The 278,321-nt window shown below is 51.6% G+C and overlaps 10 protein-coding genes and 1 long non-coding RNA gene across 35 annotated transcripts; 3 read left to right on the top strand and 8 right to left on the bottom strand.

Moving 5' to 3' along the window:
* The first annotated feature begins 12,054 nt into the window (after window positions 1-12,054).
* Rln3 (relaxin 3) lies at window positions 12,055-13,881 on the top strand. The gene is made up of 2 exons (XM_004872541.3): window positions 12,055-12,301; window positions 13,646-13,881. The coding sequence occupies exons 1-2, from the start codon at window positions 12,103-12,105 to the stop codon at window positions 13,879-13,881; spliced, it is 435 nt and encodes a 144-aa protein (XP_004872598.1). The 5' UTR covers window positions 12,055-12,102.
* Window positions 13,882-13,914: 33 nt separating this feature from the next.
* Il27ra (interleukin 27 receptor subunit alpha) lies at window positions 13,915-28,401 on the top strand. 5 transcript variants are annotated; one of them, XM_087201589.1, is made up of 14 exons: window positions 13,915-14,602; window positions 15,003-15,120; window positions 17,931-18,088; window positions 18,165-18,322; window positions 20,545-20,704; window positions 20,781-20,854; window positions 22,789-22,972; window positions 23,056-23,238; window positions 24,342-24,443; window positions 24,516-24,674; window positions 25,982-26,107; window positions 26,671-26,764; window positions 26,941-27,034; window positions 27,339-28,401. In XM_087201589.1, exons 1-14 carry the CDS (start codon window positions 13,915-13,917, stop codon window positions 27,531-27,533), a joined length of 2,493 nt encoding a protein of 830 aa, XP_087057715.1. In that variant the 3' UTR covers window positions 27,534-28,401. The 5 variants fall into 5 exon arrangements, with proteins under 5 accessions (XP_087057715.1, XP_087057714.1, XP_087057716.1 ...); XM_087201588.1 differs by having other exon boundaries at window positions 14,428-14,602; window positions 27,336-28,401; XM_087201590.1 differs by having other exon boundaries at window positions 14,428-14,602; window positions 18,213-18,322; window positions 23,050-23,238; window positions 27,336-28,401.
* Window positions 28,402-28,540: 139 nt separating this feature from the next.
* On the bottom strand, window positions 28,541-45,956 carry Palm3 (paralemmin 3). 4 transcript variants are annotated; one of them, XM_004872467.4, is made up of 7 exons: window positions 37,306-38,337; window positions 34,671-34,719; window positions 33,611-33,691; window positions 32,998-33,140; window positions 32,835-32,919; window positions 30,559-30,604; window positions 28,541-30,447 (listed from the first exon to the last, which is right to left on the bottom strand). In XM_004872467.4, the coding sequence occupies exons 1-7, from the start codon at window positions 37,344-37,346 to the stop codon at window positions 28,775-28,777; spliced, it is 2,118 nt and encodes a 705-aa protein (XP_004872524.1). In that variant the 5' UTR covers window positions 37,347-38,337; the 3' UTR covers window positions 28,541-28,774. The 4 variants fall into 4 exon arrangements, with proteins under 4 accessions (XP_004872524.1, XP_021106079.1, XP_087057717.1 ...); XM_021250420.2 differs by having other exon boundaries at window positions 34,671-34,722; XM_087201591.1 differs by having other exon boundaries at window positions 37,076-38,332.
* Misp3 (MISP family member 3) lies at window positions 44,015-46,625 on the top strand. Of its 2 annotated transcripts, XM_004872465.2 has the most exons (3): window positions 44,418-45,561; window positions 45,956-46,029; window positions 46,293-46,625. In XM_004872465.2, exons 1-3 carry the CDS (start codon window positions 45,003-45,005, stop codon window positions 46,308-46,310), a joined length of 651 nt encoding a protein of 216 aa, XP_004872522.1. In that variant the 5' UTR covers window positions 44,418-45,002; the 3' UTR covers window positions 46,311-46,625. The 2 variants fall into 2 exon arrangements, with proteins under 2 accessions (XP_012923857.1, XP_004872522.1); XM_013068403.2 differs by lacking the exon at window positions 45,956-46,029 and having other exon boundaries at window positions 44,015-45,561.
* Window positions 46,626-50,313: 3,688 nt separating this feature from the next.
* Window positions 50,314-54,792, bottom strand: CUNH19orf67 (chromosome unknown C19orf67 homolog). 2 transcript variants are annotated; one of them, XM_021250396.2, is made up of 6 exons: window positions 53,523-54,792; window positions 52,304-52,433; window positions 52,108-52,208; window positions 51,841-52,026; window positions 51,045-51,179; window positions 50,314-50,638 (listed from the first exon to the last, which is right to left on the bottom strand). In XM_021250396.2, exons 1-6 carry the CDS (start codon window positions 53,840-53,842, stop codon window positions 50,464-50,466), a joined length of 1,047 nt encoding a protein of 348 aa, XP_021106055.1. In that variant the 5' UTR covers window positions 53,843-54,792; the 3' UTR covers window positions 50,314-50,463. The 2 variants fall into 2 exon arrangements, with proteins under 2 accessions (XP_021106055.1, XP_004872526.1); XM_004872469.4 differs by having other exon boundaries at window positions 52,289-52,433.
* Window positions 54,793-54,932: 140 nt separating this feature from the next.
* On the bottom strand, window positions 54,933-58,194 carry Samd1 (sterile alpha motif domain containing 1). Of its 2 annotated transcripts, none has more exons than XM_087201594.1 (5): window positions 56,796-58,194; window positions 56,124-56,400; window positions 55,925-56,021; window positions 55,720-55,831; window positions 54,933-55,643 (listed from the first exon to the last, which is right to left on the bottom strand). In XM_087201594.1, exons 1-5 carry the CDS (start codon window positions 57,738-57,740, stop codon window positions 55,485-55,487), a joined length of 1,590 nt encoding a protein of 529 aa, XP_087057720.1. In that variant the 5' UTR covers window positions 57,741-58,194; the 3' UTR covers window positions 54,933-55,484. The 2 variants fall into 2 exon arrangements, with proteins under 2 accessions (XP_087057720.1, XP_087057719.1); XM_087201593.1 differs by having other exon boundaries at window positions 56,106-56,400.
* A 790-nt stretch (window positions 58,195-58,984) lies between these two features.
* Prkaca (protein kinase cAMP-activated catalytic subunit alpha) lies at window positions 58,985-80,496 on the bottom strand. 3 transcript variants are annotated; one of them, XM_087201596.1, is made up of 11 exons: window positions 80,364-80,496; window positions 71,343-71,404; window positions 70,878-71,006; window positions 67,023-67,121; window positions 65,997-66,079; window positions 63,914-64,040; window positions 63,727-63,822; window positions 63,525-63,647; window positions 60,823-60,987; window positions 60,216-60,343; window positions 58,985-59,413 (listed from the first exon to the last, which is right to left on the bottom strand). In XM_087201596.1, exons 1-10 carry the CDS (start codon window positions 80,407-80,409, stop codon window positions 60,218-60,220), a joined length of 1,056 nt encoding a protein of 351 aa, XP_087057722.1. In that variant the 5' UTR covers window positions 80,410-80,496; the 3' UTR covers window positions 58,985-59,413; window positions 60,216-60,217. The 3 variants fall into 3 exon arrangements, with proteins under 3 accessions (XP_087057722.1, XP_087057721.1, XP_021106053.1); XM_087201595.1 differs by having other exon boundaries at window positions 58,985-60,343; XM_021250394.2 differs by lacking the exon at window positions 80,364-80,496 and adding an exon at window positions 76,257-76,393 and having other exon boundaries at window positions 58,985-60,343.
* Smim46 (small integral membrane protein 46) lies at window positions 70,889-76,297 on the bottom strand. Of its 2 annotated transcripts, none has more exons than XM_087201597.1 (4): window positions 76,257-76,297; window positions 74,190-74,452; window positions 71,343-71,404; window positions 70,889-71,006 (listed from the first exon to the last, which is right to left on the bottom strand). In XM_087201597.1, the coding sequence occupies exon 2, from the start codon at window positions 74,409-74,411 to the stop codon at window positions 74,259-74,261; it is 153 nt and encodes a 50-aa protein (XP_087057723.1). In that variant the 5' UTR covers window positions 74,412-74,452; window positions 76,257-76,297; the 3' UTR covers window positions 70,889-71,006; window positions 71,343-71,404; window positions 74,190-74,258. The 2 variants fall into 2 exon arrangements, with proteins under 2 accessions (XP_087057723.1, XP_087057724.1); XM_087201598.1 differs by lacking the exon at window positions 76,257-76,297 and adding an exon at window positions 74,561-76,245.
* Window positions 80,497-82,363: 1,867 nt separating the features above from the next.
* Window positions 82,364-93,754, bottom strand: Asf1b (anti-silencing function 1B histone chaperone). The gene is made up of 4 exons (XM_004872472.4): window positions 93,389-93,754; window positions 87,737-87,852; window positions 83,621-83,797; window positions 82,364-83,280 (listed from the first exon to the last, which is right to left on the bottom strand). Exons 1-4 carry the CDS (start codon window positions 93,495-93,497, stop codon window positions 83,074-83,076), a joined length of 609 nt encoding a protein of 202 aa, XP_004872529.1. The 5' UTR covers window positions 93,498-93,754; the 3' UTR covers window positions 82,364-83,073.
* A 20,201-nt stretch (window positions 93,755-113,955) lies between these two features.
* On the bottom strand, window positions 113,956-157,999 carry Adgrl1 (adhesion G protein-coupled receptor L1). 11 transcript variants are annotated; one of them, XM_087201648.1, is made up of 25 exons: window positions 157,257-157,998; window positions 141,992-142,154; window positions 138,254-138,467; window positions 133,641-133,750; window positions 130,413-130,430; window positions 126,375-127,175; window positions 125,227-125,541; window positions 124,685-124,788; window positions 124,323-124,508; window positions 124,044-124,082; window positions 123,768-123,951; window positions 123,519-123,641; window positions 122,844-123,058; window positions 122,492-122,662; window positions 122,237-122,299; window positions 121,875-122,084; window positions 121,565-121,785; window positions 121,392-121,458; window positions 120,938-121,029; window positions 120,346-120,514; window positions 118,302-118,430; window positions 118,110-118,206; window positions 117,887-118,015; window positions 117,760-117,777; window positions 113,956-117,415 (listed from the first exon to the last, which is right to left on the bottom strand). In XM_087201648.1, the coding sequence occupies exons 2-25, from the start codon at window positions 142,059-142,061 to the stop codon at window positions 116,673-116,675; spliced, it is 4,488 nt and encodes a 1,495-aa protein (XP_087057774.1). In that variant the 5' UTR covers window positions 142,062-142,154; window positions 157,257-157,998; the 3' UTR covers window positions 113,956-116,672. The 11 variants fall into 11 exon arrangements, with proteins under 11 accessions (XP_087057774.1, XP_087057775.1, XP_012923841.1 ...); XM_087201649.1 differs by lacking the exon at window positions 117,760-117,777 and having other exon boundaries at window positions 157,257-157,999; XM_013068387.3 differs by lacking the exon at window positions 130,413-130,430.
* A 30,320-nt stretch (window positions 158,000-188,319) lies between these two features.
* Window positions 188,320-259,326, bottom strand: LOC110347203 (uncharacterized). Of its 2 annotated transcripts, XR_002391652.2 has the most exons (6): window positions 259,228-259,326; window positions 234,782-234,910; window positions 200,899-201,191; window positions 194,860-195,152; window positions 192,923-194,129; window positions 188,321-190,203 (listed from the first exon to the last, which is right to left on the bottom strand). It is a non-coding gene; the product is annotated as an uncharacterized LOC110347203 (long non-coding RNA). The 2 variants fall into 2 exon arrangements; XR_015447466.1 differs by having other exon boundaries at window positions 188,320-194,129.
* Window positions 259,327-278,321: the final 18,995 nt, after the last annotated feature.

Genomic DNA, 278,321 nt, shown 5'->3' on the forward strand with positions numbered 1-278,321 from the left:
CTGACTTCTTCCCTCAGTGGGGTCTCTTGCACTGACAATCAGGGGAGAATACGGAGATTCAGGTTCTTCTGTGATGTCAGTGGTAGGTTAGGCTTGTGTTCGATGACGTCATGGGCGCTCTTCCCACCACCCAGCGACCTAGGAGGGATCAGTGAGGTGGGTTCGAGCGCCGGCCTTTCCTGCTGTCGCGCCGAAAAGGTCAGCTGTCTCAGCACGCCGCGGCCGCCCTGCCTGAAAGGTCCCCGAAACGGGGATGCGATCATCGCTGTCTCTGCAGCGATAAGCAAAGGTCAGCGCTCTGCACCTCTCGGTGCCTCAGTTTCCCCGGCGGACCGGCCGCACACAGCGGGGGAAGAAATGAGAAAGGCTGGGCGCAGACTCGGATGAGCTTCTTGAGCGCACACACAGTCCTCAAGATAAATATTCTAATGCAGTATCTTCAAAATGTCAGAATTAATGAGAAAAAATAATGAACAAAATATCAAAGTGTTAATAGAGACAGTATCATGTAGCACTGGGAGTAGGGAACGGTGACTCGGGGCAGCGCAGGTCAGAGCTCTTTGTTCTTTTCTTTTTTGAAAAAATTGAAATTTTTTTTGTATTCATGACCTTTCTAAATGAGTAGATTATAGCTGCTCTCACCACAGGGAAAGATGAACAACTATGTGAGATGATGAATATGTTAATTAGCTCCTCTATAGTAACTATTTTACTATACTATATGTGTGTTTTATAACTTTGTGTTGTATACCTCTAAAACTCACTTTTTTTTTTTTTTTTTTTTTTTTTTTGCTTGTGTGTAGTACTGGGGATTGAACCCAGGGTCTTTGCACCAAGCTACATTCCCAGCCCTTTTTAATATTTTATTTTGAGACAGTCTTACTAACAGAGGATGGGTTTTTTGACTTTGATACTGGAAATCAAACTCAGGACCTTGGGCTTGCCAGGCATGTGCATTGAGCTAAATCCTCTGCCCTAGGATGGGTTTGAACTTGTCATTCTCTTGGCTCAGCCTTCCAGAATGCTGGGATTACAGGCATGCGCCACCAAGCCTGGTTTGAAGTTTATTTTTTAAAGTATATATTTTTAGGCCAGATGTCATCCTGCACTCCTAGTAGTCTCAGCTACTTGGAAGGCTGAGTGAAAATGATTGAAAGTTTGAGGCCAGCCTACCTGGGGAGGACCTGTCTCAAAATACAGGTGTGTGGCACAAACCTGTAATCCCAGCACTCAAGAGGCTGAGGCAGAAGTATCACTATGCGTTTGAGGCCAAGCTGGGCTACATAGTGAGTTCAAGGCCAGCCTGAACTACAGAGTGAGACCTTGTCTCAAATAATAGTAATAAAGAGCATTTCCCAAGCATGCACAAGGCCATAAGTTCAACATTCCTACCAAAAATAATAAATATATATATATATATATATATATATATATATATATATATATATTTTTTTTTTTTTTTTTGGTACCGGGGCTTGAACTTGGGTCCTTGCTCTTGCGAGGCAGGCACTGGAACCAGTGAGCTAAATCCCCAGCCCAATAAATATATATTTTAAAATCTATTTTGTTGTTGCTGGAGATTGAAACTATGACCTTACACATTTGTTCTACCACTTAACTATATAACATTCCAGGCCCCAAACATTTATCTTTGATGAAATCTGTTGATCATAAAAATTGTACCCTCAGGGCATGGTGGCACACACCAATAATACCAGCACTCAGGAGACTGAGGCAGGAGCATCACCTGAGTTCAAAGCCAGCCTAGGCTACACAGCAAGACCCCTGTCTCAAAAAAATTTAAAAAGCTCAATTTGAAGTCTCTAATTCCAGCTCTGCTGTGTGATATGTCAAGAAAGTGACTCCATCTCTTTAAGCTTACATTTCCTAGGTCAACCAACATTACACTTCCTTGGTGCAAGACCCTGGCTTGTAAAAGTGAGAGAAACAGACAAGTCCTTTGACTTTTCATTCTAGTAGAAGAAACACATAAGCAAAGAGTGATATTAATCAATAAGTTCTGCTAGGCACAGTGGTGTAGGCCTATAATATCAGCTACTCAGGAGGCTGAAGCTGGAGGATCTCAAGTTTGATGCCAGCCTAGGCAACTTAGTTTGACCCTGTCTCAAAAATCAAAAGTAAAAAGTTCTGGGGCTGTAACTCAGTGTAGAGCACCCCTAGGTTCAATCCCCAGTGCCACAAGAAGAAAAAAAAATTGGTCTATAGAGACTGGGTACGTGGGCTGGGCGTTGGGAGAGTGGGTGCCCCAGGACCGCAGCTGGAGGCCTCGCCCAGCAGCCCATCTCTCCTCTGCTGACTCCAGCGCCCTACGTCTGACCCTCTGTGGGAGCCCTGTCTTCCTGGAAACGCCAGCCCTGGACAGCACCGCCAAGGATGATTAGCGCTGCAAGCTGGCAGCCCCTGCAGCTTTTTCCAGAGATCACTCAGGGTCCCAAGACCAGCCAGCCATGGGGTCTCATTGTGCGGGGGGCTGGAGGAGACCACAAAGCCCTATTTTCACCTTCACTCATTTCCCCACTTCCAGAAATCCCTGAGCCCCAAAGTGGGCACAACCAACCCCCCAGAGAATTTCTTCCATCCAAAAGATTCCTAATAAAGATGAGTGTAGTGGTGCATGCTAGTAATCCTGGCACTCTGGTAGGCTGAGACGGAGGATCCCAAGTTTGAGCCCAGCCTGGGCAATTTAACAACTTACCAAGACTAGGTCTCAAAACATAAAAAAGGGGCAGAGGGTAGTGTCTGGGGATTCAGCTCAGTGTGAAAGCCCTGGGTTCAAGCCTCAGTATAGGAAAAAAAAAAAAAAGATTCCTAATATAATTAATGGCAGTGAATGTAGAAAGATTGGTAAAAATAGCCTGTATTTTTACCTGGTGGTGGTTGCATGCAGGTATAGAGGTAAAAATTCACTGAACTCTTCATTCAAGATTTGTGTGCTGTATGTATGCTATTCCCATTGAAAAATTAAACAGCTCAACATGGTTGATGCATATCTGTAATCCTAGCTACTTGGGAGACTGAGACAGGAGGATTGCTAGAGCCCAGGAGCTCAAGGCCTGGGCAACACAGGGAGACTCATCTCAAAATCAACCCTTAACAGTTTTTAAAAGTCCACATGCGGCCAAAAATTTGTTTCATAGTGTGGGATGTTGGTGGTCAAGATAAAATTAGACCTCTCTGGAGGCATTACTTCCAGAAAACCCAGGATCTTATTTTTGTGGTAGACAGCAATGATCGTGAAAGAATTCAGGAAGGAGCAAATGTACTGCAGAATATGCTTCAGGAAGATGAGCTATAGGGTGTGGTGTTACTGCTTTTCGCGAACAAACAGGATTTGCCAAATGCTATCGCCATCAGTGAAATGACAGTTAAATTGAGTCTTCAGTCTCTTTGTAACAGTACATGGTATGTTCATGCCACTTGTGTTACACAAGGGTCTGGATGAAGCACTGGACTGGCTGTCAAATGAACTTTCAAAATGTTAAATGAAACTGGATATCTAACCACAGACAAATTTGATAGAATTGGGCTAGACTTGTTACAACAAAATTAGTTTCCGTTTTGGTTATTAAACAGTATCTGGGACTGGTTTGGGGAGAATATTACAGTGTTTAAACTATTTTGTTGCCAATTATTGTTTACCAAGTACAATGTTGCTATTTAGCAATATGCTTAGTTTTAAAGAAATTTTCCTTGGAGAAAAAGTATCCTCTCCCAGTTTTACTTCTTTTAAGCCTAAATGCCTGGACATAGCTAAATGTGTCACCTTTAAATGGTTTTGAATGTTTTTTTGAGCCCACAACAAATAATGTTTTAAAGTTATCCCCTTGCTACTTTACTGATTCCTTTATCATTCCTGGGACAGTCTGCTGATTGAAACATGTAGCATTGCGGGCCAGGGATTTAGCTCAGTGGTTCCACTGCCCGCTTCGCAAGCACAAGGTTCCGAGTTCGATCCCCAGTACCAAAAAAAAAAAAAGAAAGAAAGAAAAATGTAGCATTCCATTTGTATTTATTTCTATTCCTTGCCAAAAAGATTTTCTAATACTGCTTATACCAACCAGAGACATGCTCCAAAACACTATTCAGCTCTCTTGCACTGAAGAACCTGTTTCTTTTCTCTTCTTTTTGGTACCAGAGATCGAACTCAGGACCTTGCACTTGCAAGGCAGGCGTGGTGCCACTGAGCTAAAGCCCTGGCCCCGAGGAAACTATTTCTTCCCCTCATTATCAACTTCTAGCTTCCATCAGTCAAATTTACCTTGGTGTGGGGGCCGGGGCGCAGTGCCTGCCTCACATGTGCAAGGTCCTGAGTTCAATCCCCCGTACAAAAAAACCCCAAAAGCTTACCCTGGTGTGGTTTGGATTTGATATCTGATTCTGTGCTTGTTGCAAAGAGTTCATATTGAGGTGGATTTTTACTACTCAGCAGATTGTCTTCCTTTATACTGTTATCTTTTCTATGTTGCATGTTGCTTTGGGTATCAGCCTGACTCTTTGCCCAGTATATAATGGTTCTGCTGATATTTTATTGTTTATTGATGAACATATCTTCCTTGAGTTTTTGGAAAACTCATCAAACTCAATAATTTTTCTTCAGAACCCATTTGGAAATATTCCTCATAAAATGATAAAATACCAGGCTGGGGATTTAGCTCAGTGGTTTCGCTGCCTGCTGTGCCAAGTGCAAGGACCCGAGTTCGATCCCTGGTACCAAAAATAAAAAAACAAAAAAACCCAAAATGATAAAATACCAAAAAAGTCCACATGCATTTATTATACCATCAGAAGTAGCTCTTGGCCAATTCTTTCCTGGAAATATTATTATTATTATTATCATTATTATTATTATTTTGGTTTTCTGAGACAAGGTCTTGCTATGTAGTTCAGGCTGACCTTGAACTCACTATGCAGCTGGGGTGGCCTCAAACTTCTTGTAATCCTCCTGCCTCAGCCTCCCAAGCAATGAGATTACAGGCATGTGCCACCATACTCAGCGAAATGTTGGTAATTAAAGGTAAGGATTTATGGCTGAGGTTGCAGTTCAGTGGTAGAGCTCTTGCCTAGCATGTATGAGGCCTTGAGTTCCCTCCCCAGCATCACAAAAGAAAGAAGGAAGGAAAGAAAAGGAAGGGAGAAAGGGGAGAAAAAATAAGGGCTTAAGCATGATTTTGCTTTTCCCAAACAGCTCAAGGAGAATGCCACATAAGTAATGTGGACACTGTGGAAATCAGTATGGAGATACCTCATAAAACTAGGACTAGAGGTCCCATTTGAGTATCTTCCCAAAAGAAAAGAATCAAGGGATGGGGATTTAGCTCAGTGGTTCTGCTACCTGCCTCGAAAGCGCAAGGTCCTGAGTTTGATCCCCAGTACCAAAAAAAAAAAAAAAAAAAGAATTAAAAGAATCATACCACAGTGATCTATGCACACCCATGTTTATAGCAGCACAGTGTGTAATAGCTAAAACTTGGAAACGGCCCAATTGCCCATCAACTGGAAACTGGATAAAGAAGATGTGGTTTTTGTATAAAATGGAGTACTACTCAGCTATAAAGAATGAGAAACTAGAGACATTTATAGCTAAATGGATGCACATTGAGGTCATACTCTTTTTTTTTTTTTTTTGGTACCGGGGATCAAACTTGGGTCCTTGCATTTACACCGCAGGCGCCAAAACCACTGAGCTAAATCCCCGGTCCCTGAGGCCATACTCTTAAGTGAAATAAATAGGACAAATGTGTAAATACTGAATAGTTTCTCTGGTGTGAAAAACTAAAAGTGTAAATAAAGATCGAAATGTATAATTGATAATTGAAATAGGAAGAAAAGGTCTAAAGGAGTAGGGGAAGTGGAGGGGTAGGGGAAAGGAAAGAAGGGAAAAGAAAAAAATATGAGAAAAGGAAAAAATGGAAACAAAGTCTGTAAATAGGGAAGGGTGGAGGGGGCAAAGGGAGGACAGGGGAAGGGGGAAAAAATAAGAATCAAGATACTCATGTAATGGTACAAGATCCCAATGATGAATGTAACTGTGCTGTATACCTAAAATGTACCAATAAACTTAATGGAAAAAAAAAGTAGTGTGGAAGGATGCCTGTAATCCTACCACTCAGGAGGCTGAGGCAGGAGGATCACTGTGGGTTTGAGGTCAGCCTGGGCTACAAAGTGAGACCCTGTCTCAAAAAAAAAAATCACTACTTTGCAAAATGCAGAGAAATCATTATATATTTAAACAGTGCTCATCTATGCTGTAACCTAAGGGGTAAATCAACAGGGACAATGGGGAAAGACGGGCTCAAAGCATCAGGCATGAGCTGCCCAAGGGCTCACGTGTCAGGGAGCAGATTTAACAGGGGGTCATAGTCAGCAGCATTCACTGCTGAGCCCCACATCACAGTACAGGGATGGGCAAACCTCACGGAGGAAGCCCTTGGTCCCCCAGGTGTTCTGTGCAGAAGGTTGACTCAGCTCTGACATCCTGGCTCAGGAAATGGGCGGTGGCAACAGATTCAATGACAACATCCAGCATCATCGGACACATTCAGAACGTGGTGGGCCAGGGGTTTAGCTCAGTGGCACGGCGTCTGCCTTGCAAGCCCAAGGGTCTGAGTTCAATCTCTGGTGCTGCAAAAAAAAAAAAGGTAGCATGAAACACCGGACATCTGCCCCAGTCCCTTCAACAAGCCAGTCACTGAGAATACTGTAGGTAGTTTTGTTGTTTTTTTTGAGACAAGTTCTTGCTATGCAGTCTAGGCTGGTCTTGAACTCACTGTGTAGCCTGACTGGCCTCAAACTCACCTGGATCCTCCCGCCTCATCCTCCCAGTGCTGGGATCACAGGCATGTGCCACCCCGGGGTGAAACCATTCTGTGGAGGGGCCTTCTGTATATTGTAGCACCTTCAGCAGCACCTTCAGCCCCCGCTGATGCTGGTAGCAACACCCTGCACTCCAGCTGTGACAGCCAACTTTACCCAGTGTCTTTGGAGGTAAAAATTGCCACCAATTGGGAACCACTGCAAAAGGACAACAAAACAACCACTAGAACCCCAGATCCCCAGGCTATCTAACAGCAAGACAAGGAAACATCACCCTTTTTACATTTCATTCATTCATTCATTTATATTTTGAGACAGGTCTTACTAAGTTACACAGGCTGTATTCCATCCCCAGCCCTGCAAAAGAAACAACAGGGCCAGGGATTTAGCTCAGTGGCACCACACCTGCCTCGAAATCACAAGGTCCTGAGTTTGATCCCCTGTCCCCCGACCACAAAAAAAAAGAAAAACAAAACTTCATTCATAGGGGCTGGGGATTTAGCTCAGTGGTTCTGCCACCTGTCCTGTAAGCACAAGGACCTGAGTTCAATCACCAGTACCAAAAAAAATTCATGCATGGTGTGGTGGCACACGCCTGTAATCCCAGCACTTGGGAGGCTGAGGCAGGAGGATCACCCCAAGTTTGAGGCTAGGCTGGACTACATAATGAGACCCTGTCTCAAAAAACAAAAATAAACAAAAAAAGTCTGGCATTGGTGGCCCACACCTGTAACCCCAGCATTCTGGAAGGGTGAAGCAAGAGGGTCATAAGTTTGAACCCAACCTGGGCAACTAATTTAGGGAGGCCTTGTCATAAAAAAGTAATCAATTGGCCAGGGATTTAGCTCAGTGGCCCCTCACCTAACTGGCAAGCGAAAGGTCTTGAGTTCAATTCCCGATACCAAAACAAAAATCAATCAATAAACAGGGCAGGGGGTATGGCTCAGTTGTACAGTGTCCCTGGGTTCAACCCCTCATACTTTACAAATTATTTAATTAATAATAATAAATTTAAAAAAGCTGTAGTTATTCATGAGGGAGGAGAGGGAACTGAGACTTAGAAGGCACCTGCTGTTGGCATAAACATTATTTTTTGGGGGCTGTTTTTGCAGTGCTGGAGATAGAACCCAGGGCCTCATCTATGTAGGCAAAAGCTCTACCACCAAGCTGTGTCCCAGCCCTTCTCTTTTTAAAATATGTATGTATGTAGGTAGGTATGTATTTATTTATTTATTTATTTATGTTTTGAGCCAGGTTGGCCTTGAACTCACAATGTAGCCCAGGCTGGTCTCAGACTCACAGTGATCGTCCTGACTCAGCCTCCCGAGTGCTGGGATTACAGGAGGGCACTGCCACACCCGATCTCAGCCTCTATCAACCTCTTATAGACACCTGTGATTGGATTTATGCCCCCCCTCGATAATCCAGGATGATCTAATTTTACAGTCCTTAATACATCTGCAAAGACTCTCTGCCCTAACAAGATCACAATTTGCAGGTTCGGGATTTAGGATGCAGGCAGGATTTTGTGCAGGTCACCGTGGAACCCACGACATTTCCTGGCTGCTGAGCAGGGTGCTAAGTACTTCCTGTAATTTCACCAAAGTCCCCTGCAGCCCTGAGAAGCACTTGTGATCTTCCTGATGTGATCAGAGAGGTGCCGGACACTACCCACAGTCACAGGATTCTAACCCTGCCAGGTCAGACCCCAGTGTCTGATTCTAAGTGAGCCACAGAAGAGGCTTCTGGGAGCTAGGTGTGGTGGAGTATGTCTGTGAATCTGTGAATCCCGGCACTCTGGGAAGCTGAGGCAGGGGGATCACTTGTGGCCAGAACTGCTGTGGTGCAGATGACCAAACCAGTCCCACTGCCTCCTCCTCTCTGATGGGGCAGGGTGGGTGTGGCCTGCAGAAGCTGTCCTGGGGGGATTGGCACTGCTAGCTAGCAGGGGGTGCTGCTGGGTTTTGTTGCTTTCTTATTTTCTCTTTTTCCTTTCCTAACAGCACCAGAAGCTAGGGCAGTTGTTGCACAGGTGTTATTTAAAGTTTATTGTAAAACTGGAGTACTACTCAGCCATAAAGAACGAGAAACTAGAGTCATTTATAGCTAAATGGATGCATATTGAGACCATACTCTTAAGTGAAATAAATAGGACACACGTGTGTAAATACTGAATAGTTTCTGTAGTGTGAGAAACTGAGAGTGTAAATAAGGATTAAAATGATTAAAACGAATAATTGATACTTTGAAATAGGAAAAGGTCCAAAGGGGTAGGGGTGGTGGGAGGAGATGGGGAAAGGAAAGAATGGAAAGGAAAAATTATGAGAAAAGAAAAATAATGGAAACAAAGTCTATGTAAATAGGGAAGGGTGGAGGGGTGAAGGGTGCACAGGTAATGGGGAAAAAATAAGAACCAAGATACATCATGTACAGGTACAAACACCCAATGATAAATGTAAATGTATTGTATACCTAAAATGTACCAATAAAAGAATTTAAGCAAAAAAAAAAGTTTATTGTAGACATGGGCTGGGGATTTAGCTCAGTGGTTCTGCCGCCTGCCTCAAAAGTGCAAGGTCCGGAGTTCGACTCCCGGTGCTCCCCCTACATTGACTACCTTGTGGAGCATGTGGAGACAAAGCTGGCTAGTGGGGAAATGGAGCACTTCCCTGGAACAAAGCCCTCCATGATGTCGTGATGTCCTGTGCTAAGTAACAATATTAAAGAAAAAAAAAACCCAATTTTTTTTAATAGGGCTGAGGATGTAGCTCAGTGTAAAGGTCCTGGGTTCACACCCCAGTACTACAAAAACAAAAAACAAAAAACACTAGGCATGGTGGCACACACCTATAATCCCAGCACAAGGGGAGGCTGAGGCAGGACCATTGCCAAAAACTCGAGGCCACCCTGAGCTACCCAGTGAGTTCAAGGCCAGCCTGAACTACCATAGATAGTCCCTGTCTCAAGAAACAGCAACCAAAGGACTTCTGGGGCTGGGGGTGTGCTAGGTTAGGGTATTTGATGTTTTATTTTGTTTTGTTTTTTGAGACAGGGTCTTGCAATGTCATTCAGGCTGGCCTTGAACTCACTAGGTAGCCCAGGCTGGCCTCAAACTTGTGGTGATCCTCCTGCCTCAGCTTCCGGAGCGCTGGGATGACAGGGATGCGCCAACATGAGCCACCATGCCCGGTGAGGTTAGGTTACTTGGAAAGAGTCTTTGTCTAATATGAGTGAGGCCCTGGGTTTCATCCTCAGCACTAAAAAAAAGGCAGAAAGACTCTAGGTTCTGAGCCACAGACAAGACAGGCAGCAAATATCTGCATTTCTTCTTCCGTCCCCAGGCCCAGCATCAGAGACGCAGAGAAAAGGGCAGAAGGTTGCACCCAGAGGAGTCACCAGAGAGAGGTGGGGGACAATGATTCATCAGCCCTTTAGAAATGACACAGTCAGCCGGGCCTGGCCTTCCAGAGCTGCGGCCAGGAGTGCACACAAGAGGAAAGGACAGAGGGGCAGCAGAGTTCTCCCCCAAGGGAGGATGACCTGGAGAGGCAGCACTGGCTGCTGCCCTACCAGGCCCGAGGCACACAGCCAGTCTTCCCTGTTGTGCTGACAAGGAAACCAAGGCACAGAGAGGTTGAACACCTTCCGGGGCTTGCACAGCAAACCTCCGGCCTCCCAGCATCAGAGCACCTCCTGTTGTTGGGTTTTGAATCGAGGTGAAATTTACCTCACATCCAATGAACTTGTTTTGTGGTGTGGTGGTGGTGATCAATCCATGCAGGGCACATACCCTGCAGCTCAGCTGCACCTCCAGCCTCAAAGCCACTGGGGTGGAGTGCATGTGTTTACGACACCTTGCAAGGCATACCTCAACTGGCTCTCAAACTCTGTCATCATCGACACCAGGCCCAGGTGCAGCCCCACTCTGGTCCCTCTTCCCAGCCCTAGAAACCACAAGTTGTCTTCCTGTCTCTGTGGATCTGCCTGTTCCGGATGCTTTGAATAGACGGGATCACACAGCATGTGGCCTGTGGGGTCTGACTTCTCTCATTCAGCATCATGGGGCTTTTTTCGTCTTGTTTGTTGGGATTCTGAGGCAGGAAAATCACGAGTTCAAGGCCAAGCTGTGCTACATAGTGAGGGCCTGTATCAAAATAAAATAAAAAATAAACAAATAGGGTCGGGTAGGTAGCCCAGTGCTCCTTGAGTTCAATCCCCAGTTTCACAGGGGAAAAAAGCGTAAAAGAGCAAAAGTGCTAGCTTTGGGTGTGGTGGTGCACACCCATCATCCCAGCACTCAGGAGGCTGAGGCAGGAGGATCGCTGCAAGTTTGAGGCCAGCCTGGGCTACATAGTGAGATCCTGCTCCAAAAAACAAAACAAGGTGGTAAAAATTATGTTTTGTGTATTTTCTTTTTTTTTCTTGGTACCGGGGATTCAACTCAGGACCTTTCGCTTTCAAGGCAGGGGACAGAATCACTGAGCTAAATCCCTGTCTTGTTTTGTGTATTTTCCACTAGACATTTGGACATCAGCTGGACCCAGTGATCTGCCCTCCAGACCATTCTGAGGCTCAAATTTGAGAACATTGGCACAGGTTGTGGGAAGGATTAGAAACACAACATAGATATGAAATACCACAGCACTGTCGGCCCCACGGTCTGTCTGGGAAGCGTTTCCTATTGTTTATTTTTGTGCTGCTGGGGATGGGGCCCAGGGATTCTCATTAGCTAGCCAAGCACTCTTACCACTGAGCTACACCCCAGCCCTTTGAAAATTGTATTTTGTGACACTGAGTTATCCAGGCTGGCTGGCCTCAAAGTTGACATCCTCCTGCCTCAGCTTCCCCAGTAGCAGGGATGACAAGCGTTGGCCACCCTACAATTGACTGATTGATAGTGGGGCTGGGCATGGAACCCAGGGCCTCCCTCAGGCCAGGCTCGCGGTTGCCACTGAGGGGCGCCCCAGCTCCTGTTAGGTTATTTTGTAAGGTAGCGGGCGTCCCAGGCCTGCAGGACCTGGCTGGTCACTGCGCCTGTTGACTGGGTTCCTGTTTTCTGCAGAGGCGCATGGAAAGCTTTGTGCATCCTTCCGTCAAGATGACAGGGCCACGCGGCGTCACCCTGGCCCTAGCAAAGGTTATCGCTGGCTGGAGACGGAAAGGTCGGGCTGGCGCCAGGAGATAGCGACGTCGCCCTGCTCCCTCGGGCGCATAAATGGGCCGCTCCGGGGAGGCGCGGCGGCCCTTCGTCCCGCGTCCTCGTGAGCAATGGCTCGGCGCGCGCTGCTGCTGCTGCTCCTGCTGCTGGCGGTGTGGACGCGGCCCGGCCAACGGGTTCCCAGGGCTGAGGCCCGGGCCGCGCCCTATGGGGTGAAACTGTGCGGCCGTGAGTTCATTCGCGCAGTCATCTTCACCTGCGGGGGCTCGCGGTGGAGACGCGCGGACGCCCTGGAGCACGCGGCCGCCGGTGAGCCTGGGCAGGAGGAGTGGGGACAGAGGGGACCATCCACCCACCCATCCATCCAACTTCCCATCCTTCCATCTGCCTGTGCCTCCATCTATCCATCCATTTCTCAGTCCCTGGGCCCAACCTGTGACAGGTGAGGCCGCTGTGTGCAGATAGGAAGCTGAGGTGGCTTCCAAGTCGCTGGGCTGGGAGGGTGTGGACTCTAGGGGCGACCCCAGCTCAGCACCTCACTTCCCTGTGCTGGGCCGCTCTACTGTGGAATGGGTGTCACTGTGACTTTGCAGGGTTAGTAAAAGGTTAGGTTGGGACAGGTAGGGCACATTGTAAGCAGGGGAGAGGATCAGGGTGGGCTCCAGCAGGAGGGGCAAGCAGGAGAGCTTGAGGGGCATGGGCCTGGCAAAGGGACAGATGTTCATTGGGATGAGGATGAGGATGCTGGTGGATGGATGGAAGGAGGGATGGAGAGATGGACATGAGCATAGAGCCAGAATATGCATTGCCTGAGTTAAAATAGTGGCCCTATAGCCATGTGTGGTGGTGCATACCTGTAATCCCAGTACTCAGGAGGCCGAGGCAGGAGGATTGCCAAGAGTTTGAGGCCAGCCTGAATTACAGAGCAAGATCTTGTTTCAAAAAAAGTAGCCCTTCGCCTTAATAGCTGTGTATTCTTACAAATTCCTGAGTCATTCCTCAGTGATCTCTGGAAGTTGGGGTGAAAGTAACAGCATCCATCTGATGCAGTTGTCACTGAGAGGAATAAAGGAGTTTGCCTCCCAAAACAGTTAAAACAGTGCCTGGCACTTGATAACACCTCAATAAGTGATCAATGATTGATCAATAAATTTTATGCTTTTTTGTTGCTTGTCATGTCCCTGAGCTTGTTATGGGTTTTAGAATTGGTATTCAGTCCTCTAGTCCTTATAAAATTCAGGGAAACAGGAGTTATTGTTGTGCCCACTTTGAAGGAAACTGAGGCTCAAATCCTCTTACTCACAATTATAGAGAGGCTAGTGTCCAAATACATGCTTTCAATAAATAAAGAGTTGGGGAAATAAGTAACTGGAAAGTCAAGCTTAGTAAGGTTGAATAACCTGCCCATCAAAACTGATGGCAGAAGGGCCGGGGATTTAGCTCAGTGGTTCTGCCGCCTACCTCGCAAGTGCAAGGTCCCAAGTTCGTTCCCTGGTACGAAAAAAACAAAAAACAGATGGCAGAGCCAGTATTTGAACTCAGGACTGGCTGGAATCATGACCTTGAATTACAAATTTGGCTGGGTGGTCAGGGGCCACTCTGTTGGGGTGGCAGCAGCCCAGCCTGAGCCCTGATCCTCCTCCTCTGCTGCAGATGCCTTCGAGGATGAAGATGGCAATGCAGACAGCCTGGCCAGAGAGCTGGATGATGCTGTGGGCTCCAGCGAGTGGCTGGCCCTGGCCAAGTCCCCCCAGGCCTTCTATGGTGGCCGACCCAGCTGGCAGGGTGCCCCTGGGACTCTTCGTGATAGCCGGGACATCCTGGCTGGGCTCTCCAGCACCTGCTGCAAGTGGGGGTGCAGCAAGAACGAGATCAGCAGCCTCTGCTAGGCCAAGGCTGGCCAGCCAGAGATACAGGCAGTCATGTCTCAGCCCTGCCATCCTCAGCCTTTGTCCCCCAGGCCTGTCTTTCCAATCTTCATGCATCTGCAGGACCCAGAAGCATGGGCCATGGCTTGGGTCACCATACATCCAGCATCCAGCCCTGACCTCAGACTCCCCCTCCCCGCACTGTGCCTCGAGACAGCTGCACCCCTACTGAGCCCTCGGAGACCCTGCCCTCTCCACCTGGCCCTCATGGACCCCTGCTACTCCCTGGTCCCCAATGTACCCAAAGTGGCCACTCTGAGCCCCTGGCTCTGGCCCCAGTGCAAACCAGCTGCCCCCTCTTCTCTGGCGCCAGCCCCTCTCCTGTCCTGCTGCTGCTGGTGGGGTCCCGGATTCCCAGGACGTCACAAATGGGGAGGAGGGCGCTGTGGGCGCAGGAACCTTCCCGGCCCGGATAATAAAAGTTACAGACTCGACCAGCGTGTGTGTTACTGCTGGGGCGGGACAGGTTTCGGGGAGCTCGGCGTCGCCCCGCCGCCGCCGCACCCGGGGACTTTCCGCTGGGGACGGGCGGGGGCGCGCGGGGCAGCAGCTTCCTGTCCCCGCCCTGGGCTGCGAGGTCTGGGGTCCCCAGGAGCCATGAGGGGCCCGCGGGCTGCCTCCCTCCGGCCGCTGTCGCTGCTGTCGCTGGTAGTGGCGCTACTCCCTGGGACTCGCGCCCAGGGTGAGTGGGGCGCGGGCTGGGGCCAGAGTCCGGGGTCTCCGCCGGCCCGGGGGTGCGGGGGTGCCGGGGGGGGCGCCTAGGGTGTCGTAGGGGTGTGGTGGGGGTGGGAGCCCTTGGGTGCCAACAGGATGTGGCTGGCAGCGGGGAGGGGGAGAAGGTCCGCGCAGAACTGGGTGAGGGTGCCCAGCGCCCCCTTCCCTTGCGCGCGGCCAGGCATCGCGGGCTGCAGTGGTGAGAAGTCTGTCCCAAGTCCTGCGAAGCGGGGCTGGGGAGTTGCTGGGGGCAGAGCCCTCAGGGTGTGACCCCAGCATCTACAAAAGAAAAAAGGAAAAAGACGCTCTGAGAACTCGGATGGGGGATGTGGGGAAGGTGGGAGCTTGACCGCCGGCGCCCCCTCCAGGCAGCGCGGGGCTGCTGCAGTGCTTTAGAGTCGGATCCCAGCGGAACCTGAACTGCTCCTGGGAACCGCTCCCGGACTCCAGAAACCCCATCGTCCTGCACTTCCAAAGCCGGAAGTAGTGAGTACACTAGTGCCACTTGGGGAAACTGAGGCAGTGGAGGGAGCCACTCTGCGAATCAGGAAGGGGCTCTGCTCCCCCAGTTCTCAAGCCTCTCAGGGCTGTGTGGCCCTGGGTTTGTCACTCTCCCTCTCTGAGCCTGCTTTTCTCCCCTGCTAAACGGCGGAGCCGCTTCCCCGGGCTGGCTCTGCCCCTGCAGGGCGCAGGCATGTGTCGGGTGAGCGAGCCGGCTAAGAGGAGCTGGCTTCCGCCTGGCTGTGTGGCCTCTTCGAGCTTGCTTACCCTCTCGAAGCACATGGAAGGATGACGCTGCCACTTGGGATTCCCGCACTGGGAGAGGCGACAGAGCCTGGCACTTGTGGGACTGGAGCCCAGGGGATAGTGCGGTGGTCCTAACGATGAACCTCACGGAACTTCAACTGGGCGGAGGGAGGGACAGCACAGAGGCAGTGGAAGACACAGAGGGCCCTGGGGCGCTGTTTCCCCCCGCCCCTTCCTTTCTGGTACTGGAGATTGAACCCGGCCGGGCACATGCTAGGCAAGAACCCTGCCCCTCAACTACATCCCAGCCCTTCAATTTTATTTTATTTATTTTGGAGACAGGGTCTCACTATGTAGCCCAAGCTGGCCTTGAACTGGCAGTGATCCTTCTGCCTCAGCTTCCCAAGTGCTGGGATTACAGACATATGCCATGGTGCCTGGCTTATTTTTCTCTTCTTAAATGGTGTTAATATATGTATATATATATAACAGGGCCGGGGATTTAGCTCAGTGGTTCTGCCGCCTGCCTTGCAAATGCAAGGTCCTGAGTTCGATCCCCAGTACCAAAATAAAAAATAAAAAATAATATATATCTATATATAACAAAAATTGTCATTTTCAGCCTATCTTTTTTTTTTTTTTCCGGTACCGAGGATCAAACTCAGGACCTTGCACTTGTGAGGCAGGTGGTGGCACCACTGAGCTAAACCCCCAGCCCATCTTTCCTTTTTTTAGGTAGGGTCTCACTATGTGGCCCAGGCTGGCCTCTAACTCACTATCCTCCTGCCTCAGCCTCCTCAGTACTGGAATTATAGGTGTGCACCACCACACCTGGCTGTTTTGGTTTTGAGATGGGATCTTGCTGTGTTACCCAGGCTGGCCTCAAACCCCTGGGCTCAAGTGATCTTCCTGCCTCAGCCTCCTGAGTAGCTGTGACTAGAGGCACATGCCACTGCACCTCCTGTTTTCAGCTCTTTTGGGTGCTCCCCCAGGAATGCCATTGCTGGTTACATGGGAGCTTTATGTTTAAACGTCACAACCCCTGCACCCTTCCACATTCCCACCAGCAATGCAGGAGAGTCCCAATTTCTCCACTTCCTCACAAATGCTTGGTTTTTCTCTTGGAGGTTTCTTGTTTGTTTGTTTCCTTGACTAAAGCCTTGTTCTGAGCCTTTACTTTTTATTTGGCAGTGCTAGGGATCGAACCTAGGGCCTTCACAGTGAGTTCCATTCCCAGACCTTTTTCATTTCTTATTTTGAGACAGGCTCCTGCTAAGTTACTAAGTTGCCCTGGCTGGGCTTGATCTTGTAATCTTCCTGCTTCAGCCTCCTGTCCCTACCTTGGTTGTTCTGTTCATCACGTGTACCACCTGATGTAGCATCAGTTATATCTGTCTGTGCCTCTCATCTCCCCTGCCCGTGTGAGAAGTGACACTAGCTTCAGACAGGCCTTCGGCTGTTTTTGTCATACTTCTGTCCTAAGCTTCTAGAACAGGGCCTGGTACAACACACACTGGCAACTGAGCAGTTTCGTGGATCTGAGCATGCATTTTGTAAAGAGAGAGCAGGAAACATATTGAGCAACGCTCATGTAACATGCACAGATGAGCTGGGTTTGGTGACCCTCGCCTGTCATCCCACTCCCTGGGAGGCTGAGGCAGGAGGATCATGAGTTCAAGGCTAGCCTCAGAAACTTAGTGAGACCTTGTCTCAAAATGAAAAATAAAAAGGGCTGGGGATGGAGCTCAGTGGTAGAACAGTTCTGGGTTCTATCCCTAGGACTCCAAAAACCAAGTCACTTTTATGATAAAGTGTTGACTATCTCATGTAACTTACTGAATATTGTACTGTAAGTGAAAAACACAATGGTTGTTCTATATTGCTGGCCGAGAAAAAGATAAAAATTTAAAAAATTTTTTTCCAGTATTAAGGATAGCACCCAGGGCTCACACATGATAGGCAAGCCCTGTACCACTGAGCCACACACCCCAGTTCCCAAAATTCAAAAAATATTTACTTACTGGTTTTCCAATACTAGGGATTGAACCTAGGGCCTTCGAACTGAGCTACATCCCCAGCCTTTTAAATTTCTGTTATCTTGAGACAGGTCTTGCTAAGTTGTCCAGGCTGGGCTCACACTTGTGATCCTCCTGCCTCAGCCTCCCAGAGTGCTGGGATGAAAGGTGTGGACTACCATGCCTGGTTCCAGAATTCAAAATCTGATCTCTGATCTCTGTCACATGCCTATTTCTTGTCACTATTCTAAAGCAGTAGTGCACAGTGGAGCCACCATACCTGGGGACTGGCTCACTGTGTCCCCAGCACCCTGCGAGTGCATTCCATGTCTGCTGACCCACTCTGAGCTGTCACTTGCATCAGGCACTGTCATGGTGGGTGAGGGGCTGAGGCACAGAGGGGCTAAGAGAAGTCGCCTCCTCCAGTCACAGCTCTGAAGCAGCAGATCCGGGTTTTGCATCCAGCAGAGTAGGTTGTAGCCCTAGGTCAGTTCTCGGGTGTCACCTTGGCTCTCATCCTCAAATGTCCCACAGCCACTCCAACAGAACCCAGACAGTGGCAGTGCCCGCGGGGCAGAGTTGGGGGACCATTGCTCGGAAGAAGTTCACCGAGGCGGACCATCTGCTGGTCTGGGGGACTCAAGGGGGCAGGCCTCTCTGGACACCGGTCCTCGTGGACCTGGAAACCCGAGGTAGGTGGCAGAGGCGAGTGGTCCGTGAGAGGTCACAGGGCCCCCCTCCCTCACTGCATGCTTCCCCCCACCCCAGTGAAGCCCGACACCCCCCATCTGTTACCCGGTGGCGTGGACTTCTCAGAGGATGCACCGCTGGAGGCTACCGTGCAGTGGCAGCCACCTGAATGGCCATCCAAGCCCCTGATCTGTCAGTTCTACTATCAGAGGTGCCTGGAGCAAGGCTGGTCCCTGGTAAGTATCTGTCCCCGACCTGTTCTGGCAGAGCCTGCAGGCCAGGTGCCCACCCAGCAGGCCCCAGCTAATAGCTTTCTATCCCAGCACTCAGGGGGGCTGAGGCAGGAGGATCGCACTGGGCAACTTAATGACTTAGCAAGACCTTATCCTTCCTCACTAAATAATCTATAGTCCTTCCTATCCACGAGTCCACAGCCTCAGATTCAACCATTTCAGTACTGAAAATCTTGGCAAATGGGAGGATCAGATATGCGCTGTACACATATTGGTGATATTTTTCTCAGCGGGATTCCCTCTGCAACACAGTGAGACAACTGCACATGCCATTTGCGCAGCATCCAGTGTTCTCCATGTGCAGAGGCGCTAAGGCTGCAGAGGACGAGAGCAGGTTTTGGCAACCCTGTGCCACCGATGGAGAGGACTGGGTACTCAAGGCTTTGGGGTCATGGAACCCTCCCTCCACGGATGCTGAGGGCTCACAGTTTAGGTGTTGTGCAGTTGTGACCCAAAGGCCACTTGGCATTTTTGAGAAATTCAGTAAACCTCCTCTAACATTTTTTTTTTTCAAGAATAGAAGTTTTGGATGGCTTAAATTAACCTTAAAATAATAATAACTAACAAGAGCAAACATTTAAGAGAACATCTCCTGGATGCCTGATGCTGCTGAAAAAGAAAATAAAATACAACAAAAGCAGCTGCGCACAGTGACCATAGTCCCAGCTACTCAGGAGGCTGAGGCAGGAGGATCACTTAAACTTCAGTGTTCAAGACCAGACTATGTAATGTAGTCTCAGAAGAAAAACCAGGTATCCATTTTATAGTTGGGGAAGCTGAATCTCAGAGAAGTTAAGCAACTTTCCCAAGGTCACACAACAGGAAAGTGGAAGCCAAGTCCAGAACAAGAGGATCCCAGAAGGATTGGGGAACCCATGCATGCACTTTAACACACAACCAGGAAGTTGAGTATCTTATTTTCTGTGATATGTCCTTGGCTGAGAACATAGTCACATGGCCTCATTTGACTGCAAAGGAGGCTGGGAAATGTAGTCTTTATTCTTGCCAGCCATGTTCCCAGCTAGTTACACCAGGGTTCTCTTTGTGAAGAAAGACGGGGATATTGGGGATTGTCAACTGCTACAGCCACAGATTTTTGACACAAAACACCACAACAAAAAGCAGAGTTGTGGAGAGCACTTACCTAGCATGCACCAGGCTCTCTCTGGCTTACATGTTCAGCGCCAAAAAAAATGCAAAATTGATGTCATTGTGATTGTTGGTGCCATTCAGAGCAGCTCTGCAATACAGATGTGAGAATCTGGCTGCTTGGATACAAAATTCAGCTGCAGCTCCCTGCTCTGTGACCTTGAGTAAGAACTCACTACCCACTGCTACACTTAACCACCACTCTGCCTGCGATTGTACCATATGGGGGCTTGGGGGGGGGTTGAGGGGGATGGAGCAACTTAGTAAACACGTTAGGCAAGCACTCTACCACTGAGTTGCACCGTAGCTCTTTTTGTTGTGCCACGCCAGCCAGGAAATCACCAAACACCAGGACCAAGACAGAGTTATAACTAAAAGGAGTTTATTCACGCACATGGACTCCACTCTCAAGGAGAAGTGAAGCCCCGAAGCAGGGGACAGCACAGCTTTTATAGGTAACTCAAACAAAGAAGTTCAGGGAGAGGCCACCATGTCCTTCAGCCAGCTGTGAAATATCTTTCACAACCCAGTTCTTTTTCATCCCACCTAGCTTGCCAAGATGGGGCCTTCTGTGGCTACAGGGCTCGGTGGTTACAGGGAGGCACTGGGCACCATCTGTTCCCGGGGAGTGATAAAGCATGTTTACAGAAGCAGAGCAAGCGGCTCTCTTGTGGGGAATTCCAGCACTCTGTAAGGGGAGGGGTATGAGGGGAGTTTAATCACAGGCCAAGGTGACATTTCTTAGGTTCACTTTGGTCTCACACTTTTCATTTTTTATATTTCGAGACAGTGTGTTTGCTAAATTATCCAGGCTGGGCTGGAACTTGGGATCCACCTGCCTCAGCCTCCCGAGTAGATGGGATCACGGGCGTGCACCACCGTGCCTGGCCGGACTTTGCCACTAAAAGCCTCAATATTCTGTATCCTTTTAGTCCTGGGCCCACCAGGACGGCTGGTCACCAGCTCAAGCACCCTGGGCTCCGCCCTGGGGCCTGGCTCTCTGTTCCCTCTGGCAGCTAGAGCCGGAAGTGAAGACTGTGCCTCTGAGCCCGGTGGAGATGCAGGAGCTGGAGCTCACCTCGGCCTACAAAGTGCGTGGACGCTGCAGAGTGGAGACCAAAGGAGACCTGTGGAGCGAGTGGAGCCAGGCCCTGCACTTCCAGACCCCGCCCGCTGGTGAGGCTCCGGCTTACCCCGCCTCTGCTTCTCCAGACCACCGGTCTGCTCATCAGCTCCCATCCCATCCTTCCAGCCCCTAAGGACGTATGGATCGCTGGGAACCCGTGCATGACCCCAGGCAGCCCGGCAGCCCTGCTGGTGTGGAAGGTGAGCTCCGTGCCCAGGTGCCTTTTTCCAGGGCGCCCCCAACAGCAATGATGCGGACGGGACGTAGTCTCTGCTGCCCCCTGCAGGCCGATACGGGGATTGCGAGCAGGCGCTCGAGAGGTCCTGGCTGTGGGCCTGAGACCGGGATAAGGGACACCAGGCTCAGGGTCTGGAAGACTGGAGCTCAAAGGCCTGCATCACACGAGTGGTGGGAGGTGGCTGAAAAGGGCCAGGCGCGCGGGCTAAATCCCAGCTATTTGGGAGACTGAGGCAGGAGGATCGCAAGTTTGAGCACCGCCTGGGCAATTTAGTGACTTAGGGAGACCCTGTCTCAAAATTAAAAAGGCTGGGGTTGTGGCTCAGTGGTGGAGCACTTGCCTAGCATGGGTGAGGTCCTGGGTTCCATCCTCAGCATGGGAACAAAAAGCAAAAAAGGCCGACAGTCCTCATTAATTCATATTTATTGAGGACCTATTATGTGTCACGTATCATTAAGTCCTGGATCTCGCTGGGCATGGTGGCATAGGCTTGTAATCCCTGCACTCTGAGCGGCTGAAACAGGAGGATCTCCATGAGTTGGAGGCCAGCCTGGGCTGCATAGTGAGTTAAAGGGCAGCCTGATCTACCTAGTGAGACCCTACCTCAAAAAACAAACAAAAATTTTTTTTCAATTTTGAGACAGGGTGTCATTAAGTTGCTAAATTGCACAAGCTGGACTTGAACGTGCAATCCTCCAGCCTCAGCCTCCTGGAGTGCTGGGACTGCAAGTGTGAGCTATCACAGCCAGCTGATGAATAATATTTTAATTTAATATTTTAAAAAATCGAATCAGCAGGCCGGGCATGGTGGCACATGCCTGTAATCCCAGCACTCAGGAGGCTGAGGCAGGAGGATCACTGTGAGTTCGAGGCCAGCATGGGCTGCATAGTGAGTTCAAGACCAGCGTGAACTACATAACTAGACCATGTCTCAAAGAAAGAAAAAAGTCAAATCAGCAATCTGGTCTCCCAGGACCAGCGGTCTATATTTGTAAATAGAGTTTGACTGGTGCTAACCATGACCAGAATTGGGATGAGGATAGCAAGGCAGGGCCACACAAGTGGAGGACTGGATCCTGGCTTTACCTGAAACCCTGCCATTTTGTTTGTCTTATGTTTTTTGTATTCATTTTGATTTATTAAAATATTGCACATGCCTGATGTGGTGGCTCACACCTGTAATCCCAGCACTCAGGAAGCTGAGGCAGGAGGATTGCCATGAGTTCGAGACCAGCCTGGGCTACATAGTGAGACCCTGTCTCAAAAGAACCCCCCCCCCAAAAAAAGTATTCAAGTATTATTTAATCTTGGTTACTGGGTATTTTTTTCTGGGTATTTTGTTTTTCTTAGATAGGGTCTTGCTACATTGACCAGGCTGGTCTTGAACTCCTGGGTTCAAGCAATCCTCCTCCCTCAGCCTTACAAGTAGATGGAACCACAGGGTTACTAGGTTTTTGGTATTTGTCACCCTTAAATTTTCTACCCAAAGTGAGTGTCTCCCTAATCTTACTATTTCTTGCCAAGAAACCTTATTCAAATTTCATCTGTCCAGTGAGCTCCTCAAAAATTCAGTTTCTACATCTGTAAAATGGACCCGACCATACTGCTTCTCTAATTGTCTTATCAGGTGACCTCACTGAGGCATATAGTAGGTTCCCCTCATACTGGGGATGGACTCCAGGACCTTCACACTGAGCTCCATCTCCAGCCCATTTTTCTTTTTTATTTTGAGACAGAGTCTTGCTAAGTTGATAAGTTGCCCAGGCTAAGCTCATATTTGGAATCCTCCTGCCTCAGCCGCTTGGAGTTCTAGGGTGACATGCATGCAACACCACAGCCAGCCCACCATAGTCCCTGGTTAAATTGGAGACATGAACTCTCTTGGCTTCTCCCCAGGCTCCGGGGCCCTGCGTGCAAGTGAGCTACCAAGTGTGGTTCTGGGCTGGAGAGAAGATGCAGATGCAGGAGGAGGTGCCCTGCTGTTCGTGGCCCATCCCTGCCTGGGCACGGTGGGCCAGGGTGTCTGCCAAGGATGGTGTCCCCTGGGTGCCCTCCACCAACCTCTCCTTGTTCTGCTTGGGTAAGAGACAGGAACCCCCTCTGCTCGGGACTGGGAGTGGGCAGGGCCTCCTGAGTGGGCAACCAGGACTCCCCTAGCTGCAGACTCTGCGCCCCAGAATGTGGTGGTCAGCAGCATTGCTGGGACCCCCGGACTGCTGGTGAGCTGGCAACAGGGGACCCAGGAGCCATGGGAGTATGTGGTGGCCTGGGCCCTGGACGGAAAAGCCCTGGAGGATGTCAGCTGGACCCGGATTTCTCTGGGGAACCACAGTGCTGTGCTGCTAGGTAAGGCCAAAACACCAGGTTCCCACTTCTATGAGTCTATCTTCTGTTGTTATGACAAAGTCCCCAAGGGTGGCACTTATGAACAAGAGAGGTTGACTTGGCTCACAGTCTGGAGCTCTAGTGTTGTGCAGCATCTGTGGGTTCTGGGAGGGCCCGTGACCACCACTAGGGGTGGCTGTGGACCAAGCAGGCTGAGCTGGAAGATCAATTCCCTGCGCCACAGAGGATTCTGGGTGCCTCTCTGCTGCCCCTGGTGGGCTCCAGCAGTACTGAGCCTCAGTTATCTATAGTGGAAACCAACTCCTTTCTTCCTTCCTTTCTTCCTTCCTTCCTTCCTTCCTTCATTTCTTCCCTCCTTTCATCTTCTCCCTCCTCCTCCCTTTCTTTTTCTTTTCGTGGTAACCCAGGGCCTTTGCACCGAGCTACATCCCCAGCCCCATTTTTTAAATTTTGAGATAAGATCTCACTAAGTCTCTAAAATGCTGAGGCTGGGCTGGAATTTGGGCTCCTCCTGCCTCAGCCTCCCAGAGTGCTAAAGTTAGAGGTGTGCCCAGGCTGGTCTTGAAATCCTGGGCTCAAGCAATCCTCTACCACAAGCCTGGCTGGGCACTTGTGGGGTTTGTTTGTTTGTTTTGTGGTACCAGGGATTGAACTCAGGACCTGACCCTTGTAAGGCAAACATGTTGCCACTGAGCTAAATCCCCAGCCCATGGGCACTTGTTTCTTAACACCTTTTCCTAGATGCCTTTCTTTCTTTCTTTCTTTCTTTTTTTTTTTTTTTTGGTGTTTTGAGACAGGGTCTCGCTATGTAGTTCAGGCTGGCTTTGAACTCACTATGGATCTCAGGCAGCCTTGAACTGGAAGCACAGCCTCCTGAGTGCTGGGATTAGAGGTGTGTGCCACCACGCCCAGCCAGGCTGCCTTTCTTATATCATCTCACTTTTGCCCTGCTGGTGTCTCCTGGTGTCGCTTCCCAGATCAATCCCTGACACCCAGGCCTTATCCCACAGTGTCTGGGGGACCCTGGGGAAGATGGTGCCCGTTGGGTAGTGAGTGGGGGTGGGAGAGGCAACCCTAAATGGTCTTCTATCTCTACCACCCAGGCAATTTTACAAGAGGGGTCCCCTATCACATCTCGGTGACAGCAGTCTTTCCTGAGGGCCTGGCCCCTGCTCCCTCTGTCTGGGGGTTTGGAGAGGAGCTAGGTAAGAACAGGGCTGGAGGGTGTGGAAGATTCCTGGAAGCCAGCAGAATGTGACCAAGTAGTTTCCCCACAGCACCTGTAGCGGGTCCAGCAGTTTGGCGGCTCCCGGATGACCCCTTGGGGACCCCCGCAGTGGCCTGGGGAGAGCTCTCAAAGCATCAGCTCCGGGGCCACCTCTCCCACTACACCTGGTGTGCACGGAGTGGCTCCAGAGCCTCAGTCTGTGTGAACGGTGAGCCTCCCCCCTCCCGTGCCTCCCTCGGCCCCCAAGACCAGGCCAACCCCACCCCTGAACCCCGGGCCCTCTGGCTGTCTCTTTGCCCTGGCTACCCTCCATCCCTGGAGGACAGTGACTCTCTGGTTATTGACATAATGGCCTCACTGGGGCATTAAAACTGAAAGCTCCGATCTATGTGTATTGATGTTGAAAGACACCTGTCACATTTCATTACATTAACAAGATGGAAAGCGTTCTGGAACTCTGGAGATGGCTTCCTTTTTGGTATAAAATAAGCTCAAGATTGGCAAAGCCAAGCCACAAATATGGAAATAAATCCTTTCAATGCCAATAAAGATTGTAGGATTATAGCGTGATTTTCATTTTTTATTTGTATTTGGTTTGTGATACAAAGGATTGAACCCAGGGCTCAGCCCTTTTTTTTTTTAATTTTTATTTTTTGCAGTGAGACAAGTTCTCACTAAGTAAGTTCCCAGGCTGGGCTCACACTTGTGATTCTCCTGCCTCAGCTTTCCAGAGTGGTGGGATCGCAGGTATGCACCGCCGTGCTCATGTATTTTTTTTTTTTTTTTTTTTTTTTGGTACCGGGGATCAAACTCGGGTCCTTGTGCTTGCATAGCAGGTGGTGAAACCACTGAGCTAAATCCCCGGCCCTAATCATGTATCATTTTGTTTTGTTTTGTTTTTTTGGTACCAGGGATTGAACTCGGGTCCTTGTGCTTGCACAGCAGGCGGAACAACCACTGAGCTAAATCCCCAGCCCTAATCATGTATCATTTTTGAGTGCTTACTGCAGTATGTGGTCTGAGAAGGTGCTGGGAATATGCCTATATGGGTCTCCTTTTTTTTTTTTTTTTTTTGAGATGAGGTCTCACTATGTTGTTCAGTGTGGCCTTGAGCTCCTGCCTTAGCCTTCATGGTAGCTGAGATCACAGGTGTGTGCCACTATACCCTAGATAATTTTTTCTTTCTTATTTTCATTATTATTATTATTATTATTAGTGTGTTTGTGGGCAACCCACATACATAGACAAACCAAATAATATCTAAGAAATATATCAGGTGGTGATCCATGCTGAGTGGAAAATGAAGCAGGGTGGGCTAGTGGCGCAGAGGTAGTTTACAATGGAGGGGCACTCAGGGAAGGCTTTGCTGTGGAGGTAGCATTTGAACAAAGACCTTCAGGAATGAGAAAAAAATCCCATGTTGCTGGGGACCAGTGCTGTGGGCAGATGAAACTGCACATTCAAAGGCCCTGTGGTAGAGAGCACTTCCCCTCCCTCTGTGCTCGTGTTCCTCAGTGAGCAGCAGCACCCGGAAGGTCACTCTGCCCGAACTCCCCTGGGGACCCTGCAAGCTGTGGGTGATGGCGGCCACCATTGCGGGACAAGGCCCACCTGGTCCCAGCCTCCAGTTTCACCTGCCAGGTAGAGGATGGGGTGGGACTGCCTGCTCCACTTGGGGGAGGAGGTGTCTGGAGTCCTCACCTGGGCTTCAGGGCAGGGACAATATGACTTAAGGTGGAGGATTAGTATGGGGGGAGTCTGGGGATTGAACCAGGTCTGTGTGCACACTGAGCACATCTGTACCACTGGGTTGAACCCCCCCAGCCCTCACTATGTAGTTCTCACTAGCCTTGAACTCGCTATGTACCCCAGGTTGGCCTCGAACTCCTGGTGATAATCCTGCCACAGCCTCCCATGTGCTAGGATGACGAGCATGTGCCACCATGGCCCACTTCTAGGGGTCTTTTGATTCTGCTAATGCTGCAGCGTCTTACCAGGCGCTGTGTCTCCCATGGTTTCACGCTGCCCCCCACTTTGACCTATCAACACTGTCCTATTCACGAGCTCAGCCCCTTCTCAAGATTCCTAGCCCCTCACACATATAAGCCCCCCCACTCCATCGAGCAAGCCCAAACCCATCCACAAGCCTTACGTCTTTTCCATGCTTCGTGGCATCCAAAACGTCTCTCCTCTTCGCCCTGCAGGGAATACTTTGAGCTGGGGAGTCCTGCCCCGAATCCTGTGCCCATGGGCCTTGTTCCTGTTGGTCTGCTGCCTGGGCCTGGCCACCTCTGGAAGGTGAGGTGAGGGGACATGCCGGGCTACCTAGGTGTGTTGGGGGCAGCTGCTGGACATTAGCTGAACTTTGTAGGGGGGTGGAGGGGAGCCTCGGGGCTCCGCAGGGTTTGTGTACTCTGGAGCTTGGACAGTGTCCGGCACCCAGGCTCCCAGTCCTGATTTTACCTACCCACCAGGTGCCTTCACCTGAGACACAAGGTATTGCCCCGATGGGTCTTGGAGAAAGTTCCTGATCCTGCCAACAGCCATTCTGGCCACCCCCACATAGAGGTGAGCAAAAAGGCCGGCCTGCCAGGCACAATGGTGTATGCCCCTTTTCTACTACTTTGCAGATCTTTGGAGCTACTTTAGCACTTACTGCAGCTACTTTGGAGGCTGAGGCAGAAGGATCACAAGTTCTAGGCCAGGGAAAGCAACTTAGACCCTGTCTCAAAATAAAAAATAAGAGCTGGGGGTGTAGCTTCACGGTAGAATGCCCTTAGGTGCTTGTAGGAGCCCTCTGGGGGATTAGGGGAACCAGCGACACTGGGGAGTAGGGAAGGGAGGAGAGTTCAGCCTCATCTCTTCCCAGCAGGTGCTGCAGCCCCAGCCCCAGCCCCAGGCCCCTGGGGATGTGCCCATCCTGGAGGTGGAAGAGATAGAGCCGATGCCGCTTATAGAGCCACCCCAGGCCTCCACCCCAGTTCACTCTGGGTATGAGAAACACTTCATGCCTACACTGGAGGAGCTGAGCCTTCTGGGGCCCCCCAGTCCCCATGTGCTGGCCTGAGCCTTGCCAGGCTAGGGCTGCAGAACAGGCTAAGGGTGCTTATGCAGGCTGCACCCTGCCCTGGGTGAGCCCACCTAACAGATGCAGACACTGAGGCCCAACAAGGCTGACCCACTTGCCCGAGGACATGCAATCATGAAGAGCAGGGATTAGGGGATGCCACAGAGAGGGGCCCACCCTCAATAAGGAATGCATGGGTGGATGAATGTGCAAAGGAAAATGTGTGATATCGAGAGGGGAGCTGCCCCCCACAATCTGTCCTGCTAGAACAGAACTGCATCTGGGCATAGTCCCAGCCTCCCTTGCAGCTGGATCAGCCATGGACTGAGTTCCCACAATGGATTGTGGGCAGAAGTGACATGGGCCAATCTCAGGAGCCGGTAGGCCTGAAACACTGGGTGGAGACTCCTCCACACGCTCTGTGAGCTGGAACATAAACACGCTCATGACCTAGCTTTGACATACCCAAGGGGACAACCAATGCAACAGAATTTGAATCCCTAAGTGACTGTAGGTCAGAGCCTGAATCACCCAGTGACCATATGGATCAGAGCCTAACTTCTCAAGTGACTATGTACATCAAAGCCTGAATCCTCGAGAGACCACATGAATCAGAGCCCAAATCCCTGAGTAACTGCATAAATCAGAGCCTGAATCCCTAAGTGATTACCTGGATTAGTGCCTCAATTCCTGAGTGACCACCTGAATCAGAAACTGAATCCCCAAGTGACCACCTGAATTGAACCCTGAATCCCCAAGGAACTTCCTGGATCAGAGTCTGAATCCCTGAGTAACTGCATGGTCAGAATCTGAGTCCCTGAATGACCACATGAGTCACAGCCACAATAAACTTGTCTTTTTGCTGCCGTAGCTTGAGAGGATTTTGTTACAGCAACCAAAACCATACTCTCACTGACTCATGATTTTTTATTCCAGCAGAATTAGGCCCTCAGTTTCCCACCAGATCACAAGGTGATTCTGTGCCAACAACACACATATTCCAGCTGTCTTAGTGCTTAAACATTTTATTTTCAAGTATAAAGGCTTTGTCACAGAAGGGAGCCGGGGTCACAGGCAGTGGGCAAGGAGTCTGGAAACCCAGGCATAGGTGGATGTGAGGGCCGGCTGGCTGCCGCATGCCATGGCCAGTCCTGTGTGCCCTGCCTGCACCCGGGACCCTCTTCTGGATGCCAGGAGGCGAGGTAGCTATGAGAGGCACTGGTCGGGGCCCGGGCGCAGGCTCACATCACTGCACAGCACTGGCACGTCTTCTGCTTGGGGCCGCTTGCCTCCTCACCCTCAGCACGGGAGGTGGGCTCAGGCTGCCGGGCGGGGGCATAGGTGGGTGCGGGGTGGGCGCTGGGGTTGGTGCTGGGTCCCTCCCATGGAAGCAGCGGCTGGCTCTCGGTGGGCTGGTCTGGGGCGGGGGTCTCAGCCAGGAGTGGGGTGGCGTCCCCAGCGGGGCCCTGGGCCTCAGCAGGAGGTTGGGGCACCCCTGCCTCTTCTTCCAGATAGCCTTCTTGCTTCTCTGGGGGCTGCAACTCTGGGGCCATCTCCTGCATGACCTCAAGGGGCAAACCCGCCTCACTCCCTGCCTTAGTCTGGGATTCCCTTCCCTCCCCTGCTTCCCTCTGCTCTGTCCCATTCTGCAAGTCCTGGGCCCCAGGAGTCTCCTCTTCTCCCAAGGGCTCCTCGCCTTCTTTTCTTTCTGTCACCAGGGGCTCCTTACTTCCTTCCCTCTCTGTCACCAAGGGCTCTTCAGTCACGCCTGGCTCTTCCTTACCTCCTTTCTCCTTCACGTCCACTGGCTCCTCATCGTCTCTCCCCGCTGCCCCCCCCTCTTCCCCACCTCCTCTCCCTGCCCCCAGAGACCCCTCTTCGCCCACTGTCTCGGATCCCAGTGGCTGCTCAGCTTTCTCCTTTGCCCTCTCCTCACCTCCTTCCTTGTCCACTCCCAGCGGCGCCTCCGTCTCTGCTCCTGGCCTCTCCTCCCTGTGTCCCCTCTCTGCCCTCAGAGGCCCCTCCATCTCGTTCCTCTCGACGCCCAAATCCTGTTCGGCGCTCTCTCTCTGCTCGCCTGCTGTCCCCTCTGGCTCTGAGGATGCCCAGCTTTCTTTCTGCATCCCCTCCAGCGGCCTGTGCCCCCCATCCTTCTCTGTCCCCGGCCTCTCCTCGGCCCCCTTCTCCCCTGCCCCCGCAGGCCCCTCCACCTTCCCCTCCCCACCTCCTCCCCTGTCTGTCCCTGGCAGTCCCTCGACACCAGCTTCCCTGCCAGTCTCCGGGGGCCCCTCCAAGCCCTCCATCAGCAGCTCCTCCCAGTCCTCACTGAGCGTCACCCTCTCCACCCAGATGAAGGAGCCCTCGTCCCTCCTGGGTTCCCCCTGCTTGTCAGGCCCCCTGTCTCTGGACCCTGGGCCCCCAAGGCGCTCCTGGAGCTCCAGGTCACCACCACCCACCTCTTCCAGGGTCTCATGGTCACTGCCCCCCAGCCCCTCCCAGACCACCTCCACAATGCCCCTGTCCTCCCTCACCCAGGCCGGGAGCTTGGGGCTGCCAGGCCTCTGTCTGTCCCCTATGGCCTCCAGTACCACCTGCTCCACCCTGGCCTCCAGCTCTGGGCCAGTGGCACCCATGGCACAGTCCTGGGGGCCCTGGAGCCCCCCCCACACTACTTCTACCATGTCCCCCCCTTTGGCCTCCACCACACTCCCCTCTGCCACAGTCCCTGTCCCCAGGCTCTGCCGCTGCTCTGGAGGCATGCTGGGCCCCGAGCAGGGGCCATTGGCTTCTTGGGGGGACTCCCCTGCTCCAGAGACTGGCCTTGGGGCCCCCTCCCTGGGCTCAGAGGGGGACTCTGGGGACAAACCCATGGGCCCCACTGGCAGGGAAGCTCTCTTGTCCACATCCGCCTGGCCTGGTAGAGTTAGAGGAGAGGAAAGAGGAGGAAGGAGGTAAGGATGACCAGCAGATCATGCAATCTGGGGGTGACCTGACCCCCTCCAGACCTAAGGGCTCCAACACCCACCTGCAGGACCTGCTTCCATGATGGGCTGGGAGAGAGGACGGTAACCCTGCAGAGATGGCAGAGACAAGGTCAAGTAGGCCCTCAACCCAAGCCTCCCTGCATACCAGGGCCCCACCCCTGCTCAAACACCTTTGATGGCTCCCTATTACCTTTTGGACTAAACCCCATATTGCGCCTAGCCTTCTACACTTGTCCTGTCTCCATCTGCTCCAGGATTGCACACACAGTGGGTGCTCTGGCCATACTGTTGGCATGTAGTTAATCTCTCTCCCCTAGGGGCCCACTCTGCCAGCTACTTAAGTTACCTTACACAAGAGATTCCTAATCATTCATCCTTATTCATACTCTGTGTACGTACTCAGTGGGGATGGAGCCCAGGACCCCGTGCATGCTAAGTCAGTGCTCTACCGAAGCACTGCACCCCAGCCCAGCAAGGGTTTCTGAAACCCTTTGCTATTGGACCTTATATTCCAGTGAGGAGAGGAGGGTAATAACAGCTGAGGAGGGCTACGGAGAGGAAGAGCTCGGGTTGGGGAGCCAGGGGCTGGAGGGGACAGGGTGCCTCCTTTGGGCAGCAGATGCAGAAGAGCCTCTTAGACAAGGGGCCAGGCGAGCCCTCAGAGGTGACACAAGCCAGCCAGAAGTCACAGGTGGGGACAGCATTCCAGGCAGAGGAGGAGACAGCAAGTGGAAAGGCCCTGGGGCCTTGAGGGTGGGTAGGAAAGTTCAAGGAACACAAGAAGGTCTGTGCCTGTGGTAGGAATGGAGTAAAGGGGCAAGCGACCGAGAGTGAAAGACAGGCCCAGAGAGGGGAGCAGGCGGGAAAGCAGGCTGCCCAGGCCAAGCCCAGGGTGCCCTCAGCCCTCCAGCCCTGGCCTCCTCTTTCCAGCCTCCCTGTCTGTGCCTGGGCTGTTCCCTCTGCCTCAGTGCCCTTTCCCTCTTGTCTGATGACCCTACCCTCACCCTGGATTCAGCTTAGACATGACTACCGGCAAGCAGTTAGTTAGTTAGTTAGTACTGAAGATTGAACTCAGGGCCTTTACACGGAACTCCATCCCCAGGCCTTTTGTATTTTATTTTCAGGAAGGGTCTTGCTAAACTGCCCAGGCTGAGCTCTAATTTGTGATCCCCCTGCCTCAGCCTCCCAGAGTGCTGGGATGACAGGCAGCACACCCAGCGAGCCCACCCTGAAATCCAGGCCCTCTTAGACTCTACCCCATCTTGTCACCGGACCTGGGGCCCCAGCCATGTCCTGCACATCTCTAGCACAGAATTCCAGGCTTCCACTAACCCCAACAAGCACTTCCCCTACCCATGCACAGGCCTCCTTTCCTGCCTCTGGGGCTCCAAGGTAAGACATTAGGGGAGGGGAGCACTGTGGAACAGCCACACCCACTATGGCCAGGCACAAAGGTCTCTGGGTCTTTTCGACTTCAAGTAAAACCCAGAATGCCAGACTGTAATGTGAAGTGTCCTATTTTTTCAAAAGCCTGTTTATCGGGCTGGAGTTGGGGGTGCTGCTCAGTGGTGAGCACTTGTCTCGTCTGTATGAAGCCTTGGGTTCCATCCCCAGCCCCTCAAAAGAAGCCCGTGTGTCTCATGGCACTTGGATTCTATCTTAACGAAGGTGTTGCCAAAGCACAAACAAGACAATAAAAAATGCATGTGGGCCAGGTGTGATAGCACACCTGTACTCCCAGCACTCAGGAGGCTGAGGCAAGAGGATCCTCACAAGTACAAGGACAGCCGGGGCTACATAGCGAGACCTTGTCTTAAAAGAACAAATCACAAGAATGTCTTCTGCTTATCCTCTCCTATCTTCAAGGCCAAGTCACAGAGGGATCCATCCACCCACGTTTTCTTTTCTTCTTCTTTTTCTTTTTCTTTTTTTGAGACAGGGTCTCACTGTGCAGTTCAGGCTGGTCTTGAACTCACTGCGTAGCCCAGGCTGGCCTCGAAATGGTAGTGGTCCTCCTGCCTCAGCCTCACCTTCGGCCTCCTGGGATTACACACGTGCGCCCTCACATCCACATCAAACATAAATCGAAACCCACCCACCCCCCACCAACCCCAGGTCGGGTGCTCAGCTACCATCTCTCTGAGCCTCGAAGCATCAATTCCAAGTATGCTGTTGCTATGTCCATTTAAAGATGGGGAAACTGAGGCTCGAGCAGGGAAATGGACTTGCTCAAGATCACAGAGAGAAGGTGTGCAAGAGGACTCCTCCGGGGTTCCAGCTTTAGCCCTGGGGCCACGCCCATCCCCACACCCCTCACCTGTCTTCGCCAGGAGGGCCTGCCTGGGGGCCGGTGCTGGGCACCTGTGGAAGCGCTCTGCAGCAGCTGGAGCTGGGACTGGAGTCTGTGGAAGACAGGGGGCTGCTGGGAGGGAACCCCAGGCTCAGTCTGCCCCCGGCCCCCAGCCAGGAACAGCGCTCACGTGAACAGGCTGTCCTCCAGGTTTCGGATGCGAGCCTGGGCCTGGCCCTCTGGCGATTGGGGGTCCTGGGCGGCAGGGTCCCCGGGCTGCTCAGGTCCTTCCGTGGCGCCGTCCATCAGCCAGCGCTCTCGCAGGGATTTCCTCTGGGCAAGAAAGAAGCCCGAGCTGGGCTCAGCCCCGCCCCACGAGGGTGCCCCCGGGCCCACGGACGCCTTCAGGAGTCACGGCGGCCCACGGTGCACGCCGCATGGTTCCCTAGCCCTGGCAGGTGGACAGACACGCCAGCCTCCTCACCGTTCTCAAGGGCTACGACCCCGGCCCGGCAGACAGCCCTGCCCCCACCCTTTCAAAGGGATGGGCAGACACTCCCAGAGGCGGAGCCCATGCCCATCCCCACGGGGCGCTCTGAACCAAAGCTCACCCTAAGGCACCCCCAAACTGGGACTCCCCCAAACTGGGACAAGACCTCGCGGTCCTAGACTCTTTTCAGGGCGGGACAAGTGTCCCCACTGCCACCACACCCCTTCCACCCAGGCTGGGCAAGCCCCTATGGTCCGGCGAACGGACTCGCAAGGACACCCCCACTTCGTCTCCGCCCGGGCGGCGACCCCACCTTGAGCCGCTGCACGCGGAGCTTCTCCTCCTCCAGCTCGCGGCGCGCCGTGCGGATCTGCTCCTGCAGCCGCCGCTTCTCCTGCGCAGAGCACCGGGGCTGGGCGGGGCCTCCCCTTCAGGGGGTTCCCTCCCCCTCCGCCGGGGCTCCCTGGCTCCGGGCCCGCTTGGGGGACACGGGGGAGGGGCCGTGGAAGCGCTGACTCAGCAGTGGCCTGGGGGGCGGAGGCGGGGTGGGGGTGGGGCGGGGCGGGGCGGGGCCGGCCGCCCGGGATGCTGCGGAGGCCTTGCCGAGCCCAATAGGGGTCCGTGGAGGGGTGGGTGGTGGGTGGGGGCGGGGCCTTGGATGGGGACCCGAACCAGTCGGAAGGGATCCCTAGACTGGGTTCAGAAAGCTGGGAGGGGTCTAGATTTGGGGATGCAAAGGAGGGTGTCAGTGAGAAGGGGTGGTCCGAGATGGGGTGAAGGGGGAACCCCACACAGATGGATGAAGATGTGCAGGACAGAGAGATGGTGGGGGTATCAAGGTGGGGATCAGAGAAGTGCGTGGTACAAAATGAGGGCAGGAAGATCGGTGCTGAAGGGGGCCCGGGAAGTGAGCTGCAGATACCGGGCACAGAGAGTTCAGGTGCTGAGGGAGGGAGGTCAAGGATGGAGGCCCAGACCGGGTCGAGGGCTGGAGTCCGCAGAGGCCCCGGGTCAGAGGCTCCCTAATGAGGGTTATAAGGATGGAGTCCAAGCTGCAGGGACTTGCGGGGCCTCGGACATGGGGTGTCTGGGAGGCTAGGACTCAGGGGCGAGGCTTCAGGTGCTGCAGGTTCTGGGCGTGCCGGGCCCACAGCCCACCGTTCTGGGGGAGCGCAGACCCGAGGAGCGGGGAAGGGAGGCTGAGACTGAGTGGGGCCCCTTGGGTAGGGTTGTCGCTGATGAAGGCGCTGCTCTCCCTTCCACAGAGCCGGTCTAGTTCCCGGGAGTGGCGAAGAAGGGGAAAGGGCGGCAGGGGGCCGGGAGGCATTGGGGTTCCCGGGGCGGGGCCAGCGCACCGGGAGGGCGTCACTTACAGCGATGACCTCCAGCCGCTGCCGGTAGAGGGAGCTCTCGGCCACCGGCCTGCTGGGACAGGGATCCCAACCCTCAGCGCCCCGCCTCCTGATCCCTCAAGTTTAGGCCCCAAACTCTCGGCTGCCCAGGACACAAAGAGCAACCTCTGTTTCCTTTTTGTCCCTGGGAGGAGCCTGGGCAGAGGGCGAGTATCTAGTGAGGCAGAGCAAACAGAGACCAAGAGACTAAAGCCCCTCCTAGTCTGATGTCGCCTCCCTGTTTCCTCATCATTCAAATGGCGGGGATGGCTTGAAACCGCCCCCCCACAACACTGCACAAGGAAATATTCCTATGGGAAAAGCATAGGACATAGTAGTCCAAAATAGCACCGTAGTTTTTATTTATCATAATTAAAATACTCTCATGATTAGCTCTATTTATCACTAATTATACCATTCTCAGTCTGTCCTGTAGAAACTCCGACCCTGCCAGACAGAACATGCTGTGTCTCTGGCCAGCCCCACATCTTCTCTGGACCTCAATTTTACCCAGGATCCTTTACTTTAACTGCTGGGGTGGGGGTGAGGGAACCTGGGCAGAGAAGTGGCCATCCGTTGCCGTGGTTACCCTGAGGCACCTCCTCCATCTGGCCTCCTGGGGGGGCAAAGGTCACTGGGTCTCACTGTCCAGCGTGGGACTCTGAGCTTCAAAGAGGGGAATTTGTGGTTTAAGGTTTAACCTGAGATTTCCCCCATCCTTATCTTTTTTTTTTCTTTCTTCTCAGTACTATACAAGGTAGGGGGTTGAACCCAGGGGCTTTGCACTGAGCTACATCCCCAGTTCATTTTATATTTTTTATTTTGAGACAAGGTCTTGCTAAGCTGCTATGTTGCCTGCCTGGGGTGGAACTTGAGATCCTCCTGCCTCAGCCTCCGAGAGTGCTGAGTTGCTGTTGTTGATCATGCTTCCTCAGTCACTATCTAGAAAATGACATCTATCTGCTTGTCATCCCATTACCCAGCCATGGGTAAGCACAGAGAGATCCTCAAGCTGCATCCATTTACACTGTTGGGAGAGCATGGTAGCATCATCCTGTCATTGCCCACAGCAACTCCAGCTGGGACCTCCCAGACTGTCCCTGGCCACCCAGCCCAGGCGTAATGGCACATACTATATATAGTCTCCTAAGTGCCCTCCCTGCAGGGCTTCTGCTGGGCTCCCACAGCCGCCTCCCCCCTGCCCGCCCTGATCCTGACTCATTGGCTGCCATCCATTCCCAGGGCTGATATTTCAAGTGTCAGCAAACCTGAACTAACCTTAGCATGCAAATCAGGGGACTCATTCACTCCTCCCCATGACCCCAGGAGGTGAGTGGTAGTAACGTCCACATTTGACAGGTGAAGAGACCAGAACTCTGAGAAGTGGCAAAAGGCACTGCTTTAAATGCTCTGAGAACCCTGGCACACACTTGTGATGCCAGCACTATGGGAGGCTGAAGCAGGAGGATCCCAAGTTTGAGTCCCACCTGGGCAACTTAGTGAGATGCTGTCTCAAAAAATAAAAAGGGCTGGGTATGTAGATCCTCAGTAACACACACACACACACACACACACACACACAGAGTTTTACCTATAGTACCTCGTTTCACCTTCCCTCTAACTCTAGGAGGTAAGTATATTGCTGTCCTGACTTTACAGGTGGGGAAGTGAGTGAGAAAAGGCAAAAGACTTGTGCAAGGGCCACACAAACCAACTGCAGAAGGGTAAGGGGTTCTCAGGAACCCTCCATCTGTGCCTTGAAGAGGCTGGAGGTCAGCCTGGGGGTCCTGATCTCTGTTGGGACAGGCGACTGAAGTTATGCTCCTAAGGGAGCCCATGGTCCCCACTTCTGGGTCTGCCCCTAGGGGAGCACTGAGGTCCCCAAGATGTAATCTCCCTGCCTCTTCTTCACTGGGAGGGATCAGGTTCCCATTGCTGGGCAACCAGGTATGTAGTTGGTGAATAATGCAATGCAGGACCCAGAAGGGTGAGAAACAGAATTGGGGTCCCCCATGGCGGGAGCCCCTTTTTCTAGGCCTCTCCCTGGACCCTTGGTGCCCTCCCAACCCTCTTACTTTAAAAAGCCCTGCATCTTTGAACACTACAGCTCTGCACACACCCCCTGCAACCAAGCGTTTCTGCCTGTGAGATCACACTGGTGGCCACAGCTCCAGGGCCACCGAGAGCAGCTGGCGGCCACTTCATTCAGCAGGCCATCATTGCCCTGTTGCAATTTTCTTCTGCAGTTTGGAAGGGTCTGGTTTCTTTGTGAACCTCAGGCATTAATGGGGCTGTTTGAAGCCAAGACATACAATGACAGGCCCTGGGACTCTCTGCCTCCCAACTCTGTAACAGCCACACACACACACACACACACACACACATACCTTGGTTGCCAGCAGAAAACCCCCCAAGAAAGGGAGCCGAGGAGCCTGAATGTCCTACCCAGCTCTCTGGGGAAGGGGGTTTTGGGGACCCTGAGGGGTCCGCCAGTTGCTCCTTCCCTTGCCCTTGGTCCCCTCCGGATAGGCCAGGCCTCCTGGGGCTCTGGGCTCCCAGGCAAGGTCAGCATGCCTCCAGTGCCCGCCCCCCACCAGCCCCATGTCCCAACACTCACATGGGTGTGGCCGGAGCCCATGCCTGGCTCTGCAAAGCCATGTTGCCCAGAAGCGCACTCTGAGTGCGGACCGCTCGAAGCCTGAAGGTGTCCCAGATGGGACGCTGGGACCTGGCTGGTGGGAGGGGGCCCAGGGTGGCACCAGGAAAGCTGGTCCAGCTGGTTTGGGCCTGGAGGGAGGCGGAGGCAGCCGCTCTGCTCCGTGGCGAGGGGGCTGGGGCTGGCTCTAGAAGGCACTATCAGCTGTCAGATGAATTATTTACCAGCCCGGGCCTGCTGGCTGCACCACTGCATCCAGGCAAACACACTCTGGCCAGTGGGGTCAGGCAGCTGGGGAGGGTGGTGAGGCACTGGCGCATGGCCATTAGGGAAGGGCACCTCCGTGTGGCATCCAGACAGGACAGAGGGGTCAGGCTGTGACTGTCCACCAAAAGCCACTGCATGCCAACAGTTCTAGGAACAGAGTTCACAGAGGGCATTGTAAGCCAGCTGGGACTCCCCGAGCCCAGCCACCTGGGTAGTGGGGGCGCTGAGGACACTGGGGCAACTATCCCTCCCCACCCCTTTCTGGGCCTCAGCTTCCTTCTCTGGGAAATGGGAAGATCAGCAGGCCCAACAATGCCCTTCCATGGGGAACATTTCAGGGTATGTATTGAGGTGCCATGATGTAGGGGACTTCCTACCCAGACCCTGTGTTTTTAGGTCCATACTTCGAAATGGACCCAGAACCTTCTGGAGGCTAGGCAAGCACTCCACCACTAAGCCCCATGCTCTTGGCCCTTGTCAAATTTTGTTTTGAGACAGAGTCTCACTACGTTGTTCTCACTGGCCTCAAATTTGTGGTCCTACCTGGGCATAGTGGTACACACCTGTAACTCCTATACTCTGGGAGGCTGAGGCAGGAGGATCACAAGTTCAAGCCCAGATTGGGCAATTCAGCAAGACTGTCTCAAAAAATAAAAAGGACTTGGGATGTTGCTCAGTGCTAAGGCCCTGGGTTCCATCCCCAAGGCTCAAATAAAACAACAGCAAAAACATCACACTTGTTGATCCTCCTGCCTCAGCCTCACCACCTCACAAGGTCCAATCCAAATTTCAAAAGTCCTTGTTCACTCTCCTCCATCTCATTTTTTTTGGGGGGGGGTAACAGATCAAACTCAGGTCCTTGTGCTTTCAGAGCAGGCAGCAAAACCACTGAGCTAAATTCCCTGCCCCTCTCCATCTCATTCTTAAAGGGCCAGCACCTTCTCAGCTGCCAGTGTGTTTCATTGAACTGCACTCCTGGGAAGTCAGTTCCTACTTCTGGCCCTGGGTGGGAAGTCCTGGTGTTTCCTCACCTTGGCCCAGCTTGCACTGTGCAGTTCCAACCCTCACCAGGACATGAAAAACCCAGGTCAACTGTGGGCCCCATACTTTAGGGGACATTTTGGCAAGGGCCTTGCCATTGTGCCCAGTGAAAGTACCCAGTCAGAACCTCTCCCTCCCTCCTTTTGTTAGACCCCACCTTAGGGGCCATGGGACAGTGTCAGCAGAAGGGCGTATAGAGAGCAAAGATATGGAGGACAGGGTGTTCCTTGTGCTGGCTGGCAGAGTCCCCGCCACACTGGATCATTGTGGGAGGTGGAGGGCTGACTCTCCTACTTCCCATGTTGTAACACAAAACTCTTAGAAAACCCTAATGTGGTGGTGCACGCCTGTCATCCCAGCACTCAGGAGGCTGAGGCAAGAAGATCACTGCAAGTTTGAGGCCAGCTTGGGCTACGTAGTGAGTTGGAGGCCAGCCTGAACTACATAGCGATACCTTCTCTTAAAAATCAAAAACCAGGGGGGCCGGGAATTTAGCTCAGTGGTGCCGTGACTTCCTGACAACTGCAAGGTCCTGAGTTTAATCTCTGATACCAAAATAAATACATAAATAAATAAATAACCAAAACAAAAATAAGGACCGAGGATTTAGCTCAGTGGTTCTGCCACCTGCTTTGCAAGTGCAAGGACCCAAGTTCCATCCCTGGTACCAAAAAAACAAAACAAAACAAAACAACAACAACAACAACAACAAATATATATATAACAAAAACAAAAATAAGAACAAATTCCTAGGAAACTGAAATGTTTTAAATTGAACATGGCTTTCTAAATCTTTTAGAAGTTATGATTATCATCATAGAAAGAGAATGTATGATTTGTTGTGATTGTTGTCGTACTATTGGGATTAAACCCAGGTCCTCGTGTTTGTTCTGCCATGGAGCTATGTTCTCAGCCCTTTAAAAACATTTTATGTCAAGATAGGGCCTTGCTGAGTTGCCCACGCTGGGCTTAAACAGCCCAGCCTTAGCACCTGAGATTACAGGTGTGTGCCACCATATCTAGTAAGGCTGTACCTTTAAATTTTTCTTTCTAATCTTATCTCTCTTTTTTGGTACTGGGGATCAGGATCAGGTAGTGAAACCACTGAGCTAAATCCCCGGCCCGTTTTTTTTTTTAAGAGACAGGAACAGAGTCTTGCTGTGTCGCCCAGGCTGGCCATAACTTCCAAGCTCAATTGATTTTCTTGCCTCAACCTCCCAAGTAGCTATGGCTAAAGGTGTGTGGCATCAGATCCAGCCTAAAATACTAGTATTTATTTGATTCTTTTTAAAAAATTCTTTTATTGGTACATTTTAGGTATACAATACCTTCGCGTTTCTCATTGGGGCATTTATTTGAATTCTTGAAACACAGTCTCAATATACTGCCCAGGGTGGTCTTGAACTTGCAAAACTTCTGCCTTACCAAGTCAAATACGTGGGACTACAGGTATGTACCACCCTGCTGGCTGAATTATTATTATTATTAATTATTATTATGCTGGAATAAAACCCAGGACCTTGAGTTGCTAGGCAAATGGTCTACCACTGAGCCACATTTTCAACCCCTGAAGTACTTTTTAGTCATGATAAAATATACATGCCAACATTTGCCATTAGTGTCATTTAGCACATTCATTGTCAGCAACAGCTCTATCTAGGACCAAAACATTTTTGTTTGGTTTTATTTTTTGAGTCAAGGTCTCACTATGTAGCTCAAGCTGGCCTTACATGCCCAGTGATCCTCGTGCCTCAGCCTCTTGAATGCTGGGATTACAGGTGTGCAGCACCATGCCCAACCTCCAAGTTCCAGAACATTTTCATTACCCCAAAGGGAAGCCCTGGCCCCGTTAGCAGTCACTCCCCATCCCTCTCCCCAGCCATTGGCAACTACCAGTCAATGTCTGTCTTTGTGGATCCGCTTGTTCCAAATACTTCATACTAAAAGAATCATGTACTAGGGCAAGTGGCCTCCAGAGTATGGCTTCTGTCTCTCTGCATCATGTCTTTCAGTTCATCCATGCTGCAGTGTGGAACATCATTGTTCCTATTTCTGTCTGATATTCCATTTATGGATGGGCCACATTCTGTTGATTCATTCACCTATTGGTGAACATTTGGGTGGCTTCTACCAGAGAATGTATTCCTTTTTTGTAGCTTGATTTTATAACTGTTAAATAATTAGATGTCAGGTGGGCATGGTGGTGGACACCTGTTATCCCAGCACTCTGGTAGGCTGAGGCAGGAGGATTGAAAGTTTGAGCCCCGCTTGGATGACTGTATCAGTCAGTATCCCTGTTGCTGGGACAAAATACCCAACACAGGCAATTTAAGGAGAGGTTTATTTGGCTCACAGTTTCAGTGAGTTCAGTCCATGGTTAGTGGCTCCAAGACAGAAACTACATAGGGGAAGGGCCTTGAAGAGGAGAGCTGCTCATGTCATGGCAGCCAGGAAGCAAAGAGAGGAGGAGAAGGTAGGGATGAGAACACAGCCTTCCAGTTCACACCCCAGTGACCCAGACCCCTCTCCTAACACATGGGATTTGAGGGGACATTTTTTCGCTTTGTTTTGTTGAGACAAGGTCTTGCTATGTAGTTTGAATTCATTATGTACCCCAGGCTGGCTTCAAACTCATGGTGATCCTCTTGCCTCAGCGTCCCGAGTACTAGGATGACAGGCACGTGCCACAATGCCTGGCTTGAGGGGCCATTTTATTTTATTTATTTTATTTTTTTTGGTACAGAGGATCAAACTTGGGACTTTGCACTTTTGAGGCAGGTGGTGGAACCACTAAGCTAAATCCCCAGCCCGAGAGGCCATTTTAGATGTAGACCATAATAGCAAGTTAGCAGCTTAGCAAGAGCCTGACTCAAAATAAAAAATAAAAAGGGTTGAGAATGTATCTCAGTGTAAAGGCCCTGGGTTCAATCTCCAACACTGAAAAAAAAAAAAAAAGACGTGGTCTTTCCTTTTACTGTTGTCCTGGGTACCTACCACATTGGCCAGCTGTACTGTGTTACAATTGTCTCCCAAGCCAGGTGTAGTAGCACATGCCTGTCATTCCAGCACTCAGGGGGCTGAAGTAGGGGGATCACCATGAGTTTGAGGCCAACCTTGGCTACATAGTGAGGCCCTATCTCAAAAAGAAACAATAACAAAAAAAAAAGCTTTTTGGTACTGGGGCAAAATTGTAGAGTTATTTTACCACTGAGCTACATCCTCTGCCTTTTTTCCACTTTATGTATTTATGCACATAGTTATTCCTTTATTGCAGTACTGGGCAATGAATCCAGGGCCTTCATTTTGAGCAACACCGTCATCCCTTTTTAAACAAATTTTTTACATTTTTGAAGCAGAGTTTTCCTAAGTCACTAAGATGCCCAGCCTGACCTCAAACTCGTGTTCTTCCTGCTCCAGCTCCTGAGTAGCTGGGATTACAGGTGTGCAGCATCATGGCTGGGGGATGTGAATTTGTATTCAAGATTTGGTAGGAATGTTTGGACAGAAGCACTGGCTGGGTCCAGGGTGGAGAGAGGTGGGTGAATGGAGAATGTTTGCAGGCAGAAGCACAGGGTTTGCTGGTGGGTTGAAGGGGACTGAAGAAAGAGAAATTGAAGTTGACTTCGAGGTCAGAGTGGCTGGGGCTGAACTGAGAGAATCCAGAGTTCAGTTTTAGAACCATTCAGTCTGAGATTTGTGTTATCCTGAGCCTGTGACATGTGCCTAAAGCTCAGAGCCAAGATATAAATTAGAGAGACATCAAAATCAAGATGGTGTCTTTTTTTTTTTCTTTCAGTGCTGGGGATTGAGCTACATCCTCAGCCCTTTTCTAAATTTATTCATTTTGAGACAAGGTCTCTCCAAGTCTCTAAGTTGCCTGGGCTGGGCTTGAACTTGCTATCCTCTTGCCTCAGCCTCCCAGAGTGGTGGGATTCCAGTTGTGCACCACCACACCTGGTTAACTGATGAGAATTTAAGGAAGAGATAGCTCACAAAGGTAATGCAGGAGGCATGCGAAAGTGCCCTGGGCCAGGAACACCCTGTCGAGGTACTGCCTTCCCGGCCCTGGATGACCTGTGGACCTGCACTTGGGTGTGGGGGGCCTGGAGGGAAAGAGCAGGGTTGGGTGCTGTCTCCCATCCTTGCTCCCATGGGAGTCAGAGGGGAAGAGCGCTGGCCAATCAGAGTCTGTGAATCAGAGCACCCGCAGCAGAGTCTTCGAAGGTCCCTATAAAGCAGAAGTCAGGAGAGAGTGGCATCCTGAGGATCTAAGGGAGGATGTAGAGAGCCAGCAACCAGGCTGGCTACAGGGAGGTAACAGGTGTCCAGGGTTGGAGAAGACTCCATGGGATTGGGCTGGGGGCCTGGTCAGCTGGGCTGAAGGAGTGACCTGGAAGGTACCCAGGGGAAGCAGCTGGAGGGACACGGCTTTTAGAGAATCAGTCAGCTTTCCTCTTTGTCACCTTTCCAGGAGTCAGGCACTGCCATTCCCATTCTACAGATAGGAAAACTGAACCTTGCAGAAGGTTCCAACCTTGCTCAGGTTATGGATGGTATGGGAGCCAGGCTGGTGTGATTCTAATTAGGCTGATGAGGTCAGAGGAAAACAGTCGGATGGTCAGAAGGAGGAGAGAGCAATTTGAGTCTGGGATTAAGGAGAGGGAAGGGGCTGCACTCTGGGAGGCTGAGACAAGAGGAGAGCAAATTCAAGCCCAGTCAGTCAATTAATCAATCAATAAGGCTGAAGATGTAGCTCAGTAGAAAGGGTTCAATCTCCACTACCACAAAAAGGGGGGGAGGAGGAAGTGAGGTGAAAGAGCAAAGGTTAGGCCGGAAGGGGTGATCAAATAGTCAAATAGTTGGGTGACTGGGTGTTCCTGAGGCTATATAACACCCCCCCCCCCGTTTTCTTTAGGCAACTGTCTTCTTGCTTCAGGGTCATCCCAGATTTGGGGGGGGCATGGACTTGTTCTGGCAAAAGCCTGCTTCTGCTTGGCCATTGTAATCCCAGCACTCTGGGAGGCTGAGGCAGGAGGATCGAAAGTTCCAGCCCAGCCTAAGCAATTAGCGACAGAGCAAGATCCAGTCTCAAAATAGAAAATAAATCAGGGACACTGAATGTAACAAAGACCCTGGGCTCCACAGGGGTAGCTCCGCATGGGGACGTCGATCCTGCCCTTGAATCTTGACCTGGTCCCAGCCTCGAGCGCTGTGCCCTCTGGCTCCGTGGGTGTCCCCGGCCCTGGCCTCCCCAGACGCCTCAGTCTGTCCCCTCCTTCGCCTCCCGCTAGCGCTCTTGGCAGCGGCCGCCCCAGACTGCACAGAGCGGAGAGAATCCGCTGAGGGGCGCGCGCAGGGAGGAGACTCAGGTTCTAGTGGCCCCTGAAGCAGCAGCCATGAGCTGGGAGCGGAGAGGGGTCCCCAAGGCCAGGGCCCTCGCTGTAAGAGGCAGACCAGGCTGGTGTGGGACGGCTTCAGTGTTCAGAGGCCCTACTTTGCGTCCCGTGGGGGCACGTCTCCAGGACAAAGCTGGGGACGTGGGACCGAAAAGGTGCCGGAGCGCGACCAGCAGGACGCCACCCTGGAGCCGTCCTGAGACGGCGCCGGGCGGGGCGGCCGTTCTGCGCGATGGACTGTACCCCGAGCTGACCCTGCAAACGGCTCAGGGGGCCCAGCCGAGCTCCCCCCCTCCCCGGCCCGAGGGCGGAGCCAAGGCGGGGCCCTAGCTGCCCGCAGGTGCCCGGGCGGCGCCGGGCCCTGCCCCCCCGGGGCGTGCGGAGGCCAGAGGCGAGTCACAGCGACCGGCGGGCGACGCCCTAGAACCGTCCAGCGACTGCAGCCACAGGTGCTGCGCAGGGCACCGTGTCAGCCCGGAGCTGGGACCCGAGGCTCCCAAACTGCTCCTAACCCTGGACACCGAGGCCCCCGGGCCGGAGAGCAGAGCCCTGGGGTCGCTCGAAGCGCAGGACCACGAGCCCCCAGGGCGCGATAGCGCAGCCCCGGAGCCCGCTGCAGAGCAGGTCCCCGGGATTCCCAGGCCGGGAAGCGAGGTCTTTGAGCCCTCCTCGGAGCAGGACATTGAGACCCCCGAGCCGGAGAGAGAGATCTTACAGCCACCAGCGGAGCAGGACGCCGAGCACCGGGGACCGTGCGCAGCCGCGGGCTCTGAGCGTCCGGGGCCAGGTAGCGACCACGGCTCCGGGCTGTGTTCGGCGCCCAGCGCGGAGGCCTCGGGGCAGCGCCCACCTCCCGAGCCTGAGAGCTCAGCTTTGGGCTCAGACGCGGAGAATCCCGTGCGGCGTCTGCCGCGGATTCCCGAGTCCCCGGGAGGGCGCCCGGTGGAACCGCCGATGGAGACGCCCATCGAGCGCGAGATCCGCCGCAGCTGCGAGCGTGAGCAGAGCCTGCGCCGGAGCCGGGGCTTGAGCCCAGGCCGAGCGGGCCAGGAGCTTGTGGAGCTGCGCGTGCGACCGCTGCTGCACCTGCCAGGGCCCAGCCCCGCGCTCCCGCGAGCCGTGGAGCGCGCACGGGCGGGCGCGCAGATGCAGCGGGAAATCGAACGCGAGGCGCACCGGGAGGCGGCGCTGCTGCACCTCACGGGCTCCGAGCCTTGCGTCCGGCAGCCGCCGCCGCCTCTGGGCGAGCTCCGACGCTTCTTCGAGGCCGCCGCGGGGGGCGACTCCGCGGGGAACGACACAGGTCAGCAGCGGCTGCCGGAGGCCGAGGCCAGGGGGCGCTCGGGGGTGCAGGTCCGGTGCCCGGTTCTGGGGCGCGCCCCGCCACCGCTCGCGCTGTCCCTGCTGGAGCAGGAGGTGCGCCAGGTACGCGAGCGCGAACAGGAGCTACAGCGGCAGAGGTGCAGCGTCTACGGCACCACTGAGTTCAAGGAGCCCGCGCCAAGTCTCACGGGTGAGCGGTGACGCCCGGGATCCGGGGTTCCAGCTGCCCCAGGGACTGCCCAGCGCCAAAGGCTCTTCCTCTGGCGCTCTGATTCTTGGGATTCCCCCTCCAGGCTCCCAGAATCCTGGGTTCCTTGCCCACCCCTTTGTGCCCCATCCCACCTGAAAGGATGGAGTCCAGATCCACAGCACTCAGGCTTGGGGAGGGGCTTCTGGGTCTTGCCTCTCCACTCCCAAGTTCCCTTGCTCCGGTTCCCTGGTCCCCAGAATTAGGTGGAGTCCTCCATGGGGACGAGGGTGTGTGTGGACACCTGTATGTATTTAAGGGGCGCGGCCGGCCTCCTCACTGGCCGCCCGCAGCCTTTGATAGGAGGGGCCCCAGCTGAGCGTCCCCTCCCTCGCAGCGAGCCGGGGCGATGGAAAGCTGGCAGTGACTTGGCCCCCCCGCAGAAAAGCCCCGGACAGCGGCCTGGAGCAGGTGGGAGACCCCACACACACCACCCCGTCCTGTCGCTTCACAACAGTCCCTGCGGTGCTAGGACGTGGAGTTGGGAGATCTGCGCCTTCCAGGCCCCTGAAGCCACACTATGGCCAGAATTCAAAGTCCGGGGCGCAGCGGGGGCGGGAGTGTGTGGGAGTGTGTGTGTGTGGAAGGTTGAGGAGGAGGTGGTGATCCCGGGGCCCACATTGCCCCACCCTGTGCACCGTGTCCTTGAGCACGGCCTGTCCTTCTCTCTCCAGGAGGGGCGCAGACCCTGAGGCTTGGATAGGCTGGGACCTCTGGCCGGAAGCAGGGCGGGGGGCCAGCAGCCCGCTCCAGGAGGAGGCCTGGAGCTGCCCAGCCGTATACACTGGGAAAACTGCAATCGACCCGCACTTGGCCTGGTGGGATGCACCAGCCTCCTCTCTAAAACTACTTGGTCTCTTCTGGGAACCTGATCACCACCTGCAGCCCTGTGAATGAAACTCACCACTCTTTCCACGTAACTGCACACAGAGCTAACCTTTTCCTATTAAGAGAGCCGGGGCCACCCAACCCACTCACAACCAATAAAGCCCCCTCCTTTCTGGGCAGTGCAAGCTGTTTTCTTTTGAGTCCTCCTCGTCCGGCGTAGGGCAGACGGAGGGAGGTCTGAGAAAGCCGCCGAGGCGCCGGCCGGAATTCGGGAATGTGCTCTTGTCCTCAGTGCCAGCGCTGCCCTCCTCCCCTGGCCAGCCCAGCCCAACCAGGTTCCTACTGCCCCCTGGCGGCGCGGGCACAAAATATGTCTTTCCTGCAGAAGCTCGAAAGCTGCTTTCTAGACTTCAAGTTTTATGGGTGTCAACAGCGTGCTCAGCTCTGGGTACCAGCTAGACAAAGGTCACATGAGCTGTTCTTGGTCTAGAAATGTAAACAATACCTTTAAAAAAAAAAGGCTGGGGATGATGAAGGTTCCAGCTCCCCCTAGATAGCAGCAGTTCCTGGTAATCCTCCTCCACCACACATCTTTGCTCACTATCAATAAGCAAGACAGGGAGCAGGGGCACAGTTTCTGGTTTCCAAAAGCAATTGGAAGCCCAGCCAGGTGGCGCATGACAGCTACCTTGGAGGCTGACACAGGAGGATTGCTGGGGCTCAGGAGTTCAAGGCCAGCCTGGGCAACATTAATGAGACTCTGTCTCAAATGTATACAGCAGCAACCCAGCTATAAAAAAAGAAATCTAGAGGCCAGCTCAATGGTAGAGCAGTTGCCTAGCATGTTTGAGTATCTGGTCCTGCCTACCCCAAGGCCTTTGCACGGAGCTAACTTCTCAGCCCTTTAAAAATTTTTTTGAGACAAGCTCTCCCTAAGTCACTAATTTTCCCAGGCTAGACTCCAACTTGCAATTCTTAGTGAGATGCTGTCTCAAAATTAAAAAGAAGACTCTGGGTTCAGTTCTCAGTACAGAAGAAAAGAGTCTTGGCGCTAACTCTGTCCTCTGCATAGGAACAGCAGGTGTCTAGTGAAATAACAATGAATAAAATGTAGAGAGGAAACACAGGCATTGCACTCACCAGCAGCTCAGCTCACCCCACCAAGGGTCCATCCTGAGCTGTCATCCACACACAGACCACCTGCCTGACCATAACTCGGGAAGTGTAGAGACAGAAGCAGAGCCAGAGCTGCCAAGATAAGATGTGGAAACAGAGCCAGTTCTTAATTCCCAGGAGGGAGCTAAGAACTAATCAAGGAAAAAGTGGACAGGACTGTTTATGTATAGACTGGAGATTTTCTATCTTTCTTGAATATTAAACCTAACTGAGGTCCCCTATGCCAAATAAATCAGAATAGGGGGATAATGATGACAGGTTATTTTGTTTGTGGGGGTTATAGGGATCAAATCCAGGGCCTTGTTTCTCGTGTTTGTGTGCGTGTGCGTGTGTGTGTGTGTGTGTGTGTGTGTGTGTGTGTGACAAGGTCTCAGTATGTAGTTCAAGGCTGGCCTTGAACTCACTAGGTAGCCCAGGCTGGCCTTGAATTCTGTCATCCTCCTGCCCCAGCCACCTGCTGGGATTACAGGCATGTGCCACCATGCCCAAACAAATCCAGGGCTTTGCATGTGCTTGGCAAGTGCTGAGAAAAGTCCTCAGCCTGATATCAGTAGTTTTTAAAGCTCCTCGGGTTCACTGGGCACTGTGGTATAGGCTTGTAGTCCTAGCTACTGAAAAGTCTGAGACAGGAGGATCACAAGTTCAAGGCCAGGACATCCTGGGCAATTTAGTGCAACCCTGTCTCATAAGACTAAAAGAAAAGGACTGGGGGGTATAGCTCACTGGCAGAGCACTTGCCTAATATGCTTGAGGCTCTGGGTTCCATCCCTTGAACAACAACAACAACAACAACAACACTTTCTTGAGTCCCAGCCCAGACCTAACGATGAAACTGCAAAACTGCATGTGACTCTGACATACACTAAAGTTTGAGAATCATGAGTGCAGATAGTTCCTGAGAAAACAGGACCCAGGAAATCAAGCTTGTTTCCTTCCTCTTCCAGTACTGCCACCACCCACCAGAAATCTTTCGTTTGTAAGCAAACTATGGATTAGGCTTGTGGGAGACAGGTGAAAACTGCTTGTGGCTTATCTGAATTGAGATGTGCTCTAAGTGTTACACGCGCAGCAGATTTCAAACACTAGGTGCATACACACAAAAGGAAACCATATTAATGTTCTCGCACAGGTTATATGTTGAAAGCAATCTTTTAGATATATTGTGTTAAAAATATCACTAAAATGAATCTGATCTTAGTTTTACTTATTTTTGCAGTGCAGGAGGTTAAACCCAGGGCCTCACATATGCTTAGGGGGCACTCTGCCATTGAGCTGCACTCCAGCCATTCTTTTCAAAATGTGGCCACTAGAAAATTTGAAATTACCTGTGACTCACATTTGTGGCTCACTTTCTAGTGAGCCAGGCCAGTCTAAAGAATCTTACAGCTATGGGGAAACTCCAGGGGCCATCTCGACTCAGCATCAGGGAGCCTCAGAACCCCCTGAAATCCTCTAGGTCAGGATAAGGATTAAAAAAAGTAATCCTTGACAGTCAGGAAGGGTCACCGGAAGCCCTGCTGTAAGAGAAATGAATTTGGTGTTCAATCCTGACTTGTTCACTGTTCACATCCATTTTTCTCATCTGTAAACTGAGATTTAGGATAAAAATCTATGCCAGGGACTATTAGGTAAGTGACCACTTTGCTCAACAGCACATAGGGGAGGTGAAAGGTATGGATAAAAAAATTAAGGTGTATTTTGTCCATATACCAATTTTCCATGATGAATGTAATCATTATGTACTCCAAACATGCACAAATAAAAAACAAACGCATGGCTCTGGGTCTCTTACTCTGATCCTACAGGTGCCAGGCAGCTGGATGCAGTAGCCTACAGCTGTAACCCCAGGGCTCTGGGAGGCTGAGGCAGGAGTATCGAAAGTTTGAGCCCAGCCTGAGCAACTTTGTGACTTAAGAGTTTTTTCCTCAAAAATAAAAAGGGCTGGGGATGTAGCTCAGTGCAAAGGGCCCGGGTTCAGTCCCCAGTACCGGAAAAATAAAATGCCAGGGGATCTAAAAGCTGTTCCTCAATGTAAAGAGGGGGCCTCGCAGCGGTTGACACCCAGGTGAGGAAAGACCCATTCCCTCGCAGGGGGCCAGGAGCGATCCAGGCGACCCAGTTCGAGTCCAGTCTCCTCAACTCGCTCACCAGAGGACTTCTCCCACCCAGGGTGGGGTAAGACTTAGAGCTCACACGCTGAGGTTTCTTAGGACCCTCCCCAACCCCGTCTGTGCCTTGGACACCCCGAAAGGACAGCGACCTGTTGGTCTCCGAAAACCAAGGGCTGGAAGAGAAAAGTCTTCATTTGACCCTTGGAGAACCAACCCCTGAGCTTTTCCTAGGGCGCTTCGGGAAATGTAGTCTTTTGACACTAAAAAGAAACCACTTCCGAGTCAGAACACCGGCGTGGGCGTGGCCCTAAGGCTCTTCCTCCAGTAGGCGTAGACTTTCCCTGCTACCAGAAACTTGCGGTTTCCTGGCTTCCGGTTATTGACAGGCCCCGCTACTTCCCCTTTTGCGTCTTGCACGCCTTTGCGCATGCGCCTTGCGCTCGTCTCCTCTATTGGCTAAAGAGGGTTTGCATTTCGAAGACTACTTTTCCCAGAGGGTGGTGCGAGGGGGTGGGGAGCCTGTCCGTCCCAAGGGGCGGGGCGGGGCGCGGCGCTCGGACGGACGCGGAACCTGTGACCTCTTTCTTTTATTTAACACAAAACTCGGTGCCCACAGCTCACTTCTTCTCCGCCCGAGCAAGGCGAGGCTGGGCTGCCCTTGGAGCAGGAGCGACACCTTGCCCTGCTCCTGTAGTTCGGAGCTGGCAAGCCCTGTTCCCCTGCTCCTGGTTCAGGACCCCTGCGCCGCCCACCCGGAGGGCCCCGCGACGCTCCGGGGCTGCTCGGGCCCGGCCTGGCCCGTGAGCACCTGCAGCAGCAGGTCGGTGGCCAGCATGTGGGATGGCTCCTCGAAGCCGATGATCAACAGCTGCTGGTAGTCTCCGGGCGGCTGCGGGCATGACACCCTGGGGGCCGGGACATGCAGGGGAAGTGAGTGCCCCTGGGCCTCGGGAGCCCACCCTTAAGGGAGCCCAAACAGGCTTTGTTACCCCGGGGGGTGGGAAAAACCCTGGGGAAAGTGGCTTCCTTATTATGGAAGAAAAAGAGTCAGGGCTTTTGTAGGAAGTTGAATAACTGGCCCTGACTCGGCCAGTCACTGTGCTATGTGCCCTTGGGCAGGTAACTTAACCTCTCTGATTACCTGTTCACGTCTTTGTAAAATGGGGCCTGTAATACAAATCTCAGTAGATTGTTAGACTCTGTATTAAACACTTAAGAGCACAAATAAAATGCCATAGTTGACACCAAGGGAAGTGAAGTGCTGGAATGGATGGTGAGCCCAAACCCATCCTGCACTGCCTCAGCTCCTACCATGAATAAAGGTCATCATCAGCTGGTCCTAGGGATACCCATCGGCCGATGGACCACAGCTTCTGGATCTGGGGACATGAATTGGCTGGACTCTGGCCTGTGTCCTCCCAAATGTCTCGGTAGCACAGGAAGTAGCTAGGGAGGGGAGAGGGACAATTCAGCTGAGTGGTGATACTGTATTCTGTTGAAGGTTTTATTTTTGGAGGTGAAGCTAAAACTTATTTGAAGTTGCCCTGAAGTTCTCAGGTAGGGATGTGACTCAGTACCAAGGCCTCAAGCCTAGTGTGGTGGTGCATGGCTATCATCCCAACACTCTGGAGGCTGAGGCAGGAGAATCACTGAGTTCCAGGCCACCCTGGGCTACATAGTGACACCCTGCCTAAAAAGAAAGAAAACCCCCCAAACAAAGTTTTTTCTCCCTCCCAGCTCACTTTTTTTTTTCTTCAATTTTTTTTTTTTTTGGTACTGGAGATCGAACTCAGGTCCTTGCTCACTTCTAAGAAAAGACATTTTTATGGGAAAGTGAGGTTAAGGAAAAAAAGGGATGGTAATGGGCTGGGGATTTAGCTCAGTGGTTTCGCCGCCTGCTGCGCAAGCACAAGGACCTGAGTTCGATCCCTGGTACCAAAAAAAAAAAAAAAAAAAAAAAAAAGAAAGAAACGGTAATGGCTGGGGGTGTAACTTGGTGGTAGAGCCTTTGCCTAGCATGCTTTTTGCTTGGTGGTGGTGGTTTGGAGGCCCATACTGGCATTGGGTATAGAGAGGGGAGGCCTTTGATTTGGTAGGGAGAACTCACTAATCTACATGGGAATTCTGCCCCTGGCTGCTGGGCTTTGTAGTAGTTTCTAGGTTCCAGCGCATCTTCTTGTAGAGGTATCGGGGCTGGCGGCTGGCAGTGTAGGCAGCTGGGGTGCAGTATCTGAAGATGGACACTTCCTGGAAAGGGCTGATGGAGAATCTCCCACAGAAGAAGCAGGAGATGCTGGGAGGAGACGGGAGAGTGAAAGATGAAGCTGGGGCCTGGGCTCTGCTGAAGCCCTAGGCAGGTGTCAGGCCCTCTTACCTCAGGGGATTGGTCTCCTCCAGCTCCACGAAGCCACAGGAGGCGTACATGAGGACCAGCTGCTCCAGGCACAGGGTGAGCTGCTGGGAGATCTCCAACAGCTGCAGAGAAGGGGGTAGTGAGCCAGCCCGGCTGGGGAGCCTTAGCCCTGAGCCTGGGCCCTGGAAGCTGCTACACGCACCCCTTTCCGGACTACCTCCTGCAGGGCTCCATGGATGGGAGGCATGCTCCTTGCTGCGGCCTCTAAATAGAGGAAGTATGGTTCACACATCCTTAAGAAGGTGGGCATGGCCCTTGCCAGCTGTTCCTTCTGGACCTGGTCCCTGCTAAAGGGAGAAAGGAGTCTTTACCTGGGATGCCTCCAACCCCCTATTTCTCCCATTCTACTCACCTTTTATTTGTATCCCTGTTCTGGCTTTTGTTTTTTTGTCTTTTGGAGACAGGGTCACACTTTGCAGTGCAAGCTGGCCTTGAACTCACTATGTAGCCCAAGCTGGCCTTAAACTCACAGCAATCCTCCTGCCTCAGCCTCTTGAGTACTGACATTCCAGGTATGTTCCATCTTGACTGGCTTTTTAAATTTTTGGCCCAGTACTATGGATGGAAGAGCTCCCTACCCACCCCCATCTTGCCTCCCTGTTATAAGATCCCTTGGTGTCAGGCCTTTCTCAGGATATCTTCTAGGTCCACCTGCATCAAAGCCATTCAGAATTCTTGTTAAAACCCTAACACCCAGCTGAGGGTGGTGACATGGCACACGCCTGTAATCCCAGCACTTGGGAGGTTGAGGCAGGAGGATTGCCAGGAGTTCAAGGCCAGTCTAAACTACAAATTGAGACCCTATCTCAGAAAAAACCAAACGAAACAAAAAAGTTAACACCTGTGTTACATAACTGCCTTTTGCTCAAAACTGCAAGGTGCAGCCCAGAAATTTAGAGTTTAAACCAGCCTCCCAGGGGATTCCAATAAGACTCTAAAACTGAGAATCAGTCTCCTTTGCCCTGCTGTGGGGATCGCATTATTCACATTGGGTGGTTTCAAACTGGTAGCCCCCGGGGCCAAATCTGGATCAGATAGTCTTGGTTTAGCTGGCACACAGTTCCAAATCTAAGCCAGCATTTACACACTCAGAGGAATGTCCTTTGGCTGTGACAGCCCAGAGGCCTGTGCTGCCTGTGCCTCGGACATACCCCCACCCCGGGTTCTGCACACCAGATTCCTCCTCAGCTAGCTTCATGGTAATTTTTTTGACTGGGACTTGGTGTGGGCTGCCTGCCTAGTCTGTCAGTGCCTCGGACATACCCCCACCCCGGGTTCTGCACACCAGATTCCTCCTCAGCTAGCTTCATGGTAATTTTTTTGACTGGGACTTGGTGTGGGCTGCCTGCCTAGTCTGTCACCCCTTCCAGGGTCACCTATAGAGCAAGTAGCTTTGGAACTCGTCTGCCTTCTTGAGCAGGTAGCAGAGCTGCTCCGTGATGGGGCTGAACATTGCGTCCAGGGTCAATCGAGCTGAGGGCGGAACCGCAGGCCCTGATTCGGGGCCTGCAGCCTCCACTGCCACCTGTCCTTGGGCATCCTCAGGCTCCGTCGCCGGTGGGTCCTCAGGTTTGCCAGGTGGCGTGGACCACGAAGGGTCCCCGCAAGGCTGTAGCCCAGGTTTCAAGTCGTCCAGGGATGGCGTTTCTCCGGGGCCCAGCGGGGACGACCCTGAAAACCACGGTTCGGTAGCCATCTAGGGGCAAGGGGCGGAGACCTTCCCTTTTTAAGCCTCCGCGGCGCAAATTTGACCCCGCCCTGTGGGATGGGGATGTGTAGGAGTGGTCGGACCCGCAGCGGCCGCCTTCCCCTAGCCTGGCCTCAACCTCTCGGCCGGCCCCGCGGGAAGAGTTCGCCTCATTTGAATTCCGGCTCGTGCCCAGACTCCGCGCACCTGCGCGCTCTGGGCACCTGGCACGTGCAAGGGGGACAGTGAGGCCGCGGAGCCTGCTATCTGTGTCCTGGGGGTGCAGGGATCTCAACGTGAATCCAGATGGGAAGACTGGAGATGGGAGGATGGGTGTCGACGTCTAGAGAAGCCCAGGCTATGGGCCAATAGCGTTGTGCACTGGGTAAGGATGGGCAATGTCCCAGTTGTTCCTGCTAACGATAAAAATTCCTTTGGAAGGTTTTTCCTAGCCCACGACCTATCAGTCAGTCCCTGGACGGTGTCCCCATTCAGAGCGCAAAAGGCAGACAGACAGGTTCATGGTGCAGCTATGAAGACAAGGACATTAATTATGTTCAAAGGCTCTGGATAAAGGCGGTGACAAGTGTCAGACACCACCTTGTGTGACCTCCAGCGTCTTTGCTGTGTGGCCTTCTCTATAAACTGTTTTTCTTTTTGGTACCAGGGATTGAACTTGGGTCCTTGTGCTTTCAAGGCAAGCGGCGGAACCACTGAGCTAAATCCCCAGCCCTATAAACTCAGTTTTTATGAGCTCTTTGTCTCATCGGGATGCAGAGCGGATAACCAAGAAAATGCTCATAAAACGTGTTCACTGTTAGTCACTCAACCAGCATTTGAGCAGCATTTGTGCCAGGTGGCTCTGGACATGGAGAGAAGACCAAAGTATTCCAGCCTGGAACCATTATTTTTTTTTCACTGCCAGGACCTCACCAGAGCCACACTGCCCAGCCTGGAGCACTTACTCTTAGAGCTGGCTGTGAAGCAGCCCCATCAGGCCCCTTGCTGTGTCCCCAACAGTTTCTGTCCTACCCTTAGGGGCCAGTTGGAGGCTCTTCTGTGCCCCTCCCCCACTCCATTCATAAAATGGACTCTAGTATCTTTTTCTTTCTTTTCCTTTTTTTTAAAATTTTATTTAAAAAACCTTCGGTGCAATATTAAAAAGCAATACAGCCAGCTGGAGCAATGACTGACAGAAAGGAGAGGGCAGACAAGACCCAGGACCCCACCCAGCTGTTCCCCAATCCTCCTGTGGCTGGAGGCCAAGGGCAGCAGGCTGGAAAGGGGGCATGGGTGGTGGGGGAGGGAGGCGACCACCCACCAAAATGAACAAGCAGAACAAAACATTTATATAGGAAACATCTGGCTGAAAATGATTTTGGGGAAGCCAAAATTTTTTTTTTTTTTCCCAAAAATGTCCTTGGGTTGGGAGGGGGTCGGCCTCCTGGAGTCCCACCCTATACTCCACTGTTGGGGAGCAGAGGATATGCAGGGGGCAGGTGTGTGTGAGAGACAAAGGGAGATGAACGGAGAGGCGCCCCTCGCCGGAATCTGTCACCAGGGCCCCAGGTGCCCTAGGCAGCTCCTGGACTCTCCGGGGCTTGGGTGAGATGGGAGTTGGAATGGACCTCGGGAGGGCAATGCCTGGCACTCAGCCTAGAAAACCATCAGGGTCATCATCTTCGAAATGGCCTTGCTGAAGCACCTTGATGTGGTGCTCGTAGATTTTGAGGGCTGGGCCCAGGCGGATGGAAAGGCCGGTTAGCACGTCTGTGCGCTGCATGAGCAGCAAGGATTTGCCGTCGATCTCCTGAGCAGGACAGAGACAGAGTCAGAGCATGCCCCACAGGCCTTGAGTGTAGGGGAAGCCCTGGGTGTGGACTCACCTGCTCCTGGAAGGCAGTGGCCTGCTCAGGGAAGCCGGCCTCAGTGAAGTACTCTACCACGTCCATCACCGTCCACTCCACCGGGTCTGCTGGCTTCTCCTTGCGCCCGGGACTGCAGTGAAACATATGGCTGGGTGACTACCAATACCCTTCCTCTTGTTCACACCCAAGCAGTCCCCCCAGGTCCTCGGAATCCACAACTTACGGACAGCCAAAAGGGGTCCCATCGGCCCCAGGGAGGGCTGGCTTTCCTGGGGGCAAAGGCACAGGGGACGGGGAATCTGGCCCAGTGGCAACAGAGGCTGGGAAAGAAAAAGCAGGAGCCTGTGACATTGTCCTGGGCTTCCGTTCCTGCCCACCCGGCACTCCCCCTCCCCAATCCTTACCCGATCCTCCTTCCTTACTCATGGCTGCCATGGAGAACACCTGGCGGGTACCACTCCCCGGTGCCGGTCCCCGCCCTTCGTCCTGCCCCGCGAGGGGTCCACAGGGTGTCCACTCCTTGACCCTCTCCTTAGCGCTCGGAGGGCCACGTTCACCATTAACCTGGAGGTGCTGGGCACCTGCAGGACGGTCACTCTCGGGCACTTCTGAGCCCTCAGACACGTCATCTTCATCATCTTCGTCGTCTTCATCTTCTTCTTCCTCTTCTTTCTCAAGCAGTCGCTCTTCTCCTCCTCTCTGAGACCAGGGAGAGAAGCAGGCAAGGTTGGTGGATCCTGGGATCCTGGGCCGAGTCGCATGACCCAAGCCACCTTTAGTAACAACACGGAGTAACTTTTGTATTCACTCCGTGCCAGGCTCGGTGCTCACACAGCCCTCCGCAGCCAAACCTGGATAAAGTAGCTCCACAACCCCAAGGGGTCGCTACTGTGATCCAGCCGCGCTGACAGCGGTGGAAACTGAGGCTGAAGGCAAATGGGAGTCCCTTGCCAAGGTCACTATGAGGGGAGCCCGCTGGGGACGCGCACACGGCCTGCCCCCCCCCCCCGCCGCCCCATTCCTCTCCGGACGCCAACTTCGCCCGCCCGCCCGCACCTGCCCGCCGCGCGGCGCCCCACTCCCCGCGCGCTCACCTTGCTCCGCGACGCGCGGGCGCTGGCAGCCGGCGGGGCCCGTCCGGGCCTGTCCCCGCGGGGCGGCGCGAGCGCTCCGAGGCGAGTGCGCTCCAGGCGGCCCCGCGCCGCCGCCTCCTCCTCCAACAGCCCTTGCACGCGGCCGCGGGTCAGGCGCCCGCTTGCGCCGCCGCTGCCCCCGAGGTAGCGCACGACTTCCCGCAGGCTCACGGGCCGCGCCGGGCCCCCCGCCCGCGCCGCGCCCCCCTCCGGCGGTGGTGGCTGCTGCTGCGGCTGCTGGGTCGGCGCCGGCGGCGGGGTCGGCGGCGGCGGCGACAGCGGCGTCTCCCGGGCGGCGACGGCGGGCGGGGGGGCGCGGCGCTGGCCGGCCAGGGGCGCCACGGCCGGGGACGCGGTGGCAGGCGCGGGCGGCGGCGCGGCCAGGGGCGCGGCCCGCTGGGAGCGGGGGCCCGGCGGCGCGGGGCCGGGCGAAGGGGGCGCTGTGGCGGCGGCCGCGCGGGGCGCCCGGGCCGGGGCGGCGGCGGCGACGGGCGCGGGCGGTGGCGGCGGCGGGGCGGGCGTGGGCGGCGGCGCGGCGGCTGCTGCTGCCGGGGCCCCGCGGGGGGCGCGCGGCGGGGCGGGAGGGGTGGCCCCGCGGCGGGGCGGCTGGACGCGCGCCGCGTTGCGGTACGAGATGCTCCCCTTGTAGCTGACCCGGAGCACGGCGCGCTGCTGGATCAGTTTCTCGAGCTCGGCGCGCGTGCGCTCCGGCTCCGGGCCGTGCCGCCGCCGCACCATCCGGCAGATGCGCTCCAGGTCCGGCCGCGCCTTGCGCGAGCGCAGCGAGTCGATGGTGTCCAGGATCCACTCTTGATAGTGCGGGGACGCGGCGGACGACGAGGTGGCGGCTGCCGTGGTGGCGGCCGCCGCCGTCTCCGGCGGGGGTAGGGCCGGGGGCCCCGCCATGCCTCCCGCCCGGCCCGGCTGCACCGTGCGCGCTGCCTCCCTCCCAGCGCGGCGCCCCCTCCCCGCGCCCCGCGCCGCTCCCCGCCCCGCGCCGCTGCCCGCCTCCTCCGCCTCCCCCCGGGGGGCGCAGCGCCTCGGCGGAGCGGCGGCGGCGCTGCTGTTTCTTCGCAAAAAAAAAAAAAAAAAAGAGAGCGAGAGAGCGCGCGCGAGAGAGGGAGCGAGAGAGAGAAAAAACAGTGAGAGAGAAAGAAAAGAGAGAGGAAAATATGCACACACTCACTCACTCGCACGCACGCACACACGGCCCGCTGGTGCTGGGCGCGCGCGGGGCCGGGATGCGAGAGCAGGAGGAGGAGGGAGGGAGCGCGGCGCGGCGCGGCGCGGCCCCTCCCCGCCGCTGCCGCTGCCGCTGCCGCCGCCGCCGCCGCCGCCGCCGCACGCGCGCCCTGCGCCCGGGACACCCGGCCCCCCCTTCCTGCCTGCCTGCCCGCCCTCCGCCTCCCGCCACCCGCCTTCCTCCCTCCCACTCCACGCGCCCGCTTTTAAGGTGGAGCCCGGGCCCCCCGCCCGCCCCTTTCCCCTGCGCTCGCTCTCACTCCGGCGCGCCCCGGCCCCCCCCCCCTCCGTACAACTCCCGCGCGCTTTTTAAGGAGGCGCCGCAGAGTTGGCGCCGGGGCGGGGGCGGGGGAGAGCGGCGGGCGGGGAGGGGGAGGGGAACGCGGGGGGAGGGGAGGGGCGGGCGGGGCGGTGCTCGGCCGCGCTCCAGCCATTGGGCGCGGAACCCAGACGTCCCTGGCGCCCAGCCCCCTCTCCACGCCTCCCGCGCGCTGCGCTCCGAGACCGCACCGGCCAGGAACTCGCCGCCCGCTGGCCGCGGCTGTCGCGCTTCGGGAGCGCAGCGAGGTCCCTGCGGCGCGCTGGCCCAGCCCTGGGGATGCAGGGTGGAGGGTGCACAGGACTCCCTCTACCCCGCTTCGGGGGCCGCTCTCTCTCTGACTCCCCAGCCCTGGTGGCTCCCTAGAGCGCCCTCTCGGTCTCAGGTTCGAAGGAGAGAGGGCGCTCCGCGGATTTGGGGACCCCCGGATCCGTGGTTAAAAGCCAGCGTGGCCCCATTTTCTCTAGCCCACCCTGGTTTTGTCGGGGCTTCGGGCCCTGGCCTGGCAGAGGAGGCCGGACGCGGGTCCGAAAGTCCCTCTCCAGCCGGAGGGTGTGGGTAGGAGCCAAAGTCGGAACACCAGCGACACTTTTTTTTTAAACAAAACTTTATTGGTAATAGTTTTCAAATATGTTTACAACAGCACACTGTTCGAGAGAAGTCTCGCCCTTCGGAGCACACAGGTTGAATGGCCCCGCGCCCACCCGGGGCCCCAGCCTGCCCAAAGGCTCTCCGGCTGGGGAGGAGTTGACGGGGACGAACACTGCGTGGGGTGAATGGGTGGCTCCCCACCTTGCTAGTTAGAGAAAGACCACAGATCAGACGTTGGGGGGCAAGAGAGGAGATGGACAGCTGACTGCGAAGCTGGGGGCCGGCCGGGGGGAGGGGCGCAGAAGCCGCCGGTAGATGACACAGACGGCCCCTCCCCATCAGCCCGGGCTGGAACCGAGCTGGGTTTGGAGGGGGAGGGCGCTCTGCCACTTCTAAGTCCTTTTGTGGGGTCGCCTTCCCAGCTGGGCTGAGAAAAGGACTGGTGTTAAAAGCAGAATAAAATGAAGGGGTGGGGGGGCTGATGCTGGGATGGGGGACCCTGGGCTCCCCCTGGTTTTGGGGGGCTGGCTCCTCTTTGGCAAGGAGCTGGGTAGCTGCTTGGTCTGGCTCCTGAAGCCCAAGGGTGAAGGAGGGGTGGGGCAGCAGGAAGGGGCTGGGCCCCTTGGCAAGGTGGCAGAGGACCCCAGGAAGGAGGCGAGGAGGGGTTAGCAGCTCAGGGTGGAGGTTCAAAGCCCATTTTCCTCCTCACAAACTCAGTCTGCTTTCCAGCCTGGGTAAAATGGATTTGAGGAGCTGGCGAGGGGGGAGGGAGGCACTGGTGAAACTTAAATAAGATCGGAAATTGTTTTTAAAAATTTGAGCAAGCAGCTCTTGGAGAAGGTCACTGATATCTGGCCTTCCTGTCGTCCTTCGCCCTTAGGGTCTGGGGGGGTGGGTGCGTCTGGACCCCTCCGTCCTCACCCTGTCCCTGATATGCCAGCAAGACCTGGTCTGGTGGAGACAAGAGCCTCATTTCCAAAAGGCAGAAGTAGGCTGAGGCGGGGGTTCCTTGGGGAGAGGGGCAGGAGGGCTGTGGGAATTGGGGGAGCAGTGGTGTTTCTATCCCCCCAAGGTCTGAGCTTCCTGCTACCCCCAACCCTCGAGGGTGGGGTGGGGGTGAAATCAGGTGCAAGGAACTCCGGGGCTCTCTGGCTGTTCAATCCAACCCCCCACCCCCCCAAAAAAGAAAACAAAGAAAAGAAGAGTAAACTGGGGGGGCACAGGCACACCCCTAAAATTCGGAGAACTCCTTGCCACACTTCTCATTGATGGAGACCCGGATCTCTTCTTCCTCATAGTCGTCAAAGTTACTTGTGTCCCCGGCGCCTTTGAACTTTGGTATGAAGGGCGCTTCCACCTGGAGGGGACGAAGAACCACCCAGACCTCAGCAGTGCCCTGTTACTACTACAGCAGCCAGTGTGGGCATGCCACATTTTGGGGACTGAACCCAGGGGTGTCCTCTCATTCAGCTACATCCTAGCCCCTTTCTTTTTAAATTCATGACAGGGTCTTGCCAAGTTGCCCAGGTGGGCCTGGAACTTGTCATCCTCCTGCCTCCTGAGTAGCTGGAACTATGCGTGCACCGCTGAGCCTGGTGGTATAGATTCCTCTTAGCCACCCAAGACTCTTATTATGGCTGGCTCACACAAGGGAAATGTCTCCTGAGGCACAGAGGATAACCCCAGGATCCAAAAATCCCATTTCCAGCCCCTTTGGCTCTAAGCTGCCTGCTTCTGGTTGGCCCTGTGTTCAAGGTCCACGTCCCTGTCTGTGTCAGCTGGCAGCCTTCCTGACTCAGCCTCCCTGGCCCTCAGCATGCGGGGCGGCCAGCCCACCTTCCTCTGGTAAATGGCGATCCAGTCAGTCGTGGCAAACCATTTGTGGTTCTTGATGTCATTAACACCGTTCTTGAGGTTCCCGAAGCGCTTAGTGAGGTCCACCTGCAGGAGGTTCCGCAGCAGGTCTTTCAGGTCAGAGCTGAAGTGGGACGGGAACCGCACCTGGTAGGACGTGGACAGAGGGGACAGAGCGGTAAGGGTGCTGTCCTCTCCATCCAGCAATCCTGCCAGGAAGTACTCCCCAAACTTTTTTTTTTTTGTACCGGGGATCGAACTCAGGACCTTGTGCTTTCAAAGAAGGCAGCGGAACCACTGAGCTAAATCCCCGGCCCATGAGGCCCCCCAAACTTGACGCTTGCCAAGAGCCCGTGGAAAAGGTTCAAGGTCCACTGCATCTCTGGGGTGCCCTGCCCATAGCTGGGGCTGCTGGAGGGGACCCCCTCTGAGATCCGCTGCTCTCAGAGGAGTGCTGTAGTGGTTCCCATTTCACAGAAGAGGAAACTGAGGCATGTAGCTACCTGAAGGCCACAGAGAGTGGAGGGACAAGGTGAATCCATTGGGTGGAACCCAGGTCCTCACCCATACTTAGCAAAGGCCCTTCTACTGGGCTGCAGCTCCAGCCTTTTTTATTTATTTTGAGACAGGGTTTTGGTAAATTCCCCAGGCTAGGCTTGAACTTACAATCCTTCTGCCTCAGCCTCCCAAGTTGGGATGACAGGTGCATGCTATCACACCTAGAAAACTGCTGCTTTAAGACAGCTTTGCTGGGGTGTAGGACTTTAGAAGCATGCCTACGTACAAGCAAAACTTTACTTCCCCCCTCCCTGCACAGCTGTAGTGTTTCTATTCTTTAAAGCCCAGTTCAATTCCTCTGCAATCATTCACTCCCTTGTATGCAAGTATCACTGGATTTACAGCCCTAAGAACTGACTTCTAGTCCCTCCTCTGCCTTCCACATGCTGTGTGACCTTGGCCTCAGCCCTTAACCTCTCTGGGTCTGTGCCTGCCTCTGACTCGAGGAGGCAGATATCCTAGGGATGTGGAGGGAGATAACACCTCAGAGCGTTTGTGGGAACTGTGGAATGTGACACAGAAGGAATTATGCTTGTCCTCCCCTTTGCCTCTTGGAGTCTTCTCCGGACTTGACTACATTCTGGGCCATTGTCTTAGAGATTTCTCTCCTGGCTGGTGGCAGATGCTGACTCTGTCTGGCATGGGACACCCCATGCTGCCGTTGATGACTTCTTCCATCTCCTTGAAAGGCAGGTAGCTGGCTCCCTGGTTCCAACATGGGTAAGGTAAGGCTCAGAGGGCAAATGAGCTTGCTCAGAGTTCAACACCAATAGGTGCAGTGCTGTGTCTGGAGCTTGGAGTCAGGCTAGCCAGATCACACAGCAAGGTCCTCCCTAGAACTGCAGTTTGAACCCAGGGCCTCTGCACCGAGCTCCATCTCCAGCCTTTTAAATTTTTTACTTAAAGAAAGGGCCTTGCTGGGCATGGTAGTGCATGCTTGTAATCCCAGTCCTCCAGAGGCTGAGGCAGGAGGATTGCTGAGGCCAGCCTGAGCTACATAATGAGTTCAAGACAGTGTGCACTAATAAGCAAGACTCTGGTTTTGTGTTTTGTTTTTTGTTTTGGTACCGGGGATCAAACTCGGGTCCTTGTGCTTGCGCAGCTGGTGGCGAAACCACTGAGCTAAATCCCTGGCCCTGAGACTCTGTTTTTTAAATTAAAAAAAAAAAAAGGGTCTTGGTAAGTCACTAAATTGCCTAGATTGCCCTTGAACTCATGATCCTCCTGCCTCCCAGATAACAGCCCTGTGTCACCTGCCTGGCTTCAGTAAGATATCCAGGCCAGGTGGAGAGACGGAGGGTCAGGCTTTCCCAGCAGGGGGGCAAGCTGAGGTGGGGTGGGGTGCCCACCACAGTGTCCACTTCCTCCGTGCAGCTGGGATGTTGGGCTTGACATAACCCCTTTCCAAGTCTGTTTCCTCACCTCTCCCACGAGGGGGCGCCATCCCTCTAAGTATAATAGGGGGTGTGTGTGTGAACCCAGGGCCCAGTGGAGGGCAACAGCTTAAGCACTTCATAGGCTGGAGCTCTCATGGCTCCACCGCCCCTTACCCAACCCCTCAGAATTAGTGACACTTAGCTCAGCTTATCCCAGCACACTTGGAGTCTGAAGCAGGAGGGCCACAAGTTCAAACCCAGCCTGGGCACCTTAGCAACTTAGCAAGACCCTGTGTCAAAAATTTTTTTTTTTTTGTACTGGGGATCGAACTTGGGACCTAGTGCTTGTGAGGCAGGCGGTGGAACCAGAGCTAAATCCTCGGCTTCCCTGTGTCAAAATTTAAAAGAAAGGGCTGAGGATGTAGCTCAGTGGAAAGGTCTGGGTTCAATCCCCAGGGTCACCAAAAAGAAAAAAGAATTAGTGGCACTTCTGTGTTTGGGATGGGACACAGGGGTGTCCTTAGAGGGGCCAGGGTGGCACCTGGGCACCAAGCAAGTTCGCTTTTCTGCACTGAAACCCGTGAGACCTCACACAGAGAGCCACAGTGAGTGGGAGCAGCCCCCAGGCTGCGGCAGGACTTCCTGTGGCCCTCACGGGGGAGGCTCTAGACTGGAGACCCAGGAGAGCATCCATCCCAGAGTGGAGCAGTGGCGAGGCCCCTCCGGCGTGTCCTGGCTGATGGGCCTCACCTTCCCAGAGACGATCTTCTCGTAGATCTGGATGGGCTGGTCGGCGAAGAAGGGTGGGTAGCCGGCAGCCATCTCGTAGATGAGAACCCCGAGTGCCCACCAGTCCACAGCCTTGTTGTAGCCCTGCAGCGAGACGGTGGGGTGTGGGTGAGGGCACAGTGGGGAGCAGGGGGCAGGGGGAGGATGGGCCAGCAGGGCGTACTTTGCTCAGGATGATCTCAGGGGCCAGGTACTCAGGGGTCCCGCACAAGGTCCAGGTGCGGCCTTTCACGCGCTTGGCAAAACCGAAGTCTGTCACCTGAGGACGTCAGAATGGGCAGTTGGGAGAGAGGCAGGGCCGGGCTGCAGCCGCCCTTGGCACCCCTCGCCCAGCCCTCGCCTGTGGGCACCTGAATGTAGCCCTGGTGGTCGATGAGGAGGTTTTCGGGCTTCAGGTCCCGGTAGATGAGGTCCAGGGAGTGCAGGTACTCAAACGTCAGGACAATCTGTGCTGCGTAGAAGCGGGCATGGGGCTCACTGGTGGGACAAGAGGAGAGGGGACACGGGTGTGAGTGTGCTGGGCACAGCCCCATGCAGTCCAGGAAGTGGGCCTGCAGAGCCTTCCCCAGTCTGGAAGACACTCCTAGCCCAGCTATCCAAAATGCAGATGTGAGGCTGGGCATGGGCATGCGGGTCTGTGGTCCCAGGTATTACTGGGGAGGCCAAGGTGGCTTTTGGGACCAGCCTGGGAATGTAGCAAGATTCCGCTCAATTGAAAAAAGAGAAAGTTAGCTGGATGTGGTGGCACAGGCCTGTAATCCCAGATCATTAGGAGGCTGAGGCAGGAAGATCACAAGTTTGAGACCAGCCTGGGCAACTGAGTGAGTCTGTCTCAAAATAAAAAGGGCTGGTGATGTGGCTCAGTGGTAGAATGCTCCTGGATTTGTTCAATGTGTAGTATCAAAAAAAAAGAAAGAAAAAAAGCAATCGGAGAGTAGACTCACAATGGAAGCACAAGTGGAATGGGTTTATAAAATGGAACAGGAAGGGCCAGAGATTTAGCTCAGTGGTTCTGGCGCCTGCCTCGCAAGCGCAAGGTCCTGAGTTCGATCCCCGGTACCAAAAAAAAAAAAAAAAAATGGAACAGGACTCAACACCCACTCCTACCAGGATGCACCATGAGTGCACAGCACAGCATGGCTGCGTCCATGCCTGCTGGGTTAAACATGGGGAGACAGACAAGGGGTCTCCACTAGATGAGTTCCACATGGCCAGAGTCTAAAACCAGCCAGGACAAAATAGTGGAGTCTGGAGCCAGAGAGGACTGGTGCCCCTGGCTGTTCTATTCAGAACAGGCATCCAGCTCGGCGTGGTGGCGCATGCCTGTCATCCCAGCATTTGGGAGGCTGAGGCAGGAGTATCACCATGAGTTTGAGGTCAGCCTGGGCTACACAGTGAAAACAAGCCCAGCCTGGACTACATGGTGAGACAGGTAGGGGCATGCAGGGAATCTGCTGGTGGGGTGAGAGTGTTTGATAGTGTTTTCGGTGGAGGTGACTTGTGGGATGGAGCATGAAAAGTCTGCTTTTTATTGTATGTAAATTATATTTGTATTTATTTACCTGTAAAGTAACAGTATAAATCTTAAAACTGCATAAAATCAGCAGCTTTTTTTTTTTACAGTACTAGGAATTGAACCCCCCCCCACACTCCCTTTTTAAAATTTTGAGACAGGGTCTTGCTAAGTTGCTAAGTTACCAAGCTGGATTTGAACTTGTGATCCTCCTGCTTCAGCCTCCCAGAATGCTGGAATTACAGGTGTCCACCGCCATGTCTAGTTAAAATTGTTTTCTTAAGCCAAGTGTGATGGTGTAAGCCTGTAATCCCAGCGCTTGGGAGGCTGAGTCAGGAGGATCACCATGAATTCACGGCTAGCCTGGACTACAAGTGAGTTCAAGGCCAGCCTGGACTACACAGCAAAATCCTGTCTCACAAAGCAAAACAAAACAAAACAAATAAAGTAGGTTTTCTTTTTTCTTTTTTGTTTTTGGTGGGATATCGTGGCACCTGCCTGTAGTCCCGACTACTTAGGAGGCTGGGGCAAGAGAATTACTTGAGGTCAGGAGTTTAAGACCAGCCTGGGCAACACAGCAAGAGCCCGACTCAAAAAAATAAAACTAAAGTTTTTTGGGGTTTTTGGTACTGGGGATTGAACCCCAGTCCTTGTGCTTGCGGGGCAGGCAGCAGCACCACTGAGCTAAATCCCCGGTCCAAAACTGAAGTATTTTTGTGGTGTTGCTGGGGATCGTACTCAGAGCTTGAGTGTCCTTTAGTCCGGCCACTTCAGTGCTGACACCTAAGCTGCATGATTGGTCTATGTGTTTTGTTGTGGGGTTGAAACAGCAGAGATTCCTCAGCATGAGGAAATAAATCCTGAAGCTCTTGGAGCTTCCCTTCCATGTCCCCAGATGCTTTGGTGAAGATGTGGCTCACCTGAACCTGCCGATCCGCCGTAGGTGCGAGAACATCTCCCCGCCGGGCACATACTCCATGACCATGTACAAGTTTGAGTTGTCCTGTGGGAGGCAGGGAGATCAGGACCCCATCACAAAGCCCTTGGTGGCCTTGCTGGACAGGGCTGAGCCAGTCAATGACAGAGAGCGCCCCTTGTGGGAAGCTGTGACAGGCATGCCCTTCATTCTGCCCTTGAGGAAGAAGGGGCAGGAAGTGTCCTGTCCTCCAGGGAGTGGAAGTGAGGTTCTCCTGCCTTTGAGGGCAGAAGTGGGGCCAGCTCTGAGGTGTGCTGGGCACCTGGCCAGTGCCCCAGCTGGAGAGTAGAGTGCAGATTCTGCAGTAGTTTGCATCTGAGAGCTTGAGGAAGGCTTTTGGGGCTACAGTTTTGTCATCTGTAAAATGGGTCCAGGAGAGGGTACAGAATTTGGGGGTCCCAAAAGAAAATGAGCTGGGCATGGTGGTGTGCAACCATGGTCCCAGCTACTGGGGAGATGGGAGGCAGAGGATCGCCTGAGCCCAGCAGTTGGAAAGCAGTCTGGGGAACACGGTGAGACCCCATCTCTTAGGGGAAAAAAGGGGAGGCCTTTGATCAAAACAAAAAGCAAAACAAATATCAAGACAGCAGCAGCAGAGCATTAACCCTGTGTGGCCCCTCTGAGCACAGCCTGTCTTTACTCCACAGGGGGCAGGCTCTGGATGGCACACTGTGAACCACCAGGCCAAGCTGCCCCGGGGACCTCGATGAGTCCCTTAATACAGATGAGCAAAATGCGCCCCAGGAGAGGAGCCCGTCCTGAGGGGTCACTCACAGGGAGATAGGTCTGGGACTGCCCTCTGGGCTGTGTCTGTCAGGAAGCATTCCTTGGGGACACCCCACCGGGTGACCTGCCCAGGTGGCCACACCAGAACCTGGGGCTCTGGCCTGACCTGGGCACCCTCCTCTGGGGTCTCCTCCTTCCCTGGGACCCACCCCAGAGACCCTGAGCCCTGGCCACTGGGGCCCACCTTGAAGGAGTACTCAAGTCTGACCAGGAATGGAAAGTTGACCGCCTGTAGGATGCGCTTCTCATTGAGGGTGTGCTCGATCTGTTTCAGCTTCACTACCTGTGGGGCACAGAGCATGGCCATGAGAGGGGCTGGGAACTGGGGGTGCCAGGGCCAGATGCTGAGGACATGGAGAGGAGGGAACTGTGGTTGAAGAGTACAGAGAGGCTGCAGCTGTGGTGGGAAAAGCATGGCTAAGGCACCTGCGCAGAGTGGAAGGGGCAATGTGAGAGGGCTCCCTGGAGGAAGAGCTTGGGGAGATAGTCCTTTTGTTTGTGGGGACCATCTCTTTATACCACCCTGAGCTCAGTATGGTCCCTCTTCAGCCTTCAGCTGTCCCCTGTAGTTATTCAGAGGTAGCTGGCTATATTGGCCCACACCTGTGATCTCATCACTCTGGGAGGCTGAGGCAGGAGGATGAAAAATTTGAGCTGGGTGTTTAATCACGACAGAGCCTATGAGGACACACCAGGAACATGGCAGTTTGGAAGGCCAGACAGAGCAGGGCAGTGACTTGGCCAAGGTCACACAGCTGGTTAATGCTGGGCCGTGTGTCAGCTGCGAACAGCTGGTCCAGCACCTGTTCCTGTTCATAGCACAGCTATCCCCAGGGCCTACGCCTAGGCTGTTGGGGCTGTTGCTACTAGAGCTAAGGGCTGCTGAGCCCTTGAAAGGTGGCCAGCTGACTGGGAAATCGAATTTAAAATTTTAAGTCTCTGCTATGAAAATTTAAACACTGACACTCAATGTATGCACTGGATAATTTAAAAAAATTTTTTTGAGACAGGGTCTCACAGTGTAGTTCAGGCTGGCCTCAAACTTGTGGTAATCCTCCCGGCTGAGCTTCTGGGTTGCTGGGATTACAGGGGTGTGGCACCACAATCGGTGCTCTTTTATTTTTTTTTAATGATGCTGGAGACAGAACCCAGGGCCTTGCACCCAGGCTGCTAGGCAACTGCTCTACCACTGGCCTACACCCAGCCCTCTGAATCACTTTATTTTTGTAGTCCTGGGGATTGAACCTAGGGCCTTTCCATTGAGCTACATCCCCAGCCCCTTTTTTATTTTTCATTTTGAAATAGGGTCTCACTAACTTGCTGAATTGCCCAGGTTAAGCTGGGCCTTGGGATCCTCCTGCCTCGGGTACTAGGGTGCTGGAATTACAGGTGTGCACCAGTAATGCTTGGCTACCTCTGAATAATGTTTACGTAAGTTCAAATAAACTGTGGCACATAAATCTATTTTTTTCAACTTTTCTACTTCTTGTCTCTCCAGGGAATAATTGACCATCTGAATGGAGACCTCTTTGGTTTCTTTTTTTTTTGGTACCGGGGATCAAATTTGGGTCCTTGTGCTTCGGGGCAGGTGGTGGAACCACTGAGATAAATCCCTGGCCCCCTCTTTGGTGCTTTTGATTAGTTTTGTTTTGAGACAGGGTCTTACTGTGTAGTCTAGGCTAGTCTTAAATTTGAAGGGATCCCCCTGCTTCAGCTTCCCAAGTGCTAGGATTGCAGGCATGTGCCACCATGCCCTGTGCTATTTTGAAATATACATTATGCCTGGGATGACAGGCATGCACCAGCCACCATTGAACTTGGCACCTTGTACTTTCGAGGCTGGCAGTGGAACCACTGAGCTAAATCCCCAGCCCTGTATTTATATTTTTGAGACAGGTTCTTACTCTGTAGCTCATGCTAGCCTTGAACTCACTAGGAAGCTCAAACTGGCCTTGAATTTGTGGTGATCCTCCTGCCTCAGCCTCCCAAGTGCTGGGATTACGGCCATGCACCATGACACCCAGCCCAGTAATACAGGGAAAATATATAAAATCTCCCTCCTTCTCTGTCTTTGTCTCTGTCTGTCTCTATGTCTCTGTCTCTGTCTCTCCTTTCTGGCACTGGGGATAGAAACAAGGACCTTGTACATACTAGGCACTCTATCACTGAACTACACCCTTAGCTCCCCAACCCCCCTCTTTTTGTACCGGGGCTCAAACTCGGGTCCTTGCGCTTGCACAGCAGGCGGCAAAACCACTGAGCTAAATCCCCGGCCCTACCCTTAGCCCTTTTTAAAAAATTATTTTATTTTGAGTCAGGCATGGTGCTGCACGCCTGTAATCCCAATGCTCAGGAGGCTGAAGCAGGAGGATCAAAATGGGTTTGAGGCCAGCCTGGGCTACATAGGGTGTTCAAGGCCAGCTTGAACTACAAAGTGAGATCCTGCCTCAAAAAACAAAACAAAATAAAACAAAACAAAAAATTTTTTTTTCTGGAGTACCAGCGATCGAACTCAGGACCTCGAGCATACGAGGCATGTGTGGTACAGCTGAGCTAAATCCCCGGCCCTTTCTTCTCTTTTTTTTGAGACAGAACCCTGCTAAATTGCCTAGGCTGGCCTCAAACTTGTAATCTCAACACTTGAGAAGCTGAGGCAGGAGGATCTCAAATTTGAGCCTACCCTGGGCAACTTAGGGAGACCCAGTCTCAAAATGGCCAGGGATAGAAACTCAGTGTGAAGGCCCAAGGATCAATCCCCAGTACTGGGGGAAAAAGAGAGAAAGAGAGAGACAGACAGACAGATAGACAGACAGAAGAAAAGAATATTCATATAAAGCACACTTCCTTCCTTCTGGCACACAGTGGCCCCTAACAAGCCTTGTGTCTGACCCGAGTCACGGTGGCCTCTGGGTAGGGCTCAGCCTTGGGAAAGCAGTGCAGGGCCCTTCTGGTCCTCAGGTTTGGCTCATTACAGGGGCTAGGGGAACACAGTTGCCTCTTGGTATTCATGGGGGCTTCATTCTAGGTACCCTTGTGCTCTGGGCATATATACATATAGTCCCTACTATGAAATGGCTTAGGGTATAATCCTAGCATTTGGGAGGCTGAGGCAGGAGGAGTTCAAGGCCAGCCTGGACCACATAGCGAGACCCTGTCTTGAAAAGCCAAAAGAAAGAAAGACAAGACAGACAGACAGAAAGAAGGCATAGTATTTACATAGAGTCTATGCACATCTTACAGGCTTCACTTTTTTGTGGTGCTGGGGATGGAATCCAGGGCCTGGAGCAAGCACTTGCCACTGAGCTGCTCCCCAGCCTATATAGGCTTTGAATCATATCCCTAACCATGACTTAGAACCCCTAAAACAATGATGTCTAACATCACTCCATTTATGTGGGCTCAATGTAGCACTTTGTATATACGGCAAGTACAGTTTTGCTTCTTGGAATTTTCTAGAATATTATTTTAAATTTTATTTATTTATTCATGAGACAGGGTCTCGCTATGTAGTTCAGGCTGGCCTTGAACTTGCTATGTATCTCAGACTCCTACTCAAGGGGACCCTCCTGCCTAAGCCTTCTGAGTGTTGGGATTATAGGTGTGGGCCATCATGGTAAAGTGGAACTTTCTAGAATTTTTAGAAGAATATTTTCCAGCTGAGCATGATGGTACACGCCTGTAATCCCACCACTCTGGGAACCTGAGGCAGGAGGATCACAAGTTTGAGCCCAGCCTGGGCAACTTAGTAATTTAGTAAAACCCTATCTCTTGGGCCAGGGATTTAGCTCAGTGGTTTCCCCGCCTGCTGCACAAGCGCAAGGACCCGAGTTCAATCCCCAGTACCAAAAAAAAGAAAACCCTATCTCAAAATTAAAAAAATTAAAAAGGGCTGAGGATGTAGCTCAGTGTGAAGGCCTTGGGTTCAATCTCCAGCAACATGCATGCGCACACATGCACACACAGAGGAAGTTGGATTTGTGCTTGACTGGCGCTTGCACAGAGGCTCCAAAGCAGGTGGGCAGACTGGAGAGCTGCTTACCTTCTGTTTGTCCAGAATCTTCATGGCATAGTGGCTTCCAGTGTCCTTGTGCTTTACCAACATCACGCGCCCGAAGGAGCCGGTGCCAAGGGTCTTGATGCGGTCAAACTGATCCAAACTGGCTGTGTTCTGTGGGCCAAAGGGTGGGGGTATCAGAGCACCTCCTCCTCAACGGGCATCCCCTGGGCAAAGGCCTAGGTGCTGGCAGCAGGAGGACACGGTGGTGGTGGGGCATTCCTGCAGGGGGTGGTAGGCCCAGTCCAGCCCTGGCCTGGGGAGAGGACCACAGTAGGGTGGGGGAGAGCCCAGCAGCTGCCATCAGGTGTGATTGTGGGTATCTGGAAAATGAGCGGCGCCAGGTGTGGACACCCCACAGGTCCTGCCATTTCAACAGTGCCTCAGGGAGCCACCCAGCTTGGGGAGTTGACCCATCCCTCTGAGGGCCTGACCCCTTGGCAGGCTTACCTGAGCAGGACTTTCCCATTTTTTAAGAAAATCTTCTTTGGCTTTGGCTAAGAACTCTTTTACTGAAAAGAAGAGAGAGGAGGGTTAGATGGAGACGCCCCTCATGTTACTGGAGCAGACTCAGGTTACTTCTGGGGAGATACTCGTTTGTGGAAAGTGAGATGCAACTTTGCCCAGGGCTTATGGGTGCTCTGGATGAGCCTGCAGGTCTCTGGTGGTGGTCGTAGGGCCTCTGACTGAGTTGCAGTCAGGACACGCCCCCCCCCACCACAGAGAGGTGGGATCGAGCTTCCATCCATCGAAAGTGGGGTACCAGGAAACTAGGGCTCACACCCAGAGGCACAGGGCCAGGTGCCCCAGCCAGCCCATCCCCACTTGCCCCAGCTGCAAGTGACATTCCTCGGCCAGGGCCGACGCCAGCTGGAGTATTTATAGCTTAGGATCTGGCTGCTCCTCAGGCCCCTTCTCTGGGGAGGCCAAGCAGGGATGGAGGCCTGTGGGGCTCGGGTGGCAGGCGTCCTTGGGGGGCTCAGCTGCCACCTTGGTCCCCAGCCGGGCCTGGCCTGTCTTTGACAATTACAAGGCCCTGGTCCAGAGCTGTTTCAGGGGAAGCTTCACCCAGTTCCTACTGCCATGTATGTCATGGCACCTGAGGTCAGCATCACATCCGGTGGACCTGGGGTTGGCTGCTTTGTCTACACTCTCTCAACACCATTTAACAGCCTGGGGAACAGGCTTGAAAACAGTCACTGTCGCTCACAATGACAAGAGGTGGCCCAGCACAGTGGCTGAGGGCCAGGGCTAGGGATGACACTGAGTCCAGATCCTCCTATTCTGGTCCCTGATGAGCTATGCAACTTCAGACAACTGATTCCACCTCTAGGCCTCAGTTTTCCACATCTGTGAACTGGGGATAAGAGCAATGAGCTCTGCGGTGCTCATGAGGGGTGAAGGAGTTCATTGCGGCAAAGGGAGTTCACTGGGACAGCATGGCGGAGGCTTCATGCCATATAAATGTCACATATTAACTTTATTTTTATGGTGCTGGGGAATGAACCCAGGGCCTTTGCACTGAGCTATATCCCCAAACTTTTAAAAAAATTTTGAGACAGGTCTCATCAAGTCAACCAGGCTGGGCTCAAACATGCAATCCTCCTGTCTCACCCCAACTCCCCTCCAGTGCTGGGATTACACATATGCACTACTACAGTGGCTACTACCTAATCTTTAAAAAGACACACACACAAAAAAACCTTAAAAAAATAAAATTAGCAGGGCATGGTGGATCACAAGTTTGAGCCCAGCTTGGGCAATTTAAAAACACCTTATCTCAAAATAAAAAGAAAAAAATAGTGGCTGGAGATGTAGCTCAGGGAGAAGGCTCTGGGTTAAACCTCAGTACCAAAAAACAAACAAACAGATGAGGGGAAAGCTCACTTTTTTTTTTAAATGTTGAGACAGGTTCTCACTAGATTGCCCAGGCTGTCCCTGGACTCTGGATCCTCCTTGCCTCAGCCTTCTGAGCAGATGGGATTACAGGTGTGTTCTACTATGCCTGTCTTCTGGATTATTTATTTTTATTTTTATTTTTACTTTTTCTGTGGAACCGGGGATTGAACTCAGGACCTTGCGCTTGCTAGGCAGGAGCTGGTGCCACTGAGCTAAACCTCTGCCCTGGATTATTTATTTATAGAAATGGGGGTCTCGTAGTGTGGCCTAGGCTAGCCTTCAAACTCCTAGGCTCAAGTGATCCTTCTGTCTCAGTCTTCCAAGTAGCTGAGATTACAGGCATGCCACCACATCCAGCTGAGTTCTTGTATTTTTTTTCTCTCTCTTTTTTTTTTGTGATGTTGCAGCTGGAACCCAGACCCGCATGCATGCTAGACAAACACTGCCTGAGCTCTACCACCAGGCGAGTGTTCCAATCTTAACTCTGCAACCTGATGGATTCTGAGACTTAGGGTTCATTCTTATAACCAATGCTCAAGGCCAGGCCTGCTCTGCATGTGCCACCTCTGTGCTGGGTGTTTTCCTCATGCAGTGCTGACCCTGCTCCTCAGAGTGGCTCTTCGCCCAATTGTACAGATAAGTCAGGCCCAGGGGCACCTGCCTGGCCCCACTGGCCCCCTCGCTCCATTAGCAGCCCAGCACTCAGAGTGCAGCAGTGGCCACCCATGGCTGCCCAGGGACAGAGCTGTACTCAACCCTCCCAGGTTCCAGGGGCTGGTACCACCCCAGGAGCCCTTGACACTTGGACTCTGACCTTGCCTGTCACCTGCCTGTGAGGAGCCCCAAACCGAACAGCCTTGTGCTCCTCCTCCGGGGCCCCACAGTGCTTGGAGGAGAGGGGTTAGAGGGTGGTGGGTAGAGGAGAGACTGTGGCCAGGGCCAGGAAGGCCTGCCAGGAGATGCGGGGCTGGTGGGTGAGTGGCCAGGAGCCCTCGGTTGGCCCAGAGACATCTCTGAGCAGGGGCTGCCACATACATCCATTGCTTTCTCTAGGAGAATCTTAGGGACATGCGACACTTTCATCAGAAACCTTCCGACAACCATGCCAAGTTCTGCCTTGGGCTGTGGGGACAGAAAGCTCCTGAGACTCTACCTTCAGCCACACTAGAAAGAAGACAGAAGCCTGGCTTGGGAGGAACCCATAGGAAGGTGGTCCCTGTGCTTCCCTGACTCAATGGGTCTGGCTGTAACCTCTTGTCCAGCTCAGTCCTTCCTTGGGTTCCCCCAAAGGGGGCAAGGGTATCTCCCCTCTGGGCTGCTATAGTTTGGGTGTGGGGGGTGCAGTGCCCAGAGAAGCAGGCAGACAGAGGGTGTCCACAGCCAGGAGCCCACACTCACCTCCTTGTCCTGCCTCTCCCAGGGTGGGATAGTGCAATCTGGGGCCCTTTTGCTCCTAGCCAAGGAGGCTCAGGGTGCTGACTGTGGCTTAGATCCCCAGAAGGTATGGCACAGGTAACCCAGGAAACGGAGAGCCAGGTGGGCCCAGAGGAAGAGCTGCAGCCACAGCTGGAAAAGGATCTCTGAGTCCCCACCCTGGTTGCTGGCTGACCCCGGATCCATCCTCTAGGTCATGCTGGGCTCTCCCTGGAATCTTTCCTTTGCTGGGGAACCAGGAAAAAGCAGTGAACCTCCTCCTAGCCAGGTTCCTTGGAAAGGCCTCTGGGGACCCAGGAGGAGGAGCTGGTTACCAGGGAAGCATTTAAAGATACCTGCTGCAGGTGGCCAAGGTCTGCAGAAGCTCCCCTGGGCAGGAAGAGGTGGGAAGATTTTCCCAAGGGCGTCCCTCTGGCCAGCCCACCTTCCCCAGGGCAGGGCACTAAAGGTAACCTCCCCTTCTGGCAACTTCCACTGCTCTGGGGATACCAGGCCCTGCCTTCCTCCATGGGTGATGGACTGTCCAGAGGACAGCAATCAACATGCCCAGGGGAGTGCCCACTGGCAGAGGGGAAGGAGTTAAGGCCTAGCTCCTGTGACAGCCAGAGATTCCCTGGGGGCTAAGGAAGCACCAGAGCTCATTAATTAGCTGGAAGAACAGCTGGAGAGAAAGGCTAGGGGCTGGTAACAAGAGGCACTGTATCTCCTCCCCTGAGTTCCCTTTTAACCTGGAGTCCTCAAGCCTTGCTACCCTGAGAGAGAAATGGGCACATCTGTTCTTTGTCTTGCTCCTGTGTGGGGGTGGAGAGGGGACCGGCGTCCTGGGATGTCCTTGGCCTCTGTCAAACCTTGCCCTGTGCTTGGCTCTGCTCTCAACCATGAAAGTCCAAACCGGAAACGAACAGCTAAACCCTGGGAGGGGGAGGGGAAGCAGCCTTGACTATCTTTCTCCTGCTTTCCAGATCCCCAAAGAAGCAGAGTCACTGGCAGCCTCCTCCTGAGTGTGCCCGACACCCACGGTCCCTCCTGGCAACAGGAGGTGACCAAGGAGGGTAACCTCGTGAGGAGTTAGCCTGTGGAACCTGCTGCCCAGCTCACAACTTTGTATGTATGTGTGTGGGTGCCACCTCCACTCTGGTCCAGATTCAATATGGGCTCAGAGAAAACCTGAGACAATCCTTGAAAGTCCAGGACTAATTTGGGTGTAGTGGCACAGGCCTATAACCCCAGCACTCTGGGAGGCTGAGCAGGATCCCAAGTTTGAGCCCAGCCTGTGTAACTTAGTGATATTCTGTACCACAATTTTAAAAATAGACTAAAAAGGACTGGGAAGTAGCTCAAAGAGAAGGCTGTGAGTTCAATCCCTAGTACCAAAGACCAAACAAAAACCCAGGACCAGCAGGAGGCAGAAATTTAGAAACCACGGGAGACAGCCTTAACAGCAGAATGTCAGGTTGAGCACAGGCATGGTGGAGACTCCCTGGGAAGGAACCCACAGCACGACCCTCCTCCCCCAGATAATCTCTGACCTTCTGACCTCCCAAACCTGGGGATTGTGGGGCAGAAATGCCCAGCCTGGGCTGGAAGCCCTAATCTGGGAGGGCTGATTCCTTCAGTCCAGTCCAGATCCCCTGATCTGGGTTGCACAGCCCCCCAAATCGCCCTCCCATCTGAGAGGTACCCGATACAGGACTGGACCAACTCCCATTCTCAGCTGCTCCCCATTCCGGACAGGATGATACCCCAGTCTATGTTGGACACTAACAATTAGCTGGCCCATTCTCCAGTCTGAACTGGACCACCCTGCCTCCCTTGTCTGAGGTAGAACTCCACGCTGGGTGGACTGCCCCCCTCCCTGTCTAAAGAGAGCATTTATGTGCTCTTCCCCAGGTCCTACAATCCAGGGGTTACTAGGGGCCAGTCAGGGGTCCATGGACCATTCCTGGACCCCAAACGCTGTTGCAACTCTTTACTGACTTGAGGGATAATGTGTGCTTGGGAAGTTGCTATAGCAACAGGGCTCAGCCTCACCAACGGTGTAGCTGGAAGCCATCCCTCGGTCTTCTTCTTAGTGAACCTGACTACGGTGGCTGGGAAGGCTCAAGAGTCCTCAGTATCAAACTGGAGGGCCATCCCCAGACCCCTGCCTGTAGGGGGAGCCAGGGAGTTATGGGGTGGGAACAGGAAAAGATACACGACTGGACACGGTGGGTGCAGGTAAAGGGCAGGTAGGGCCCTTTAAGGTTCTGTTGGCTCAACTGTGAGAAGGGCAAAGATACCCTAGCAGGACCCTCCTGAGCACCCATATAATGGCCAATGCACGGAAGCTTGATCCTCTTGGGCATCCGTAGGATATGAGCTGGTAAAATTTCTTCCTACTCGAAGATTTGCTGGGGGGAGGGTCTCTTTTCTTTAGTGCCCAGATCTACTTCTCTGGGGCCTGGGGAGACTTTTAATGAGGGGCTCCCTCTTACAAACTCTGCCTCTTCCCCTGTAGGCCAACTCCCAGAGTGTCTTTAGCGAGTGCTAGCCAAGACCTGAGCCCCATTTGGCTGTCTTATCTCGGGAATCTCCTGGGGCTGCTGCCCTCTCTCAATTTCCGCAGCGCGGCCAGTTTGGGGGTTGCTCTTTTTTTCTCTGCTCTCTCCACTTCTCACTCTGGCTCCTGCCTATGGCGTCAGTCATCATCTTTGGGGGCAGAATTCCCCATCCCACTCCATCCCGCGCTGATTCTAGACCCACGCTCTTTTGGGAGGAGGCAGACCCTGCCCTGCCTTTACATAAGAGTTGGCAGTTTTGGGGGGACAGAGGATATTTGCCTGGTGCTATTCACGGCGTGGGCATTTTCCGGACCCTAGTTAGGCTAGTAAATGGCAGATGAAATGGAGGTGCCCCCTGCAGGCTGGCGTGGGTACAGGAGAGCAGATTTTGTATGATTCCATCCTAGAATCAGATTCCAAGCAAAGAGGGGTACCCTTCCTCATCTTGTTTCCTTTGAGAGGGAGGTATATCTTCGAGTGTTTTCTAAAGTGTGACATGACCCGCTGGCAGAATGTAGAATTATTTAGGCAAGTTTCATTTATCTAGTTACAGTGTATTTTGTATTTTATTTTAACTTTTTTTTGTACCAGGGACCGAACTCGGGTCCTTGGGCTTGCGCAGCAGGTGGCAAAACCACTGAGCTAAATCCCCAGCCCTAATTTTGTTTTTGAGACAGGGTCTGGGTATGTAGTCCAGGCTGGCCTCCAATTTGCAGTGATCCTCCTGCCTCAGTCTCCCAAGTGCTGGAATTACAGGCCTGCGCCACCACACCACCACACTGGGCTATCTAGTTACGGTGTATTTTAATGTGTGTATCAGAGAATGCAACTGGCATAGCAATCTCACGATTGAGAAATTTTTTGCAGTACTAAGGATTGAACCCAAGATCTTCACACTGAGCTACATCTACAGCCCTTTTATATTATCGGTTAGCTTATCTCTGAACAGAAGTGAGTAAAAAAAATTTTTTTTCAGTACTGAGGAGTGAACCCATGGAGCCCTTTTTAATTTTTTTTTTTTTTTTTGCAATTTAAGACAGGGTTTTGCTCAGTCATTAAATTGCCCAGCCTGGACTCAAACTTTCAGTCCTGTCTCAGTATCCCAGAATGCTGGAATTACAGGAACACATCGCCAAGCGTAGCTTGGGTTTTCATTTTTGTTTTGAGACAAGGGTCTTCCAGTATAGCCCAGGCTAGTCTGGAGCTCGCTGTCCTCCTGCCTCAGCCTCCCAAGTGCTGAGATTACAGGTATGTGTCACCACATTCAGCTAATTTTTATTATTTTATCTAGTTTTGAGATGAGATCTCACTGTGTTGCCCAGGCTGGTCTTGAACTAGGCTGAAATGATTTTCTCACTTTAGTTTCCCTGGTAGACGGGACTAATAGTGCCTGCCACTGTACTTGGGTTTTATCATTTTATTTTTTGTTATTATTGTTTTGTTTTTATTGAGACAGGGTCTCACTATGTAGTCCTGGCTGGCCTTGAACTCACTATGTATCCTAGGATGGTCTCAAACTCATGGTGATCCTCCTGCCTCAGCTTCCCAAGTGCTGGGATTACAGGCGTGCACCACCATGCCTGGCAGTTATATAATTTTAAATTAAGAAAGTATATGTGAGTGGGGTAAATATCTGAGAAGCAGCTTAAGAATATCTGAATAGGAGATTTTGGGGTCCAAGAAGTTTGCTGGGAAACAGATCTGGAAGTGAATCCTGCCTCTGTGACATCATCTATGTCACACTGAGCTTATTTGGAAAATTTGGATAACAGCCCATTATGAAAAATTACTGGAGCAGTTATGTCGACAGAGACCATTTAGCTTGGCACATCCTAGAAGCCCAATAAATAGGAGCTGTATTTCATCGTGATCATCCGCTCCTGAGTGTTTGGCCTGTGTGCTCAGAGAATTAGCAGTTCCTTCCTGAGCCTCTGAACTTTTTCTTGGGATCTTTTTCTCTATGTGGCGTTCCACCCTCCACTGCATGTGTTTGATATGCCTTGAAGGATTTCCAGAACTATGTCACCTCCCCAACTTTCAACCCAGCCACCGAAACATACAGCTGCTGGCCTCCACCTCCACCTGAACCTCCGGCCAGCCTCACCTGCTTGGGGCCAGGCCCTTTCCTCTGCCCCATCCCCTGAAAGCTCAGGCCCAGACCTTTTTTGGACACTATCCACCTGCTCCTCTGTCATCAAGCACTCAGCTCCAGGCACTTGCCTCCACATCCCCCGCCCATTGGTGACAAGTCAGGCCCCTTCAAGGCTGCTCTGCCTCTCCGAGTTGTGCCGTTTGAATCTGGGCAGGAATAAAGTTCTGGGACTTTCATGGCTTTTTCTATCTCTTTGAGAGGGGGCATTCCAGGGACTCAGACACCTGGGTTTGAAACCAAGAGCTGAGAGAGGCACAGCTGGACGTGTCCTCCCTTTTCAGTTCTGAATAGTTCGAGTAACTGAAGAGGATCCTGCTGAGATCCAGCTTTAGGCCTGCAGTGACAACAAGTTGAGAGCTGGGGGAACTGGGGAGGGGGTTTAAGACCATTTCTGAAGTCGTTTGCAATACAGAAATTTCTCTCCCTGGCTAGAAAAAGCCAACATATCTGGGCGCTCAGGAGAGCCTCTAGCTGGGCTCTGGGTATGAACAGTATTCATTTATCCCTTGGTAAAGCACATCACTCACTAGCTGTCACCCCTTACTCTCTCCCAAGTCCTCTTTCTGATCATGGAGTTCAGGCCATGGGGTCTTGCTAACTCCAGCCACTTCATCCAGAGCGGAGAGCCTAGGAGAAGCTCTGGGGACTGGGTGAATGACGGAGCCTCAGTTGTGAAACATCCATTTATTGGGGGTGAGGGGCTCCAAGGAGCCTGGAGCTCACTGCAGGCCAGGAGACAGGAGGGGGGAATCTGTCACGCCCCCCCCCCCCCCAGGAAAGGAGACGCCATGAATCCCAGCAAGACCAGCTCGTATTTGGCTTTGCAAGCACTGAGGCAGTTCCCTAGGTTCATCAACAGTCTGCTACCCCAGCCGGAGACAGCCACTTGCTTGGAGGAGAGAAGACAAGCAGTGAGCCAGAATGACAGGATGGAAAGAGAGGGGCAGAGGGACCTAGAAAGACCCTGTCCCCCAAGCCAAATGACACATAAGGGAAAAACAACGCTGGAGGTGGCTCTAGGGAGCTCTGGGGCGGGGGTGGGGGTGGGGTGGGCTTGGGGGTGAGGGCCGCGTCGGGGGGAGGGCAGGAGGAAGATGGCGGGGCGGAGGGGGAGGGGTGTGGTCACCGGTGACCAAGGTCTCTGCGTGGACGCAGACCCCACGCACTCCAGGCTGGCAGAGACCGAGTCAGAGCAGCAGTGGACCTGAGCGGGGTTAGATCTGGGGAGGGGCCAGACGCGGTGCGGCCCTTATGGGCCCGTCGGTCACGCGTGCCCAGGTTGGCGGTGACAGCTGGAGGGGGCCCGGCCGTACCGTAGGGGCGCAGTGGGGACGCGCCCTGCGGAAGGGCAGGACCGGCTGCAGGCCGGGCCGGAGCAGGGGTCGGGGCGCAGAGGGGGCTGGGATGGCACGCGGGGCCGCGATCGGGTCCCAGCCGGACACTCACCGCTCTCTTGCTCGCTGCCCTTCTTGGCGGCGGCGGCGTTGCCCATCGCGGCGGCGGCGGCCGGGGCCAGTCCCGGGGCTGGGGCGCGGCGGGTGTTGGAGGCGGCCGGCGGCCCCGGAGCGCGCTGGGCGGCGGAGGCGGCGGCCCCTCGGGCTGACTGCGCTGGATGCGGCGCCGCGACCCCCGCCCAGCCCCTGCTTCCCGCGTCTCTCCGCGCCCGCCCGCCGGGGAACCTCAACCCAAGTCCGCTGCTGCTGTCCGTGACGCCTCCGCAGCCCGCCGCTCATTGGCCTAGGCCTCCTTGATTGACGCCGCCGCACTGCTCCTCATTGGTCTTCCAAAACCCTCTCGCATCCCCATAGGCTCCTGGGCCAATGACGCGTGCCGCAGACCCCTAGCCACTCACAGGCTCGTGAGGCCACAGCTAGGCGGGCGCACGTTTCTGATTGGTAGAGGCGCCCGACAAGGACAGGGACTTGTTCTGCGAGGTCGCCGATTGGTTGAAGCACGCGGCGCGGCCAGCCCCCCGCAGAACGTTCAGAATGTTCAGTGTCTATCCCGGGGTGAGAGGGCGGGCCGGAGGCGCAGTCTGCGGTCCCGTCGGGCGGGGTGGCAGAGGCTGGCTGGCGCTCCGCGCTCCGAGGCCCAGGAGGAGGAGGCGGTCCCGGCGGGTGCCCGGCCGCCCCTAGAGCGCCGCAGTCTCCCGCCCCCTCCCAGTGCGGCAGCGGCGGCCGGCCAGGGAGGTTGACGCCACTGCCCTCCCGGCACAGCCGCTGTCCACCTGCCAGCGGGGGAGGAGCGTGGCCAGCGCGGGGTCAGAGGTCGCCGGGCCACCAAGCAGCGTTGTGAACAACGCTCAGCGCCGGTCAGCCGCGGCCGGACACCTCGGGGTCCGGGCTGGATTCCCGAGCCACAATCGGGATACAAGAGGATGCTGGGCCCGGGAGGGCTGGGAGAGGGGCCCTCGCCCCCGCCCCCATGGCGGGCACTAGCCTTGGGTTGGCGCCGGGGAAGGAGCGCAACGGTTCAGTGCATCTCTTAGCAGCGCTCCTGTCATGCAGGTAGTCGTCACCGCTCCCATCAGACTAGGAGCCCTGCCCGGAATTGCCCCCGGTCCTCTGGACCAGACCTGCCTTACAGGGGCAGAGAGGCGCGACTCCTCTCCTTGAGGGCGCTCCCCACAAGCAGAACCTGGGAGCTGACATTGGCACCAGCTCACTCTTTACTGGGGAGGGGACTGTCTAATGCACAGTTGGGTGCTTAGTACTCCAAGCCTCCTCCTACTGGTTGCCCCCAGCACCTCCATCTTCCCGCTGGCTGTGGCAACCAAAATTGTCTCTAGACGGTGCCAAATGTATTTTGGGGGGTGGGCAGTCACTGCCTTACCCCTAGAGGAGCCCATTCAAGCAGAAGGGGCCCCACGCAGGAGGTGCTCAGAGAAGCCGGCCATCCCCTCCTCCTCACGGAATTGCACAGCCCACACTACCCAGTAGCTATTTGCACTGTCTCCAGGTTGCCCACAGTGCAGTGATGGAGACTCGGGGCTTTTTGAGACACGGGGATGTGGCCCACCGGCCAAGCTGTACTGACTTTGGCTGGGGAGCTCCGGTCAGCTAAGTGAAAGCTAGTAAGTGTGGCTGTGTGTGTGTGTACTTCGATCAAGATATTATTCAGGGCCGGGGATTTAGCTCAATGGTTCTCCCACCTGCCCCGAAAACGTAAGGACCCGAGTTCCGTCCCCGGTACCAAAAAAAGAAAAAAAATTCTCTTCCTGTGGGTCACGGTCAAAGCCTGAAAAATCAGTGGGTATGCTATCTGCAGAACAGCTGGTTTAACTTCTGACAAAAGCCCTTCCCCAACCCTCAGCCTGGTATACAGCTGTACAACCCATGGAGACTGGATCACGGTACCAGTGAGGGGAGAAGGGCCAGCCACCCCTCAGGATGTGGTGAGGAGACAAAATGCCTCAGCCCACCTGAGACAAAAGCAGAAACAGGCAGTCTAGACGAAGTGCTTTTTATTTTTAAACCAACACTTTTAATATAAAAACACTTTAATATATAAACTAGTCACAACAGCTTCCATGTAGCAGAGGCAACCAAGATGCAGAGGTGGGGGGGGGCATACTGAGGGAAGGTTTTTGGGGTGCCAGATACTTCCCATGCCCAAAACCACTCTGTGGCCTCAGAGAGCAGTGGTCTGGGAATGGCAGGTGCCTCCCATGAGCCAGCTTCTCCCCAGGGCAGCCATTGTCTCAACACCCTAGGCAGTTTTCTAGGGGCTGCTGATTGGAAAGACCTAATGCTCCTCCTGGGAGGGCAGATTGTATCGGAGTCTGCCTCCTAACCAGATGCCTCACCTGTGACACCAGGAAGCCAGGGTATACCACTCAGATATTCAGGAAGGGACAGGAACGAGGGCCTTGCCAGGCTTCAACCAAAAATGCCTCAAGGCAGGGAGATGTAGGAAAAAAGTCTGGGTCCATGGCACTCATGGCAGGAGGAACTGATGGCACATGTGGAGAAGTGACACACGTCAGAGAGAATGAACAACCCAAGGGCCTGCTTCTTAGTGGAACTGAGATGATCTTGGGGGCTGGGCAGGGAGAGACTTGCTCATTCCCCGGGTGCATGTTTGAGAGCCTGAAGCAGTTGGTGGCCCTGAAGTCCTGGGCATGCCCCACACAGCTCTGCGAGGCCCGGGGACCCTATTAGATGCAGTCCATTGAGTTCTCAGGAAGGAGGCTGGGGATACAACCCTGGAGGACCAGGCCCTTGACTGGTGTGTAGCTGAGCGGGAGGCCACAGCCCAGTGTGGGATCCTGATTCTCAATGGCCTCCAGCCTGTCTTCCTGGTTGTCCCAGTTGATATGGAAGCGGGTCACACGGGGGTTTGAGGCCAAGATGTTCCGCTGGAGCTGGGACAGAAGAGCAATGTCAGTCCTTGTCACTGCCCTGTCATTACACCTGTAGAACCAGGATACCAAGTCCCTGCCTCAAGCCCAGAAAGGGCAAAAGTTGCTTATCCTGTCCTTAACCATGTGCACAACTCCAGGGACTGCTGTGCACCAGGGCCAGGAGCAGGGCAGCCTGGTCCTGACTCCCTAGGGGCCTATATGAGAAGCAAAGACTAATATTCTCTCCCCTGACACTATGGAAACACAGCATGATTTGAAAATGGCTTCCACTCTAATAGCTCACCCTCCCACTGCACAGGAATCGCCATCCTAGGCAGGAAGTGTGCATGAGGCAACCCACCTGGGAGAAGTCGGGTGTCAGGGGTGGGTTTTCCCGCAATTCTGGGTTTGGGTACTCATTGTTGACATAGTAGCCCACACGGATGAACTCCTGTCCACGGTAGGTGCAGGTGATGAGGACCACAGTCACACCTACGGCATCCGTCTCCGGGATGAGGCTTGGGTTGGGTGCGTCGGCCTGGAGGAGACACATCTGGGGCCTTAGCTATGATCATCAGCACAGAAATTCCCAAGCAACACATGCTTCCATAACAGGAAGTCTGCTCTGGGCTGTCAGGGGTTTTCAGTCAAAGGGGATTAGACAGAAGCAATCATAACCACGACTGTTAAAAGGTAAATGTGGACTGTGAGGCAGTGCACACCTGTAATGGGAGGCTGAGGCCAGAGGACTGGCATTAAGGCCAGCCTGGACTATACACCAAGACCTTATCTCAGAAAACCAAATCAAAACAAAAAAAGAAAAAAAGGAAAAGGTAAATGGGACAAAGAGGTATAGGGTGCCCAAGAAGAATGTAGCAAACAGAGTGGCGTTAAGATAATCTTGGTGGGGCACAGAGGCACACAACTGTAATCTCAGCCACTTGGGAGGCAGCCTGGGCCTTTTAATGAAACCCTGTCTCAAAATGTAAAAGGGCTGGAGATGTAGCTCAGCAGTCCCTGGGTTCAATCCCCAGTACCAGGAAAAGAAAATGGCAAGGCAGCCCTGGGCCAGCCCAGTGAAGGATTAGGAGAGTGCTGTCCAATGGGAGGTGAGAGCCCCTGGGTGCTGTGGTGGCCAGGGAGCTGTGACAGGAAGATGGCTGAGGCAGAGGTAGTGACACAGATGCAGCAGCAGCAGAGGACAGAAGTGCCCTGCACAGGACCAGCTACAAATGGTGTGGAATGAAACTGCTGCAAATGACAACACAGGGCATCCTACACACAACCATGACGCGTGTCAGACAGTAACAGCACAGAGTCACCCTGAATGCGGGCCCCGTGCAACTGCCCCCATGTCGAGTACTGGCAGGCTGGCTTTGAGCCGTGGAATGCGCTGGTGGACCAGGTAGGGGCATTAGACACAGTGGACATGGTCACTTGAGTTGGGAGTAGTGGCAGAGGAAGGGCAGCAAATGGACTGGAGACTACAGCTTCCATGGTCCTGGGGAACCTGGCAGGCTCGCTGGCTGCATTCCCAACAGGGCTGGCGATGCCAGGCTAGAGGGCATGAGCAGTGACGGCCCAGCCTCCTCGTGCATGGAGCTTGTGTCTGTGAAGTCACTTACAAACATTTATTTATGACCACAGAACCACTGCTTTTGTGGTCATTTGGAGACATGCAGAGCAGGGGAAAACCAGTTCCTCAATGCTCACGTTCCAACCAAATGCCAAACGAGAGAATATCCTGTCGCACTTTGTATGTGTGTGTATGCGGGGGGAGTTGAGGGTACTGGAGATTGAACCCAGGGTCTTCACACTGACTTACATCTTTAATTTTCTATTTTGAGACAGGGTCTTACTAAATTGTCCATGTGGGGCTTGAACTTTTCAGCCTCCAGCCTTGGCCTCCCAGAGTGCTGGGGTTTCAGGCATGTATCACCATGCTCAACTACATCCTGCCTTCTTGTTTCAGGGTTCTTACTGAGAGCAAGCAAAGATCCTTTTTTTTTGGTACCAGGGATTAAACTCGGGACCTTCCACTTTCGGGGCAGGCAGCAGAACCACTGAGCTAAATCCCCGGCCCAAGACCCTTTTGATAGTCTTAGTATCACTTTTTTGTGTGCTTTTTCTTGGTAAGTTTGTTCTTGGTAAGGCTGTTTCCAAAAGTGGTGATGTACAACTGTAATCCTGGCATTCTGGGAGGTTGAGGCAGGAGGATCACAAATTTGCACCCAGCCTGGGCAACGTAGCAAGACTATCCCAAAATAAAAACAGGCTGGAAATGTAGCTCAGTGCTAAGGCCTTGGGCTCAATCCTTAGTACCACAAAAACAAAACAAAAAAGATGGTTGGATGTGGTGGTGCACACCTGTCATTCCAGCACTTGGGAGGCTGAGGCAATAGGATCCTGAGTTTGGGGCCAGCCTAGGACACATAGTGAGTTCAAGGCCAGCTTGGAATACATAGCAAGACCCTGTCTCCAAAACCAAAGCAAAACAAAACAAAACAAAAGATTCCCAAGCACAGCACTGGAGTCCCTTATGGAGAAACTGCATGCTAGGTAAGCTTCCTTCAGTGAGTTACAGGGCCAGGGCTAAGTTCAATGGGAAGGAATCTACAATATACATCAAATGATGTGTCTGTTGTGGTTGGAGCTAACTCATTCCCAGAAGTCTCGTGTGTACAGAAGTAAGGGGGCTGGAGCACGGGTGTTGTGCTCTTTGGTGGACTGAGTTCATAGCTGAATGTGCTGTTAGGAGGCATTCCTGTCACAGGTGGTGAGCCACTGAGGTGTGCCTTTTTTTTTCTTTTTTTGAGACGGGGGTTCACTATGGAGCTCGGCCTGGACTGGAACTCACAGCGATCCTCCTGCCTCAACCTCCAGAGTGCTGGGATTTTAGGCATGTGTCATCATACCCAACCATCTTTTGTGTTTCGTTTTTGTGCTACTAAGAGGCTGTACCTCTTGGGCTCTTCCTGCCTGCTTTGTTCCTGCCTGCCCCGAGGTGAGCAGCTTTCCTCCACCAGGCCCTGCTGCCAGTAGCCAGCAAGCCATGGACTGAAATTCCGAAACCCTGAGCAAGACATCGCCTCCTCAAGTTGCAGGTGTCAGGAACTTTGTCCCAATGGCAGGAAAGCTGACCAATTCCTTATCTTTAAACAGAGACATACAAAACAGGCTGTGGATTGAGTGATCGACGAGAGGTGACTGCTTCTCCTTACGGGTTTGGTATTCACCAATTCAGTGTTCCTGGGGACTTCTCAACACAACACCCATGAGTGATGAGCATCGGCTATAAAGTAGTGGTTCCTTGTCACAGCTATGACAGGGATGTGTGAGCAAGGTCAGAAAGCTCCTGAGATGAGCTAATTTTTTTTTTGGTACTGGAGATCGAACTCGGGACCTTGCGCTTTTGAGGCAGGTGGCGGAACCACTGAGCTAAATCCCCGGCCCCTAAACTTTTTCTTTTTTGTGGTGCTAGGAGTGGAACCCAGGGCTTCAAGCATGCTAGGAAAGCACTCACCACTAAGTTATGTCCCCAGCTCTCTTTATTCTTTTTGAGACAGGGTCTCGCTATGTAGTTCAGACTGGCTTTAAACTCATTATATAGTCCAGGCTGGCCTCAAACTCAAGGCAATCCTCCTGCCTCAGCTTTCTGAGTGCTGGGATTACAGGTATGCCTGGCCTCCTCTTTATTCTTTATGTTGAGACAGGGTCTCCTTAAATTGGCCAGGCTGGCACTGGACTCCTAACTCTCCTGCCTCAGCCTCCTAGGATTACAGATATGTGCCATCACACTGGGCTGAACTTTCTTTCTTTGGGCCGGGGATTTAGCTCAGTGGTTCTGCCGCCTGCCTCAAAAGCGCAAGGACCCAAGTTCGATCCCCGGTACAAAAAAAAACCAAACAAAAACCTTTCTTTTTTTTTTTTTTGGTAGGTACCAGGGATTGAACTCAGGACCTTGTGCTTTCGAGGCAGGTGGCTGAACCACTGAGCTAAATCCTCGGCCCATTTCTTTCTTTTTTTTGAGACAGGGTCTCACTGTGCAGTTCAGGTTGCTTTCACTGTGTAGCCCAGACTGGCCTTGAACTCAGTGATCCTCCTGTTTCAGCCTCCTGAGTGCTGGGATGACAGGCATGCACCACCACACCAGGCCAATCTGAATTTCTGAGTGCTAAACTATACTGAGTGGTTTTGGGTAAAGGTGGATCTTTCTAGGCTGGGGATATAGCTCAGTGGTGGAGCATTTCCCTAGCAGGCACAGGACCCTGGGTTCCATCCACATCACCAAAGAATTAGAGAAAGGGGGAGTGATTGGGTGTGGTGGTGTGCATGCTTTTAATCCCAGCCCTCTGGAGGCTGAGGCAGGAAGACTGCAAGTTTCAGCCAGTCTGGGCTATGTAGTGAGACCCTGCCTCAAACAACACACACAGAGAAGGCTTCTAGAAATCAAGGGCTAAAGTGCCATCTTTCTTACCTGAAAGACAAACATATGTCTTCCTGCAGAGACAGGGCCGACCAACACAGAGTCCAGGATCTGATCAAACTCCTCACTCTCGGCCGAGCCCACATAAATGATCTTCCACTCCAGGTCTGCAGGGACATTGTGGGGAGGTTAAGGCACTGAAATCCCAACAGCAAGGAGATGGGGCCAGGGGCTTTTTGTGCTAGTTTGGACACATCCTGAGTTTGCGGAGGGAGCTGTGAACTGGGGGAGGGGCGCAGCTCCACTGGCAGAGGACATCTCTCCTGTGGGAGCCCAGCACTGGCTGGCGACCTTGGGGCTGGACCTCTAGGGAAGCTCAGGCCTCTCAGAGGCTGGTGTGAACTGTATGGCAGAAGCTGAATTAAGAGACATGTGACCCAGGCATGCTGTAGAGAAACAGTAGGGAGCTGGGCCACTCCGGGCCCTGCCCACTGGGTGCCGCTGGGATAGGAAGCAGCATCCTCTTTCACACACAGGGACCGGTGCCACTGAGCCGAGATCCCTCGACAACTGGGGCAGGGCAGGGCAGGGCGGCAGATTCCGATCCAGCAGGAGAGCCAGCTAGTCCCCAGGTCGCCCAAATGAGGCACCAAGTCATGCCTACTTATGGACACAAGGTGACAGGGGCTCAGCCAACACTCTAAGGGGCAGCCTCATAAACCTAACTCTGCCTCTCATCCAGGAAAGGGGCCAGCATGAGCATGCACAAAAGGGCCAGAGGAAGGGCTTGCGGGGACCCTCCTGTCAATTACAGATGCTCCCGGCCAATTGTATCACGGGCAAGGTCACGCTGGTACATGGAAGCTTGGCAGGAGATGCGGAACTTATTTTAGGTTCTTTGAAATTACACAACCCACGGCTCCAGCAGCTGGGGGAAGTTTCACAAGCTGTGATTTTCACAGGAAGTAAACTCTTGGAAGCTGCCCTGTCCCTGGGTCCAGCATCACACAAGCATCCAACATTGGAAGCACACTGATACTGGGCCACGACAGCAGAGGGCTGTCACCTGAGCCCCAAGCCCTTCCTCGATACACTGCTTCCTGTCCCTCTGAGGTTTCACCCAGGCCCTTCACTCAGGGACACTAAGTCTTGTGGGATGTGGGTGGCCATTTGGCTCACTGGGGTTTGGTCAAACCCCCAGTATTATGGATTTAGGTTAAAAGTAGTGACACAGTGGGGCATGGTGGTGCACACTTGTAATTCCAGCACTAGGGAGGCTGAGGCAGGAGGATCACCATGAGTTCCAGGCCAGCCTGGGCTACATAGTGAGAACCTATCTCAGAAAACCAAAACCCCAAACAATAACAAACCAAAAACACGTTGGCAAAACTAAACAAAGATCATGTGGATGCCAACAAAAGAGACAATGTACCAAGGAAAATGGGCCATGATGGCTCTTTCAACACCGACCAGAGGGAAGAGAATGAAATGAGAACTACAGACAAGCACCAATTCCAACGTTAGAGGAGCTGACAGATCAGGTACGGATGACAGAATGACTGAAAGTGGGCCTGCACGGGGCTGGGGATTTAGCTCCTGGCTCAAAAATGCAAGGTCAGGAGTTCAATCCCTGGTACCAAAAAAAAAATTAAAAAGGCCTGCAAACTGAAACTGTCTTAAGTTTGCTGAAGTGGCCTAAATGGAGATATATACAGGTTTTATTTCCTTTACTTTACAGCACTGGGGATTGAACTCAGGGCCTCATGCATGCCAGGCAAGTGCTCTACCTCTGAGCTACACACACCCCCTTAAAGAGTTTATTTCTGAATATATTTAACCTTCTGCATGGGTTCAGCCTGCCATGAATGGAAGAGATTTCAGAAAAAAATTATGTTTGGTATGGGAACACACGCCTGTAACTCCAGCTCCTCAGGGGGCTAAGGCTGGAGGACCACAAGTCTAAGGCTAGCCTGCAAAACTTAGCAAGACCTTTTTTCAAAATAAAGAATAAAAAGTGCTGGCTGGGAATGTACATCAGTGGTAGACTGCTTGCCGATCATGCATGAGGCTCTAGATTGATTTTCAGCACTGCAAAAACAAAAACAAGTTAAAATCAAACTCTTTGTGTTAACATGTATGGACTTTATCGCCACTCCCTAAACAATACACAGAATAATGATTTTCATAGCACATATATAGTATTAGGTACATAAGTCATGTGCAGGTGGTGTAGACTCACATGGAGGATGCTCCATGCGAGCACTGCAGCATTTTACAGAGACGTGAGCAGGTGTGGATTTTAGTACCTGAGAGGTCCTGGAACCCATCCTGAGAGAACTGTATTACCTCTCTCAAGACTGGATCCAGGACATCAGTCACTCACACAGCACAAATTCATGTTTACCAGACACAGAACACAACTACACACATGATGTGTGCACTAGCCTTTTTTGTCAAGGTAACTTGACTGTATTACATTTTGTCTGACAGACCCAATTTGTTAGGTACGAAATACACCTCCACTACATATGAAAACGAAATCCAAACCAACACCATGATTATAGAAACTGTCAAACACTCTGCCACTGAGCTATACTCCTCAGCCTGCTTGCTTTTTTTGTTTTGGTTTATTGAGACAGGGTCCCATTATGTAATTCAGGTTGGCCATGAACTCCTAGTGATCCTCCTGCCTCAGTCTCCCAAGTGCTGGAATTATAGTTGTGTAACACCACACCTGGGTCACTTTTTCTTTCTTTCTTTTTTTTTTCTTTCTTTCTTTCACATATCTAGTAGTCCTCTTTATTGTTTAGCACTCTGCTTTTGCTCATAACAACACAGACAAACCTAGCTCTCACTGGAGCACATTAGCTCTGGGTCAGAACATCTGACTTCTCTGACTTCCTCAGCTTGTGTCTGTTGAGTTTCTTAGCTAAATGGTGGTGGCGGTGGAGGGAACCACACCTAGTGTTTTAAATGTAGACCTGTGCCTCAGGACCAGATGCCAGGAGGAGGGCACAAGGGGGCTTAGGGCCACGGGAGGATGGGGTTACCTGAGTAGGAGTTGGGGGTTTTGTCAGCTCTTCAGTCAACAGTGGCAAGAGGAAGGCACCAAACAGATGCCCTGTACTTTGTGGAAAGGTCAGGAAGGAGAAAGCCAGCTGGCAGGTCCAGCAGGGAGAGCCCTAGGAATGGAACTAGAGCCTAGAACTTTAACCAGAGGTTCCTGAGGTGAAGCTTTCTTGGCTGGGTATAATGAACAATAGTACCCTATTCTTTTTTTTTTTGGAAATAGGGTCTCAGTAGACAGTTCAGGCTATCCTTAACTCACTAGCCTTTACCTTCCAGTGATTCTCTGGCCTCAGCCTCCTGAGTGCTGGAATTACAGGCCTGTGCCACCATGCCTGGCTGTCATTCTGCCTTTCGATGGTGAATTTTTCTGAGGTACTGGGGATTGAATCTAAGGCCTTTGCACTGAGCTGCACCTCCAGCCCTTGTTGAGACAGGGTCTGAGTTGCCCAGGCAGGATTTGAACTTGCGATCCTCCTAAAGTGCTGGGATTACAGGTGTGCACCACCATGCCAGGTGAGGGTGTCTTCATTTGGCAAGAAATTCTAGGGGCCAGGGATTTAGCTCAGTGGTTTCGTCGACTGCTGCGCAAGCGCAAGGACCCAAGTTCGATCCCCAGTACCAAAAAAAAAAAAGAAATTCTATGGTCATTCCTATTCATACTCCACCTCTAAAACAGGAAATGTTGGCTGGAGGTGTAGCTCAGTAGTAGGATCTGTGGCCCTGGGTTTGAGTTCCAGCACCAGAGGAGAAAAATTTTAAAAAAGTAAAAAATAAAATGCGTTCTTGCTTTCTCAGGATCAGAACAAAGATAAAAACCTGGTTTCTGAACTCATGAGACAAACTCTAGTGCCAATATATCTATAAACTGGCTGGGGTGCTTTGGCAAAATCACCATATCTACTAAAAAATGTCCAGAAGGTTGACTGGAGCCTTTCTGCTCTGATTCTATAAATAAGGAATAAAAGTACTAGGTTATGACCGTGCAACCATTTTTAAATGCAAGGAGCACAAACAGGCTGCCTGAAACCTGATCTCCTGCCATCTGGGAACTGTGAATCCCTTAACCTATTAGCTCCTTACATCTCAGCTTGGCTTTTAAATTAAATCTTATTCCACAGTGTCACTGGACACTTTATATATTTATTTACACCCTGCCTTGTTCCAGAAAGGATTTAACTCTGCTTATTCTATAGTTAGTCACAAGTAGATTTCTTAATTTAAAAGACTGAAAGAATGGGCGGGGATTTAGCTCAGTGGTGCCAGTGCTTGCTGTGCAAGCGCAAGGTCCTGAGTTTGAGCCACCATACCAAAAAAAAAAAAAAGACTGAGAGAAACCAGGCAGCACTCATCACTGGCCCACCCCTGGTCCACACTAATCCAAGCAGCCAGCTTTGGCAGCAACCATTCCTCCGCTAACCGGGAGCCGTAGTTAGCACATCCCAGCTTTAGATTTCCACCTCCTCAGCTGCTATCTCTTATGTTTCAGCCACCAATCCAATCTAATGCAGTACTTCCTCATGAAAGCAGGCCTAGCCTTGGAGTGGTGCCAGAAGTTCCTCAGGTGACCTTGGATTTTAAAGGTGTGAAGACTTTTCTTTGAAGGCCTTTTGCTCCTTCTGACTCCTGTCCTCTGAGATGACAGCCATGACCACCCAGCACTGAGGAATAAGTCCCTCTGTGAAAGCACTTTGGGAAAGACACACAGCTGGCCGCAACCTCTTAGCTGACTGTTTGAAACTAGATCGTGACACAGCTCAGCCCAGTCTACCCGCTGCCCAGGCTAGGTCAGCCCATCAAAGTGAGGGAGGTTTGCGTGCAGTTAAGTGAGTTGTAGCCAATGGAAGACTTCGGGAACCGGCAGATGCTCAACTGGCTATGCCACCACTCAGACTTAGGTGTGATCCCTACACACACAGCCGAGGAGGTGGGGAGCTAACCGGAAATGGGGAGACCGAGTCACTCTCCAGGACCGGAGCTACAAGCCCTGCCACCCCTCCCCAGGGTGGGGGGGTCAAGAGTGTGTGGGGTGGGGGACAGACTAAAGAGGGGGCCAGGTCCCCGGTGCGTGCATTAGGCAGATAGCTGCAGCAGTTAGGCGGGACAGCACTGCAGTTGGCTTAGGTATTAGGTGGGTAGGGAGGGGATGGCTGGGGTCAAACAGGGAGATGGGGTGAATGCCATAGGGATGAGAGGTTTTCAGAGAGAAAATGAGGGAATCCGCAAGGGAGCTGGAGCCTCCTACCCTAGGGAAAAAGAGACAAGAATGTCTCATCACAAGGGAAGAGAGAATGCACGGGAAGTGTCCAGGAGAAAACCGGGCGCCGGCGGGTGGCTGGGACTGGGGTCCTGCCACCGGGAAGGCGGGATCGCTTAGGGTCTGCCGGGCCAAAGGAGGTGAAAGGTTCTCTACAGAGGAAGCAGATGCTTAGCAGATGCGAGTAAGTGAGGATGCAGGGGCTCCCCGGGAAAGCCAGTGACTGTATTTGGGGGCGGTCTCCGGGGGGATGGGAGTGTGGCCTCTAAGGCAGGTCGCGCGGACTGACGGAAGCAGGAAGAGAGGATGTCCCGGGGAGATCGGTTGGCCACTGCGACGCTCTCTACCGGGAGAGGCGTCTCCGCGGAGGCCTAGCTCACCGTCCGTCAGGGCCTCACTGCACTCGAAGCTGATCTCGAACCGGAAGGGGCTGTGAAAAGGACTCGGGTTCTCCAGCACCGCCACGTTCAGCACCGACACCTTGGCCATCGCCTCGCCGGGCCGCGGCTGCAGCTGCGGCGGGGCCCACGTCTGCGTCCGGTGACGGCAGGGGCGGGGAAGACAGAAGGGATCAGCAAGGTAGCGTCCCTGAGGAGACGCTGCCGCAGTCTTTCACCGCCGACAAAACTGCGCACCTCGTCCCCGCGCCGCCTTCAAATAGCCGGTCCCGCTCTCCGGCCAATGACCGCCAACGTTCCCGGGCGGCGCGAGCATCCTATCAGCCAATCCTGAAGCGCGGGGCCGAGCGCGCCCAGACTCTGCAGACCAATTAGAGAAGCTCCCTCTTTACGTCGTGCGAGAGAGGCGGGACTATCTCTAGGCTCTTAGCGTGTACGTCAGGAGCCAATCCCTAGCGTCTCCGACTCGGAAGTCCAGGACAGGGGTGGGCGGAGTCAAAGCGCGGAAAGTCTCTTGGCCAATTCCAAGGGTTCCCGCACCGGCATGGCCCGCCTTTCTCCCCGCCCTCCCGGGAGGTGCTTCCCGCAGAGAGCAGCTCCGCTAACTGCCGAGCGGTGGCGCAGAGCGCTCGCTGAAGAGGGCAGGAAGGGAGGTACCCACGGTGATTGGCAAGGGACATCGGGGCGGGGATAAAGTGGGTTTCTGATAGATGATTGGCTTGATTGGCTTCGGGCGAGGAAGGCTTGACTAGCGATTCGCCAAAGAGGAGCGGAAGTTGTGCGTCAGTGGGGTGGGTGTGAGGAGGAAGGAGGAGGGTTGGCGCCCTGGGAGTCAGGCGGCCGGTGAGAATCGCTGGGAACCTCCCGGCGTGATGCTGGAGTCCCACGAGCCCGTCGTGAACGTTGTGAACGTTTATCTGTCCGCAGAAGGTGGACGGAGCAGCGAGGTTGGTTCGAACCCCGCTGTGGTCCGGTCGGGGGACTTCGCGAGGTTTCACGTGGCCGGTGCCGAAGTAAGAGTTGGAGTACGGGGCACCGGGGTTCGAGTCCTGGCCCTGCCCCTGAGTCTGGAAACCGCCCAGTGGAAAACACTCAGAGCCACACACCTGGCATTATAGTTGTTGGTAATCACATTGGTATTTTTTTTCTGGGGGGGCGCCTTTTTTTTTTATATCGCGGATCGAACTCAAGACCTTGGGTTTGCAAGGCAAGCGTGGCACCACTGAGCTAAATTCCTGGCCCAAGGATCAGCATTTTAAAAAGTAAAGAGCCGGGTATTGTGGCACATGCCGGTAATCCCAGCACTCAGGAGGCTGAGGCAAAAAAACCAAAAGAAATAAAAATGTAAAGAGCCAGGCATGATACTGTATGCCTATAATCTCAGTACTAGGGAGACTGAGGCAGGAGGATCACTGAGTTTAAGGCCAGCCTGAGCTTCGTAGGGAGACCCTGGCTCAAAAAACTAACAAAGTAGGCCGGTGATTTAGCTCAGTGGTTTCGCAGCCTGCTGTGCAAGCACAAGGACCCAAGTTCGATCCCCGGTACCAAAAAAACCACAAAACCCTAACAAAGTAATAGTTGGCTGCACACATCTGTCACCTAGCACTCTTGAGAGGCTGAGGCAGAAGGATTGAAAGTTGGAGCACAACCTGGACAATTTAGTGATTTAGTGAGACCCTGTCTCAAAAATTAAAAAGAGATGAGGATGTAGTTCAGTACAAAGGCCCAGAGTTCAATCCCCAGTACTAAAAAACAAAAATCCTCAAAATAAAAAACCCGAGATATTTTATATCCTTTTCCCCAGTGGGAAGTCTTCCAGATCCTGCATAATCTATGATTGTGCATATAAATCTCCACCTTTTTTTTTGGTACCAGGGATCAAACTCGGGACCTTGCACTTGCAAGGCAGGCAGGTACCACTGAGCCAAATCCCTGGCTCTCCACTTTCATTTTTTAACAAAATTTTTTGAGACAGGTTCTCGCTATAGAGTCCAGGCTGGCTTCAAAGTCATGGAGCTCCACCTACCTCAGCCTCCCAAGTGCTGGGCATCACAGGTGGGTGCCACCTGTGTGCATTTTGCCCAGCTAGAATCTCCACTTTCATTGGAAATAGTTGACCTGGTTTCTTAGGCTTCCGAAAATCTGCAGTTGAAAATGTCAGCTGTTGCAAGTATGTTCCCAATACATGAGCTCAAGTCGCACACAGGTTTTTTACAGTTTGAATTTGAATTAAATACAATTGAAAATTCCATTTTTTCAGTGGCATTTAATTAGAATGAAGTACAATTGAAAGTCCCATTTTACTGTTGTACTAGCCTCAGCCACAAGCCCCTATGACAAGTGGCTACTGTGTTGTGGGAGGGAAGATAGGAAACATATAGTCAGGTCACACCCAGGATGAGAACTCTGCCCACAGAGTTCTGCCTACACACTGTTTCCTATTAGCCACTCAGCCCCAACTTCAAACTAGCTGAAGTAACCTCTTTTCTGTACAGATTTATCAGGCAACTCCCAGTGTAAAGCCTTTGCCCAAGTCCTTCCAGTGTGATGCCGTACACCTGTCGTCCTAGCACTTGGGAGACTGAGGCAGGAAGATCTCCATGAGTTCAAGGCCTTGTGAGTTCAAAGCCAGCCTGGACTGCATAGCAAGACCCTGTTTCAAAAAGGCACAGATGGAAACTTCTTGCAGCTCTTGGCATGGCTGCTGCCTTGTCATTTGGCCTCTCTGTTCCAAGATCCCATTCTCAGCCTTCCTCTGGGTCCCCCTGAGCCCTGTCCTGATCTGAGCCACCCTGTCTCTCACCTGGTCACCTCTGTGGCTTTACTAGTTTTAAGACCTTTCTGTGCCAGGCATTTTTTTTTTTTTTTTTGTATTTACATTTCTCATTAAGTTTAAAAGACTTTCAGCTGTTAAAAAAATCTTTTTCTTTTGCAATAGGCTGAAAGAAAATTCACATTTATAATTGGCTTGATTTCTTAGCAATCTTAGACATACTTGGAAATTTTTGTGATCAAGGCAATCTATTCTCAAGTAGGATTTGACTATGAGTATTAAATTTAATGATGAATGAAATTGTCATAGTATGTTTTTTAGACATTTAAACATTCATTCTAACCAGGTGTGGTGGTACACACCTGTGATGGCAGCCTCAGGAGGCTGAGGCAGGAGGGTCTCTGAGTTTGAGGCCAGACTGAGCTACATAGACCCTATCTTTAAAAAACAAAACAAGGGACCAGGGATTTAGCTTAGTGGTTCTACCGCCTGCCACGAAAGTGCAAGGTCCCGAGTTCAATCTCCGGTACTAAGAAAACAAAACCAAACCTATAATCCCAGCACTAGGGAAGCTGAGGCAGAAGGATCTCCGTGAGTTCAAGGCCAGCCTGGGGTACATAGCAAGACCCTGGCTCAGCTCCCCCCCACCAAATTATTCATTGTAACTTTGTAGTTTTCCTTTTGCATTATGGAATTTCCCCCCCTTTATCCCCAGCTCCAGCCTTTTATACCACCAGAAAAGTTTATCAGCCCAAGCATTCTATGTTTGGTACTGTCCATAGTGCATTCTTCATACAACTAGCTAAAATCTTCAGTTGTAAACCAGTCATGTCATTACTCTGCTTAAAACCTTCAAGGCTTATCCTACTTAGGAAATCTAAGATCTTTACTGTGGCTTGGAGGCCCTGCTTGGTGGCCTTGGCTCACCTCTCAGCCCTGGTTTTGTCTCCTCCTTCTGTCACCACTCAGCCCTGCTGTCCTTACCTCCACTCTATCAGCACACAGGTTCCTTCCTGCTGCAGAGCTTTGCAGCTGCTGTCCCTTCTGCCTAGAATGTCCCTTCCCTCCCTCATGGTTCAGCTCACATGTCCCTCTCATAGAGGCCATTCCAGGTGACCATGTTTCTTTATAGTTTTTTTCAGACAAAGTTTTCTGTGTAGCCCAAGCTGGCCTGAACTTGTGATCCTCCTGCTTCAGCCTCCTGAGTGCTGGGATGGCAGGTGTGCACCACCATGCCTAGCTAGTATTACTGTTCTTAAGTACTGCTGGAGGTATGTGTGTCCACTAGAAGGCACAAGGAACACCATAGCCAGATACCCCTTTACTCATTGCCAGGTTAAGAGGAAAAACATTAGGGTACTGTTATAGGGTTTCATCTATCCCTATATCAAAGCCCTTTCTCTCCACTTTTCCTCATGTGTAACTCCCAACTTAGCGTTGGCTTTGGTGTGTGTATTGTATATCTCTTATATGTGTGTGTTATGGCTTGTATTTATGTGTGTTTTGTTGGGTTTTTTTTGGTACCGGGGATCAAACTCGGGACCTTACGCTTGCGAGGCAGGCGCCAGAACCACTGAGCTAAATCTTGTATTTAGATGTCCCATTTCCTAGCCCCAAGCCTCATGCACTCACAGGTGGGGCTTTTTGCAGATGGCTGCATTTAGGGAGTATGAATATGGATTAAGGGTGTAATAACTAAATCAGTCCACTGATTGGTTTAGCATTGTTGTGGGTGTGGGTGGCACCACCCAATAGGCTTGTAGCCTGGATGGGATAAAAGGGAAAGTGGAGCTCACTGCTTCCTGCCTCCTCCCCTCCCTGCCATGGACTATTTCTCCTCTGATACCCTTCTGCCATGCTGCCCCACATTGGAGGCCAACTATGGACTGAAGCCTCTACAAACTGTGAGCCAAAATAAACCTTTCCTTCTTTAACCTGTGGGTGTCAAGTATTTTGTCCCAGCAATGAGGAAAGTAACTAAGGGGATGTCTTCAGATAATGCATGGTATTGTTGGCTGCATCCTGTAATTTTATGTAAATGATGTTGGTGCCCACAAGGCTGAACACAGCAGGCCTGAAGCTGCTCTTTAAAGGCCTGTGTTCAAGGTTGGCCCAGCCTGCTATCTGGGGTCTCAGATTTCAGCAGCGTCCCTGCCATTCTCTGGCAGCACCTCCCCTAAACTGGTTGTACAGACCCTGTGGTTTCTCTTGACTCCTGTGTTCCTTCTGGAATCAAGTTTTGGTGCACAGTCAGCCCTAATAAATACCCTGGCCGCTGAGCCGCTAATGGCCTTCCTCCTCTATTTCCTACATCCTGCAGGGCTCCACGAAGGAGGACTAGGGGACACTAGTGCCTGGTGTCCCTCAGACTTCAGCCCACCCACCCTCTGTGCTGAAATAAACAGAAGCTGTGCATGTGCCTGAGCCCTTCTAATCAGCCACACAGCTCAGGGTGGTCTTGGTGACCATGGTCGTCTTGGGGAGCCCTGATGTGCTGTGATACTGGCTTCATTCTGATAGGGGTGGTTCTAGGGTGAGGCAGGCAACACACTGGGGATCAAAATTTAAGGAGGTGCTGCCAGGCTTGGTGGTGCATGCCTGCAACCCCAGCACTCAGGAGGCTGAGGCAGGAAGGTTGCTGCAGGTTTGAGGCCAACCTAAACTGCTAAGGCTGTGCTTACTCAGGCTCATATTTGTGTGCCCCTGAGGCCTATTTTTACTCTTGCCTCTTGCTTAGCTTCACCCCTGCCCCAGCCCTCCTCTCTGAAACTTTCTTTTTCCATCCAGTGTTAATACCTTTTGAGATTGAGCTATATCGAAACAGGTATGTAGCTCTAATTCATTTATGTTCAACACTTCATTAGCTGTCTGGTAAGGTGGCCACAGCTGACTAGATTAAAATTAGACAAAAGTAACATGAAAGCTTTGAGCTGGGTGCGATAGTGCAATGCTTGTGATCCCAGCTGCTCCATGCAGCCAAGGGAGGAGGGCCCAAGGTGGAGGGCAGCTGGGGCAACTCAGGGAGATCCTGTCTCGAGCAAACACAGAATCCCATCCCCAGTTCCACCTGCCACCTGTGCATGCTCAGAGGCTGGCTGAGCTGGTGGCTGCCACGTTGGGCTGCAGGATAAGAACATTCCCGTTGCCACAGATGTTCTGTGGACACTGCTCACTTATCCCCACCACTTGGCTTTATATTTAGGGTGTTTTCAGTTCTCTGTCATTGCACATCATGCTGCCGTGTACATCGTGGTATTCGTCCCATTGCGTAGGTGTGAAGGAGTTTTGGACTCGGTCTTGCTGTGTAGTCTAGGCTGGGCTAAAACTCATGGCAGTCTTCCTGCCTCAGCTTCCTGAGTCCTGGGATGACAGGTGTATGTTAGCATGCCCAGTGGGAGTACTTACTTTTCTTTTTTTTTGAAGCAAAACATTTATTGGTACATTTTAGATTATATATAACAATAACACTCATCATAGGGAATTTGCATCTGTACATGATATACCCTTCCTCTTCTTTTTTTCCCATTTCCCCTTTCCCTTAACTCCCCCTCCCTTTCCTATGTACAAAAGCTTTGTTTCCATCTTTTCCTTCTACTTTTTTTCTTGTCCCTTCCTTTCCCCCTTCTCTCTTGTTCCCCTTCCCATTTGAATATTTTCTTTCCATTTCCAAATATCTATTATGCATTTTAGTCCTTATTTCCACTTCTGGTTTCTCACACAAGAGAAACAGTGCGGTCTTTAAACATATGTATCCAATTTATTTCACTTAAGTGTGGTCTCAAGGTCCATCCATTTCGCTATAAATGTCTCAAGCTCATCCTTTATCTTCTTTATGAGAGAATAGTACTCCATTGTATAAAAAACCCACATCTTTATCCATTTGTCAGTTGGTGGGCATTTGGGCTGATTCCAAGATTTAGCTATTACAAACTGTGCCGCTATAAACATAGGTGTGACTATATCACTGTGCTATGATGCTTTTAATTTTTTTGGGAAGATACCAAGAAGGAAAATAGCTGGGTTGAATGGAACCTCTAGTTTTAGTTTTTTGAGGAATCTCTACACTGATTTCCACAGTGGTTGCACCAGTTCACACTCCCACCAGCAGTGGAGAGGGGTTCCTTTTTCCCCACAGCCCCAACAGCGTTTGTTATTGGTTGATTTCTTGCTAACAGCCATTCTTTCTGGAGTGAGATGGAATCTGAGTGTTGTTTTAATTTGCATCTCTTAAATGACCAGTGATATTGAATATTTTTTCATATATTTATTTGCTGTTTCTACTTCTTTGTATAAGAAGTGTGTATTCATTTCAGACACCCATTTTTGAATTGGGTCTTTAAATTTGAGAGGCCTGATTTTTTTTTTTCTTTATATATTCTAGATAGTAGTCCTTTGTCTGAAGAGCAGTTGGCAAAATTTTTTTCCCACACTGTGGGTTGTCTTGTCACTCTTGGTGGTTTTTCTTGCTGTCCAAAAGCTTTTTGTTTTTGGTACCGGGGATCGAACTCCGGTCCTTGGGTTCGCAAGGCAGAGGACAGAACCACTGAGCTAAATCCCCGGCCCCTCAAAAGCTTTTTTTTTTTGGTACCAGAGATCAAACTCGGGTCCTTGCACCTGCGCAGCAGGCGCCCAAACCACTGAGCTAAATCTCCGGCCCCTCAAAAGCTTTTTAATAAGATGAGATCGCAGGTGTTGATTCTTTGTGATAGTTCCTGTGCAATCGGGGTTTTGTTCATAAAGTCTACTATACCACTATCTTTGAGAGTTCTACCTATTCTATCTTCCAGCAGATTAAATGTTTCTGTTTCAATATTCAGATCTTTGATCCATTTCAATTTTACGTTAGTGTATGGTGATATACATGGGTCTGGTTTCAATCTTTGGCATGTGGAAAGCCGGTTTTTCCAGCACCATTTATTAAAGAGGCTGTCTTTCAGTGAAGGTGTTTTGCTCCTTTGTTAAAGATAAGGTGCTTGAGTGTGTCTACAGTTGTTTCTGCATCTTCTAATCTGTTCCATTGATCCTCAGGTCTGTTTTTTTGTTTTTGTTTTTGCCAGTACTATGCTGTTTTTTTGTTTGCTTTTTTATTTTTTGGTACCAGGGACCGAACTCAGGACCTTGCACTTGCTAGGCAAGCGTGGTACCACTGAGCTAAATCCCCGTCCCACTATGCTGTTTTTATCACAGTAGCTTTGTAGTATAATTTCAAATCAGGATTGTGATGCCCCCTGCCTTGCCTTTGTTGCCCAGCATTGCCTTTACTATTCTGGTCCCAAATGAATTTTAGGAGTATTTTTTCTATCTTTTGTTTTGGTACCTGGGATTGAACTCAGGACCTTGTGCTTGTAAGGCAGGCACGGGGCCACTGAGCTAAATCCCTAGCCCTGTTGTTGGAATTTTGATTGGACTTGCATTAAATTTGTATAATAACTTTGGAAATATGGCCATTTTTACTATATTGATTGTTCCTACCCAAGAACAAGGGATATCTTTCCATTTTCTGATAGCCTCTTTGATGTCTTTTTTCAGAGTACTGTAGTTTTCTTTTTTCTTTTTTTTTTTTTTTTTTGGTACCAGGGATTGAACTCAGGTCCCTGCGCTTGCGCAGCAGGCAGCAAAACCACTGAGCTAAATCCCCGGCCCTGTACTGTAGTTTTCAACGTAGAGGTCTTTTACTTCATTGGATTGATTCCTAGGTATTTCTTTTTTTAAAATTTATAAGCAGGATAATAATGTATGGGAGTCTATTGCTTTTCTTTTACACTATTTTTATGTAATAAAAATGATAAAACATCTGAGTGCCTTAGACTGGAATTGAACACTTTTCCCATTTAAATTAATGGAAATGCACATTTTTCCTTTTTTTTTTTTTTTTTTTGTACTGGGGATCGAATTCAGGACCTTGCGCTTGCGAGGCAGGTGGTGGAACCACTGAGCTAAATCCCCGGCCCGAAATGCATGTTTTTCATTTGATAACTTCCCTAGGCACAATTTTAGGACTGAATTAAGGCTACAACATAGGAGATGAGGTATTTCATAATCTTACAGGCTTTCACAGCTTTCCAGTCTTCTGTGCTTGTTCATTTTCCAATTCCCATCACCTGCTGCTCTTCTAATTTGTCACCTTTATCTATCTGATATCTTACAAGTATTCAATAATCTGTGTTAGAAATGTGACTTTGCAAGTAACAGAAAAGACAACATGCTGTGATATAAGACTCCAGCCCATAAAACAAAAAGGTAGTACAGGGTTTGTGCAGTGCTTGAGTAAGTATGTCCTAAAGAAGCAGACTCCTTTTGTTTTTCTGCTACATCTTTCTTAGAACAGTCCTTAAGGTCTCAAGATGGCTGTTGTATATCCAGGTATGCCATTTCTGTTCCAGCCATTAAGTAGGGGAAAGGTAAAGGGCGCACACTTTTCCATCCTTTCTTGGTGTCCCTTGGTGCTTTGTTCTATAGCTCATTGATCAGGACTTTTTCTTCCTGTCATCCTTGTAAGGGAGCTGGGGTACTGTGTACTTTGGTTTAAATTTAGCCTCTGTGGGCCAGGGATTTAGCTCACTGGTTCTGCCGCCTGTCTCGCAAGTGCAAGGTCCCGAGTTTGATCCCTGGTACCAAAAAAAAAAAAAAATTTGGCCTCTGCGAAGAAAGGGAGAGGTGGTTGGAATAGATACTGAGTGAGCTTCCTAAAGTATTTGTCACAGTGTGTTTAACTTTTCTGTTTGATCAACAGATAGCCCTAGCACATTTTAAATTCTTTTTTCTCTTCCTTCCTATAATTACTTTTCTGGTGGGTGAGGGTGATCCTGAGAAACACTTATGTTTAGGTATTTCTTTTTTTCTTTTTCTTTTTTTTCTTTTTTTGGTACCTGGGATCAAACTCAGGTCCTTCCGCTTGCCAGGCAGGCGGCGGTATTTCATTTCTTTTAATGCTATTGTGAAAGGCGTTGTTTCCCTAATTTCTCTCTCAGTGAGTTTCTTATTCGAGTATAGCGAGGCTATTGAGTTTTGAGTATTGACTTTGTATCCAGCTGTGCTACTGAATTTGGTTATTAAATCTACATGTCTCTTGGTGGAGCTTTTGGGGTCTTCTATGTAGAGTATCATGCTGTCCGCAAATAATGATAATTTAACTTCTTCCTTTCTATCCTTATTCCTTTTCTTTCTCTTGTCTAATTCCTCTGGCTAATGTTTCTAGAACTATATTTAACAAGAGTGGTGGCAGTGGATACCCTTGCCTTGTACCTGATTTTAGAGTGAAAGTTTTCAGTTTCTGTTCATTAAGTATAAAGTTGGCTGTTGGTTTGTCATAGATGGCTTTTATCAGATTGAGATAAAGACTATTCCAATTTTCTGTAGTTTTTATTACGAATGGGTGTTGGACCTTGTAAAATGCTTTTTCTGCATCTATTGAGAGGATCATATGGTTTTTGTCCTTGGGTCTGTTAATATAGTGTATTAATTACATTTATTGATTTGTATATATTGAACCATCCCTGTACCTGGGATGAATCCTACTTGGTCATGGTGCATAACCTTCTTGATGACTTGCTGCATATTTTTTGCCAGTATCTTATTGAGGATTTTGGAGTGGCCTGTAGTTCTCTTTTTTGGTTGGATCCTGCTCTGATTTTGATATCAGGGTAAGGCTTGCTTCCCAGAATGAATTTGGGAGTATTGCTTCCCTTTCAATTTCATTAGAGTGTGAGAAGTAGCAGCATTAGGTCTTCTCTAAATTTCTTACAGAATTCAGCAGTGAATCATTTAGGGCCTGGGCTTTTCTTTGTTGGTAAGTTTTTAATTACATCTTCAATTTCATTGGCTGATATTGGTTTATTTAGAATTTTTATATCTTCTTGATTCAGTTTTGGTAATTCATGTGTATCTAGGAATTTGTCCCTTTCTTGTATGTTTTCCATCCTATTAGAATACAAGTTCTCAAAATAGATATCGATGATCTTCTGGATTTCTGCAGGATCTGTTGTGATTTCACCCTTTTCATTCCTAATTGCATAGATTTGAGTCTTTGCTTTTTTGGATAAGGTTGGCTAAGGGTTTGTCAATTTTATTTAATCTTTCAACAAACCAACTCCTTGATTCATTGATTCTTTGTATTTTTTTTTAGTCTCCATTGCATTAATTTCTGCTCTGATTTTTATAATTTCCTCCCTTGTACAAGCTTTGGGCTTGACTTATTCTTCTTTTTCTAGAAGCTGGAGGTTCAACGTTAGGCTGTTTGAGCCTGCTGTGTTTTTCTGATGTGGGAATTCACCGCTATAAATTTCCCTGGTAGGCCTGCTTTCATTGGGTCCCATAAGTTCCAGTGTGTTACAGTGGCATGATCATTTAATTGTAGAAACTGTCTGATTTCTTCTTTAATTTCGTCTGTGACCCATTGGTTGTTCAGAGGGTGTTATTTAATTTCCATGTGTTCATGAAGTTCTTGTGGTTTCTTTTGCCATTGATTTCCAATTTCATTGCACTATAGTCTGATAATATGCACAGGATAATTTCACTTCCTTTACATTTTACTTAAGCATGTTCTATGTAGGCTAGTATGTGTTCTGTTTTAGAGACTGACCCATGTGCAGCTGAGAAGAATGTATATTCTGTTGGGGGTGCAACACTCTGTAGACATCTTCTAAGCCCATTTTGTTCAACAGTTTGGTTCAATTCTCATATTTCATTGTTTGTTTGTTTGTTTTTGTACCAGGGATCGAACTTGGGACCTTGTGCTTGCGAGCCAGTTGCCAGAACCACTGAGCTAAATTCCCGGCTGACTCATATTTCATTGTTGATTTTTTTCTAGTTGATCTGTTTGTGACAGTGGCGTATTGAGGTCCCCCATTACAACTCTTTAGTGCTTGTTTGATTTTTCATGTCTGTTAATAGTCATTTTATATAGTTGGGTGTTCTTGTATGGTGCACATATATGTATGATTGTTATCTCTTCCTCTTGGATTGTTCCCTTTATAAAGATGTAGTGACATTCTTTGTCTCTCTTAATCAGTCTTGGCTTGAAATCCACTTTGTCTGCAAATAGAATAGCTATCCCTGCTTTTTTCGGGGTTCCTGTTGCATGGATTATTGTTTTTCATCCTTTGACTTTGTCTATGAGTTTCTTTTTGAATTAAATGTGTTTCTTATATGCAGTGTATTGTTGAATCTAGCTGCTTTTATTTCTTTTTTTCTTCTGGTAGGGGGTTACCAGGGATCAAACTCAGGACCTTATGCTTTCGAGGCAGGTGGTGGCACCATTGAGCTAAATCCCTGGCCCTGGATCTTGCTTCTTGATCCATTCTGCCAGTCTGTTTCTTTTGATTGGTGAATTGAAACCATTAACACTGATGGTTATAACTGATATGTATTGGCTTATCCGTGTCATACTGTTTTCCTGTTGCTGGCTTCCTTCATTCCTATTCTGTTTAATTTCTTGCCTTGCCTGGTAGATTCATTCTGTTGGGGTTCATGGAGTTGTAATCCTTGTTATCTCTTTCTAGAATATCCTTCAGAACATTTTGGAGCACTGATTGGGTGGTCATGAATTTCTTCAGGAATTCTTTGTCATGGAAGTATTTTATTTCTCCATCAATTTCTTTTCTTTGATCATGTTTTTTTGAGACAGGGTCTCACTATGTAGTCCAGGCTGGCCTTGAACTCACTATGTAGCCAAGGGTGGCCTCAAACTTGCAGTGATCCTCCTGCCTCAGCCTCCCATGTGCTAGGATTACAGACATGCACCACCACATCCGGCTCTTCATCAATTTTGAAAGATAGTTTTTTGCGGTACATCAGTCTGGGTTGGAGGTTATTTTCCTTTAGGGCTTGAAATACATTACTCAAAGCTCTCCTTGACTTGAAGGTTTGTGTTGAGGAGTCTGATGTGGTTTGGATGGACTTTCCTTTATTGGTGATTTGTTTCTTTTCTCTCACAGCTTTTGATATTCTGTTCTTTTGTTGAGTTTCTGGAATCTTGAATATAATTTGCCTTGGGGAGGATTTTTTTTTTTATCATGACTAGTTCTATATGCCTCACTTATCTGTACATCAAATTATTTTTTCTTGTTTGAGAAGTTTTCTGCCATTACTGCTGTAGACAGGTTTTTTATGTCAATTGCACTATCTCCTGCTGTTTCCTTGACTCTGATCAATCTTATGTTATTCTTCTTTGCATCATCTAGCAGCAGGTGCTGGACTGATTTCTTGTCCCTTGCTTTTTTTTTGGTACAGGAATTGAGCTCAGGGCTTTGCACTTGCCAGGCAGGTGCTGCACCTGGCCCCCCTTGCTATTTCTTAAGAGATCTCTCTTTTCATGATCACTGACTGCAGTCCTGTTTTCTATATTTGATATTCTACCCTCACATTGGCTCCTTCTGCTGCGTATACTTTCAATGGAGGTTTTATTTTTTCTGGTACTGGGGATCGAACTCAGGAACTTGTGCTTGTGTGACAGGCACTGGAACCACTGAGCTAAATTCCCGGCCCCTCAATGGAGTTTTTAATCTCCTGGATATCTGTTTGAATCTGTTTCTTGGGTTCCATTTCTTTCCTTTGCTGGACATTTGTGGTTTCCTTCATTTTCCTGAGCTTCTCTGCTTCTCTCCCCCCCCCCCCCGCCTTTTTTCCTATATCTGCTCTAGAGTCCCTAAGCATATCTTTCATTCTGGTCACCATCTCTGTAGTTATCTGATAAGTTATTTTTGCTTTGATTTTTCTCTAGAGCCTTGTTCATCTTCTTTGTTATTTCTGCTGTTACCATTTCAGAGAGTCCAGATAGGTGGCTTTCAGATTGTTCCACCTAATTGCCCCCTGGATTTGCCTTTGATGAGTTGAAAGTTTGGGAGAGCATTGCATCTTGTTTAAGCGTCTTCTCATTTTCTATTTTTTTTAAGTTTAATTCTTGGGTTGATGCTTGTAAATAGCCTGTGGTGAGTAGCTTTATTGACAGTATAGAGAACCCTTAGGAAATGACTGCTTCTCAGAGGTGTCTTCTAGGTGTAGCTGCCTTTTGGGTTTTGAGTCTGTTGCAAGATCCTACCTCTTTAATTTATTGGGCATGAGAAGTTTCTGCCTACTTGGCCCAGCCGCTGGTTCTTTAGCACTGGCCTATGGTTGTTGTTTTTTTTTTTAAGACCCTTATGCCATCTCAGTCTTGGTATACCAGAAAGAACAAGTGATTAGCACAATTATGTCACCTTGGCTAAAGTAGCTCAATCAGCAATAACAATAGCATCAAACACAGCCTATGAGATGACAAACTATGGTAATTATTAATTTGTCACCTTTAACCATATATACTAGATTTGTGGTTATATAACAAAATCTAAAACAAACCAGAAAATTGTATGTAATAAAAAAGCCCTTAATATGGTGATTTTATCCTTAGGGGAGAAGATTTAATGGTGGGGGTAGAGAAATAGAAGAAGAGGAAAGATTAGAAGCAAGGCTGGAGAACAAAGGACGATCATACACACTGTGGGAAACTGGTGAAGAAGACAAGATGGAAAGAAAGAAGAAATAAAAACCAGAGCAGAACATCAACATTTAAAAAAAAGCAACTAGGGCCGGGGATTTAGTTCAGTGGTTCCGGCGCCTGCCTCACAAGCGCAAGGTCCCGAGTTTGATCCCCGGTACCAAAAAAAAAAGCAACTAGAAACCATGTTCAAACAATCAGGAAAAAACAAAACAAAACAAGAACAAAAACCAGAAAAGAGAAAAAAAGAAACAAAAGAAATAAAAGTACAATTCAAAGTGTGTCTGCTGTCAGTGGTAGACAACATGGGCAGACAGAATCCGCATCTGAATTGATTAATCCCAGCAAGCCAGCCATAGCTTTACAGAGGGATAGTGGATAATCCCAGCCAGCCTGCCCCTTTAGTTCCTCTAAAGTTCAGGTTGGTTTCTGGCTATGAGGCTGGAACCAGGTTTGTTGAGCCTGCAACATTCCGTGTGCCTCCTCCTTACTTGAACTCTGCTCCCTGACCTCCTGTTGACTTGAACTCAGCACCTTCACCAAGACATCAGGAGCCACTAGATGGAGTCAGCCTGTAGCTGTTCTGAGTTCCAAGCTCAGTTAGCCCCTCTCCAAGATGGCTACCAGCCAATTGCCCTCTCCTGGGTGACATCTGAACCCTAACTCACCAGCTACTGAAGTCCACTGTGTCCACTGCTCAATTCCAATTGTTCATTTCTCTGTGGAGGCCTTTGGGGCCACCAGTAGTCACCATTCATCTGCAGGTTTGACCCACTGTTCCCATGCCATGAATTGAGGCTCTGAGAGGGAGTGCTGCTTGCTACTTTCCTCCTCTTCATTGAAATCTCTTCACTCTCCCCATGGACTTCAATTCTCACTTCAAATCCTTCCTGGGTCCCAGGGACCCATTCCCTCCTTCTCCTCCTCACAATGCTGTATTCCAGGGTCAGGACATCAGATCGCCTACTTACTTTTCTAGCTATGCCAGTTTTGCCCTTCAGAGTGATCCAGGTACTTCTCTGCCATATGTGTTCCTTTTTTTGGTACCGGGGATCAATCTTGGGTCCTTGCGCTTGCACAGCAGGCGGTGAAACCACTGAGCTAAATCCCCTGCCCAAATTTTAATTTCTTTTCTTTTTTTTGGTACTGGGGATTGAACTCTGGTCCTTGCACTTGCAGAGCAGGCGGCATAACCACTGAGCTAAATCCCTGGCCCTTGCCATATGTGTTCTTGTTGCTCATTGCCCTTGACACTTGGTAGTGGAAGCCGCACACTTCTGTGTGGATGGTATGTTACTGCCACATTACTCTGGTCACTAGTGAGGTTGCTGTGTTTACACAATTCGTGATGTGAGCTTTTCTCTATGTGAATTGCCTGTTCACATCTCTGCCCAGTTGTCTTCTGGATTGTCTTCTGTTTAATGAGTTCTTACTCCGAGGCTTGCCTTTTTGTGTTTATCACGTCTTGCTGTTCAGTTTCTAAGCATTGTTATTTTAATGTCATCGGAATTAGTATCTGTTTTTCTGTTATCTGTTTATAGTTTGTGAATTTTGTGTCTTGTCTACCTGGAGGCAAGAAATCCTACCTTAAATTCAATATGAAATCCCATGTTTTAGCTGGGCATGGTAGTGCATGCCTATAATCCCAGCACTTGGGAGGCTGGGGCAGGAGGAGTGCTGATAGTTCAAGGCCAGCCTGGACTACAGAGTGAGATCCTGTCTCAAAAAACCAAAGAAAGAGAGAGAAGTGGCACCCATCTGTAACCCTAGCACTAGGGAGGTTCAGGCAGGAGGATCACTATGATTTCAAAATCAGCCTGGCTACATAGTTAGTTCAAGGCCAGTCTGAATTACATAGCAAGACTCTTTCAAAAAACGGGGTGTGGGGGGCGGCGGCAGGGATTTACCTCAGTGGTTCTGCCACCTGCCTCTAAAGCACAAGGTCCCAACTTTGATCCCTGGCCCTCCCAAAAAAATCTACCTTGAATTTGCTTTTGTTTACAATGTGAGACAGGGCTATGACTTAATTCTTTACATGGGGAGACCCAATTGTCCCAGTTCTGTTTGTTGACAGTCCAGTGGTTCTCAAAGTGGAATCCCTTGAGTTCCCAGGAACCCTCAGGAGGCCCATGGCATCAGCTCTGTCCTGTTAGTTTTCCCTGTGCTGTTATTTGCATTACTGGTACAAAAGCAAGGGGTGTGTGTGTGTGTGTGAGCCTGCTGGCACCTTAGCAGGAGTCAAGGTGCTGACACCAAACTGCCTTACAGTCAACATTACACCAACACCATTTCACTCAGCAATGTCTTTGAGAAGGTAGGGGAAAGTGTCAGTCACGTCACAGACTGGTCCTGTCTTGCCTGTTTTTGGGGTTCTGTGTGGGGAGGTGGGAGTTCCAGCACTGCAGCATTGCTTGCTGGAGGCTGGTGAGAATTGAGGTAAAGCTCACAGGTCCTTTGCACTGAGGTGCAACTGGCAGGTCTTTTTGACGAAACACTGTTCAGATTAGGATGTTTTCCCCCGCAGTACTGGGGATTGAATCCAGGGCTTTTGCACTGGGCTGCATCCTCAGCCCTTTTCTTTTCTGTATTTTTGAGACAGTATCTCACCAAGTTACTAGGTTGCCCAGGCTGTGCTAGGACTTGTGATCTTCCTGCCTCAGCTTCACAGAATGCTGGGAGGATCTGTGACAGGCATCTTCTCAGAAATGAATGAAGTAACCTGATCACCCACGGCCAATAACTGATAGTGACAAACTGTAAAACTTAGAAATTTAGAAAGCTTCTACTCACCACCATGAGCTTAATAGTTTTTCAATATTTAATGCTGATGAGTCAGTAGTGATATTAACCAATATGCTTTTAAAATACTATATAGTGAAATGTTATGAAATCAGCAGATCAGTTTTTCCTGAAGACCAATTTATGATGTTACAAAATTATGCATGGGGATAAGATCTATTAAAATTGTCTGCTGGGTGTGGTGGTGCACACCCATCATCCCAGCACTCAGAGGTTGAGGCTGGAGGATTGCTGCTAGTTTGAGGCCAGCCTGGGCTACATAAGGAGACTGTCTCAAAACAAAACAAAACAAAACAAACAACAAAAAGGAAAAAAACCAAGCAAATAAAATTGTAAAATGGACAATAGGTTTTAATATGATGGGTTATCCAAGGCTTATGATGCAGTTTTGTAGTCCATATTGCAATTAACTTGTTGAGTTATATGCCCCTTGCTGAGTTTTTGTGCAGTTACAAAGTGGAATATCCCCAGGTATCTGTAAAGGTTATTAAAACATGCCTCCCTTTTCTAAGTAAGTACTGTAGGTAAACAAACACAAAACGGAAAAACCCTAAACCCCACAACAACTCAGCAAATCATTACATGAGTCTGTGTGTAAGAATCCAGCTGTTTTCATTAAGCTAGACAAGTTTTACAGAAATGAGCAGGCAGAGCAGTTTTCCTCTACTTTGTTAAAAAAATACATATATATGTATATATTTCATAAAATAATTTAGGTTAAAGTTTAATGGATTTAGGGCTGGGTGTGGTGGCATATGCCTATAATCATAGCAGCCAGGAGGCTGAGGCAGCAGGATTGCTGTGAGTTCGAGGCCATCTTGGGCTACATAGTGAGACCCTGTCTCCAAAAAATAAAAATGAGAGCGAGAAAGGGCCACAGAATTTGAGACCTGGATTTATCCATCTCTGTGTCTGAAAATGCTGGCTTGGTCACAGAGCAAATTTCCACCGATTCACAAGTCTTCCACGGTTGTCTCTTCTTCACTTGATCTTAGCCAAAAGGCCGAGAAGCGATGGTTGTCTCTTGTACCAACACCACACTGTGTTAAAAGTTACCACACTACAATCAGTGCTGTTAGCTCACCCTTTTCTTTCTTCCAGTCGTATTGATCTCTCCAGGCCTCTGTTCTCATATAACGAGGAGGACACATAAATACTTTTCCCTCTTACAGAAGTAACAGATGTTTAAAGCAAAAACATTTAAAAAATAAAGTAAAAAGAAATCTCCCAATACAGATGAACTGAATATTCCAGTGTGTAGCATTTACTTTCTAGACTATATATACAATTTATATGTGTATATACACAATTTGTATATGTCTACTCTTTGCATGCATATGTCATTTAAAAACAAAGCAAAAATAGGATCTTATTTTACCTTGTCTTTATTTAGTTTTTGGGTTTTTTGGTTTGTTTGATTTTGTGAGACAGGATCTCACTATATAGTTCAGGTTGGCCTTGAACTCGTGGCAGTCCTCCTGCCTCAGCTTCCTGAGTGCTGGTATTACAGGCATGTGCCACCATGCCTGGCAAGTTTGGATTTTTGAGACGGGTTCTCACCTTTAGTTCAGGGTGGCCTGGAACTCTAGCCCACACTGGTCTTGAACTCATGAAGATCCTCCTGCCTCAGCCTCCCAAGTGCTAGGATTACAGGTGCTCACCATGCAGGCTCAGGCCTGCTCTTTTCTATCCAGCTTTTTACATTTAATATTATGAACATACTTGCATGTCATTTACTGGTCCCTTTGGTACCCTAGGCTTTAGTGGGTTCCTGGCACTGTGTTTGAATGAATGTGCATAATCTCTAACCCTTTTTGATGGTGCCGTTTGGGGTTGTCTCATTTTGCACTCCTTGTGGCTGAGTCATACTCATGCTTATGTGGGACTTCTTGAGATCTGTTCTAGGGAGGGTGGCTTGGCCTGAAGTGATGGCTGGGCTGGGTGGAGAGGCAGGGTAGTGGCAGGTAGCTGGATGGGACAGATAGAAAAGAGCAGCAGCTGCAGGGATTGGGTAAGGAGAGTCCCAGTGTCTTGTGAAGGGCATGGTGGGGAAGAAGCCAGCAGGGCCTGATGCGATATCAGCAGCGGGGGCAGCTGGGTGGTAGGCAGCACAGGCGCCCTCAGGCAGAGGCCTGCACATCTGCCCTTTGGGGTCTGAAGAAGAGGAGACACTCAGACTCCACTGCTCTGCATGTAAGGCCTTCTCCACCTGCTGCAGATGGGCAGGGGCCCAACCACAGCCCTGACTCTGGCCTGATCAAGGTGCTGGGGCCAGACTGCCTCATCCCTCTTGCATGCCTGTGGGTGGTGGGTAGGGACATGAGTGGGCATAGCGTGGATGCCCAAGCCCTAGAGCAGCCCCAGGGTCCCTTCTCAGCTGACCAGACATGGCGGTGCTTCCCTTGCATGTGGCCCAAGGCTAGCAGGAGGGCGGCTGGCATCTGTTCTTACTGCAGCGAGGCTGGCACTGTGGGCAGGCTGTGGGCTGCAGTTCGGACCTTGGCCTCTTCTGCTGGAGAGCCCATTGGAGTGTGAAGCAGGGACAGGAAGTGTTCCCAAGGTTGCTGTGGTTGAGAAAAGCCTGCAGAGGGACAGGTAGCTGATTAGGGTACTTGCATGGTCCTGGTGAGAGTTGGGGTGCCAGGAGCCAAATGGGGAAAGCTAGTTAACTCTGGCTTTTGAGAGGTCCGAGCACCTTACAGCTCTCACCAGATTGGATACAGGCAGGCCCCAAGGGTCCAGGAGAGCTCAAGCTGAACTCTTGGTGTGCAGCTAGGGTGAGGGAGGGGCTGCATGGGGATGCAGGGCAGCCTGGGGGAGGAGATATGCCGGACCCCAGGGAGAGTATCATGGGTCTCCTATGGACGTCAGCCTGGAGAGCCCCCTTTGGGAGCCAGCAGCATTCAGGTAAATCGAGAGATGGGAGATCTCCCAGGAGGTGGGTGTAACAGAGAGGGGATTGAGGGCCCACCCAGGGCTCGCCAGCATCTGGAGGTCAGGAGTTGGGAAGGAGCCAGCCACCATGGGGAGGCTGGGAAGGACTGGCTGGGGTGAGTGTCCTGGCTAAAGGCAGTCTCTCTCACTGTTCAGTCATGTCTGTGAGCACTGAAGTGACATCTGGGCCCCATGGCCTACGCATGATGCAATTCCACGGTGTTGGCTGCACACGGGAGTCTAGGCCAGGGATCAGCTGTAATGAACTCAGGCTTTGCTCCAACCAGCCTGGGGACAGATGTCTAGACCAAGAAGGGCTTCTTTGAGGCACGGTACTGTGGCCTGGCCAGAGCCAGTGTAAGCGTCAGTTTCCCCACCTGTAAGATGGAGCATCGCAAGGGTTCCCAGAGAAACTGCACGCAGCCTGCTCAGCCAGCCCAGGGACTCTGAGTTCTCCCAGCTGTCCACAGCCCAGCCCTAGGGATGGCTGGGTGCCTAAGTCCAGATTTCTGGGGCACAGAGCTGCCCCTGCCCGTTTCTTGCCCCCTTCCATGAATCACACCACTCATCTTTCCAAGAAATCTTAATTTCTTTATTGTTTGACTTTTTGACTCAACAATTTTTTTTAAAACTTTTTGTTTTTTTCTGAAACGTTCTTGTTATGAGCCTTTTATTTTGTTCTCGTTAAATGCACTCGACCCAAAATTGGTTTGGCATATCGAAAAGGAGACCAAGGAGGGAGGGAGGGCGGGCTGGGGACGTGGGGGAGGCCCAAATGGACAGGGGGATTGAGGATGAATAGGAAAGGAGCACGGAGACACTGAGAAAGACACAGGTAGAGAGGTGGAGACAGGAGAGAAAGGAAAGGCAAAGGAAATCTAAAAGGAAAAAAATCCAGAGAAAAAGAACAAGGTTTGGGAGCAAATGAATCCAGGAGCCCAAGGAGGGGAGTGGGAGCAGAAACCAAGACCCTTGTCTATACCGTGCCAGCTGGGGTGGGGGCGTGAAGGCACCAGGTCTGGTTGGGGCAGGGACACCTGGGCTCTCTGGGAGGCTTTGCACTGGACTGCAGTGGTACCCATCCCCACCAGGGGGCCCCGCCATGCAGCCTGGAGGTGATTCCAAGAGCCACTACACCCTCTCTCCCCTTGATTGTCCGTGTCTGGAGAGACAGCAGAGGGCCCAGGCTAGGGAGAGGATGCAGCTCCTGACACCTTTGGGCCCAGAGTTCTGCACCTGTCTCCCCAGGCTGGCCCCTCACACTCAGGTGCTCAGGGCCTGGTGAAGTCAAGGGCTCTGCTCACACAGCCCTATGGCAAGACCTGCCACATCTTTCCTCCTCTTCCCCATCTCAACCTTGTCCACGGGCTCCTGGTGAAATGGGTTAAGACTTCCCCCAGAAAAAGCCACAGATGGAACTGCACCCACCTCTCCCCATGCCTGTTCCCCTGTGGGACAAACCGCCATCTTTGGTCTGACCCTTCTCTCCTGATTGGTGAGGACAAGCCAGCCCCAGCTCCCCAGGAGAAGGGAGGGGGCTTTCTAGCAGCAAAAAGGGTCCCTCTAGCCACCTACCTGTCCCCTTCTCCCAGTTCCTTCTGGAGCCCCTCCCCCCCCCACCCAAAGTTCATGGCGGCAGCAGGCTGAGACCCAGAAATGTTTGAAACTCATGGCACTTGTGAGAAAGGAGAGTGAGAAAGGAGAGGTTTGACAGAGGCAGAAGGGGCGCCCCTGGAGCAATGGCAATGGGGTGCTGCGCCAGTGTGGCAATGGGGCTATGCTGTCCAGAAGGGTAGAGGGCTGGGGAGGCCAGACCACAACGCCGAAGGGGCTGGGGGGAGAGGGGAGGCGCTCAGGAGACACCCAGCCAGGCTGGCTGTGTGGGACAGGTTGGGGAACAGACATCCTGGCTGCTTGGCAGAAAGTGAAGGGGAGGTGACCACTCGCTGCCTCTGCTGCCCTACTGCCACCCCCACCCCCACCGACCACAGCAAAACCTCTGCCCTCACTTGCCCATCCTTTCCCCATCCACCTCCTCTGCCCACTGCCTGGAGTCCCAGAAGCAATGTACAGCAAGCGGGCCGGGTGGAGCACAGCGTCTTGGCAAAAGCATCTTTGGGTGTGAGGGTGTCTCCCGGGCTGGGCCGAGGGAGTGAGGCAGCCTTGGTCCTGGGGCAGGCTGTGAGGTGTCACCCCAAGGGCTGACTACATGGTGCGTAGCAGGGTGCCAGGAGGGAAACGGGTTCTTTGTTTCGCTGTTGCTTCTAGATTTTGTTTGTCTCTGGATTGTAAAAAGCTGCTCTGGTGGCCCTCCCACCCCGGCCGGGATGCGCACAAACATGGAGAAGTCCTGGCTGCTGGGGTGGTGGCGCCCTCTGCTCCGGAGAAAGTCCGGGCCGGCCTGGGCCTTGGGCGCCAGTGGCTTCAAGTGATGAGATTCTTTTTTTTTTTTTTTTTTTTTTGTCTTTTTTCTCTTTTCCATTTCGTTGAAATATTTACAGCAGTGGGGGAGGAGGAGAAAGGAAGGGGTGAGGGGCCCCCCAGGGAAAGATCCAAGCCCAGGACCCACTCCCCAGGGAGATCCAGACCCCAGATCTGTTCCCCAGAGCGCCAAGCCCACAGACCTGGGAGCCACCCTAGGCTGGGCCGTCGCGAGGAGTTGTGCTTCATCAGGAGTCACCCCAGGAGGGGTCATTGGGTGTACTGTGGGGGTGGGGCAGGCTTGGTGGGGAGGTGGGACAACAGCAAGGGGGCAGGAGCTTCAGAGAAAGTTCCACCTTGAGGCCACTGGCCACGGCCCATCCCAGTGTCAGCCTCAGCTGGGCTTTCTCCCGGGCTGCGGGACCTGGTCTCCAGGAAGCAGGGGCTGCTGTCCATCTGTCCTACAGCCAGGGAAGCCTTTGGCAACTTCAGAAGCTGCCCCGCCCCCAGGGAGACCAGAGCCCTTGCTGCTCCCTCCAGGGGTGGCAGGATAAGGGGAGGGGGAGAGTTAAGAAGCAGCTTGCACCCTGCTGGGCTCTCCCTAACTCCCCGGGGCCTCTGGGCTCCTCCCTGGCCTTCTCCCAAACAGCTGGTGCATGTGGCTGGTGGGAAACCCTGTCTGTGAACCCTGGCACTTCGGGCCCCCACATCAGAGCCCCCTGAGGGGACCCTAGGGCCCATGGCCAAGGGGCGCTGGAGAGAGTGGTCCACCAGCCACTACCTCCACCAGCCTCCCTCTCCCACCAGGGCCCTGCCCAGGGTCTTCCCCCTGGCCGGAGCTGCCAGGCCCTGGTCCTCAAGTACCCTCAGAGACTGGTGACCAGCTGCATCTGCCCGTCCCCATCGGGCCCTGGCCCCTCGAGGCCTGGGGCCGCCAGGTAGCCCTCATGGCTAGGCCGCCGCACCTGGTAGTAACCCTGCAGGGGGTTCCGGGCCACCAGGGCCGGTGGGCGAGAAGTATAGTAGATTTCGGGGGGCCCTGGGGGTGCAGGCGGAGGTGGGGGCAGGGCCTCGCTGGGCCCCTCGGGGCTGCTGTCCGGGTAGGAGGGCGAGTCCCGCAGGTTGGCCCCGCTGGCATAGAGGGAGTCCCGGCCCGGAGGGGAGGAGAGGGGCCGGCTGGTGGCGCCATCCTCTGCTGTGCAGCTCTCTGACTCATCCAGGTCACTCTGATACAGCACCGACTGGGCCCGGGGCAGCAGCAGTGGCTCCTCCAGGGCCTTGTAGAGAAGTTCAATCTCTGCCCGGTCAGCGCTCCCAGGCCCACTGGGCTCTTCCTCGCCACCGCCCCCTGGCACCGGCGGCACGGGGGGCTCGGGTGGCGGGGGGCCCTTGGCCCCACTGCCACCGCCCCTCAGGTTGTTGTGCACCAGCTCCGAGATGATCATCTTCTCAAAGGCTGCAGCATCGGCCAGGTTGCGGCCTCGTGGTGGCTCTGAGGCCCCATCCCCAGGTGGGAAGTCTCCACTTCGCAAGGAGTAGCTGTTGTTGAAGTTGCCGTTAAGGGGCAGGGTGTCCATGCCGCAGGCTTCTCGGCCTCCCAAGGGGTGCTCTGCGGGCCAGAAAGGTTGGTCAGGAGGGCGAGGGGCGGCTGTGTTGGTTGGGGAAGGGGGCCCCCCTTCATCTTCTGGGCTCTGGTCCCACACCCCCTCCTCCTGGCCTGCTTGAGGGCAGCTGCCCAACAGTAGGTGGAGGAGTAAGGACCAATCTCTGAGGCCCCGCCCCCATGTGTGAGCTCAGACCCTCATTTGGGCCCTCATTCTGCATGACGGCCCAAAGGCCACTGCCACCGTCCATGGTGCTGGAGGGGCCTCCTGTGCTCTGGTCCCTGAGGGAGGAAGGCCACCACTGTGTTCCTCCCGGGATGTAGAAAGCCACCAGGAAAGAGACACTTACTGGGCTCCCGGTAGCTTCCTGAATGCCAGCCAGGAGGGAAAGAGAAGATGAAAGTCAGCACAGAGTCTGGCTCCCCACACCCAGACCCCAGGGGCAGCCCGTGCACAGGGACCCAGAACACCCTCACCTGGGGAGTTGAAGACGGGGGGTGAGGAGGGGTTGAAGCCCACTGACTCGGCGATGAGGGTGTTGTAGGGGCTGGTGCCCCCTCGGGGCTGCAGCACGGGGTTGGTCAGTAGGTGGTTCCCCATGGTACCTGCCCAAGGGTCAGAGGTCACAAGGAAGCCCGGAGACAAGGGGCTGAGAGCTGGAGGGGTTAGGAGCTGCCATGGAAGAGGGATGCCTCTCACCTCGGTTCAGGGTGGGCGTGCTGTTGATGTCCCCTGCCATGAAGGAGGACTCCGTCTGTTTCCTCACTGTGTCATTCCACATTCTCCGGATTCGGCTCTGGGGACACATGCCGGGGTCTTAGGGCCACCTGTCCTCTGTGATCATTCTGAGACTGCTCTCCTGGGCACCATGGCCCCATCCCGCCCCAGTACCTGGGTGCCCGTGTAGTAGCGGGTATTGCTCCGCATGGCTGAGGTCTTAAGGGAGCCGTGCGTTCCCCCCGGGGGGGAGCGGATGCAGCAGTAGGAGTGACGCAGGCACTTGCTGTACTCCTTGTGCACCTGGGGGATAGATGGGGACAGTCAGCTGGCAGCAGGTGGCAGCCCCCTTTGTGGTACAGCCCCCACAGGCCAGCCGGAGAAGCTGTTCCCCGCCTCAGGACCTGTCAGCTCAGAACCCTCCCTGTCACCTATCCCTGACAGCCAACTGTTCAGGCTCACTCTCTTTCTTTGGGGCCAGGCTCTTCCCACCGTATATTCCCAAGCCAGCAGAGCACCAGGGGGAGCCTGTGTGCCAGGCACAGTAAAAACCAACCTCTACCTTGCAGCACTTGGATCTGAGCAGCTTGAGTGCAGATAATGCACCCTTGGTATGGGGGATGGCATCAGGACTCCTTCAGATACCAAAGTCAGCAGATGCTCAAGTTCTCTATACGAACAGTGTGGTCCTGCACAACTGTGTGTTAAGTCATCTGTAGGTTATTTACAGTGTCTAATATAACGCACACACTATGTAAATAGTTATTACACTGGATCGTGTAGGGAGGAATGACCAAAAACAGACCGGACATGTTTAGCACCATTTCTTTTTCTGAAGTATTTTCAACCCACAGTTGGTTTGTAGAGGGCTGACTGTGTGCCTCAAAGGATGTTCCAGGGGGTCAGTGCTGTGGGGAAAGCTGTGGCCAGGAAGGGATAGGGCAGTGCTGGCAGGCTGTGTGTTGGGATTTAGGACAGGTCAGGGGAGGCTCACTAGGAGACATTTGGGCCAAGGCCTGAGAGAAGGCAGCTGCCCATGGCTTTCTGGGGAAGGATGTGAGGCCCAGGGCAGCATGGGGTTGGGCCCTGAGGAGGGTCCTGCATTGGTGCTTCGAGCAGATGGGTAAAGCAAGGGGCCAGGTTGCACTGGGTGGGTCTAGGGATGTCTGTGGAGACCTCGCTGTGCAAGAATCAGTTTTGATGTCTGGGTGAGCCACAGCATGTGTGTTTATGTGCGTGCCTGTGTGTATCGAAGCCAGCCCCAAGTGCCACATGTGTAAGAAGCAAGGGCCCCTCCTGAGCTGCAGCACTGGTCCTTCGTGGCCAGCTTCCCTACAGCCAGGGTTCCTGTGCTCCTGCCTCTGCTTTCCCTCAGTAGCCTGGCCCAGGTCCTTGGTGCCTTCAGGACAAGGTCTGCAAACAGCTCAGCTCAGTTTCTGTTTTTGTTTTTTTGAGACAGGGTCTTGCTATGTAGCCTGGCTACACAGCAATCCCAAGTGCGGGGACTGCGGGTGTGTGACACCATACCTGGCTCAGCTGAGTTTCTGAAGCTTTGGTCTCCAGCCTGCTGCCTGCGCTCCTTTCTTTCTTTTTTTCTGAACTCCTTTCTTCGCACTCCCCTGCTACTGTTGTCTCCTTGGTACATGTTCTTTTACGATCTAGACTTTAATACATCTATTTTTTTTTTAGGGGGGGGGTTTGGTAACGGGGATCAAACTCGGGACCTTGCGTTTACAAAGCAGGCATCAGAACCACTGAGCTAAATCCCCGGCCCTCTATTGTATTATTATTATTATTTTTTTGTACCGGGGATCGAACTCTGGACCTTGTGCTTGCGACACAGGCAATGGCACCACTGAGCTAAATCCCCAACACATCTATTTTAAAAGGGACCTTTCTATCACCACAGAATTTACAGTTACAGCTCCATTACAGAGGAAATGCTCCATCAGGCTGGTGCCCAGCTGTCTCCCACCCGTGGGCCTGGCTCATGCCTACACCGTGGCAAGGACATTCCTGCTGCAGACCTGTTCTGCCTTCATGCTCCTCTAGGTTGCTATGTCTGGCTGAATCTTCCCTGACCCTGAGCCTGGCTCCTCTCCCAGCAGACAGGGCTGTGCTGTGGGAGGCACTGGGGCTCAGGGGCACCCAGTTCCCCTTCACCCTCACTCCCGCCTTGTTCTGAGACAGGAACGTCCTGTGGAGGCATCTGCCTCACCTTCTTCTGTAAGGCGCAGTGAAAGACGAAGATGAAGACCCCCTGGAAGGCGTTGAAGGTGGTGAAGAGATAGGCCATGACCACTGACTCCTTGTTGATGAAGAGGAGGCCAAAAGCCCAGGTGAGCCCCAGTAGGAAGAGCAGTGCGATGGCCCCCAGGGCCCAGGACCTGGGGGAGCCGGACAGGCAGGTCAGGGACCTGCTAGAGGAGGCAGCATAGCCCAGCACCTGTCCCTGAAGCCCCAGCCTGGGGTCGAGCAGCCTCGGGCCAGGTAGCCTATCTGGTGACACCTCTAGCAGTCATTTACTCTATTCCCACACTTTATACCCAGTTCAGCAGGCTGTTTTTCTTTAATTGCCATTGAGTGGATCTATGTTTGAACTTGGCCTCAAAACCACAGGCTGGATGTGCTAATGATATGCTTCCTAAGACCGCTAAGTAGGTACATAATGAGTATGAGAAAACACCCATCTGATACTTAGACCCATGTGTGTGATGCCAGCGTTATGAGCACCCCATGGAAGGAGGCCCAGGGAGAGGCCAGGCCCAGCCTTGGAGCCCCAGGGGGATAGGGATGTGGGTGGGACTCACTTAATGTTGTCGAGGCGACTGGAGTCTGGCTTTAGCACGGAGGAGCTTCGGATCATCTTGTGTAGGGTCACCATGAGAAACACTAGGTTCACCTGGGGAAGGGGAAGGAGGTGGGCTGAGTTCCTCCCCCTCCATGGGCTCTGGGCAAGGGCCTGCCCTGCCAGGTCTCAGCTGCTATACCCCTGCCTTTCTGAATCCCATTCTGGGAGAACCCCAGGGTGCCAGCAGATAGGCCAGGTGTTAAGTACACATGGTAGGGGCTCAATCCCAGTCTCTGGGTGATCAGGCCTTGGTCCTGGGGCTCTGCAGACCCAGTCTTCTGGTTCTCTTGGTTGGCTACTCAGTTTTGATGCAGTTCCCAAACCATCACCTCTCAGGCTTTAGGCAAGGCAGGGTCAGGGGTGGCCTAGGTGAGAGAAGGAGCCCAGAGCTGGGGGCACTGCTGGCCACTTACCACAATGACAAAGGAGACTGGCCCAATGAAGCTCCAGATGAAGTAATTGTCTACTCGGAGCCAGCAGCTGTAAAGAAAATGGACCAGGGTGGAGAGAAGGCAGTGACCCAATAGTCCTGGCCTGAGGGGTGCCACTGAACAGAGACCCAGCAGGAGCAATGGGGGATACTCACGCCTTCTCGGTGCCATAGCTGCGGTAGTCGATGGCTGCTGCGATGCCCACCACCAGGGCTGGGAAGCAGTAGCCACCCAGATAGTAGTACTTGGTGCGGGAGTACTCGCTCTCGAACACTTCCACCAGCAGCAGGTAGAGGTGCACGCCCTCCAGACACAGCCAGGAGAAGGCAGCCAGGAAGAAGTAGTGCAGCAGGCCAGCAAAGATTGGGCAGGCGATCTGCGGGGAGGGCCAGGTGCTGGTGAGGGAGGCCAAGCACTGGCACCCCACCCCACCACAGCCTGGGCCCCAGCCTGGCCCCAGCCCACCTCATACTGAGTCTTGTCTATCCCGACCAGGAAGAGCAGCTCAGCCAGGAAGAGGTTGATGCACAGGTTCTTGTGGATGGTGTTGCGGTCGGTCTGCAGCCCCCGCAGGAAGCAGAAGGTAGAGATGCAGATAGCCAGGCAGACCAAGGAGATGACAATGCCCACCCAGGTGATGACTGATAGCAGCAGCTCGTTGATGCGACCCTGGTACTGGGGACAGGAGCAGGGGAGGCTCAGGGCCTCTAGCTGCACACAACCGGGTGTGTGCAAGGCCCAGCCAGGCACCAGCTGTAGGCAAGGCCCTCCGGGGCTGCCCACCTGGCCCACTTGCCCGCCCCACCCCACTGCAGGCAGCCGCTCACTTCCTCATGCTCTGGAAGGCTTGTGGAGAGATGACAAAGGTGACAGCAACATGCTTCTCCAGACTGCCTCGGGAGAAGGTGGATGTGACCAGAGGGAATCAGAGACGGGCCTCTGCCTCAGGCAAGACAAGATGGCGGCCCCCCACCCCGATGCTGGCTTCCCCGGCACCACTCCCATCGTGCACGTCCTAGGGTGCCATGCAAAGCTGGGCCAGCAGCAAATGGGCCCCAGAGGAGCAGTGCACCGTAGCTTACGATCTCTCGGTGAGCCATGAGCACTGCAAAGTTGGTGAGGTGGCTGCAGGCACAGGTGGTGTGGGTCTTGTTGGACTCCACCAGGCGGCAGCCCTGGGTTGACCAGTAGCCCAACATGGAGCGCTCTGAGTAGTTCCAGAAGGAGCAGTTGGCATTGAAATGGTTCTTGGCCTGTTGTGTAGCAGTGGCCAGGGTGTCAGAACCAGGAGCCACAGTCTGGACCCCACGCCCAGCTCCAGGGATAGCACCCATTGGGAAAGAAGTGCCTGGGGCTTGGGGCCCAAGGTGATGGGCTGTAACTTGCTGTTGGGGCAGGGGACACGCAGTCAAGGAGTGCCGGCTGTGGGCTCACCTCCAGATGGGCCACGGTGAAGATGACAGGGTCCATGAGGAAAACGCGGCTAGATTCCTTGTTAATGGATGCAGCGATGACCTGTGAGTTCACCACAAGGGAGGCACCCCCGGTGCCCACCGCGCTGGCCTCACCCGCCAGCTTCACTGTGGCATTCTCCGTGGACAGGAAAAGGCCCAAGTTGTTGTAGAGGATGAAGACAACTTTGACCACTCCTGGGGAGGATAGCTGGGGATGCGGCAGCTGTCCTTGGCCGGCAACCTCCATCCAGGCCCCTGGCCTCACTATTGGCCTTAGCCACGCTGGACATGGAGACTTCTGAAGCCAGGCTGTGGCCCCAAGCCTGGAGCCTTGCTACAAGACCATTGTTCATGGCTGGGCAGTTTGGATGGCAGCGCAGAGGCTGGGGATGGTTTTGACCCACTCTTTTTCCCTGTGTGACCTGGGCAGATCCCTGACCTCTCTTGTCCTAGCCTTCTCGGAGCTGTGGTCCAGCTGAGCTATTGCCCAGGAGACAGCTCTGTAGACCCATGGCACCCACTGAGAGCGTATAAAACTTGCCAGAAGTGCAGAACCCTTGCCCTCCATGAAGAGCAGAGATGGCAGCTGAGGGCTGGGGGTGGGTGGGAGGGGTGGCCCATGCTGTTCCCTCCCAAGGCCTGGCCAGGCGCTCACCATTGCGGCTGTTCTGCTTGATGGTATTGGCGGACAGCTGGATGGAATTCTCGCTGGGGTACTCCTGGGGAAAGACCAGTTCCTGCACCTGGCCCTCCGTGTTCAGGACAGTGACCTCCAGGACTGTAGGCACGGGATGGCAGGGCACGTGCCATTAGGGTCTGTCCCCAACCAGGGGGCCAGCCTCCCCCATGGTCTCTGGGACTCAGGATTTGCACCCAGCCTGACCCAGGTGGCTGTGGCACTCACCCACATTCTGCTTGGCGGCCAGGAAGCGGGCAGGCTCCCTGACATTGTCAGCCAGCAAGAAGGCGCCCTCCTCTAGCACATCTAGGAGCATGGTGGCCGTGTGCACCTGCTCTGTGGCATTCATGTCCTTCCATGACTCGAGTGCCTCTGGCCGGAGGAGGTTGTCCACTGTTTCTACCACGGCCTGTGCAGGCAGGGGACAGTGCTGAGTCCCCTGTGTGCTCTCGTTCCCTTCCTTACCACCTCTACCTATCTCCCCATCAGCCAGGGCCTCACCTTGATGTAATCCTTGCAGGTTCGCTCTCGTTTGTGCATCTGGGGAAGACACAGGGGTGGCATCAGGCTGGGCCCCCAGTGCCACTTCCCTAACCCCAGCATGCTCACGTCAGGGCCCAGAGAGCTCACTCTCTGTGTCTGCCACCAACCTGGAGCTGGGCCTTGAGCCCCAGGTCCATCAGGGAAGGCCTGGGTCCTTCCGCACAGATGACACACTCAGAGCTTCCAGTCTGATGCTTAAACCCCCAGTTATGCCCATCTGCCCTTCTGTGGGCCCACCTTGTTGTAGTTCTTGCCGGCTGACTCGCGCTCAATAGGCCGCAAGGCCTGCAGCTGGGCATCCAGGATGTCTAGGAGCTGCTCCATGAGCTTCACCGATGAGGACACGTCCCCTGCATAGATGGAGCCCCGAGTGTGGCGGGCCAGTTCGCTGGCGATGTTGGCTGCATTCTCTCCGCTTTTGATCTGGGGAGGCCAGGACAGGGCACCTCAGTGCTGTTGGGGGCTAGCCTGCCCTCCCCGCCTATGCTCTGCACCCTGTCCCTCCCTTCACCTCTCAGGACTGGTGTGGACCCCAGTGCAGCTGCCTTCAGACCCACTGGCCAAGTGCATGCCTGCCTGCGAGAGACCCACACTCTTACCTTCTGGGCCACCTGGTTGACCCAGGGGGAGGTGCAGTTGCTGAGATCAGGGCCCCGGGGGTTCCAGAGCCCTAGGGCTGGCAGACACTGGAATGAGGCAATTCCTGTGGAGACAGCCAGGGATAAGGATACCAGGGGAAGGAGCAGAGGAGGGTTGAGAAGGAGGTGTGAGCGTGGGAGTGGACCAGGGTGAGGGGACAGGGAGGGGAACATGGAGACGCAGATGTGAAGTGGTGAGGCAGCATTCACCCCTCTCCTGACCACCCTTTTCCTGTTCTGCCCTCCAGAGGTGGAGCCTTCCTTCAGGGTCCATGTTGAAGCCCCGTCTGGCAAGCCCATCCTGTAGCTGGCTGCTCCACCTCAGCCAGGCTAGGTGCCAGCCTACCTCTGCCGCTCTCAGTCTGAAGCTGGGCCTACCCTGCACCCTGCCACGTAGTCAGACATGATTCCCACAGGCAGCTGTGCCCATGTGAAGCTGCTGGAGTGTGCACCCCTGCCACCCACCCAGCCTTGGTGGTCATGGCTGCGGCTGCTGCACTCACCTCGGGTGCCCTTGGGGCAAGGCCTCTCCACCAGCATGCCCTGTTGGGTGGCCGGCCACTGGACCCGCCGCACCTCTCGGGGTTCACAGAAGAGCTCGGGGGACACGTGCAGGTTGGGGGCTGGGGGCCGCCGGGTGCTGGGGGCAGGAGCTGTGGCTGGAGGCAGGTCAGGTCCAAGCTGGTTGATGGCGCCCACTGGGTGTGTGGTGAGGGGCGCCCGGCGAAGTGGGGTGGTGGCTGCAGGTGAGGCTGTGCTGGTAAGGGGCGTGGGCCGGACAGTGGTGGTTGTGCTGAGTGGTGGGGACGTAGCTGGGCCTGGAAAGGAGAGGGGGTGGGGACGGGCTCACACCCAGCAAGGGTCCCCGGCAGCCCTGCTCCTCCCCTACTGAACAAAGGTGCCCTGGGCCCACTGGGCCTGGAAGCTGACGTCCCCAGCCTCTCTGCCCAGCAGATGCCCTGTGCTCAGGTGACCACATAAGGTAGGGACTGGCTAGAGAAATGCACTGGAGAAGCAGGCCAGAGAGGTAAGGCCTGAGCACAGCCACTGCTCATGCTGACCATGTTGGCATTGACTTGGGTCTATGAGCTGGTCACCCTTCCCTCTGGGGGCCTCAGTTTCCCCTTTTGCAAAGGAGGTTGGATTAACTAAGGCTCCCGGGGGCTGCTCAGAGTTGGTTCGGGCAGCTGGAGGTGGGAAGTGGTACAACAGAAGGGCCTTCCCCCTGCTCACCCCAGCAGCTCGGCTGTGTCCTGCTCTGCCGACAATGGGTGTCCCAGGGTTGCACCTCAACCAGGACCAGGTGTGCCTGGGGTCCCTGGCAGAGGCAGCTTAGGTCAGTAGCTAGGCACCCAGAGTTCTGGGTTCCAATCTTCACATAAGCTACATCCCTGTCTATCCAGAGCCTCCATTTCTGCATCTGTAAATCAGGGCAGTCACAAACCCTGTCACCTGACTGTGCACCTCAGTTGAGTTAACAACTGTGGAGTGCTTAGACTGCGTGTCTACCATGTTGTGACCTTTCACCTCCCTGAACCTGTCTACAAATCCCCAAGACTCAGAGTGGACCCCCTACCCTGGAAGCAGAGGCCTGGAGGTGGGATGGGAACAAAATTGCATAGGCTAGTGGCCTGGAGCGGGCTGTCCTCACCAGCGCTGGGGTCTGGTGGCCCGAATTCCAGGCTGTAGCGCACCACAAAGTAGTTGTTCCAGACGTACAGCTGGTTGTCACGGGGGTTGTAGTCCACGGAAGAGACAAACTGGTAGGGGTTGGGGAAGGCCAGGCTGACGGGCTCCTCGCGGTTGGCGTTGGTGTTGAAGGCATAGTCCACGCGGTTGCCGGCGGCCTCACTGTCATCATCCACATACACAGAGCGCAGCACATAGAGCACACCACACACCATGAAGGCATTGGAGGCTGAGCGCTTATCGTAGCCGGTCTCCCATGTGCCCTCGAACCGCAGTGTGTAGGGATTGAGCTGGCTCACCACCAGCCGCCCATTGTTGCCCTCGGTGGCGTAGATAACCCACAGTCCGTTCTCGTCCACAGCCAGGTCAATGTCAGTCTTGCCGCCCCAGCGATAGGGCGAAGTGTCATGGTAGTTGGCCGTGTTGATGACCGTCTCCCCGCTTTTGATGCGCGTCCTCAGGTCGTACTTGACAATGTTGCGCGTTCGCTCCTTGTTGTAGAAGACAGCGCCATCATAGACCACGAAGCCTGTGCCATCCACACGGTTGGGCAGCCGGTAGGTGGTAGTGTGGCGTGCAGCCACATAGTCCTCCCATGAGGCATACTCGGTGAGCGTGTCCGTGCGGTAGGGGATCCAGGGCATGACGTAGATGCGGTCGCCCGCCTGCAGTGGGTCCTTGCACCATGCACCTGACTGGTGCTCCGACTCATGCGTTGAGGTGGGCTCTAGCACCTTCTGCAGGGTCCCTGGGCACACAAAGACTGGGCCAGGTGTAGAGGGAGGCAGAGGGAGAGAGGGGAGAGAGGCGAGTTGGTCATGTGCTGGGGAACAGGCCGTCCCCCCTGCTGCTGCAGTCACGGTTGCTTGGTAGGGCTGGTGATGGGAGGGGGGTTTCCGGGCTGGGACCCCGCCCGCCCAGCTGCCCCTCTCCCTGGAGCTGAGGACCCTGCAGGCCATCAAGAGCAGGGTTAGTGCGGGAGGTGGCACCTTCTTCCCTTCCTGCTCGAGACCCCACGGGCTGGGGATGAGGGCTGGTGAGTGCCCTCCCAGAACTGGTTCTGGTGTGATTACGGGGTAGCCAGGAACTGTCCCCACAGCAGTGACCCTGACTGACCAGCACCCTCCTATGCCTCTACGGAAGCACTAGGGTCCAGTGTCCTATCCTTAAACAATCACACCAGGACAGACTTTTTAAAAAAAGAAAACTACTTCACTTTCTTCCTCCTGCAAAAATTGCAAAGTACAGTGGTGTTTCTGAACCCATTGTGGATATCAGGAGTACCCCACCTCCAATGTGGGGAAGGCAGAGGGGTGTCAGTTCTCTCCCAAGGCCCCTTTTGGAGCCTATGCCCCCACCCACCAGTCCCCTGCAAGTCAGTAGCTGAGGAGCTTGGGGGACCGCCCCCCCAGGCTAGGCCAGGTGGGAAGGCGCCTGGCCCCACCAACCAGCAGGGTCTCGGGGTTGGGCTCAGCAGCAGACACTGGTGCACAGGGGTGGATGGACGGGCACATGGAGAGTGACAGGACTCCTGGGAGGGCGGGGGAGGGCGGAGGATAGCTGCATGGAGGGAAGAGAGACAGGGGCGGGGACTCCACGAAGTCCTGGCTCTGAGGGAGGCTCCGCAGACCACCTGGGAAGAAAGGGTTAGTGCTGGCGGAGGAGAGAGGGTGAGCAGAGAATTCACGACAAGGCCCAGGCCCAACTGAGGGTCCCTTCGGGGGGGCAGGCCCAGGTCCAGCTTGGAGGGGGCAAGGGAGGGAACCAGGAGCTAGGATAAAGACCCAGCCCGCCCCAGCCCGCCGCCACCACCTCCCCTGGCCCGGACCCCGATTTACCTGCGACCATCCCCGGCTCGGGAGGAGGGACCAAGGCAGCGCTGATGTCAGAAAGGTGGGGGGCCCCGCCCCACCCCCCAAATTCCCTGAAAAGAGGAAAACCTCAACTGCATCTCGTTGGCCACCGCTGGCCTGCCCGCCCTTGCCCCTTGTGTCCCAGCACCACCTGCTCAACTGTCCCTTACTGGCCTGTCCCTTACTGATCTGGTGAGTCAGTGTGGCCAAGCCCTCCACCTCCTCCTCCCCCGGGGTGCCACCAGATACCCCTCAGCCAGGGGCCTGGCGCTTCCTTGTTACTTCCCTGCTAGGAGAACCCAGATGGTTAGGGCTGGGGCAGGGCAGGGGCTGTGGTGAATTCTCTGCTCCTCCTTGGCGGGCCCCAGGGGGACAGGGAGGAAATTAGAATTAGCACCAGCCCCAGGCAGGAGCCACTCCTGACTCTACTTCCCACCTGGCTCTCAGTGAGGGATGTTTAGCCTCCCTCCCCAGCACCAGGGACAGCTTGACCCTGGGTTCCGCAGGTACAAAACAGCCATGAGCACACCCCCTTCCTGGAGAAGCAGGGGAGTCAGGCACAGGGAGGGGCCGGAACCAGGCCCATCTTGGGTCTTGCCTCTCCTCTGAGGCCCCGCCACCTCCCTGTCCCCGATTTCCTTAGGGTTGGCCCGAATTCTGTCTAGCACACCTGGCCTTCACCCTTGTCCCCTGTGCCCCGAGTCCCCCCTCTGCCCAAACCTGGGTCTGTGTGTGTGAAGGGGGTGGTGGGAGGTCTTAGAGCCTGATCTAGTCAGAGGGTGTCAGGGGGAGGAAAAGCAGAAGTCATCGCGGGGAAAGGGGAGAGATGAGGAAAGGTCTGCCTGGGGCCTTGGGCAGCAAGGACCCCTCCCCAGCACCGAGCTTCCAATACCTCCTCTTCCCTCCTCACAGCCCGCCCCAGAGAGAAAGGATCCGGTGCTACGGTTTCCAAACCACGGCCTGCAAGAAGAGTGGCTGGTGCAGGTGGAAGACTCCAGGAGAGAGGAGGGAGGGCAGATGGGGGGTCCTCTGTGAAGCCCAGGCCTCCTGAGATGGGGGAGGCGCGGGGTGGGGAAGGGGGCAGCTTGGAGGGACCCCGCCCCACCACCCTCAAGGGGATGCTCCACAGACCACCGTAATTTCACGGGACAGGGTCGCTAAAGGCCCTCTCATCCCAGCCCCGGCAGCCCTCCTCTGGTCGGTCAATTTTCACATGCTGCTAGGGCTGGAAGTGACTGACTGTCCCAGGCATGCCAGCTGCAGCCCTGCTCCCAGACAGACAGTCCCTCCCCTGTCAGGCCCTCTTCGAGAAATTACGGGGCCTGCAGAGGTCCCCAGTGCAGGTCTGTGCCCGCCCACCCACTCCCTGGTCCTCTAACACCACAGCCCAAAAGGAACCCTGACTGCAGCTTTGCAAGTGTGCAAAATCAGAACCCACCCAACCCCCGCCCCCAGGAGCCCAGCCCGCCCACGACCCCCAGGGCCAGGGCTGGGACAGCAGGTGCCCCTCCAGGACCTGCTGGGGAAGGGGGCGGGGGGCGGTACTCCACACTCCACACAGCTCTGGGCCTCCGAAACGCCACACCGGAAGAACTAGGCCACTGGAGCCCAAGAGAGGAGGGATCTGCTCCCCAAAAGGAAAACAAGGGCGTCCCCCCATCCCCCCTCCCCTGAACAGGGAACTCGGTTGCAAAAGGTGCACGGGGAGAGGAGGAAGAGAGGAGAGAAAGAGACAGCTCACCCGGTGCCCGTGGGGGCCGGGAAGGGAGTCCCTCCCTCCCCTTACACTCGCTCCTGAAGGAGGCAAACGTGAAAGAAAAGGCTGGGTCCCCGCAGGGGCCAGGGACGGGGACAAGGGACAGGGAGAGGAGAGGCAGAGAGAGGGGGCGGGGGGAGAGAGGGAGAGAGGGAGAGAGGGAGAGAGGGAGAGAGGGAGAGAGAGAGAGAGAGAGGGGCAGAGTCCTGTGCGAGCTCAGAGAGCTGCTTCCGCTGTCTGGAGGGTGGGGATCCCCATGGCCGTGGCCACACCAGGGCCCCGGGTGGACCGGGTGGGTGGGGAGAACAGGGCCGGGCGGGTGGGCACATGAGTATGGTACAGGTAGAACAAAGTGTGAGTTAGGGGTTAGCATTGGTAACAGTGCGTTTACCTTTCTGCTCCACTTCTACTTTAAGCATCGGAAGAGAGAGAGAAAACAAATTGAAAAAAAATGTGCAAGAAAAAAAGAGAAAAAAAAAAGAGATTAAATTGCTTTCGTTTCTTTTCTGGCCACACGCCCCCTTTTTCTTTCCTTCCTTGCTTCTGCTTCCCCAGCCCCTTCCGTAGCATCCGTTCAGCCCCCACCCCCAAGTCCCTTCCTCTGGGGTAGGGTGGGGCCACGGGTGCCAGGGAGACAGTCCAGGGGAGAGGGGACACACAGGAGGGGGAGACAGAGAGACACGCAGGGCACAGGCAGCGGGACAGAGCCTTGGGTGGCAGGGGGAGCCCCAGCTGAAGGGGCTCTACCTGGAAGGGAACCAGGAGTGGGGAGTGGAGGAACCACTCAGCTCCCCCCACCCCTCCTGCGAAAACTGGGGCCCCTGGGGAAGGGGTTCAGTGTCTCCTGGGCCTGGGCGCCCCTCCCAGTCAAGAGCAAGGCTGAACTCCTTCCCCTTCTGCTGGCCTCGCCCGGGTCCAGCTGTGCGCCCCTCGCCCTTCACGAGCCCTCATGACCCAGAGGATGCAGAGGGCAGCAGAGCCACAGACAGACCGACAGACCGACAGAGGTGAGAGCGCCAGGGGGGAGACAGAGGCAGAGTCAGGGTGGGAACACACACACACACACACACACACACACACACACACACACACACACGCTCCCACACCCCCTGGGCCAGCCCCCCACCCCAGGACCCAGGGGCCCATGTCCGCCTGCCCTGCCCACCACCCCGATAGGTGGGCAGCACCTAGGGGAGGAAGAGGCCCGGTTAGACTGCACAGCTGTAAAGCAAATCCAGCGTTAGTCCAGCATCTGGGGGCCCCGCATCCAGTGCCCCTCTCCTTGGGAATCCCTGCCCCCCACCCCAGACCCATCCTCCCCAGCACTGGGGTCACCCCGGCCTCTGAAGCACCCCCCAAGGCTCTGTGTCCTAGGACTGGGAAGGTCTGAGTGGAGGAGGGAGCTCTGCAGGGGCAGCGCAGGCTCCCTTCCCAGTGCCTCGGGGAATGTTTGGGGGACACCCGCTGGGCCTCCCTGTCTTCTCACCTAGCTCTGGGGACCCCTCAACTCCAGCCCCCTTCTTCTGGAGGGCCAGGAGCTAGCGCAGCCCAGTCACACCTCTTCCTGCCTAGCACATCCGCAGCAGATGCGCGATTATGGGCGTCCTGTCCCCCAGGAAAGGGCTCGCTCCCACTGGGCGGGGGCCGCCATCCCTGCACTGCCCCGCCACCCGTCCCCAGAGCCCTCCTGGTCTCTGACTTGTGGCCCAGGAAGTGTCCAAGCTCCTCTCCTCCCTGGCCCTGCAGCATTTTCTCTTCTGCTCCGTACCTGCGTGGCCTCTGCTTGCTCTGGAATTGGTTTGGACCAGGGAATTTTTCCTGCCCTGTTTCTGCCTGCCTCAGAGAAGTTGGATTTGTCATCTGTTGCTAGTTTTATTTTGATCATCAGCGCAGTAATAGTAATTGGTAGGAGGTAATGAGTAGTCACAACAAAAGCAATGACTACCAAGTATCCACCACTTTAGGAGATGCTGGGAATCGTGCCAGACACCTCTCAGGCAGTCTTCTGAGAACCCTGACTACAGATGGGGAAACTGAGACTCAGTGAAGTGAAGCCACACAGCTGAGGCCATGTCCCTTCTACTCCTGACAGCATCCCGGGCAGGCTCAGCCCTCCCTCCCTCCCTGGTGGCAGAGTGGAAAGGCCCAGCCAGCCATGGGAAGGGGCATCATACCATTCCTGAGCATAGCTGGAACCGGGTGTGGGCTGGGTGCTAGGATGAGGACAAGCCTCTGCCTTCGGGAGTCTGCGCTCAGCACACAAAAGTATGCTTGGGCACCGGGGTTGAGCATTCCTCACACATTCTCTCCCAGGCTCGTGCTGCCTTCTGCAGTGGCCCAGAGAAATTAGATCATTTGTGCCAGGTTTCAGAGCCACAAAAGTTAAGAGCCCATGAAGCCTATGCCCACCCAACTTCCCCTCTGTTCTAGCTCCTTCGCTGCCTCCCTGCTCACCCCCGCCCCTGCTGCAAGGTGGGCAGTGTCCCCAGTGCTGTAGGGAGGCTTCTGGTAGCACATGGGCATCCCCCTCAGGTGACGGTGGAGGCCTCAGGCACTGCAAGGAAAGGGCGAAGACTAAAAGAAGAAAGTTACGGAAGCACATAAGCAGTCCTGTTTCCGAGAGAGGAATCCTTGTGTCACCTGAGAGGAGAAATCAAAGGTTGGGGGTTGGGGTAGGGAATGTTGGGGTGGGAAGGAGGGGGAGTTATAAGGTCTCCTGCTCCCCTGCCCCTTCACTCAGACACCCTGGTGGCCCTGCCCCCTCCCCCTCTGCCTGGAGGCCCTACCTCCAGGTTGGCTGTAGGAAGCCAGGTGGAGAGGACAGAAGAAGGGATCATGGGAGTAAGGAGGGATGAGAAAGGGCAGGATCAAAGGGTGATGTCAAGGACAGGGTGCTGAGGAGGAGAGACCTTGTCTTTGCTCTCCCTGGCTGGGTACAGGACAGCCAGGCTCCTGGCTCCCCAGATCACCTTCAGCTTGCTGGGGGCCACTCTCAAGTCCAACATGGTGGTACTTCCTCTGTAGACAGGAAGTGCTCTCATGATAATGAGCAAAACAACTGGGAGATAGGAATCTGTTGATGATGCCCCCAGCCCTTCACACCGACTCTGCCACCAGGCCTCAGAATGTGGTCTGCCTCTCCAGGGGGATACAGTCGGGTTCCATGATGGGAAGAGACTGGAGTGGGGGTATGTGAGGGAACAAGAAAAAGGGCAGGAAGTTGGAAGAGGAAGGGGGAGTGAGAGGGACGAGCTGGTATGTGTGTGTTGGGGGCGGGTAGGAAGGGAACAAGTGTGAGAGGAGGAGGGAGGCAAGAGGGATCAGAAGAGCAGCAAGGTTGAGAGGAGATGCAAGCAGCCAGAGCACAAGAGCGAGACCTTGAAGTGATTCAACAAGCGAGGGTGTGTGACTAAGTGGGGTGAGTGTGGCCTGTGGAACGGGACAGAGTCTGTGGGGCAGGGAAGCAGGCACCAGGTGTGCACGAGCATGTCTGGGAGCAGAGAGTGTGAGGCCCAGGCAGGCCCCAGGCAGGCAGCCCATGTGTGCTGGGTCAAGGTTTCTCCTCCTCGCTTGCAACATGGGGGAGGGCCCGCACCCGCAGAGGAACAAGATGACTCACTGTAGGGGACACAGTCGTACTGCACCTCCAGGTACTTGTAGGTCCCAGGACAAGGGTCAGGAAAGGCGTCGGAGCCAGCGACCACCACACACTGGGTGCGGTTGTTACACCTGTGGAAGAGAAAGGGATCTGGGAAAGATGGACTTAGATCCTGGGGACTGCAGGGTTGGGAGAGGAACAGGTACCCCAGACTGAGAAGGCACCAGGGAGCTGGGGACCAGGGCCAAAGGCTGGGCATGGGTGTCGCCTTCTGATCTGCCTGCCACTCTTTCCCACTGAGCCTTGGCTCTGCATCCCCTCAGGGCTAGGATGGCAGCATCACCCCATAAGCAACTGCCCCCTACTATTATGGCCCTGGTATTTTCTTTCGGTTGACTTTAGAGCCCTTGCTTTGTTCACAGAAGAGAAACGTGTGTGACATGGCATGTTGGCAAACCTCCTATCCACCCAGGGCTTGCAGCAGCCAGTGGGCCACCTCGGACTTCCTCACACACACCTCCCACCCTTGGGATGCAGCACAGTCAGGACTGCTAAATCCCCACAGGGAACCTGGGGCCCTGGCAGCTTCTCAGGGACCTGGTTGGCATACAGAGCGGGGAGCCTGTGGAACAGCCACAGAACAGGGGTTCCCCTTAGCCATCAGTCCCCACATCCTGGAACAGGCCAAACTGAACACCAGCGTGCGGGAAGAAATCCAGAGGCTTCTGGACAGCCAGGGGCAGAAGGTGCTCCAGGTCCACCTTCAGTCCTGCCCTAACTGGGGAGTGCTAGGTGCTGAGTACAAGAACTCCAGAAAGGGCAGAGAATCTCCTGGGGTCACGGAGAGCAAGGGATGGTGGGGGTTGGGGGGCAGAGAGGGTTAGGAAGGGCCTGATGACATCCACCCACCCCACACCCCACCCACTTCTCTAACAATTCAGCATTGGCCTCCAAAGATTAATCATCACCATGTGACCCATTGATCTCACTCCTAGGTGTGCACCCAAGAGAACCGGAAGCAAAGAATGAAGAAAATTCTGTACACCTGTGTTCAGAGGCGCGCTACACACATCTGCTAACAGGGGGTGACAGCCCGAAAGTCCAGGGGGATTGGCATGAATGTGGCCTGTCCACACACAACAGAATATTACTTGGCCATAAAGAAGAAGAGAGTTCTGCTTCATGCTGTTAAAGCCTCAACACTGGTACTGCATGACAGAAACCAGAGCAAGAGGCCACAGAGTATGACTCCATTTCCGTGAAATATTCAGAACAGGCAACTCCACAAAGACAGAGAGCAGATGAATAGTTGAGGGGAGCAACTGCTAACGAGTATGTGCTTTCCTTTTGGGGTGATGGAATGTTCTGGAACTAAGTTGAGATGGTGGTTGCACAATACTGTGAATGTACTAAATGTCATGGAATATGTTTGCTTTAAAATGGTTCATTTTAATCATTAAAAATAAACAGTGCACAGCCAGGCTCAGCGGTGCATGCCTGTAATCTCCACACTTGGGGTGCTGAGGGAGAAAGATCATAAGTCTGAATCCTGCCTGGGCAATTCTGCAAGACCCTGACTCAAAATAAAACATAAAGCCAGGTGTGGAACACAAGTGTAATCCCAGCACTGAGAGGCTGAGGCAGGGATTCCAAATTCAAACCCAGCCTGGGCAACTTAGTGACTTAGCAAGACTGTTTCAAAATAAAAAGGGCTGGGGATGTAGCTCAATGTAAAGGCTTTGGGAGTGAGAAAAAGAGAGAAAGAGAGCTAGAAATGCAGCTCACTGCTCCCTGGCTTCAATTCCCAGTATTGCAACAACACAACAACCAGGGCTAGGGGTGTGGCGCAGGAGTATAGCAACTGCTTAGCATGTACAAGGTTCTGGGTTCCATCCCCAGCACCACAAATAAATAATAACCATGATGTTATGTTGTGTTATGTCCCTTTTTGTTGTTATCTGTGGGACTAGGGGTTGATCCCAATGCCTTCCCACTGAGCTACATCCTTAGCCCTGTTCATTTTTTGACAGGGCCTGACTTAGTTGCTAATTGCCCAGGCTCTGCTCAAACTTGCGACTCTCCCCACCACCTCAGCCTCCCAGAGTGCTGAGATTACAGGCTTATACTACCGCACTTGGCTTTTGTCATCCTAGTAAACAAGAAAGCAAACCAGAACAACCCACTACTCACTGGACTTAGGCTGGAGACTTCATATCCCAGCCACTTTTGGCACTGGAAATGCATGTGGCCAAATTTTGGCCAATGAGGTGATGGAGCTGTGAGTTAGAGTAAGAAGTGCAGATGACCGTGTTCTGGCCAATGAGGTGAAAGTGGGTGTGGCATGTGACTTTAAAGGGCCAGGCTTGGGAGGGTGATAGCCAGGTGAGGCCTACTCAGGAGTCTTCTCAACTCTGATGGACTGTAGGTCAACTATTCTGGGTGTCTCTAGCACAGCAGCTTCCGTATAACCCTGATTAACAGAAAGGGCTTCCAGATTTTGGCAGAAGGAGGGGGAGCAGTGAGGTTGGGCACCCAGGGAGCAGGGTAGAGGCCACATAGTGCTCCCTTAGCCCCAGGAGCTGAGCTCCTCAGTCCCAGGGCTGGGTGTTAAGAAGGCATGACTGATGCCCACAGAGGGGATGGTGGCTCCAGGGCAGCCCTTCTTTCTCAGCCACCTAAGGACACCTGTCCCCTGCCTGAAACTCCCGAGGTGCATTATCCCCTGTCCCCAGCCTCCTTCCCTTTCTACTGTGCTACAGGTCCTGGAGCAGACACTGTAATGTCCTGGGCATTTGGCAAATATGCATGAGTGGCTGCTGAGTCCCTGGTCAAGGACACAGCAGCAGGGGACAAAATTCCCTATCCCTGCAGGGCTAAGAGCCCAGTGAAGGAAGATGTAAAATAAACATCATTCCCAGGCATAAGATCTGATGGAAATGCAGACAATAAGAAGGGTCAGGAGCAACAGTGGGAAAGCAGTTAGGAAACGAGAAAGGCCTCACAGAGGGGATAGTTAAGGGACACAGGGGCACAAGTGATAGGGGAGTCATTTGAGTGTCAGGGAACAGCAAGGGCAAGGCTCAGAGGAGGCTCCATGTAAGGAACAGACACATGGCTAGAGCTGGAGGGAGGGGGGGCAGGTGGTGAGCAGCTTGTGCAGGGCCTTCTGCCCAAGGCAGGTGGGAGCCACAGAGGGCTCTATGGAGAGGGGGCTCACCTTGCTGGATGTGTGGGGAGGCTGCACTACAGCAGCCCAGAGGGCGGCGAGGGGTGTCTTGCAGCAGCCAGGGAGAGGCAGCTGTGGATGCTGCCAAGGTCAGGCCCTGGCATTATCTGAGGGACAGGTTGATGGGTCCTGGTGTCTGCATAGGGAGCCCACATGTGGGGGCTCAGCCTGGCATGTGCTGCACTCACATACACCAACACTGCCACACCCCATCAGATGCACACAGCCACACACTCCAACATGCACCCACCACCAGCAGACATACACTCAGCACACTCTGTTACAAACATGCTCTGAAGGGCCAGGTGTAGTGGCATACGCCTGTCATCTCAGCACTTGGGAGGCTGGGGTAGGAGGACTGTCATGAGATCAGGGCCAGCCTGGACTACATAGGGAGACACTGCCGCAGAAAACAAACCAAACCAAATAGTCACTGGAACACACACCTAGAAACACAGCAACACAAATCATATTCACATAAATACACTTACACACAGACCTCCTCCCAGACATACACTTACTCTCTCAGGCACACAGCCACAGCCACTCACACAGGCTCAGACATGGACAGTCACACACACTCACAGATGCACACTTAAACACATAAGCAGGTTTGGAGTATAGCTCAGTCGTGCCCTGGGTTCCAACCCCAGCATGGTAAAAACAAAAGAAAACATGTAACTGTCAGGTGTTGTGGCACACATCTGTAATCTCAGCACTCTGGGACTCTGAGGCAGGAGCATCACAAGTTTTTTGTGTTTTTGTTTTTTTTTTTGGTACCGGGAATCGAACTTGGGTCCTTGCGCTTGCGCAGCAGGCGGCAAAACCACTGAATTAAATCCCCAGCCCAAGGAGGATCACAAGTTTGAGCCCAGTCTGGGCAACTTAGGGACTTTGCGAGACCATGTCTCTAAAAAAGGGCTGGGGATGCAGCTCAGTGTGTAAGTCTTGGGTCCATCATCCCAGCACTGGAAAACAAAACAAAACAACACAACACACAAGCACTCAGACATAGTCTTTCATGTTGAGACACAGACAGCTGCTTGCTCACACGCACACACACTTTTGTCATCTGTGTGTGGTTGTTCCCTCCTGGGGGAAGCCTACCACCTCTCATAATTGGCACAGAGGGCTCTCTGTGTGTTTCCACAACGCCCTCACCATGTCACCTGCCCTTGCCAACCTTGATCAAGCTTCCGGAAGTGATGGCAGGTGGGGAGGGACAGGCTGTGTGTCTGGTCCAGGTCGGTGCAGGGGATGCAGGCCAGTGTGCAGGAGATGGCTAGGTTTTATCTGCTGTCTTCCCAGGGCCCAGCACCTGGTAGGTGCCAGGAACTAGGCATCACATGCATAAAAGGGAATTGAAGGGTGGACGGAGTGCACAGCCTGGGGTGCCTGGGTCGCTCACCTTTGCGACATGATCTTGAAGGCATCCGGGAGGTAGCACTGCACGTTTTCCATCTGGAAAGGGTCAGCATCACAGATCTTGTCATCTGTGCGCCCATAGTTGGCATTTTCCACCATGATGACATCGCTGCCCGGGCACCGCAGCTCAATGGGGTAACCTTCGCACGCCAGCTCCCGGCGCATCAGCCCAAATGGGAGCCCAGCACGGCTCAGGCCTGTGGGAGAGTGTAGACAGTGTCACCCTCAGCTGGGAAGGGCAGAGCCTGCAGCTGCCTGACAGGGACAATGCCTCCAGCTCAGCTGTGTCCTCAGAGCCATATGTGGGCCTCTTAGTGTGCCTGCCTGTGTGTTAAAGATGATAACCTGGCCCAAGAGGCTGCCCTTTACCCTTGGCTCTGCCTAATAAGGAGCTGGGTGAAGCTCGGCCTTGAGCACTTGCCTCGTGTGCAGGAGGCCGGTGCAGGAGGCTGGCACAGAAAGAAAGAGCGGAGGCGGAGCACATCGGTCCTGCAGGCCTTGGCTATGACCCCTCATCTTTGTTGCTAAGTTTACGGGCTGATTTGTGTCCCCCCAGTTCACATGCTGAAGTCCTAATTCAGTCCCTCAGTGAGTGACTATCTGGCGGTACTGTATTTACAGCACTGGGGACGGAAGCCAGGGCCTCACATACACTCTACCACTGAATGACACCCTCAACCCTTTTCATTTTTATTTTTTTGGTATGGGGATCAAACTCAGGACCTTGTGCTTGCCAGGGAGGCGCTGTGCCACTGAGCTACATCCCCAGTCCCCTCGACCCTTTTTAAAACTTTATTTGAAACAGGGTCTCAATAAGTTGCTCAGGCTGGCCCTGAACTTTTGATCCTCCTGCCTCAGACCTCCGTTTCTGGGATTACAGGTGTGCACCACGACATCCACAAAGATGAGGTCTGGAGGTAATGGAATTAAAATAAGGCCATCAAGGGTCAGGGATTTAGCTCAGTGGTTCCGCCACCTGCCTCAAAAGCGGAAGGACCTGAGTTTGATCCCCGGTACCAAATAAATAAATAAATAAATAAATAAATAAGGCCATTAGGGTGGGCTCCAAACCAATATAACTGGGGCTCTTATAAAAGGGGGGATTTGAGCTGGGCGTGGTAATGCACACCTGTCATCCCAGCACTCTAGGAGGCTGAGGCAGGAGGATCCCAAGTTCAAGGCCAGCCTGGACCACTTTGCAACTTTTATGGTTTGGTCTGGAATGTTTTCCAAAACTCTGGTAAGCTCAGAGGTGGGATTTTTGGAGGATGGTTGGAACCTGGAGCACTGTACTCTTCAGTGGATTCTTCCACTGGTGTGTTTAGCAGTTGACTGTGCTGTCAGGAGGTGGGGCCTGGTCAGAAGAGTTGGGTAGGGAAAAATTGGAAACAAAGCTTTTGGACATAGAGGGAAGGGGACTTGAGGGGGGGGGAATGGGATAAAATAAAATATATTTTTTAAAAAAGAGTTGGGTCCCTAGGGCATGACCTGGAAGGGTGTGTCTCCCTCCTTGGCTCCTCCTTTCTTTCCCTGCTTCCTGGTTGCCATGCTGTGAGCAGTTGTCCTCCACCTAGACCCTTCTACCATGCTATTTCCAAGTGGAAGTCACCCAACTATGGACGAACCCATAGAAACTATGAACCAAATGAATCTCCCCTTTAAGTTGTGAGTGTCGTGTACTTTGTACCAGTGATGAGAATGTGACTAAGACAGCAACTTAGCAAGACCCTGCCTGAATATTAAAAAAATACAAAAGGGGGTCAACTGTATTCACATTTACATGGTTGCCCACCCTCACGCTGTAGGGTATATTTCTTTTCCTACTTTTACTTGGCTCCAACTCATTCTGCACAGCCTGTTTCTTTTCTACCTTTAATAAGACTTTGCTACTGTTAAATAAATAAGTAAGTAAGTAAATACATAAATAAAATAGGGCTAGGGGTGTAGCTCAATGCAGAGGCCTTGGGTTCAATCTCCAATGCCCCCCACACAGATGAAAAAAAACAAGGTGAGGGAGATTTGGACACAGACCCGTCCCAGAGAGACCACACGCTGACACAGAGAGGAGGTGGTCATGCCTAAACCAAGGACAGAGCCTCAGAAGCCACCAACCCCACAACGCCCTGAGGGTGAACTGCAGGACCGTGGGCCAGCGAGTGTCTGGGACGCTTTGTGACAGAAGCTGCAGCAGACAAGTCCCCCGCAGAAGGACAGGGTGGGGCTTGGGGATGGTGCTCAGCCATGTCCATGTGGCACGAGCGTCCCTGGCTGGCCAAAAGCCACGCTTGTTGCCACACATCACCACCAGGAGAGTTAATGCTGTCTGTGGCCCGCTGGGAGGGGACAACTGTCAGCCCCGCAGGTGGAACCTTCCGGAACCTGCCCCAGTGCCTGTGTCCCAGGCTAAACCAAGCTGAGGCTTCTGTCACCATCACCGTGACTGTGAGTATACTGGCTTCCGGCGGGTCCAGTGTGGTAAGGTGAGGGGCTCGGGGGCCTCCCTGGTGCCACACTGTGCCACCCGAGGAGCAGAGGAAGCGTGGGAACACACTCCGGTTTCCAGAAGTCACCATGGGCTTTGCTGCCTCCTGGACAACAGGGCAGGCGTAGTGTGGCCCAGGGACGCCCTAGACCTGCCACATCAGAATCCGGGGCCAGGAGCCTCTGATGGCTCCATGCGACCAGATGATTCTGACCCATGCTCAAGTGTGGGCCGCCACTAGCAGTGGCCTTCCCCGTCTGTTTCCCAATGTGTAAAATGGGGCATCCACAGCCCAGGGCCGTATTGCAGGGGTTCCAGACTCTAAAGAATGATTTTTTAAAAAATTTTTGAGACAGTCTTGCTAAGTTACTCAGGCTGGGCTCAAACGTGCCACTTCCTGCCTCAGCCTCCTAGAGTGCTGGGATGACTGGAATGCACCACCACTCTAGCTAAATGCTGCTTCTTGCTTTTATGAATACTATTTTCTCATATGGGGGTCAAGTAGGACAGGATACCCCCTTTTTGGAGATCTGGCCTCTCTGATCCTGGTGGGCTCCCCAGGAGTTATGCAGCTAAGTCCTTGGGGTTTTTTGGGGTGAGTCAAGTCCCAGACAGAGAAAGTTTGACATGTGCTCCTCTTGCACCATCTGCTTCCCCGCTAATTTTAGCTTTCCCAGCAGCAGAGAGCTGGGGGCGGAGGGCTCACTTAGGGGTCTGGGGGTGGGAGCAGCTCCTCCCACCCAGCTGGGGCCTGGGTAGATCTGGGTGGGCAGAGATCTTGGCACCAGGCTTCCAGCCACCCCAGCAGTGCTGAGGCCCCGGGGCCTGGCTGGACGACGACATCCTACCCCTGCCCCTCCTGTGCCCACCGTGGGGACAGTAATTGAGTAATCGGCTGGGTGGGCGGGCAGGCTCGGGGCACTAATTGTGGCGTGTGCTGGATCCCAGGCCAGCACAGGACTGCGCTGGGTAATTAGTTGTTTTTAAATAAACGTCAGCGGGCATGCCTTAATTAAGCCTTCCTCCCAGTGAAAGCCTCAAAGACGTAATCACAGAGCGAGGGAGAGAGAAAGAAAGGTGGGGGGAGAGGAAAGGAAAAGATGGCCCCCCAGGAAGCCCTGGCCGGCCAGCTACATGGGCCTCAAGGAGGGTGGGGGACCCCTCTGGCCTGGCCCAGCAGAGGTCTTCGGTAGGTTGGGAAAGATTTCAGGACACCTCCCCACACACAGCAGCACCTACCTTGAGTGGCCGAGGTGACCAGGATGGCAGTGACACAGAGACTCCAGAGCACGGCGGCCAGGCGGGCCATGGTGGCGGCCAGGGGCACGTGCGGCTCTCAGTAGCCTGTGTTTGGAGCCTTGGCCCTCATCACCGGGTGGGCACCACAGCCTGGCCCACCAACCTGGGGAGGACACAAAGGTGAGGTGGCAGCCAGGAATGTCCCCCAGAGCCCATGAGAGGCCGGGGCCTCCATCCTGCAGCCCAAGAGCCGACGTCCAGAGCCTCCAATCTGTCCTCTAGGGAAGCAGCTGCTCTCTCACGGCAAGACCGCCCCATTCCCACATCCAGGCCCCACTGGGCAGTGTGCCTCTGACCGAAAGGACGGCCACCTTTCCCCACCTGAACCACACCAGGACGCCACAGCTGCCAAGTGTCCACCTGCACCCTTAACATCCGACCCTGCCCAGCCTCCTCGCCCGACCAGGAGGTGGGGCACAGACGTCCCTGGGGTGGGGACCCAGGCGTGCCCGCTCGGGCAGGAGGCCAGGCTCCAGGCCCCCTGCTTCCTGTCTCTCGTTCTCTGGTAGCTAATTAGAACCCAGCTGGCTGGCGCCACAGATCAGGGACCAGGGACACCCAAGTCCCTTCTTTCCCTTCCAGGTGGCCCTCGGGGTGAGCTGGAGACAGGCAGGCAGGGCAGGAAGGGGTGCTGTCCCGGGGGACTGAGGGCAGTGAGTGCCTCAGGTGTCCCCTGCCAGTGTCCCCAGCCCTGCAGGCTCCATCCCAGGGCACAGTGGCTCCATAGGCACAGGGCTTAGTTCTGCAGGCATCCTCCTCCCGTGGCTGCTCCTGTCACCTCGATGCTGCCTCAGCCCCCATGGACACTTGAACTTGGCCAGCAGACACTGCCCTCAGCCCTCTGCTGTATCCACACCTGGTCCTCCAGAGTGGCCCTGGCCCAGCACCATCCACCTGGCGAGGAACTGGTTGAAGACCCCCATTCTCCAGGAAGGATCCTCCAAGGCAGGAACCCAGCCCGTCCCTAGGTCTCAATACCAAATATTCTATTTTGGTTTTTTGTTTGTTTTGGTAGTGGGGATCAAACTCAGGTCCTTGCACCTGCAGGGCAGGCGGTGGAACAACTGAGCTAAATACCCGGCCCTTGTTTTTTTTTTTTTTTTTTTTTTTCTTGTCTTGTTTTTTGAGATGGGTCTCACTATGTAGTTCATACTGGCCTCAAACTCAGTGACCCTCCTGCCTCAGCCTCCCAAGTGCTGGGATTACAGGTATGTACCATCACACCCACAATGCCAAACTTTCTAATTCCAGCTCCTATTTCCAGTTTGCAGTCTCAACACAGCCCCAACTAATGTTTCCCCCGGCCAAATTTCAAAGCCCCTATGAAGGCTACTGACTGGCCCACTTAGCTCCTTGACCCCATGTCTGCTCTATCAGGCCCTGCCCCAGGGCCTTTGCACATCTCTTCCTCCTGTGCATACAGTGTCTGTCCACAGACTGGTTACCCATGTGGCCAGCTCCATCGGGCCTTTGTTCAAATATAACTGTTCTTGGTATGCAGATTTCCCTCCCACAGGGACACACCATTATGAATTTGTTGAATGACTCTCAGATCTCAAAATCCACCTCAATTCTGAACCTTCTCTTTGGTCTCTTTCGTGAGCTCCATCAGCAAGTCCCATGGGCTCTGCTCCCAGTGTGGCTCACCCACCACCCACTTCCAGGGCCCAGCAGTACCCCATAGCCCAGGTCGCCACCCCACCCACCCACCTGTATGCCATCCACTTAGGGTTACAGGCTCCAGGGAGGCATGGATCAGATCGCCACGTTCCCCACCCCTTTCTACAGCCCTCACAGCGGTGATCTGGTGTTGCTGGGCTTGCTGACTCCTCTTCCCTCTCTTTTCTTGCAGTGCTGGGCTGGAACACAGCCCCCTTCTGCCCTCTCGCTCCCTTTGCCCGAGTTCCCTCAGCCTGGGATGCCCTCCCAGGGTCCTGGTGTCCCTTATACAGGTTCCAAGGTCACCCCAGCCTTTTGCCCTTTTGCTTGAGACAGGGTCTATGTAGTCCAAGCTGGCCTTGAACTCCCAACGATCCTCCTGCCTCAGCCTGCTGAGGGCTGGGATGGCAGGCGTGGGCTACCATGCCTGGCTGTGCTCCCAATGCCCCAGGAATTACATTTCCATATAGGCTTGGCTTTTCCTGCGAGACCAAAAGGGCCCTCGAGGCTAAAGATGGAAGGGGCCAGGTACCTCCCAGACCTCCATCCCCTCACGTGGGCCTGCCCAAAATGCTCCTCTAGAACCCCTCGGCCACCGGGGTGGGCACAGGACATCTGCAGGGCGCTGTCATCTGACAGGGTTTATAGTGGGGCTGCATCTCCTCCATGTCCATCTTCCTGAGCCTCTGCTCCCCCTTGGGTCTAGGTAGCCAGGGTCGGTGGCTGGCCCTTGCTGAGCACTCCAGCCGCTGAGGCAGGAGGACACGAAGGGGGAAGCCCTGGCTTGGGGCCCTGCCCTATGTGGGTCCAGACCCCAGTGCTGCCAGGGGCCTGTGGTGTCCCCTCCCAGCCTGGCTCCCCGGGCGGCCTGTCTACTGGGCCATGTGAGGACAGCACAGCAAGATGGGGCCTCCCTCTGGCTCAGGGCTCTGCCTCCTCCAGTGCTCACCTCCAAACGCCTTCCCCACCAGCTAAGTGGTCCTCCAGACCGGCCACTCCCTCACCCTGCTGCCTACACCTCTGTGAGGGTCTCCAGGCACCTTGATTCCCTCACACCACACCAAACCTTCCCCAAACCTAGGAGTGGAAATCCTTTCTTTGTCCCAGTACTGGGGGTTGAACCCAGGGCCTTCACACTGGTCTGGATCCCTCTTTCAATCCTTTGAGACAAAGTTGTCCAGACTGGACTCAAAACTTGCCATCCTCCTGCCTCCCAGAGTGCTGGGATGACAGGTGTGGACCACTGCATCTGGCTGTGGCTCCCCTATCCCCACCCCTCGATGCAGTTCGGGTGTCCTGGTTCTGTCAACACTTCCAGAACACCCTGGCATCTGTCCTCAAGGCTGCTCCTCCGGTCACAGGCACTGGCCACTTCCAACTGCCCTTCTATCTTTTTGCCCCAGAACCTCAGCACTCAGAATCTTTGTGTTTTTGAAAATTATAACACACACACACACACACACACACACACACGCACGCACGCACGCACGCGCACACACGCACAAATTATAACACAGTAGCTGGGCATGGTGGTGCACGCCTATAATCTCAGCACTTGGGAAGCTGAGGCAGTAGGACCAAGGTCAGCCTGGGCTACACAGTGAATTCAAGGCCAGAGAAACTATGCAGTGAGACCCCTTGGGTCACCTAAAATTAAAAAACCTAAAAAACCCTAAAATTATGAGATGGTTTTAACCATTGAAAGTGATTTTTAAAAAATTTTTGTGCCTGGGATGGGGATTTAGCTCAGTGGTTCCGCTGCTTGCCTCGCAAGTGCAAGGTCCTGAGTTCAATCCCTGGTACCAAAAAAAAAAAAAAAAAATTGTGCCAGGGATAGAAGCTAGGGTTCCCACATGTTAAGCACACACTACCACTGAGCTGTACCTTCAGCCCCTAAATCACTTGGATTTTGTTTCTGGGGTCCTTTTTGTTGTTTTTTTTTGAGGGGGGCAGAATCTCACTATGTAGCCAGGGTTGGCCTTGAACTTGTGATTCTTGCCTGAGCCACTGAGATGACAGGTGCATGCCACCATACCTGGTTCCTAATTGTTTTTTTGGTACTGGGGATCAAACTCGGGACCTTGCGCTTGTGAGGCAGGTGCTGGAACCACTGAGCTAAATCCCTGGCCCCTCCTAATCACTTTTAAGTGTGCAGTTCAGTGGCATTGATCACAGAGCCATTTGAACCACTTGCAACCTACACCTGAGTAACATTAATTCCATTCTCAACGCTGTACAACCATCACCACTGTCTATTTCCAAAAGTTTATCTGTTGATTTTTTTGGCACCACTGGGGATGGAGCAAAGGCCTTGCAGGCACTAGGGCAGCACTCACTACTGAGCCTCCCAAGTACTTCCAACACCCAAGACAGAAGCCCTGTCCCATAGTGGTGACTCCCCCGCCCCAAGCGCGCATTCTGGTCGCATCCTATAAATGGACTCCTACACTCAGCCTTCCCTTTCTGGCTTCTGTCCCTCCGCTGAACGTTTCCAGGCCCACGGGGCGTAGCTTGGGGAGCACACCACGCCTTTTATAGTCAAATACCCTTCCACCTCGTGAATGGGCACCTCCCATGTATCCACTCGGGCTGGGGGACACTTGGGTTCTGTCTACACAGGGGGCCCTTTTCCCACCTGGCTTTTCAAATTAATTCATTAATCTTTTGAGGGGTGGGGAACAAGGCTATGTGGCCAGGCCACCCCTGTACTCTGGGGCTCAGAAACCTCCCACCTGAACCTCCAAGGAGCTGGGATTACAGATGCAGCCTGCAAGTCTACACCTTCTAGCCATGTTGCCCCTGGCCCAGCTCCCATCAGCCCCAGGGACCCCACTGTACTCTCCACTGCTGTGCTTTTGGCTCTTTCTGCATTTCAGTGATTGTGCAGTATTTGGCTGGCTGGAGTTTTCCTTCCTTCTTTCTCTCTCCCTTTTACTCTTTGTGGTGCTGGGCATAGACTCCAGGGCCTCCACACCCTAGTCAAGTACTCACCATGGAACCACACCCCCAGCAACTTTAAAATTTTATTTTCAGACAGGGTCTTGCTAAGTTCCCAGTTGGGTTTGAACTTGCGAACCCCCTGCCTCAGCCTCCGGGGCAGCCGAGATGTCAAGTGTGCGCACCACGCTGGCCAGCAGCGTCTTTTTAAAGGCCATCTCTGGGTCCCTTGAGTCTCAGCTCCAACACGTCCCCTGAGAGGCGGGTGGGACCCCCCCCCCCGTGTCACAGCACCTGTGCTCACCACCTGCTGGCACCCCAGCCCAGCCTCATCTCTCGGCCTCCCCAGGGGGGCTGTGGGACAGGGTGGGTTCATGCGTGTGAGACACCTGAGGCCATACCTAGAACACGACGAGGGCCAAGCATCACCAACCTGGTGTGGCTAAGCCCCCTTACCCATGGATTCTACCAACCCTGGATCTAGCACATTCACAGGGAGAATTCCACTAGCCAGCATGCGGGCAGACGCCTGTCATTCCATCATTCTAGGAGGCTGAGGTAGGAGGATCTCAAGTTCAAGCCCAGTTTGGGCAACTCAGACCCTGTCTCAAAACAAGTTAAAAAAAAAAAAAAAAAAAAAGGGCCAGCTGCAGCTCTATGTGAAGGCCCTGGGTTCAGTCCCCAACACAGTACTACAAAAGAAAAAGGAAAAAAATCGCATCTGTGCTGAACACCGATGGACTTTCTTTCCCATCACAGTTCCCCGGACACCTCAGTGGATCCACTGCTTCCACAGAATTTCCATATCTCAGGCTCCAAGGGCTTGGAGAGGCCCTAAAGCCTCCGCTGCTGGGAGGGTGTGTGCTGTTTTCGTGACAGGACTTGGACGCCAGTGGAGCCTGCTGACTGCAGCAGGGTCCTGGACCATCCCTGGTGTTCACCAAGGGAACGCTGTACCACAGCCAGGATGGCTCCGACAACAGAAATCTACTTTTTCACAGTGGCAGAGGCCAAGAATTCACGTTCAAGGTGGCAGCCAATTCCTCATCTGCCTAGGGCTCCCTTCCCGGTGTGGGGATGGCGCCTGCTGCTGTGTCCCCACACGGCCCTGCCTTTGCGCAGAAGAGACGTCCCCAGTCTTCCTCTTCTCATAAGGACACCCATCCTTGCTGCATTTTAACGACTGCCCAAATGACTTAAAGACCTTAACATATAGACTGCAGCAGGATGTTGTTTGATCCCCCAAACCATGGGTCCTATCACGGCCCCCTCGTTTTACCTATGCACAAATAATCTCCTCTTTTTTTTTGGTACTGGGGATCGAACTCAGGACCTTATGCTTGCGAAGCAGGCGGCGGAGCCACTGAGCTAAATCCCTGGTCCAATCCTCCCTTCTTTTTGACAGGGTCTCACTATGTAGTTCAGGATGGCCTCAAACTCGCAGTGTCCTCCTGCCTCGGCCTCCTGTGTGCTGGGAGGACAGGTGTGCACCTTTCTACCCCCAGCAGCTCAGAACCTATCTGGGACTGTCTCCCTGGCTGCCATCCCCCAGGCCTCAGGACACACAGTAGGTCCCAAAGCCCAAAGCCCTCTCCCTAGGGTGGCTCCTGCAGGAAGCTCTGGGCACCCCAGGGCCCAGCTCCAGCTCAGGGCTGAAGTAGGGGCTCAAGAGGACTAGAGCTTATTCCTGTCCCCTCTTAACTGTGCCCTGGGGTTCATCCTGCTCACCTGGGACCACTGAGGCAGGGTGGTAAGGCCAGGCACCACTGAGTGGGTGCTTGCGGGAGACCTGACCATCTGGGCCTGCGGTGGCAAGAGGTGTTATGGATGGAACTGTGTCCCCCCAAAAGATATGCTGACGTCTTGTACTCAATATCTCAGAATGAGACCATATTTAGAGACAGTCTTTTCTTTTTTCTTTTCTTTTCTCTCTCTCTCTTTGTACTGGGGATCAAACTCAGGACCTTGCAAGGCAGGTACAGTGCCAGTGCACTAAATCCCCAGCCCTAAGTCTTTTCTTTTTTGTTCCAACACTGGGACTGAACCCAGGGCCTTTGTACTGAGCCACACCCCTAACCCTTATTTTTTTTGGTACCGGGGATCGAACTCGGTCCTTGCGCTTGCGCAGCAGGCAACAAAACCACTGAGCTAAATCCCCGGCCCCCCTAACCCTTTTTAAAATATTCCTTTTAAGACAAGGTCTCACTAAGTCACTTAAATTGCCCAGGTTGGACTTGAACTTGTGACATTCCTGCCTCAGCTTCCTAGAGTGCTGGGATGATGGGTGTGTGCCCCACATCTGGCTTAAAGATAGTCTTTTCACAGGTAACCAGGTTAAAACAAAGTCATTCCTGTGGGTCCAAATCCAGCAGGACTGGGGTCTTGGGGACAGCCATGTCCCCGAGGAATAGGCCACGTGAAGATGGCAGCAGAGTCTGGGCACTGGCTCTAGAAGACAAGCAATGCCAAAGGCACCCATAAACCACAGGAAGCCAGCAGGGAGGCTGGGGCCAGATTCCCTGAATCTGAACAGGCTTGACCGCACCCTAACTCTGTGTTTCTGGCCCTAGCACCTGGACAGTGACTTCCTGTTGCCACAGCTGCCCTGCTGGGGCACAGGAGGCAGGGGTAGAGGCAGCAGGTGGGCCCGGGCAGCAGACATAGTGGCCGACACCCTGCCTGTTCTGAGCCCCGTACACATCATCTCCTGTGCCCTCTGCGCAGCTTCTGGGGGAGGCACCTGCACCCACACTTTACAGCTAGGAAAGGTGAGCGCCATGGTGCTGGGGACCCCAGCTAGTGAGGACCCTGGAGTCCGGGCACTCGGGTCCCCGAGGCCAGGCCTGGTGAGCTGCACTTGGGTAACACTGGACCGCGCTCTCGCCAGGGTTCTGCACCAGAAGCCGGGTGTGCCCACACTCGAGTCTGTCCCCAGGGGACACCTCAGGGGTCTCGGGTAGCCTCCGCCCTACACCTGCTAATGTGTCTACATCTGCATCCCCAGTGCTTCTCCGTCTCAGGGGGAGGTAGGCATGGCAGGCAGGGTCTGTCCTCACGTGCCCTGGGACTGGGACGGGGAGGTGACAGGAGGAGAGCTGGCTGGGGGAGGAGTGGGGGCCAAGCCTGCCCCAGCCTGTGGTTGCCATGGAAATCTGTCTGCGTGGGCGGGAGACTGAGTGTCTGGGGGGCTCTGGGTCCCTCACACCTTGATACCACCTCCCAGAGTGGCCACCCCCTTGCCAGCTGTCTCCTGGCCCTGCTTGCTCCCAAACCCAGCAGGCCACCAGGGCTGCCGGGCTGCCGCCACCCAGAAGCCCTGGGCTCCCTTGCCCCATCCCCAGGCTACCTCACCTGGCAGTGCTTCGGTCCAGCGGCTCTGGCTCTGCTCTCAGAGTCCCCTCCCTTCCCAACACTCCCTGGTCCCCTCTCTGGTCCAACTCCATCATCTTCCCTCTGGATGGCACAGCTCCCAGTTACTGTTCTCTGTCTCCCTGGTCTGTTTCTCCCACCGCTGGCAGGGAGAGCCTACGAGCAGGCATTCAGGTCCCTGTGCTCAGAACCCCCAAGGTCCTGCCCTACCCCACGACCTTTGCACATGCTGATATCCTTCCCCATTTCCTAGTCCTTACTCAAGATGTCCCCTTCTCCGGGGGGTCCTATGGGCTCCAGCTCTCCAGGCATAGTCCTGGCTCTATTTTGTCCTTTCTCTGTAGTCCACGCACCATGCATCTGAAATATCTGCAGGCTTCCTCACCAAATTGGCCCTACAGGGTGAGGCTGTGTACATCTCCTCTGTGGCCATGGCATCAGTGCCCAACACAAAAAGGAACACGATGGACAACTGTTCAGTGAGGAAGTTCTGAGCAGTCATCTGGGCTACCAAATATCCCTGGACTACAGGGAGGGTGGCCCTGTTCAAAGCATCCCTTTCCTCGGATGTCCCACTGCTTTCTCCCCGATCTGTCTGCCACCTCTGTCCCATCCAGTCTCTACCCTGAACCCTGACCAATCTTTGCAAAGTGAAAACTCAGTTACGCCCTCTCTGCCTGTAACCCTCCATCGCTCCCTATTGCCTCTGTGCCTCACATGGCATCTCAGGTCTTCTCCCGCCTGTCATCTTCCCTGCTTGGCCCTCCTCCCTCAGAGGTCACACATGAAGCTCCAGCTCCGACTCCTGCCTCCTTCCACAGGCTCTGTGTGCGAGTCACCCTCCAGATACTCTAGGTCCCTGTTCTGTTCCTCTAGTTAGACAGGCTCAGTGGTTAAATGTCTAGCGCCTCCCAGGGGACAGTCCCACTGAAGCACGGTCTGGCTGCCCCAGCGTGCCCAGCCTGAGGCAAGGAGAATGTGCATGTTCGCTTGTCCAGTGAATGATGAAACTGACCCCAAGTGCCACTGTCCACTGAGGACAGTCATGGAGGTCACAGTTGGCTGGGAGTGCTGTGCAGAAAGCCAAGCCTCAGGCCCAGAGACCATGGGGTATGCATGGGCATTGCTGCAGACAGGGTGCAGGGATTCGACTGGAAGCCAGCTTCTGAACCGAGATCTTGGGAAAGAGCCACCAGATACCCAGGCAAGGGGCGTCCCAGGCCGGGAGAGCTCTCTCAAAGGCCCTGAGTAGGAACGAGCTGGGCTTCGCTGGGACCCGGCAGTGAGGGTAGCGGAAGGAGGTGATGACGGCAGGGGCGTCACAGCTGGAAGGGCCTCTGAGCAGAGGAGGGATGGAGACCAGGCTGTGTGTGGGGGCACTGCTGGCGGTGGAGGGCGCTCCCCACCTCGCTTTCCCCGTTCTGGCCAAAGTCGGAAACTCAGGTTCCCCTCTCTGTCCTCCATGGCACCACCTGTGGAACCCTCACTTCCGCTCCAGCACCACACAGCGGCCACTGCGCTGTCACAGCCCAAAGAGCCGGCTGGCTGTTTCAGGCCCAGCATGGGCTGTTGACCCTCCACAGGGCTGGGAAGACCCCGGGCCATGGAGACAAAGACGACGTCGCCTAGGCCGGCCTGGCCTCCCCCTGCACTCAGTCCTGGACCATCTCTCTCCTGCTCACCTCAGGGCACCCCAGCCTGCCCTCCTCCAGTAAGCCCCCATGCACCTGCACTTGCTGGCCGACTGGCTGTCTCCCCACTGCAGTGAGGCCGGCACCAGAACCACTGAGCTAAATCCCTGGCCCAAAATCCCCAATGTAGTGAGCAGATGCCCTGGCAGCCCGTGTGGTCTGTGTCCACCCCAAAGCATCCCCATGCATCCTAAGCCTCCTACTCAGGACCCTGGGCAGAGGGCACAGGCCTCAGGTCCCCTTGGGGCCACCAGATGCCCACGATACTGGGAGAAGTGAGCCTCATGCCATGGCCTGGGGCTCACAAATAATACTCGGTGTGGGGCTGGGGTGTGGCTCAGTGGTGAGTGGTTGCCCAGCAATTGGGAGGCCCTGGGTTCCATGTCCAGCACTGTAAATATCACCACCACTACCACCATCACCATAGGTGGCTCCATGCCTATTTCTGGAGCCCCTATAACATGCTGGCATTTGGAAACTGGATACAAAGAGCCGTAGGGAAGTCGATTTCTTGAAGAAGGGTTGTGGAGGCAGACAAAGGTGAGATCTGCCAAGCGCGCGCGGATGTGTGTGTGTGTGTGTGGAGGATGGATGTGTGTGAGGGTGCTGTATGCCATGCAAAGGCCCTGGGGCTGGCCATGTGTGTTTAGGGAGCCAGGAGCTCAGGGAGAAGGGGAGAGGGAGAGCAAGCAGCCTACAGGACAGGCTCACCCTAAGTACACAAATGCTTTCAATGGGTGCTCCCGAAATGGGAATCCAAGGGGCCCCAACATTCCCCAACAGGGCCACTGGGGGGTGCTCAGGGATCAGCCGTCTACTATAGCCTAGTCCCTGCCTGGTTTTGTCTGGTAATGAGCTAAAAATGGCTTTCTATTCTTTTTTTCTCTTCCTTTCTTGCAGTACTCAGCTGAACCCGGAGCTACTAAGCTACATCCCAGCCCGCCCCCCCTTGAGACAGGGTCTCGCCATGTACTTCAGACTGGCCTTGAACTCACTATGTAGTCAGGTTGGCCTCGAAAATGCAGTGATCCTCCTGCCTCAGCCTCCTGAGTGCTGGGGATTACAGGTGTGTGCCTCTACAGCCAGCACCAGCCCTTCTTTCATTTTTTATTTTGAGACAGAATTTTGCTAAATTGCTAAACTGTCCAGGCTGGGCTTGAACTTGTGATACTCCTGTCTCAGCCTGAAGAGTGCAGGGATGAAGGCATCTGCTCCCAAGCCCAGCATCATACCAAGCTGGCTTTTCACATTTGTAAAGACTTGTGAAACGTGGCATGGTGGCACACACCTTTAGTCCCAGTACTCAGGAGGCTGAGGCAGGAGGATTGCTGTCAGTTTGAGGCCAGCCTGGGATACATAGTAAGACCCTGTCTCAACCCCCGCCTCCCCCTGAAAAAAGTTGTGAACAGAAGAAACACATGACAACCCCAAAGTGGCCCTCACAGCCCATAAAAATTAGCACCTAGTGTTGCAGAAATCTGCCCACCCCCACACCACAGGGTTGAGTCTGCCCCACCAGGGGATGTTCTGTGAGGTCTGAAAGGGTTTTCAGGGTTACATTTGTTGGGTGGCAGGAATGCATTGAGAACTCTGCAACACACAGGATGGTGTCCTCAATGTCAGGGACTGGGAGAAGCCCCCTGGCTTCCTGGCCTGCTTGTGTGTGACTCCAGGGTATTTTTAGCCTCTGAGGGAGGGGCAGGGCTATTTTTAGTCTCAGTATTGATTTACTGAATTTTTATCATCCCCGTTTTGGTGTGGGAGGTGGGTGAAGTTTCAGGGGTTTGCTTGGCTGGGTCACCAGGGCACAACCAGCTCTAAGCAAGGGTGAGAGTTCAACCCCGGGAGACACAGGCTGAGGCCATGGCCCAGGGACAAAGCAGCAGGAAGATCCAGGTTTCCTTCCTGGGTGGGACTAAGCCCCAGCAGCCACTCAAGGGAGCCGGCACCCACGGGCACCAGGAGGCCACCTCCAAGTCTGCACAGGCACATGCTGGAAGACAGGGATATGGCTGGCCTGGTCCAGGCTGTGGTCAGCAGCCTGTGCTCGTCCCGAGGAGGCCAGGTGGAAGGAGAGTCACGAGGGGGGGGGGTCAATCCTTTGGAGAGCCCCTCCCATTCATTCAGGTGAAATCTCTGAAATCTGTGCGCCTGGTAGGATTTTAGGCATATGGGGTTGTCTGACAGCCAAACATGACAACATTCCTGAGCACCTGGATCAGAGTCAGGAAGACAGACAGTAAACAAACAGGCACAACACGTCAGGAAGTGACAGTGCGTGTGGAAGTGGCACCTTCAAGGAAGCCAGGCGGGCAGGAAGCTGGTTCTAAGCAGGGGGCACAGGGTAAAAGTCCCTGCTGAGGTGTGGTTGGAGTGTGTGTGCAGGAGCAGAACCCTTGCAGAAGGTCCTGGGTGGGAGGAATGGCTGGTGCAAAGGCCCTGGGGTGGAATCACTATTAGTACTCTAGACAGACCTAGTTCCAGGTCACAGAGGCTTCTGCATTCCCACCCTGGGGTTCCTTCCCAAGCTGGGATCTCAATAGCTCTGGAGGTAGAGACACAGCCTTCTCCCCAGCCCCAGGAATAGGGGCTCCCGAGGGAAATGGTTCACATGTTACTAGACTTTCAGTTCCACAGTGACAGGATGTGGACAATGTCCCTTTCATGGTGGCTGGTAAGGGTCTGCAGACTGCAAGAAGAGGTGCGCACGGCACACACCTGTGTGCACACCTGCCAGCACAGACCCACTGTCCCCCCCAGCATGCACACAGCTGCACATCTGGCTACTATGGCTACACACCAGCCCTCTCTGCAACCCCCCCCCAGCACCAGCCACAGGGGAATAGAGCCCTGGGCACAGCGGACACCTGGCCACATATGCCAGGCAGGGTCCCAGTGCCAGCTGCTCACCAGCACAGGACAGGTACACACAGGTGCAGACAGACAGGAAGAGGCAGAACTGGCTCCTGCAATGGCAGAATGCCTGACATATGGAGCCCCCACCCCACCCCAGGACCCCACGGTGTATTCAGTACACAGGAGGCCAGTCTGGCTCAATACCTCCAGGGTCACCAGGGAACCCCACCTTGGTCCTCCCCTGGCCTCCCTGCTGCCCTCTGAAGGGCTGGAGGAGGGGCTGTGTCTGGCATCTGGAAACCGGATCCCCAAGCAGAGCCCACACAGAAACTGGAGCCTCCCTTGTCCTTGGTCACACGTCTGGCTGGGGTGGCAGCAGGGCAAGACACTGGGAGCTCCCAGTCCTGTGTCAGTGGTAGGGACTGGATGGGGCTCCTGCTCCTTCTGTTCCTTTCTAGGGTACAGTTCCAGCCAGATGCATCCTGGGGATGAAGAGCCACTGGCTCTCCTGCAGCCTGTTGGGGCACAGAGGATGTAGTTGCCCGAAATGGGAGATGCAGCCAGCTCACAGGTGGAGCAGCCTTCGGCCAGGAGCCCAGCCACTGGATGCAAACAGACTCAGCCAGGCCCCTCCCTTGCATGCCCTCTGGATCCCTCTGGGTCACCCAGGAGTGGGGATCCCCTGGGCAGGCTGGGAATAGAAGCCTGGCTTCGAGTCTCCCGCCTTCTCCCTCCTCCCTGCTGGCTCAAAAGCCCAGGCGTTCTAGTCTCCAGCTCCCCACCCTGCCCACACTCAAGGGCAGCAGCAGCAGGGTGATCCTGGGGTACTCTAGGTACATCAGACCTCAAGAGTGGGCCAGGTGCCCTGTGGAGGGAGACAGGACAGGCCCAGAGTGGGGGGGGGGGGCAGATGGAGAGGCAGCATTCTCACGTGAACATGCACGCGCGCGCGCGCGCACACACACGTATGTGGCTTGGTGCACGGTGCTAACGCCGCCATGGAATTAGTTCCTTTTTCCGCTTTGCAGATGATTTTTCATCTCTGTAATTAATGGGCAAGTCAGTTCTGAACGGCATGGCAGGCAAATTGCTAGTTAGGAAAATCACGGATAATTTTCTCGATATGATAATGAAGGTTGTATTCCTTCTCTTATTCTCCCTGTTTTCATCCTACTTTTAAGTAATAAATTCAGCATTAGTGGGAAGGAAAGAGATGTCACCTGCCCCCACCCACCACCACCAACCCCAAAGCTGGCACCTGACCCAGGTCTCCAAGGTTTACCTAGTCCCTGGCTGTGGGACAGATGGAGAAGCAGTCGAGAGATGTGGACCCTCCGAAGAGCACCCCGACACTTTAAGAACCCACTGGAGCACCAGGCCCTGGAGAGCAGGTGGAGGCCAGGGGGCCCCCAGGCTGCGGCCTGGGGTGAGGAGCTGGGTCTAGAGACGGGTTAGACTCTGCCTGTGCCCTTGGGTGCTAAGGAGAGCAGCAGAGACCAGCAGCCTCACTGCAAGCCGTGCTGGAAGTCACCATACCCAAACAGACATCGCTCTCAGATGTCCCCACACCTGTCCCCACCCCATGCAATTCCCTGTCTCGGTGATCCAACGCACCACGGCAGCAGGGTGGGCAGGGAGAGGGGAGGCAGACAGAGAAAGCCAGGCCCAGCCATCTTGGCGGCCATCTTGAGCCCCTCCCCCGTCCCCCAGCCACCACATGTCTGCTGTGGGCAAGGACCCGCACGGTCCCCGAGAAGGGGCTCTGCCTCGAGCAGGGGGGGGGGGGCAGGGACGCCCACTTGGTGCCAAGGCTGGGGGTGCCCAGGGGAGAAGAGAGCCTGGGGGAAGGGAGCTGGAGACAGAGTGTGATGCCAGGAGGGGATGGCTGTGGACTGACCTAGACTGGGGAGTGGGGACTCGGATGTGCGTCTGGGGGGCTGCGTGCGTGCGTGCGGGGCGCCGTTCCTGATGGGTGCCAGGGCGCACCGGGACGATGCCTTCAGAGGGCATTTTCTGGCTGTGACTGAGCACACACTACAACCCCCCAACACACACATTTCAGGCCTGGACTTCTGTCCCAGGACCCTCAAATGGCACGATGACAGCTGAACCCACTGAACGCACACCTGGGGGAAGACGGAGGGCTTGCCCTCCCAGCCAAGATCCCAGCGGATCGGACCTAACAGCAGCTCGCGCCAAGCTGGGCACCTCTTGCAGAGGCTGCCGCCCAGCCGAAACCCTTTCAGCCGGCGGGGCGCCCCTCCCCGACACCCAGACAGCCCCCTCCCCATCCCTCGCGCCGCTGCTTCCAGGAGAAAACAGCTCCCAACGCAGCCTCGCGCGGGTGCCAGCCCCCCGACACTGCTCCTCCGTGGGGCCGGGGCCCCGCGCGCGCGCGCGGCGCGTACACGCACCGCTCAGCTCCCACCCAGACACCTACACAAACAGGGCGCCAAGCACCCGCGCGCACACGCACCGGGGACACGCAGGCACCGCCGCGCCGATCCCCACAAAGGCCGGCGCGCGCGCGGGCACACGCAGCAGCCACGCGCAGGCACCTCGCAGCGGAGGGTGGGGTGCGCCCGCCCCCGACGCCCAGAGCTCAGGTGCGGGTCCCGCGCGCACCCCGGCCTCCCCTCCTCCGCCCTGCACACCTGGCCCAGGTGCGCGCCCTCGCCGGCCCGGCCACTCACCTGTCCTGCGCGCTCCGGGGTCGGCCCTGCGCGTGTCTCCGGCGGCTCCGCGGGCCCGGGCTCCCCGCCCGGCACATCTCCCGGAGCCGGAGCGCGGAGCAGGGCGTGCGGGGAGGGCGGGGGCAGCCTCCGTGTCCCTCCTCGCTTGGAACCAGCACCGCCGCCACCAACCAAAAATTTTTTACAAATGTAAAGAGCAGCGGCTCGCTCGGCCCCGAAGGCGGCCCCCTCTCGGCAGCAGTGGCCTGAGACCCGGCCGGAGGAGAGCGGCGGGCGCGGGCGGGGCGGCGTCAGAGCCCCGGGAGCGGGGGCGAGGCGGAGCCCCCCGAGGCGGCCGCCGGCATGTCCCGCTCGTCCCCGCAGCCCCGACGGGGGCGGCACGTGTACGCCCAGGCGACTGCCCAGCCCCCGCGGCGGCGACAGCGGCGCCAAAGCTCAGAGCGGTCGCCGGGGCGCCTGTGCAGGCCCCTGCCGCCCGCCGGCGCCGCTCCGGGGCGCGCGCGGCCCCATCGGCTGGGGCTCGGCAGACGCGACGCGGGACGCGGTCCCCGCAGTGGCCGCGGGGGGCTCGGGCTCGGAGGGCTGGCGGGCGGCGCGAAGCTCCGCGGGGGAGGGGGCGCGGCGTCGCCCCGGGCGGCGGGACGGGGGCGCCGGCCGGGCCTGGGCACCGCAGGACGCGCGGAGCGACCAGCGACGGGCACCAGCAATGACAGCCGCCTGCTCGCCGCGCGCCCGGTCCGCTCTGGGAGGGGGCGGCGGCGTGCACAAAGCCCGGCCTGGAGCACGCGGGCCCGGACCGGCCTCCTCCGCAGCCTGCTTGGGCGCCCGAAGGCGGGCCCGAAAACCTGGACTGGATTCTGCGCTCTTCTCTTCCCGTCGCTCCCCCCCCCCCGCCCCTTCCGCCCCCAGAAGTCGAAAGGAGGAAGGCAATGTGCTGGATCCCTGAGTCGGAACGAGAGTGGGGGAGGGGAAGTGGTCTCGTGGAAGATCCGGAGCGGATCCTCCAGCCGCGGAGGGAAGGAACGGCGCCCAGCCCGCTGGAGGAAGAGACCTGGGCGTTGCAAAACCCGGGCTGGATTTTACAGAACAGGGAGGCACGGGGGCTGGAGATCGGAGAGAGCTGCAACGCGTCCAAATACACCCAGGACACGCAAATTTCAGGCCGATTTCTTTCTCGGGAGACGGAGGAATGCGTCAGGCCTAATGCAATGGAGACACTTGGGCTTGCAGGGGCCTGGGGGGGGGGGTCCCCAGCTTCCAGGCAGCGACGTGGACGGGGGAGGGGCAAAAGGAGGGCCAGACTCAGCCAGAGGGATCAGCTTGCCCGCGCGGAGTCCGGCCCTGGGCATCGCGCGGGGAAGGGACGCGCGCGGAGGCACTGCCCCCGAGACCGGCCGGCCGGGACACGCGGAGGCCCGCAAAGCCAGGACTGGAGCACACAGGATGGGACAGGACCCCAGAGGAAGCTCCCTGGCAACCAAGCAGGCGCTAGAAGCTGACCGGTGTTAGGGGAAGGTTAGTGTCTAGGAACACTTCAAAAGTCTGGCTCTGAGTTGGGGCGGGGGGATTTAGGTTGTGGGCAAGAGCAAAAACCTGAGGTGGACTTTCACAGCCTAGCTCCTACACTGCAGCTGGTGTGGATTTCAAGAAGTAGGGCAAGGAACAGGCTTGAGACCTGAAGCCGTGGGAGGCTGCCTGGGAGCAGGTTCCGGGCTGAGGCTGCAGAGGGAGCCTCCCATCCCCTCTCCCGAGCGCGGAAGGCGCGACCTGGCTGGGATCCCCCGAGCCAGAGTTGTGACTGCCAAGACCCACGGTGGGGGTTCTGAAACCGGGCCCCACGCCAAAAATAGGCACTTCAACAAAATAGACAAATCAGTGCAGGGTGGGGGCTGGGCGATGGAAGGGGCCAAATCCTGGAGGGGAGAGGGTCGGGGAGAGGCCCGAAAGCTAAGACCCGGCTAGGATCTGGGGAGGCCAGGCCTGGAAGCAGCTGATGGCTCCATTTTATGAAAGATGGGTACAACTCTAAGACTGACAGCTGGGGAGGAGTGAAACCTGGGCTTGGATACTCAGGGAAGGGAGTCCGTCCAAATGAGGCCTAAATATTAAAGCCGGAAGCTCCTGTCAATTTCTGTCTGGCTGAATCTAAGCATACTGGAACGGGGAGAGGGGGTAGGGTAGGTAAATCCTGATGTGGATTTTAGAGGAAGAGTATTACTGCGGGTAGAGGTGGGGTAAAAAAGGCCCTCTGTGGCTAACCTGAGTCTCTCCAGGAAGAATGAGGAACAGGGAAAGAATTTGAAAGTAGAAGCCAGGTCCAGTGGTACAAGCCTGTATCTGTGCCTGGCTGTAATCTCAGTACTTGGGAGGCTGAGGCAGGAGGATTCAAGTGCTGCCTGGGCAATTTAATGAGAACCTGCCTCAAAAAAATAAAAAGGGCCAGCCGGGTGTAGTGGAGCATGCCTATAATCCCAGCACTTGAGAAGCTGAGGCAGGAGGATCATTTGGGTTCAAGGCCATCCTAGGCTAGATAATGGGTTCAGGGCTAGCCTGAACTACATAATGAGACCATCTCAAAAAAAGAAAAAGAAAGAAAGAAAGAAAGAAAGAAAGAAAGAAAGAAAGAAAGAAAGAAAGAAATCAGTCAATCACTGAAAAGGGCTGGGGATGTAACTCAATGCAAAGGCACCTGGTTTCAATCCTACGTGTGTATGTATGTGTGGGGGGTTAAATCCCTAAAACTTGGGTCAGTTTTAAATCTGATCTCCAAGAATCCCTTCCAGGAAGCACTTCCTGGTGCCTGAACAAGGAGAGAGGCAGGGATCCCAGCTGAGGGATCTCTGTGACAACCCTCTCTTGCCTTCTAAACACGGCCTTTCTTTCCAGGACTGGATAGGGATTCACATAGCCTAGAACCTGCCCCACAGCTGGCTCTAGCACCTCAGGGCGTAGCAGACGGGTGTGTGTCATTGACTGTGGCCTTGAATGTAAATGGCCAGGTCTGAGCAACTGGATCTGGGGACTCATGGAGATTGGTGGGTGCAAAAATATCCCATCCATTTGTGGTTGACTTCAGCTTTGTTGGGGGGGGCAGCCTTCTTGTACCTTACTTTCCCACTTTGAGATATCAGATATCAGCAGACTCATGGAAGGCACTGAGGTGCTGAGCAGTGGGCACAGTGCTTCAGAGGGAAACCAGGACACGGTTCGCACACACACGCAGCAGAGCATCCAGCTTTCTGTAAATCCCATGCAGGAGGTGGGGGGTGGGGGGTGGGGGGGTGGCTCTGTGGCAGAGTGCTTGCTTAGGGTGCACCAGGGCCTGGGTTTCATCCCCAAAACCACAAAACAAAAGCAGGATTGCAAGGGGGCCAGGATGTAGAGCCCAGGGAAAGCCACGCACCTAACATAACTCTCCAAACCCCCTCCCCACTGCCCGCGGCCCACAGCAGCTGCAGCATGGGGCCTGGGAGGTAGTGTGGGGCACACGATGGCCTCCTTTAAGAGGCCGGGGATTTAGCTCAGTGGTTCCGCCACCTGCCTCGCAAGCGCAAGGTCCCCTGCTCGATACCCGGTACAAAAAAAAGAGACCCCCGGTTCCATTTGCAAATATCCCCTCAGGAAATCCCCTTCCAGACCCCCCTCTGTCTCCCCACACCTGTGATTGAAGGGCGCCCCCGGTGGTGGCCGGAATCGGCTCGCCGACTCCACTGGGGCCGCATCCCCTAGATTCGCGGGCGCCCGAAGCAGAGAGTGCAGATCGGCTAGGGGCGCGAAAAGAGTCGCGGGACCCCGGACCCCAGGGCTGCGCAGTCGCAGTGGAGCCCGTGCCCGGCTGGGCTCTGGCACCACGGCGTTTGTGCGCGCGCATGCAGGTTTGCCCCGCTCTGCCCCTGCCGGGCGGTCCCGATCCCAGAACTCCCAATCCTGGGATGCCCCTCTTTTACAGCGTCCAACCTCGTGCCTCTGTAACCCTGTGCTGAGTGTCCTGCAGGCCCTGCACCTCAGGCACCCCACGTTCTGTGCATCTGGTTCCTGGAGACTGTGCCAGAGTGTCCCGCATCTTTAGTGCCCCCCATTCTGTAAAGCCTGCACGTGGGCACCCCACCTTCTGTGCACCCCATGCCAGAGGACTCCTGTGCTCGAGGCATCTCGTGCCTGGGACACCCCATGTTCTTGGGAACACCCTTGCATCTTGGGAGCCCCATATTCTGAGCCAGTAGCACCGGTGCACCCCTCGGCCACTGTCCCACCCTGCCTTGGGGCTCTGGTTGCCCGCCATATTTGGTGTCCCCCTGCCAGGCTCCTGAAGGCCCCTGAACGATGGCCCCACGTTAGAGATCGCCCTGGGGTGGGGACCTTGAGTCCTCCAGTTCACAGTCCTTTCCTTTCCTTGTTCCCTGACAGAGCACCCTCACCAGCTGCTTGGTGCCAACACCATGGGTGCCATCGATAGTGTCCTAGAGCAGGCAGGTGGACCTGGAGCCTCCTCGAGGGCCCCTTAGAGCAGGGCATGGTGGTACATGCCTGTAATCCAAGCACTTAGGAAGCTGATGGAGGAGGATCACCATGAGTTTGAGGCCAGCCTGGGCTACATAGTGAGTTCAAGGCCAGCCTGAACTACCTAGTGAGATCCCGTCTCAAAAAACAAAAGAACAACAAAAATCAAGGGTGCCCCCTTGTTATTGGGCCAGATAAACAGAATGGTAATGAGAACAGGAATGGCCCAGCCCTGGAAGCAGAAGCAAGGGGGTACTGGGTGGTGAATCTGCCCAGGCCTTAGGATGCCTGAGTTAGGTGGTTGTTTTGTGGTGCTGGGGATGGAGCTTGAGCTCAACACATGCTGGACAGGGCTCCACCACTGAGCAACACCCTCAGACCCTTCTGGTTTTTTATTTTGAGACAAGGTCTAGCTAAGTTGTTCAGGCAGACTCAAAATTTCAATCCTCCTGGCTCAGCCTCCCAAGTACTCACTGTTCCTGGTAGAATGCCCTTGGGTTTTAGCCCCTGTACGGAAAAAAAAAAAAAAAAAAAAGATAAAGTACTCCTAGAATTGGGCTGGGAGGATAGAGTGAGAGTAGGGATTAATTTCAACTGCTCCCTTTGTGTGTGTGTGTGGAGTTCAGTCATCATCGAACTTTTTTTTTTTTTAGTACCGGGGATTGAACTCAGGATCTTGCGATTACAAGGCAGGCAGCAGAACCACTGAGCTAAATCCCCAGCCCTCAGTGAACATTATTGATCACCTATTGAGGCCCAGCACTGTGCTAGGTGCTGGGGACACCCTTGCAAAGTTCACTAGGCAGTGGAGCCATGAGGACTGTGCAGGTAGAAGGAATACATGAACAGAACAGTGGGGGTAGGTGAGGATAAGGAGGAGATGGGCAGAGCATGCTGGCCTGGTGGGCTGTGAAGTGGGAGCCATGGAAGGTTCTTGGTTAGAGCAAGGAGGACCTGACTCAGATGCTCACAGGCACCCTCTGCCCACTGCAGGTGACACAGTAAGGAGGCCTGGAGCAGAAGCCAGGGACTGGGGCAGCAACTGCATGGGTGCAGGTGGGAGGTGCGGCAGGGGAAGGGGATTCTAGGAGGATTTCAAGGGTAAAGCAATGTGCTGGAAATGGAATCCTGGGAACAGATGAGTCAGAGTTTATGACCTGAGTGCTTGGGCAGACAGGGGAGATGCAGAGAGGGTGCCTTGGGAGGTTAGAGCTAGGACTTTTTTTTTGTACGGGGAATTAAACCCCAGGAGCCTTTGAATTGAGCTCTGTCCCCACCCCCCTTTTAAAAATTTTGACAGGGTCTCACTAGTCGCTGAATTGCCCAGGCTGGTCCCCAATTTGTGATCCTCCTACCTCAGCTTTCCAGGTGCTGGGGTGACATGCATGTGCCAATATGCCCAGCTCCTTTATACATGCTTAGAAGATTATAGAGGTTGGATGTAGTGGTGCATACTTGGGAAGCTGAGGCAGGAGGATCACTATGAGTTCAAGGCCAGCCTGGTCTACATAGTGAGTTCAAGGCCAGCCTGAACTACACAGCAAGACCATGCCCAATGCCGAGGAGGTGAGCCTCTTGGGCTGCTGTACCACCACCCCAGAGCACCGAGGAGCAGAGCCCCCCCACAGCACCGAGGAGGTGAGCTTCAAGGGTGCCAACACACACACACACACACACACACACACACACCAGTGAATGTGCCAAGCCATTACCTGGATCCACACCTTGGAGTTGCAGGGATCATAAAGGACATTGTTCTGAGCTTGAAAAGATAGAGCAGAAGTGAACAACAGAAAGAGGGCCTCTCTGAGGCCCCTTGATGAAAATTAAAGCCCACCAGAAAAGTGAAGAAAATCTCTGCAATAAAGGCACACCAGCCAATCTTAGTTGGGGGAGCAGCAGTGTGGACCAGAGCGGTGCGGCTGCAAGCAGATCCCAGCCAGGGCTCCACCCTGACCCCAGAGGCCGGGGCACACCGGCCCAAGCCAAGGGCCCACCTGGAAAAGAGCTGAACAGGCACACAAGCAACAGACAGAGGTTTGCCCCATACCGTCAGTAAGTGTGCAAGACCCTAGCCAGAAGCTTGCTCACACAACAAGAACTGGGGTGCATAGCCCCCAGCCAAAGGCCCTTCCAGAAAACAGCTACATAGAGGTCCTAGCCAGAGGCACTCCTCGATATCATCCCAGGTGTGCACAGGCCCGAGCCAGAAGCCCTCCCAGACAGCAGGTCAGCTCAGGGATCCAGAAGGCCACCTTTCTGAATCCAGGAATTAGGGTACTGGTGAGCAGCAGAGAAAAGGCTGCTCGGTGGCTTGCTGAGAATTGAAGGCCACTGGGTAAGCAAAAAGTTGCCTCAACAAAGGCACAGGGGGCTGCATCTATTGGAATGAGAAGACATGTAAACAAGTCAAAACTCGACTTCCAGATCACCTAAGGCAACCTCAAAGGGCAACAAGATTGAACAATCTGATACTCAACCACCTGGAACTCCCTGAACTGCCAACAAAAGAGGATCTAGAATAAATGAAATCAGAAATAATTTCTCAGATAACAGCAGAGATTGTGGCCACAGTGCAAGACATGATTAATAAATCTAGAGTGGACACAGATTAAAAAAATATAGAGGAGCCGAGGAACATGATGGAATCTCAACATAGGAAACAAATGGAATCCTTAAAAGAGATGCAAACAGATTTCCAGGAGATTAAAAACTCCATTGAAAGTTTACGCAGCAGAATGAGCAAATATGAGGACAGAATTTCAGATATAGAAGATAAGATTGCAAAAAAAAAAAAAAAAAAGAAGAAGAAGAAGATAAGATTGCAATTAGTGACCAGGAAAAGAAAAATTTCTTTAAAATAGTAAGGAACCACAAGAAATCAATCCAGCAGCTGCTAGACGATGCAAAGAAGCATAACAGAAGGCTGACTGAAGTCAACAAAGAAACAGGAGAGAGTGCCGATGACATAAAAAAAACTGTTCACAGAAGTAATGGCAGAAAACTTCCCAAGCAGGGGAAAAGAACTTGACATACAAATAAGTGAGGCATATAGGACTCCAAATAGCCTTGATCAAAAAGAATCTACACATAGGCATGTAATAGTTAAGATTCCAGAAACCCAACAGAAGAACAAAATTCTACAAGCAGTTAGAGAAAAGAAATCACATACAAAGAAAAGCCCATCAGAATCACAGCAGACTTCTCAACACAAACCCTCAAGGCAAGAAGAGATTGGAGGGATGTATTTCAAGCCCTAAAGGAAAACAGCCTCCAAACCAGATTGATGTACCCTGCAAAACTATCTTTCAAAATTGACAGAAAAATAAGATACTTTCATGATAAAGAGCACCTTAGGAACTTCATGAATACCAAACCAGCACTCCAAAAACTTTTAGACAATATCCTAAGAAAAGACAACAAGGATCATAACCCCAGGAAGCCCAGCAGAATGAATCTGTCAGGAACAACAAGAAATGAAATGCAAAGGGGGAGAATCCAACAAAAAGAAAGAGTCATGGCAATGATAAGTCAATATGTATCAGTTATAACTATCAATGTTAATTGTCTCAATTCACCAATCAAAAGAAATAGACTGGGCCAGGGATTTATCTCAGTGGTGCCACTGCCTGCCTCAAAAATGCAAGGTCCTGAGTTCGATCCCTGGTACCAAAAAAAAAGAAAGAAAGAAGACTGGCAGAATGGGTCAAGAAGCAAGATCCAACAATATGCTGCATACAAGAAACACACTTAATTCAAAAAGAAACTCATAGTCTGAAAGTTAAAAGGTGGAAAACAATACTCCATGTGACAGGAACACCCAAAAAAGCAGGAGTAGCTATCCTCCTCGCAGATCAAGTGGATTTCAAACCAAAATCTGAAACACTTCTGGTCCCAAAAATTTCAGATAAGGGACAGTCAACCTGTATGTACAAATCTATTGTGAGCATGTGTTTTCATTTCTCTTAAGTAAAAACTTAAGAACAGGGCCGGGGATTTAGCTCAGTGGTTTTGCCACCTGCTGTGCAAGTGCAAGGACTCGAGTTTGATCCTTGGTACCAAAACAAAAAAAACAAAAAAACCCTTAAGAACAAAACTGTTGGTTCTTAACAGTAATACAAGAAATTTCTATATTGTTTTCCAAATGGTTTTATCATTTTACATTCACATTGGCAGCATTAGAAAGTTCTAATTGTTTCACACCTAAGCTGACATTTGTTCTTTTAAAACTTACAACTTAATCTCCCTAATGAGTGTATAATACGATCTTGTTATTGTACTGATTAGTATTTTTCTGATTCTAGTGTCGCACACCTTTCCTTGGCTGTACTGGCCATTTATTATATTCTTCTGTCTACTTTTTAACTGGGTTATCTATTAATGAGCTTTAAGAGTTCTTTATATATTCTGGTCATAGGTTATATGTACTATAAATATGTCCTGTTTAAGGACTACTTTTCATTTTCTTAATGATATCTTTTAAAGTTCTAAATTTTGATGGAATCTCATCAATTTTTGTCTTTTATACATCATTTTTAAAAAATTTAAGACTTTATTCAGCAAAATCATTTATTTACACAGTGGGGAATTCTGGTTTGATTTTGTCAATGAAATAAAAACAAGCTGAACAGAGACAACACTGAACTGTGTATGCTGTGTCATCTGAGCTGACCGGCCACCTTCTTACCTGTATCGGGATCGCCAAGAGCAGTGCCAAGGGACACTGGCTAACAGCACACCACACAGGTCAGTAACAACCCGGGAATTCTCCAGTAAATGACCAACTTTTAATTTTTTAATAAATATATAAAAAAACAAAAAGTCAGCAGAACCAGCATTGCGATGCATTGCACAGAGTATCACTCTGAAGTCAGTGGTGTGGATCAGTAAAAACCTTATCAGACCATCCATAGTTTCACAGTGATCTCTTTCGCAGACCACAGTACAGAATCTAAACAGATGAAAAATATATCACTTTCTTTAGAAGACAGCAGTGATCTGATAAGGACTTGACAATGGAAGTTAAGGGGGGATAAAAGGGATTGCAGAGCATAGCCCTTATTAGAACAAGCTAATTTTCCAGATTTTCCAAATTAAAATAATAATAATAATAATAATAAAAGAATTCAACACGAAGCTACCATACAAAGTTCTTCCATTTTTCTTTGTAAAAAGTTCAGAGTTTGCAGTTTAATCCTGGGATTTTAATGTGAAGGACAGTTTTGGCCTGGACTTTCCCTTGCCCAGGATAATTTTTTGTTCTTTTTGCTGCCGTTGCCGTTTTTGCTCTAGTTTCATCCTTTCCTCGTGAATCTTTCTTTGTTCTTCAACAGTTCTCAACTGTTTTTCAGCCAGTTTGCTTGTGCTTCTGCAACTTTTCGGTTATTTTCTTCTAGTATTCACTCTGGCTCCTCACGTTTTGCACGTTCTTCCTCCTCTCCAGGGTTTTGTGCTGCAAGCTCCGCTTGTCTCCGTCGCCCGAGTTCTTCCAGCAACTGCTTTTCCGTGTTGCGTTTGGCTTCCTCCACCCTTCAGAGAACTTCTCGCTCAATTTCATCCTTCCTTTTCTCCAATTCTTCCTGTACCCCTTTGGCCACCAATTCTTCCACTCTTCGTGCTGTTTCTTCCTCCATGAGTTTTTCTTCTATTTCCTGCTGCCTACTGCGGAGGCCAGGGAAGGCGCGCTGCCCGCTGGCTGGCTGACGGTGTCTCTTCACCGGCCGGTACCACCACGCAGGCTGCCTCCGACGGGCTACCTCGTGTGTTTTGTATCCTAGGAAGTTCTTGCCTACCCTAAATTCATAAACATTTTCCCTTATAATTTCTCCTTAAAGTTTTATAGTTTTAGTCTCTCATTTAGGTTCATAGATCCTTTCAAGTTATTTTTATGTATGGAAATAAAGGGTTGAGGTTAATTTTTTACATACAGATACCAGGTGTTCTAGTGCTATTTGTTGAAAACATTATCTTTTCCTCTGCTCTTTTTTTTTTTTTTTTTTGGTACTGGGGATCAAACTCGGATCCTTGCGCTTGTGCAGCAGGCGGCAAAACCACTGAGCTAAATCCCTGACCCTCCTCTGCTCTTGAGTTGAGTCTATGTTCTATAAAATGTTAATGTTAAATAATCTTTCAAAAATCAGTGGACCATATATGTGTGGTTCTATTTCTAGATTCTCTGTTTTATCCCATTGATCTATATGTCTTTCCTTACACCAACACTGCCTTGATTACTGTAGCTTCAGAGGAAGTCTTAAAATTAGGTAATAAATATCTTCCAACACTGTTTTTTTTTTCTTTTTACTTTTCTAGGTCCTTTGTACTCCTACATAACTTTTAAATTTCAATATCCAATTCTTCATTTATAGCAAGTATACATAGACCTGAATTTTTATATATACCTTGTGTTTTCTAATCCTGCTAAATTCAAATACAAGTTCTAGGGGCTCCTAAAGATTTCTTAGTATTTTCTCTGTAGATGATCATTTCATCTACATATAGAGATTTTACTTCTACCTTGCCAACCCTATGGTATTTGTTTCTTTTTATTGCCAGACTATTTTGGTTTGGGCCTAAGTTTCAAAGTTTAATGGACAGATGAAGAGTAGGCATATCTGCCCTTGTTCCCCACCTTAGGGAGAAAGCATTGTATCATCTCCATTCATAGAAGGCATTTTTGCTGTAAGTATGGAGTACATGCCTTTTATCTGTTGAGAAGGTTCTGTTCTACTTCTAGACTCCTGATAGCTTTTACCATGAACAGCTGTAGAATTTAGTCTGATACTTTTTAGTGACAGGATCATATGGCTTTTTCCTTTCCTCCATTAAAATGATGACTTTTAGGGGTGGATCTTCCAATGCTGAACCAACACTGCCATCTCTATAATAAACCACTTTGTACATACTGCCAGATCTGACTTCTAAGAGTTTATTTTGTTAAATAAATTTTTATCTATGTTCATACTTTTTTCTTCTATTATCTTTATCCATTTTTAGTATTAGCACAATGTTGATTTCCTAAAATGAGGGGAGAAGTGTTCCTTCTTTTTTCTGCTTTAAATGTTTGATATAAGTCGTCAGTTAAAATGTATATGAGCCTGTTGTTGTCATATATGTAGGTTTTCAAGCTAGGAATATACTTTCTTTAATAGGTGCTATTCAAATTTTATATTTCTTCCAAAGTCAGTTTCATCAATTTGTCTTCCAAGGTACTTCAAAGAAGTTGTCAAATTTATTTCAAATAAGATTTTTGTAATATGCTTTCTATATCCTTTTAAATTCTGTAAAAATCTGTGATAATATCCTCTAAATCTTGATATTGTAATTTTTAAAAAATGTATAATTGATATTGTGTAATAGGAAGAAAAGGTCTAAAGGAGTAGGGGAAGTGGAGGGGTAGGGGAAAGGAAAGAAGGGAAAAGAAAAAACATGAGAAAAGGAAAAAATGGAAACAAAATCTTTGTAAATAAGGAAGGGTGGAGAGGGTGAAGGGAGGGCAGGGGAAGGGAAAAAAATGAGAACCAAGATATATCATATAAAGGTACAAGATCCCAATAATGAATGTAACTGTATTTTATACCTAAAATGTATCAATAAACTTAATGGGAAAAAAAAGACTATGTCTCAAACAAACTAAAAAAAAAAAAAGCACCACCAAGAATTACCATGTGATCCAGCAGGTCCACTCCTAGGTATAAATTGTAAGACTTGGAAATGGGGACTCACAGATATTTGTACATGGCTGTTCACACAACTGTATTCACAATTGCTGAGGGGGAAGCAACTGACGTGCCCATCAGTGGGTACACAGATAAACTGAGGGAACAGCACCTGCAGCTTGGGATTTATTGTTTGTCTTTTTTTGAGACAGAGTCTCACTATATGGTTCAGGCTGGCTTTGAACTCACTAGGTAGCTCAGGCTGGCCTCGAACTCACACCAATCCTCCTGCCTCAGCCTCTAGAGAGTCCTGGGATTACAGGCATGCACCATCACACCTGGGCAGGGATACTGAGCCACGGAAGGGAAAGAATTGGGGCAGGAGAGGAGGCTTGGTGGTGCACCCTCTCCTAACATGTGCTACAGTGTGAGTGTGCTCAGCAAAAGAAACCAGACCTAAAAGGTCACATGGTGTCATCGTCTATGATTCCACTCACACCGATGTCCGAGGCAGGTGAACCCATACGCAGAAAGCAGATAAGGTTGTGAAGAGCTGAGGTTAGCAGAGGGAAGAATGGAGGCAGTAACTCCTTATGGGTGAGGGGTTTTTTTTTGGGGGGGGGGGCTGATTAGACTGTCTTGGAGCCAGGTGTGGTAGTACTGCCCTTGAAGTCACTATACAATACAGGCTGTTCTCAAACTCACTGCTATCCTCTTGCCTCAGCCTCCAAGCGCTGCGATGACTGCCATACAGCACCACACCTGGTTCGTTTCTCTCTGTCAGTGATTACCCTGGTGTTACAGGGACACAAAGCTAACACAATACCCTTCAACCGTCCCTGTGCGTATCTGCTCGTCTTCCCTCTTCTCCTAGAATATCAGCTCCTTGAGACTAGAGACGCTTGCTTCTAGTTCGGGCTGCATGCACAGAGCCCAGAACGGCGGCAGGCACCGGGGCGAGAGGCGCCCTGGTCCACCAATCAGGAGCGGTGGCTTGTGCTTCCCGACCCGGCCGCTAGAGGCCGCTGCTCCGCTGCGCTGCGCCGCCAGGTAAGAAGACTACGCCCCTACCCAGGTGCTTGGGGGCGTGGCCGCCTTGCTTGGGAAGGCAAGGGAGGCGCGTGGCTGCGAGACCGTGGGGTAGGGGAACCCCGCGGGGGAAGGGACCAGCTGAGCGTGTGTGGAGTGGAGACGCACACTGGGGAGGCTGGGAGGTCTGGGCCGATGAGGAGGACCCAGGCTGGAGTTGAGGGGAAGGAGACAGACGGAGGTGTGTGGGCACTGAGGAGTTCTTGGAGGAGGGGAGTGAGGAGGAATCCATCTCGGGCTTGGGGCCAAGTCGTGGGGCGGGGAGACAGGTGAGCAGGCAGGGACTGGGGCCTCAGGGGTGGCTTCTCTGCGGGGTGCACTCGCCCCCGGGAAGCCACCTCGAAGCCAGCTCCCTCTCCCCTTCCTCCTCGAATGTCCCTGTGGCCAGGGTTCACGATGGAGCAGGACCGGGGAGGGGACGACGGGGATGGGGAAGCCCAACAGCTGGAGACCCTAGTGGCCCTGGGAGACGGGACAGAGGAGAGGGAGGCCTAGGATGTGGCAGGAAACTCCAGCAGGCGCAGGCAACAGTGGCACAGGGAGTGGCAGGGGCCTGGGCTAAGCAGAAATGCCTGCTGGCCTAAAGGGGCCTGCTATGGGCAGAGGGGGGTGTGGGTCACTGGCTCGCAGGATGGAGAGACCCCAAAGGGGTTGGACGGGACCTGAGGGGTGCGGGCCAGCACAGGAGCTCCAGAGCTGTGTGCTAACAGTAGGAAGCCCTTGTCTGTGGCGGGTGGCGATTGTGGGAAGACCAGTACTGAGGATCATGTTGCCAGAAAGGATTCTTTGAGGGAAGCTGGGAATTCTGGTGGTTGAGTGTTTCTGTTGCTGTGACTAACGCCCAAGACAGAGCAACTTATAAAGAGAAAAGGTTTGTTTTGGCTCACAGTCTTAGAGTTTCTAGTATGGGTTTTGGCCCCATTGCTTTGGGGCCTGTGGTGAGGCAGTGGGCATCTTGGCGGGAATGCAGAGACAGAGAAAGAGAGAGGAAGAGACTGCCACAGTCCCCTTCAAGGGTACCCCAGTGACTAAACCTCCCACCACCCTCAACAGGGCCAAGCTGCAGACCAAGCCTGTCACACACAGGCCTTTGGATGATGTGCTACATCCAAATACAGCACTGTGCAAAGATTTCCTTAGTTTTGCCAGCGTGGTAGTGCATGCCTGTCATCCCAGCACTCAGGAGGCTGAGACAGGAGGTTCACTGTGAGTTTGAGGTCAGCCTGAGCTAAACTGTGAGACACTGTCTCAAAAAACCAAAATGATAAAATGAAATAAAAGTCCACAGACCTTGTCTCTTAAGATTTATGTTAACCCTGCACCATGGGATGTCATAGAATGACCCTTGAAAACCTGGTATTGAGATGAGCCAGATACCAAGGTCACATAGGTGTATGATTCCCGTTGTATGAAATGTCCAGAACAGGAAAATCCATAGACAGGAAGTGGTGCAGAGGTTGTGGGAGTGGGGAAAGGGAGGAAGGGAGTGACTGCTTCTGAGGGGATGAGAATATTCTGGAGTTAGCAAGCTTGTTTTGCAATTCTCCTCCTCCTCCTTTTCATCCTTCTTCCCTTTTCCCCTGCCTCCTCTTTCTCCTCCTCTTTGTCCTCATCCTTCTTCTCCTTTCCCTTCATCCTCCCCCTCTTCCTTTTTCCTCTTCTTTTTTCAATGCTAGGCAAGCAATCTATTGGTAAACCACATCCTCATCCCTTTCATATATATATTTGGTACTAGAGATTGAATCCAGGGCTTTCCCATTGAAATCCATCCCCAGGCCTTTTTACTTTTTATTTTGAGACAGTACAAAGTAAGTTGTCCAGGCTGGGGTTGAACTTTCTTTTTTCTTTTTTTTTTTTTTTTGGCACTGGGGATCTAACTCCGGACCTTGCGCTGTGAGGCAGACAGAGGAACCACTGAACTAAATCCCCGGCATGAGGTTGAACTTTCAATCCTCCTGCCTCAGCCACTCAGAGCACTGGGACGACAGGTGTGCACAACTGTGCCTGATATATTTATTATAGACAAAACAATAAATATATTATTTTTTTGGCCTGAAATAAATGTATTATTTGGCCTCAAACTTGCAATCCTCCTCCCCTAGCCTCTCGAGTAGCTGGAATTATAGGTGTGTGCCATGCACTACCATACCCAGCACACAACTCTGAATATAAAAAGCCCTGTGAGTTGTACTTTATTTTATTTTTGGTGCTGGGGATGGAACCCAGGGCCTTGCATGTGCTAAACTCTACCACTGAGCCACACCCTCAGCCCCTGAATTGTATTTTGCTGTTGTTTTTAGACAGGGTCTCACTATATAGTTCATGCTGGCCTTGAACTCACTACGTAGCCCACACTGCCCTTGAACTGCTTGCTGGTGATCCTCCTGCCTCAGCCTCCCAAGTGCCGGGATGACAGGTGTGCGCTACCGTGCCCAGCCTGAATTGTATTTTTAAATGGTTAATCTTATGTTATGTAAATTTTACCTCAAAAATAAATTTAAAGAAAAAAGTTAATCCACACAGGCCAAATAAAACTGGCTGGGCTCAGTTTGGCCCTGGGCTGCTGCCCCACTGGGAAGTGGAGGAAGAGGAAAAGAGGGGAGTCCAGCCCACAGGAGATGCCGGAGGGAGCTGGGGCTGTCTGCTCTTGAGCAGGATGGAGGCACAGAAATGTGTCTGGGCTCAGGGGGGCCCCTCTTAACCTGACCTGTCAGCCCAGGAAGGAATCAGCCTCAGGTCAGAGGCCAAGCGGTGCTGACGGGCGCAGAGTTCTGAGGCAGAGGAGAATGACAGGAGCTGGCTCTGCTCAGCAGCTCCTCGGCTCCTGAGTCTCTCCGGCTTCAAAAACTGACAGGGGAAGAGAGAAAAGAAGTTCAGGCTCCAGGAAGCAGGGGGCCTGGAGGTGGTTGAATGGTGGAGATATCCAAAAACAGAAAGATGTTTTTGTATCCTGCCATCTCTGGATGTGGCTATCTTCATCAGTTCCTGCTGCCATGGCAAAAAACCTTGGGTGGGCTAATTTGTAAAGAATGGAAATTTAGCCAGGTGTGGCCTATAATCCCAGTTACATGGGAGGCTGAGCCAGGAGGATCTCAAGTTCAAGCCCAGCCTGGACAATTTAGGAAGACCCTGTTTCAAAATTTAAAAAATTTTTAAAGGCTGGGGATGTAGCTCAGTGCAAAGGCCCTGAGTTCAATCCCCTGTACTGAGAAAAACAAATACAAAATAAAATAAATTTTAAAATATCACTCAGAATCCTGGAGCCTGGATGAGATCGAGGTGTGGCAGACTCTGTTGGGAAAGGGCTGATTCACTTTCACCCCAGGGGTGACAGATGCTGTGGCTCCATATGGCAGAGACAGAAGAAAAAAAAGACTTGCTCTTCAAATCCTTTTTCTTTTCATTTGAGGTCGGGTCTCCCTGAGTTACCTAGGCTGGCCTTGAACTCATGGTGATCCTCCTGCCTCAGCATCCTGAGTAGCTGACATCTCAGGTGCATGCCACTACACTCAGCTCAAGCCCTTTTCTTTTCTTTTCTCTTTTTTATGGTACCGGGGATCGAACTTGGGACCTTGTGCTTTCGAGGCAGGCGGTGGAACCACTGAGCTAAATTCCCGGCCCCCTCAAGCCCTTTTCTAAGGGCATCAATTCCACTGGGACAGAGGATCCTTTCATGGCTTAATCATCTCCCAAAGGCCCCACATGCTCCACTGTCATCCAACATGAAAACTTCCCAGGGACCCTACACGCAGTCAAAGCAATGGCCTGGCTTGGACAAAGGGTCCTTTTGTTTTGGGGGGTTCTTTTTGATTTTTTGAGTCAGAGTCTCCCTATGTGAGTCAAGCTGACCTTGAACTCAATTTGTAGCCCAGGCTGGCCTCAAACTCATGATGATCCTCCTGCCTCAGCATCCCAAGTGCTGGGATGACAGGCGTATGCCACCATGCCTGGCCTTTGGACAAAGGGTTTTTGCAGATGGAATTAAGGACTTCACGATGACATCATTGCAGACCGGAGAAGGCCCAGTATCCAATGCCAAGTGTCATATGGAAAGGACACAGACCCAGAAGAACCAGGATGGAGCTTGGGCCATTGGGCATGTGCCAAGGATCTACCAGAAGCTGGGAAAGAAAGGCTAGAGTGGTGCACACCTAGAATTCTCAGCACTCAGGAGGCTGAGGCAGGAGGAACACCATGAGTTTGAGGCCAGCCTGGGCTACATAGGGAGACCCTGTCTCAAAAAGCAACATATAAAACAAAACAAAAAGGAAGGTCCACTGAGCCCAACCCAAGCAGTCCCTTTGCAAAATCGAGCCATCCCTGCTATAGGGGAGGCAGCCCTCAGTGGATGCTGGCCCCTGCTGGGAACTTAGCCTTGCTTTGCAGAAAGTGCCTCTTGTCTTTTTTAAAATGTATTTTAAAATTCTTTAAACTGGCACAGAACTGTACCTGTGTATGGGGGCAGTGCGAGATTTCAGTACCTTCGTAAGGAGAGGATCAGGGTCATTGGCCTATCTGCCCCATCTCACACAAATCCTTTTTTTGTGTGGGGAACATTTGAAATCCTCTCTGCTGCCTGATTTGAAATATACAATTAATTGTTATCAACCATGGTGACCCTGCTGTGCCATGTGCATTAGAAGTCCTTCCTCTTACCTGGTTGCACCCCTGGACCCAGGAAGCATCTTCTCTTCACCCCCTGGAGGGTGCCACATCTTTTTATGAAAAGCCAAGAATCCAGATTTTTATGCAAAAAAAAAATCACTTGACATTTAAAAGCTGGAAATTCATTAAAATGTCTTAAAACCCTTGCATGGGCCAAACAAATCCCATCCATAGGCTGGGTGCTGAACCCCTGGGCTCCAGCCAGGGACACCAGGGCGGCCAAGGGGAAAAGGATGCTCAGAGAGGCAGGTGTGCAAAGCATCATGGGTAAGGTGGGTACCACATGGGGGCGGGGTCTGACTCGAGGATGCCTGGAGCAAGTGCAGGATGTCGGGGGCTGGACCGGAACAGGTGCTTTGGGTCTAGACTGGGCAGGGTCTGTGGAGCCTCACTCAGTTTTGAAGGAGAGAAGCCACCGATGGCTTTTAAATAGCTGAATGACTCAGTCATGTTCATCTCCCCCACCCCCACTCGCCGCCCTCACCCAACCCACAGAGTTGGCTGTGGCTCCGGCTTTCTTGGAGGGTGGGAGGACCGTGAGCCATCAATGAAAGAAACTAATAGAACAAACAGCTCATGGGGAGGTGAAGGCAGAATAACACCAGGGTCTGACGTGTGGCAGGATGGGGCCAGGGGCAGAGGGCTGGTGGCTGTCTGCTGACAGAGGGGTGATGGCTGTGGAGCCAGGAACAGGAGAGACATGGTTCTGCCTCCTTGGAAAGGGACCATGGCTGAGGAAGGGGGGAGAGAGAGATGGTAGTGATAAGAAAATGGGAAGACCTGGGGTCTTGGGGTGCTGCTCTGTGGCAGAGTGCCTGCCTGTCGTGCATGAGGCCCTGATTCTATCACCAGCACCGAGAGGGACAGGAAAGCACAAAGTATGACAAGCGTGGCTGGGGGAAGGACCTGATTGGCAGCCCGCACAGGCCTGGGGACAGAGCAGGAAGACAGGGGTCCTGCACGGTTCTCCAGCCCATGCAGGCCCCCTGGCCCCCGCAGCCTAGCTGGGCCACCTTCTCCAAATCGCACCACCGAGAGCAAATCTGTGGCTGACATCGATTCCTGACTCTAAGCCTGAGGAGACAGAGACAGGGGAGAGAAAAAAATCCCATCTGTTCTCCCTGTGATAGAATGAGATTTTTCACCCTGTGCTTTCTGCCCGCGCCTCTCCTCCCATTTCCTCCAGCAGCCAGGGCTACACGATATAAATCGCTGCAAATGGGTTTTCCTGGCCGGTTGCTGGGTTGTTTTAATAATGGTTCATTTTCTGCCCCAGGGAGGGGAAAAATACTCCATTGAGAAATTGGGGTAAGGGGGAGCTCATTCTGGGTGTGTGACAAAGAGGTCACACACAGAGGTGTGTATTCACAGCCCTGGGACATCCCACAGAGACACCGAGGGACCTGTCCTGTCAGTGCCAGCACCCTGGCACCTGAAGGAAGAGATTTGTTTGGAAAGTTCCTGCACACATTTATTGAGTACCTACTGTGTGCCATGCCTGGGCTGAGTGCAGAGGATGTGGCTGTAAGTCTCCTCATTCTGGTCCTACTCATACTGATATTCTAGAAACAACAGAGAATAATATTGAAATAAAATTTTGAACCAGGCATGGCAGTGCACACCCGTCATCCCAGCACACTGGGAGGCTGAGGCAAGAGGATCGAAAGTTCAAGCCCAGTCTGAGCAACTTAGTGACTTAACAAGGTCCTGTCTCAAAATAGAAAATAAAAAACGGGCTGGAGGGCCAAGGATTTAGCTCAGTGGTTCTGCCGCCTGCCTCAAAAGGCGAGTTCAATCCCCGGTACAAAAAAACCCCACCAAAAGTGGGCTGGGAGATGTAGCTTAGAATGAAAGCCCCAGGTTTAATCCTCAGTACTGCAAATATATAAACAAACAGAATTCTGCAAAACTGTGCCATTGCAATTGTGGAAGCCACTCTGCAAAGAGTGTGGGTACAGTGTGTGCAGAGAATCAGACCTTAGTGGAACCAGGGTCCCCTGTGCAAGAGGCCTAAAGGCTGATGCTTGAAGCAGACAGGTGGACAGACAGACAGGGCTTGTGGAGGAAAGGCCAGCTGGGCAGGGGCTTGGAGGGATTAGATGCAGCCTGGGACCCAGGAGTGGAACCATGGGGCTGAACGTGGTGAAGGGCAGCTGCCCAGGACCCAGGTACAATGCAGCGAGGCCAGAGGCCCAGGGCTCTTCCTGCTTCTGGTGGTCTTGGGATTCTGGGCAGGTGTGGCTTAGTGCTGAGCGCTTTCCCAGTGTCCAGGAAGCCTGGGCTCCAGCCCAGTGCCCGAGCTGTGTGGTCTGAAGTGCTGGATGGGACAATGGATATCCCAGGCCTGTGCACCCCTTAGGGTTCTCAATGCCAGTGATGGTCCTCGCTGCCCTGAAGTGGACACTGCAGCTCTAGAGGCTGCTTTTGCCTTGGCCCATCCGGCTGTCACACAATGTGAAGGCCAAGGCTGGGGTTTCTAAGGCACAGCTGGTCATCCATCGCTCGTGGCTCTGGAGGCTGGTGGTCCAGGACGAGGGGCCCGCCTGTTCCTCAGAGTCAGAACAGAGTCTTACCACGGGGACCTCGCACGCAGGGGCCTTGCTCTCTAACCCTCTTCACCTTCTAAAGACCCCGCTTTCTTTTTTTTTTTTTTTTGTACTGGGGATTGGACCCGGGGCCTTCACATTCCCGGCCCTTTTTAGTTTTTATTTTGAGACTGGGCCTCACTAAGTCACTAAGTTGCCAAGGCTAAGATCAAACTGGCGCTCCTCCTACCTCAGCCCCCCAAAGTGCTGGGATGGTAGGTGTGAGCCACCGTGCCCAGCAAGACCCTACTTTCCATTCTTGTTTGTTTTGTGTTTTGTTTTTTGAAACAGGGTCTTACTATGTAGCTCAAGGTGGCTCAAGGTGGCCTTGAACTCGCTATGTAGCCCAGACTGGTCTACAGCTCAGGACAACCCTTCTGCCTCAGCCTCCCAAGTGCTTGGATTACAGATGTGCACCACCATACCCAGCTAAGACCCCGCTTTCTAATACCATTACCTAGTGGTTAGGATTTCAGTATAGGAATTTAGGGGAAGACGAAATGTCAGAGCATAGCACTTGGTTTGCCAAACTTTCCCCTTCCCCATCCCTTGCACAGTCTCCTTCCTTCCTATGTGGATTAAACGGTGGCCTCCCAAAAGATATGTCTATACCCTAATCGCGAGAGCCAGTTAATTGACTTTAAAAAAGAAAACAACCAAAACAAGATCTTTGAAGGTAGCTTTGAAGTTAAAAATCTTCAGATGAGATCATCCTGGATTGAGGTGTGTGCTAGACCCTCCAGCATGTGTCCTCCAAGAGCTGAGGAAGGCATCCAGGCCTCTTGGCACACACTTATAGTCTCAGCTACTCAGGAGGCTGAGGCAGGAGGACTGCAAATTCAAACCCAACTGGGTAACCTAATGACTTAGCAAGAGCCTATCTCGAATGGAGCTCAGTGCAAACGCCCTGGGTTCAATCCCAGTACAGAGAAAGAGACAAGGAGGGAGGGAAGGAGGGAGGAGAGATGAGAGAGAGAAAGAGAGAGAGAGAGGGAAAGGAGGAGAAAGAAGAGAAAGGGAGACAGAGAGTCAGGGAAGAAGTGTACTTAATAAGCTGAGTGTTGTGGTGCGTGACTGTAATCCCACCACTCAGGAGGCTGAGGCAGGAGGATTGCCGCAAGTTCAAGGCTGGACTACAAGCAAGAGCTTGTTTCAAAAAACAAACAAACAGGGCCAGGGATTTAGCTCAGTGGCACCACGCCTGCCTTGCAAGTGCAAGATCCTGAGTTTGACCCCCTCCCCCACCCAAAAAACCCCACAACAAACAAACAAACAAAAATAGAAGAGTCCACATAAAGACAGAGGCAGAAGTTGGGGTGATGTGACCACAAACCAAGGAATACCAGGAGGCCCCAGAAGCTGCAGGAGGCCAGGAAAGACCCTCCCCGTGACAGCCCTAGAGCATCTCCAGGGCTGCTTGGTGCCGGCCCAAAGAGACTGATCTGGACTCCTGGCTTCCAAAACAGTGAGAGAACCATTACCATTTTGTTTGTTTGGTGTTGATTTTAAGTCATGCCATCCATTCTTATCTGTCACAGCAGCTGCAGGGAACTAATACATCCTTCCTGGGACCAGCTACACCCACTCTCCATCTGCCAGCCACCGGGCAGGCTCCATCCTATCAAACCCAGTGGCCATTTGTGGGGTGCCAAGCCCCTTTGCTCCCTGACCCCCTGCCACCTACATGCTGCCCCTCCCCAGAGTGACGTGGGTAAGGCTAAGGAACCCAAAGGACTATGGGAAGCTCCCAAAAGCTAGGAACAAACAAGGAATAAACAATGAACACCCTTGAGCTTTCTGGAAGTGCAATGCCCTCCCCTTAAGAGTGACTGGAATTCTGCAACTTGGTTCTGACCATAGAAAGTGGCCCAGCTTGCCATGTGCCTTCTGGTACATGATTGAAAAGGTGGCGGCTCCCATCTTGGGAACTTCCTCTTTGTCTTCCTGTCTCTCTTGCTGGCTCTGAGGGAAAGCAGCTGCTATGCTGTGAGCTGCTGGACAGCAAGGCCCACATGGCCAGGACAGGAGAGTCTTGGACCAACAGCCAGTGAGGAGCTGGCTATCTACAACCCCTGAGCTCAGAAGCAGGCCTTCCCCAGTTGAACCTTCAGAGGAGATCATAGCCTAGGCTGCCATTTTTTTTTTCTTTCAATGGAATTCATCTATTTGGTTAAACCCATTTGTTCTGTTGTTGCTATTGTTTTTTAGCACTAGAAATTGAACCTAGGGCCTTTGCACTAGGCTAAACTCTAGCCCTTTTTTATATTTTTAAATTTTGAGATAGGGTCTCACTGAGTTGCCCAGGCTGGTCTCCAACATGTGATCCTCCTGCCTCAGCCACCCAAATAGCTGGGATTACAGGTGTGTACCCAAATGCCTGGCTGTATTTTGAATTTTGTTTTCTTCCTAGGTTAACAATGTGTAGTTTGATGCTATGTCACAAAGCCAGGAAGACACGTGCTCACCTTCCAGCCAGCCATAACCCATGGGGGAACTGCCAAAAAGCATGGTCCAGAGTCAGGGTGTTTAGCAGGTCAGCTGTATGAAAGGCACCTCATTAAGAGCCCATGAATATTGACTTGCGATATGTTCACCTTACAGTGGGTTTATCAGGATATAACCCTGGCAGATGTCGAAGAACATCTGATATCACATACTTATGTTTTAGGGGTGAGAACATTTAAAATCCCTTGGTGACTTTCAAGTACACAATACATTGCTGTTCCATATGTCACTGTGTTGTAAACAGATCTCTTCAACTATTCCTCCTGTCTAACTGAAAAAAAATTCTTTTGAAAGAGTTTCACTCTGTAGCCCAGCCTGGCCTCCAAATTTCAATCCTCCTGCTTCAGTCCTCCAAGTAGCCGGGATGACAGGCATGTGGCACTGAACCTGACTAAGTCTTGGACTTGAACCTGGGCTGTTTCAAATTAATCACTGGTGTCACTTTTGAGATTTAGCTCATGTTTCTGGTATGTCAATTCTCTCACTTCCAACTTAATGGAGTAAGTAAGTTCATACAGTATCTCTTACCTCTTCTGTTTGTTTGTTTGTTGCAGTACTGGGGAATCAAACTCAGGACCTTGTGCTTCCGAGACAGGCATGGAGCAACTGAGCTAAATCCCTGGCCCTCTTACCTCTTCTGAAAGGTAGTTTTAGCTGGGTGTAGTTGGTGCACCCACACCTGTCATGCCAGCACTCTGGGAAGCTGAGACAGGAGGATCTTAAATTCAACTCCAGCCTGGACAAGTAAGTAATTTTGCAAGATTCTGTCTCAAAAAAAAAAAAAAAAAATTAAAAGGTGTGTATCTCAGTGTGAAGGCCCTGTATTCAATACACAGTACTGCCACACACACACACACACACACACACACACACACACACAGACACACACAAGTGGGAGTGGGCAGAGGGCCGGCTGGGGGCCAGGCAGTCCTGAGTGAGTCTTTCAGGGCTCTTTCTGTCTTTCTAAGTCCCTTGGGGCTGCTGTGACAGAGCAGCAGAAACTGGGTGACTTAAAGCAACAGAGATGGATTCCCTCAGCCTGGAGGAGCTTCCAGGAATCAAGGTATTGACCTGGCTGTGCTCCCCCGAGACCTGTAGGGTCAATTCTGCTGCCACTTCTCACTTCCCATGGTGGCCCCAGACCTCGCTGCTCCTAGCCCAACGTCAGGAGAAGGGCCTCTTCCTGCTTCTCCCTGTATCTGAATCTCTCTTCTTCCCCTCTCCTTCTGATTCCCCTTTTTCTTCTTTTGCTGTACTGTGGATGGATCCAGGGTCTTCTCACTGAGCTTCATGCCCAGCCCATCTTTTGTTTTTTTATTTTTACTTTATTTTGTTTTTTGGTACCAGAGATGAAACTCGGGACCTCAGTGTGGGAACCACTGAGCTAAATCCCTGGCCCTTTTGTTTTTTATTTTGAGACAGAGTCTCACGAAGTTGCCCAGACTGCCTTGAACTTGTGACCCTCCTGCCTCAGCCTCCTGAGTGGGTGAGATTACCCTCATGTGCCACCATGCCTGGCTCTGTGTCTCTTACAAGGGCACCAGGCCTATGGGGTGAAGGCCCTGACCCTCATCCAGCAAGACCTGGGCTTAGCTCACTGCAACTGCAGAGCTGCTCTCAAGAAAGTCTCATTCTGCAGTTGGGTGTCAGGAATTCTGCTTTTCTTTGGGAGGGAACCACAGAGCCCACACTGCATAGACACACTCTGTTGCCTCTTCCCGGGTCTGCAGGGGTCCTGGTAAGGTCCTTCCACTCTCACAGTGCCAACGGGTAGAAAGTCTCTGTTTCTGTGTTTCTATGCTGGGCTTCAGTCTATGCTCTACTCGTTAAAAACAAAAACAAGCCAGGCATGGTGGTGCACACCTGTAATTCCAGAGACTTTGGAGGGCAAGGAAGGAGGATGACAAATTCAAGACCAGCCTGGGCAGGTCAGCAAAACCCTGGCTCAAAGTAAAAAAATTAAAAGGCTAGAGTTGTAACTCAGTGATAAAGTACCCTTTGGTTCAATCTCTTGTATCAAAAGCAAAAGTCAAAACAAAACAAAAACAAACATCAATGCAGTTATCCTGTCCTGAACTTTTTATTTTATTTTTATTTATTTGGGGGTAGGGGTTGAGACAGGGTCTTGCTGTGTGGTTCCAGCTGGCCTTGAACTCACTATGTAATGCAGGCTGATCTCAAACTCATGGGGATCCTGCTGCCTCAGCCTCCCAAGTGCTGGGATGGCTGACATGTGCCACCATGCCCGGCTTCCCATCCTGAACACTTTTTAGCGTCTTAACAATTCGCTATTACCATTTGGGAATTCAGTGGGCTGTGGGTATCCAAATACTGGAGCAACAGCAGCTTCAACAGAAAAGATTGCTGATTCCTTCCACAACAAAGCTGGACTTGGGTGCCCAGTACTGCTGGGGGCCATCGGCTCCATGGCATCGGGTTGGATTCAGCCTGCTTCCTGCTGAGTCCCCACACTCACCGTGTGCTCACTGACACAGTGGTACTGGTTTATAGAACAGGTTGCTGGGGCTCAGATGTCCCCTGTGGCTCCTGTGCCCACAGGCAGGGCCCTGGGGGCTGGTTGGTTCTGGAGCCCCACAGAATCAGTGGGTCAATCCAGCAAGACATCCTCAGCTGAGTGCTGAGGGGAGGCGAGACCTGGCTGGAAGACAAGTTGCTGCAGTGTGACCTGGAGGGTCCATCCCCTTCCCAGCTCCTCCCTGCGCTCCCTGCTTCTGGGCTGCAATACTGTGAGAGGCTCTCCTCTGCCAGGCCCTTCCTGGCTTGAAGCTGCTAGCCAGGGACTGAGCCCTCAGAAACCGGGAACCATAATAACCCTTTGCTCCTATAAGCTACGGGTGTCGGTGTTCTGTCCTAGCGATGGGGAATTGATCAAGGCAATGCTTGTCCTTCCTCCAACCACCCAATGGACACTGGCTTGGGTGGCACTGACAGGAGTCACCACACAACTACCCAGAAGTGAAGGAGGGGGAGAGGAGTGTAGACTTACGGCACAATGCCAACCACCCCAGCACTGCAGGGGCGAGGTGGAAAATGGGTGTTACCCCCGATTCTTCCTGCCCTCAGGTCTGCAGTAGGGATTCCATGCACTTCTCAGTACTGTGGACGAGGTAAGTGATAAAGGAAAGATATTTAGAGCTGGGTGTGGTGGTGCACACCTGTAATCCCACCTACAGAGGAGGCTGGCAGGTTGTAAGTTTAAGGCTGGCCTGGGCAATTTAGTGAGACCCTGTCTCAAAATAAAAAGTAAAAAGAGGTCCGGGGATTTAGGTGGTTCTGCTGCCTGCCTCACAGCACAGCACAGGGTCCCAAGTTCAATTCCCGGTACCAGAAAAAAAAAAAAGTAAAAAGGCTCTGAAAGCTGAGAAACCCATGACCAAGTTCCCACATGTGTTGGGGCCTCCTGCCTCCTCCCTCAGTCCATGTAGACCTGCATTAATCCACTCCTGAGCTGAAGCCCTCAGTACCCAAACACCTCCCATCAGGTGTCTCCTCCCAGCTCTGTTGCCCTGGAGATCAGGTTCGTGTGCTTTTGGGAACGTATTCAGGCCATAGGCTCAATGTAAATTCTTTCTCTTTCCTTCCTTCTCTTTTCCTTTTTATTGTTATTATTTTTTGGACAGAGTATTGCTATATGGCTTAGGCTGACAGCAATCTTGTGGGCTCAAGCAACCCTCCTGCCTCAGCCTCCAGAATAGCTGGGTCTACAAGTGCTTGCAACTGAGTCCAGCTTCAATGCAAATTATTTCTAAACTGACTCCTAGTCACCATTGTCCCATGGAGCCCTCAGATACACGAGGCACACTGTGATGGTCCCCAGGCTCCTGTGTAGAGGGCTTGGTCCCCAGGCAGTGGAGCTCAGGGTGGGGTTCAGGTGTGACTGGCCCAGGAGGGTTCTGTGTCACCAGTAATACATCCATAACTCGATGGCTTTGTTGAGATGTGGTGGAGACTCAGGAGATGGAGCCTGGTTAGAGGGTGTGGGTCACGAGGGGGGCAAGGCTTTAGGATCACACTTTGTCCCCAGCTCTTGTCTCTCTCTCTGTTCCTGGCCACCATGAGGTGAGCAGCTTTGTTCCCCTTTCACCTTCCACCATGATACACAGCCTAAAAGCAAAGGAGCTGCCAACCATGACTAAACTCTCTGAAACCATGAGCCAAAACCAAACTCTCTTCCTCTGAGTTGTTCTCCTCAGGGGTTTTGTCACAGTAACAGAGAACTGATATTGGAAGCCGATTTCCTCTGACTGCCTAGAAAGGGAGATGGTGAAGGCTTAAAAAAAAAAATTCAACAGAGACTTGTGTAATTTCAAAGTATATGGGGGCCTGGGAGGTCAGTGCTTCAGAGTGGGCAAAGACAAAGACTCTCCAAGCTAGCCACTATTTATTGGGTGCACACAATAATGGGAGGGAGGATCAGGTGACTTAGGGGTGGCAGTGATCTTTTGTCTGATCCTGTGCCAATGCAAATCTCATGCGATGTAGGCAAAAGGAGAGCATTCTCACCTCAGTAGGTGGGATGAGCTGGGTTGAGAAGGAATTCGTCCTTCCCAGGTGAAACCTTTCTCTTTTGTGTTATTACTTGGTTCTCAAGGAACCAGGATGTCTTCAGCTGGTGTTGTCTTGCAGTTGAGCACCACAGCTTCACAGACCATTGAGGCCTCAGCTGTGACCGGAGGCAAAATGGATGTTTCCACATGTCATAGTTGGCTCTCGGACAAGGCAACATTGGGCCTTAGACAGCTATAGTCATACTTTAATTATGAAATGATTTTTCCCCAAAATTTATGTAGAAATGCTCCCAACAAACTGACATGCATCTGCTATTATCACCCCTTTTTATAGACCGAGAAACTGAGGCAGATTTTGTTGTATTTCATTTATTCACTCAACAAACATTTACTGAGCATGTACTATGTCCCAGACTCTATGAACATCAAAGATTCAGCAGTGAATGAAATGAACCCACCCTGTAGGGCCAGGGCTCTGGAGGGAAGGCTGACACTGTAGTTGAGCGAGGATTGTACTCTTAAAATAATAGGAACTGTATTAGTATTCTGGGCTTCCTATTTCCTAAATCACTTAATCTCAATAGCTGTATGAGGTCAGTTTTACTGCTATCCTCATTTTTTTCTTTTTTGAAACAGGCTGGCCTTAAACTCTGAGGCATCATCCTGTCTCAGCCTGGCTCTATCCTCATTTTACAAATGAGAAAACCGAGGCTCAGAGAGGTTGAGTAACACCCCCAAGGTCACACAGCTAATGACCATGAAGGCAGAATGAAAACTCAGGCCCTTGTATCCCAGAGCTTGGGTTTGGGTAACACAATAGCAGGTGACAACCAGGGTATAGTAAAGGGCAGGGGCCACGAGGGATTGCAGAGAAGGGTGCTGCTCAGTGGCCAGGAAGGTCCTTTCTGAGGTGGTGACTTTGATTGAGGTCTAGGGGCACCTGGGGCCCGTCTTCCCTGCGGGGCGCCTCATTAGCCCTGCAGGCCCAGCCTAGATGAAAGGCCCGAGGTGCCATAGACCTGACTCTGCAGGGGCCCCACCGTGTCTGGGCTTCAAATGCACACGGAGTGGGGGCGCCGGTGGCCTCGCTCCCGCTTTCATGGACCAAAGGACGCTGGCGGCTCGGTTCTTTTCCTAATTTAAAGCCATTTTCGGGCGTCTGGAGCTCCCCTACAGCGAGGCAGGAAGGTTGCGCCGGAAGCCTTGAAACTCTCTTTGCGGGCGCCCGGGGAGGACTAGGCAGGGGGATGCAGGAGACCGAGGCCGGGGCGGGGCCACCCGAGGACGCCGTGTCATGCTATGGGCGCCCCTTGGCCCAGGGGCCCTCCTGGCCCCCACGCTGCACGTCCCGAAGGCGGGACGGTGCAGACCACCACAAGGGGCGCTGCGAAAGTGGGGGTCTCCTCGGGCGACCTTGGAGAGCTGCGCGCGGTCCCTGAAGCCTGCACCCCGGATGCCAGCAGGGTGGAGGCCGGGCTGATGGGGTGCAGCCGCCCCCTTGCGGGAAAGCGGGGCATCTCCTCGGGAGGGGAGCACGCAGGCTGGGAGCGGGGTCTGGAGTGCGGAGGACTGCCTTCCCTGCGATCCGGCCCAGGCTGCGCTCTGCCCTGTCCCTCCTCCTCCTGGGCCCAGGCCTTCTGCTCCCCGCCCCCACCGCTGCCTGCTTCCGCCTCCCCGGGATGAGGGACTCGGGGTTCCTAGCCCATTTCCCTCTCCCGCCCCTTCCCTTCCCCTCCCCGGCTCCCGCCTTCTCCCCGCCTCGGTGCCCCCTCCTCCACCAAGGCCTTGCTCTCCCCATCAGGAGAGGGTGTCTCAGCGCCCCCATCCCCTCCCCATCCCCCCCCACTCTCTCCCCCCACCCCATCCCATTCCGCCACCACCACCTCTCCCCCCTTCCCCTCACTCTCGATCCCCTCCCCCTCCTATCGCCCCCCCCCGCAGCCATCTTTGCGAGTCCGGAACCGCCACGTGTCCTGTGCGGCGTTGTCCCCCGCGGAGGCCGCCGCTCTCCTTCCGTGTACCCTGTGTCCCCCGCACACCACCAGGATGGAGCTCGGGTGGGGACCGTAGTGACAGGCATCACCCCAGGCTGCGGCGTCCACCCCACCCCCTGCTGGGACACGGGCGGGGCGGCACTGGGGGCGGCCCTGGGGGCGACACTCGGGTCCCCAGTGTAGGGGACCGCGGTGACCCTGGCGGAAAGGACACCTGGATCCTCGGCTGTGCGGGGACTTAGTCCCCAGGCGCGCGCCCTCCCCCACGGCCCCCCTCCCCGTCCTCCTTGTCACCACTCAAGTCCTCTCCCCTCGCTCAGGGCCCGAGGCTTCGCTGCGGCTTTGAGGAGGTAGTTTGCGGGGGCCACTGGAGGGAAAAGAGGGAGGAGGGATCCTGCACACTTAGACGAGTTCCGGGGTACTGGGTCTGTGCAGCCCGGTCCCCAACTCTGCCCGTCCAAGACCCCCGGGGGGGCCTTCTGGGGACATCGTGACGCCTCCCAACCGGGCAGCAGGCCACCTTCCTGCTCTGTGGCCCGGAAATGTCTTTACAACCCGGACTGGTGGATTCCTGGGTTCTCGTTACCCCACCCCCACCCCAGTAGCTCCAGATGCTCACGTGACATCTTTCCTGTCCTTGAAGGCCAGTCGCATTTTAATTGGCTAGTCCTTTTCCCATTTCTTAGCTGTGTGACTTGAGGCCAGTGTTAAACCTCTCTGAGATTCAGTTTCCTTGGTTATGAAGAGAACCGGAGGCCACCCCGGCCCCGCCCCCCACCCCCACCCCCACCCCGGCCCGGCCCTGCCTGTCCTCGTGCTCCATTCCTGCGGTCTCCTTGGCCAGAGACTGGCTGGCCTGCCCTTGACCCCAACGGTCCCAGGAGAGGGAAGTTGATGTCCTCTTGCTCCACACCCTGTGACTGGGAGATCCCCATCAGACTTCATCTCTGTACGCCCACCCCCAGCCCTGGTGCCCCCAGAGGCCCTACCTCAGCCTCCTTCAATCCCCAGCTCCCTGTTACCACCTGGTTGCTCCCATCACCTCCTTCCCGGGCTCTGCATGTTTATTTGCCTCTGCTGCCCTGGAATGCAATCTCCCTCCAAACCCTGACTTCTGTTCTCTGTGTCCTGGGATTTCTAACACCTACTAGATTTTCAAATACTATGTGTTGCAGAAGTGAACTACATAAATAAGCATGTGGAGACTAAGAGTATAGCTGATGTTGAGTCCTTGGTGTGTCACAGGCATTCAGCAAACTGGACGCCTGCCTTTCACACAGACAGGGCCCTGGAAATGATCTGTAGCTGCTTGCTCTTGTAGTCAGTCATTCCTGGCATGGGACCTGGGGAGATGATTTAGGGAGGCAGTGTCCCCAGGAGGGAGGATATATTTCTGACAGAGCACTGATGTCCATAATATGTAAAGAGCACCTAAAAATCAATAAGGATGGATAACCACATTTATAGAATGGTAGAAGACTTGAACAATTATAAAAAGGCTGAGAAAAAACTATCAAGGCCTGAGGATTTAGCTCAGTGGCACCACCCCTGCCTCGAAAGCACAAGGTCCTGAGTTTGATCCCTGGCACCAAAAAAAAAAGATAACAGAAGTCCAAAAGCATCTAAAAGATGTTTAATATGATAAACCAGGCACAGTGGCACACCCCTATAATCTGAGCACTTGAGAGGCTGAGACGGGAGGATCACAGGACATTTGAGGCCAGCCCGACCTACATAGTGAGACCCTTTAAGACCCTGTAAGACCCATAGGGTCTTAATATCATCAGTTATCAGAGAAATGCAAATAAAAGCACAAGATACCATAAGGAACCAATCAGAATGGCTGTGCCAAGTGCTTAAAATAAGCAGCAGCCAGTTGTTGCTCAGTACATCTGGTCTTTGGTTTTTACATGCCAGGTCTGTCTCTTACTGGGATAGGTGACAGTATATGTAGCCCACTGCAGCATTGTGGAAAGGCCATAATCAGCTTTATTAGTTAACTGAGGTTTGAGTGTGCTCATAGAAAGGCCCAGTCATCACCACCTGGAAATCCTGGATCCCTGAACAAATCCCAAGCCCTCTGTTCTGCTGTAGAAAAGAGCTGGTGGCTCCCACTTTAGAGAGGGGTTGCCAAAGTCTCCCTGCTTCCTGTGGATATTCGGAGAGCAACAGCTGTTTCCAGACTAGTGTCTCCTAAAGTCATAATGGCTTACTGATCCTTTCTTTTACTCTCCACAAACAGTCCAAGAAATCCTTATTTTTCTGAGGGCAAAAACCCCAAGCAATGCCAGATGAGCCCTCCCAAACACCATCTGAGTCCCTTCCTTAGAGGACTCTGTTGTTTGTTTGGGGTGCACCCTTACACATATTTTTCTGAACATTTACAAATACCTATACCCACCTAAATAAACACAGATACAGTCAGTCTTCCATATTTTTGGATTCCAAATCTGAGGATTCAACCAAGCTCAGATCAAAAACAATTTTTAAGGGCCAGGGATTTAGCTCAGTGGTCCCACACCTGCCTCACAAGCACAAGATCCTGAGTTTGATCCCAAGTACTGGAAAAAAGAAAAGAAAAAAAAAATACATATATATATATATATATGTATTTTTTTTTAATTGCATCTGTACTAAACGTGAAGACTTTTTCTTGTCATTATCTCCTAAACAGGACAGTACAACAACTGTTGACATGGCATTTACATTTTATTAGGTATTATAAGTAGAGATTATTTGCCGGCCATAGGGGTGCATCCCTTTAGTCCCAGCACTCAGGAGGCTGAGACAAGAGGATCACCACAAGTTTGAGGCCAGCCTGGGGTACACAGCGAGTTCAAAGACAGCCTAGATTGCATAGTGAGACCTTGTCTCAAAAAAAAAAATCTCGTGGGCTGGGGATTTAGCTCAGTGGTTCTGCCACCTGCCTCACAAGTGCAAGGACCCAAGTTCAATCCCTGGTACCAAAAAAAAAAAAAAAATCTTGTAAAAAAAAAAAAAAAAAAGGAGGGCCAGGGATTGAGCTCAGTGGTTTTGCTGCCGTCTGCGCAAGTGCAAGGACCTGAGTTCAATCCCCGGTACCAAAAAAAAAAAAAAGGAGAGATTACATAAAGCATATAGGAAGTGTGTGTGGGGTGGGTTTTTTTGTATTGTTTTGTTTTGGTTTTGGTACCGGGGATCAAACTCGGGTCCTTCCACTTGCAAGGCAGGCGGTGTAACCACTGAACTAAATCCCTGGCCCTGGAAGTGTGGGTTTAATGCGAATACTGTGCAACTTTATATAAGGGACTTGAGCATCTGGATTTTGGTTTTTCAAGGAGGTTCCAGCAAATACCGAGATGATGGTACTGACTTGTCTCATATCTTCCTTTGGGTTCCCCAGAGGCAGAGACCTTGAGGAAGTGACTTAGAGGCAAATGGTTGGCCTGGGAGGAAAGAGCAGTAGAAAAACTGAGAATGAAAACACATAGAAGGTTGTAACTCTCCACGATGTCCATCCCTGATATTTATCCTATCATAGTGGTGCTACTGCTCCTCCCATCAGAGGCAGAGTCTGTGTCTCCACTCTCTCAAGTGTGGACAGGTTTCATGGCCACCCTGACCAATGGAGTAAAGGAAGTAGATCTGTCAATTAGTGAAGGCTGGGTCATAAAAGGGTTTGCACCTGGCTCCTCTCTGACTCTGAAGCTCTCAGGATTCTCTGCATTTTCTATTTGTGCACATGTGCTAGGGCTGTGCACAGGCCCAGCTCGGGGTTTGGTTTTGTTTTTTTTTTCCTTATTTTCCACCTTGGGATTCTTATCCTTGGAGCCCACCTACCACCCTGGAGGCCACAGAGGCCACATGAGGGCCCGTGAGTGAGTGTCCCAGGTGACAGCCCCAGCTAGGCCCTCAGTGACAGCCAGCATTAGCCAGTAACCAAGCAGGACTGAAGGGCCCAACTAACAACTCCATCCCTGCCTTGGAGGCTGAAGTCACAGACACCAGGGAGCAGAGGCAATATGGTCCCCTCATGTCCTTCCTGAATTCCTCATCCCAGAGACGGGAGCAGTGTGTGAAGCCCTTGAGATATGGGCAATCTGTGAAGCAGGATTAAATCATTGATACCCTGGGGAGGGAAGAAGTCACCTGAGAGCAGGGGACAGCTGGGAACATGTGAGGCTCTGTCCTGCTGGTGATGGTGTGGGTTTTGAATCTCAGTGTGTTCCCCAGCAAGAGATCTGGAGACCCACCACTTCTACCCTTGGTGTCAAGGGCAGCTCCTGGGAGCAGTAACCACTTTGCTGGCCTTCCACACCTATCAGGTGGGGTGAGGCTGCTTGGCACGGCATGTGATGAGGCTGTCCTGGGGCTCCCCAGCCCTGGTGTATGGAGACTGTCCCAAGATGCTGCAAGACCCAAGAGAGACAGAAGACAGACCCAGGACTGCAGAGAGCATCATTTATAGGGGACTCGCTGACACAGGCACAGCTCTGCATGGCCGCAAACTCAGTGAGAGGGGATATTTTGGGGTCATCCTCACTGCAATGTACCTGATATTTGTTTTTGTTTTTTGAGTTTGAGATAAGGTCTCATTATGTAGTCCAGGCTGGTTTTGAACTGACTGTGTAGTCCAGGCTGACCTTGAACTCATGGCAATCTTCCTGCCTCAACCAACTGAGCGCTGGGATGACAGGTATGTGCTACCATGCCTGGCTTCTTTGATATTAATTTAAAATAACCCAGGTGAGGTGGTGCACGCTGTAATCCCAGCACGCAGGAGGCTGAGGCAGGAGGATCTCAGAGAGTTCAAGGCCAGCCTGGCCTACATAGTGAGTTCAGGGCCAGCCTGAACTATAAGGGTTGAACCTGCCTCAAAAAAACAAACAAACAAAAAAAATTAATATCAAAGAATCAGGCACATCCCTGGTGTCAGGGTCCCTGTGTAAAACTCCACATAACATTCTTTTTTTTTTTGTACCAGGGATCTAACTCATGTCCTTGCGCTTGCACAGCAGGTGGCATAACCACTGAGCTAAATCCTCGGCCCATATGCTTTTTAATATAAGCATCTCAGGAACACACATTGTTGTGAACTTATTTTAATCATTGTATTAGTTTCTTAGAGTTACTGTGGCACATTGCCACATTTAGTGGCTTCAAACAACACAAATGAGCCTGGCATGGTGGCACATGCCTGTAAACTTAGCACTCTGGGAGGATCACAAATTCAAGCCCAGATATTTTGAAATTTAGTGACTTAGCAAGACCCTGTCTCAAGATAAGAAATAATAAAAGGGCTGAGGATGTACCTTAGTGCAAAGGCCCTAGGTTCAATCCCCAGTCCTGCAAATAATTAAAAAATGAATCTAGAAATGTACTCTGTCACAGTCCTGGAAGCCAGGAGTCTGAAATGAAGGCATTGGCAGGGCCATACTTCCTCAGAAAGCCTAGGGAAGAATCCTTCTGGTAACGTCCAATTTCCTTCTAACGTCTTGATGTGACCAGAGCCACCTTGAGTCCTAACCCTATGATCACCCAGAGTAACTTTTGTCTCGAAAGCGCAAGGACTGGATTTTGATCCCCGGTACCAAAAAAAAAAATATTCTCAAAAAAAACACATGCAAGCCAGGTATGGTGAATCATGCCTGTAATCCCAGCACTCTAGTGGCTGAACCAGGAGGATTCTAAATTTAAACCTGGATAACTAGGGCTGGGGATGTAGTTCAATGGTGCCACGCCTGCCTGGCAAGCACACGGTCCTGAGTTTGATTCCCAGTACTAGAAAAAACAAAACCCTCAAATCTGGATAACTTAGTGAGACTCCATCTCAAAAAAATAAAAAATAAAAAGGGCTGAGCATGTAGCTCAGCCCTCCCTGGGTTCAATCCCCAGTGCTGCCCACAGCAAAACAAAACAGAAAACTCTTTAATTCCATGAAGATCCTATTTCCAATGAAGGTCACCTTCATAGATACCAGGGCCCTCCTCAAGGAGGAAGATACCAGGAGTGCCGGGGATCTATTGCACTCTGCTTGCAATAGATCGTGACTCTCTCTCTCTCTCTCTTTTTGGGTCTCAGTTTTTCATAATCTGGACCATGATTCATTTAACCCATCCCCTGCTGATAAAGCTCAGCCTGTTCTTACCGAGGCCCTAGTCTTACCATCTGAGGCAGAGTATAAACATTTAGCCGGGAGAGGTCCCACGGGTGAGCAGGAGACCGGCAGGTTGTCCTTCTGAGGGAAGAGGGTGGGATAAGCGACATTCCACACTGAAAACCTCCCTTTCCCCTTCCCCCTGGCTCAGACCCTCAGCAGCTGGACAGGCACTGGGTCAGTATCACATTCTTGGAGCTTGTTCTGTGACTTCCCTGGCTGACAGACCTCAGAGCCCACTGTAATTACAGAGTTGGTCTCCTGTGGGGACCTGACCACAGAGGAATCTTCCTCTCCACATTTCCTCATACAGAAAGAGTTCTATTTAGGGGTAATTTAAATATATTTCGATTGTTTTCTCGTTACAGGAAGGAAATGCCAAAAGACAATAAGGATCGCCCACATGTTCAGCCTTGAGGAAGCCACAGTTGATCTTTAGTTATTTATCCTGATGATCTTCCTCAAGGCTGGGCTTCCGCAGGCAGAGCTGGACTGGAGTCTCAGCCTGTCTGCTCCATGCTGTGTGATCTTGGGCAAGTTTCTCAATCTCTCTGAGCTTCTGTTTCTTCACCTGTAAATAGGGTAATCTCAGTATCCACTTCAGCAGATAACAGGACAGTGCAAATGCCCAGAGAGTAATAAATGTTGGAGGTTTTGGTTTTGCTGTGTTTGGGTTTTGATTTTTTTTTTTTTTTTTTTTTTTTGGTACCGAGGATTGAACTCGGGTCCTTAGCTTGCGAGGCAGGCGGTGGAACCACTGAGCTAAATCCCCAGGCTGGGTTTTGGTTTTTTGAGAGAAAATCTCACTATGTACTTCAGACTGGCCTTGAATTCAGGATCCTCCTGGCTCAGCCTCTCAAGTGCTGGGAAGACAGGTGTGTGTGCACCACCATGCCCAGCTAGGATTTCATTGCCTCCTGGTCACCCCACTGCTCACCTGCATCCTTCCTGGGTCCATTGAATACAACCGACCTCGTCATTATCCATTATTGTGTGTCCTCTGGGATGCAGGTCTCTAAGCAAGGGCTACAGCCATCAGCTCAATTCAGCTTCACAGAAACACAGCCAGCACCCAGCACACGCCAGACTTCACGCTTTCAGGGCAAACACAGGCCTCCGTCATCCTGGAGTTCGTTAATCGGGGTCACAGGCTTTAGTCTGCTCAGGAACTTGGAGTGTGCTCTTCAGTGCACAGTTGTTTCCTGCCTTCTGATGCTTGATTGAGTTCCAGATGGTTAAAGGTGCCAGAAAAAAAAAAACAAAAACAAAGGGACAATAAGGGGGTGTTGCTGGGAGTGCCTTGGGGAGCAACGTGGGAGGCAAGTGGGATGGGGACAAAGGACACTGTAGCCTTCCTTAGGCACTTAGCTCTGGCCCTCCAACGCCTGGACTGACGGGAATTCCACATTCACCATGTACTTACGCTGGGACCTGCCTTCCCCGTGCCTCAGTTTGTCTGTCTGTAAAGTAGACCTAGTCCGGCCTCCTCAGACTCAGGGAACTCGGGGAGCAAAAGAATTTTGTAGACAGGGAGTGGTGCACACAGCAAGCAATAAATGAAAGCAATGATCCCTTGGGGGCTCCCTGGGAAGTGTGTTTGGGGGGTGCAACCCAGAAGGGGAAGCCAGGGGCCGCTCCCCCTCAGCAGGCCTGGCAATTATGTCTCAGGGTCACGAGGCTCTGGAGCCCCTTGGAGGGGATCAGGGCCCAGCCCTCTGTAGATCCCTCACCACTAATCTCCCTGCAGGTGGGCGGGCTTCTAAATCCTCCTTAATTCTCGTTTCCTGCCTTCTCAGGGCAGGGAGGCCCCGGGCAGGGCTTAGCTCCAGCAAAGAGGGGCTGGGAAAGCAGCTGCACTCTTATCAGCCCTCCTGTCTCAGAGGAGGGTGGCATGGTGGGGGCCCAAGACCCCTCTGGGAGGGCAGATGGCCCTCCCTCCCCCTACCTGCAGTAGGGTGGGACACCAGCATGTCTTCTTGCTAACCCCACAGCCTCATCAGGATCTGCTGGGGGTCAGGGGCTGGAGGGCAGTGAGCATCCGGCTTTGCTGTTCTACTTCTGTCCTCAAAGAAGCCAGAGCTGCTGCCCAAGGAAGCTGCCCAGCACCACTCCAGCCACCCTGGCTTCCTGGGGGCCTCAGGTGATGTCTGCTGCTCAGAGGTTCCCGGGTGCTTGGGAGGCTTCAGTTCCCACCTTTGAAGGAGCTCAGGGGCTCTGCCCGAGCCAGGCAATAAGGATCTGGTGGAACATACAGGAGAGAAGGGGGAAACAGAGGCAGCATCAAAAACACAGCCTGATGAAATGTGTGTGTCTCTCTTTTCCACCTACCTCCTGGAGATCCAGTCCAAGGGGGTTCTACTGCTAAGCTACATCCCCAGCCCTTTTATTCAATTTTGAAACATGTTATCTCTAAGTTGCCCAGACTGTTCTTGAACTTGTGATCCTCCTGCCTACTGAGTAGCTGAGCCCAAGCAATCTGGGTTCCAGTGCTGCCTCTAGCACCCACCATTAGGAAACCGTGAGCTAGTGTGTTTGCCTCTCGGGACCACTTCCACCCCAGTCAAAACCTGAATAAATTAAAGAACCTGCTTCCCAGGAAATCCTGCAGGCTGCTAACAGAGAGAGAAGGAGAAAGGGAGTCAGCTGACGGATCCATGGGCAGGAGTGGGGTGTGGCTACCTACTGGCTGTGCCAGCCTGGTCCCCGGGGAAGCTTGAGTGCGGGGCCGGTGGGAGTCTCTGGGCCAGGGGTGAGAGGTCTGGGAGGGTCCTCCTGCTCGTGTCTCCCAGAAATGCACAATGGAGTCTGTGGTGGTGTGTAAGTTCGAGGTCAGATGGGAGTGTGCCTTTTCCTGAGCCTCAGTGCTCAGACATCCCTGGTGCACACCTGGTATACAACTGGCACAACACACCTGGCCAACACCTTTAAGACTTCTGAGCCAGTGTGGTGGTGCACATCTTCAGTTCCAACACTGTAGGAGGCCAAGGTATCAGGATCCCAAGTTTAAGCCCAACCTAAGCAATTTAGCAGGACCCTGTCTCAAAAAATAGCAAAAAAGAGCTGGGACTATAGCTCAGTATAAAGGCCCTGGGTTTTATCCTCAGTATTGCAAAAATTTGCAACCACAGGTCCATCTCAGTCCTGCGTTTTTTTTGTTTTTTTTTTTTGTACTGGGGATTGAACTCAGGACCTTGCACTTGTGAGGCAGACACCGGAACCACTGAGCCAAATCCCCAGCTCTATCTCAGTCCTGCTTAACCAGTGTCAGAGAAGCATTAGGAAGCTGAGACCATTCTGGTGAAACACAACACTGGAAATGGGAAAGAGTACTCATTCTGTGCTTAGCACAGGCCTAAGCATATCCCACCAAGGCACTCACTGAATTTTCACATCACCTGGCTGGCTGGGAGCCTTTGGAGCTGTTAGTCCAGCACTTCCAGCTCTGCCAGAAGAATCCCACTTCCAGCGAGGTCACATGACCAGTTTTGACCAAGGAGCTTCAAGAGGAGCTGACAGACCTTTCCCAGGCCAGAGTATGGACTTCCCTTACCGAGGCCCTCCAGAGGTCCTGCTTCCTTCTGGCATGATGGCCAACAGGGATCTAGAATGTTCCAGAATGTTCCAGAATGTGGCTGTTTTCCCCTCCCTGGCCCCAAATGAACACAAAGCATAACTGAGAAATACACTGTGTGGTCTGAAGTCACTGAACTGTTGGACCTGTTTGTTTCTGCAGCACAACCCAGCTTATCCTGACCTTGGCGAATCATATCATCCTTTTACAAGTGAGGAAACTGAGACACAACAGGCGAAGTCACTTGTCCTTGGGCCACCCCACTATAATGGTTGAGTCAAGGTGAAACTCTAGGCTCCCTGACACCAGGGCAGTGGCTTTTGTTTGTAAACTGTCATCCTGGGGGTTCTAGAACCTGGGAAATGCCCCGTAGGTAAAATGCATGGCATTGGGGTGAGGTTGGCCTCTGTTATCCTGTTGCCACCAATTATTTGGGGTTTTGTTGTTGTTGTTGTTTCTTTTCTTTTCTCTGTTTTTTAAAATTTTTAATTTATCAACTGATTGATTGGGGATTGAACCTAGGGTCTTCACACTGAGCTACATTCCCAGTCCTATTTTTTATTTTGAGACTGTCTTGCTCAATTGCCCAGGCTGGACTTGAACTTGCAATCCTTCTGCCTGAGCCTCCCAGAGTGCTGGGATTACAGGCATGCACCACCACACCCAGCTTCTCTCTCTCTCTCTCTCTCTCTCTCGCTCTCTCTCTCTCTCTCAGAGTTGGGGATGAAACCCAGGGCTTCACAAATGCTGGACAACTGTTTTCTACCAATGAGCTACATCCCCAGACCTATTTCTTTCTTCCTAATCACTGGTTTCTCGAATGACAAGCCACCATCACCTGTCTTAGGGGGATCTGGGGGGTTGGACAAGGGGACTTGGCTAAGGGGACCTGGAGTTTTCCCCCTCCCCAAAACCTCCCATCTACAAAATTGAGCTCAATCAGCTCAGCCTGGCCCCTGCCTCTGTCCCACAGATGCCAGTGGACCTCCACCCCGTCCTCCCGCCCTTCCTTCATCCTAATCACATGATCCCTGACACTTTCTCCCTTACTGCCTGCCATAGCTGTGGATCAATCATTTGCTACAAGGTGGAAAGATCCTGAAGCCAGAGCAGACCCAATGGGCTTCAGGGACTGGAAGTGAATCCTGGGCTGAGTTTGCAGAAATGTCTTTTCACATCTGCATTTCCCAGCTGCTTTCTGTTATCTTCCAGGGTCTCTGAGGTTGCTCTGCAGTTCCCAGAGAGCCAGGGCCACAGCCCCTCTACACTGGAAGACTCCAGGGAGAACCAGCTGGCAGGGCTCGTGATACCTCTGTGCCAACCTCAGCATTTCCTGCCCTGACCAGTTAACTCGACACTTACTCTACATTAAATACCAATCGGACCAATTTTCTGCTGTAATTAAACCTCTGCAGATACATTACCCGGTCAGCAATGATGAGTTTATTAACCTCATTTCCTTCCTGTGGGGGGCAGGGAGGAAAGAAGGACAAAAAAAAAAAAAAAAAAGGAGTTTGCCATGAGTTTGGGCGAAGAAGTAAAGGGAGAGACTGGGTTTGGAGCTAGTGCAGTTTCTTCCTGTACTCTGGGCAGGAGGCAGGGAGACAGATGTGTTTACCAAAGTGTTTGCAGCAGTGTCCATATGTGTGTGTTTGCTTTGGTGGAGACTTGGAAAAGTCTACTCCCACTGCGACCTCTTTCCAAACCAAGACTTATCTCATAATGGAGTTTTTTGGGGTTTTTTTTAGTGTTACATCGCAGATTTCTGGCACACTTGACTCTGGAAATAGAGTCTCTTCCAGCTCAGCAAGCTATACTTCCTATTGGTATCTTTTGTTATGCAGCATAACCTTGGCTGTCCTACTATTACACATTAAATTCCCATCTTATTATGATGAGACTGAGGCCTATTTGCTTACTAATCCAAAGTCAGCTAAGGTAGTTCTTGTTCTTCTACTTCCCCTTCTTCTTCTTCTTCTTCTTCTTCTTCTTCTTCTTCTTCTTCTTCTTCTTCTTCTTCTTCTTCTTCTTCTTCTTCTTCTTCTTTCTCCTCCTCCTCCTCCTCCTCCTCCTCCTCCTCCTCCTCCTTCTCCTTCTCCTCCTCCTCCTCCTCCTTCTCCTTTTCCTTCTTCTCCTCCTTCTCCTCCTCCTCCTCCTCCTCCTTCTCCTTCTTCTTCTTTTTGAGATAGGGTCTCACTATACAGTTCAGGCTGGCCTTGAACTCATTATGTACCCCAGGCTGGCCTCCAACTCCCGGCGATCCTCCTGCTGCCTCAGCCTCCCAAGTACTGAGACTACAACCATGCACCACCATGCCTGGCTAAGGTAGTTTTTGATGAGGAAATCCAGATCCTGGAGAGATATCTTCAAGTGGACAGGAGAAGCCAGCCAGGATATCTCTCATGTCTGTCTGAAGTGAGAAGCTCATAGCTGGCAGGCACTGGGGCCTGAAACTGGATGCCTGGTACCTCTATGGGCAGCTTAAAGTAGCCCTTGTAGCTGTTCATCAGAGACTGGCCAATCCTCACTTTCCAAATCTCCTCCATTCCAGCCTTGTCTTGGTCATTTTCCCATCACTAGGACAAAATGCTCAATGTCCAGGACTTAAGGAGGAAAGGTTTATTTTTTGTGGCTCATCGATTTTACAGGATTCAGTTCACAATCAGCAGCTCCAAGGCAGGAAAGGTCTGATGGAGGAAAGGTCCAAGCCCATGGCAGCCAAGAAGCAGGGAGAGAGAGAAGGTAGGGACCAGCTGGGACCAGAATCCACCCTTCCACATCATACCCAATGACCCATCTCTCCAACCAAGTCCCACCTTTTAATAGGACATTCAGCTACTGATGAGTCAATCTGTGATGAGTGTGGCACCCCATAATCCAGTCACCTTCTAATCACTTGAGGCCTCTGGGGACATTTTAGATTAAAACCATAAGAAGCCCTGAGAAGCCACACTGTGCTGGTTTTTTGTTTGGTTTTGTTTTTTGAAACTGGCTCTCACTATAATATTGCCTAGGCTCTATCTGCACTCCTGGGCTCAAGCCATCCTCCTGCTTCAGTCTCCCTAGCAGCTGAGACCACAGGAATGCATGCCCATACCTGGATCTATACCTTTAAAAAAAAAATTAATGAGTTCATTTGTTAGAGCAGTTTTAGGTTCATAGAGATATTGTAAAGACAGTCTCCATATGTCTGCTATTCGTCCCAGTTCTCCTATTAACACTTTGCATTAGTGTGGTATATATATTATTTTACAACCTATGAAGCAATATTGATTTGTGTGTGTGTGTGTGTGTGTGTGTGTGTGTGTGTATGTAATGCTTTACCACTGAGCTCCATCCCCAGCCCTTTTTCTTTTTCTTGAGACAGTCTCATTATATAGTTCAGACTGGTCTCAAACTCACTATGTAGCCCAGGCTGGCCTTGAACTTACAGCAGTCCTCTTGCCTCAGCCTCTCAAGTGCTGGGATTATAGGTGTGGGCCACCATGCCAGGCTTGCCTTTTTGACTTCACAGCTGAATGTTTCAACAGCATCTCAGGCTCACCAACTCCAAGTCTAGACTGAAGATGCCTCTCCTGGCTCTCTTCTTTCTGTAAATGCTATTGAGCATATGTGGGCTACAAACCCTGGTATCCTCTCCACCCCATCTGTCTCTTTTACCCTCCACATCCAAGTCCACAAACTTTACTTCCTCCACACCTCTTGGACCTACCTACATTTCCACCCTTCAGGTTAATTTTATGTGCCAATTTAACTGGGCCCAGGAGATCAAGTTAAACATTATTTCTGGGTATGTCTGTGTCCTAGTGCATTTTCTGTTGCTAAAAAAAAAGACCCAAGACCGACTCATAAAGAAGAGAGGTTTACTTAGCTCATGGTTCTGGAGGCAATGGCATCTTCTGGGCATCTGGGGAGGCTGTTCATGCTGTGTCACAGCACAGAGAGAGCTGACTTCACAAACAGAGCCTTCCCCATGATGACCCATGAGTCCATGAACTCATAAATGAATCCAGCCTCCTTCCAGAAGGTCCACCTTAGGGACCGAGTTTCTGATACACAGCCTTTGGGGACAGTACAACCTCTGGCAGTCTGAGGCTATCAGGAGGGACTTGCATTCCAGTCAGTGGATGGAGGAAAGCAACGTGTGTAGGAATCATTGGCTCTAGTAAGAGGCTGCATGGAACAGAAAGCCCCTGAGAGGACTGACCTCTGCCTGTGGTGCCAACCTCATGCTGCCCTCCTCTGCCCTCCCCATCTCCTCCAAGCCACCCTACCCTTTCTAGTGCTCCTCACACTGTCCAGCACCCTCCTGCCTGAGGGCCTTTGCATGTGCTGTATTTGTTGTCCCCAGCCTCTTTCTCCCTCTCCATCAACTTCCCCCCTGCCGACACCTCCCCGTCCATCAGAGCTCACCATGTGCCGTTGAATGCTTCCTCTGGTTCAACTCCTGCTCAGTCTCTGCTGGTTGAGGCTCTAGTTGCCTTGAGCTCAGAGATCAAGTCGGGCTTTGCTCACCACTTTATTCCCAGTCCCTAGCACAGGCCTGTCTTGAGACAGGGGCTCAGTAGACATTTCCTTGTGCCGTCAACAAAACTGCATTGTGTGCAACTCTGTGCCAGGCCCTGATCTGAGCAATGTATGTGAGTCTTGTCATTCAGTCCTTCCAACAGCCCAGTGATGTAGGTAGACATGAGTTGCTCTGTTTGCTGTAACACAAGACCGAAATGCAGTGAGTTCAACAGACAGAAATACACTCTCTCTAGAGTTCAGAGATTAAAATTCTGTAAGCAAGAGCCTGACCAGCCCATATTCCTTTCCAGGGCGCTGAGGGAGACCCTTCCTTACTTCTCCCAGCTTCTAGTGGCTCCAGGCATTCCTTGGCTGGTGGCCACATTAATAGATCATTGCCTCCGTCTCTATTTTGTTTTGGTTTTTTGAGACAGGGTCTCACTATGTAGCCCAGGCTGGCCTCAAACTCATGACAATCCTCCTGCCTCAGCTACCCAAGTACTGAGATTAAAAGCATGCATCACTGAGATTAAGGTGTGGCAAACCTGGCTGGGGAAGTAGCTGTGACTTGTTAGCTACAAGATTCCAGACACATGCACAGAACAGTTCCCAAAGCCCTGAAGGTGGACTTCTTGAGAGAACTCAAGCAGGTTTTCAGTAGGACGGCCTAGACCTGGTGTCAGCCTGAGGTGTGGGATCCCAGCACTGCTTCTCAGGACCCATATGTAGAAGTTCTTGTGGGTTTCCTTGAGATTGACAATATTTTAAAAAGGCAGCCATGAGGAGCCATTGCTACCCTAACTTTCACGATAGCTGGTGCCGTGTTTCCCAGGTGCAGTGTGTACTTTTATCTCTGCTCTCTCCCTCTTTTTCTATTTACTTGGCCCAAGCTCACCCTGCCGAGCCAGTTTCTCTCCCACTCTTCATTTTTGCTTTCTTGAATAAACTTTGCCACCACTTTTTGCTCATTTTGTTCAATTCTTTGTTCAAGGTGAGAAGAACCTGGAATCCAGCTCCAGGAGAGGCGAGCTATCCAGAACCTGTTTAGTTGGCAAGACACTTTTTAGAAACAAGCTACCTGATAATATTTTGGTGAACCAGCCAGGAGGGTACATTTTGGTGTGGCCAGGCTTGAGAAATAGGCTCAGGTACCAGAGACAAGCTGGGCAAAAATTTTCGTTTCTCTCTGACTTTTTTTTTTTTTTGGTACCGGGGATCAAACTTGGGACCTTATGCTTGCAAGGCAGGCAGTGGAACCACTGAGCTAAATCCCTGGGTCTCTGCGAGGTTCTTTTTTTTTTTTTCTCTCTCTCTCCTTTTCCTCACTCTCTCTGTCCTAAGCTGGAAATCCAAGGACTCTTTTCAAGGTGCCCAGATAGAGGCTTCTTGGCCTGGACCTGGGGGTGGAGATAAGGAATACAGGCTTTGTTTTTCTTTCTAGCTGCTTGCACTCATTCCATGGGTCCTTGTTTTCTGCATGTTTAAGTTGCTGCTCTTTTTTGGAAATCAACCTGGTCTTTGCATACTCTAGTTTGTGAGTGGCTTTTTTTAGTTTGTGTTTTGGTCAGGGGTGCCACCATGTTACTTTGCCATGCGGCCAGCCGCCATCTTGTCTTGTTGCATAACTAACTTTTACTTGGGCATGCGCACCAGCTCCTGCCAACTTTTTTTCTATCTCTTTTTTCCCCTTTTTTAAAATAATTGGCCTCACGAGCTAAGCCTCTGATTTTAAACAGCATATGGGCTTATGAAAAACCAGAGAGAAGAACCGTTTTCTTTCTTTCTGTGGGAAGGAAAAACTGTACTATCCCTTTAAGGACTCTTGCAGCCTTTTGCAGGCACAAAACTTTGGGGTGGGAGTTACAACCAGAGGACCTCTGGCTTCTGCAGCCCCAGCAAACTCAGGCAACACAGGGTGGGGCCAGCTCCCATCCCTGCTGGGTGTGGGGAGAAATGGGAATACAAGAAAAGAACTTGTCTGTTTTAAAATGCTCAAGGCTTTTGGCCAAAAACTAGCCACTCCAAGAGCCTGCCTGAGGCCATTGTCACCTGGATTTTGTGCTTCCCTGTTTAAATGCAGCTAAATTAGACTGATGCCTGATGATTGAACAAAACAGCATTTAAAATTCTAAAATTTAACTAAAGTAACTATACATGTATGAAAATAGTCCTCACAACTCTTAGTACTTTTTCTGTCAGAATAAATGGGAGAGATGTTTTCCCACATGGTTTCTGGGTAAGTAGAGTCATCAAGGGACTCGAAATACCAGCTGAGCCATCAAGGGGCTCAGAATAAATGCAAGTCAAACCATCAAAGGGTTCAACTAGATGGCTAAGGAAACTTTGCTTGGGAAAGTTCTGCTCTTACTTCATAGGAGTTTGGATTAGTCAAGGCCAACAGATGGCCCAGCCCCCTTCTCCCTAATGAGTTAATGGATCCAAATATGGAGGTAAAAGCCCCTGAGGGGCTTTCTTCTGTGCTTAATGATGCCAGCATCACTTTAAATTTCTGGGATAAAGACATCTATTTAGGTTTTGTAAAGTCTTACAAGGGGCACCTTGTGGACTTCAGGTCTCCCCTTTCTGCGTGGGACACCTCCTTAAGGAAAGGCCCAGTTAACTCCTTCTCTCTATACAGGCCAAGCTGGGGATTTAGCTCAGTGGTGTCACCATCTGCTGTGCAAGCACAAGGACCCGAGTTCAATCCCCGATACAAAAACAAAAACAAAAAACTGGCCTGTCTATACAGCCCGAAACAAGCACATGGGAAATGTATTGGATCTTGCGGCCACACAGATTTCACTGACATTGCCAGTAGGCTGTATTCTCCATGAATGGGAAAGGTTTGATCCTGACAATCTAAAACAGGAGCAGCTTCTCTGCTATTGTAATATGGTTTGGGTTCATTATGAACTAGGAGATGGTGAGAGATGGGTACAGGATAGTATTTTAAATTATGAGACTATTCTCCAGTTACAGCATTTTTGCTTAAAACACGCAAGGTGGAATGAAATACCTTATGTTCGGGCTTTTGTGACTCTTTATTAAAGGGACTACTCAGGAGCTATGGTGTTTAGAGTGACCTCTGAGGAGGCAAAAGATATTCTGGATGACCCTGCCCTGAGACTCTCACTTGTGTCTCGGGGATGTGGGTCTCTATGATCTGTCTGATACAGGGACGTCCTCCTTGACCTCCTCCTTATAGCTCCCAGGCCAATAAATCAAGTCCACTCCCCTCCCCAACCAAGGAACTCCACTAGAGCCTAGTCCCCTGGGGGACCCCAGTGATTCTCAGGCCCTTCATCATACTTCTCAGACAGCTTTAAGCCTTGTAGGTAGAGCCAGAAGTGGGGCTTCTTACTACCCTAATCCGAAACTTATCCTCCTCCCTAGAGGAGTTCCAGGGCCAAGAGGGAATACTCGAGTGAAAGTCCCTTTTTCAGTTGCAGATGTCCAAGAGTGTAAGGAACTGTTAGGCCAAATATCAGAAGATCCTAGTAAGTTTGCAGATGGGTTTCAAACTTTGGTCCTTACTTTTGATTTATCTTGGTGAATTGTCCAATACATCTTGGCCACTTGCTGTACCCCAGATGCAAGACACAAAATTCTCCAAGAGGCTAGAAACTATGTAGATGAGCAATATACCTCGAAAAGGGAAGGAAACCACCCTAGAGAGGCTATTCTCCCTTCAACAGAGCCAAACTGGGACTGTAATACTCAGTGTGCACTAGAGATAATGTTTAGTATGGGGATGAAAAGGTGCATTAAAAAGTCTGTTAATTATGATAAAGCAAGTGGGATCTTACAGGGTACAGAAGAAAATCCAGCTTTGTTTCATAACCAATTAGCAGAGACTTTCTACAATTATAATAATATAGATCCATCTTCCAGGGAGGGAGAGGCACTAATGAGACATAATTTCATCTATTGATCGGCCCCAGATATTTGACATAACTCTAAAAACTTCAGATGGGCCCACAGACACCTATGACCCAATTGCTGGACATGACCTTTTCCATGTTCAACAATCAGGAACCAGAAGAGAGAGAAAGGAAAAAAGCTAAAATTATAGCTGTTGCAATTGGTAAAGCTTTTAATCCACCCAGGTCGTCTAAGGAAAAACCCAGAGACCACCAAACAAAGAGTTCCTGTTTCAAGTGTGAGAAGACTGGACACAGAACCCAAGACTGCACCAGGTCTCTGCCTGGGCCCTGCTCTAAATTTGAAGCAGCTAATGTGCCTGACTCATGGCACTGGAGATTTGTCCCTGCTCCTGAGAGGGGCTAGGCCAGCCAGAACCTTCATTTCCTGCTCTGACCACTGAAAAGGCCCAGGGGAACCTGAAATGCCCCTGTCCATGGACATCATCATCTCCTCCAGGGAACCCTGGGTAAACTTAGACATCATGGGTGAGCCAATTTGACTGCTTATTGATATAAGGGCAGCTCATTCCATTTTGATTTCCTTCTCTGGAAAACTTTCCTCTAGGTCTATAGCCATAGTTGAAGTGGAGGGGATGCCTAGGAGGGGATTCTTTACTCCTGCTCTGACATCTCACTTTGAAGGAAAAATGTTTAACCATGAGTTTCTGGGTGTGTGTGGTTTTTTGTTTTTTTTTTTAATCAGGGATCGAACTCAGGACCTCACGCTTGCAAGGTAGGTGGTAGAACCGCTGAGCTAAATCCCCAGCCCAAACCAAGAGTTTCTAATTGTCCCACAGTGTCCTACTTCCTTGCTGGGAAGAGATTTTCTAGCTGAATTGGGGGCAATTCTCAAATTCCGCTAAGGACACAATGGATTTTACTTGTCGGGATTACACAGGTCTTCCTGACCAAATACCCAACAAGTTGTTCCTGCTGCATGGTATAAGAGAATACCTGGCAAATTCTTCTATGCTAGTAGTTATAAGACTAAAAGCCCCAGCCAATTTCCTAACCAAAAACAGTATCCAACCAAGGAAGAGGTGCCTAAAGGTCTCCAGCCTCTCATAGACAAGTTTCTCAAATATGGCCTTTTGAAGCTTTGTCAGTCCCCTTGCAATACTCCCCTTCCTGTAGTAAAGCTCTTAGGAGAATATCAGATGGTACAAAACCTCGGCCTTGATAACGAGGCTGTCATTCCAGTTCATCCTCTAGTGGCAGATCCATATACAATTCTCTCCCAAATTCTAGGGGACACTAATTGGTTCTCAGTCTTGGGTTTAAAATATGCATTTTCTCCATCCTCCTACATCCAGACTCCCAATTTCTGTTTGCCTTTGAAAGGGAAAATCCCATTTCAAGAGAAAACCAGCAATGTACCTGGACAGTTCTCCTACAGTGGTTTAGAGACAGTCCTTACCTTTTTGCTTGGGTACTAAAGAGGACATGAGGAACTTAAAGCTTAAACAGGGAGCCTCCTATAGTATGTAGATGATATTCTAGTTTGTAGCCCAACTCAGAAATTATCTAACTGTAACCCTCTCTGTAGACTCAACTTTCTAGCTAAGAAGGGTTATAAAGTCTCCAAAGAAAAGGCTCAGCTATCTCTCCAAAGAGTTCAATACCTGGGTTATATCCTGTCTTAGTTACTTTTCTCTCCTTGCTGAGACAAAATACCCTACACCCAAAGTCAAAGGAGGAAAGGTTTATTTGGCTTACAAAGTTCATAGAGGTTTCATTGCATAGTTGGCTGGCTCTACGCAGAGTAGCACGTGGCAGAAGGGGAGAAGGTAGAAAAGCAAAGCAACAAAGGACCTTAATAGCATCTTTCTGCCCCTTTTGCCTTATCCAGTCTACTTAAGGCAGGTAGCACTCACACCTTTAATCCTAGTGCCCTTGAGCCTAGTATGCACCATGAAATCAATTCCAGTGTCACACACTCCAGATCCAGCCACCTCTGAAAAGGGCCCACCTGTGACTACAGGAAACTTTGGGGGGACATCTAGTCACAAATCATAACATTCCACCCTTACCCCTCCAAAAAATCTCATGTACATTCCTTTATACAACAGGCATTTAGTCCATCTCCAAAAGTTGCCAAAGTCCTAACAGTTTCTCCATTGCTGAAAAGTTCAAGTCCCAAGTCTCCCTGAGATTTAAGGCAAACTCTTAGCTGAAAGCCCCTGTACAAATGAAAAGGAAAATAAATACTCCCAACATTCAGTGGCAATCAAAAGATAACCTTTTCTATTCCAAAAGTTACAAAGTAGGGGATAGCAAGGAATGGGAACAAAGCAAGGCCAAAATCCAGCAGGGCAAACATTATAACCCACAGTTTCACCTCCAGCATCCCTGGCAATCTGTGGCAAGTTGTGGACTTCAAAGGGCTTGGGTGGTTCCGCCCTACAGCACTGCTGGCAGTTGTACCTCCCATGGCTTCCCTCTTGGGCTCACTCTGCTCCCTCCTTGAACTTTTCCTCAGATGATCCATGTTCCTGGCTTCTCCAAACTTCTGGAGTCTCCATTGCACCTTCAGCTTCACACTCACAGTTTCACACACTACCCTCTCAGGCGCACACTGCCTGGCCTCCCAGGCCTTCGTCTGAAGTCTGGGTAGAAGCCTTCCTGACACCACAACTCTTGCATTCTGCATGCACCTAAAACCAATGCCACGTGGATGATGCCAAGGTCTTCCGCCAGCTGGAGCAGTAGCCAGGCTTCCTTCCCTCTTGACTCTAAGGGACCAGTGCTTATGAACCAAATCTCAAGTGTGGTGCTGCTGCCTGCCTCGAAAGCAAAAGGTCCCAAGTTCAATTCTGGTACAAAGGAAAAAAAAAAAAAAGCAAATCTCAAGGAACAACTTCCCTAAGCTGCCACTGTTCTGCAACATGGTACTCTGGGGCTCTCTTCTCAAAGCAACGTCTTTCACTTTTGCAATTTTGAGGCTGCAAAGGGTAGAGTCCTGCTGCATCCTGTGATACTCTCAGGCCATCCTTTCTATTCTCCTGTTCCTTCTCAGCAATCAAGAATCTCCTCTGCTCTATCTTTGTAGTTCACAGCTTTACTGGAGCTTCCTTTCTGGCTACACTCAAAATGTTTTAAATCATTCTGCTGGGCTCTTTACTTTTGGTTCTCAACATAAATGTAGATAAAAGCCTCCCCCTCAACAGTAGCCATGCCACTGTCTCAACATTAGACTGCTTTGAAATTTCTTTTACCAGATTAATTAATCTGCTACCCTTTTTTTTTGGTACCGGGGACCGAACTTGGGTCCTTGTGCTTGTGCAGCAGGCGGCAAAACCACTGAGCTAAATCCCCGGCCCCATGCTACCCTTAATATTAGTCTCAGGCAAAGTCTCCGGACACAAGTAAAATGCAGGCAAACTTTCTGCCAAAGTATAACACACATTATCTGGAGTCCAACAGCTAATGCGGTCCTTCTTCCCAGCAGAAACCTCCTGAGCCTGGTCTTTACCTGCAGGATTTCTATCAACCTTCTGATCTTCTGAGCTCTGACCAGAATCTCCCATTACATACTGCCTAAGACTTGAGGAACTTAAAGCTTAAACAAGGAACCATCTTACAATAGGTAGATGATATTCTAATTTCTAGCCCAACTCAGAAATTATCTAACTATAACACTGTATGGACTCTCAACTTTCTAGCTAAGAAAGGATATAAAGTCTCCAAAGAAAAGGGTCAGATATCCCTCCAAAGAGTTTAATATCTGAAATATTCTTACACCTGGGGAATGACAGTTGTCTAGGGAACAGATCCAGGCTCTCTGTAATCCTGGGCCTCCTGCCACCAAATAATAACTTTGTCCTTTCCTGGGGATGGTTGGCTTTTGTAGGATCTGGCTAGCTAATTCTGAACTAATGGCAAACCCTTTGTATGAGGCTGTCAAAAGCCCTGAGTCTGTGTCCCTGTAATTGACAAAAGTGACTGACAATGCCTTTAGGGAAATAAAGCATGGCCTTACTCAGGCTCCAACACTGGGAATACATGACTTAAGCAAATCTTTCTTTCTCTATGTATCAGAAAAAGGAGGAATTGCTTTGAGGGGTCTTGACTCAAAGGCTAGGGCAAGAACCCTAGCCAGTGGCATCTTTTCAAAGAAGTTAGATGGAGTGGCTGCTGGATGGGCACCCTGCCTGAGAGCAATAGCAGCTACAGCTGTGCTAACAGAAGAAGCTACAAAGTTAACTTTGGGAAAGAGATTAGAAGTCCTGACACCCCATCAGGTCAGAACTATTTGGAGAAAAAAGGTTATTTGTGGTTAGCAGGGAAACAGCTCACTAAGTATCAGGCTATGCTCTTAGACACCCCTGAGGTTATTACAAAAATTTGTACTACTATTAACCCTGATTCTTTGATGCCTACAGGCCCAGAAGTTAGCCACTGTTGTGAACAAGTCATCTCTCAAACATGCAAGCAGGCAGGACGTCAGTGATCTGTCCCTCCAAGACCCTGATGAGGTATGGTTCACCGATGGAAGTAGTTTTGTTCAAAAAGGACATCGAAAGGCAGTTATGCAGTTGTCAGCTCACAACAGGTCATTAAAACTAGGCCTCTTCCTCCAGGAACCTCTGCTAAAAACTTGAAGAGAGGGAATACCTGTTGATCAGTTAAACCTAAAATATAAAGGCCCCTTCTCAATGATCCTTGCCACACCCACTGCAGTAAAGGTGGCAAAGATAGCTAATTGGATTCATCTTTGTAGAATAAAGCCAGCCCCATCTGAACTGTCTGAACCACAAGATCACCCAAAAGGCAAAAGCTACTCCTGTGAGCCTCTAGAAGACTTGAGATTTCCCTTCAAAAAGCAAGACTCCTGTCCTGGTACAGGAAAAATGGAAATCTGACCTGCTGCTCATATTTGGGCTAACAATGAAGGTCAATGGTCAGTAACTCTTTTCTCACTGTTTTCTAGTCTCTCTTTTTTTTTTTTGGTACCAGGGATTGTACTCAGGACCTTGCTCTTGCGAGGCAGTCTGCGGCACTACTGAGCTAAATCCCCAGCCCTCCTCATTGTTTTCTGACAGGTTTTCCTTTCTTCAACCCAGCCAGTGAGCCACATCACCCCACAGTAGTTAGAGAGCACATGAACCCCAGGAGGTAGGGACTACAGCCTCTTCCAGCTTGAAGAAGCTATAGAAGACAGAGACCTTCACTTATTCAGCACCTCATAAAGAATTACAGGGATGTGTGTCTCAGGGAAATGAGGAAGATTAGGGTATGGCAAAAGCTGGGGGAGGAACTAGGCCTGACCTGTTAACTACAAGATCCCAGACACATTCACAGAACAGTTCCCAAATCCCTGAACATAGACTTCTTGTGAGAATTCAAGCAGGTTTTCAGTAGGACGGCCTAAACCTGGTGTCAGCCTGAGGTGTGGGATCCCAGCACTGCCTCTCGGGACCCATATGTAGAAGTTCTTGTGGGTTTCCTCAAGATTTGACAATAATTAAAAAAAAAAAAAAAAAAGACAGCCACAAGGAGCTGGTACTGTCCTCAAATCAACATCTTTTTTTTTTTGGTACCAGGGATCGAACTTGGGACCTTATGCTTGCACAGCAGGCACTGGAACCACTGAGCTAAACCCCCGGCCCATGGTGCTATCCTAACTTTCCACGATAGCCGGTGCTGTGTTTCCCAGGTGCAGTGTGTACTTTTATCTTTGCTCTCTCCCTCTTTTTCTATTTACTTGGCCCAAGCTCACCCTGCCGAGCCAGTTTCTCTCCCACTCTTCATTTTTGCTTTCTTGAATAAACTTTGCCACTGCTTTTTGCTCATTCTGTTCAATTCTTTGTTCAAGGTGAGAAGAACCTGGAATCCAGCTCCAGGAGAGGCGAGCTATACAGAACCTGGTAATGTTTAGTTGGTGAGCCACTTTCTAGAAACAAGCTACCTGATAATACCACCACACCTGGCTTTTGCCTCCATCTTCACATGGTCCTCCCTTCTGTGTCTCTGTGTTTGCTTCCCCTTCTTTTCTACCCATGTGATTCAGGATGAATTCAACTCAAGACCCTTATCCTTTTTTTTTTTGGTACCGGGGATCAAACTCTGGTCCTTGCACTTGTGCAGCAGGCAGCAAAACCACTGAGCTAAACCCCCGGCCCTCAAGACCCTTATCTTAATTGCATCTGCAAAAACTCTTTTTCCAAAGACGTTCCTACTCACAGTTCAGACATTAGGAGATGGACATCTATTTTGGAGCCCACCATTCAACCCACTCCAAGGTCCTAAAATCATCCCTGTTTTCCAGGTGAAGACAGAAAGGTAGAGATGGTCAAACCCTTTGCCCCACATCACACAGCATTCAAGAGAGAAAGGCACCAGGCACACTCAGGCAGTTTGCTCCAGAGTTGGGCCTGGGGACCACCTTTCCTGACCCAGAGAAAGAGGAACAAGACCCTTGCTCCAACTTGAATTCTGGTGACGGGGATGAAAACCAATATAGAAATATGTGGACAGATAAGTGAGACAGTTAGGGACAGCTGTGAAGAAAAGCCAAGCAGGGTAAATGGTGTGAGGTAGGGATTCACTCTTCAGCCGGGATGGTCAGGGATGGGTTCCTGGAGGTGGAGGGTGGAAGCACAAAGCTGAATGAACAAACCACACAGATGGGTGGGCATAGGAGCCACAGCTACAAAGATGGCATAGAGAAAAGGCCCACTACAATTCTCTCTGATGATGGAAATGGTGACTTTCTATGCTGCCCAACAGAATAACCAACCACACCCAGCCAGTAAGCTCTTGAGATATGGTATTGTGGCTTGTGTTTAGGTGTCCCCAAAGCCTTTCAGAGGTGGCTGAATCTAGAGTGTGTGATTGATTCACGGTGGGGCTAGGCCCCAGGGCACTAGATTAAGGGCGTGAGTACTACCCACCCTAAGCAGTCTGAATAAGATAAAAGGGGCAGAAAATGCTGTTAAGGTCCCTTGTTGCTTTTGCTGTCTTCCACCGCCATGAACTGTTGCCCCTCTGCCACTCTGCCTCGATGCCAGCTGATTATGGACTGAAACCTCTATGAACTATAAGCCAAAAAAACCCTTTCCCTTTAACTTTGGGTGTTGAGTATTTTGTCTCAGCAGTGAGAGAAAAGTAAGACATGAGGTTATTGCTACTGAAGAACTGGATGTTCATCTTATTTTTGGGCTGTACTGGGAGATCGAACGCAGGGCCTTCACATTGATTTACACTCCCAGCCCATCTTTACTTTTTTATTTTGAGATAGGGTCTTGCTAAATTCCCCAGGCTGGAATCAAACTTGTGATGAATCCTACTGCTTCAGCCTCCTAGTGTGCTAGGATTACAGGCCTGAGCTGCCATGCCTAGTTTAATTTTTAAAAAATGTTAATGAATTTACATTTAATCACCACTGATAATTAATAGCAACCATCTTGGGCAATTCAGATGTAAATCAGACATGCACACTAAACCCCACCTCCAAATCCAATCTGCCATTTATTATTGTAAATAAAGTTTTATTGACACACAGTGGGCCATTTGTTGTGAATAAAGTTTTATTGCCACACAAATATGGGCATGTATTGTAAATAAAGTTTTACTAGCACACAGACACCCTCTTTGGTATACATGTTGTCTATGGCACATCAGCTGAGCTGACCAATTGCAATAGAAAACACATAAACTGCAAAGTTGGAAATGTTGAAAGCTTTAATCGTCAGAGAAAATTTTTCTGAGCTTTGCTCTAGACTTCATTTGTTTGTTGCCACAATGAATAAGTCATCTCTATGACCATGAGAAAATGTGACTTTTTTCTACACCTCAGTTTTCCCATCAGTAAAATGGGAGATGTTGTAGCCCCACCTCCAGAACTTCAGGCAACCAGCTTCTGTGGTGTATGAACCACCCAGTTGGTGGTGTTTTGTCACAGCAGCTGGAAATGACGGAGACAGGGGCTTTGTTCTCACAGGGGCTTTATGTGGGCCTTGTCTCCTACACATCCACAGAAGAAAAAGGATTCCCTCTGGCTCATGCCTTTCATCCTAGTTACTTGGGAGGCTGAAGTATGAGCATTTCAAGTTTGGGGCAGTCTAGGTAACTTAGTGAGACCCTCTGTCAAAATAAAATAAAAAATAAAATAGGCTTGGGGATGTAGCTCAGTGCTTCCTGGGTTCAATCTCTAGTACCTCAAGAAAAGTAAAAGGATTCCTTCAGCCAGTCTTGTGGGGATTCAATGAGATAGCAAACATAAAGCACCTGGCATGTGCCTGGTACAAAGTAGGTGCTCAATACATGGTCACTACTCCGCACCCCTCTCTAGCTTTGGGAAGATGTCCATGGTTTTCAGTTAAAACTGGACTGCATGACAGCTGCTCTTCCTCCTCCCCATCTATCTCCACCCCCGGCTCGCCTTCTTCCTCCTCTCCCTCCCAAGTCCATCTCTTCTGTCTTCCCCTCCATGTCTGGGGAGGAGGTTCCTGCAGAATCGAAATCTCCTCTCCTCTCCTGTGGCTCCTAGATAAGACAGCAAGAATCCGATTTTCAGCAATTTGCTTCATTTGTGAGCTCACTGGCGTCTCCCCCCACCCCCCATACCAGATTAGCAGAACTGCCTGGGCAGAGTGGATATTTGAACCACTTACCAGTCAGAGCAGTTTCCTGGAGAGTCATCCAAGGCACTGGCCCTGTCTGGGCACTGGGCAGCATGCTGCCAGGGTAGTGGGAAGGACCAGTGAGCTCCTGTTGCTTCGTGGAGCAGGGCCAGGGAAGGGATGGGCAGGTGTCTCGTTATCTTGCCCAGGCTGGCCTCGAACTTGAGATCCTCCTGCCTCAGCCTCCTGAGTGCTGGGATTACAGCTGTACAGGTGGCCAGGAAGGGACTTGGAAGTCATCAGAATCAGAGAGAATACACCAGGGGGAGAGGGCCCCAAAAGGAGCCCCAACTTTTCTTCCTTTCTCAGTGTCTCCCAAGGGCTGACTCAACCCTAAACCAGCAGGGGAGGGAACCCAACAGCGCACGCCAGGAAACAGAGTAGGGCCACACATGAACCTGGCGGGGAGGGCACTTGAAGGACCTGGCCCAGGTCCCACAGGCTCTGCCTGTCCCATCTACCCTGGAAGCCAGGGGACCAAGAGTATCTTCCCAAATCAGAGCTGGGCAGGGGAACAGTGCTCATTTACTGAGCACCTGTGTCCCAGTGACACGCCGGGTGCGTGACGCGTGACACCTCAGGGGTCCCCACCTGCATCAGTACAGAAAGCCTTTCACTTTTGTGGATGTGTAGGATCAAAGCCCATGTGGAGCTGCAGGGCCAACAAGGCCCTGTCTCGGTTGCCTCTGGCTGCTACAACAAAACACCACGTAGGTGTTTTCCTTTATTCATTTATTTGATTTTTTTGGTACTGGGGATTGAACTCGGGACCTTGTGCTTTCGAGGAAGGCGCCAGAACCATTGAGCTAAATCCCCGGCATTTACTTGATTTTTTTTTTGGTAGGGGGATCAAACTCGGGTCCTTATGCTTGCGCAGCAGGCAGCAAAACCACTGAGCTAAATCCCCGGCCCCTACTTAATTTTTTGAGAGAGAATCTTGCTATGTAGCCTCGGCTGGGCTGGAATGAGCGATTCTCCTGCCTCAGCCTCCCAGAGTGCTGCAGAAGGCCATTTCTGACTTGCCCAACAGCCCTCAGCGGGTTCACCTGTTGCTTCACAAAGCCAGGCATTCTTCTGGGAGCAATGAGCTATTCTCAAGGACTTCAGAGATGGCTGGCTCCCTAAACACCTTGTCCTCGACAGCAAGGCCACCACCTCCTGTTGTCTTTGGCTTCCCTGCTGGTCTGCTCCCTGCTAAGGGGTTGCCGTATAGTTTAGATTCTAGCACCAAATCACGCGTTTGTTCAACGTTATCTTGGCTGCCAAAACCACAGCGGCTTGAACAAAGGATATGGGCGCACACTGGGGACAGTGTTGGCTTGGTTCCAGGCCATGCAAAAGCAAATTTTGCAAGAAAGTGAGGATGTTTTCGGTGTCCCAGTGCTAGAAAAGTTGTTGATACGCTACTGTGGTCTATTAGGTGTGCAGTAGCATTGTGTCTGGAAGCGCATTGTCTGTACCCGGATGAAAAGACACTTCTGTTATTCCTCAAGGTGCTAATGAGCTGGTGGGAAATGGCACTGATAGACCTGACCAATATAGCATTGCTACAGACCCCTCATTTGTACAAGCACAAGGCCTGCAAGTGCGGACTTAGCTGGGCGTGGTAGCCCATGTGTTTTGTGCAATCCCAGCACTCAGGAGGCTGAGGCAGGAGAATCACAAGTTCAAACTCAGTCTGGGAGACTTAGCGACTTAGTGAGACCTTGTCTCAAAATAAAAAAATAAAAAAGGGCTGGGGATATTGCTCAATGTGAAGGTCCTGGGTGCAATCCCCAGTACTACAAAAAAGAAAAACATCTGCAAAGTCCAATTAAGCAAAGCGCAATAAAACAAAGGATGCCAGCGATTTAGCCTGCCTCGAAAGCGCAAGATCCCGAGTTCGATCTCTGGTACTAAAAAAAAAAAAAAAAAAAATCATGCTTGCTGTTTCCTTTAATACTCAGCAGTCCGGAAATGAATGGTCAGGGCTGAGATGACGTCCACACCGTGGTGGTAACCAGGCCTTTTCTATCTTCTACCATTGCTACAGTGGAACAAGATGGCTGTCAATCACACCCACCTGCAGCCAGTGGAAGAGGAAAGACCCTCCCCCAAGAGCTACAGAGCACTGCTGCTCACGTACCATTGGCTGGAATACAGTCACAGGACCATGGCTTCAAGGAACTGGGAAGTGTAGTCTTTGTCCTGGATGTCTGTGTGCCCCACTAAAGAACATGGAGGTGGAACTAGGGGTGGCAGAACACTTTCCCAGCGTGTGTGAAGCCTTGGATTGGATTCCCAGCTCTGCACAAAACACCACACAAGTGCTCTGTCAATAAAAAGACGAAGAGCTGGGCATGGTGATGCACCCCTACAATCCCACCACTCTGGGAAGATGAGGCGGGATGATCTTTTTTTTTTTTTTTTTTTTGGTACCATGGATTGAACTAAAGAAATTGCACTTGGAAGGCAGGCAACGGTACCACTGAGCTAAATCCCCAGCCCCAAGGATGATCTTAAACTCTAGCCAGAGCCTGCGTACTTTAGTGACTAAATGAGACCCTATGTAAAAGTAAAAAATAAAGAAGGGCCTGGGGGTGTGACTCAGTGTGAAAGTCCTGTGTTCAGTTCCCAGTGCTACAAACAGAAAGCAAAATGAAATAAAAAGGAAAACAGAGGGCAAGGGAGGGACTTTTTGGGTGTGGGTTTCCATTTAGAGTGACGAGAAAGTTCTGAAACCGCATAGGGTGACTGCTGACAATACTGGGAGTATGTTTGTGTCACTGAGATGTGCACTGTCCCATCAGCAATGATGGTGCATTTATGCTGTGTACATTTTACCATAATGAAAGAAGATCATTTACAGAGAAGTCAAGGTGAAGGGCACTGGAGAGCATGCACCTGGAACAGGGACCCAAGTGGACAGAGAGCCATGGTGATGCCAAGATGTAGGGTTTGCTGAGGGAGAAAAAGCTGCATGTGCAAGGGCCCTGAGGGCAGACTCCCTGGTCACTTGAGAATCATGGAGACACTGAGACGTGGCGGGGAAGGGGACCTTAAAAGCCTTGGCAAGAGCCTGGGTTTTTTCCTAGGTGCTGCTAGAGGACCAGGATGCGGAGAGGGGGATCTGCCCTGGGCAGGTCTGCAGTGGCAGCAGTTGTGCAAGATAATCACAAAGATTTCCCTCCTTCCTTCCCTTCTTTCTTTCATTTCTTCCTTCCTTTCTTTTTCTTTTCTTTTTTTTTCCTTTTTGATGGGATTTCACTATGTTGCCCAGGTTGGTCTCAAATTCCTGGGGTCAAGCACTCCTCCTCCCTCAGCCTCTTGAGTAACTAGGTCTATATGCACAGACTACCACACCTGGTCCTGAAGATTTCTTTTTGTTTCTTTTAGAAAAAATACTTTCTTTAACTTTTAATTGATAGATCATTATTTATATTTGTATTATTTGGGGTATGGAGGTATGTTTTGATACAGGTACACAGTGAAAATGAGCAAACCAGGCAAATTAGCATGTCCAGCCCCTCTCATGAGGTCACCCCTCGGTATCGAGGGGAATGGGGTCCAGGATCTCTTCAGGTAGCAGCATCCGAAGATGCTAAATCCTTTATGAAATGGCCCAGGATTCACATGGAACCTGCACAGTCCTCCCATGGACTTGTTTGTTTGCTTGTTTTTTGTGGTCCTGGGGATGGAACCCACAAAATGGTGAGTCAGCACTCACCATTGAGCTACATCCAGCTTAGGTCTTTTTCAGATACAAATACAGTTACAGGTTCCAGGGGTTAAAATGTAGTATCCTTTGGAGAGCATACTAATTTTCATTCATTCTTTCTTTTTCCTTCCTTCCTTTCATTCTTTTTTTCCCTTTCCTTTCCTTTTCTTTTTCTTTCTTTCTTTCTTTTTTTTTTTCAGTACTGGGGATTGAACCCAAGTTCTTCACACTGAACTACATTCCCAGTCCTTTTTATTTTTTCTTTTGAGAAAGGGTCTTGCTAAATCATGAGTTTCCCAAGCTGGGCTAGAACTTGCAATCCCCCTGCCTTTAGCTTCCCAGAGTACTGGGATGACGGGCATACACCACCACGTCTGGCTCAGAAGCACCATTTGACCCAATGCTCCCTCTCCCTCACTGAGCTCAGCCCCTGGGTGGAAGAGGAGAGAAAGGAAAGATAAGGAGGCGTCCCTGTACCTCCCAGACCCCCAGAGCCTGACCAAGGGGGTGGGGCAGAAGGGACTTTTGAGGCTGGACTTACTTCTCCTTCAGTGGGTCTGGGCCTCTGTGCTGGGGGCCTGCCTGGCTTCCCTTCACTCAGCTCTTATGAAGCACCTGCTGTGTTCCCCAGGCTGGAGGGGAGGGGTGCTGTAGGTCACAGAGGGAACATCTGAGAGGAATTTCTTTTCTGGAGCCCACATAGTGGGGGTGCAGCCAGGACAGAAAAACAGGGAGGAAGTGTCTCCCTGGTGCATCCTAAGATGGTATGTGCAGTGGAGAAGGACAGAGCCACTGGAGGGGGGTGTCCTGTATTATTTGTCACTTTCTCACTTCTGGGACTCTGTGCCTGACACCAAGAACATAAAGGAGGAGAGGGTTATTTTGGTTTTTGTTTTCCATCCATAGTTGGGTGGTTCCAAGGCAGGAAGTCTTGGTGTAGGGATCTGGTGGAAGAAAGCTGCTCACCTCATGGCAGCCAGGAAGGGACAAATACCCTCCAGGTCAGCCCCAGTGACCCTTCTTTCTGTCTCACTTTCTAGGCTGAGAGACTGGTTTGAAAAGTATTGCTAACTTGTGAAGTTCTGTTTTATGCCTGGGAATTCTTTTTTTTTTTTTTTTTTTTTTCTTTTTGGTACCAGGGATTGAACTCAGGTCCTTGTGCTTGTGAGGCAGGTGGCAGAATCACTGAGCTAAATCCCCAGTCCCCCTTAACTCTCTTTTGAGGTGACATTACTGTATATGTTCTGACACCCTCTTTGGCCCTTTGACCCGCCTCTTCCAACCAGGCCCCTCCTCCTAACACCACATTTAGTTATAGCTTCCCATGATTCAGTCACCCTTCCAGGCCCCACCTGGAGCACACAAGACTTTGGGGAGACATCCAGATAGAAACCATAGCATCTGCCTTGCAGCCAGCTGATCATGTACTGAAACCATGAGCAAAAAGAAACCTTTCCTCCTTTACTCTGTGTATGTTGGATATTTGATCCCAGGGATGCAAACATAATACAGATAATTGGTGCCAGAGAACTGGGATCATTCCTGTGACTGTACCTGACCAAGTGGTTCAAAAGCCTTTGGCACCATTTTGTAGGAGGAGCTTGAAAAGCTTTGGAGACTTGGGCCAGAGAAGCCTCAGGCAAACCCTCAGGGGTGAGCAAAGCCAGCCCAAGGGAGAAGCCCTAAAGGCTGCAGCCTGGTTGGCCATGAGAGTGGGGCTGCCCAAGCCCTTTGGAGCTCACATCTCACCGCAACCTGCCCTGGGTGCTGAACATGGTGCTACAGGACTTAATGTTTGCCCTGCTGGATTTTGCCCTTTCTTTGATCCTATTCTATCCCCTATTCCTCCCTCTTGGATTGGGAATATTTGCCCAGTGCCATTGTACATTGAGGTTATGTAACTTGGTTTTGGAGTTTTGCAGAGGTTCACAGCTGAGAGTTTGCCTTGAGTCTCAGAGGAGACTTTGGACTTGAGCACCACTGGCACTGCTGAGACTTTGAAGAGGGGATTAGTGTGTTCTCAGTTGTATGCAGGAGTTATATCATGTTAGGTAGAATTATAAATCTGTTACTGTCTTTATTTGGAGATTAATATGGTTTAAGGAAATGCACTTGGAGATCCAAGGGGTGGACTGTGATGGTTAAGCTTAATTATCAGCTTGGCTGAATTAAGAGGTGATTGGCCATGTTGGAACTGTTACTAGTGGGTTACCAATGATATTCATCCCGAGGGTACTGTCAGGAGGCCCAGTAGGAGGTGGTCCCTGGGCTGGCACTTTCGGAGGGGTCTCTTTAGCAGGTCCTCCACCCTGTGCTCTGCTTCCCAGCCACCATGAAGTGAACCACACCACACCCTTCCTCCACGATGTTCCTGCCTTGAAGCCAGCTGGCCACAGATGGAAACCTCTGAAACCATGAGAAAAGTAAACCCCTCCTCCATTCAATTGTGTGTGCTGGATATTTGGTCCCAGTGACAAAAAGCTGACCAATACAATGTCTATTACTAATTCTGTCCCAGAAACTGACTCTACTACCTTAAATGGCAAAAGGGACTTAGCAGGTGGGATTCAATTAAGGATCTTCAGCCATAAGTAGTGGCGCACACCTGTAATACCAGCACTCTGGAGGCTGAAGCAGGAGGACTGTCATGAGTTGCAGGCCACCCCGGGCTATAAAGTGAGACCCTGTCTCAAAACAAAGGATCTTCAGATGAGGAGGTGATTCTGGATTATCTGTGGTCCCATTGACAAGGGGTGGAGTGTGATGGTTAAGTCCTTGAAAAAGGAAGTGGAGGGGCTGAGGATTTAGCTCAGTGGTTCTGGCACCTGCCTTGCAAGCACAAGGTCCTGAGTTCAATCCCTGGCACCAGAAAAAAAGAAAGAAAGAAAGAAAGAAAGAAAGAAAGAAAGAAAGAAAGAAAGAAAGGAAGTGGATGGTGAGAGAGGGCTCAGACAGTGCATCCAGAGGAGGACCTGGCTCTCTTCCCCCTTCCTGGTGCTGAGCTTGGAAGGAGGAGCCACCAGCCAAGGTACAGGTTGCCAGGGGAACCAGGGAACACAAAGCCAGCAAGGAAACAGTGACCTTGGTCCTGCAACTTCAAGGAGCTGAATTCTGCCACACCTGACATGGGACTTGTTCTGCCCATGCAGCCTCCAGGAAGGCACTCGGCCAGGTAACACATGTACCATACATCTGACATCTGGAACTTCAAGATAGTGTGTTAATGTTGTTTCCAATGCAACATGTGTGCTGGGTGTGTGGGTGCATGCCTATGATCTCATCACTCAGGAGGCTGAGGCAGGAGGATCACAAGTCCAAGCCCAGATTGGGAATTCAGTGAGACCGTGTTTCAAAATAAAAAAGGGCTGGGCATGGACCTCAGTGAGAAAGCCCTGGGTTCAATCCCCAGTACTGCAGGAAAAGTTTCCCAGTAGGGTCTCTTTGTTAAAATTGTACCTAGTGCCCCTGCCTGCCCTCCTGGTTTCATTGTTCTTTGTGCCTGCATCGCCACCTCATCTACCGCACACAGGGCTTTGGGGTCTGTGTGTCTCTCCTTCTGTGTGGATCTTTAAAGGACAGGCCTTCCTCTGGGAGACACAAAGTGTGGCGAGGGGAACAAATAATGTTCTTGCTTGCTGGAGCCTTTGTCTGGCACTTTTGTGCAGTGAGCAACCTGCACAACTGTTGTTGGCAGTCCTGAGCAGTCCTCTGTGAGCTAGAGAGCAGCCCCGCAGGCCAGAAACACTGCAAAGACCAAGGGGGGGGGGGATGCTTCTCTGTGCCCCAACACTAGCCCCAGGTGGGTGACACCAGAGCCCTCCCCCCAGGGCCTCCTGTGCTCGGGGCGAGGACCGTCCCCCTCCCAGTCCCTTCTCCTCCCCATGACGCCCCCACTGCCTTCTCCTCTCGGCCCCCTCGCCGTCTCCCCGGCGCCCAGGCTATTTTTATTTTCCCTTCTTATTAAATTTCCAACTTCTGCAAACACCAGGCCCTGCCTGGCCACCCCCTTCCCTCGGAGCGGATTTGATTCACTTGCGTTTTATTAACAGATTAAAAGAAAAAAAAAAAAGGAAGCAGCCCTCAGCCGCCCGGGGTTCAGGGGCCTAACTGCAGCCTGGGAGCGGGCCCCTCCTCCTCCTCCTCCCTCAGCCCGGGGCGCCCCCTTTCCTGCCCCAGTCGAGGGGGGTGGGGAAGGGGTTAGGGGATCCGGTGGCCCAGTCCCGGGTATGGGGGCGTCACGGGGTTTCAGGCCTCTGCTGTTCCCATCCAGCCACCACCCTAAGTGACACCAGGTGCCAAAGGCTTCAAGGAGAGTAGTAGCCTCAGAAAGGGGGCTGAGCCTGGGAGCCCGGAGCCCAAAACTGAGGGTGCCCCCCTCCTCTGCGGATGGCTGGGGTTCCCCGGCTCCTTCCAAAGCACGCGGTTTCTTCACGCCCCCCCTCCCCTCCCCAGTCTTTGTGGCAGTCGCCATGGCAACCAGGAACCCAGCTGTACTTTATTTCCCCATAGGGCGAGGGGGTGGGGATGGGGAAACCCAACCTTCCTCCCCTCCCCCTCCCCTCTTCCTCTTGCACTTCCCCTTCCTCCTCCCCAGTCCTGGGGTTATCCATGGGTCTAATTCTGCCCTGGGCCAGGCTCCCCCATCTCAGTTTCTGGGTCAGTCCTGAGTTTGGGGTAAGCCCTTCTTCTGGTCCCTAAGGCCAGTGCTAAATGTTCTGGCGCCCAGGAGAATCTTTTTCCATTTCTTTTTTCCTCCCTCTTCCTTTCTAGTCCCCTAATTAAGGTGGGTCAGTATGGTTGGTCAGGCTGGACACTGCACAATGGGGTCAAGCCAAGCTTCAAATTTCCATTTCTCCCTTGCTCAGGGTGCCCTACACACTCACCTCTGCCCTGCCTTCACTGACATCAACTCCCAGTTTGCTCTCGGGAGAGCCAATTATTCCAGAAAAAAAATTTCAGTCTTAATCACAGCCCCAACCCAGAGGAGGAAGTGACACCTTTTCTGGTGAGATCTTTGTGGGGGAGCATCCTGGGGATTGAACCTGGGGCCTTCACGCTGAGTTGTATCCCCAGACCCTTTTTATTTCTTTTTATTTATTTATTTATTTATTTATTTATTTATTTATGTATTTATTTATTGCTTGCTACCAGGGATTGAACTCAGGTCCTTGCGCTTGCGCAGCAGGTGGCAAAACCACTGAGCTAAATCCTCAGCCCTATTTCTTTATTTTTAGACAGGGTCTTGCAAAGTCACTAAGCTTCCTGGGATGGGCTGAAACTTGAGATCTTCCTGCCTCAGCCTCCCAGACTGCTGGGATGACAGGTGTGCACAGGGACTAGGGCTAGGGTGGGGAGATGGACATCTTAGGGTACTGGGGTGCTGGGGAGGGTAGAGGAGCAATGGTCAAGAGTCCCAGAGGAGTCAGGAGGTGGGTGACATGGTCGATGGAGCCCAGTCTACTGCCACCCTCTATATATAGGCTTTGCCGGGCCGCTGCGTGACTCCTCCCATCAGGGGCGAAGCCTGTCTCCACGATCCCGGGTACGGGGCAGGTTTACTGATTTGCTTTGGCCAATGGCATCACAGCAGAAGTGATGGGCTGTGTGTTTCAGCACAGTGCCCCATGCCTGGCCTTTGTCACTTGACCACGACCATGCAGGAGGAGGGATGAGCAATGCAAAAGACAACTCAGGGCTCTGCTTGGACAGTGTCCCACTTGACCAGCTGTACCAGCCCACTCGATCATCCCAATCTGAGGCCATTCTAGACCACCCTGCAGCCCACCATAGGCTGCCAAAAGCCTGGTGTAGACTTCGGAGGATAATTCATGTTGATTGTCCTCAGGCCCTAGATTTGGGTTGTTTGACAGGCAGCATCAGGGTCTGATTGGGTGGCCATGCCCCTTGCTAGCTGAGGTGCCCTCTCATTCCTTCACTCCTCCACATCCCTCTTCCCACTTCTGTTCAGCCCCTCCAACCTGGTTCCTACCCCAGGGCCTTTGCACCTGCAGTTCCCCTGCCTGGAACCCTTCCCCTAGGTCTCCATGGGAGCCCACACCCAGCCTGGCAGGCTCACATTGACCAAGCTTCCCAGAGGGCAGAGAGCCCTCTGCCAGCATGGCCCTTACCACCCGCCCTGTGGATATCACCATCCACAAGACCATAACAACATCGCATCTCAGTGGGCCCCTGTGCTTCCCAGCTGCACATCTGCATTCTCCTGGCCTGGCTGGAGCAGGAGCCACTGAGTACCAGGAAAGATTTGGAAGAGAACCTAAATTTAGAGCCGGCGTGGTGGCTCATGTCTGTCATCCCAGGACTCTGGGAAGCTGAGGCAGGAAGATTGTAAGTTCTAGCCCAGCCTGGGGAACTTAGCGAGGTCCTGTCTCAAAATAAAAAATAAAATAAAAAAGACTGGGGATGGAACCCAGTGCCAACACACTGGGTTCAATACCCAGTACCAAGTCAATCAAATTCCAATTCAGCAGCAGCACCCTGTTGGAACCAAAGCCACACTCAGGTTTTGTTGTTTAGGGAAAAGAAAATGGCATCATTTCCGCTTCTGGGGTCAAAGATGCCCAGCTCCAGCCTGCTCTGGCCACCTGTCCACTGGGCCCGCTATCCCCTCTATCCCAGGGCCCACAGCAGCAGCCCGCCTGTCCATAGGTATCGGCACGGCCCTTCTCTCTACGTTTTTTAAAATTCCAAACCTCCCCACAACTCAAACATTTCTCTTATTATCTTCTGCCGAGGGAAAAAAATTAATAACACAGCGCAATATAAAATACTAAATTAAAGGCATTTTGGAACCAGCAATTATTTCATAAGCTTCTCTTTTATTGCCGCGCTAATGTGCCTAATTGCTGTCTTAATGAGGACATTAATTTCTGGCTAATGTGATGTTATTATAGAAATTGCAGCCGATCTCTTCAAAACGGGAGCATGGAGAGAGCCGGCCCGTGAGGCAGGGGCTCCGGTCACCCTGGGGCTGGGAGTCAAAGGACAGGAGGGGACAGCGTGGGAGCCCAGGCCAGAGTGGGGGTCCTGGGGCCACGGAGCAGCAGCAAGGGAGGTAGGGGACCCTTGCTGGGCCTGGGCAGCCCCTGGAGGCCAATGTCACACGCCAGCTGTTGTCACGCTTGGGGACCCAGGATGATGAGGCGCTGAATCAGAGAGCATCGCAGTTGTAAACCTAGCACCAGCAGCAGGCACTGATGGAGCAGTTTACATCCTAAGCCTCCAGTCCCCCTGTGAAACAGAGACAGTGCTATGCCTGTCTCAGAGATGGGCAGACATGCAGTGCAGAGAGGCCGAGTGAGGTTAAGCCCACACAGCAGGCACAGGTGAGGAAGGGATATGAACTCATCCCATCTACCTTAACCCCTCAGCCAGCACCCTGGCACCATCAGTAATAATAACACAAACATGCAGGCCCAGCATGTGCTTAGCAGGTACTGGGTCCCAGATTCAATTTCCAGCACAAATATAAATAAATAAAATTTTATATATATGTATTTGTTTGTTTGAGACAGTGTCTTACTATATAACCCAGACTACACTCTAATTCATGGCATTCCTCCTGCCTCAGCCTCCCGAGTGCTGGGATGACAGGTGTACACGAACACACCTGGCTAAAAACACATATTGAGGGCTGATTCTGTGCCAGCCTGTGCCAAGCACCTCCCACACTTGTGTCTGGGTAGGCCCAAGTTGACAGGAGGGAAGGAAAGGTACATCCCAGTACCCCGAGACTGCATGGAGGACAGGAAGGCTGAAGGCTGGAGCTGGGGCAGCACCTCCTCCCCCACAGAACAGAAATCCATCCCAGGAACCTGACCAGGGAGGTTTCTTTGCTCTGAGTTACAGCAAGGAGCAGGTAAGTGTGATGGTCAGAGTGGGCACTTGAGGCGGATGGCCTGAGTTGGAATCCTACATCCCCCTGGGGAGTGGCTAATCCTCTGTGCCTCAGTTTCCTCTTCTATAGATTGGGGCTAACCATGGTACCTACCTCATAGGGCTGTTTCGAGAATTCAGAAGTTAAAAATAATCCATTTGTCTTCCAGCGTTTGGGAGCCTGAGGCAGAAGGATTGCACATTCTAGTCCTACCTAGACAATTTAGCAAGACCCTGTCTCAAAATTTTAGAAAAATATTTTTCTAAAAAGGGCTGGGAGCTGGGTATGGTGGTGTACTCCTGCAATCCCAGCACTCAGGAGACTGAGGCAGGTGGATTGCCATGAGTTCAAAGCCAGCCTGGGCTACACAGTGAGTTTAAGGCCAGCCTCAACTACATAGCAGTACCCTGTCTCAAAAAAACCAATAAGTAGGACCGAGGATTAACTCAGTGGCACTACTCCTGCCTCGCAAGTGGTGAGTTCGATCCCCAGTACAAAAATAAAGTAAATAAAGGGACTTTGAGAGGCTGAGGTAGAGTATTGAAAGCTTAAGCCCAGCCTAGACAACTTAGTGTTAGTGAGACTATCTCAGAATATAAAATAAAAAAAGGCCTGGGGATAGAGCTCAGAGTGAATGCTCCAAGTTTAATCCTCAGTACTACAAAACAAAACAAAATGGTTTTCTTTTATTTTTTTGGTACTGGGGATTGAACTTGGGACCTTTTGCTTGCGAGGCAAATGCTGGAACCACTGAGCTAAATCCCTGGCCCAACAAAATGGTTTTAAATCCCCAATGCCATGCACACACACACAAATAGAATTGTGTATTAGTCAGAATAAGGACAGGGGCAGCTGTAACAAACATCCCCCATTGCTGGCAATGGATGCACTGAATAAATGCTTCTTTCTCACCTGGTGGGCAGCTCTGCTGCTCCTAGAAACCTCGGCTCCCTCTATCTGTGGCTTTGTCTCTTCCTGTGCCTTACAGTCCAAGAGACCCTCTCTGTCCTGCCAGGAAAAGATGGGAGAAGGAACAAGGGGCGGGGTGGGGGGTGTTCAGGAAGGTGAGAGAGTTGCTTCTACAGGTTTCAGAGAAGTGGGAAGGTGAGGGTGAGGCTGTCCTGGGATCCTTGACACTATCTCTTCCTCTCCATGTACGCACCACCTTGTCAAGTGTACAGTGGGTATGGCTGTTTGCACTTGCCCAGTAAAAATCCATGAGCCACTTTTCAGCAAAGATCATCACAGTACTTTGTGAAACAGAGAAAACATACGCATCTCACTGCATTTTCTGTGGCTAGCACAGAATCCCAGACTGGGTGATTTATAAGGAGGTCTAGAGCCAGGCACAGTGACACATGCCTGTGATCCCAGCTACTGAGGAGGCTGAGGCAGGAGGATCACCAAGTTCAAGGCCAGCTTGGGAAACTTAGTAAGACCCTGTCTCAAAATAAAAACAAAAGGGCTAGAGACCTAGCTCAATGGTAGAGCACTTGCTAAGCATCCACAAGGCCGTGCCTGGGTTCTTTCCCCAGTGCTGAAAAACAGAAACAAAATACAGAAGCATCAAAGAAGCATAAAAGTCACCCTTACAAGCATATCTCTGAAGTCTTTCTGTGAGGCCCTGGAGGGCTTGAGAGTGCAGAGGACGGGAGTCACTGTCTCCCTCATGATCCTGTGATACTGAACACTGTGTTGCTGTTAGAGCTTGGATCCTGAATGTCCCCATGTGCCCATGAGCCGAAGACTTGGTCTGCAGCCTGGGATGCCATTGAGAGGTGGTGGAGCCTTTAAGAGACAGGGCCCAGGGGGAGGTTTTAGGTCATTGGGGGCATGGCCTTGAAGGGAGTGAGGCCCCACCCCTTCCCATTCCCTTCTCCCTTTACTTCCTGGCTGTGAGGTCATTTCTTTGTTTTTGTTTTTGCTGTGCTAGGGATGGGAGTCTCCCATGCTAAGTGTCTCCCATGCCAGGCAAGGGCTCACCACTGAGCTGCACCCTAGTCCATGATCTGAGTGGTTTTGCAACACCAAGACCTAACTTCCTACACCCCACCACAACCTCCAGAGGGCTAAAGCAATGGGCTCATCCAGCATGGATCGAAACCTCCCAAACTTCCAGCCTGAACAAATCTTTCCTCTTTTAAAAAAAACACTATTTTTTAAAATTTTGAGACTGGGTTCTTGCTAAGTCATTAAGTTGCCCAGGCTGGGCTAGAACTTGTGACCCTCCTTCCTCAGCCTCCCAGAGTGCTGGGATTACAGGAGTGTACTGCCATGTCCAGCTAAACCTTTTCTCTTTTCAAGTTGATTGTTCTGGGTGTTGGTTCCAGTCACGGGAAGCTGACCAACGGCTGGGTACCACTGAAGGCTGAATGGCTGCTCTACACCTCTAGGGCAGGAAGGAGGAGTCCAACTCTGTCCTCTCCTAGGCCTCAGTCCTCTCAGCTGGTAAGAGCAGGCAATGGGTCATGCAGATTAGAGAGACAGTTTGTTACGTTCTGCTGTCTCAGGATGGGTTTTCCAGAGAAAGAGAACAAACAGGACACATATTCTTCAATTAACAATGAGGTTGCATCTCAATATACACACTACATTGAAAATATAATTTGAAGTCATTTAAGGAGCTAAACATTAGAGCTCAGCCTCCTCTACTTAAATCTGCTCAGCCTATAATTGGGCCAGGCGTGGTGGTCTCCACCTGTCATCTCAGGTCCTTAGGAGGCTGAGGCAGGAAGATCCCAAGTTTGAGCCCAGCCCGGGGAACTCAACCACTTAGTGAGACCCTGTCTCAAAATAAAAAGTAGAAAAGGCTGAGAATGCAGGTCAGTGCAAAAGCCCTAGGTTTTCAAAAGAAAAGAAAAGAAAACAAAGACCAACCCATGCTTATGATAAAACCAAAGGGTCCCAAACCCAGCTGCTCCCCTGCCCGAGGCCAGTGCGCATGCGCTGCGGCGCGCCTGCCTTCTCCAGCGAGGTACACACCTCGAATGCCCACCTGGGTGCCTACGCCCAGCCAGCCTCACCCTGCTGTGACTGTGGTGCATAGCAACATGCGCCTCATGTGGGACCAGGACCAGTGTGAAGTTTCTCCCGGCTCCGTCCTGTGAACAGCAGGGACCCCTGAGCAATAGGTCTTAGGTGAGCAACGCCAATAATCCTTTGCTTTCTTTCCCTGCTTGCCTGCCTACTTGCTTCCTCCCTCCCCTCCCCTCCGTTCCTTCCTTCTTTTATACTAAGGATTGAACCCAGGGCCTCCACACTGAGCTACATCTCCAGCCCTTTTTTATTTTGAGACCAGGTCTCAAAAGCCACTAAGTTGCCCAAACTGGGCTAAAACTTGCAATCTTCCTGCCTCAGCCTCCCAGAGAGCTGGGATGACAGAAGTGCACCACCATGCCCTACTCAACTCTGTCTTCTCTGCTGCTCGGGGTGCTCCTAAAGAATGACCCTATTGGTAGGAATGGACTGGATGCTGGTCAGAGAAAAGCCCCCAGGGCATCTGCCAGGATGATTTATAAGTTTCCCGTGAGAGGGACACCTGGTCACAGGTTGGACAGTTAAGCACTAAGCCATCCACCAGGATAAAAAGTAGCCGTGAAGCTGGGCGTGGTGCTGCATGCCTGTCACCCCAGCTACTTGGAAGAGTGAGACAGGGAGGATTGAAAATTCAAGTCCAGCCCGGGCAATTTAGCGAGATCCTGTTTCAAAATAAAAAACAGAAAGCCTGAGGATGTAGCTCAGTGTGAAGGACCCGGGTTCAATCCCCAGTGGAGAGGGAGGAGGAGGAGGAAGGTGGTGGAGGAGGAGGAGAGGGGAGGGGATAAGGAGGGGGAAGCAGGGAAAGAGGAGGGGCCCATGAAATACACACTGTTCATACCCCGGGGAGCCCCGCCATGGCTGGGCCTGAATTTATAGCCCTGTACAGTGATCAACTTGAAGACTGAATCAGAAGGATGTACAACCACCTGCTAACTCACTTTGTCTCTGGGGCCAGCCCTCACCCCTTGAGAAAAGACGTCCCTATGGTTCCTGACTTTTGTCCCAACAGCCTAGCTACCCTAGCAGGGAAAAAGCTCCACCTGCACCAATTGCTGGCCTCAAACTCATGATCCTCCTGCTTCAGCCTCCCAAGGGCTGAAATTACAGGTGTGTGCCACCACACCCAGCTTTTTCTGTGTTTTTAAAATGATGCTTTGATATTTGAGGCCCTATGGATCCTGGAAACACCACACCTCCTACACAAGCTAATTCCCAGGGGCCTGCAAGTGACTGCCCTGTCCGATGCTCTGATACATACACCCCGACCTGCAGGTGCCCGGCTCCACAGGGACAGTTCCAGGACCCCAGGGCATGCATGAAACTTACCACATTTGGAGTCTTGTCCAGGTTCTTGATGTCCTGAACAAAGAGCTGAGCAGGTCACCCCAAGGAGCAGACAAGATCAAAGATTCATTTGAAAATGAAAGTACACTTCCCAAGGTGGGAGGGGTCAGTCAAAAGAGTTTGGTGCTGAAGGACCTTGTTCAATCTCCAGTACAGAAAGAGGGGTGTTTGGGGTGGGATTGAGGGATTGATCTGAGCAGTTTGGCTCACCAGTGAGCAGTTTGGCTCCATCCCTCCCTCAGAGAGTTTTTACCTTTCATGGCCCTCAGAGGAACTGTCATGGCGACCACACCCATGGAGGAGGAGTCAAATCTACATAGTCAATGACATGGTAATTAGGGTTGTGGAGGCCATGGGCTATGGAAGACCCTGGGTACATGCCTAGAGACTTACTGTGTCTAAGCTAAATCGCCCAGTTATTTCCTCCTTTTGTGTTTAGCCCTGGGGATCCTGGTCCTGGGCTAATATTTAACTCAGAAAGTGAATTAGGTCCAAAAGAGACTCTAAGTGGGCTGCTTCCTTAGTGATCTCAAAACCATGGATAGAAATCAACCCCTACATTCATGGAAAAGAAAGTTTTGTGTTATTATCTGTTTTTTTATTGTTTGTAAGAATCTTCTTGGTTTATGTTTTGTACTCTGAGTAACCACTTTGAAGATAACAACACACAGTGTATTTACTATTGTTATTCTCTTATTATTTGGTTATGAAATTTGGTTTTATTTTTTCATAAAAAAAGAATCAACCCCTCCATCTACTATATTTTTCCTATATCTACACAACTACAATAAATGTTCACCTTGAGCAGGGCATGGTGGTGCATGCCTATAATCCCAGCCCTCAGAAGGCTGAGGCACAATTGCACCAAGTTCAAGCCCACCCTGGACTACATAGCGAGATCCTGTCTCCAAAAAACAAAAGCAAACAACAACTACAAAAGCTAAAAACATTCACCTTTTCATTTACAAGGAGCATGTACAGTGTCCTGTGGTATATCACTACTCTTTCACTTTGAGACCATTCTTAAGTAAAATAAGGGTTCCTTCAAAGCAGTGATCTCATGACAGGTGATGTGACACCTGGCATTTTACTAAGTAACTGACAGGAGGGTAGCATATATGGGGTGGATACATGGGACAAATGAGTGATTCCCATCCGAGCATGTTGGCAAATGCCTATAATCCCAGCATTCAGGAGACTGAGCCAGGAGAATCGGTGGGAGTTCAAGGCCAGCCTGGGATACATAGTACAAGGTCAGCTTGAACTACATAGCAAGACCTTGCCTCAAAAAAGCAAACAAACAAAAATGATTCCATCCTGAGTGGGATGTCACAGGACAGCAGGAGATTTCATCACTCTTAAGCATAGGGTGCAATTTAATAGGGTGAATTGTTTCTTTCTGGACTTTTCTGTTTAACATTTCTGGACAGTAGTAGATTGTGGGTATGTGAAACCACAGAAAGCAAAACCATAGGGGGAGCATCTGTATCTCCTATCAAACACCAAGTAAAAATTTCCCCTGCCGTAAAACACCTAAGGGTCACCGGTGGGACAATTGGAGACCACTCCTTATAACCAGGACCCACTCAAGTGATCCAAACTATCCCATCCAAAACCTACCCAAAGTTCCAGAATAACCCACAATAACCCCATAAAGTCTCTGGGCCATGTCTTCCACCTCTTCCTGTCCCTCGATCAACCCCAGTACTTCCCTACACAATTTGTAGGAATCTGTGAGCATAAACGTCATCCTGCATGACCATCTTGTCCAGATCTGCACGTCTTCCCACACAATATTAAACAATTAAACAAGTCACATATATATATATATACACACACACACACATACACACACACACACACACACACACACACACATATATATATATATTTTTTGGTACCAGGGACCTTGCAATTGCACGGCAGGCAGCAGCACCACTGAGCTCAATCCCCAGTCTTACAGGTATATTTTTTAAATGGTACTGGGCTTAGAACTCAGGGCCTTCACACTGAGCTACATCCCTAACCCTTTTAAAATTTTTACTTTGAGGCAGGATGTCACTAAGTTGCTATGTTGCCTAAACTGGGCTTGAATTCGAAATCCTCCTGCCTCAGTCTCCCACAGTGCTGTGATTACAGCCATGAACCACCACATCTGGATCCAGGTGCATTTTTATGGAGTGCTCTACTTTGACTAAAGTGGTTTGTTTTTTTTTGTACCAGGGATCGAACCCAGGTCCTTGAGCTTATGCAGCAGGCAGTGAAACCACTGAGCTAAATCCCCAGCCCCCCAAAAGTGGTTTTGAGGTAGATCCTTAAAGGAAAATTGTAGAACAAGAGAGAAATGCTAAAGAGTCCCAGCTATCAGAATTCCTAGCCCAAGGCTCAGAGTAGAGTGATGAGTGAGGGAGAAGGTACATTAACACTGAACATATGAAGTTTGGCCTTAACCTGCCACTTTCCTCTTGTTCCTCCCTTCTTGGCCCTATTCATCATACTAGAGTAAATCCTAGATTTCAGCATTCTTTTTTAGGACAGGAATGAAGGAGCTGGCTCAGCACTTAAGTATAAGCCTGGAGGTGAGGGCTGGTCCTGCATTAGTCAGACACAAGCCTTGATGCTGTATCAAAGAGGCCAGGGAAGAGGCTATAACAAGAGAAAACTCTATTTCTAGCTTATATAGGTATCTAGACAATAATGATCTAAGGACTAGTGGGACAGTTCCATCATCTGTGTCACCTGTGGATTCACTCTGAAATTCCCCAAGGCACCCCTAATCTGGGTACGTGAACCTACGGCCATACCACCCTGAATGGACCTGATCTCGTCTAATCTGGGAACACGAGAAAGCGGAAGAAGGCAAATATTTCCTTAGAAGGTCATACCACCAAGTCTCATGCATTACTTATGTGCACATCCCATTGGCCAGAATGTAGTCATGTGGCCACACTTAGCTGCAAGGGAGACTGGGATATGTAGTCTTTTACAGGGCAGTCAAGCACCCAGATGAAACTCAGGGGACTATAATTCTAAAAGGAAGAAAGGAGATGTCAGGGGCAGTTAGTACTGCACCCTGCAGGCTGGATCTATTCTATCTGGGAGTGGGCCCTGCCCATCTGGGACCATTGGCCCCTCTAGATGGACAGAATCAGCCCCCACTTTGTTACCCCACACCCTCTCTCCATGCACACATGGATCCTGTAATCACTTTATATACTTTATTTATTTGCAATAATGTATTTAAATTTTAATTAATTAAAAATTTAATTTCTGTTTATTTAAAAATCATTTAAAATCATTTATTCATTTACAATATTTATTTATTTATTTATCAGCACTAATAACACAGATAAAGTACATGGTATTTACCAGGTACTCAGGAAATATGGCGACCACAAAGTCACAGTCTCACCAAACCTGTTTCTTGTACCTGTACACACAGAAAGACTACATTTCCCAGCTTCCCTTATGCCTGGCCAGGATCACGTGACTATGTTCTAATCAATAGGACGCAAAGGAAGTGATTATTCCACTTCCAGGTCCAGAAACCGCTTCTATCAGATCCTCCCTCTTCCATTATCAGGCAGTCTGCCACTCAGAAGCCTCTAGGATACAAGATATGATGCTGAACCTCTAGGGGTGGATGGTCCCTTTGTTCCTCTATATCCTCACTGGAGTAGAGCGCAGTGTAGAGTGCTTACCTAGCATGCAGGAAGTCCTGATTTCATACCCAGGACCAGAAAAAAAAATGATAATAAAACCAGCCTAATATGGTTACTTTGAGAATTCAATTAAATGAATTAATGTTAGAAAAGCACTTAGAGATTCCTCAAAGGAAGTTGAGGGTTATGTGCATATTAAATATAAGGGGTTTTTGGTCGATTGGTTTTATTTTTGGAGTGCTGGGGATGGAACCCAGAGCTTTGTGCATGCTATGCAGGTATTTCACCACAAGCTACACTCTCAGCCGTTAAAAAAAAAAAAGTATATATATATATATATATATATATATATATATATAAACCACTTAGCTGAGTCCCCGGCCCCTTAAATATATTTTTGAATGTATAGGTTAAAGAACAGAAAACCATCCACCTGCAACCCATGTTAAAAAACTGAACATGCTGCATCGAAAGTGCAAGGTCCTGAGTTTGATCCCCAGTACAAAAAAAAAAAGAAACTGAACATGACAGGTACCTAGACATGGCTGAAGTGAACACCTGCATCACACAGATTTGTCATTATTCAGTTATGATAAATGCCATGGCAGAAAAGGATAGGGGCTATGACAATAATGAGGGGAACCTAATTTAGGTTTGGAGGGAGGTCAGGAATAGTGTCTTCAAAATACAGCGCTTGAGGGCCAGAGGTTTAGCTCAGTGGTGCCACCACCTGCCTCACAAGGGCAAGGTCCCAAGTTCCATCCCCAGAACCCAAAAAAAAAAAAAATACAGCGCTTGAGCCAGGTGTGGTGGCAGATGGTTGTAATCCCAGCATTCAGGAGGCTGAGGCAGGAGGATTGCAAGTTTGACCCTAGTCTGAGCAACTTAGCAAGATCCTGTTTCAAAAAACAAATAATGGGGCCGGGGATTTAGCTCAGTGGTTCCACCGCCTGCTTTGCAAGCACAAGGTCACGAGTTCAATCCCCAGTACCCAAAAAAAAAAAAAAAAAGACAAGGAGAGTGCTCAGTTCCTCTTGTGACATGATTCCCTGAGCCTCTTTGGGACTCCACAGAGTCCCTACCAGCAGGAAAACACTCACCTCATGGAGCTACCCCAGATCTAGAACTTTCTAGCTTTCAGAAACACGAGTAAACCTCTTTTCCTTATAAAGTACCCAGTCTATGGCATTCAGTTACAGTATCAAAAAATGGACTAAGACCGTGGAAGATGTCCAAGTGCCCAAGAGAGTGGAATTAACATTAATTATAGTGTAGTTTAGTTGGACCATAACATGCAGCAAGGAAAAGGGCAGGCCACTGCTAGGCATGACAACATGGACTGCTCCAGCACAATAGCAGAAGAAAGAAACCAATTGAGAGCACAGCAGATAGTTCAGTGCTGTCTGTGAAGTTGTTAACAGGCAGAACAATTCTGTGGTGATAGAAATTGGGATTGTGGCTACCCTGGGGAGTGGGGGTGGAAGAGAGCACAGCAGGGGTTCCATGGGGCTGAGGACACCCTGTTCTTGGCCTGGTGCTAGAAACACAGTATGCAAGGTCAGCCCTGCAGCACTGTGACAGAAGACCTGATACAAACAACTTACACAGAGGGAAGGGTTGCTTTGGCTCATGGCTTCAGAGGATCCCAGCCGTAGGTGTCTTTGGGGCCTGTGGTGAGGCAGAATGTGGTGGTGGCAGCATGTGGCAGAGGACACTGCTCACCTCAGGGAAACCTGAGGACAGAAAGACAAACTAAGCCGCCAGGGTCCCAGGAACCCCCTCCAGCCATGCCCCCCCACCTCACTTCCGCCCATTAGGCCCCACCTCTTAAAGGTTCCATCACCTCCCAATAGCACCCCTGGGTCGGGTCCAAGCCTTGAACACAGGTCTTTTGGGGAGACTTATCCAAACCATAGCACATGGGACTACATTTTGTGAAAATCACTGATCTGTCTTTGTGATACACACTTTGCTGTACATTTTTCATGTTCCAGTAGAAAGATTTTATTTTCATTACTGGGAATTTAAACCAAGGCCTTCACACCAGGCTACATCCCCAGCCCTTTAAAAAACATTTTCTTTTAAATTTTGAGACAGGATTTTACTAAGTCATTAAGTTGCCCAGGCTGAGCTCAAACTTGCGATCCTCCTGCCTCAGCCCCCTAGAGTGCTGGGATTATAGGCATGCACCACCCCCACCTGGCTCTAATAAACAGATTTTTATTTCATTTATTTATTTATTTTGGGGGGGTACCAGGGATCAAACTCACAAACTTGCTCTTGCAAGGAAGGTGTGGTGCTACTGAGCTAAATCCCCGGCCCCTAAACAGATTTTTAAAGGTTAAAAAAAGCCAACCATATCCCTGGACACTCCAAAGAGAGGTAGGTGGGGATGCCTCCATTTCCCACTGAAGCCAGAGGGGAAGGATCGCCAGGTGGGAGCAGAGGTTTGGCGGGGCTGCTCACCCCTCCTGGTTCACCCTGGCTGCTCAGTTTGTCTTGCTGTCTTCTGGTTGCCCTGGGGTGAGCAGTGTCCTCTGCTACCACAAAACCAAACAACAAGAAAAAAAAAGAGCCAGTTTCCACACAACTCGCTGCAGCCGTGGACACAAGATAAGCAGGATGGGGCATGGCAAGGATGCTTTTCCACTCAGCTTAGGGTCCATCATGCCAGCTCCTGAACCAGGACTGAACAAGACTCACTTCCTGGTCTCTATGTAGCTCATTCATTGCAGGTGAAAAGCCACAAGTACTGTAAATCTACTCAACAAAATAAGAAAATGCCCTTGGGGTGCCAGGGGACTTCGTCTCTGGGTGAGTCCTGAAGAGTTTTGCAGAGTTTTTCAGGATGAATAGGAGTTTTCCACTGGGAGTGAGAGGGCAGGCTAGGAAGATGGAAAAAGTAAAGGCTTGGGAGTTCAGGAAGAATAGATCAGGTTCTTAGAACTGTAACTTCCTTGGTGCAGAGGATGCAAACAAGACAAATGCAGCCCACGGATATACTTTGTTTGAGAAATATTTGGGTTGATGAGGGACATTTAAATAGTTCATGATTTTGTACAAAAGTCTACTGCCAGTTGGGTGTGATGGCAAACATCTGTCATCCCAGCTTTCTGGGAAGCTGAGGCAGGAGGATCCCAAGTGTGAGCCTAGCCTGTACAACTTAGCAAGATCCTGTCTCAAAATAAAAAGTAAAAAAAGGATAGGGCCGGGGATTTAGCTCAGTGGTTCCGGCACCTGCCTCACAAGCGCAAGGTCCCGAGTTTGATCCCCGGGACCAAAAAAAAAAAGGCTGAGGATACGGCTCAGTGTGATAGCCTTAGGTTCCACCCTCGGTGCCAAAAAAAAAAGGTCCAGTGTCCTGGTTTGGGTGCTGGTTTGGGGGCCCCTAGACACCTGTGGATGAAGGTCCATAAAGTGGCCCCGTTGGAGGAGGCAGGGCCTCAGAGGAAGTGAGGTCATGGAGGCGGGGCCTTCAGTCCTCTCCTCCGCTCCAGAATGAGGGTGCAGCTTCTCTGTCTCCTCCATGGCCCCCATCCAGGGGCTCCTCCCTGGAACAGCACAGAAGCCTCTGACCCTGAGTTGAATGAACCTTTTGTCTTTATAAGTTAGCAACCTTCAGTATTCTATTATAGCAACATGAAGCTGACAAATATATGCAGATCTCTGGCTTTTCTAGAAAAATTAAAAAAATCTGGATTTTTTTTTTTTTTTGAGACAGAATCTTGCTATACAGTTCAGGCTGCACTTGAACTTGCTGTGTAATCCCGGCTGGCCTTGAACTCACAGCAATCCTCTTACCTCGGCCTCCCCAGTGCTGGGATGACAGGCATGCACCACTACGCCCGGCTAGAAAATTTGGTAACCTTGAGCTTGCATCTCTGCAGGTGAAGTTGACCAGCAGGTGACAGACATGCTCTTCTCAGTGTGCCCCATTCCTTGCTGTCCCCTGTTGCCTCCCAGCACTGTGACCAAGGGTTGGTGACCTTCACCACCAAGCCCAGCACCTTCACTAGTCTTAAACACAGCCAGACCCAGCTCTGTTCCCGTCTCTGTCTAAAAAGAGAAAAACGTGAGAAGCCCTGGAGGACGCCATGTGTCCCTGTCCCTGCCTTGCCCTTTGTCATTCCTGCCCTTGGTCTCTAAAGACGCTTGAATCTGTGACCTTGATGTGGCATGGGGACCTACAGTTGAGGCACGGTAGCTTCCTGTGACAGCTCAGAAGTGTGGCCTCTGTGATCCGGGCTACAAGGAGCAATTAGCATTGTTCAACTGATAGTTTATGGCAAGAGCTGGAGAGGTCCAACCCCTCTCCCAGGGCCTGGCATTCCCCCACCCCCACCCCGCGGTCGAGGTGCTCTGTCCTGACAGAAATGGTGACACTGTGCCATCACCCCACGGACAGCCACCCGCCCCCCCAGCATCTCCGGTCATGGCTAAGCCCTTGCCCTCCCTCCTGGCCTCAGCCTCGGTGGATGCTGGGGACCTCGGTGCAGGGGGAGAGCAGGGGACATCAACTGGACTGGCCCCTGGGGGAAAGGCTCAAAGGCCCTTCTCTCTCTGTCTCTCCCTCTGCCCCACCTGCTGACACAAGGAGAGCAGCCTTGCACCGGCATCTGCCCCCTGAAGCAAAGTTCCTCATTGTCACAGCCCTGGAAGCAATGGAGCTAAGAAAACCTGGGAGCTAAGAGCCGGGGATTTAGCTCAGTGGTGCCATTAACTGTCTCACAAGCACAAGGTCCTGAGTTTGGTTCCTGGTACCACAAAAAACTGGGAGATAAAATAAATCCTTCCTTCCCTCCTTCCTTCCTATAATAGAGATGGAACCCAGGGCCTTCACACTGAGCTCCTCCCCAAACCCTTTATATATTTTGAGACAAGTTCTTACTAAGTCACTGTGTTGCCCAGGCTGGGCTCAAACTTGGGCTCCTCCTCCCTCTGCCTCCCAGAGGGCTGAGATGACAAGTATATCTCACCATACCCAGCTGAGTTTTCTCTTTAAGTATTTTGTCACAGTATGGAAAGCTGGCTAACACACACATGTGCTCGTCAATCAATGGTGGGGTTACAGCCCAGGAAACCCACCACAAAGGTGAGAAATTGTAGGTCAAATCACTGAGTCCAAAATTAGGGTACACACACACACAGGGACACATACCCACGTACAAGTTAGAAGCCTCCAGTATTCCATTACAGCAACAGGAAGCTTACTAGCACAGTGGTGCCTAAGTTTATCAACTTAATTTGTTTTATGATATTGAGGAAGATGGCTGCATCTGTGTGCAAGAAAGATGGCCATGTTTGTGTTTGTCACTCAATGTAGAGTTTGCAAACGGAAGCAAATTTTTGTCAAATGCTTTTGTTTGCAAACAGACGCGTTCATGAACCAAAGCAAATAAAAATCAGACATGCTGGTTTTATTTTATTTATGTATGTATTTATTTATTTGGGGTAGGTTTTTTTTTTTTTTTTTGGTACCTGGGATTGAACTCAGGTCCTTGCGCTTGAGGGGCAGGCGGTGGAACCACTGAGCTAAATCCCTGGCCCTTTTTTTTTTTTTTTTGAGACAGGATATTGCTATGTAGTCTAGGCTGGCCTCAAACTCACAGTGATCCTCCTGCCTCAGCCTCCTGAGTGTTGGGATGACAGCCGTGTACCACCAGGCCCAGCAGACATGTGGGTTTTATAATACTGTATGCCCACAAGTTCTTTGACACTTTTCCTTTCTGGACATAGCTGGGCTGTAGAGGCCAAGGTGGAATTTAGGGAGGCCAGCGTGGGGCAGGAGCCTGAGAGGATTGGAAGTGAGTGTTGGAGGCATGGTTGCCCATGCTCATAGTCCCAGGGACTCAGGAGGCTGAGGCAGGAGAACCGCAAGTTTAAGGCCAGCCTGGACCACTGAGAGCCTGTTTCAAAATAAAAAGGGCTGGAGGTGTAGCTGAGTGACAGACTGCTCCCGGGTTTAATCCCCAGTACCCAACTTTTAAAAAGGGGTTATTTCATGCACGGGTTTGCAGGTAGGGAAGTACGAGGCCAGGGGCTGCCCTGACAAGGACCCCTGTGCATTGTCCGAGGGTGGGAGCACCAGCGCATCCCCGAGGACTGAGGCCCCTGACCCAATCACTTTATTGATGGGGGTGGGTACTGGGGATGGAACCCAGGGCCTTTGCACTGAGCTGTATCCCCAGCTCATTTTTTATTTTGATTTTGATACAGGGTCTTACTAACTCACGCAGGCTGGGTTTGAACATGCAATCCTCCTGCCTCAGCCTCCAAGAGGGCTGGGATGACAGGCCTGTGGCATCATACCTGGCCCAATCTCTTCTTAAAGGCATTGCCTCTTACTACAGTTCCAATGACAACTACATCCCAGCTTGAGTTCCCCAGGGGACAGACCACCTTTCAACCTTCGAGTGCCAGAGGCAGAGTCTGCAGTGAGGTCATTTGCTGGGGCAGGGACTCTGGAGACAAAGCAGTCAGTGAGTTCAGTTGGGTCCGCCCCTCCTGACCTCACAAGGAGCTCTGAGTGTGACTTGCCTCTAGGATTGCTTCAACTTGAGGGAGGAGGGCTGGGCTTCTGGCCCCCAACCTGAGCAGCCCCCCAGTGTCTGCAGAGCCTAGGTGCTGTGGTTTGCAAATGGCTCATCCCCCAGGAGTTCATGTGGTACAGTGAGAGGTGGTGGGCCCTTGAAGAGTACGAGCCTAGGGCTGGGGATTTAGCTCAGTGGTGCTGCTCCTGCCTTGCAAGCGCAAGGTGCTGAGTTTGATTCCCGGTACCAAAGGGGGGAAAAAAAAAACTTAGTGGGGACAGGAACAAAGCCTAGGCTGTACTGGCCAGTTCTGTCTGGTACCAGGATGCAGCCTTCCCAACACATTCTAGAGTCATTCTTTTTTTTTTTTTTTTTTTTTTTTGGTACCAGGGATCAAACTTGGGTCCTTGTGCTTGCGCAGCAGGCGGCGAAACCACTGAGCTAAATCCCTGGCCCTAGAGTCATTCTTAAGAAGTACACACGCACTGGGCGTGCAGGTGTGCATCTGTCATCCCAGTGCTCCGGGAGGTTAAACCAGGAGGATCGCAAGCTCAAGACCAGCCTGGGCAATGTAGCAAGAACCTGTCTCAAAAAATAAAAAAGGATTGGGGATGTACTGGGGTTCAATCCCCAGTACAATAACACACACACACACACACACACACACAAAACCTTGAGAAAAGAGAGAAAACTAGGTCCTTACAAGGTCTCCTAGAACTCTGTCATGCAGGATGGGGCCACTAACCTGGGTGCCATGATGGCTGTCACCCATGGACAGCTGGGACTAGGCTTGGCCTTGATTACCATCATATTTTTATTTAACAAACACATGCATCCCTTCCGCCTTGCCACATGAAACAGTTGGTTCATAACAATGCACAAACGGCCCTTGCTTCCCCGGCTCTGACTTCTGTCTCCAGGGAGCTCCCCCTGGCTGACCGAGCCCCTCATCTGCCTCTGCCAGTCACCCCCATCCATCTCAGCTGGCGCCCCCAGCTCCCTGCCTCTGCCTGCAAATCCTTCCCGCTCTTAATTGATTCTTAATCTGCAGCCCTTGGCAGCACAGCTGAGGAGCCAGGCAGAAATCATTGCCTTCAGTGCCGTCCAGGGTGTGGGGCATCTGGGGGAGCCCTGGCCCGTTTTCTCACAGTCCTCTGCAGCCACCTGGCTCTGTTCTCCTCTGCCCACCCTGCTGTGGTGCCCTCCTCGCTCCAGGGCCTTGGGAGACACCATGGCAGGAAGCAAGGCCCTGTGGGGACCACACCTTCAGGGCCCCAGGGGACACAGGGGCAGCTACTGCTCCCATTTCAGGCCCCTTCATCCCACACCCCACTCTCACTGAGGGGACTGCTCTGGGCAATGTGGTCACTTCTGGGGACTGTGGCTGTCACACATTAGGGACTAGCCTGAGGTGCATCCCACCCTGAAGGGGATCCGATCCCCGAGGTCCCCAGTCCCATGCCCTGATGCCCTTCTGTGGCATCCACCTCCAGCCTCCCACTGGGGTGTGGCGGAATGGGCTAGGAGCTGGGACCTAGACACATTTTAAGCCCCCCTCCCCTGTGGCTCTTGTGTGCAGCCAGGATGGGGACCACTGGGGCGGAGGGCAGAGAGCATCTGGTACCCTGCACTCCACCCCACCTCCCCTTCCGTGGGCACAGGAGGGAACAATGTGCCATGGACATAGATCCTCATCCTCCTCGTGGCAGCCCCTCAGCCCTGGGTAGTGCCATGTACAGGCGCTCGGGGGGGCCTGAGGTGGCCAGGTGGCCAGGCCCTCCCTGTTGCTCCAGAGCCAGAGTGAGTCAGGGCAGGGTCCCCACAACTGTGAATTGTTCAGAGGAAACCAGGAGGAAAGAGAGAGGAAGCCACTTTGACCATGGGGCAGGGCCAGGGGGCAACAGGAGGGAGGCCCGAGGTCAGGGTGGGTGGTGTGCAGGTCAAAGGGGTCCCTGCTGCAGAACACACATGCATCCATGCACACCCCTACAGCCAGTGCCCACACTACCCATCCACAGGCTTACACACAGGAAGTCGTGCACATGCAACACACACTCATGCATGCACACACTCTCGTACGCATGTGTCCAGGCACACTCACACACTTTGACACACTCTGTGCATACAGACATTGCTCCACAAAGACACACATGCAAATACACGCTCATACCTGCTCACACATTTGCACAATCATGTGTGGTTACCCACACACACCTGCACAGAGTCTCGCTCCCTCTCACAGGCAGGCTGCAAACCCCATGGCCTCCCTGCCTTCATCCCCTCCCTCCACCAAGGCTGCCCTAAGCTCTGTAAATGTCACCAGCACTGCATGCTCAGGCCAGGCAAGAGGGGGAGGTGGGCCCAGCTCTGCAGCTCACCGAGCCTGAGATGCCCCGCCTGAGTCAGGGGAGGACCACACTCCTGACCCCAGTCCCCAAGGCCAGCACCCCACTGGCTCTGGGCCAGGCAGAGCACAGGAGTGTCCCCAATGGAAGGACGGGAGACCAGGGCACTGTGGGCCTTTTCAATGGCTCATTTGCTATTTGTGCTGCATATTAGATCTGGCACCTCCTTCTTGGACACAGGGGGACCATGGTGACCAAGATAAAAAGCCCTGCCCACTTTGGGGTGCATCTGAGGCAGAACTTGAGCTCAGTGTGCAGGAGGCCCTAGGCTTCATCCACAGCACCTGCCCCAAAGTCCTCGCCAGGGTGTGGTGCTGCAGTCCGTCCTCTCCAGCACCCGGGGAGACTGAGGCAAAAGGATCTCAAGGTAGAGCTCAGCCCAGACAATTTACTGGCTTAATGAGACTCTGTCTCAAAATAAAAAATAAAAAGGGCTGGGCCGGGGATTTAGCTCAGTGGTTTCGCCACCTGCTGCGCAAGCGCAAGGACTCGAGTTCAATCCCTGGAACCAAAAAAAATAAAAAATAAAAAAATAAAAAGGGCTGACGATGTAGCTCAGTGTGAAGGCCCTGGTTCAATACCCAGTACTGTCCCCCCCCGCAATTTTTTTTAAGCCTGCCTGTGTGAACCTGATATCCAGTGAAGAGACAGATACTAAACAAGTGTGTGTGTGCACATGTGTGTGCACATGTGTGTGTGTGCATATGGCCTTGAATACACACAAAAGTAGGCATGGGAGCTCAATGAGGAGAAGCCTCAATCCTTTGGCTGGGGCTTAAAAGCAGAGCTGCCAGGCAGAGGGAACAGCAGGTGCAAAGGCTCAGAGGCAGGCATTTAGCTGGCCACTGGGAAGCTGGTGTGTCCACAGAAGGAGACCCACGGATAGAAATGGGGTTGACCAGGTGGCTGAAGGAGGGCAGAGCTGCCTGCAGGGGACAGAGGGGCCACAGCCAGGAGTCAGGTTTCATTCTGTGTGAGCCGGGCCCTGGGACTTACTTATATGTGAGTGTTCTGGGGCTGCTGCACAATGTGACTACAGCATGGTGGCTTAAAAGAGAAACGTCTTCTCACTGTTCCGGAGGTCACATTCTGAAGCCAAGGCCCGGGGAAGGCCATGTTCCCCTGGGGCTCTGGGAGAGGCGCCCTCTTGTTCTTCCAGCTTCTGGGGCTATAGCACTGTCACCCTGACCACCTCTGTCCTCTCCGGACCTCTCCCTTCCTCCTGTCTGTCTCCAAGTGCTCTCCTTCCTCTCAGGAAGATGCCATTCAGCGTATTTAGGGGCTCCCTTTCAAGGGTTTCCTCTTGAGATCCCTAAGTGAGCCATCTGCCAAGACTACTTGCAAAGAAGGTCATATTCTCAAGTTCCCCATGGACACGATTATTTTTTTCTCTCTCTCATTCTCTCCCTCCCTCCCTCCCATCATTTGAGGCAGCATCTCACTAACTTGCCCAGACTGGTCTCAAAATCCTGGGGTCAGCTAGGGGTAGTGGAGGACAGCTGTCAGGCTAGCACTCTGGGAAGCTGAGCCAGGAGGAGCCCAGCCTGGGTAACTTAGCAACCTAGCAAGACTCTTTCTCAAAAACAAAAAAATTCTTAAAACCCTCAAAAATGGCTGGAGTTGTACCTCAGTGTAAAGGGCCTGTCTCAATCCCCAGTACCATGTATACAAAAGCAAACAAGCAGACAAAACCTGGGCTCAAGCCATCCTCCTGCCTCAGCCTCAGGAGTAGCTGGAACAACACGTACACACCACTACCGACAGCTTTTTATGGATATGAACTTTGTAGGTGACATGATTCACCCCACTCCACTTGGTTTTCAGTAGTGGGTGTCAGGCTGGGTGCACCTGTGGGGGTCCCCTTCTCTGGTATCTCCTTGCCTTCTGCACTCCTGGCAGCCCCCACACCTGGGAGCCCCAGTTCCCCCAAGACCCCAGACACAGCCACCTCCACGAAGGAGGACCCAACCGGCCCCCACCCCCGCACCCCGTTCTTCCCTTCAGCCTGAGATGTTTTGAACGGACAGTGGGGGGTCCCATCCACAGACCCCGAGGGAGGATGCGGGCCACTTGCTGGGACACAGCTAATTCCCTGTCCCTACAGCCAGTGAGGCAGGCGAGGTTGGGGACTCGCACACCAGCACACAGATCCCTCTATAAGTTTAATCCCGAGGCCAGACTTTGATTACAGCACCGATGTGTTGTGTATGACCTCAGGGACCTCATTATTTTCCTAACTCAAATAAATACGGTGTTCAGAAAGCGGGGAGGGATGAGGGGCGGGCAGAGGAGAAGAGAGCATAGGAAACTTCATCTGTAAAAGGAACGCAGGCCTTAATGAGCTTTCAGGGCTCCACACCACCCGGCCGATCTATAAACAGCAGCTGTGGCGGGGCCGGATGGTAGGGTGGGCTGGGGTCACAGCATGGGGAGGTACAGGCAGAGCAGGGAAGGGGGCTGGGCCAGCTTTGGCCAGGCAGCTGGGGATCCATGAGATCTGGGGGAGCTGGGCGTGGTGGCTCATGCCTGTAATCCCAGCACTCGGAGGGTGAGGGAGTATTGCCATGAGCCTGAGGCCAGCCTGGGCTATATAGTGAGACCCTGTCTCAAAAAAACAAAACAAAAAAATGGAAAAAGAGGCCCAGGGTAGGCCAGGCTCTGGGAGGGTGGCTATGGTCTCAGCATTTGTGGGCCCAGGTTGACATGAGGGTGCTGTCTCCCCGCAGCCACCAGGCCGAGAACCCCTGGGTGCAGCCGTGAGAGTAGGCCATGACTGGCACAGGGCTCCCAGAAGCACAGGGTGACCTCCATGTTGCTGCCATGTCACGGGGATCATGTGAACAGGAGCAAAGAGTTTCCCTAAAGCCGGTGACAAAGGCAATTTCGGATAACAAATGAATGAAATGGGCAGAAGTGAGCCCACGGCTGAGAAATCTGTGCATGGTAGAAATTCCAGAGAGCAGAATAGACTCAGGGCAGCCCGGCAAGGGCCTCAGGAAGGACTCGGGAATGTGGGAGAGGGCAAAAAGGGTGAGACAAAATTGGGGCCCAAAGACATTTGTGGGGTTCAGCAGCAATGGGAGAGGCAGGAGGATTCAGGGTGCAGGCTACACAGTTGGAAGTGAGAGGCTTTTTGTGCTCCTCCAACTGAAATAGGAGCCCCTCACCTGGGCATGATGAGGCAAGCCTGTCATTCTAGGACCTGGGGGGCTGAGGCAAGAGGGTCCCTGCAAGTTCAAGGTCAGCCAGGCAGCCTGGACTGTACAGCAAAACCCCATCTCCAAAACAAAACAAGACAAACAAACGAACAAAGGAATGAAAAAGAAAACTGGACAGACTTGAGAGAAATCTACACACAAGGTGCTGTGCCCCGGAGCTGCAGGAACTCACGCTGTTACTATCCTGTCTTACAGGGGCACCATAACAAAGCACCAGCGCGCAGGTGGCTGAAACAGGAGAACCTCATTTCCCACAGTCCGGAGGCCAGAAACCCAGGTCAAGGTGCCGGCAAGCTGGACTCCAGTGAGGATGCTCCAGGCCGGCAGATAGTGGCCTCTCGGGGTGGAGAGTCGCAGAGCACACTGTGGTGCCCTCCCTAAGGGCACTAGTCCCACCCTGGGAGACCCAACCTCCGGGCACAGCTCACCCTACTGCCCCCCGCCGTGCCGGTCCCCTTTGCCTCCAAACTCCGCCAGACAAAGAGTCCTGGAGAGGTGGCCAGCTTGTCCCATGGACAGGTTCAGAGCAGACAGGGCCACTGAGAGGTGGGGCCTGGTTGGAGTGCGTAAGTCATGGGGCTGTGGCCTTGGGGACTATGCAGCGAAACCTCGGTTGTAGAACTCAGTTCATTCCAACTTTGCATTTGAACACCAAAAAGTTCAAGAACTGAACATATCTTTCCCACAAGAAATAATGGAGGGGCTGGGGATGTAGCTCAGTGGCACTGCACCTGCCTGTCAAGTTCAAGGTCCTGAGTTTGATTCCTGGTACTGGAAAAAAAGAAAGGAAGAAAGAAAGAAAGAAAGAAGGAAGGAAGGAAGGAAGGAAGGAAGGAAGGAAGGAAAAGAAAATCGAATAATTGGTTCTGAGGCCCCAAAAATTACACTTATAAATTCATTTTTCCAGGATTTTAACAAATTTTGCAAAGATATCTTTCTTTAACTCTATTGTGGTTCCCACAGATATCCTCTTTGTTTTACCGTTGGTATCACTAACTTCCTTTGGAGCCACAGTTACAATATTTTACACAAATAAAGCATAAACAAAAAAGCACAATGACCAATATTTTAGTGCACTAACACAAACACCATATGCTGTCTGGGTGACAGTGGCGCTTTGATTGAAACTTAACCCTTTGTGATCCCCGCTCATGACACTCTGGGCCCATACAGGTTTTTTCAAGTTAGATATTCAGTTCAACTATGAAGCAAGGTTATGAACACCAAAGCAGATTTTTTTCAAACTTTGCTGTTTAAGTAGCAGAAAGTTTGAGCTTGGAGTTGTTGGACAACCAAAGTATCACTGTATCTGGTCCCTAGCCCCTTCCTGTCTGCCTCATTCCAACCCACTGCTTCCCAGTCACACGAGGAGAGCAGCTCTCCTCCACCCAGGCCCATCTGCCATGTTGTTTCTGCACTGGACTCATAACAATGGACTGAACTCTCTGAAACTGTGAGCCAAAATCAACCTCTCCCCCTCTAACTTATGGATATCAGGTATTTTGCTCCAGCAATGGAAAGCTGACCACTAAATCTCCCAGAGGGCACACATCTGAACATCATCCCTGGGGAATTAGGGATTCCATATGAATTTGAGGGGGACACAATTCAGTCCTCTGCATACCCATATGAGAAGGAGAGGGAGAGGGAGGGGGGTGGAGAGAGAGAAGAGAGAGAGAATCATTTGAGCAGAGACATGGCCTTTGGCAGAGATATAGCCAGGTGCCCATGATGAGAGGAAGGGTATCTTGTGTCTTAGTCACAATGGAGGCTGGTGCTCTTGCCCTCTGCCCACTGCAAGATGATGCCCAGGATGCTGACGATGTGCCAGCCCAAGGCTGGAATCTTAAGCCCCCAGGAGAGGGTGGTGTTGTGGTTTCAATACGAAGGGTCCCCCAGGAACTCCAGTATGGTGGCTGGGTCCTCAATGCAGCTGCGGTCAGCATATGGCCTGGAATGTTCACTGGGTCATGGGCCCATCACTGATGAGCTCTTAGACAGCTGGCATATGAGGGGCCCAGACAGAGGACGGAGGTCACTCAGGTTGTGTCTTCAAAGGCCTATCTGGTCCTCAGCCTCTCTCCTCTCCTTCTTCCTCCTCTTCGGCTCTGCTCCCTTCTTCTTCTTCTTTCTCATGTTTCTCTTCCTCCTCCTTCTCTTTCTCCTTCTCCTTTTCCTTATTTATTCTCTCTCTCTCTCTCTCTCTCTCTCTCTCTCTCTCTCTCTCTGTCTCCTCTCCTCTCCTCTCTCTCCTCTCTCTCCTCCCCTCTCCCCTTCTGGGCACCATGAGGTTGTTCCTGCCTCACCATGGGCCTAAAACAACAGAATCAGCTGCCCGTGGACTGAACCCTCTGAAACCATAAGCCACAATCAACTTCCCCTTCCTTTAAGCTGTTTCTCTCAGGTATTTTGTCCCAGCAACAGAGCACTGACTAACCCGTGGTAGAAGTCCCAAGGCACCAGAGCCACCAGTGTGATGTCCCAGGCAGGAGATGAACTCCCTGGAACAGGCAAAGAGCACCAATTCCTCCTCCTCTCCTTTTTAGTTCTATTCATGCCCTACGTGGATTGGAGGACAACACCCACATGGGGCAGGATGAGTCTGCTTTAATCAGCCAGCTGACCTGAAAGCTGGTCTCTTCCAGAAACACCCTCACAGAGACTCGGAAATCATGTTGGACTGGGCATAGTGGCACATGCCTGGAATTGCAGCACTCAGAAGGCTGAGGCAGGAGAATTACTGCAAGTTTGAGGCCATCCTGGGCTACATAATGAGTTCAGGTCAGCCTGGAATACATAGCAAAACACTGTCTCAAAAAAAGAAAAGGGCCAGGGATTTAGCTCAGGGGTTCCACTGCCTGCCTTGCAAGTGCAAGGTCCCAAGTTCGATCCCCCCCACCCCGGTAGCAAAAATAAAAGAAGAAGAAGAAAGGAAGAAAGAAAGAAAGAAAATAGACAAAGATGTCAGCCAGCAGTCCAGGGGAGGGGGAGGCAATGAACTACTTAAATAAAATAGGTGATACATTCCACAAGGAAAATAAAAAAGAGAAAGGGAATAGAAAGTCATGTGGCTAAGGGTTGCAGTTTAATTGGGGGCCTGGGAAGGTTTCTCTGAGAAGGTATCTTTTGAGCAGAGGGAGAGAGTTGTATCAGTTAGCTACTGCAGTATAACAAATTACCCCCCCAAAATCTTACATCAACAACATGGAATCTATGGATCAGGACCAATCCTCAGTCAAGGTGTCTTCTGGGGCTACAGAAATCCCAAAGTTCACTCAGGATGGATCCACTTCCAACTCATGCATGAGGCTGTTGGCAGAACTCAGTTCCTCACTGGGTGGTGGCTGAGGGTTGTTCTCGTTCCTGGCCACATGGCCATCTCCACAGGGTGGAGGCCACATCTCAGAGCATGGCCACTGGCTTCATCAGAAAAGCAGAAGTCAGGCAAGGTGGCACATGCCTGTCTTTCTAGCACTCAGGAGGCTGAGGCAGGAGGAGCACCATGAGCTCAAGGCCAGCATGGGCTACATAGTGAGTTCAAAGAGGGAAGGAGGGCTAGGTTATAAAGGAGGCAGAGGGCCCCAGGGCTGTGGGAAGTATGCTGACATTTTTTCTAAGAACAGTGAGGAGCCCCTAAGCAATTTGAAGCCAGTGAACGTTGTCATGTGACTTTACTTTGACAAAGTTCTATGAGACCTTGTGAGATGATAGGATGCTTTGGGTTTTGCTGCATGATGTCAATTTTTTTTTTTTTTAAACCAGGAATCGAACTCCAGGACTTGCATTTACCAGGCAGGCACTCCGCTGCTGAGCTACATTTCTGGCCTGATGTCGCATTATTTTGAAAACTGGAAAGTGTGGGAGAAAACAAAAAGGGCAGATTATCCTGAAAGCTGAAGGATGGGACTATTTGAGCTTTTTATGCTGTTTTCTCTACTCTTGCATGTTCTTGAATATTTTCTATAATAAAAAAAGAAGTGCCAAAGACAAAACATGCCTGGTTCCTAAGAGCAAATAAACTGTAGAGGGAGCTAGACAGAAGCAGAGGACCAAGGAGAGGGAACTCCAGGGGTCTGGGCCACTCCAAACCCATGTGGCCAAAATTAGAGACCAACAGTTGCAAATGCAGACAGGATGTGGGGGCTGGAGGGCTCACTAGCCTGTGAAGACATGAGCACAAAATCATTGGCCAGTTCTTAAATTTTTTGAATTTATGTATTTGTGCTGCTGGGGAAGGAACCCAGGGCCTCAGGCATGCAAGGCAAATGCACTACCTCTTGGCTACATCCCCAGGAGTTTTCCAGTGGTTTTTGGTGTTTTTTTTTAACTTTTTTTTTATTGGCACATGTTTGCAGTGTATAATGGTCACATTCTTCCTGGGGAATTGGCACTTGTACATAAAACATCTCAATTCTTTTTATATTGCCTTCCCCTCTCCTCCTTCCCCCTCCCTCTATTTCTTTCCTTTTTTGGTAGCGGGGATCAAACTCGGGACCTTTTGCTTTTGCAGCAGATGCCAGAACCTCTGAGCTAAATCCTCGGCCCCCTCCCTCTATTTCTTGACCTCCTTCCCTTTTACAAAACATCTATCTCCCTATTTCCTATTACCTCTCTTTTGTTTTGCTCTTTATTTATATTTTGAGTTTTTCCTGTAAGAGAAACTATGCAATATTTAAGCTCCTGTGCCTGATTTCACTTAACACTATGGTCTCAGGGTGAATCCATTTTCCCACAAATCACTCCAGTTTATCCTTCTTTATGACAGAGTAGTATTCCACTGTGTGTAAATACCACATTTTCTTTACCCAGTTTTCCAGTTTTTAAAATGCAGATAGTTCCCCACTAAGAAAGGCTCAACTTAGCAATTTTTTGACTTTACATTGGTACAAAAAGACTGCACATTCGTGACAAACCATCCTTTGAATTCTGAATTTCGATCCTTTTCCAGGCTAGGGACACTTGGTGGGATACTCCCGAGGCAGCCAGTTGCCACTTACAGCCAACCATGGGACACAAGGGGGCAAGCCACTTCTCAGTGTGCTTGTTGAAGAGCAGGGTGTTCAGTGCTTAGAGATAATAAGTGCATTTTTGGCTTAATACTTAATACTGTTCCTTTCTCTTTCTCATTCTTGCCCAGGCTGAGGCAAGCGATCCTCCTGTCTCAGCCTCCCAAGTGCTGGGATTACCTGGATTTACAAGGTTCCATTCTGTGTGCAGTTTCAGGTACCCACAGGCCTCCTGGAGCACATCTGGGGCAGGACAGGGCAACTTCCATCATGGCTGTGGGTGGGGTGCGGAGAGTGGACTGAGGTGTCCCTGTGGGAATGTGCTGCCTCCGTGCGGCAGGCTGAGCGGTGTCCACGTGGCTGGCTCCTTGCTGGATGCAAAGGATCCCTCCCCAGAGCTCCAGGACTGCATCCCCACAGGGAAGGTGACAGGGAGGGGACAGGCAGTGCCGATCTGCACGGATCAGAAGCTGCTGGGTGGATGTGGGGACCAGGAGCCCCTCTGCCTCCTCCCCATTAGAGGAGGGGAAGCCCTGTCCTCCACCCCCGCCCTGGGACCCTGGTGGATCTGAAAGCCTCCTCAATCCAGCGGCCGCTGTCGGTCGATGGCAGACACCCCGGCTCCGTCCCTCCTGCCGGGCAGCCCTGCCCCTTCCCGCCAACCCAGCCCCAGCGCAGAGGGGACCCAGGGGTGGAGTCCGCTCTTTGGTAGCCCCTCGCTGTGCTGTGTGTGCTCTAGTTCCCTCCTCGCTCCCCCAAGCCTGAGCCAGGGACGGTAGCGGGCCCTGTCTGTGCCCAGTTGTTCCTAATAATTCATAGGCACCTGGAGTCTACCCCACTGGCTCCCTGAGACAGTTGTGCTGCTCCTCAGAGCTGCCTCTGGGGTCACTCAGTCCTGGATTCATTCACTCATCTGCTCAGCATTTATCAAGCACCTACTGTGTACCAGGCCACAATGGAACAAGCCAGGGCCTGTCCTCCCAGGGCTTGGAGGTGAGCCAGGAGGGTCCCTGCAACTTTGAGGCCAGCTTGGGCTACATAGTGAGTTCAAGGCCAGCCTGGACTATTCAGTGAAACCTTGTCTCAAAAAACCCAACAGAGGGCCGGGGATTTAGCTCAGTGTTTTCACTGCCTGCTACGCAAGCGCAAAGACCCGAGTTCAATCCCCAGTACCAAAAAATCAACAGAGGGCCAGGAATGTAGCTCAGTGGCACCTGCCTGGCAATCGCAAGGTCCTGAGTTCAATTCCTGGTACAAAAAAACAAAAATGGGGCTGCAATGTAGCTCAGTGCAAAGGCCCTAGGTTCAATACTCAGAACTGAAAAAACTGAGGGAGGAGAATGAGGAAGAAGAGAAAAAGGAGGAGGAGGATTCTTTCAAGTTTCTTCTACATCATGAGGATGATGGATGGTACAAGTTCCCTTGGGGCTCCTACAACAGTGACTACAACATTGAGAGGGGAAGAAGCTTGACCGGGAGGAATGGGATAAAATTTAAATTTAAATTTAAAAAAAACCAGTGACACAAGCTGGGGGTTAAAACAACAGCAAAGCATCCCTACAGTTCTGGGGAACAGAAGGCCCCTGTCAAGGCGCTGGTGGTTGGGCTCCCTCCCCGGCTCAGGCAAGGACCCACCCCGTGGCTCCTGCCTTTTGGGGCTCCCAGGTCCCCTGGCTCCAGGCTGCCTCTCTCCAGGGGCTGCCTTGGCTCCACGCCACCTTCTCCCCTAGGCATGGCTGTGTTTCTTGCTCTTCTGTCCCCAGTAAGGACATCTGTATCACAGGGTCCGGGGCACACAGTTAATCCACAATGACCTCACCTCAGCATCTCCCCTTAATTACATCTGCAAATTAAGCCACATTCACAGGTGTGGGGGTCTGGACGTGGAGACATGTTTCGGGGACCACAATCTAACATATTGCCGGGTGTGGTGGGACATGCCCATGATGTCACACTCAAGAGGCTGAGGCAGGAGGATTGCAGTGAGTTTGAGGCCAGCTTGGGCTACATAATGAGTTCAAGGCCAGCCTGAACTACATAGTACATAGCGAGACCCTGTCTCAAAACAACAAAATAACAGGATTTACCCATCACACTGGCCATGATGGTGTATGCCTGTAATCCCAGCACTCAGGAGGCTGATGCAGGAGAACCGCCTCAAGTTTGAGGCCAGCCTAGGGTACATAGTGAGTTCAAGGCCAGCCTGAACTAAATAGTGAGATTCTGGCTCAAAAAATTAAATTAAATAAATAAAATATTGCTATTGATCATGCAAGAGGCCCTGGGTTCCATCCTCAGCACCAAAAATGAATAAATAAAATATTTATCTTGAGGACGGAGGTTTTTTGACTCCCCCTGAAGTTTTGCATCCTCGAACCATTTGCCCTTTTGAGAACCCTTACCTTTCATGAAGGGACAGAAGACACTAGAATGTATCACAACCCACTCACTGAAAAAGAACAACTATGACTTCATAAATTTCTGTCTCAATCCTGAGCCTGGGTAGACTACATTGCAATATAAAAAACCTGAACTTCTACTAGTTTTCTCACAGATCCCAGGGCTTTGCACAAGCTATGCACGTGCTTCTACCATGGAGCTTCACTCCTAGTCCCCCAAATAAATTCTTTGATCCAAACTCTGTAGCTCTCCAGCTACATACGATGTTGGAAATGTTTTCTTTTTCTCCCCCAGCCACCATTACTATATTGCAGACCTCACATGGAGCCAATGGACCTAGGTGTTTTTTTGTTTCCTCTATTTTGCTTTTTCGGTGCTTCGGTGGGACCTGGGGCCTCACACATGACCTCAGCACTCCCGTGGAGCCACAGCCAGCCTGAATGTAGGGGGGACAGCTTTCATTTTCCAGACACTCGTACTGACAGCCAGGCCTCACCCTCCCTTTATTTCCAGCTTTCCTGATGATAATAACAAGCACCTGTATGTGTGGGGCAGGAAGCTAAGTAAACATTTCACACACAGCACCTCGAGGGGTCCTCAGGAGAGGTCCCCTGGTCCAGGTGAGAAGGTGGGGCCCGCAGATACTGAGTCCTGAGGGTGCGGTCACTCAGGAGATGGTGGTGGAGCCAGGATTGGAACCCTGGCTGTTGGTCTCCGGGGGGCCTTAACCAGCCTGCATTCCTCCTTCTATCTCTGCATATTTGCCTAATCATCCCCCTACAGGTGAACTTGCTGGGTCGGCCCACCCATGCAATGTTCAGTCCAATATCTGGATCGCTCTCCTGGAAGCAGCATCGGCTTCCACTTCCGTGACTGAGCCTGAGTGTGCAGCCCCAAAACGTCACACACGGTGGTGTGCATGACAGGTATAAGCGACTCTTTAGGCTGGGGTGTGGCTCTATGGTACAGCACTCCCCTGGCACACACAGGCCCTGGCTTCCATCCCCAGACACCTCACACACACACAAAAGTGACTCTGGCCAGCCATGGAGGCACACGCCTGTCATCCCAGCATTCGGGGCGCTGAGGCAGGAGGCTTACTGTGAGTTGGAGGACAGCTTCGGGTACAGAGTGAGATCTGGTCTCCAGAAAAAAACAAAAAAGTGATTCTTCAGCTGCTAGATGGTCAGACAGCTTGTTACAAAGAATTGTTGACTTTTTCTCTCCTCAGTCTTTTCCTCTCACCCTCTATTTGTATCCAAGTCAATTTCACACGTGGGCTATTGGTCTTTTTCTTATTGACTCCTCAGTGCTCTTTGTATACTGAGGCTCTGCACACTTTGTCTTCCATTTAGATGATGAACAATCGAACCCCCCTTGCCCTGGGGCCCCTTCTGAAAGTCCAGACAGAACTGCTTTTCTTCCCACCTGGCCCCCACGGACACACCTGTTCTCCCGAGACTTCGTGGCAGGCTGCATTGCAGTCACAGTGCCTCCGGAAGCAACAGTACAGACTCTGCCTATGATTCTTGAAGGACCCTTCAGCTTTCCAAGAGGAGAAAGCTGGGGCCCCAGAGTCAGAACCCACGGCTCTGTATTCCACCTCTGCAGCTCTGTACTCTGCCTCAACTTCTGGGATTAAGAGGTGACGGAAAATCCAGCCACGCCCATTGCTCCCTGAAGCCACACCCATCACACCACCCGGCCACACCCACCTCCAGGAGGCTTTGGTGAATTCAGCCTGGCCCACTATGGAAAGCACCCGTGTGTCTACCAGCGAAGGGTGAGGCGCAGTTAGGGGTCCCCAGCACTCAGGCTGAGGGTTGGGACCACCTGTGACTGTTAGGACCCAGGCCGCACAGCAGCAGATAAGTGGGGGGCAGCTTCCTCTGTGTCTCCAGCCACTCCATGGCTCCAGTCGCCACCTGAGCTCTGGCTCTTGTCAGATCCTCCCAGCCTTAGACGTTTGTAGGAGCATGGACCTGCCGTGAATTGTGGGGTGGGATTCAGGTTTTGTGCTCCTGAACCATCCAGAAACTACCCCCATTCAGTTCTTGGAAAAATTGTCTTCCACAAAAGAGGTCCCTGATCCCAAAAATATTGGGGACTGGTGAGCTACAGTGCTTTGAAATATTATACAGCTGTGAAAAATAGGAAATGCTTATACTCATTTCCCAGAGCTGATGTAACAAATGACTACCAACCGAGTAGCTCAAAAAATTAAAAACCAAAAGCAGGAGCAGGATGTGGTGCTGCATGTGTTTCAGCCCAATACTTGGGAGGCTGAGGCAGGAGTATTGCCACAAGTTCTAGGCTAGCCTGGGCTACATAGCAAGTCCCTGCCTCAGAAACCAAACCCCAAGAATTTAGTAAGGCATACTGATGCGTACCTATAATCCCAGCACTGTAGGAGACTGAGGCAAGAAGGTTGTAAGTTCAAGTCCAGCCTGGACAACCTAGCAACTTAGTGAGAGCTTGTCTCAAAATAAGAAATAAAAAAAGGCTGGGGATGAAGCTCAGTGTGAAGGCTCCAGGTTCAACCCCAGTACATGGAGGGAAAAATACTCAAGCATTTAGATTCTCACCCTCAGGAAGCCAGAGGTCCAAGATAAGGGGCCAGCAGGGCTGGTCCCTGCCCCTCCTTTGTCTGGGGCTCCTCATCTGCCTCTGTCTCCACCCGTCTCCCATCTGCCTGTTATTGCCTCTTCTCATAGTCAGTCGCAGTGGATTTAGAGCCCACCCATGATGGGTGGCTGCACTTTAACTCCTCTGCAAAGGCCATGTTCCAAGTGAGGTCATACACACAACTGCTGGCCTCAGGTCTTCACAATACCTTCTGAGGGGACCTGACCCAAGGCAGGGACCAGCAGGTGGATCTTAAGTACGGTGTGTCCCTGTGAGGGTCAGCTGTCTGAGGGAGGCTTCCTGCCTCAAACCCCACACCCCACACCCTCAATCTTTGGCACCTTCACAGTGGATCCCCAGCATCAGAGACAACATTCATTGATCCTCTTGGCTCAGCCTCCCAGGTGCTGGCATCACAGGCCTGTGCCATCACGCCTGGCTCCCTGGTGCACTGACCACATGGCCCTCATTGATTTCATCTGTGCCCATCACAGAAGGGGGGGGGTCCTACCAAAGCCCTCTGTACAGGCAGGGATGCTGATGCCCGGGCGTCTAAAGCACATGACTGGTCAGCGACAGAGCCAGGCCCTGAACCCCTGGCCACCGACTCCATGGTATCACTGCATATCTGGCGCAAGACCCACATGGTCATTTTCTTTTCCCAACTACCCTGCAAGGCAGAAATCACTCCCGTGTTACAGATGAGGAAAGCGAGTCAAATGAGCATCTTACCTAAGGAACTTTTCTTTCCAGTCCTAGGAACTGAACACAGGGCCTTCACACTGAGCTCCATTCCCAGTCCTTTTTAAAAAATATTTTAAAACAAAGGCTTGCTAAATTGCCCAGGCTAAGCTTGAACATGCAATCCTCCTGCCTTAGCCTCCTGAGTGCTGGGATTATAGATGTGCATCACCAAGCCAGGCTCCCCAGTGTTATTAACTGATGCTGATTAATATCTGTATCCCCTGATCCAGCCAGACCTTGGGGCCTGCAGCACCCACAAAAGGAAAGCAGGAAGCCACATGTGGTGGCGTACACCTATAATCCTAGCAGTCAGGAGGCTGAGGCAGGAATACTGCAAGTTCAAACCCAGCCTGGACAATTTAACAAGACCTTGTCCCAAAATAGAAACACTGTGAAAAGGACTGAGGATGGAGCTCAGTGTGAAGGTCCTGGGTTCAGTCTCCACTGTGTCAAAAAGGAAAAAGAAAAATGCTTTGCACATAATTGGTTTCCCATAGTTGTTACCTCCTTGTGCCTCAGTTTCCCTTGTGGGTACACAAGGAGCAGGCTGGGCTCAGCTGCTCCCCCAGGGGGGGTTTTGGGACAGGGTGGTGGCTGTACTCTGACGCCAGGGAAGGTTCGGGAAAATCACTTCTGATCGCCTCATTAATCCTCCGTCACTCAGCCTCAGACAGTTCCCTGGCCCCTGATTAAAAACAGAAGTTTCCCCTGTGCTCGTGGAGACAGCAGAAGGGAAAACAAAGACAAGCACACCCGCGCCAGATAAATACAGACGCAAACACATGCACAGCAGATAAACACACGCTGCGCCTCAAACACACACAGCCGGCTGAGCGGCTGGGTGGGCTGAGCATGCACAAGGCCCAGGGACACCGAAGGACAGCGGTGGAGGGACACAGACCCGGCACAGCAGCATCCAGCCGTGGCCACATCCGGGCCTGACCACTTGGTGCACTCGGCCAGAAGCCAGAACCATGGGAATTAATGCCACCAAGAGCAGACTTGGAGAGGATGCAGCAGTGCACCACTGTCATCCAGCGACTCTGGAGGCTGAGGCAGGAGGATAGCTTTGAGTTCCAGCCCAGCTTGGGAATTTAGCAAGGCACTGCTCAAAATAAATAAGCTGGGGGTGGGGGAGATGGCACATATCTGGAATGCCAGCACTCTGGGAGGCCGAGGCAGGAAGAGCAAAAGTTCCAGCCTACCCTAGGGAATTTGACCACTTAGTGAGACTCTGTCTCGGAATAAAAAATTTAAGAAGGAGGCAGGGCATGGTGGTGCAGACTATGATGCCAGCACCTGGGAGGCTGAGGCCAACCTGGGCTATATAGCGAGTTCAGGGCAATCCTGAACTACAAAGTGAGACCCTGTCTCAAAAAACAAAACAAAAATTTAAGAAGGGCTGAGGATCTAGCTTAGTGTGAAGGCCCTGGGCTCAATCTTCAGTACTGCAAAAATAAAAATAGAAAATAAATAAAGCCAGGCTCTATGACACATGCCTATCACCTTAGCACTCTGAGAGGCTAAGGCAGCAGGATTGCAAGTTCAACCCCAGCCTGAGCAACTTAGTGACTTAGCTCGACCCTGTCTCAAAATAGAAAATAAAAAAGGCTGGAGATGGAGCTCAGTGATAATCCCCAGTACGACAATAAATATAAATAGAGAGGACTGGAGTTGTAGCTCCACCCTGATCGCTTGCCTGTCATGGGAGAGGGTCTGGGTTCAATTCAGCACTGCAAAACACACACACACACACACACACACACACACACACACACACACACACACGCACTGCCCAAAGGTGCAGACATCAGGGAGGCCGCAGCTCCAGACATTGCTGGCTGTGAAGCTGGTGATGACAGGGTGGCCCTGGCATTTGGCCAGCAGAGGCAGGGAGGCTGCTTGCCCCCCCAGGGCCAGGCCATTGACACCCACACCCAGGAGACCTCACCAGGCCCTGTAGACCGCCAGAAGGGATCCACACATCCCAGGTGACACCAGAGTGTCAGGCAGGCTGCACGTTGAGGCATTTGTTAGTTTGTGGCTGTGCTGGGCATGGAACCCAGGGCCTCTCGAACGCCAGGCAAGCATACTGCTGCTGAGCTCCACACCACCACTCCTGCCATTCAAAGCATCCGTGTAAATCACCATTCAGTCCTCACAGCCACCTTGTCAGAGGGTTCAGTGCCCACTGAGCCCTGCTGGCAGCCAAGAGCGGTGGTGCATACCTGTCATCCCAGGTACTTGGGAGGCTGAGGCAGGAGGATCTCAAGTTCCAGTCCAGTCTGAGCAATGTAGTGACTTATCAAGACCCTCTCTCAAAACAAAAAATAAAAAAGAGCTGGGCCAGGGGTTTAGCTCAGTGGTTCCACTGCCTGCTGCGCAAGCGCAAGGACCCAAGTTTGATCCCCGTTACCAAAAAAAAAAAGAGCTGAGGGTGTAGCTTGGTGGTAGAGCGCTTCCCAGCATGTGTGGACCCTTGGGTTTCATTCCTGTGCTGCATATTTTTTTTTAAAGCCTGTTGTGCAAAGGAGGAAACTGAGGCCGGGAGACAAGAATTTATGCTCAGTTACCCAGTCAGAGGTTCAGAGACAGCTGGGGGAGTGCAGACCCATGAATGGAGGCAAAAGAAGCAGGCTGGAAGGAGACCTCCCCCACTTGAGGGCTGTGAGGGGCAGGGGATTGAGGACCTCAGCATCCCAGCGCACCCCTGTAACATTTAGGGGACTCTGAAATCCGCTGAACTTTTTTTTTTGAGACAAGGTCTCACTATGTAGCCCAGGCTGGCCTCAAACTGGCAGCAATTCTCCTGCCTCAGCCTCCTGAGTGCTGGGATCACAGATGTGAATTCTATTTTTAAATAGGTTTGGCAGGAGCTACAGGCATCCGGTATCCAAACCACCCTCACCATTGGCTGGGGAACAAGCACGTGGCCTTCCCAAACCTCAGTTTCCTCACCTGTACAAGGGGCCCCGTCCACCCTCACCCTGCAGAGGTACACGCCGGGGCCATGAGACCCGAGCTGGGCCCCCTCCTGTGGCCACACAGGCTCAGCCGTACCCGTACACGGAGCGGGCGCCCCCCGCTTCGGGGTGGGCCCTAGAAGGCTCACGCAATCCCACCTGGCGTCCAAGCCTGGAGCGTGGAGGTCACGGAGGCTGCAGACCTCGGCGGGGAAGGGGGGGCGCTGAATCCCCTGCCCTCGGTGAACGCGTTTCTAGTGTGCGGGGCGCGAGCGCCACCTGTGGGCCATAGACTGAGGCGCGAGGGAAAGTAGGTCACGGCCTCCCCTCCGGTTCTAGCGCCCCATACACGGCGCGGGCTCCTGGGAGAAGCAGCCATCGCTCCAGCCACTCAGAGCCTGGCTGTCCTGCTGCCCAGGACACGGAAGCCGCCACACAAACATCCCCCCCTCTGGTTATGTGAAGATCTGGAACCGGGTATGGGGGCGTACCGCCTGTCCTCCTAGCATTCAGGAGGCTGAGGCAGGAGGATTGTAAATTACAGCCCAGGGGCCGGGGACTTAGCTCTGTGGTGAGGCCGCCTGCCTTGCAAGCCCAAGGTCCTGAGTTCGATCCCCGGTACCAAAAAACAAAACAAATTACAGCCCAGCTTGGACAATTTAACGACTCAACAAGAACCTGTCTCAAAATAAAAAACAAAAAGGGCTGAGGATGTAGTTCAGTGCGAAGGACCTATGTTCAATCTCTGCCCCCCCCCGAAAAAAAACAGGACTGGAGGCGTTCCATTGCCGGACACAACTGAAAGGCCCTGGGGCAGAAAGGAAGTTAAGGTGGCCTGAGCTGAGGGACAGGTGGAAAGGGGTGTCAGGGCTCCTTGGAAATAAATGGGACCCCTCTGTCCCACCTGGGGTCACCTCCTAAGACTCAAGAGAAGAAACCTCACCCTGAGCCCCACATCCCAGGGAACTCTTGCAAGGGTGGGGTTCTTGCCATGCCAACTCCACCCCAAGGGACAGCACAGGCCCCAGGGCATCCACCTGCACAGCCTGGGGGTTGTGAGTGTCCCTACCCCAGAGCCCTCTGTGCCCTCTGAGCCCTGGGGTCGCGCCCACCTCCCTGCATCCTTCAACCTCACCCCATGCGGATCTGGGGTCTCCGCTGCAGCTCCAAAAGCCCCCAGAGAAGCCCATGTTTCTGGGGAGGCCTCGGGGGTCCCTTTCCCGAACCCCGAAGTGCACAGGGGCTGCTGGCTTCCAGGAGAGTGGGGGGCAGGGCTCTAATGAGGGCGCAGGCGTAATTGCAAAGCAGAAGGGTTAATTACCCCTAATTGGCTGTGAATCAGGCAATTTTCTCTCCTCCTGAGAACCAAAATATTTTCCTTTGGAAGCCCCTCCTCACCCCCTCTCTCCTCCTTCGCTTTTTTTTTTTTTTCTGAATTCCCAGAGCACAGGGAGGGAACATGAAGGGCCTGGCTGGGTCAGGCCATCAGTCCCCTCAGGTAACCTGACTACTGGGTTTGATCCAGGGCAGGGATGAATTTGGAGGGAGGGTAGGTTTCAGAGCAAGCCTGGGAGGCTTCCTGGAAGAGATGCCCCGGGCTGGGCTAAGGACACTGTAACGGTTTGTGTCTAGATGTCCCCCAGAGCCTCATGTGGTCATGGGTGGAGCTTTGCGGAGGTGGCTGGATCTACGGTGTGTGCTGCTGGGACCAAGGATTTGCTGCTGGGATTGATTCATGGTGCAATGCTAGGATTAAGGCTGCCCCACTCTGGATGTGAGTGCTACTTACCCCAAGGGTGGGTAGCCTGGAAGGATAGAAGAGACAGAAAGAGGGTTGCTCCTCCTCTCTTGTTGCTTGCTGCCTCCTGCCTGCCATGAACTGATCCTCCTCTGCAATGCCTGTCTGCTGTGCCACCTGCCTTGGAGCCAGCTGATGCTGAACTGAAGCCTCTACAAACTGAGGTTTCTCACAGTTCTTTTCTCCTTTAACTTTGGGTGTCGGGTATTTTGTCTTAGCAATGAGAAAAGTAACACAGACCCCACATTGCCTCTGCTCCATGTGCTGTGGGGCCCTAGGATCCCACCTGCCTGGGGTGCAGGTCCTGGGGTGATGGAGCAGCTGGGGCCTCAATTTCCTCATCTGTTGAATCAGGGCATGAGGCCAGGGATTTAGCTCAGTGGTGCCACCACCTGCCTCACAAGCTCAAGGACCTGAGTTGGATCCTCGGTACCAAAAAAAAAGAAAAAGAAAAGAAATAAGGCAGTATTTAAATGTGGGTGTCAGATTTATTTCACTTAAGTGTATGGTCTCAAGGTGCATCCATTTAGCTATAAATGTCTGGAGCTCATCCTTCTTTATGACAGAGAAGTACTCCATTGTATAAAAAACCCACATCTTTATCCATTTGTCAGTTGATGGGCATTTGGGCTGTTTCCAAGATTTAGCTATTACAAACTGTGCCACTATAAACATGGGTGCACATATATTGCTGCAGAATAATGCTTCTAATTCTTTTGGGCAGATACCAAGAAGGGGAATAGCTGGGTCAAATGGAACCTCCAGTTTTAGTTTCTTGAGGAATCTCCACACTGATTTCCACAGTGGTTGCACCAGTCTGCACTCTCACCAGCAGTGGAGCAGGGTTTCTTTTTCCCCACAGCCCTGCCAGCATTTGTTACTGGTTGGTTTCTTGCTAACAGCCATTCTTTCTGGAGCGAGGTGAAATCTTAGAGTTGTTTTAATTTGCATCTCTCGAATGACCAGTGATGTTCAAGATTTTTTTCATATATTTATTTGCTGTTTCTACTTTTTCATCTGAGAAGTATCTATTCATTTCAGATGCCCATTTTGGGGTTGAGTCTTTAAATTTGAGGGGTCTGATTTTTTTTGAGTTCTTTATATATTCTAGATAGTAGTCCTTTATCTGAGGAACAGCTGGTAAAAAATTTTTTCCCACACTGTCTCTTCACCCTGTTGGTGGTTTGTTGTTGTTTTTTTTTTGTACTAAGGATCGAACTCAGGACCTTGCACTTGGGAGGCGGGCAGCAGAACCACTGAGCTAAGTCCCCGGCCTGATTGTTGGTGGTTTTTCTTGCTGTGGAAAAGCTTTTTAATAAGATGAGATCCCAGTTGTTGATTCTTTGTGATAGTTCCTGTGCAATCGGGGTTTTGTTCATAAAGTCTTTGCTACACCAATGTCTTCAAGAGTTCTATTCTCTTCTCCATCAGATTAAGTTTTTCTGTTTCAATATTCAGACCTTTGACCCATTTGTATTTGAGTTTAGTGCATGGTGAAAGATATGGGTCTAATTTCAATCTTTGGCATGTGGAAAGCCTGTTTTTCCAGCACCATTTATTAAAGAGGCTATCTGTCAAAGAATAAAAAAAAAAGAAGAGAAAAAAAAAAGAGGCTATCTGTGTTCCAGTGAAGGTGTTTGCCTCCTTCATCAAAGATAAGGTGGCTGAGTGTATCTGTAGTTGTTTCTGCATATTCTAATCTGTTCCACTGATCCTCAGGTTTGTTTTTTTGCCAGTACCATGCTGTTTTTATCACAGTATCTTTGTAGTATAATTTCAAGTCAGGATTGTAATGCCCTCTGCCTTGCCTTTGTTTCCCAGAATTGCCTTTGCTATTCTAGGCCTCTTCTGGTTCCAAATGAATTTTAGGATTGTTTTCTCTAATTCTGTGAAATATGCTGCTGGAATTTTGATCGGGTTTACATTAAATCTGTATAACAATTCTGGAAGTATGGCCATTTTCACTATATTGGTTCTTCCTACCCAATAACAAGGGGTATCTTTCCATTTTCTGATATCCTCTTTGAGCTCCTTTTTCAGAGTACTGTAGTTTTCAATGTAAGGTCTTTTACTTCCTTTGTTAGATTGATTCCTAAATATTTCATTTTGGGGGGGTGCTTTTGTGAAAGATATTGTTTCCCTGATTTCTCTCTCAGTGAGTTTGTTATTCAAGTATAGGAAGGCTATTGATTTTTGAGTGTTGACTTTGTATCCAGCTGCGCTACTGAACTTGTTTATTAAATCTCCAAGTCTTTTGGTGGAGTTGTTGGGGTCTTCTATGTAGAGTACAATGTTATAAAATAATAATGATAATATAACTTTTTCCTTTCCTACCCTTATTCCTTTTATTCCTTTCTCTTGTCTAATTGCTCTGGCTAATGTTTAACCCAGAATGTTTCTTATATTAAATAAAAGTGGTTTTCAGGAGAAATTCTACATAATTTGGGGGAAAAATCATTTCGCAATTAAATTATGATCAGGCCTAGTCTTCTTACCTATAGGCCTAGTCTTCTTGTCTATAGGCCAGCTATCACCTGCTGAAACATAACTCCATTTTTGCCTCCGGTCACGGCTGAGACCTCAGTGGTCCCATGATGGTGTCATACTCAAGAGCAAGATTACATCAGCTGAAGAAATCCTGGTTCCTTGAGAACCAAGTAGTAAGGGAAAGGTTTCACCTGAGGAGGGACAAATTTTTTATCAGCTTAACTCATCCCACCTACTCTTATAAGAATGTTCTCCTCATAGCCCTCAACATAAGAACCTCATGACCTAAGATCCTCATCAACAAAAGATCTGCATCCACATAGACATAGGATTACCGCTGCCCGCTAAGTCACCTGATGGTCCCTGCAATTACTGCGTGTACCCAATAAACAGAGGCTAGCTCCGAGAGTCTTTGTGTTTGCCCTCTCTGAGGCACTAATCTCTCGGCCCCCCAAATACTTTGAGATCACTCAGGTCTCTGTTGCCTTTTTTTTTCTTTAGCCCTCACTGTTCCCCCTTCTAGGCAGTCGGAGGATTGATTGCCCTCTGATAAGTGGTGATAGTGGACATCCTTGTCCCGCTCCTGATTTTAGATTGAAACCTTTCAGTTTTTGTCCAAAAAACTGTATGTGTTGTTGGATGTTGGTTTATCATAGATGGCTTTTATCAGATTGAGATAAAGACCATCTATACCAATTTTCTGTAAGGTTTTTATCATGCATGGGTTTGGGATCTTGTCAAATGCTATTTCTGCATCTATTGAGATGATCATATTGTTTTTGTTCTTGGTTCTGTTAATATAATGTATTACATTCATTGATTTGTGTATATAGAACCATCCCTGCATCCCTGGGATGAATCCTACTTGGTCAGGGTGTATGGTCTTCTTGATGATTTGCTGCATTCTGTTTGCCAGTATCTCAAGGATTTTTGCACCTATATTCCTTAGGAAGATTAGCCTGTAGTTCTTTTTTGGTTGGATCCTTCTCTGGTTTTGGTATCAGGGTAATGCTTGCTTCCAGGAATGAATTTGGGAGTATTGCTTCCCTTTCAATTTCATTAAAGAGTTTGAGAAGTAGCAGCATTAGGTCTTCTCTAAATTTCTTATAGAATTCAGCAGTGACTCTGTCAGAGCCTGGGCTTTTCTTTGGTAGTAAGTTTTTAATTACATTTTCAATTTCATTGGCTGATATTGGTTTATTTAGAACTTTTATATCTTCTTGTTTCAGCTTTGGTAACTCATATGTATCTAGGAATCTGTCCATTTCTTTTGTGTTCTCCATCTTATGAGAATATAGGTTCTCAAATTGGTATTCATGATCTTCTGGATTTCTGCAGGATCTGTTGTGATTTCACCCTTTTCATTTCTAATTGCATGGATTTGAGTATTTTCTTTCCTTTTTTGGATAAGATTGGCTAAGGGTTTGTCCTCTTTTTTTTTTTTTTTTGGCACCGGGGATTGAACTCGGGACCTTGCACTTGTGCAGCAGGTGCCAGAATCACTGAGCTAAATCCCCGGCCCCAGTTTGTCCATTTTATCTAATCTTTCAAAGAATCAGCTCTTTGATTCACTGATTCTTTGTATTTTTTTTTTTAGTCTCCATTGCATTAATTTCTGCTCTGATTTTTATAATTTCTTCCTTCATAGGAGCTTTGGGCTTGACTTGCTCTTCTTTTTCTAGAAATGAGGTTGAACATTAGGTTGTTTGTTTGAGCCTCCTGTGTTTTTCTGATATGGGAATTCACCGCTATAAATTTCCCTCATAGGACTGCTTTCATTTCATGCCATAAGCTGAGACACAGTCTAAATTGTACAGGCTCGGCTCAAACTTTCGATCCTCCTGCCTCAGCCTCCTGTGTCACCTTGCCTGGCCTCCTCTTTTATACAAATGCTGCAAGTCCTGACTGTGTGACCTCAGGCTGCTTCCTGGCCATAAGTGAGATGGTGAGAGCCAGTTCCAGAGTGCTGGGGGCGGGGGAGGAGGGGTTTGTGGGCTGGGGTGAGTCTAGAGCATCTTCTCCAAGCACGGAATAGATTTGGAGGTCTCTGGCACAGCTTGGGGACAGAAGCCAGGGTGCCGCAGCAGGGAGGGGAATATGGGGTTCAGGTGATGGCTGTTCTTTGCCCTTTCTTTTTTTTCTTTTGGTACCGAGGATCAAACTCGGGTCCTTGCGCTTGCACAGCAGGCGGCGAAACCACTGAGCTAAATCCCTGGCCCTGGTGATGGCTGTTCTTGTCACCAGCACAAAAGACAGTGCAGGCAAAACAGGCACCCTGGGCCAGCGGTTTAGCTCAGTGCTGCCAGTGCCTGCCTGACAAGTGCAAGGTCCTGAGTTCAAGCCCTGGTTCTGGAAAAAACCAAACCAAAACAAACAAACAAACAAAAAATGGGCACCCTGGCTAGGCGAAGCCTGGGCACCGCTGGAGGGGGATGGGAACTTGCAACTGCATTGGCCAAGTTCTGAGGACACAGGCCAGGCAGGAGAGATGAGGTGGGTAGCCAGCCCTGGGGTGTTTCAGCGGAAGGCAGAGACATGGTGTGGGGTCGGCTGTGCTTGAGGGAGGTGGCAGTTCAGGCCAGGATGTGCTGAAGACCAAGAAAGGAGGGAACACCAGGCTTGATGGCACTTGCATGTCATCCCAGATACTTGGGAGGCTGAGGCAGGAGGATTGCAAGTTTGAGCCCAGCCTGGGCAACTGACCAAGACAGTGTCTCAACATAAAAAACTAAAAGAGGACTGGGGATGTAGCTCAGGGTTAGTGCATCTCTTAGTTCAATCCCCAGGGCTATTAAGAAAACAAAAAGCTAGGAGTAGTGATGCATGTTTGTGATCCCGGCACTCTGGGAAGCCGAGGCAGGAGGGTGGCGAATTTGAGGCCAGCCTAGACTTAGCAAGACCCTGCCTCAAAAACTAAAAGATGGGGGCCAAGGATTTAGCTCAGTGGTTCTGGCACCTGCCTCGAAAGCTCGAGGTCCCAAGTTTGATCCCCAGTATCAAAAAAAACCCCTAAAAGATGGACTGGGGATCCAGCTCAGTGCAACAACATGGACACTGGGTTCAATCCCCAGTACTGCAGAAATAATTAAAAATTTAAGGAGGGAAAACAAACCTGGGCTGCTTCAGGTGCAAGTGAAAATCTAAATCAAACTGGCTTGAAGGGAAAATAAAAGAATTTGTTGGCTTCTCCAGTAGAACAGTTGAAGGTATGTCGGCTTCGGGCACAGCTGGATCTGGGGACCCAAAGTAATCATCTCCCTCTGCTCACCAAACTTTCCTCTAAAGCCTTGTTCTCCAGTGCCTTGTCCCCTGGGGACACCATGGCCGCAGCAGGGCCCACCCAGAAAATCCCAGGCCCTCTCTCATTGGACAGACTGGGGTCACGTGTTGCTGGGGAGCCAATCACTGGGCCAGGCACGGGTCATATTATATACAGCTAAATTAGGTAGAAATAGTCTAGGCAGTCTCAAGGAAACTGGTGCAGAAAATGAGGACACATTACAACTGTGGCTGGAGGTGCATCTGTCGAAAGCTAGGCCTCAAGATAAAGAGAGAATGACCAGATCTATGTTCCTCCCTGAGGGATAAGCAGTAACATGAAGATTATACTATAACTGGTATCACCTGGTCTAATTGTCTAGCTAGACTTCAGTCACCCTAGTGGATGACCAAGACCTCCTGATACATCCCTTCCTAAAAAGGTCCTTGTTCTTTCCATGTACCCTTGCTATGTGACCTGCTTCCCCATTGGATCACTATTACCTAAATGGCTGCATCTTGGTTATCTTGGCTATACTTGGTTGATCATAGTTTTGATCATAGTTTTGACCCATGTTGTACCCACCTCATGATTTTGCTCTATAAAACTTCCTCTAGGAAGTGGGGTCTGTAGCAACCCACTTTTGGGTCCCCTCCTGTCTCTCGGGAGTTCTCTCTCTCAGTAAATTTTTCTTACTCTTAATCTCCGTTGTTCCTTAGAATTTATTTTTCAATTTTGGGGAACACAAACTCAGTGTATCTGACATTTAGCAGGTTGGGAGTTACATTTATTCCTCTATATCAATAATAAATGGTGGGAGGGGTGGAAAGATGGCAGAGAGAGTGACAATTCATCCAGCCAAGATTTTGAGCGTCTGCTGTATACACGGCCCTGTTCTAGCTGCCTACAGGACAGGGCTGACACTCTAGAGAGAGTCATGACAAGCACTCTGCCACCAAGCTATGTCCCCAGTCCTGAGAGCTAAAATTGTAAATGGGGAAGTTGGATGCATGCCTGTAGTCCTAGCTATCTGGGAGGCTGAGATTTTATTTGCAAATGAACTTGCCCTTCACCCCAGGCTCAGGACTTCCTATTCCTGGTCCCCTTACTTCTTTCTCCTGCAGTTGGGTTTGTTGCCTTTTCCCACGCTCATGGAGAAAGGAGAGCATTGCCCTCCATCCCAGCAGGTTAGGGACCATGAGGCCCCGGGTGTGCCTGCCCAGCTGGCCAGGACACACCTGGCAGGCAGCAGGTGTTTGCTTTGGCCTCTCCAGATTGGCAGGAACAGATGAGGCTGGAGAACAGGGTTCGGGGGAGGGGAGCAGGGTCACCCAAGGTCAGAGTGCTGAGGAGGCCAGGGAGGCCAGGACTTTGGCGGTGTCAGCGCTGTTTGGGTGTCAGGCCCCTGGCCCAGCCGAGGCCGCCAAGGGGCAGGGCTGTGGGCTGCGGGGCTGATAGGGTCCTGGGGTTGGACGGTGGCCCTGGGAGGGTGCGGTGGCATCCTGTTTGCCTGCTGATGGCCCCCGGCTCTGTGCCTTGGCCCTGTGGGAGGGACTCTCGGGCAGGAGGCGCAGAGCCAACGCTTCCTCTGCCAGGAACAGAAGCGCCCTCCACACACACCTTTTCCTTTCTTTTTCTTTTTCGTTTTTGTTTTTGTTTTTTCAGTGCTGGGGATGGAACCCAGGGGTTCCTGTATGCTAGGCACACGCTCACCCCTGAGCTACACCCCCAGCCCTTTTTGAATTTTTTATTTTGAAGCAAGGTCTAACTTGCTTTGTTCCCCAGACTGGACTCAAATTTGTGATCCTCTTGCCTCAGGCTCCCAGAGTGTCGAGATGCTAGGCATGTGCCACCACCCTCAGTTAAAAGGAGTATTTTTGCCAGCTGCAATGGCTCAAGCCTGTCATCCTGGCACTTTGGGAAGCTGAGGCAGGAGGATCACAAGTTTGAAATCAGCCTGGGCAATTTAGTGACTTAATGAGACCCTGTCTCAAAATAAAATTTAAATTTAAAAAAGAGGGTTGGGGAAGGGCCGGGGATTTGGCTCAGTGGTTTCAACGCCTGCTGCGCAAGCGCAAGGACTCGAGTTCCATCCCCGGTATCAAAAAACAAACAAACAAACAAAAAACCAAAAAAAAAAAAAAAAAGAGGGTTGGGGGTATAGCTCAGTGAGAAGCTCCTGGATTCAATTCCCCTGGATTCAACTCCCCAGTAAAAAATAAAAATAAAAAAGGAAACAACAACAACAACAACAAAAAGGAAACAGCAAAGAGAAAAAGGAATCACCCCTGTAGATTTTTCTCTGGCTTGCTGGTAAGCACTTGCCTACTGTGCCCAAGGCCTGGGTTCCCTTCCCAGCACCACAGAGCAAAAAAAAAGACATAAGGAAAGTGAAGAGACAGTCACAAAATATGGGAGGTATTTGCAGAGCATATATCTAAAAGGAAAAATTGGAGCCAAATACATATTTAAAAAACTCTCAAAATAAGAATGCCTCCTTATAAGAATATATATAGAACTCAGTAATAAGACAGAAAAAAATAAAAATGGGCAAAAGATTTCATCAGATGCTTTGCCAAACAGGATACGTGAATGGCAAATAAGGACACATAGCTGTGTGTGGTGGCACACACCTAGAATCCCAGCACTTGGTGGCTGAGGTAGGAAGATCGCCGTGAGTTCGAGGCCAGCCTGGGCTACACAGTGAATTCGGAACCAGCGTGAACTACATAGTGAGACCCTGTCTCAAAAAAAAAACCCAGCTAAATGAGTGAATTAATAAGTAGCCAGGGAAAGACACTCAGCATCACTAGCTGATACAGAAATGCAAATTAAAAGCACCAGGAGAGGCTGCTTTACACCCTAATGAGAAGAACTTGGCCGTGGGCTGGGCGTAACTCAGTGGGGAGCAGGTGGTGCCCTGTGTGAGGCCCTGGGCTCATCCCTGGTGCCACAAAAAGAACGCAGTGCCAGGACCTTAGACTGACAACATTTCCTGTTGATGACAGCATGGACATTTGGAGCCCCAGCCACCCCTGACTGATATGTGTGAAATGGTAGCGCACGCCTATAGTCCAAGCTACTCTGGAGGCTGAGGCAGGAAGATTGCTTGAGCTTAGGAATTCGGGGTTAGCCTGGGCAACGTGGTGAGACCCATCTCAAAATGAAAATAAATATACATGCAGTGCTTGACTAGATGTGAAACCATTACTGCACACATGATGGCAGTGGCATTATTCACACTTGCCAAGAGGTAGAACAACCCAAGGGTCCAATGGAAAACAACCACAGTCCAATGACTGTCACTCAGCAAAAAATAAAATAAGTTAGGTGTTACAGGCACACACCTGTCATCCCAGCTACCTGCAAGGCTGAGGCAGGAGGATCGGCAGTTTGAGGTCAGCCTGGGCAACTTAGCAAGATCGTCTCAAAATAATAATAAAAAGCCTGGGGATACAGCTCAGCACTCCCTGAGTTTAATCCTCAGTATTGCAAAACACAAAAGCCAAGTGAAAGAAGCCAGACCCAAAGTCTTATGTCCTAAGATTCCATTTCTGTGATGTTGCCAGGAGGAGCAAAGCCCCTGCCTGTGACCGGAAGCTGACCAAGAAGTGGTCTGAGGCTAGGGACAGACCCAGAGGAAGGACTTTGGGTGGGTGGCTCCACAGCTCATGGACCCCGAGACCCATCTAACGAGAGTGAGAGGTCGCACGCATGTGAATCGGGCTAAGGCAGCGCTGACAACGGTTACAGCTGCTCACAGACCAGGTCAGCACTGTCCAAGTCACTGAGCGAATGAATTTGGGCTTCCAGGATGTGTTCTGAGCCCAGGCTGCAGAGGAAAACAAACAGATAAAGATCCTCACCCTGGTAGCAGCCAGAAGCAAGATCAAGAAGTCAGATCTTAACGTGTACTAATAAAAAATTTTTAAAGTTCAAAAAAAAAAAGAAGTCAGATCTACTGATGGTCAAATCGTGCTAGTATTGAGAAAACAGTGAAGGGTGGAGGGGCCAGGGAAGGTGCCTGAGGAGGTGAAGTTTGAGGCAGGAGGGAACCATGAGGGGGTCTGGTGGGGAGGAGGACAGCAAGTGCAAAGGTCCTGGGGTAGAACATGCCAAGAACAGCAAGGGGGCTGTGGCGAGTGAGGAGGAGAAGAGGAAGGGGAGAGGGCAGGGAGGTGACAGGACAGGATACAGGAACTGTGGGACCTTTGGGGTTTGGCTTTGGCTTTTGTGCTGAGTAAGTGGGAGCCATGGAGGGTTCTTGAGCAGAGGAGGGATGTGAACAGACAGAACCATGGGGTAGGTGGCAGAAGGCCAGGGTGAACGGGACAGCACTGGTCCAAGAGGGACATGATGGGTCTGGATCAGGTAGCGGAGATGAAAAGGTATAAATTCTAGATAAATGCCCAGCATGCTGGTGCACACCTATCATCCCAGCATTCAGGAGGCTGAGGCAGGAAGATTATCCTGAGTTCAAAGCCAGTGATTGTCCTACCACTGAGCTACACCCAGCCCCCTCCATTTCTTTTATTCTTTTATTTTATTTTCCTCTCTGAGCTCCACCCTTAGCCCTTTTTCTTTTGAGACAATATCTCCCTAAATTGCCCAGGCTGGGCTTGAACTTGCAATTCTCCTGCCTCAGCCTCCCAAGTAACTGAAATGACAGGCAGGCACCACCACATCTGCCCTCCAAGAATTTTCACCTGAGTGTCTGGGCCAATAGGGAAGAAGCTGAGGCTCGGAGAGATTAGAGGAGCTGCTGCAGTCCACAGGGACCGTCACCCCCGGTGGGGACACAGCCCCAGGCTCCAGCTGTGTCCTGGGACCCTCTGCTTTTGTCCTTCCCTGGCTTTGTTTCCAAGCCTGCTCCCTGGGGAACTGTCCTTGTGCTGCTGATTCTTTTGTCCTGAGCTCATGGGGCCGCGGCGGCCTGTGCTCCTAATGTGGAAAAGTCCGGCACATTCCTCCTGGGGCAGGGGCAAGCCACGTCCCCAGCGGCCTCTCCATGGTGTCCGCCCCAGCAGGCATCGTCCGGCCCGGCCGGCTCCCCTCCTGCCTCCCACTCACTTCCTCTTGCAGCCGCTCCACTGGCGCCTGCTCCAGCCTCCTCCCAGCCACGACAGAGGGAGGCCCTGCAGAGCTGGTGGGTCCCAGCGCCCTGGTGTTCTGGCCACTAGGCTCTGCAGCTTTGTCCCTGTACCCACATCCGGGCGTCCCCTCCTCCTCCTCCCAGAGCGGTCTCCTTAATCCACAGAGGGAGCGACGCTTAGAAGCGCAATGTGAACAGGAATGGCTAGGAGCTCATTAAGACCCCAGCCCTGGGTCTCCGGAGGCCCTGAAGGAAAGGATTAGCGTTCCCGGCAGGGTGTGAGGATGCGTACCTGGTCCACCCAGCTCTCTACGAGGCTGAGGCAGGCGGATCACAAGTTCCGGTCCAGTCTGGGCAATTTAGCTACTCAACAAGACCCTGTCTCAAATTTAAAAAACAGAAAGAGGCTGGGGATGCAGCTCAGTATGAAGGCCCCAGGGTTCAGACCCAGTGTGGTAAAAAGCAAAACGAGTACCAGCTGTGAGCCCTTTGTTATAGTTAACTCTCCCCATCCCACTTCCTGGCATCCGCCTCCTCTGCGTGATCATCTCTCCTGCAGTGCAGACCAGACCCAGTGACTTGTGTCCAGCGATGAGTGTCTTCTGAGATTAGGGTAGGAAAGATGGAGCCTTTTGTCCCACTCCCAGGCTCTTTTTCCCTCCCTCTCTGTCTCTGTCTCCCTCTTATACCAGCTGCCATGTTATGAGTTGTCCCACGAACTGGGCCATGTGACAGGGAACCCAGGTGGCCACTGGACAGCAGCCTGCAAGGAACTGAATCTGGACACCATGTATGTGAGCCTGAAAGTGGCTCTTGGAAAACCTCCCCAGATGAGGGCTGGTGGCACATCCCTGAGATCCCAGCACTCAGGAGGCTGAGGCAGGAGGATCACAAGCTCAAGGCCAGCCTGGGCTACGTATGGAGACCCTGTCTCAAAAGAACAAAAATAAACACAAATAAAACTTCCCCAGTTGAACCTCCGCTGGCACCTGGACCACACCTGAGAGAGGCCCTAAAGCAGGGCACACAGCCACCCCCATTTCCTGACCGCAGAGGCTGCAAGCTCACCCCTTCTGAGTGTACAGTCACATGCCATGTCAGGTATGTTGAGCAACGGCAGATCACACAGAGGACAGCAGTTCCCTAATACTGACACCGTAGCCATAGCAACATCACAGCCCAGTGATTCTTCTTCACGTGTTTGTGATGGTTCTGGGGTAAACAAAACCTACTGCGTTGCCAGTTTTATAAAAGTATGGCAGGGTGGCAAACATCTGTAGTCTAAACACTCTGGAAGGCTGAGGCAGGAGGATCACAAATTCAAGCCCAGCCTAGGTTACTTAGTGTCTCAAAACCGAACAAAAGTGTAGCATAGATAATTATGTGTAGTTCATCATACCTGACAATGATAATAAACAACTGCTACTTGTTTATGTATGTACTATAATATATATATTTTTTGAGACAGGGTCTCTCACTGTGTAGTCCAGGCTGGCCTTGAACTCAGGCGATCTTCCTGCCTCAGCCTCTTGAGTGCTGGGAGGACAGGTGTGCCCTCCGTGCCTGACTTATACTATACTTTCCATCAGGCACACTTTCTTCTAGCAAAGGTGGCTATGACGCAGCGTGCTGTGTAAGGGCAGCAGCTCAGCGCTTGCATCATATCAGGAGGCCACAGGGAGCGGTTGACCCATCCTCTGGTTTCTGAAAAAATACCTGCAGGATGTTGAAAAATGACAGACTCACCAGTGACTCGTTTCTTCAAGTGTATCCCTGTCATTCAGTGATGCGTGACTGTATTCTAAAATTCCTATGCACAGCAAGGCGTGGTGACACATGCCTGTAATCCCTGCACTCTGAAGGCTGAGGCAGGAGGATCTAAATTCAAGGGAGGCCAGCATTGGCTGCACAGTTAGACCCTGTCTCACCCCGCCCCCATTTAGGTTTAATTTGTAACACATCAACAGATAACAAATGCAGCACATCAGACCAGAATTTAGGAAGTAATTGAGAATTATAGTTTTTGCCATGCTGGGTAAAGGTGGCCTTAGATATCCTTGGGCCAGCTTCCCCTAGCTGCAGAGCTTGAGACAAGGATTTGAGCACAGCCTTTCATGGGAAAGGAGTCTAAGGAAGCAGCTGTGGGGGAGACTCAGACGTGAGGGAAAGGCAGCCATATGGGGAGCACTGTGGTTTGAACACAACGCATCCTCCCCAACACTCATGCTGACACCATGTGCGTCTGTGTGTGTCTGTGCTGCCAGGAATGGAACCCAGGGCCTGGCAGGCACTATTTGAGCACTCACACTGAGCTGCACCCCAGTGTCCTGTCGGGTGACCCTGACTGTGAGAGAGAAAGCGCTGGGGACAATGGGGGCTGGGATGTAGCTCGTGACCAGTGAGGCCCTGGGCTCCACCCCCAGCACGGCAAGAAAACCAAAGGTGAGGAGGGCTCTGCTTTCATGAATGAATGAAGGCCTTCTTGTGATGAAAGGAGCAATGGCTTACCAGGTGGTCCTGAGCCTGCAGCTGCTATGAGCCACTTTGGTGAGGTCCCAAGTGGCTCTCTCTGATCATATCAAGCCCTGAAACTCTCTGGGACTCTGCTGTCAAAAAGGTAATCATAGGGCCAGGGATTTAGCTCAGTGGTTCTGCCGCCTGCCTTTCAAGCACAAGGTCCTGAGTTCAATCCCCAGTACCAAAAAAAGGTAATGATGCCAGCCTCTGCAGCTTGTCTCTCATCTCAGCAGTCTGAGAGGCTGAGGCAGGATGATCACCAGTTTGAGCCCAACCTGGTCAACTTGGTAATGTAGAGAGACCATGCCTCAAAATAAAAAATAATTTTAAACTGGGCATGACGGTGCATGCCTGTAATCCCATCACTTGGGAGGCTGAGGCAGGAGGACTGCCTGGACTACATAGTGAGCTCAAGGTCAGCCTGAACTACATAGTGAGACCCTGTCTCAAAAAAAAAAAAATCTATAAAAGGTTTGAGGATTTTATCTCAATATCCCCTGGGTTCTATTCCCGGTACTGCCAAAAATATAAATAAATAAATAAATAAATAAATGAATAAATAAATGGATGGAGGGTTATTCCCAGGGTTGTTCACGCCCTGGAATTCAGGCCGGCTGTCTCTGACCACAGACAGCCCTGGGCAGGCTTTCAAGAGTGTTTACCAGGGGCGGGACCAAGCAAGGCGAATTAAGTACAGAGATTGAATTTTGCCCTTTGCCCCAGGCTCTGCTGTCTCTGCACAGCCTTCTTATTGATCTTGTCTTTATTTCAAATGTTGCAGTTTTATTCGTCATGGACTTTTTGCATTAATTTTGGGTTTTCAAAAAGAAGACCTTAAAATCATATTTATCTGTGTGTTGGTGCCCCTGAGCGTTCATTTCACTTGAGTCACCCTGTTCCAGCTCTGGGGTTCCCAGTGTGAGACCATCAGGGTGGAAAGGGAACACCCAGGGTCTAAATCAAGGCACCTGCAGTTCTGCTGCAGAGACAAGGGGTCCCTGAATCTCCTGCATCAGAGGTTTTGGTTGTTGGTGGTGGTTTGTTTGCTTTGTTTTTGTTTTTTTAGTACCAGGGATCGAGCTCAGATCCTTGCGCTTGCACAGCAGTCGGTGAAACCACTGAGCTAAATCCCTGGCCCGCTCTGTTTTTGTTTTTGAGACAGGGTCTCTCTTGCTATGTAGTTCAGGCTGACTTTGAACTCACTGTGTCGCCCAGGGTGGCCTCAAACTCAGCAATCCTCCTGCCTCAGCCTCCCAAGTGCTGGGATTACAGGTGTGCGTCACCATGCCTGGCTGCATTAGAGGTTTTCCTTCTCACTCAGCCTCCATTTTTTTTTTTTAGTACTGGAGCTCGAACTCGGGTCCTTCCGCTTGTGAGGCAGGTGCCGGAACCACTGAGCTAAATCCCTGGCCCACTCAGCCTCCATTTTGCACGTGGCTGGCCGAGCTGGCAGAAGGAAAATATAGCATCATCTGAACCTGCTTCTAAAACTTCCACCCAGAAGAAATGCCGTTAAACTTGCTCCCCTTTCATTGGTCAAAGTAAGTCACATGGGGCTAGGGATTTAGCTCAGTGGTGTACAAGGTCCTGAGTTCGATCCCCGTTACTGCCAAAAAAAAGTGTACCAAAGTAAGTCACATGGTTGCAGGAGTGGGTGGGACACAAGAGACTGTGTCCAGCATCCCATTTCATTGGTCAAAGCAAGTCACATGGCCGCACAGGTGGGTGGGACAGTGCTTTCTGCCTGTGTAGCTGGATGGAGGAGATGGAATGCAGGTGAAGGCCACGTGGCCCTAGCAGCTTCCCCCAGAGGGGTGGAGGGGCCGGCAGCCTGATGTCAGCAGCTGGACAGGGAAGGCGGGACAGGCTGTGTGAGAAGCCTCAGGGAGTGGTTGGTATCGACTGCTCACCACTTGACTGTGGAGAAGGCACAGGTCATCTGACAGGTGGCCTCTATCCTCTCTCCTGCCCAAGCCCCAGGCCTGAGATTTTTGTATAAATTGTGGTAAATATACAAACAGAAAATTCACCGTTGTAATTTTTTGTCATCGGCACTGTTGTTTCGGCAGTTCTAGGGATTGAACACAGGAAAAGCTCTACCACTGAGCCACACCCCAGACCTCTTTAGTTCTTATTTTGAGACAAGGTCTTGCTGAGTTGCCCAGGCTGGACTCAAACTTGTGATCCTCCTGCCTCAGCCTCCTGAGTTGCTGGGATGACAGGCGTGTGCCACCACCAGGCTCCTTCTTAACTGTTTCTGAGTTCCCATGCGGAAATTGTCCCCATGGAGCCTGCCACCCCAGCCCCCGCCTCCACCATGCTCCTTGGTGTGGCAGTGGGTGGCCCTGGATGCTTCGGCACTGGTCTTACTCCACTGAACATACCATCCTCTAGGTTCATCCAAGCCGTAACACGTGTCAGAATTTCCTTCCTTTTTTCATTTTTAGGTTTAATTGTGGTTTAAAAAAGTGACATAAGATGAACCATCTTAACAACTTGGAACAGCACAGTTCAGGAGTGAGAATTTTTCACATTGCTGTGCTACCAACATCCGGAACGTTTTCAGCTTGCAAAACAGAAACTCTGTCCTCATTAAACACTCCTCACAGGCCCCTCCCCAGCCCTTGGCTCCTACCCTTCTACTGTTTCTATCAATTTGACTACTGTAGTTCAGTGACTTTGTTTACGTGGAAATACTTCGTGTACATAACTGTCTTTTTTTGTGTGGGTGGTACTGGGAATGGAACCCAGGGCCTTCTCACTGAGCTACAGCCCCAGCCCTTTTTAATTTTTGTATCTTGAGGCAGGGTCTTGCTAAGTTGCTGAGGCAGGGTCAGACTTGCAGTCCTCCTGCCTCAGGCTCTCGAGTGGCTGACATGTCAGGTATGCCCCTGGCTGGTAGCTGTCCTTTGTGATTTAGCAGAATATCTTCAGGCTTCATCCATCTTGTAGCATATGTCAGAATTTCCTTCCTTTTGAAGGCTGAATAATGTGCCATTGTGTGGATGGACTCCGTTGTGTTTATCTATTCATCCACTGAGGTCGCTTGGGCTGCTTCCAGTTTTAGCTTATTGTAGAGAACACTGCTAGGAACATGGGTGAACAGAGTTTTCTTTCAAACCCAGTTTGGGGTTCTTTGAGGTCTATACACAGAAGTAGAATGTCTGGAGCCTATGGAAATTCTATGTTTAATGCTTTAGAAATCAATTAGACACACACCTGTACTCCCATCATTCTGGAGACTGAGGCAGGAGGGTGGCAAGTTCAAGGTCAAACTGGACTACATACCATGGCCCCATCAAAAAAAAAAAAAAGGGCCGGGGATTTAGCTCAGTGGTTCCACCGCCTACCTCGAAAGCGCAAGGTCCCAATTTCGATCCCCAGTACCAAAAAAAAAAAAAGTCTTAGGAACCTCCATATTACTTTCCACAGTGGCTGTGTCATTTTCCCCTCCCACTGACAGTGATGGGTTCCAGTTTCTCCACCCGCCCCCACATGTGTTGTCTCTGTGCTGATAGTAGCCATCCTAAGAGATCATATCTCTGTGGGGTTTTGACTTTCGGTGTCCCCAAGATCAGATGGCAAGTCCCTCTTCCTGTGCCCACGGCCATTTGTCTGCCCTGGGATTCTAGACAGGCTTCTTTTGTTTTTTGAGGGGTTTTTTTTTTTGGTACTGGGGATCAAACTCGGGTCCTTGTACTTTCAAGACAGGCAGCATAACCACTGAACAAAATCCCCGGCCCCACCCTGGGATTCTAATGACTGCGTTGGAGGACAAGTGGCTGCCATACTTCTGACCAACGCCAGGGTTTCCTGGCCTGGGCCCTGGGCAGCCCGGAGGAGCCCCAGGACTGGCACCCCAGCAGGGCAGACCTGCGGGCGAGAGGCTGTCATGGTGCGACATAACCCTGAGGGCACTGCCGCTAAAATTCGTCACCACACCCATGGCCATGGCCACAGAAATCCCCAGCGACACCCTCACCCCCTTGGCACGAGTGCGGGGCGTGAAGACTGGAAATGCTTTTACGAAAGCCCTTCTCCGACACTCAGAAAGAGCAATGCTCCTGCCCTGTGGCAGCTCCAGGTGCGGTCCAGTGGTG

The sequence above is a fragment of the Heterocephalus glaber genome, unplaced genomic scaffold (genome assembly GCF_053883595.1).
Source record: "Heterocephalus glaber isolate CG9 unplaced genomic scaffold, H.glaber_assembly_v1.0 deba00001760, whole genome shotgun sequence".
NCBI lineage: Eukaryota > Metazoa > Chordata > Mammalia > Rodentia > Bathyergidae > Heterocephalus > Heterocephalus glaber.

Excerpts from the sequence above, each read along its gene's own strand:
- Il27ra (XM_087201589.1), top strand. The coding sequence starts at position 13,915 with ATGTCTCAGCCCTGCCATCCTCAGCCTTTGTCCCCCAGGCCTGTCTTT. Across the intron at positions 22,973-23,055 it reads CCTCTCCTTGTTCTGCTTGG|ACTCTGCGCCCCAGAATGTG; the intron begins GTAAGAGACAGG and ends CCCTAGCTGCAG. Across the intron at positions 23,239-24,341 it reads CCACAGTGCTGTGCTGCTAG|GCAATTTTACAAGAGGGGTC; the intron begins GTAAGGCCAAAA and ends TCTACCACCCAG.
- CUNH19orf67 (XM_004872469.4), bottom strand. The coding sequence starts at position 53,842 with ATGGCTACCGAACCGTGGTTTTCAGGGTCGTCCCCGCTGGGCCCCGGA. Across the intron at positions 52,434-53,522 it reads CAAAGCTACTTGCTCTATAG|CAGGGACCAGGTCCAGAAGG; the intron begins GTGACCCTGGAA and ends TTCTCCCTTTAG. Across the intron at positions 52,209-52,288 it reads AGGAGGTAGTCCGGAAAGGG|CTGTTGGAGATCTCCCAGCA; the intron begins GTGCGTGTAGCA and ends CCTTCTCTGCAG.
- Adgrl1 (XM_087201648.1), bottom strand. The coding sequence starts at position 142,061 with ATGGCCCGCCTGGCCGCCGTGCTCTGGAGTCTCTGTGTCACTGCCATC. Across the intron at positions 133,751-138,253 it reads TTCAAGATCATGTCGCAAAG|GTGTAACAACCGCACCCAGT; the intron begins GTGAGCGACCCA and ends TCTCTTCCACAG. Across the intron at positions 118,431-120,345 it reads ACTGCGCCTTACAGAAGAAG|GTGCACAAGGAGTACAGCAA; the intron begins GTGAGGCAGATG and ends TCTATCCCCCAG.
- Rln3 (XM_004872541.3), top strand. The coding sequence starts at position 12,103 with ATGGCTCGGCGCGCGCTGCTGCTGCTGCTCCTGCTGCTGGCGGTGTGG. Across the intron at positions 12,302-13,645 it reads CCTGGAGCACGCGGCCGCCG|ATGCCTTCGAGGATGAAGAT; the intron begins GTGAGCCTGGGC and ends CCTCTGCTGCAG.
- Smim46 (XM_087201597.1), bottom strand. The coding sequence starts at position 74,411 with ATGGATCCGGGGTCAGCCAGCAACCAGGGTGGGGACTCAGAGATCCTT.
- Palm3 (XM_087201591.1), bottom strand. The coding sequence starts at position 37,326 with ATGGGCTCCGGCCACACCCATGTGAGTGTTGGGACATGGGGCTGGTGG. Across the intron at positions 33,141-33,610 it reads TCCGCGTGCAGCGGCTCAAG|AGGAAATCCCTGCGAGAGCG; the intron begins GTGGGGTCGCCG and ends TTTCTTGCCCAG. Across the intron at positions 30,448-30,558 it reads CATGGAAGCAGGTCCTGCAG|GCCAGGCGGATGTGGACAAG; the intron begins GTGGGTGTTGGA and ends TAACTCTACCAG.
- Prkaca (XM_087201596.1), bottom strand. The coding sequence starts at position 80,409 with ATGGGCAACGCCGCCGCCGCCAAGAAGGGCAGCGAGCAAGAGAGCG. Across the intron at positions 71,007-71,342 it reads AATGGGAAAGTCCTGCTCAG|AACACAGCCAGTTTGGATCA; the intron begins GTAAGCCTGCCA and ends TTTGGCCCACAG. Across the intron at positions 67,122-70,877 it reads AGATTCTGGACAAACAGAAG|GTAGTGAAGCTGAAACAGAT; the intron begins GTAAGCAGCTCT and ends TGTGCCCCACAG.
- Samd1 (XM_087201593.1), bottom strand. The coding sequence starts at position 57,740 with ATGGCGGGGCCCCCGGCCCTACCCCCGCCGGAGACGGCGGCGGCCGCC. Across the intron at positions 56,401-56,795 it reads CCCGCGCGTCGCGGAGCAAG|AGAGGAGGAGAAGAGCGACT; the intron begins GTGAGCGCGCGG and ends CCCTGGTCTCAG. Across the intron at positions 55,644-55,719 it reads CCACTGCCTTCCAGGAGCAG|GAGATCGACGGCAAATCCTT; the intron begins GTGAGTCCACAC and ends TGTCCTGCTCAG.
- Asf1b (XM_004872472.4), bottom strand. The coding sequence starts at position 93,497 with ATGGCCAAGGTGTCGGTGCTGAACGTGGCGGTGCTGGAGAACCCGAGT. Across the intron at positions 87,853-93,388 it reads CAGTGAGGCCCTGACGGACG|ACCTGGAGTGGAAGATCATT; the intron begins GTGAGCTAGGCC and ends ATGTCCCTGCAG. Across the intron at positions 83,798-87,736 it reads GACATATGTTTGTCTTTCAG|GCCGACGCACCCAACCCAAG; the intron begins GTAAGAAAGATG and ends TGTCTCCTCCAG.
- Misp3 (XM_004872465.2), top strand. The coding sequence starts at position 45,003 with ATGGAGACGCCCATCGAGCGCGAGATCCGCCGCAGCTGCGAGCGTGAG. Across the intron at positions 45,562-45,955 it reads GCCCGCGCCAAGTCTCACGG|CGAGCCGGGGCGATGGAAAG; the intron begins GTGAGCGGTGAC and ends CCTCCCTCGCAG.